Here is a 288,358-nt window from a genome sequence, read left to right on the forward strand (position 1 = left end):
CCTGCGGGAAGAGGGCTTTATAGAGAATGAAAGCTTGAGTGAGGCTTTAGCAGATAGACCCCCCACGGTCTTTGAATACCTGCGGCTGAAGGGAATTCTGACACACCCTAGGTGGGCTGACCAGCTTAGACGCTCCCTCACTCCATTTGAAACCATATTGGCTAAAAGCACAACTCGGAAGGGCTCGGTATCCAAGTTTTATGGAGCTCTGATAACTGCTGACCTAGAGGGTAGACAACCCTTCAAACACATATGGGAAGAAAGGCTGGGCATGCCACTAGACGACCACACTTGGAGGGCTGTATTCAAATCTATTTTCTCAGGTTCCCTGTACACCGCTGCCATGGAACATAGCTTTAAGATCCTACACTCGTGGCATCGCCCCCCGGCCTTATTATCCAAGATGTTCCGGGAAGTATCCCCCTTTTGTCCAAGGGGCTGCCACCAACGGGGAACCTGGTTTCACATGTGGTGGGGCTGTCCGGCCATACAGGTCTATTGGTCGGAATTGCTCAGCTGGATTAAAGACATTGAGGGGTTCAGCCCGTCACTCCACCCGCTAGAGGTTCTGCTGGGCGTTCCCATGCCAGAGACTGAAACTAATGTGTATCCCAAGGTCATCGGTGCAATGCTGCGAGCAGGGAGAGTGGCGCTTGCCCAAAAGTGGAAGAGCGCCCTGGCCCCCTCTAAAGAGGAATGGCTCTGTAAGCTCAGGATGATCTTCATATATGAAAAACTTACCGCTATAGCAAAGGACACCATGTCTGAGTTTGTGCAAGAATGGACCGCAGTTCTCCTGCATGATGATTGTGTTACCATGAGGCTGTAATATGCATACAGAGCTGGGTAGTAATGGCATACCCTCTTACACCTTCCACGAACCCAAGATGCCTACTGTTTAACGATCCTCTTGTTGGGTCCCGCTGTCTCAAGAGTATTAAATACAAGCATGTGATAAGCGAGTGTTCACTCCTAAGCTTGGAAAGTTTTGCAATACCCCAAGACTTGGCAAGTTAAATGTTTGGGGGGGAGGGGTGGGAGGGAGGGTTAGGGGGATGGGAGTTAAGGTTAAAAAGAAGAAATGCAGAAAATGTTACTGACAACTTGTTTCACTTTGATGTTATTGCCGGTTGGGCCAGCACTCTTGCTCAGCCTCATTTGAGTATTGTCAATAAAAATAATTTGAAAAAAAAGAAAGAGCAAAAGATATTAATGAGCAATACTGTGAGAGAGAAAGATAATAAGAAAAATAGAAGTGGCAAAGTGCAAAAGAAAGTGAAAACGAGTGAAAGAAAGAAAAAAGAACAAAATAAAGAGTGAAAGAAATACTGAGAAAAATAATGGTTGAACGAAAGAGCAAGTGAATTGGCGAGCGAAAGAGCAAAAGACATACTGAAAGTCTGAGCAAAAGAAAAAGTGAATGGGCAAATGGAAGTGCGGAAAGAAAGAGCTAGCAAAAGAAAGACTACAAGAAAAATTAAAGGAATGAATACAAGAGCCAACAAAAGCTAAATATTGTGAAAAAAAGAATGTAAAAAGAGCAAAAGAAAACCTTTGTGAATAATGTTACCTGCACATTTTTCAAAGCAGTAAAATAAAAATGCACAACCTGCACATTTTTTATTCACGTTACTTTTTTGAGCCCTAATCTCTTTACTATGGCTATAGAAATGAAGTGCACTGCTCCTATCTAACCCTCCTGTTTGTCATTTAACTGTAGCAATACAGTAGTTCAGCTTATTTTTTACTTGCACAATGTGTATCTGGATGGCAGACAAAACGTTGGTCACTTTGCTTTTACCTTTGAATTACTTCACTGTGGTGAAGTACATATTGATTGGTACTTGCAATGTGGGTTTATTTTTCTGCCTGTCATGCAAACAAGCAATGTTTTAGATCCTTCATGGCATCAGCATTTGCAAAGATTTACTTGTTTTAACTATTTGAGTACACTGCAATGCAAACCATTATTTGGACTGTTTGATGTGCAAATGTTGTGCACATTAAGCGCAACAAAAAGACGCACCTCGTTGTGAAACTGTGACTGCAATCATATGGGTTTTTGGCAGAGGCTCTTCTGGGTTGTGTTTCCCACCTGCAGAACAGTTTGCTTAATGGCCAAGCGTGAAACAAGCATCCACTCCAGACTCCACCCCTTCCATCCACATGAGCTCGCAGACTCACACCACATTGCATCTTGGTACCCACCGACTCATAGTTTTGAGCAGCAAATGTGTGACTGGAGGAGCTGTGGCAGGCGAGCAAAGCGGGCAGTGGTTTGTCTGCATTACTAGCTTTGCTAGGCTTTTGAGTTCTCATATTGGCTAATGAATGTGCATGTATATCATTACGGTGCAGCAGAAGTGAACACATGCATCAATGTCAATCAGATGGATCCCTCCCACAGGCCCAGGTAGGCATATATGTGGATCACCAGAGATCTTTGTGAAACTCGTAAGTGTATGATAGAGTTCAGGGAGGAATCCCTGCCTTTAAGCATTATACAGTAATAAAATGAGTACCACTTAGTGGGATAGTAGTAACACCTGTTATTCACAATCCAGTGATGTTTACTCCATGCACTGGATAGCCTCGAGCCCCCACGCCCTCTCCTGGGGGCCTGAAGGGGCCTCTGTGTCCCTGCAGGCACTAACTGGTGCGAAGGAGGTAATGAGGGGGTCTTGGTTGGAGACTCAGCATGTGCAGGAGAAAAGACGCTGGAGCTCCAAATGTGACCCCTCCTAGCTTTCTCTTGGACCCTGGTTTTAGCATAGATTGGAGTGGTGCCAGCGGACCAGTCCGAAAACAGGTACATTGAACAAAGAACGTGTTTGTGATTATTTGTGTGTGTGTTGTGTGTGTGGGGGTTGCACTTTGTATGCAGAGTGAGACATATGGTTGACCTGGGGCCAGTGCAGGCATGTATTGTTGAGTCAGACCGCGCGATTTATTTTGGGCACAGCAACATGAAAGGGGGGGCAGCATATGCATGGCTTGTTATCTGACGTGGGTACTACAGAATGAAAGGGGGAGCAGTGCTGGGCATACATCGTTGAGCCAGAGCACATTTGTTTGGCCTGGTCACAGCCAGCAGGAATGGGGCAGGCACAGCTAGATACGCCTGAAACAGGCCTCATGGTTTCTTTGATCACCAGCAGCAGGAAAATGTGTTTTTCATGGACAAAGCTGGCATATATTGTTCCGAGAGGCTTCATGATTTTCTTTGGGCACAAGCAGCATGAAAGGGGGTAAGGCTGGCAAATGTTGTTAGCAATCTTATGATCTTTTTCGTGTACACAACGACGATGAAAGGTAGGGCAGTGCTGGCATGTTGTGTCGGGTTCAGGTTGAAACAGCTCAACTCAAAAGAGCAAACTGAAAATACCGTAGAAAATACCCTATTTTCCACTTTATTACGATCGATCGGCCATTGCTTGGTCCAAGGGGGTCTTCTCTTTTTCCCACGTTCAACTCCCGTAGGCCTGGTCCCCATGCAGGCAACAGCAGGAGCATGTATGTGAGGCTCAACACCTCAATGAAAGTGTCAGTCTGGGGCCTGTGATTTGCATTCCCACAGCTCCTTCACATGCCAGGGGTAGAAATGCCAACCATCACTGAAGAGAAGCTGAACTTAGTAGGGAAGAAATTCAGCAGGCAAGCTGTGTTATATCTATTAAGAAGGACAACATGCACTGCTGTAACATTATCGGGGTAGCCATTATTACTGACACCATTATAAATGTGCTGTTTCTATATGTGCTTTTATGCAATGATACGTTGCGTTGAGAGGCACCAAGATCTGCTATGGTCACAAGTAAGATGAACCTGTTTTTTACAATGTCAATGCTGGCATATAAAGTTGAGACCTGACTCATGACTTTATTTGAGCCCCAAAAAATCCCGTCTTTTTCCATAGTTTACATCCCCCTCCCCCACCCATGCCAAACCGGATACTCCCCTGCCCTGATGATCACCTATAAAACATAAGCATGAAACACGGATGTGGTCAATATTTAAACACTGTGTATTGTGAAGAATAAAGAATTATATATAAAACATACTTTGTGGAACACAAACTTCTTTGATTATTCAAGACCCACATCAATATGCTTAAAATCCTCTCTCTACAGTGCAAGCATTTCTACAGTGAAATGCACTCCAGGTAGACGGGGAGACTTCTATAGCATGTTACTAACTAAAGACCTGCATGTTGATGGAGCTTCCCCAGAGATTGAAGAAGAGAGATTCCCAGTGAACAACAGCATTGGGGAGATAGCTAAACATGTGGGCCCAGCGCGCCAGCATTGAGGATAATCCAAGCAGAGATTTTCAGGCAGAACATTTTGCTATTTCATTTACCTGGCAGTTGAGGGGAAGGGAGACAATGGGCCTCATTATAAGGCTGGCGCTCCCGTAATGAAGATGGCCGGTACGGGACCGGCCCCCTTCATTACGGGAGCACCGATTACGAGCTTCCCTTTGCGGGACCCGGATCAGATGCCTGGTAAAACCAGACGTCCTTTCCGGGTCCCGCGAGGGGAAGAGGGAGGCAATAACGGGCCAGATGTAATCTGCCCGTTATTACCTCCCTCCCCATTCCCATTGAGCCCTATGGGGGCTCAAATGGGAATGGGGAATGGTTCCTGCAAGGAGGACTTACCGGGTCCTCCTATGTCGGAATGACCCGGTAAATCCCCATTGCAGGAACCCGGTAATGGAGCCCGGTTTGGAGGCAGCCATGGAGCTAACAGCTCCATGGCTGCCTCCAAACTCGTAATGAAGCCCTTATACACAAGCCAAAACTGTTGGCTTTGACAATGCTTGTTTTAACAGGACTTCAGCAAAGGACGCACATAGACCTTGTAAATCGAGTGGCTGGAGGCAGTCCTGGGGCCTCATTACACAGTAGGCGGTAAGGGTTTACCGGTACCGGTAAGGGCACCGGTACCGGTAAACCCTTACCGCCTTACTACGAGGTCCCTTTGCGGGACCCGACCTTAATGGCTGGTTTTACCAGCCATTAAGGAATGGGCCCGCAAAGGGACCTTGGTGCTAATTACGGTACCGCAATTTGCGGGACCGTAATTAGCTCCTTCCCCATTCCCATTGAGCCCTATGGGGGCAAAAATGGGAATGGGGAAGTGCCTTGGTGAATGGGGAATTACCGCCCCCGCTCACCTTGGAGTAGGGCGGTAATTCCACCAAGGCGGACACTGTAAAATACCGGCGGCAACCATGGCGCTAGTAGCGCCATGGTTACCGCCTACTGTGTAATGAGGCCTCTGGTCAAGACATTTGTGGGTGAAGGCAGTCCCGGTCAAGACATTTTTATTTCACCAGTCACATGCTTATTCCTCCAATTATGGGCCTCATTACGAGGTTGGGGGTAGCCATGGAGCTATGGCTGCCTCCAAAACCCTTCCGATTCCTCCCTGGTGAATGGAGCAATTACCAGTCCATTCCGAGGTCGGAGGGACCGGTAATTCCCCATTCACCAGGGCCATTCCCCATTCCCATTTGAGCCCCCATAGGGCTCAATGGGAATGGGGAAGGCGCTAATAACGGTACCGCAAATTGGGGTAACGTTATTCGCTCTAGAGTCCCTTTGCGGGTCCCGTCCTTAACTCCTGGTAAAACCAGGCGTTAGGGAAGGACCCGCAAAGGGAACTCGTACTAGGGAGGTAAGGGATTACTGGCACCGGTGCCCTTACCGGTGCCGGTAATCCCTTACCTCTCACCTCGTAATGAGGCCCATTAACTCTCAGAAGCCTGCTTTGAAAAAACACTGGCAGGCACTTCGAGTGTAATGTTTAGTGGTAAGGCTTGTAAAGCGAGCTCAAAGAGTTCCCATGAGAAGGCGTTTTGGGCGGGTAGGGGCAGGAACTGGATGGCAATGGCCAGAGGGATTAGCATGGCCATAGGCATTGCATGGTTGGGCAAATAACCAAACGACACTACAAGCCCTGTGTCCCTCCTCGTATGTTCTTTCTCCATCCCTATCTCTAATAAAATGCAATAGTTTTGGCTCATATGTGGCGTTGCCACCTAATACATACTTGCCAACATTCTGTGACCAAAAAGAGGTAGGAGTTTTGAAGTTTCAAAATTTATAATTCCCATAACAATGACATCACAGTAAAATACAAAACTTACATTGTTAGCACCATTGAAGCATTCTAAAATACACAACCTATCAAACAGCATAAGATGGAAAGATGTTCAAATGTTAAAAATGTATAATTCTGAATGGTAACTTAACACCAAATTCAATCACCTAACTTCACAGAAGGTAATCACACAGAGCCGGTAGGCAACGTTTGCCACCGAGGTAGTACATATTTATTGCAAGTTGAACACTGAATGACATGGCGACTGATACCCCCCTCAGTCTGATAGGCAGATGCTGTGTGATGGTGTTACACCCTCCCAATTCCCTTCACTGGTGGTTCACCCAAGGGTTGTCCCGGTAAGAGTGCAGTACAGAGTCAAATAGCTGTCAGGTCAGTGGATTGGTCTGAGCCCAATCAAAGTAATCACCTACCATCCCACTCTACAGACAGACTAATTAATGTGTTGCATGCTTTGTCCTGCAGCCTGCCTTAAAGTCACATACATTACTTGCCACTCTAAAAAGCAGTAGGACCCGTCACTGAAATCTGTAGGGGTAGGACACCTTAAAAAGCAGTAGCCTACTGCCTAAATCTGTAGAGTTGGCAGGTATGCTAATAGCCCAAACTAAAAATGAAAACATATCACATTATATGAACGCAAATTTGAATTCTCCTTATCTCCAAAAGAACAGATGCCAGCTCGTACTGTTTATGTGAAACCCGAATACACGTGCAGTCACCCAGGAGACTCCACAGAGTTCAGGGAGAATAAGGGACCTGTTAAAGACTTTCGATGAATATGGGGATTTGGTGATGTTGAAAAGGAAACAGTCCCTCCACATGGGCGGCTTTAGGACCCGGGGCTCGCGCGTCCTGTCCTTGCACTGCAAAGCGAAAGCTGCTGCACACCACATTCTTTCGCAGACTCGCCCGACCTGTTGGTTTGTGATCGTGGCAGAGCTGGGATTGTCACGCGGCCCAGATGCGGGAAGTTGGGCGAGAGATGGGGGGTCGCCCATGACAGGGGCATCCGTGCTCTGACGCCCGCCTCCAGCGCCGAGCTGCAGGCAGACCCCCGGAGCGCGAGCAGCAGGTATGTCCTCGACTCTCGGGCGACAGGAGCGCACCATCCTACCGCGCCCAGTAGGATGCCAAAATCAAAACACGTCGGTTTAACCCTGCAATGATACTGGGCTGCCAGAGAGCTCAGGGGGTTAATCCCCTACCGTAACACGGATCACAGGTTTGAATCCCCGTGAGCTAGCGTAAGGCGCCTGATCAACCGGGCATGCAGCAAGTCACAGGCTGGCAGCCCCGGATTGGCAACTCCCGGGAGTGATGCGACTGTGCTGGACGCCCCTGGGCCAGTCTGCAGGGCTGGAACCTGGCCGGGCTGATGCTGACTCTACTCCTCATTGTCTTGCCGTTGAGGCACTGCTGGAAAGGCGGCCCTAGCTAGTCCCATTGCTATGATAGTTCATTACAGGTGACAGCATCGCTGTGAGACGGAGTGACATGGAGTGCACTCGGGGTCGTGCATCTCCTGGTGTCTTTTCACATGTGCAAATGCTGCGCCGACCAGGCCTCCTAAACATTATGGTCTGGAGAGACAAATGCATCACAGGCTGGGATGCTGCCATTCTAAAAGGTGTATAAAAAACACATCTATCCCTTTTGTTGGGATAGAAAGGTAAGCGCATTGAGGCGTATATCAAATAGAAAGCAGCACTTCATAGCCCTGCTGTTCCACTTAAAAAAAATGCATGGTAGGGTCAGATTGAACCTTTTTTGCATCGCTCACCCCGTGTGCCATGTTTTTGTTTTCTGTGCATTTTGAAGTGTGTATGGGTGGGAGGGGGGTTGGTCAAAGAGGGCGTCTCAATGTGCACAGCTAGGATGTCCGGCTTCAGAATTGAGGGGCGCTGGGAGCTGTTAAACCCCTTCTTGTAACCTAGAAGTGCCTGGTTAGCTTGACACCAAGAGCTTCCAGGAGCTACTTTTGGCTTCCCCGGCCAACTGATGCCGAACAAACACACATTTGCAAATATGACTGTGCATTTGGGACAAAAACATTAGGGCATATATAGAAGACATTTATTTAAAGGATAGGGGGCCCTAAATACTGGACAATAGTATAGGTGTGTATCTTCTGTTGAAGTTAGATTTGTGGAATGCTTTGTTCTAGTTCCTCGTTCCCCAGAGGTAGTTTCTGGTCACTGGGTAATGCTGGAGTACCAGCAGCTGCTTTTAACTCCTGTTTAACTTCAATCCCTGGATGTACACAGCAGTTGTGAATGTGGCACAACTTGTTTTGCCACCAGTGATGAGGTGCACTGGAGCACCTCACGACTTGCACCCCTGGATCTTCCTTTTGGAGTTTCTTGCTTTAGTTGTGATAATAGAACCTAGGGAATCCATTGATGTTCAACTTGATGTTGTTGAATTTAAGTGCGACATTTTAATTTACAAATTGCTAGTCTGAATTTGGCAGTTGGTTGCACTATTGATTAACTCTGGTTTTGAAACTTCTGTACTCTTATTAGGAGCCGTTCAAATTTTTACACCTTTGCCCTCCACCGGTTGAACATTTTCAATCTGATCTTCCAACGAAATGCCACACTTTGCATGTGGCCTTCACTCCAGATATGGACAATGTAGGTCCCAGTGGGTACTTCAGCTCCTCAGACAGAGGGTTCTGCCTTGGATGGATCAGAACAGGTGACAAGGCCGCTCCATGTTCCGTGAAGTGCTCCTCCCGGGCCTTCATACATTTGCCTCCAGATGGTACTACAAGCACTGACCCCTGCGCCACCTAGTGGGGTCTCAAGAGTACACAATTCAAGCATACGTTGGTGCCTCAGACATTGACTAGCCAGGTTTGGCAATGAAGTCAGAGGTGCCGTCTTCTCTTGCAGACATGGACCCAAGCTCTACCTCTTCGATGAGGCAACATCATCTTATGAATAGTCACCTACTGTAGACACTACTGTGTCAAGCCACAGTCCGCCCCAAAAGGCGGGTTTTAAGCACCAATGTCTGGTACTCATAACAGGCTGCCAGACCGCGACCCGTCCACCTGCACTGATCACTCCGAGCCAACATAAAGCCCTCCCTTCCAGTGGGCTTTATATGTCATGCAGACGGCAACATTTGCAGCCAAGCAGTTTGGAATGATTTCATCGCAAGACCTATCTAGAGCTATGTTTACATGGCCTGCAATGACGGCATCCCCTTCTGCAAATTTCCACTGAAAGAGCTAAACATACCTGTATCATTGACAACATAGAAACGCCCCATTTATTGGGATGGCCACCACACATCCCTTGTAATCTGCTGAAGGAAAGAACTGATGGATAAACGTCTTCCATGACACAAGTCTGTTATTCTTCATTGGTGGGTGGTTCTACCAAGGAGTGAATTGTTTGAGAAACACTGAGTACAATCTACTTGAGCGTGACCCCTTGTGCGTCTCAACGACCTTATATGAAGTTATCATCCCTGTGTTTGTAATACCTCCACCAATCATCAAATCTTGTATCTACTATCGTCTGTAAAGACGACCCCTGCATTCGCCCTGACCACACTGATTTCCTGGGCCAACATGCTGGCTCAAATGTGCCTGGGCACGGGGTTAATCTGCCGGTGAACGGGGTAGGTGGAAGCTGTGACCAGGAAGGGGGTTATGTTTGTTCGTCCTTGTCTATGACCAGAGGGAATTCCAGGAGCATAGTATTGTAACAAGGTCTTGGCCGCAGATGACACTGAGACCGGTGTAGGAACAGGAAACATCTTTACTTCAGTTCCAGTCTCAGGTACAGGCTACAATGACACAAATAGGGACATCAGGTAAGCAACTAGGGAACAACACCCACCGGCACCCTCTCGCTCAGTCAAGCTATCTTCCAACTGGACACTCTCAGAACAGGCAGGAGGGAACATTCACTCACTCAACGCTCCATGCCAGTCACTCCTAACATTCCATGCACACAGAGCAGGCTGCAGAGGAAAGGCAAGTCACAGCACATAGCTTAATGGCCAGGATTTTAGGGACTGAAAACGGTGGATTTCTGCCACAGGTCGGCGGATGCTGCGGAACGATTGGTGACCTGCACTGTGAGTGATGGAGGACTGGTCGTTGAAGATGGGCGCACATCAGTGCACAGCATAGAAGAGCTATACATACATGTCTGTGGCGGTATAAACATGAATGGCAGCGGAGTGCAGCTGAGGTGCCTATTGCCACACACTCTGATAATGAAAAAGACTTACCAAAGCATTAGAAATCCAGTCGGTTTGACAGTTACTAGCATGTGTACGAAAGAGTCTCTCAATTAGACGCACATGCAGTAGTATGATGAGCTCATTGCCCGTGTGCTGGAGGGAGGCAATGCTTTGATGACACGCTTCCTGCCTGAGCCCTATATAAAGGGAAGAGTATTTCGTTCCATGTCCTTTCCATGTGGGCTCACCCTGAAACCATCATATAGGCCACATCAACATTTCATTCCCTTGATAGTCTTAGACCCGTTCCCCACATGCTAACGTACAGAGTACATGTTAGTTTTGCAAGCCCAGCTAGGCGATTCTGGACATGTATTTTCAATGGAGGTTCTGCCCACCAGATCAAAATGAGATCCTTGACAACGAGCCAGCATTGGCATCCCCGAATGACCCGCATGTGTGAACATACTTGGGCATGATGATGCTTTGTGAGTGAGTCAGCCCAAACCTAGTCACACAGAAAACACTTCTCCATGAAGAAATGCTCTCAAGTGGCAATCATGGCCTTTTTGGACTCTAATCAGAACTGAGCTCTTGGTGGATCCTAGCTTCTGCAGGTTCCGCGAGGTGACGTTACAATGCGACAGTCCTGGGCATCTGGAACTGGTAGACATGTCGGGCACAAGGCCCAGTGGGTCTTTATTAACATCCGGCAAGAGCGATGGAGCGAGGAGAGTTACTTTGGGGCAGCTTCATAGTTCTGCCTCATCCTCTGACTGAGTCCAGGGCAGCGAGTTCATGTTGGCCGCCAGGGGTGGGAAGAGCAAAGGGCAGGATATGGGAGATGGTTTGGTTCCCGCAAGCAGATGTCATCTTCCTGGAGGAAATAGCCCAACCCTTCTCCTATCAAGATGCACAACTAGATGACAAACCAGCTGCAATCCTATCGGCCCACCGCAGCCATAATCCACAGCCAATAGGGAGTTTGGACTCTCCTGATGACTGAGTCAAACTAGAGGTAATGAATAATTGTGAAGTTTGCTAGGATAATGGCCATCCACAGACTCTCCAAAAACGCAGGACAGCACGTACCCTTTTCAGGGGGTAAATAATCAAACTTTACATTGATATTTTTGGGGCTAGCCCGCCTCTGAATTACACCTGCTGCAGGCAAAGGGAACTTTCATTGCATAGTTTATTATCAAATATTGATACTGGAACCTTGGATAACGCAAACACACTTGTACAAAAATTGTGAATTGCCTCCAGAGTAGCCCTTCAGTTGTTCTCCTGTGGGCTGCCATCTCTCCCACTGCCTCCCATGATCCAGGCCTGTTACAAAATGTCAATACGACTCAATACGACTCAATTCATCACTGCAAGACACTTTCTAAAATAATAATAATTATTATAATAAGCGGCAGTGGCTGCTGCTACCACATATCAATGATGGACTTGAGTATAGGAAACATTTTTGAACTCTGAAGTGCAATCATACAATTCTGAAATTAACTAATGCTAGTTTCCATTGATTATGACCTCCTTTCCACCTTTCCTTTCTTCTTTTTTGCCTTCTTCCTTTCCTTCTTATTGTGTATTTTTCTTTCTTCTTTGTTTATATTTTAGGATTTTGATCTCCTTTCTTCTCAGTGTTCTTCTTTTCCCTTTTCTGTGTTTTTGCCATCCATTTACTTCTTTGCTTCTTTTATATATGTTTTCTTTCTCTTCATTTCATTCTTTACTTTTCTTAAATTGTCCTCAATTATCTGTTACTTTCATTTAATCCATCTTTACTTCATTCCACTTTTCTTTCTTTCCTTTATCCCCTATTTTCTTCCTTCCATCATTCTTTATTTCACGTACTACTTTTGTCTTTGTCCTTCCTTATTTCTTGCTTTCTTTCCATTGTAATTTTCTTCTTCATGTTTTTATTTATTAAATTCTTCTTTCTCTTACCTTCTTTCATCCATATTGACCTTTCTGTCTTTCCTTCATTGCATCTTTCCTTGGTTCCTTCCATCGTTTTACTTTGGCTTTTGTACTTTCCTTCCACACTACCTTCCATTAAATTCCATTTTCCTTACTTCTTTGATCATTTGCTTCTTTGTTTTGTTCTTTCCTTGTTTCTGTTTTTTTATCCTTCATTCTTTCACTCTCTACTTCATCCTTCCTTTCTTCCTTTATTTTGTTCTTTTGATCTTTGATTCATACATTGGTTCTTTTCATCATTTTCTTTCTTTCTTTCTTTCTTTCTTTCTTTCTTTCTTTCTTTCTTTCTTTCTTTCTTTCTTTCTTTCTTTCTTTCTTTCGTCCCATTTTTTCTTTATTTCCTTCCCACATCGATCCATAATTTCCATTCCTTTTTTCTCTCACTTTATTCCATCCTTCAATTTCATCTTTTTCTTACTATCACTTTCTTTCTATCACTTTCTCTTTTCTTCTCAGTTTTTCTTTAATTACTTTACTTCCTTTCCTTTTTCTTCCGTTTTCTTTTCTTCTTTCAACTGATAAATTAAAGTAGCTCCACCACATTCAACATGCATCCGGTTGTTATAACAAGCTCAATTATCCATTTAATGCTGCATTGTAAAATCTCATAAAGCTAACTGAAATCTTTGCCAGTTTTGTTCCCAAAAAAGTGTGGTTGTCTCTAAACATAACGATCAGTGTTATGACGTAATCAGCCTTTCCTACGACTGGTAGACCAGCATTCCTACTCTTTCAAGGCATAAAATAAGCAGTGTCGCGGCACAATTTGTTATGTAATTGTGTAGGTTTGCTAATTAATTTGTCACTTGTATAGCAAAGTTAGTTATTTAAGTCTAATGCATTCCTCTTTTGCCTTCAGAGCACTCTCCGCCCTCTTTTCTCTGTTCACTGCAAGTTCAAATGGGCTAAAGCAGAGAGAGTGCAGCAGTAATCACGCCCTTCACTCATGTGCAAAGAAGGCCTGTGTGGGAGTGCTATGCACATTTTATTTTTCAAATAATTGCAAACCAGAAATAATCGGGATAATATTGTTATTAATCTAACTGTATCTTGTCTGAAGACCAGTATGTGTTCGTGATTTTTTTTCATAAAAAGGCTTTCAATTCCTTTTCTATAAATGTAATGGGTTACATAATGCATAATTACAGTATTGCTACTGTAAAACACTACATTATCGCCATGCTTTATAGTGAAGTGTATCTAATTCTCAGTGTCAACTAGATTTCATTTTGTTGGGTAAGATGCATCACATTCACGAGTGGGCACCTTTGCAAATGTACATGTCCATGCAGCCAAATGCTTTGATGGAAGAACTAGTCCTGTGGCCTGCTGGTTACATACAGCTTGCAACTTGTGCCCAACCCATGAGCTGATCCCATACTCCTTGACATCCTATCTTACCATGTTGGTTTATACCTGCTACCCTGAAAGTGAGATGGCCAAAAAACTACAATATTCTGCCTAGTTTACCCAGTGCTCGGCCTGCTTTGCCATCCATTCTTAGTCGTTTACATAATGGATACACAAAGCCAACTTGATATTTAATTAAAGTAGTGATCAATAGTTTCATCCAGTCTGTACATTTACAGACCTACTGCAAAACTGTACACTGTAGTGGGCCTCCAGAGCTCACTTTGCTCTGTGATTATGATTGCATTATATATTTGCACCTGCAATAGAGAGAGCTGGCCAAACTGTTTTAAGAGCCTTTTTATCATATCTATTTATGTGTCTCCGTTCATTCAGCTAACCTTTTTACAGACACTCATCCAGGGCTCTCTAAGTATTTTTGCCCACTCGCATTGTCGAGTAGATTTTAAGAAGGGCCAGTACCATTTGCAGGTGAGGTTGGAAACTTTTATTTAAACTTTACTTTGTTTGCAGTAAATGTCAAATACAAGTTTCACTGTGCATGGCTGACATCTGGGTGGCAGCAGTGTGCCAAACCAAAGTGGGTTTGCGGTGACATGCACCATTTTACAGAAATAATTTGCAAGGCCTGACTTATCTCACTAATGTCTTGCTTCAGCGGTATACAAAACTGCTGTATTGTTGCTCATTTTATATCTTGGGTACAAGTATCTTCTGTTGGCATTAAAAAGATTTGTACGCAATTGCTAATCAAATGGATTTGTTTGCTAATCAAGAAAAATGTAATTAGCAAACTCTGCTAATCCATTTTTGAAAACTAATTTATGCCTTGTCGTTTAACCTGGATTAAGTTATAGGGTAGAAGTAGTAACTCTGAAAGAAGTATTGCAATGGTTCACACTACAACAAAACCGTTTCCAATTGGTTATCTGTTTTTTCTGATTGTTTTGTGGTAGGTTCAGTTCTCTCCTAAACCTGCATATACCACCAGCCACTGGCCGCTGTCTGTACCTCGAAAGCACGTTCAGAAATGCCACAGTGAGAATTTTTGGAAAGAAACCCCTCAAAAGTCATCTCTGTGTGTTGTTTAGATTACATATTTAAGAACAGAGAGAGGGTGGTTTTAGAAATTGAACACTCCTGTACCGAGCTCTGTGTATTGTTTTATTGGATTCTATTTTTGTTCTTGCAGGGTCACAGGTTGGAAGAGGTAAACCCAATACCTCTTATGAAAACGTTTTGCAGAGAAGTCCTGGTTACCTTGCAATTAGAGTATACCAATTTGAGCCTTCTTTTTATAAAATGATCTCACGCGTTTTGCTGTGGTTTTTTCAAGTGTGATTTTCTTGCATCATAGTCTAGACACATTGTCTGGAGAAGGTGGTCAGCCGACACGTGTTTCAACCCCTGGCTCCCTGTTGCCTCCCCATATTCAAAGAGTCATTCCTCTCAAACAGGATAGAGACCACCTACATGTCACCCTTCAAATCACCTCTGCAATATCACTTGAGTACACCATGGTTCCAGCCTCTCGCCACCACTCGTCAGTAAGCTACATTACCAAACTAAGGCTAATAATTAGCAACTCATGACTCGCCTGGCACAATTATGCATATGATACACAAATTGTCTACAGACAAATGCAAGCCCCACCAAGGTCCTCCAGATCTCACCAATTACCTCTCACAGATAGAAATATTGACCAAGAGCAATTGACTAAAACGTGATCCAACTAATAGCGCTCTTATGATGTACTGTTTCAGACCAACACATCATACTAACATTACGTGGTCAGGGTAAACGAGAACCTGCCCTCAAGCTGACCTAGACAGTAATATTCCTCAGATTTATCACATACAACTTTCTCACCCTCGAGCCCCAGGTTAGGGCTACAGTGAGAAGCTTTTTCAACTAAGACCCATTCACGGCATCATGCCAGAGCAGAGTTTCTCACATAGAGCCATGGCAGTCATTGCCCTAGTTCTTGCAAGACTGGCATATTTCAGCAGCCTTTAACTAGGCTGCCTGTGCTCCCCGCTAAACCGTATACAAATAGTGCTCACTTCAACAGCAAACTGCTCTTAGGGAACTCATTACTGCTACTCACTGGACACTCCACTGACTCGCAGTCAGATACAGAATCTAAAACCCTATGTGTCGTTCACCACACCTTTCACAGCAGGTGACTCGAGTCCACCACAAATAGGTTAATCCGATATGCACCTGACAAAGTGCTCAGCTCTAACAACACAGCCCTTGCAGCAGTGCCAGGCTGCAACAGGAAATGCAAAGGAGAGTTTCCTTCTCAGGACCAGCAATCGGTGTATGGAACACCATACCCAGGTGACTTTCCACTTTTGGATATCACTTGACCTTCAGAAAGTATCTTAAAACCTGGCTGTTCACCGCACTGCATGGGTTGATATTCTCCAAAGACCAAATCCGGGTCAGTTTAATTCAGACTAACCTTTACAGACTCAGGAATGCAAGGCCTCCTTTCTTGAGCACAACGGCATGAACATGAGTGCTCCCTAGGCCAGACTCAGTGGTGTCTTCCTTGCACCAACACTGTGCCGAACAATCTTAAAGATGCCTGAGTACTCCCCTTACTAAATAAAAACCAACCTTGACCCCAATAACACATCAAATTACAGACCCATCACTACAGTCCGTTTACTATTGAAAATTCTGGACTGTGCAGCATACCTCCAGATACAACAACACTTGGAATCTAACAATCTTCTAGGACTAAGACAATCAGGCTTCAGACCCAGACACGGGACAGAGACAGCACTCACTGATTTGAAATCCCAAATTCAGATCCTAAAAGACAAGGGCAAATCAGCCCTAATTCTGCTACTCGACCTCTCAGCGGCTTTTGATTTGGTGAACCATAAAATCCTATGTAAACACCTGTCAACTGCTGCACACTTCTCGGACCAAGCTAATGCGTGGATTGAGTTCTTCCTTAGCAACAGGTCCATGAGAGTCTTCTCCCCTACCGCCTCCTCGCCAACTTCCCTGGTAACCTGCGGAGTACCAGAGGGATCTTGTGTCTCCCCTACTCTCTACAATGTGTTCACCAAGCCTCTTTTTGACATACTTGACCATCTGGGTATCATCTACACTAATTATGCGGATGGTACCCAGATACTCATACCTATCACTGGCGACCACATTGTAGACATTAAGCGACTTAATGACATTTATAGTACTATTCAAATCTGGATGCTGAAGCACGGTCTTTGTCTAAACGACGAAAAGACTGAGCTACTCCTCCTTGGCTTTCTCACCAAACCGAACAAACTAGGGCCCCTGTTCTCATCATTCAATATTGATGGGAACACCATAAAAATAGCAAAGGATGTAAAAACATTTGGAATTTACATTGACTCTGCCCTTACTTTTACTAGATAAACCAATGCCTGCACTGACTTGTAAGCTTATCACAGCCTGCCGACCTTACCTGACACAGACATATTGCACCTCAATAGCAAGAGCACTAGTCTTATATAAACTTGACTATTGCATTATATTTGGGCACATCTCAGCAAAATATTAACAAAATGCAAATTATAAAAAATAATGCCATTAGAGCGAGTTGTAACATCCCTAGAAAGCATCACATCACACCTACCAGACAAGCTATAAAGTGGCTTAATATTAAGCAAAGGATAGATCTGAAGGCACTCTCACTCAGACATAAATGCCTTCACAACCAGGCACCTACATACCTAGTGGTCTCCTTCTCACAACAGAACCCCATGCGACCTACTAGAACTGCCCAAGCACATTGTGTCACCATCCCTCGTTTTAAACAACAACGGGCAGGTGGAGTCAGCTTCCCGGTCCTTGCAGATAAGAAATGGGACAATCTACCCATTCACATACGAGAAGAACCCTCATTTGCACAATTTTGCTTAAAGGTAAAAACCTGGTTCCATCTACAAGACAACATCCAGTCTAGTCAGACAAATTAACTCACCTTACTCCTCTACTCATCCTACCAACATTGTATATATTTGCCTTCTCTCTTTAGATGTATACCTCTTGTACACTGTCTACATAACTTGCATGTGTAATGACTACGCCACTGCACTGATTGTGTCTCGTATATTTATTTATGTACGATTATCCTCCAAAACTCAGAGACATTGGGGATACCTGCAATCTCATGTCATTGCAGTGTGAACAGTTGTACATATCTTTAAAGACCTTTATCTAGGTGACCTGTAACTTTTTATGTCACCTGTATATCCTATTTTGTGTGTAACTTGTAAGATTAACGCCCAGCTGCCTCAGGGCTTGGTTGCGCGTTAAAAAGAAATAAATACAAATATCAACACAATTCCAGACCTACGGCAACCATAGCACGGATATAACTGCAATCCAAGCACCAGAACTGCCACAACTCACCAATCATCACAAAAACCAAACCAACGAAAACCTGAACGCTTGTTCTGATAAAAACAGCTAGCCCACAATCCAGGATTTGATTAACTCCCCAACCCCTGCCCCACCATCTCCAAAACTAACCTTCTCACCTTTTCCTCCCCGTTTCACTGCATGCAGAGATTCCCATGCACATTGCAGCCTAATGTATGCTTGCACCACTACCACCTTACTATCTCAAGCACAGTCATGGAGAGCCCTCTGTGCACGACTCTGCAACACCCCCATCTTCCAGACCAGCCGCTATCCCAGCGCACCTGCTCTTGGTTGTCCCCAATGTATATTAAAAAGTTACCACCATAAAGCATCTAGAAACATGTTATGTTATGCTAAAGGATATGTATACCATGCACTATCACCACCTGAGTGGTCCCCTGGCGCTCTGTTGGAACTGAAAAGCAAGAGGGTAAGGTGTGGGGCGGGGTAAGTTAGTAGGACGGAGCAGGTGCACATTTTTGGTTGGTAGTTGTCATGTGCTGTTGTGCAAGGCTATGAGCGGTTTGTTTTGTTGTTGCAGTGGTGATATATGGAATAAGGGTGTTGTTCTCCCTCTTGTTCCTTCTGGATGTTTCTGCTCTTTTCCTGTGCAGTCCTGATATCTTGCTGGAGTGTCTAGTATGTCTGGTGGTCGTAAATTGTTCTGGTGGATGGTCCGTCGCGAGGTATGGTGTTAGGCATAAAGATGTTTGCCTTCTTTTAGAGTTTGTTCTATTTTCTGTCATGCTTATGAGTGTGTGTTCCGTTGCCATGTCTGTGTTTGTTGGCGTGGTGCCATGGTGTGGTTCCATTTGATTTATTTTTTCTCCTAGTTTTCTCTCGCATCGTCCCATTCTGTGTTGCGGCATATTGTGGTCCTTTGAAGTCTTCTAGTTTTAATGAGTTTGTGTTATTGTGTTTGGGTTGCAGGGGCTCTTGCCCACCAGCAAAACCTTCCTGAGTTTTGTTGGGGTTGTATTTGTCCTTTGGCTTCTTTGTGGTTTTTGCGGTCTGTGGTTATTGATTTAGGGGCTTGGCCAAGAGGGGGGGTCTCACTCTCTGATAGCCAGCAGATATGGTTGGGTATGGATTTTGAAGGCAGAGCTGGGTGGTGCTTCCTGGGTGTATGCCTTAGGTGGCTTTATCCTTTGGGCTGTCTATGTGCAGTCTGCATTCCTTGGTTTATTAAACCGCTGGCAGTTTGTGACCGCCTTTCTCCTTCCTTCTAGTTATACCTAGCTACCCCTAGATTCTGAGTATTTTGTGGGGGTGGAGCATCGAAGGTTGCAGTCTCTTACTATGTGGAGACTTGGTTCTGTAGTTGTTTCACTCAGAGCACAGCTGAATTGCTAGATATAGGCTCGAGATGGGCCCAGCAAAGACGGTGGTGCACCCAGAGCTGGGAACACAGTGCTGGACGGAGGGGAGGATGTCTAGATTCCTCAATAGAGGGAAAAACGCCTACATTTCAAACACAACAGCAAAATGCAAAACGCCTAGAGGGAAAAAACACCTAGATTGCAGATACAATAACAAATGCAAAACGCCTAGATTCGAGATTCCTGGATAGGGGGGAAAAATGCCTGCATTTCAAACACAACAGCAAATGCAAAACACTGAGATTCAAGATTCCTGGATAGAGGGACGAAATGCCTACGTTGCATATACAATAGCAAATGCAAACACCTAGACTTGACATTCCGGAATAGAGGGAACAATGAACTTTCAAATGTGGGCAAGTGGGAGAAAAGGCCAGATTGAGGACACAACAGCAAATGCAATCTGGAGCTGTTTCTACAGAAGCTGCCCTTTGCCTCGAGCCCTTAGCCGAAGGATGGCTGGGCAGGAGGCTGCCCACAGTTAATGACTTAATAGCATTCTTGTGCCAAATCGGAGAGGGAGGTGGGAGGGATAAGAGCGGCCACACAGAAACTTCAGGAAGCAGTGAGTTTGTAAATACAGAGCAGGAACTGTAGCTTTTAAATTGTGGAAAAAATTGCTAAAATCACCGTGGGCGGCCACGGCAGCTAGTGGAGCACTTACCCTGGGTTCATCAGCTACCAAGTGGTAGCGCTGCATGAATCTGCAGCCTAGACTCACAGAGAGTCAATGGAGGGAAGAAGGCCCAATCAGAGAGGGAGGTGGGCGGGCTGGGAGGCGGCCACATGGGAACACCAGGAAGCAGTGAGTTTGTAAGAGAAGAGCATGAAAGAGTGTGAGGTTTAGCTTTAACATGGCAGCAAAAAATACTAAAATCACCTGGGGCGGCCACGGCCAACTAACAGCGCACTTACCCTTGGTTCATCAGCTAACGTGCCTACATAGAGCAATCTGAGACTTATGGCCGCGGTCAGAGGAAGTGGTAGGCCACTTAAGATGCTGGCGAGGGAGACAGCCATCAGAGAGGGGTCAAAGAAGAGTTATTTCCCATCTTCTGTCACAACTGCCCAAGCTGCCACCTCACACTTTGCATAGACTTTCATTAAATCAGTTCTCTGTCTTTCAATTAATATTTCATAAGTACACTTGAATGGGCACCCCTAATCTGCATGCAATGTTTTTTGGTTGATGTGTAGGTATTTGAGATGGTAGATTCGATGCAACAGACGTTTCTGGTCCAGCACGTAAATTCAGACCCGAAGTAGTACTCAAGATAAAAGGCCTCTAACAGGGGGATTTTTCTGATAAGAATTTCGATGGAGGCCTGTTTGAGTGAAATGGGAAATAATTGCAAACTTTGCAATACAAACACAACATTATTGTCTCCCTTGAGCAGAAAATGTATTTATTTTTGCATTTGTTGCAGTCCACTGAACCTTTGGGTGTCTAGGCGCTAGTTACATTGGGTGAGGAGACCTGTAAAGTACAGCGAGGAGAGAAAAAAGGATATCAAGTATCAAACGGTAACAACAAACATGGATGCAAGGTGGCGGTTTTGATAGTTTGGGACAGTTGTCGGAGTGAAATGTCTTGGAGCAGGGTGCTTTAGGTGAAAAGCAGTGGTCAAAGTGTGTGAAACGAAGTAGTGGAACCATGTTCCTTGCTGGCCTGCCCCCGCTCTCCACAAACTGCATTGCCACACCCCTTCCCACGTGTAATCCAAACCCCCATACAAGCGTGGTTGCTGTTTAAGGGAACGTTCAGTGCATTGCACTGAACGCACGTTTGAGTTTCTTCCTACACTTATATTTTAAAACGAAAGCCAAAAGAAAAAGTATAGGAATGGTAAAACTTAATTTAAAAAAGTAGAGGAGCACCGCTCCCAACAGCTCCCGCCCCTTTCGACCATTGTTGAAAAGCCAGGATTTCCGGTTTTTCCGGTTTTTCCTGAAGGTCCAGTAGGAAGGTTCTTTTCGCAGCGTGATGGGGAGATGGTTCCAGAGCATTGCAGCAATGACAGGAAAGCTTGATCCTCCTGCAGTCTTTTGAGTGAAGTTAGGCACTCTTAGGAAGTTGCAGTTTGTGGATCTTAGCAGGCGTGGTGGGGTGTATTTTTCCACACCAAGTGAGAGGTAAGCGGTTTATAAGGCACCTGTGAGCGATGGACAGGGTCTTGAATTTGATCCGCTCATGGCACCTTTTCTTTTTAGGCGTCTCCATCTGTGTGGTTTGGAGTGCAGTTTATTTGGCTAAGGTGTAACCTGAGGGCAGAGTTGGTGTCTTTTAGTAAACAAGTCAATGAAGTAAACTTTAAACAAGAAATATGAAAGTTTAGAACACATTTAATCAAATTAACCTCCAATCTTATTTCACAGGAGAGTTCTTGTCTCAGGCTAATAATGTACCCTGCAAGCAAAATGAGGCTGTTGGTATTAAAACGGGTTCACGCCAGAGATGACACTTTGTGGAAACCCCTTGTCAAAGGGATGTGTTCAACCACATGATACTTTGTCTCCCCCACCGCCGATTGGAAATATCTCCCAAATGGATAAATGAGGGAATATTACATCACCGGCTTCTGGCTTCTGTCATAAGAGAGATGCACACTTCTTAGCCTCATAACAGCTAAGTCACTAATAAACGCATTGGTCTACACATGAAAAGGGTTCTTGGCCCTAGTGAGGAAACACTTCCAGGGTCATTTTAGATAAACCACGGACATTGCACAAACATGTACTTCCGCGCATGCAGCACGTCGTCGCCTTTGTGCAATGTCACAGATGATTATTCAAGCATAGCAATCTGTGCAGCGCCAGGGAGGCGACTATGCTTGTATTACACCGTTTTCAAAATGGCGTGTGAATGCCTCCCGCCATCTTCCTGCATGATGGCGTCTATTTACATGCAATCTGCAAAGTAGATTCCATTGAAATCCACGGCATCTCTGTCTCGATCACCATTGCCTGAGGCCGGAGTTGCTCCCGCATTTGTGAGGCAGAGTGGATGGGGCAGAGGGGGCGGCAAGGCCATAATGTTGGGTACAAGCCCCCCCCCCCCTCTACGCCACATAACGTGTCATTTCTAGTCTCGTACTTTTTTTTGCAATACAATGTCAATGGTATTTAATTTCTGTTAATACCAGACCCAGGCTCGGATTGGCCTTCATGGCAATAGGGCAATGCCTGAACCAAAAACACAAATTGCTAGTGTGGGCCAGTTAAAGTGGGACACTTTTTTGGCCAATGTGGCCCAGTTTGATGAGTTACTTCACTATGTGGCTAGTAGTTTTGACCATTGTTGCTGAATAAGTATTCTTTAAATTGAACAATTTGCATCACATTTTATCATAAAACTCCCCCCTTGGGTACTATTCAAACAGTCATCACAAAAGGAATGAATTTCCATTTGCAACTGTGGGCCACTTTTTCATTGGTGCCCGAGACTATTTTTTAGCCCCAGTCCAACCCTGACCAGACCTCACTGGGCAGGATGCTGTCAATCTTCTGAGGTGACATTTTACCTTTTAGTTTTACGTATATTTTCTGAATTTTAACTACAAATCCACTATAGTATAGAACGGACCGAGGAACAACCTTGCGCCTTGAAACACTTGTTTATAGGTGCGTTATAAATGCTATATCATATCATATTGAGGTTGCCCTTAGTAGACTTTCTTCATGATTTAAAGGCACAGAGACAAAGCATAGTGAGCATTGAAGCCACTACGTGCCAGGAATGCAGGGATCACATCCCTGCTACTCTAATCACATACCAAAGTAATGCCATATATGGCAGGGATACAGCCATCGCATGCCGGGGGGCAACCGTCATATATCTGCGGAGCAGCCTTGTATGGTCATTGTTTCGAATAATGCAAAGTGAGTTTTTTTTTTCTCTCGGCTCATTTTCCTCCAGATAGCGGGATTACCCCTGGGACAATTCACCTGCCTCTGTCTATATAGGAGGTAGCATGGTGGCGTCGGGCAGGAGTCACCCACTGAGAAGGACTGAGGAGGAGAACTGGCCTCAATCTTTTGAAGATGCAGGAGAGATCAAAGGTTCTGGTGGCTGGAAATCTGCATGTGTTGCATCATGTGGGTGGTGGGGGGCACTAAACCCCGCCCACGCCAAACCCATTCCAATCTATTAGACCTAAGGAATATGTGCCCCAGACCTGGACCGATTAGGCGCTATAAAGGTCATGTTTTTAACCTTCAGCATTTCTTGTTGTCTTCAGAGTCGAGGAGAGTTTTAAGCGAATACACAAGCATCCTCATGCACCCGCCACGCCCCTGCTGTGATGTCATAGGCTGCACGTTCCCACTCTGTAAACCTGGGGGCTGTTGGCAGAGATCTAGAGACAAAGTAGCCCTGTCACTATGGCTACCTTAAATCAAGTAACCCCCTGTCAGAGTCGAGGGGCTCGACAGTTGACTTGACACTCAGGTCAGATTTAAACAAAAGGACTTTGTCCCACATGGGTTGGAGTAAAGCTCGAACCAAAACACAGATCCTTCTCCTGAAAAGGGTGTGAGGGAGTGAGGAGAATAGAACATGCGAGAGGAATGGTTGTAACAACTAAGGCTAAACTACAGTGGGGCTGTGGACCTCGGTCCTAAGCTTTCTTTCCATACAGCCCATAGTCAGGATGGGTTTCTGCCTAAGCGACGGTGCAGAGTCCCTCACACTCCATCATCAGTAGGGGAAGCCTTCCCTCTGGTTTGATACTTGTAGTCCTCTGGCTCCAGTTCTTAGTAAGCCTGGGCTTCAGCCTCCCCGGAACCTGCCCCTTGCTTGAGGACTCCTAAGGCACCCTCCTGTTTCGGACTCCGAACAGACCTCTGTGTCTGCACACCTCAAGCCTCCTCCTTGGCTTTGGGGGGTTTTGTGGCTTCCCCACCAGAGTCGAACAATATCTGTACTTCATCTTTTTTCTCCTCTCATGAGCAAATCTGCTGTAGTCTCTTAGACGGCCTTGCCAGTCCCACCGGCCTCCGGACCAAGGCTCCCACTTAGCCTGCCTTTCTTATCTTTGCCTGCGATCACCTGCAAACCTTACTTACTATCCTTGGTGGGCTTGCCAGTCCCTCCAGACTCCTGGCTGTGGCTCCTGGCAAGCCACTCACTTCTCTCACTCCTAGCTACCGGCTTTCTTTGGGTCTTGCGTCAGCTCCACTGTTCTGTTCACTTTCCAACATGCATAGCTCTTCTTTTTTAGTTAGTGTCCTTGCAATATCCGATACTATAGTTGAGGTTTCATAGCCTAATGTATCAGTATGTACAGATTCGCAATTCATTTCGGGTAGGGAAGCCAGTTCTCAGCAGCGTGTAACATTAAGTTGGTGGGGAGCCTGCAATGAAGTCATTTTATGTAAAAAGAAATCTAGAAACTGTCCACAGATTTCATGCACAGTCTGTTGTCTATCTCTCACCTTGCATGTCACCCGATCTTCTGTTGCCAGTGTGCCCTTCTCTTCCATCACTTCTTCTAGAGTGAGCAGTTGATGGGGTTTCCAAAGTCTAAGCATAATACACTTGAGGCCCTTTCATCTAGATGCTCTCTTCATAACTGTCCAGTTGTCCTATGGTCTTCATTAAATATCCTCTTTCTGCCAGAGGGCCACACATCTATCGACGGCACCAGGTCTTTCAATGACCTCTGTCTAGAGCCGGGTTGGGGCACTTGTACAGCGTGTTGATGTATGAGCCTCTTTCACAGTTCCATCTCTTGTCTGATTGTAGTAGACGTAACTCGGGCATTTTGTCTATTGTCCACTACGTACTTATGCTGACTTTGGCAGTGCCGCTCTGTAGTTTATCCTGTTTCTCTTGCTTCAAATCGTCATACAGTTAGTCTCTTGAAATGGCACGTGCTCTCGTCAGCGATACATTTGAATAACATTGTGGCTGAAATTATCCTTGAATCCCCAGTGATAACTGGTAACAGTCTGCTGACTCTGCCCGTCTACTCGTGAGACCATTTTTTGGCTTACTGCACAAAAACCCAGACTCATTTAAAAGTGGAGGAAAAGGTCGCTTTAATGTGACAGGCCAAAGCTTACAATTGAACCTGGCTCCATGGCCTTACAGAATAACGAAATCTTTAAACAACCAATTAACTAATTACACATTTTTCATTTTCCCCCAATAATTAAATACTTAAATAAAGCCATTTCCTTCCTAACTGTCCCTTGGACCCTACCGTCTCCTTACCCCTTTTCCAGGCGTCCCGCTTTCTCCCTGGGGCCATGCCCCTCCTGGCTCAATACCTGTTCCCCCGGGGTGGCCCGCTTGTGCAAACAGCACCACCCCATCCTTTCCCGTGTCATTCCCCCATTGTGCTTCCCTCCCCCTACATCAAAAGGGGCCATGCCCCCGGAGCCCAGAATCACTTCAATACCCCTCAAACTCCCCTCTACACCAATCTCCCCCTTCCTATGACCTGCAGCCAGTCTGACCTGCCACATCAGCAACAGAAATGTTTACATCACAACTTCACTAATGCCCCGACCTGTCACACCAAACTACCAGCCAATCGCCCCTTACAAACACCAAAAAATAACCTAAAAACTTGCCATGGGACGTAAAAAAACCCTGCATAACCAAAATACAATGGTCACCCCCTTTTAATAAACCAGACCCCAGACCTAAACCAAAATGAAGGGGTGGGAGGGCGGGACAATCGCCAAGTCCAACCGTCACCTGCCTCCCGAACCTTCCCCGGCCCCTTAAATACCCCGGTGAGGCGCTCTGCCCCCACGGCCACTCGCTGGCCGTGTGCAGCGCCAAAAACCTCAGCGGGGGGAAACGCTTCGCGTTCCCCCCGGGGCTCCCCCTTTGGCTTACTGCACAAAAACCCAGACTCATTTAAAAGTGGAAAAGGTTGCTTTAATGTGACAGGCCAAAGCTTACAATTAAACGCTTACCTGGCTCCATGGCCTTACAGACTAACTAAATCTTTAAACAACCAATTAACTAATTACACATTTTTCATTTTCCCCCAATAATTAAATACTTAAATAAAGCCATTTCCTTCCTAACTGTCCCTTGGACCCTACCGTCTCCTTACCCCTTTTCCAGGCGTCCCGCTTTCTCCCTGGGGCCATGCCCCTCCTGGCTCAATACCTGTTCCCCCGGGGTGGCCCGCTTGTGCAAACAGCACCACCCCATCCTTTCTCGTGTCATTCCCCCATTGTGCTTCCCTCCCCCCACATCAAAAGGGGCCATGCCCCCGGCACCAGAAAAACCCTCCCCCGAGGTGTTCTTTCTGTCCCACCCCCCCCACCCCTTTACTTTACTTCCAACTCTTTAACCAATCTCCCAGCCAAGAGCCCAGGTCCGCCAGATAATGATTGTTCCCATAAATCGACAAGTGTACACCATCCTCCCTAAAGATCATAAAGCCCTCATACACTATTTCCTTATGTTCCATCACCTGCACCGCCACAGAGGCATAAAACTTCACCATTTCTCTGTTGATCCCTTTTCTAGCCCGCTCTTTCGCTCCCTCGCTCCTCGCTCCCCTCCACACTCTGCGCGGCAACAACTTAGTCCACAACACCTCTCTGCTTGAGGCCACATTTCCCGCACCCAAACTAAATCCCTTTTCACTTTCCTTAGCAGAGCCACCCCCGTATCCCTTACCAGGTCATTCTCCCCTGCATGAATAATCAACACCTCCGGCGCCCCGTAGCGTTCCTGCAACCCTGCCAACATAGGCAGCAACTGGTCCCAGCGCAGGCCCCCTAACCCGTGCCATCTTACCACCACATCCTTATAGCTACACGCCAGTTGCCTGCCCATAACCCTTTTCTCCGCTTCTTTCCCAGCCCATTTAACAATTGAATGGTCGACAATCCACACTTGCGCCAACTCCCCCTCCTTTCGCACAGCATCTGAAAAAGAAATTACAAAATTACTACCATAATACATTCACCCCACACGCTGTTGTCAACTAACTTCTGCCACCTTCCGTCAAAATTCCCCTTTATGAAACTCCCTGACATACCCCTTGTATCTCCCAGACCTCCAACGTCCCAAACTTTTCACCTTATCCTCTGAGAAACCCAACCTATTACCCTCCGATGCTGCACCCATCCTGAATGAATGTGTACCAAAATCCTCTCCCTTTTCTCCTACCACTAGCAGAGCCTTCCGCAATACCCCCAAGACTTGTGCCGCTGAAACCGGCGTCCCATCCTCATGCTTAAACACCAAGCCTGTCTGACCCCCACACCGCTCCTTCCACAACCTGCCTGCCTGCACTGGGCATAAGTCCTTGCTCCCCTGACCCAACAAAACCCAAGAACCCTTCCCCTTTTGGTCCGTTTTAGACTTATTAATCTTGATGTCCAAACCCAATTCTGCAATTTGCACATCCTCCCACTGCAATCCCCCAGACCCCCTGTTTCCGCCCACCAACTCTGAAACCCGAAAAGCCCTGAAGAATAACCACGTAAAACAGGTTGCAAACAGCTCCCCCTCCCATACCGACCAGCAAACTCCCCCTACTGCTTTAACCAACCTCTGCAGCAGTTCCGCCGATATCGGCCTCCTCTTGTCCTTGTCCCCCTTACTCTCCCTTGCCCAACCTTCCAACATCCTACTCGCCATTTCCCCCCCACTTGGCTGAAAACCCCAGAACCATTTCCCGTAGAAAGCAATCCCTGCTAACTTCCCTGCTATAGTTGCTCTTGACCAGCCCCTGTCCATGCTCCTCAGGAGGAAGTTCATGACATCATCCCTCCTAAGCTCATCCGCATCCCAACTACCCTTCCAACTACACACTCCCCCTCCAATAAAATCCTCCCAGGCCCTCCTGTATGCCTCCTTCGATGCCCCAGCCAATGAACCCTCCACCAAAGCAAGCGCTCTCAGCTTCCTATCTTCCACAGCTCCTCCGGAATCTGCTGCCCCTCCTGATCCGCATCTGGAGCCAATCCACGGAATCTCTGCCATTGAAAACGAGATAATGCTCTCATGAGTCTTGCCACCCTCTGATCCCTTGCTGACTGCCTGTTTACCAAAAGGACCACGCATTCATTGTCAACATTGAAATTCACCTTCCTATCCTGCAAATCCTTCCCCCACAACTCCAATGCCACCATCAATGGGAAAAATTCAAGGAATGCTATACTCCTTCCCTCCTTCAACCACAGATCTGGCCATTTCTCCGCACACCATTTTCCCCCCCAAAATACTCTGAAACCTCCTGCTCCTGCTGCGTCAGAAAATATCTGTACTTCCCATGTCACCGGGTCTCCCTGCAACCACATTGACACCCCGTTAAAATTCAGCCAAATTCTGCAGTCCTCCCTCACTGCCCCTGATACTCTTATCCGATGATGTGGCCACTTTGCTCCCGCCATAGCCCTTGACATGTTCCTACAAAACGTCCGTCCTGGGGCCACCACCTTGCATGCAAAATTCAAATGCCCTACCAATCTCTGCATGTCAACCAGCGTCATTTTCTTGGACCCTACCGCTCTCTCCAGCAGCACCACCAATTTGCTCACCTTGTCATGCGGCAGGCGTGAGGTCATGGCCACTGAATCCAGTTCAATTCCCAGAAATGTCAACACCACTGCAGGCCCTTCTGTTTTGTCTTCCGCTAATGGCACACCCAATTCCTCCATTAGCTCCTGAAACAACTGTAGCATTCCCTTGCACTCCCCTTCTCTTTCCGCCCCGCTAATGAACAGAAAATCATCCAGATAGTGCAGCACACTCTCCCAACCCGAGTTAAACGAAAAAACCCACTGTAAGAAGGAGCTGAATCGTTCAAACAGCGCGCAGGAAATTGCGCACCCCATTGGCAGGGCTTTGTCTATGTAGATGCGGTCCTCAAACTGCAAACCTAACAACCAAAAATCCTCTGGGTGCACCGGCAATAACCTGAAAGCCGCCTTGATGTCACATTTGGCCATGAAGGCCCCTCACCCTTCTTTCCTTACCAGCTCCACTGCCTGGTCAACACTTGCATATAAAACCCCACATTCTTCAGGGGCAATGAAATCATTGACTGACATGCCCTCCGGCCATGACAAATGGTGTATTAATCTAAACTCCCCCAGAGCTTTCTTGGGCACCACCCCCACTGGGGATATAACTAAGTCACCCGGCAGGTCATCAAATGGCCCTACAATCCTTCCCGCCGAAATTTCTTTGTTCAATTTTTGTCTTACCACCTCAACATTTTCTTTGGCTGACTTCCGACCCTTGGGCCCTGGTACCCCAATCTGAAACCTTGACTAAACCCTTCACTCAAAATCTTCGCCCCTTCCCTGTCTGGATAAAATTGTAACCATTTCTGCAGCACCCCCACTTTAATTGGCGTAGAAGCTTTTCCCCACAACCCCTCTACCTGAACCTCTCCCCCTCCCCCTGTCTCCCTGTTGGAAACACTGCGTAAGAGGGTGCTTTCCTCCACACTTGCTACACTCATGCCTAAACCTACACAGGGTCCTTGTGCAGCCGTCCTTATTAAACGCCCAACATGCTGCTGAGGACTGCCCTCTGCCTCCTCCCCCTGCCCCCTGCCCCCTCATGGGTGGGGCGACCAAGAAAGGGCCGGAAAGGCACCGGCAGCCCACTTGCTGTGTGCAATGTCGGGGCAGGCCTCGTTGGCGCCATCCATTGCAGCCAAAGATCCATGTCTATCTCCCCCCAGACCGCCTGACTGTCCTCTGCCATTCTCGCTCTGAATTCCTCATCATACCTTACCCAGGCAAAGCCCCCAAAACTCGTGAAAGCCTTCCTAATTACGTCCATATATTTAAGTAGGGCCACACAACGCTCCGGGAATTTTTCACAATAAACACTGGCATAAATGATAAATGCCGACGTCCAATTCTCAATAGTCACCGGGACCCTTGGCCGCGAAGCCAATTCCCTCTCTTCTTCTTTCGACCCCTCCTTAGCTCTCACTTCCCTATGGAGCAATTTAAAAACATCTACAAATTCCCCCCGCCTGAATCTTCTCCCTGGTTGCTGCCATCAAGTGCGCCCCCAACGGTTTTGTTATCCCCATGTATGGCAGCTTTTTCTCGTTCCTTTCACTTCCAACTCCTTTTCTTTCCCAGCTTGCCCCTCGAGCACCAATGTCTCCACCACCTTGTCCGTTTGGACCTCCACTGAGCAAGTGCCCTTCTCAACCCCCAAGGCTCCAATGGCCTGTACCCCCGCGTCTTTCCTCAACCCTTGCAATCCAGATCCTTCATTTCCCGTCCCCCCTCTTGTGACCCCTCTCTGCCATGCAGCTGACCATTCCCTTTCCCGCTCACCTCTTTCCACACCTGCCGTCTGCGGTCTGGCGTCCACACCGATGCTCCTCATCTCTTTTCTTAGAGGGCTCCTACTGCGGGGACAAAACATGTCAGCAGACTCACCCAGCCAACAGTTCCCCCGCCCTCTTGCCCCCCGACCACCCTGCACCTGCCTTTCCAGATCCCACCACCAGCTTCTTCTCTCCTCCCCCCTTTCCCCTACCGCCCTATAACCTTCCACCTCCCATTGCCCCACATAATCCTCCAAACCCTTCATCACCCCTCAAATACCATTGTGGATGCGAGCTCGTGCCCCAGTCGAGTTGATCTTCCTCTTGCGAGCCTGGGGCGTCTGCCCCGCCACTCCTTTGACGTCTTCTCGGCGGGGCCGCGGAAACCCCTGCCTGGTCCTCTTCTCTCGGGCGAGGCGTTCCGACCTCCACCCTGGAGTCCTCATTGCTAGGGGCCGTGCTGCACCCTCTAGGCTCTCCATGCGCTGACCGAGGAGGGGCCGTTCTAAAACCCTCTACCTCCACCTGACCAGCGGGGGCTGCGCAGTGCCCTCCGCCCTCACTCCTACCCGGGGGGGCCGTTCCGTGCCCCACCCTAACCTCCTCCATTGATGGGGACCTCTCACTCCTTCTCCCACCTGCACTCTTCTGCAGGTATTTACCCCCTCTTCCCTTCTGCCCTGCCACCCCCTTCTGCGCCCCATCACTGTCCCCCGCTGTGGTTCCCTTGAGCCACCTCCTTTTGAGCACTCCCAGATTCCCTAGGGCTATCATTCACTCCATCCCTAGATGGCTGCCCACCCGAAATCATTTCTCCCCCGGACGCCCTCCTGTCTATCTCCCTCCTCCTCTTCCTGCCCCTGGATTCCCACACCTCCCCTCTCCCCGCCGCGGGGGTGCAAGCCACCACTGCCGCGAGAGCCCCATCAGCTGCAGCTCTAAGCTGTGGCCTACCCCCACTTGTCTCCCCCTCACCCGTGACCTCCCCCACCGCCCCCTCCAGCTGGGCCTTAGATGCCCTGCTGATGATTTCCAGGGCCTCCCTCAGGGCCCTAGCATCAACCAGCCCCTTCTTGCTTGCTCCTTGGCCTACCATCGTGCACCACTAATCTGATAGCGCACTAAAATATGCCCTTTGTCGCTCACTAGCTAATTACGCCCCCGATTAATTAATTAATTAATTTATTATTTTATTTGCCCCACCTCAAAATACCCCTCTCCTAAAGAAAACCCCTCTCCTAAAGAAAACCCCTCTCCTAACTCCACTTCTTCCCACGAGAATAGCACCCCACCCAGGAGCCCCCACTACTGATGCCGAGAATCACCAATATCTCCCCTTTTTGAAAACCCTGTAAAACCAAGATGAAAAAATCACTTAGCACAACCCGACCTGCCCCCTGGTGGCACACGAGATGCACCGCACTACCAGCAGTCACCAGAAAAAATAGAGCGGCCCCTTTAAGATGACTGGTCTGCTCCCTCTGACAGAAGGCTGCTACCGCACCGAGACACGTCAAAAAGACAGGGCCACCTGGGCTCTGCTAACCACCCCCAGCCGACACCCCCTAAAACCAGGAGGTCCCGGGCAGAGAGGAACCGGTGCCGTGGGAAGAGGGAAAAGAAGTGTCCCCAGATCCCTGCACGGAAAGGCTTACATATGACTGCCCAAACCCAGGCCTGCGCTCCCCGACTCCCGAGCGCAGGAGGAAGAAAAAAGAGATGGGCCCTGCGAAGAATCCCCGCTCCCACACGGCAACCCGGATCCCAAGAAGACCGAAGACTGGGAAGGCCAAAAACCGTCCAAAAACCCGACCGCCCTACAGGACACAGATAACGCCAGCGGCGGCTCAGGTAAGGAGGGGGGGGGGGGGGTAACTTATTTACGATACCCCCGACTAGGCGAAAATCGTTTCAATTGTTTTTTCTTTTTTGTTTTTTTTATTTACTATAACTATATATTAAATACCTACCACTATACCAACCGCCCCCAGTTACTCCCAAAATACCCTACCTCACCTGCTCTAACCTCGACACACTAGCCCAGCTGACTCAGGGAAGGCTCGGGAGCAGGCAACAGGACTTGACAATCGCCAAGTTCAACCGTCACCTGCCTCCCGAACCTTCCCCGGCCCCTTAAATACCCTGGTGAGGCGCTCTGCCCCCACGGCCACTCGCTGGCCGTGTGCAGCGCCAAAAACCTCCCCGGGGGGAAACGCTTCGTGTTCCCACCGGCCCCCCCTAGTTCCATACCTCCTTAAGTTTGAGCGTGAATGCTTTTTGCCAGGATTTCAGTGAGGCTTTCAGTCTTTTGAGGTCTTTCAAAGTCGCTATGCATCTTTCCATACATACGTGCCAGGCAGCGATCTTGCCACAGATATCTGTATTGGGTTTGTCCCACAGTGGGGGATCACGCATCTGCTAGGTGGCCCAGCGTAATCGTGTGTGTGGCAAGACTGCGGAAGCGGGGAATTATTGGCCCTCCTTGACCCTCCAAATTCCTCTTCTGAGGTTGCCATCACAGAGCGGGATGCCCCCCCATAACCCACAGTTCCCTTGAAGCCGTTCCACAGCCACTGGAAAGTGACCTCAACACGCCCTCCATAAGTAAGAAACGGGGAGGACAGACCCATTCTGAACAGGCCGACTTAACTTCTCTCTATCTCTCGAATGAACAGAGCAGACCCAGGAGTTAGTGTTGGCTATCCTTTACCCTCCTGTCCCTCACCCCACTGTGTCATCATATGTGCAGGTTGCATGCAAGGGTGGGCATGGGTTTGTGTGAGACATCCTATCCATTTCCTGGTCCTACTCTCAAAGACCCATGTGTCCCGCAGCCCATCCAAGCTAAGATTAAACCCTGACTTAACGACCAGAATTTAAGGATGGGGAAAAAACAATAGTAAAGATTGATATCTCCCAAATACTTTAAACGAGCAGTTTCATGTTCTATTGCATCTCTTCTACCACTCGTTCACAATGTCTTATTGTACCATCAGATATTTTCAGAACATTTTTTTTCGGCTTCCAACTCTTCTAAATTCTTGGGTCTAGTCTCAATCCCTTTGGTTTATTTTGCAAGATTTATAGAAGAAGCAGTGACCTGCGTGTTGTCGATTTTGTCAAGGGTGAACGAGAAATCCCAGATCTCTTTGGTGTTGGATTTGAGGCACGGGTGCCCGTTGTTACTGATCCGGCCAAGTCTTACTATAAACCCTCTGGCAATACTACTTAGGCAATAGTACATTGGCGGGGTGTATCCTATTGAGACACTGTACATCTGTATCTCGCTCTATGGGCCTCATTACGACCCTGGCGCTAATGGGTTAACGGCGCCGTAAAAGGCTGTGGCGCCGTTAACCCATTAGCGCCTGTTTACGAGGTCCCTTTGCGGGACCCGACCTTAACGGCTGGTTTACACCAGCCGTTAAAGTAGGGACCTGCAAAGGGACCTTGGTGCTAAGTACGGTACCGCAATTTGCGGTACCGTACTTAGCGCCTTCCCCATTCCCATTGAGCCCTATGGGGCAAAAATGGGAATGGGGAAGGGCCATGGAGGAAGGGAGGAAGGGGGAATTACCGCCCCACCAACCTTGTAATGAGGTGGTAATTCCCCCTTTCCCCTTTCTCCATGGCGGAGTCAGTAAGTTACCGGCATGGACCATGGTGCCATTAGCACTATGGTTTTCCGCCTGGGTCGTAATGAGGCCCTATGTGTGAGACATAGAGGCTCATTACAGTTTCGCCGGTCTGCAATAAAGGCTGGTACAATTGCGGGTAATTCCAGCACCAGCATTTTTATCGGACAGTGGAAACTTATGTTTGCCGGTGGGGGATACGGATCTACCTCCAGGCATTACCAGCCTGTAGATCAGACCCCCCACTGGCAGAAAAATGACGCAATTGCCTCCATGGAGACCTGTCGGATTCCATGAAATGGGGAGTTACCGGCATTCCCACCGCCCATAATATCCTGATATTACCAGGATAGCAGGCAGCGCAAATGCTAATTCCATTTTGGTGGCATCCTGCTGGAAATACCAGCACGATACTACCAAACACGTAATGACCCCTGACGGACCCCATAGGGATCTTCAGAATTTGTGCCGGCATGAAAATCCATGGCGGGAAAAAAATAGGAGCATTTGTACGGTAGAGTGGAAGGGAGGTGGCAGAAATGCAAGTTGTGTTTCGCTCCTCCTCTTTGCCATACAAATGAATAAAAATGAGCCGTGGCTCTGATGAAAAAGATCCACATTGTGGTTGAATGTTGGTCACAGCTGACGGTAGATGATGCATGTATCAATAAGCAGAGCATGTTTGGTCAGGCGAGATTACCCTCACATAATGTTACACAAAACTATAGAGTCTGAACCACCATGAGAAAGACTTGGACAGACTTTCCAAGACTGACAAGCACCTGTGTTATGGTCTATATGGTGATCACAGCTGATGTCCACCGCAAAAGCATCCATCTGGATTCTGTATGCACAACCGCAGGGAGATAAGCCGCACTAACCAGAGTGTTAAGTAACGGTGGTTAGATTTAGGCAAGGCACTAGACGAGGTGCACTGCGGCCATACATGTTCTTTATCCAGTAATATCTTGCTTAAACCTCAGCTGTGTTTGATCCACTGTAAAGGTGTACACATGTGTTATACTCCAGTGCAGCATAAGATATGTGAATCAGTGCCCGGTTCCTGTCCTAGAGCCATCCAGCATGCTCCCTGCATGGAGCCTGGGAATTCTCTGCTCTGAGAACATTTTAGGGCAATGTTTTTCTTGTCTTGGTCAAACTGTGAGTCATGACATACTCTGCACCAATCAGCTGTCTGTGAAGTTGTTTACTGATATATCAGTCCTCAACATCAAGTTCATACAAATTGCATTAGTATTGGCAAAATGAAGGCTTGCTATGAGCTGGACATGAAAATGTCCCCCTGGTATGGAGAATGGTTTTGTGTAACAGTTTATTTCAATGAGCTTGAAGCGGCCTATTGCCATCTGTTCATCCCCCAACAACGAGGTATCTGGTCCGATTTTCAAAGTTATCGACTGTGACCATTCTGGAATGCTGATGACTGTAACACCCTGGTGTGATGGCCCCACATGACAATCTTGCTCTCAATTGCTACCTCTACCATGTAAAGATGCAATGTGCAAATCATGTGCAGGGGGATTTTGGAGGTGATCAGCAAGCCAGGGTTTGGGCAGGGACATCAATTCAGTAAAATGCCAGGGGTAGTGGAAGTGACATCACATGACCCTTGACCTGTGATGACATCACAGGGAGTGGTGTCATTAGACCCCGCCCCCAAGTGACATCCCGGGAAGCGATGGAACATGACCTTTCACCCCTTGACAAAACAGGAAGTGGCATCACATAGCATCGTTCCTAAGTGCACTGTGAAAAATATGGTTATGATATCAATGTAATGATATACATTTCATACAAGAATGAATCACCATAGGTATCATTAATATCAGTGCGTATAGGCCTAAATTACCAAATTACTGTGAATGCAAGCAGGCATCCAAGGCCAAATGATAATAATGTGTTATTATATAGCACTTACACTTAAGCACTTTATATAGAACAAATATACACATGATATCACCCAACCTGTGTTGGTACTCATTTTATCAACCTTAGAAGGATGAAAGGCTGAGTTGGTCTTGCCGGGATTCGGACCTGCAACCTACAGATCACCCACACACATCACAGCAGCAAGCGTGCAACCCCCTGAGCTATCTGAACAGCTATAGTAAAATGAGCAATTACATGTCTGAATGTTGTCAAATTCAGAAAACAAATTACACTCTGTAGTGAATACCATTAAACTGGTACCTGAGTTTTAACAGCAGGCCAGTTCATCTGCAGGTCTGGTGCAAAGTTGGCCACATGTCAAGCCTGCAAGGATCTACTTTTCAGGCTTCAGAAGTTGGCAAAATACATACCATTGGGAGGGTTCATAATTGTATATTAATGAATTCAGAGTAGTACAGGGAAAGCAGCACACTCACACGGCATCCCGTACTCTGGGCACTCGCTACCTCATACATGTAAACAAACATCCTGAACAGGATGCCATGGAGATAGGAAAAATAGACACATTACAACAAAGCATTAATTGTGGCACAATTAAATCAAGGGCCACTTTATGTGCTATGGCCAAACATTTCTACACTGTACACAAGCTTTACAAGGATTTTGTCAAGTGACTGAGGACACAGAGATGGAATGTCTTGTGATGATCGTAACAGAGGCAACGGCAAAACAAAAACATGCTATAACTGCAACTTGCGAAAAGCAAAATACATAGTCCGAAATGGAATGTTATTCTACTCTAAATGTTTTTCTGAAGTTTTTGTCTGCATTGTGAATTTGAGGTGTAAGTGCCAGGCTATTATGTAAGTCTATGCAAAAAAGGACGAGCATACTCATCCTTGGCACTTAAGAGGTCAAGACCAGACTAAATTAGTGACTCGGCCCCTGAAGTGTGCCTGAAATAAACCTTTAATGAGTCTGGCAATTATTGTATAGAATTCCAGAAAGACACATTATTTGTTATTCCTATTCTTTCTTATTTAGGGTCACTGCTCAAAGTGTTACACTTGTGGAAACCCCTGTTTTTTTAAGAGGCCTGAACAAGAAAGCTAGACACTCCAGAGCCAAAGAGCCACATGGCGCTGGCCAAAAACAAAAACAATTTAAACTTTTTTTTAGGGGTAGCAAGGGAGACCTCAGGGGTAGCAAGGGAGACCTCAGGGGTAGCAAGGGAGACTGCAGTGGTCGCTGAGGGGTGGAGTCGGGGTTTTGTATTAAAAGGTTGTTCACTGAAATGCTGCTACATGTCGTCGTGAATGGGCAAAAAAATGTACTCCAGAAGAGTCGTTTTTAAATGTACTTTATTTGGGACTAGGGAGGTTTAGGATACATTCCAGCATAGCCTAGGGCTTTAGCTCCATCAGAAAGGTTCCTGTTTGGCCCTGGTGGAACAAATCATGGCACCAGGGTCCTCCTCAGGGGGTGGAGCGCCGAGCTGCTATATTGCCACAGGGCCGCTTGGCAGGGATATTGCGCCCACAACGCTATTTGTAAGGCCCACCAGGAGGCTAGTGGCCGACTCACTTCCTCCTGGTCCGAGTTTATAGTCCCCAGTTTCCTTTAGGAATAGCCTCCATGGTCGTGAACCTAACATGCTTTGCATGACTGAGGGTCTGACCTCACCAGCACTGAGAGAAGTCCCTCATACAATGCTGCTGGGGCAGTCTGAGAACTCCCCAGCAAGGCCGTTCGTACCCGAGAAGTCTCCTAACAGTTGACGATGAGACTGTTACCCAGAATCCCTGGGATGGGGGCGTGGGGGGGTCATAGCCATTGGCTACTCAGTCATCCACTGTACATGCACAGGTATTTAGGAGGTAGGTTTATGGTTGTGGGTTGTATGGTTTCGTTGAGGGCACATGACACTTGCCTGTACACTAGGCCAGTCCTCGTTTGTTTTTCTGACCTATCAAAGGGGCATATTGCTGTACCTTCTCTGGTACTTGATAGACATTTTCTGCTTGTAAGTAGTTATATGGCCAAGCTTGTCCCCGCGCAGCCCCAGCTGGTTGGCAGCATAGGCGGCTTCATGTACTGTACTGTTTGACCCCTGTCCTTGTTTTTTGTTTTTTCCTGCAGTCTGGCTTGCTGCTGCCTGAGCGCTGCCGGGCATCATGGGCTCCTGGACACCGGTTTCCTGTCAGTGCTGCCTGACGCCCACCATCCCATCGCTGGCGGCCATCCAGCTGCGCCACGCCCTGAAACCCGAAGCCAAGCGGTGGTTGATATCGAGGCTGGAGGGGAGGAAGAAAGATGGCGGTAAGCGGCTGCGCAGTGTTTGCAGACACCTCATGCAGCTAGAGATAAGAGAAGAACTTATCTCTGCTGGACTTTGGCTCCATGTTCACTCGCACAGCTGCCAGAAATTGCTCTTTTACAAGCAGCGTCTGTCATTGGCTGCACAGGCCAATGCAAATGCTAATGGCATCAGATCAGAGAAAGCTCTCCTGGAAGTTTCACACGTCCCATGTCAGATACATGCACTGGCCCCCTTTCCCACGCACTCCATAGTAGAGGGGTACCAATTTCAATTTGCATGCTACTATTCGGGCCAGTGGTGGGTGGTATATTTTTTAACTGGGGGGTGGCGTAAATATATGTCCCCGATATGCCACAGCGACCGAACGTAGCGAGGGAGCCCGGACCACCCAAGTGGGTTTGCTGGGGTTCTCACCCTGATAAAAAAAAATGTAAATAATCGGTTAAAATCGTGCACTTTAGAGTACACTTTTTAGAAAAATAGGATAAAAAGCCATACAGTTTGCAATTGGTTTTGTAGGGTAACTCATGAAAAAATGCAATAGATGCAAGCCACCAACAGTGCACAGGAGCATGTCTCTGACACATTTTCATGATGCCTTTTCGCACAATATGTATATGCCAGTTTAAAAATGTTTCACACTGGCTGTGCCCATACATGCCCATGTTTGTTCTGCCAAAATATGGCAGTATCTCCATATAAGAACATTCTCCAGTTGGCTTTACCATTAAACATGCATGTCAAAGTATGAACACATGTCCCAACTGACTGTACTAGAATGCCAGTCGAGCTATATAATATACATAATAACACTTATCATGCTTACTTTATCAAAGATGTCCAATACAAAATGTCATACTGCAATTAGAAATGGCTAGACTGGTTGCTTACAAGTCTTGCTTCATAATGACACTTATCATGCTTGCTTTACCAAAGATGCCAAATACAAAATGTCATCACAATCATAAATGACTAGACTGGCTGCATTGAAATGCCAGTCTGGCTACATAATACCACTGATTGGTGCTTGCTTTATCAAAGATGCCCAATACAAAATGGCATGCCTCAGTAAGAAATGGTTAGACTGGTTGCGTAAAATATGCCAGTCTCGCTTCGTAATAATACTCATCATGCTTGCTTTACCAAAGATTCCCAGTACAAAATGTCATACCACAATAAAAAAAATAAAAATGGCTAGAGTGGCTGCATTGAAATGCCAGTCTAGCTACACATTAACACTTATCATGCTTGTTTTTATCAAAGATGCCCAATGCAAAATTTCAGGCCACCAAAAGAATACCACTGATCATGATTACATTATCATAGCTGGCCAATATACAATGTCATACCACAATAAAAAATGGCTAGACTGGCTGCATTAAAATGCAAGTTGATATACATAATAACACGTATCACGCTTGCTTTATCAACCATGCCCAGTAAAAATAGCCATGGTGTGCCAGCGCCTTGCACTCAGACATAATCACATTAATGATAAATGTGATTATGTGTGACTGTGAGGCACTTGGAGGGGCAGACGCGTGTCAGGATCCGGGTCCCAGGGTACAGCCAATGCAATTTTTATTGGGCATAGATGCCAAGGAAAAACTGCCAGCCCACCCCCTGAGGCCTTGAGAACCTCACAGGCACACATGAATTGTGTGCGTGCGAGGTGCTGGGAGACCCAGTCATGGTATTTTTTACTGGGCGTCTATCAGATGCCCATTAATAAATGTCATTCCTTCCCTCATTTCCCTCCAGTGCCTCACATGCACAGATAATCAATTGTGTGTACATAGGAGGCACTGGGGGATTAGGGGTCAGGCTTGACATTGCATGTGAGGCGCTAGGAATCCCAGCGGACTGGGCTGGCATTCTTTACTGGGCATGGGCAGTAAAAAAAAACATACTGGCCCCCTGGGCCCGAGTGCCTCACACGCACATGATGAATGTGATTGTGTGTATGGGAGGCACTGGGGGGTCAGGCATGTTTTTTATTGCTGGACATTATCATAGATGCCCAGTAAATAAAATTACACGCCCCCTGATGCCCAGTAAATAAAATGACACGCCTGTCCCCTGAGTCCCGAGCTCCTCAGGCATGTTTTTTATTACTGGACATCTATCATAGATGCCCAGTAAATAGAATTACACGCCCCCGGATGCCCAGTAAATAAAATGACACGCCTGTCCCCTGGGTCCCGAGCTCCTCACACACGCACACAATCAGTGTGGGTATGTGTGTGTGTGTGCCAGGCACTCGGAGTCCAGGGGCGGGGATGGTATTTTTGAATGGATATCTATCATAGATGTCCAGTAGAAAAATACCATGCCTGTCCCCTCGGCCCCACAGCACCAAACACACACAATCAACGTGATTATATGTGTATGCGAGGTGCCAGGGAGCCCAGTGGGCAGGCATGGTATTTTTGACTACACATCTATGACAGATGTTCATTAAAAAAATGCCATGCCTGTCCACTTGGCCCCACAGTGCCACACACACACACACACACAATTAAAGTGATTATGTGTGTATGCAAGGTGCTGTGGGTCTAGGGGGTCAGGTATGGTATTTTGTTCTAGACATCTATCATAGATGTCCATTAAAAAAATACCATCCCTGTCCCCTGGGCCCCACAGCTCCTCAGCCGGAGAGCTGATTTTGGCCGGTGGGGAGGGTGATTGTGCAACAAAGGCATTTTTAAAATGCCTTTGTTGTAAATACCTCCTACCCCCACTCACCAAAATCAGCTCAGACCAGCACAAACAACCACACACACTCACACAACATACACACAGGCAGCACTTGCTGTCTCATTCACACGAGCACCCATCATGCACTCGCTCATAACACAAGCAAACATGCATCTATACACATATTTAAATAATAAATAAATGAAGATATAAACAGAGACATTTAAACAACATGCACACAGCAATTACGCTCTCATTCACACCAGCCTCCGTCACCACACATTCATTCACCTAGCAACACAAGCATGCACATTAATTCACCTAACCACACAAGCATGCACGCATCCATACACATAATTTAAATTAAAAAACATGAACATAAACAGACTTACCTTCTGCCACGTGTCTTTCCTCTCCAGTGCCCAGGCCACTGCTAGCATGAACAAGAATCAGGAAGCTTCCTGGTTTCTGCACATGCGTACAGGGGCCAGAGCGTTGGTGAGGAGACACCCCACTCCAGCCTGCTCTGTCTGTATGTGCGAAGAGGCTCAGGCGCACCCCATTGCACATACAGACATGCAGTTCCCCAGCCAGCATTTACAATGAGCCATGCAAAGCTGGGGAAGCAAAACACCCCCAGCCTTGCATGGCTCATTAAACTTACACAGCTAGGGAACTATAACTGTCAAAGCGAGTGTTTCTCTTTGACAGTTAAGAGCGCTCCCTCAGCTGAAAAAAAAAGCAGAGGGAGTGCTCATATTTCACTGGGCTGGCTCTTCCATAATGGGTGAGAGGGGGCCAAGACCCGGTGGGTTGACGCCCCTCACCCATCATGATCGAGCTGCCCCTGAGTCGGCATAAAAGTCACTCACCCATAGCATGAATGCACTCAGCAATGGCTAGTGGTGTGCCTGCCTGCACAGTACATTATCACCTTTCTAAAAGGGTTTCAATTGTTCGGATAGATAAATAGAACAATCATGTTTTCCTGTGCCCTAAAAAGTTGGTCTCTAAAAACATAATTTTCATAGGGAAGTGCACTGTTACTTTTAACCCTTCCAGTGCCGCTTTAGGGTTAACATTTTCAACTGGATTTCCTTGGTGTTAGGAGACAATCAGCCCCCAAACAATCCTGTCTTCCCACCAGCCCTAACCAGCAGAGGCAAAGGTGTGGGATTGAGGCAGGCTTGTCCAACTCCAGGCCTCAAGGTCCGGAATCCTGGCGGGTTTTCAGGATTTCCCTCAATAATATTCATGAGGAAATATTTGCATACATTTAGTATCACTGTATTAAAATTTCTCTCATGAATATTAATGAGTGGTATCCTGAAAACCCCGCATGGATCCGGCCCTCGAGACCTGGAGTTAGATCTGGAGAGTGTCAGATTGCAGGCCCCTATACTAAGGGCACGAAAGGGAGCCCTGCTGCGGAAAATTAAGCAATTGACTCACAGACAACATTCCACTCCATGCGTTTGTTGAGACTTTAAATTATCTGCTGCTGTGAATGAAAATGGCTGCATTTATTTGTATTTGTATTTTAGTAAATTTATATATTAGTCCACATTCTCTTAACATAACTTAAATTGAGTCATTTTCAATTCAATCTGTAAGGCTTGTCCAAGTAACTCCCAACTATACTGCTCCTAAAAACAAAATTGCACTATGAATAATTATTTTCTATGAATGTCAAGGGGCAATGGTTTAAGACTTGGTGAGAAACGTAACTCAGAAAAATAGTCCTAGCCCCCATAATTCAGAGCTAGTGTGAGTCATTACAATGTTAAGTAATTGCTGGACAGTTCCAAAGAGCTTTCTAAACCAGAACACATGTTCGCATCATTTGCAATGTTTCTACTCAAAGGAGCTTTTTTGGTCCTAGAGAAAAAGTTTTGAAAGAACCCACCCCCTAAGCTTTTCATCTGCAGGACACGGTTCTGGAACTTTTGAGCCATTGTCGATTGTCTCAATGGCCAGAATTCAGGACGTTTTGAGAGAAATTAAAAAGACATTGTGAATAACTTGAGCAGGGCGTGAACTGGTCCAAGGCACTGCCTGCATCATGTAGCAGGCAGGTCCCACATCACTTTCTATAATGTACCAAATGGCAAAAAAGATAGAAGGGTGGATGAATATAAAAAGGTGCACAGAGACAGAAAAACGGAGGGATAACAAGCAAAAGATATATGTTGGCACACTACTGCCCCCGTTTGTGGCTGTAATGAACATTAAAGGACTGCACCCAGGTAATTGACCAGAGGCCAAGCCACGGGTACATAGTGACAGTAAGCATCTGATAACCCAATGTAGAGCCCACCATCCGGGCCTATAATGGCGTTATAACATTGTTTGTATACCCACAGCTACTTTCCTCATTTCCAAGAGGAAACGCAAACTCCCACCCAGATATGACACAGTAGCAAAGCTATGTTAATCCAGACAGAGCCCCTCCAGATCTGTTCTCCTTCGACACTTGTACCCAGCCATGGCTAGTATCCGACTACAACCTGCCCTCTCCTCAACCTGTCAGAAAATCTCGACCCTCGCCACCACAATGCACCGAGGAACAGTTTATCCGTAGAAAGCAAAAAAAACGCTTAATTCAAGGTGCCAGTCCAGTTCCTCCACTTGTTCAGAGGTTCATGCAAGAAAGATTCCACTCCAGCCCTGTTAGTTTAGAAACTGCACGAAGAGCAGACCCTGTCGCCTCCTTTTGTGCCTTTGGCAGCTTAACTTCATACACACGCCCATTTGAGTGAGGTCGTGAGTGCAGTGCAAATAAAAGGCCTTCGCTTGCTCATGATGTGGAATCAGAAAAAATACAATATTACGGCTGTTACACCAAGCAAAGGAAAATACACCGACACAGGCTTGTAAAGATTCCCAGAATCTTTATTCCAAAACTGAACAGTATTCAACAAAGTACACAAATAGCTATTTGGCCGTCAATACATCACAGAGACCACCAGCAGGGTTCAATGTGAGCAGTGAACAGGATTTCCTAGCTAGACATCGACGCATTTATACAATTTGTAAAATGATGTCCAGCCCTCTTACAGGTTAATTATACACTGGGCTAGGGTCGCGCCAGGTTCACTTTCCTAATTTACATATCTCGTGCATGCGGTTTACTTTTGAATATATTTACTAACACACTCCATTATTCTTTAATTTAACATTTGCACTCTTTACATGCTATTTTAATACAGACCAAACAAATGTTTCACATATTATATTTGGATAGCATTACTGTTCTTGTATACTTGTAGTTTAACATTGCTAATTCAAGTAATCCCCTGCTCCCGAGGTCAACAAAGGACAAGGTCTACGTGACCCTAACATGTAGCCTGAAGGCAGGTTGGGCATTAACTCTCCTACCGAGGTTGGAGAGGTTAAGGCAAGAGCAAGGGCACACGAGACGGCCATTTTAGATTACAGGGTGACTTTGTATAAAAACCCCAAAATGGCGGTTCTAACCTAAAATGGAGGCTTGATTCAAGATGGCGGCTTACATCAATTTCTAAGGTCAAGACCTTGCCGTAGAGAGTTATTCGCGTACAATTTTAAGCAACTTGGCGTAGGGCAATATACATACAAATCGTTATAATAGGAGGCATAATTTAATATCCAGTTCGGCAAACCCTCCTTTTGGCCTATGCCAAGTGCTAACACTATTTCTGATCTGCTTGCAAGTAACTCCATACGTCATCGTCCATACACCCCGAATCATTGTCGGACATATCTATTGTTATTTGATCTGACACCAGAGTTTCTTTCAACACATACTCTTTGGAAACCTTCTTTGGGGCGTATATTTTATTTCCTAATACACTTGTTGCTTGCGTGCAACATCCCCCTAACACTGAGCATATACCAGGAAGACACTGTATACAACAACAAAGAAACAGAAAACTTCCCAAGATAATCAGCAGGGCTGAAAACAACTTCCATCCCCATGACCGTAGGAGGTCCCAAAACCATGTACCAAGTTCCCAGTTTCCCTCAGGAACATGTACTTCTGAACTAAGAACATGTAGATTTTGGATAGCCCTAAAGATTGTCGGAGAGGAGTCTGGTACGTAAATGCAGCAAGCGGACCCCACTAATTTACATACTCCACCTCGCTCTGCCAGGATGACATCTAATGCCATCCGGTTCTGAAGAGCCACTAATCTTATCGCTCTCTGTTCTAACGTCATATTATAGAGTATGTCAGTGGTCCGGTTGATGGTTCTCTCCAATACTCTCGCTAGTCCCCTGATATCTTCTGAATTCGTAATTTGCTCAAAAAATGGCACAAAGGATTTCATAATATCTCCTAGAGTTTGCGCTGGAGTATCCCCTTTTACACCTCGTCGTGGACGAGTCTTTGAAATTTCTACAGTACTGGCAATAAATACCCCAGGTAATAGAATTCATAAATAACAGGTTCCTTTCCAATCCCTGGGCAACCATGGAAATGCCACATCACCGCAAACAAAATTGACAGGTTTGCCTACGTACAGAGGTCTGTTTTCACTAGTCAAATTCGCAACATTGGTGCACTTTCTAAAATTACCCATGGACCATGTTCCATTCCTCTGTATGCAGAAGGATACTGAATCGGGGCTATGAGTAACAGAATAAGATGGAGGTGTGTCATCCTTATTGCCTATAGGAGCCATTTTGAAAGAGATTAAAGACTGAAAGGGACGAGACAATCTATCAGAGGGCCTAACAGAAGCAACGTTTGGCTTACTTCTATTTGCAAAAAGCGAGCATCCCAGGGGCATCAAAACATTCTTTTCAAAACTATTTAAATTTGTACCATCAAAGTTCCCTGAGATGCTGTCATTCCATCGACCAAAAAATAGTGCTCTAAGAGAAGCGTAGCAGGCAGTTGTCAAAGGTAAGGGATAAATATACCAACCTAGCCCCTTATCCCCATGTTGCGGCAGATGTGTACAGATCCAGCAATTGGTCTTATTAAAAATTGCATGAGTGGCATTCATTATTAACAAAAGGATATTATTCTGATAGTTCCGTCTATGCAAAGGATCCCTAGGCGACAAAGTATGCAATTGCACAGACGGAGTGGGAATAACAGATACATTTTCAGTAGGTGAAAAGTCCTCTAACGGATATGCTTCCTCAAGATCCATAACCCAAACCCAACAGTTACTAAAAATCCAGTAATTATCACGAAAAGGTAACAATATACTTTGGGGGTCTCCTTACATGCTTGATCATTGTCTCTGTTAGTCAAATGTTTATGTAAAAGTTCGGTACGAGCAGTAGCGAGTGCAGGCATTGTCGTCTGCAACCGAAAAAACACCAATTGTTTGTTTGCTGGCGACTCCAGTCGCGCCTCTTTTTAATGTCTTTCCCACAACCCTTAGCCGACAGAATCTTCCCGCACAGTCGGGCCAAAAAGGCAAGCCCTCAAATGATTTTCTCAGTCTCACAGTCAGGCCATGCTGTACGTTTACTTCCTTGGGCGCAAATTATATTTAGCAGTTTCTGGCGAGAACAAAGTGTTGTCACTTCCTCCTGGAAGTGGCGAATGGACGGAAATGGGATCAGAAAAGGATTGATCCGGGAGTTCCATTGTTGGGGAGTGTGGAGACAAGATGGCCGTTTTGTCCGGCCTTGCGGATTCTGAAGCGGTCTCCGATTCTCCCTTGTTGGTTGTTGCTGTTTCAGGCACGCTAGTTACAGCAGTGGGAAGGGTTTCTGTGTCTTCTGTATCGTATGGCACGGGCTGTGGGATCTGTTTGGTGTGCGTCGCATGGATCCAGTGTTTACGACCCGCTACCCGCACGGCAGTCTGGGTGACTAGCAGGACTTGGTAGGGACCCCTCCACCGAGGTGCAAGGCAAGACGACCTCTCAAAAACCTTCGGGAGAATCCAGTCTCCCGGTCGTAGACTGTAACCAGGACCCTCGTAGTGCACAGGTAATGCCTCTCGCACCTGGTGATAAATTGAAAACAGATTTTTAGTCAACTGGTTACGGTAATCTGAAAGAAGCACATTTTCTATATCCCGTAATGAGCGACTTTTTTGGCATACCCCAAATATTAGCAGATCTCCCCATTACCACCTCAAAGGGAGAGAGCCCAGTCTTAGTTTGAGGGGTTGTTCTCATCGACAGTAACACGATCGGTAAGGTGTCCGGACACTTTAGCTTGGTGCCAGCACACGTTTTAGCGAGTTTGTTCTTTATAATGCCGTTGTGCCTCTTCACTAATCCGGCACTTTGGGCATGTCTAGCTGAATGGAACTGCTTGTCAATCTGTAATCCTTTGCAAATTTGTAGGATTACAGTGGCAATAAAGTGTGGCCCATTATCTGACCAGATGACTCTCGGTCGCCCGAATCTAGGAAAAAACTCTTTCAAAAGAGTTTTTGCCGTGGTTACGGCCATTGCATCTCTAACCCGGAAGGCCTCAACCCACTTACTAAAGGCACAAATAACAACCAATACATATTTAAGATTGTTACACCGTTCCATTTCAATAAAATCAAAGTGAATAACCTCAAACGGGACAGAAGGTGGAGCGAAACGTCCTCTAGGATCGAGATACCTTTTCCTACATTGTGCTGCAAGCAAACCATGCAGTTCTGGACAAAACGTTCCGCAGTTTTGAAAACCTTATCATTGCCCCATACACTGTGTAGCATTTTTGTCAATTTCCGCGCACAAACATGTGTCGGACCATGAGCCATAATAACCATCATTGTAATGTAGGCGTCAGGGAGTAACCATTTCCCTTCAATATTGTCTACCCAACACCCATCGTCAACCAATCTCCCTGCACCCTCGATCCATCTCTTAGTTTCCTCTATGGTAGCATCTGCTTGAATATCTTTTACAGCATCGATACTTTCACCCAAAGTGCAAACATTTACAATTTCTTTTACAGCATACATTTCTGAACTGAAATCAGTGGCAGTCTGTTTAGGTATCTGATCGGCGAAAGCATTCCCTTTTCCTACATCATCTGCAACCTTTTGATGTGCTGAACATTTTATGATAGCTAACTGAACAGGGAGTGCAAGTGCTGAAAGTAATCGCACTATTAAAGTGCCATGCTGATTTTCGTTCCGTGCGAGGTCAAGAAACCTCGTTCTTTCCAAAGTCTACCGAAATTGTGGGCCACCCCAAAGGCATACTGACTATCAGTATATATATTCACTGTAAGCCCTTCAGAAAGTACACAAGCTCGGGTTAACGCTATAATTTCTGCGGCCTGCGCAGAGTTATGCATAATTCTTTTAGTTTCCACAACCGTGCTTAAAGTAGTAACAGCATAAGCAGCCGTGGATGTACCGTCTGGAAGTTTAAAACAAGAGCCATCACAAAATAGTTCTCCTTGTGGGCTATTCAAAGGCGTGTCTTTCAAATCGATTCTGCCTTTAGTCTCTTGTTCTGTCATATAAAGGCAATCGTGTGACGTATCGTCACCATCAACAGTATCTTGCGAGACAGGTAAAAGTTCAGCCGGATTTAATACACAACACCTCTGAATTTGAATGTGGGGGGCAAACAAGATTAGTTCATATCTTGTCAATCGTGCAGAAGTGAGGTGTTGCGTTTGAGTTCTATTCAATAGAATATCTACAGAGTGAGGTACCATTAGGGTTAACGCATGACCCAGGACCATTCCCTCACTCTGTTTTACAGACGCAGCAGCAGCAACAGCGCGCAAACATCTTGGCAAAGCGCATGCTACAGGATAAAAGGCGGAGGAATAGTAGCCGCACGGCATATTTTTCCCTCCATGTTCCTGTGTTAACACAGCCAAAGCACATCCATCACATTCATGCACAAACAATACAAAGGCCTTGTCATAATTCGGAGTTCCTAAAACCGGCGCTGAACACAGCGCGGATTTGAGCAAATCAAATGCTGTCTGGTGTTCCAAAGTCCATGGCAATGGCAAAGAAATGCCCTTCTTTGTCAAAGCCAGCATTGGTTTAATCGTTAACGAAAAGTTAGGGATCCACAATCTACAATAAGAAGCCATACCTATCAAGGCTCTAACTTCCTTTTGCGTATTTGGGACAGACATGCCAGAAATGGTCTTTATTCGTTGAGGTATTAACCGTCTTCCCTCCTTTGACAGGAGATAGCCTAAATAGGTGACCTCCTGACAACAATATTGTAATTTTGTAAGTGAAGCTTTGTGGCCATGTTTTGCTAGATGACAAAGCAACAACACGGTGCCTTCTTTACAGGCGCTCACAGAATCAGCAGCCAAGAGGAGGTCATCTACATACCGCAGTAATGTGCAAGTAGTAGGCAACTCGAGGGTATCAAGCTGCTCTTTCAATGCCCTACTATAAATACTTGGACTCTCAGTGTACCCTTGTGGTGCACGAGTGAATGTAAACGAGCGTCCACCTAGGGTAAACGCAAACCAATACCTGCTATCCTTGTGTATAGGAATACTGAAAAACGCGTTTTTAAGATCAACAACGCTAAAATGAGTGGCAGAAGCCAGAATCATGGTTAGTATCATTGTAACATCAGGTACAATAGGAAATTGAGGAGCCACAATTTTGTTAATAGCGCATAAATCAATTATAAAACGAAAGGGAATCGCATTATCACCTTTTTTGTATACTGGCAAAATGGGGCTGTTACATATGCTACCCGTAATCTCCTCAATTACTCCACGATGTACAAAATCAGAAACTATGCATTTCAAAGCCTGTTCGCCTTCAACTGAGATCTCATATTGCGGGATGCGAGGCAATTTTACTCCATGTTTCAAAATAATTTTAACAGGTTCAGTTTGAAGAATGCCCACATCATTATCATCAATTGCCCATAAGCATCCTGGGACATTACTGAATTCTGGCGGTAAAGGTCGAATCAAAAACTGGGAGGCGAGTGATTGCTGAAGTGTAATTGTTAGCCGAATTCCGTCCAGAGAACAATGTATTACTGCATGCAATGCCTTCAACAAATTTAACCCCAGCAAGTTCTCCCCACAGTTTGTGGTAAGTAGAAATGGACACTGTTACGTGAAGGGACCCAGTGTTATTGGTACCGGCAAAGAGACCAAACAAACTACAGGTGTGCCTGAAAACCCTACGGAAACGTTGGACTGCCCTGACAGGGGAATATTTGGAACCCGTGAATGATCAATGGAACATTTCTGTGCTCCCGTATCTACTAAAAATAGATGCTTTCTATTTCCCACCGCCATCTGAACGTAGGGGCCTTTCTGATGAACGGGAATAGGCGTAGGTTCCAAATCCTGCTTCGGGCAATCCTAGCGAAACAGAATATTATCAAAAGGAAGCCCTTCAGAGAGGTACGCGGCAGAAGGGTGATCAAAAATGTTTCTATTATCCACATTCGAAAGCTTATCTTGTGAAGGAGGTTGCTGTGTTTCTGGTGTAAACTGACCTCTGCCAGGGCCCCCTGCACCTGGGCGACCTCTGGATCGTCTACCCATGTTGCCAAATGACCTTTGCTGCAAGGTCGGACATTGTGCACGCCAGTGGCCTTCCTGCCGGCAATAGGCACACTGGTTAATGGTTACCGGAGCCAAGGGCGCACTTCCTTGTGGAATGTACTGACCTCTAAATTGATTACCCCCTCTAGGGTTTCTAACAATCTGCTGTAATAAAACTTTAGTTTTCAGGTCACCCTTTTTTTTCTCAAGTTTTTCCTTTTCAGTATTTACACGATTTTCATAGTACTGAGCCATATGCAGTACTTCTGATTGAGACTTCGCCTGTCAAGTGCTTTCAGAAGACATAATCTGTAACTGGATGTCAGGAAGCAATCCACGTACAAATTTGTCGACAAACAACCTTTTCCCTGACTCTGTGCCTAAGTCTTGTCCACTGAAATCTGAGAATACCTGCTCGAACTGATTGAAGAAATCGGTAGCACCCTCAGACTTTCCTTGGACACAGGCTGTAAGCTTGTCCCAAATGATTCTTTTTTCTGGAACCATAGTTTTCAATTTTACAATAATTCTATCAAGCAAGGTTAATATCACTTGAGGTGGTTGTTCGCCAGCTGGTCTTTCTCTGTCTAGCCTAACCATGTTATCCCATGTATCTCCCAACCCAGGTATGTCATCTATAGTCCTAATCTGTTTCCACAAATCAACTGGCAGGAGTAAAGGAAATAATAGGTCAATATCACTTAAAGTGAATACTGACGACTGTAAGACCGACTCTATTTCTTTATAGAATCCGGTCGGATTCTTTCTTATATCGGGAATAGATTGCTTTATGGTGTTCACTTCCTTTCTTGAAAACGAGACGTGAACAAACTGTGAAACGTAATGTGCAGGAATTTCTCCAGCTACTATTCCTCGTCCAGCATCGGCTGCAATCTCAACTTTCGGGACAAATGTCGGAGGGACCTCTCTCATAGGCAACTGAGAAGTAGGCAGCTGTGAACGCTTAGTAAGCAACAGAGCCAACTCAAGCGCTAAGGCAGTCGAAGATGTATCAATAAAAAAGGATCTCTTATAAACACTCAACAATTCTGCGGGACAACAAATCTTTCTTCTTACACACTCATTCTGCAGGTGCTCTACAATCACCTGTATCACTTTCTTTTGCATTTCTAACGTATACTGACTATATGTGTCATATACTTCATCTGGAGTTATCGACATATCCGAAATCCATCTTATCGCATCCGTTATACAAATTCGCGCTTCCTCTCCTTTAAATTCTCAACGAGGAGAAAACCGTTTCTGCAAGTACATAATACCTAAACTACCACCATCTGCTTCCTCATTCTGTAACTCTTCCAACTCCTTCCTCTACTCAAAAATCCTCTCAACATGCTCATATACCTTCTCCGCAGTAACTCTGGACAACGCTAAGGCTTTCAAATCCCGTAACCCTTGTGGGAAATCTACATCATTTAGTCTATTCCACATTATACTCAAATGAGTCCCTAATCCTTCGATAAAAACATTTTTCTCAGGAATATCTTTTAGATTTTCGAGTGTGGAAAAAACATCAGCTTGTTCACCCTTCTCCATACAATGTTTAGCCCAAGCAGTCAATTCACTGCTTTTGTCTGGGGACACAGTATTACGAGTCACAACCCTTAGTCTTGCTCCCTGGTCTACTACAAGCGATGCAGAATCACTTGGAAGAGAAAGAGTAGGCACACTCTGAATAGCAACAGGTGAAGGCAAAGGGGCAGGCAAAGGGGTGACGGCTGGAAGAACAACGGGAAGAACAGCAGGGAGGACCGAAGGAACTATAGGAGGGGGAACTATAACAGGAAGGGGCAAAGCGCCAGGAGGAGGGACGTACGGAGGTGGCGCGGAGGCATCGGGCCTTCGTTCATGCAAAAGCTTATTAATCAATTCATCTGACGTATGAAAATCTTATGAAGGGTAGATTTTCTGAATTCCTAATTGAAACGCCCTGTCTGTGTTCCTAACTGACTCCAATTGTTCATTTTGATCATATAACCGTGCCTTTTTGACACTTGTCATATGTTTATGCATGTGTTTCTCTCTACTCTTTTGTTGCTGCCAAGCTTCTGTTTTCCAACTGTGCAACGCTTCAAATGCTGCCGGTCTAGCCTTTTTCTTTACTAATACAGACTCTAAATATTCTATACGAGGGATTTCAAAACTACCATTGGTTGGCCACCGAAGTTTAGAATTATGTCTGGTTTGTCTGTGCCAAATTTCATTAAATGCTATACTACCAAAGCCTTTCTTACAGTACATAGTACATGCCGGCGACCCCTCCTGTGGTGCGGGACGGCTATCTTCTAAAGATTGTCTGTCGCTGCGGAATAATGCCCTAAAGCAGGCAGACAATTTCCCAGGCATATCAAAGTTCTGGTGTTACCTGGTTAAATAATTGTGCTCGCAAGTACAATGCTCCAAATTCAAATGGTCAGGGTTAGATTAAGAATCGGGGCACGATTCACCTGACCAAAGGACTGGAAGGCCCGATCGGGTTACTAAGGACAATGCTAAGGACCCACGTGTCTGGTGATTTTCGGCAAATTTACCCACCTCAAATATATGGACCCTCGTCAAGACGTCGTCTCGGGCTACAGCTCACCGTCCAGGGATCGGATCGTGCAGTTTCATCGAGGAATTCACTTCTCGTCTAGAGTGGCCGGTTCTGTTGGCACCGTCCGATCCCGGTCCGATAGCCGAGCCAACCTTCAACAAGACAAAGTCAATCTTGAGGGTCCTTATTCGGGCGCCATCTGTGGAATCACAAAAAATGCAATATTACAGCTGTTACACCAAGCAAAGGAAAATACACCGACACGGGCTTGTAAAGATTCCCAGAATCTTTATTACAAAACTGAGCAGTATTCAACAAAGTACACAAATAGCTATTTGGCCGTCAATAAATCACAGAGACCACCAGCAGGGTTCAATGTGAGCAGTGAACAGAATTTCCTAGCTAGACATCAACGCATTTATACAATTTGTAAAATGATGTCCAGCCCTCTTACAGGTTAATTATTCACTGGGCTAGGGTCGTGCCAGGTTCACTTTCCTCATTTACATCTCTCGTGCATGGGGTTTACTTTTGAATATATTTACTAACACACTCCATTATTCTTTAATTTAACATTTACACTCTTTACATGCTATTTTAATACAGACCAAACAAATGTTTCACATATTATATTTGGATAGCATTACTGTTCTTGTATACTTGTAGTTTAACATTGCCAATTCAAGTAATCCCCTGCTCCCGAGGTCAACAAAGGACAAGGTCTACATGACCCTAACATGTAGCCTGAAGGCAGGTTGGACATTAACTCTCCTACAGAGGTTGGAGAGGTTAAGGCAAGAACAAGGGCATACGAGACGGCCATTTTAGATTACAGGGTGACTTTGTATAAAAACCCCAAAATGGCGGTTCTAACCTAAAATGGGGGCTTGATTCAAGATGGCGGCTTACATCAATTTCTATGGTCAAGACCTTGCCATAGAGAGTTATTCGCGTACAATTTTAAGCAACTTGGCGTAGGCCAATATACATACAAATGGTTATAATAGGAGGCATAATTTAATATCCAGTTCGACAATGAGTAGGAACCGCGGCCCATCGCAGTGCAGACCCTGTGAAGCCAGCATTGCTGTGACAAGTACACACAGACGATGAAGAAAACAAACCCACGACTATGCACTCAACCCGAGAGGATGGAGAAATTAGGCCAAGCCTCGGTATCAAAAATCACCGCTGATGGACACAATCTTAGAAGAAGAATGAAGCTGCTCGAGTAGGAGTCGGAGCAGGGCACTGTGTTTTTATTGCGCAGTACTCCCGCATTGCACAACCGGTATAAGTGATGAAGAGGATGTTGGCCTTACAGTTGTTGAACGGCCCGGAGATTTTAAAATTGTAATGTAAGGCCCTCTTTATCGTTGTGAGGCTTGTGTCCCTGCAAAGTGGCCCCACTGCTTAGGGCAAAACATTTGTCTGATTCAGTGAACTCAAACCTTTGTGAATCGGGATGAGTGTGTCTCAACTGCCACCATTTGACACACTGCAGTTGCGTCGTCGGTAGGGCCATGCTGGGCCGTTGTGCCTGCACCTCTTGGAAATCTGCTTTCACCTCACAAGAGAAAACCTGGTGGTGAAGAAATCTGTTCACTGACATCTAGATGAGGGAGATATCAACAAGCGATGTTTGATTCAACATCACTGAGGTGATGAGTACAATGCTACACAGCATCTCTTACAGCACATTTTGGCCCACAAGTGAGCCCAGACTATGAACGTTTGCACCTCCGCAGGTACCGGGTGGGTCCCTGGACAGTCCTCATGCCTGAGTGCGTAGTGAGCGTTCATGAGGTACAGGATGCAGAGGACAAGATTTGGAAGCTGGATCAGCAGTGCTGTGGAAACACATACTGAGAGCCCATGCAGCCTTCCAGAACATTCTAGAACTCTCTTGCAATCACAAACTGAGTCCCGGGCAGCCGTAATGGGCAGAGGTGTGGGATTCGTGGCTTGTGAAGATGCCATTGCCATAACGGTGATGGCGCATCAAAGAATTCACCCACCATGTAGGACTTTAACTCTTTGCTTCCTTTTCCGCTCTCTGTGGCCGTTGTGGGTATGCACCACATCCACTAAAGGAAGCATGCAGTGCTGCCATGTTGGCAAATGGTACAATCAGTTCAATCATTTTGCCATGGTCTCCATAGCCACATTCACGAATAGGCGCCCAGACTGGGACAACTACCACCAATGAGATCGAACAGGGCGAAGATCTTTGCATATGGCAGCATCATTTTATTTATTTATTAATTTATTTTTGCATTTGTTACAGCGCACTGAGCCCTTGAGTATCTGGGCGCTCGTTACATTGATTGATCAGGAGAGAGAAACAGAAGAAGGGGGATGGGAGAGACCTTAGGGGGGATACATGGAAGGTCAAGTATAATAGTTTTAGTACAGTAAGAGACTAAGTAGGTTGATGAGCAAGTCTTGGAGCGTGGTGCTTTAAATGAACAGCCAGGTCTTTACGTTTTTTCTGAATGTCCAGGATTAGGGCTCGTTTCTCAAGTCAATGGCGAGGTTGTTTCATAGTTCCACTATTGCAATTCATTATGGAAGTGTGTTCAGACACGCTACCAGGCATTAGGAAAATTCCATCTGCGACACAGTGTTTGTCTCAAAGATTGGGACGGACTTCTCGCTGAATTGCAAAGCTGAAAAAGAACGGGACCCAAACTGATTCGCGTTCAGTGTTCCCACAATTGCACCTGAGGATCTACTTGATGAATTCACGTTCTCAAGTGTTAAGCTGCACATTGATGGCACGATTCATCCCAACCTATTCGACACCAGTCTCTACCACTGTGTACCGCTTCACATTCACACACAGGTGAAATAAGAGCTGGAAGACCTTGGTAAAGCTGAAATCATTGAGGGAGTGATTGGGCCTGCGTCTTGGATTCCCCCGCGCCCCTCATTAAAGGCAATCTGGCGAGAGAGGCATATCACTGAAACAGATGATGCCCTCATTGTGGACTTGGCAGGTGAAGGCATTCCAAGTTGAATCTGAGAGCTGGTTATCATCCGCCGAAGCTGTGCAGGGAATCCAGAACAGTGACAACATTGGCTATGCACATCGTCCTCCAGAGGTACAAGAGATGGAGTTTTGGCTGACTCAGCAGCAGCTGTTCCTTTTCAATCTGTCATCTGCAGTCCCTTGCTTCCGTTTGAGCCTTTATTCTGTGTGTATCTCCTTGATAAACGGAAGTAGCCTGGCAGACTTGGACTCAAGGGGCCTAATTGACCTAAACGATGACATCATATTGCACTGATGCACAGAAGAGCACCTTTCAAGACTGAGACCAGTTATTCACTGACTGGCAAACTGCAGACTAACCCTTGGCTGGGAAATGTGCTCAAGTGTGAAGGTTACCCTATATTTTTGGGGTATGTGTTCAGCTTGGACAGCATCATGGCAGACCCCAAGGTGTCGGACATCAAGGAAGCACTGCCCCTTATACTGTCTCTGAAGTATGGCTCGCTAAGCATGGTCAACTACTGCAGACGATTCATTCCAACGTGATGCTCTGACAAAGCTACTGAGTGTCCGCATCTGCTTGGGAATCGACAACAAGACATGAAGAGGTATTTTCAGGCCGTCCCGGATGCCCTTACAGTAGATGTCATTTTACCACCTTGAAACACTTGTGTATAGGCGCGTTATAAATATCATATCATATCATACCTATCTTGACACCTTCCAACGACATAAATAGCTGTGGAAGCCAGCCAATGTGGCTCGGGAGGAGTCCTAACCCAATTGGATAAAACATTATGCAAATATTCATTGTAGTTCATGCCAGCTCTGCAGTCCCACCCACTGAGCAGCCATACTCCAAGACCGGGCATGGGACAATACCAGTAGCGTGGAGTAATCAACGTTTTCAGCCACTCGCATTTTGTGCTCGAATTCTTTTACGGGTTACCTATTTTCCATGTGGCCACCCCTTGTCCTCTGACGAGAATAGAGAAGCATGTGCTTCAAGGATGTGCAAGCTAAAAGGGAATGATTTAGAACTTGTATTTCACCTAAATGCTGACAACCCGTCTGAGTTTCGGTCTCACCTCCCTATATCAGTCACTCGACAGGAAGTGCAGGAGACCATGGATAGTCAGGAAGATGTGTGTACGGTAATGTAAAGAGTCCTCCGCACGCCATTACATCTAGCTGAGATTGTAAGTGAGACGGTATCCCATTCATTCTTCGACAGGAATTACGTTGTGGTAATTCCCTACGAAATGACATAGAAAAAAATTGATATTTAAGGGATATACGGTACAAAAGGGATGGGAAGGGTTTTGGAGACCCCTCAAAATGAAAATTACCACAAAGTAATTCCTGTCGATGAAATGACATGGAACCAGTGAGACTTGGGTTGATGTGATGAGCACCTGAAGCTCGTCTTGGCTGCCCTAGGGTCGCGTTTTGCTCCCCATTAACTATCAGGGTTACCAAGAAGTAAAATTGCAGATTGCTGAGATGACTGCCATTAGAGTTGAGCTTTCACAGTCAAAGGTAGGCCTTTTAGTGCATGCACTATGTTGTCTCCAGTGATTGCGACCAAGGGAGAGGTCCTCCTCACGCACCAAGGTCACTAAGGGTTTCTGAAGACCAAGGCAAGATTGAGAGAAAAGGCATGGTTCCTAAGTGTTGATCAACTGACTGAAGATGTAGTAAACACAGGCCTCCTATGTGAAGCAACCAGTACTGCTGAATGCCCAGCTCCAAATTGCCACGAGAGCAAGTTTAGTATCCCCGGGATAAAGTAAGTTCAGATTTCTGTTTCCTTTGTGTGGTGGGGATTCTTACCTCCATGTGCTAGTAGGTGCTTTTTCAGGTACCTGGAGGTGGAAATGGTGATATATATGTCCCGAAGCTGTCCCAACCAAACTGAAGAACGTCCTGGTAAATCATGAACTCCCACGTTCCATTCAAATGGTCCTGATGTGTGGGAAGGATGTCTGCGATTTCACTGAATCCACTTCACCCAAAGGAGAAATCTTCGAATTTTTTTCTTTGAATTTTGTGTTCATTTTGCAGGGGGAGTCTTCCTCCCACTTCTGCCTGCCTTATCCTACCCCCTTACCTAACCCCCCAGATTTCAGCCTGTGCATGGCCATGCTCCTGAGGGGATACGATATGATGCCTTTCATTACACCTATTCGCCTGGACTTCAGGATCACAACTATTAAAGCCATTCAGATGGCCAGGCAGAAAACTACACCCTGATGAAAACGCAAAGAAAAGTGTAGCCCGCACCTATGTGCACAGGAGACATACACAAAGGGAAAGCCATCATTCCTTTCCAAGCTCTCCATCTAACCCTAACACGCACCAGAGGTATTGTGGTGACGGTGGAAACCCCTATGGATCTATGACCCGGAATCAGTTATTTTTCAAGAAACCGAATGGATTCCTGGAGTCCGTCCTCATTCACAGCCTACCCTAGAGCCGCTGATCCAGAAGAAGGCATTATAGATACTGTCATAAATGCCACGCCCAAAGCACCGTTTGATGAGAACCCAATAGCGGCTACAGTTTGTGAGATCTCGCCAATTTCAGATTCACTTGCATAGACACCAGTGCTGACCAGAAGCCAAAGATCACGATTTAATGGAAGACTGTCGCTCCACTGTGAGCAAGATAAGTGACTAGGGCACTGAATGCTACACCAATTGTGTTATAAATAGCCACCTAAGCCCCCATTGTTTAATTCTAACATTAAAGGAGCTACAACGTGTTAAGTGATGTCAGGTCTCCAGAGCTCCTGTTCAGCCTGAGGTTGCATAGCGACACACACACACACACGCACGCACGCGCGCGTACGCGCGTGTGTCTAGGTTTTCATTGTTCTACATTGTATGTAAACAACAGTCCACAGTCCTGGGCCAGGCCATTGTCTCGCTGATCCATGTCTGCAGCTCACAGAGCGAAAATAATTCACAATGTATTGAACATTGGCTTTAAGAAAGGAGCGTGTGTTCTGCCTCTGGTCAATGTGCACAGTAGGGCAGCCAGCACTCCATTTTTTTTACTGCTGATAAGCTGTTGCATATGTGCTTCTGAAGTTTGGTGGGAATGCTGTTTAAAGTGCAGATCCTCTTCAATACTATCTCTATCCCCCCTTCAGGTGCCCGACTCTTGGTCCACCCTGGAGAGGATGATGACGGGTCCATGATTCTGCTCTCGGCCACGCCGTATTCTCTCCTGCGGGGCACGGAGCAACTGGGACTCGCAAAGCCAGACTGCAAGGGCGCAATGAGGGCATTCTCTTATGACAACAGGGCCAGCTTCCTGAACACAGGTGAGAAAAGGCAAAGTCCAGATTCCGTCATCACTTTCAGCGTAATGTCATTCGAGGTCCAGCCAATCAAACTCCTACCTGAGGCATTGCTAATTCAATCTTGCAAAATCCCTCTTGTGTGGGTCTCCATGGTCGTCTGCATTGTATGATTATTTTTTTTTTCAATATCGTCGTTATGAAAGAGTCTTTCTTACCATTGACATAGGTTGACCATTAATGCATCCTGGTTGCAAGATACATTGGTGACAAAGGCAGAGATGTTCTGAAATGATAAAAACAAAATTTTACCCGGAGTTTCTGCAGGCCTTAGAATCACTGCAATTGCTTTTTTAAAAAGCCCACTGCCTCTAGATACCAACATTGCTATGTAACATTAATTGATATAAACACTGCAACTGGAAACAAGTGCTATGCATGTGCAGGTTTCCGGGCGGCTCAGTTTGAATGAGGGATTGTGGGGGGAGGTGTCGTGGTTTGCGGTGTTTTAAGAGACCTGATAGGCCCAAATGGTTGGCAATCTCTTCAGTTCCAGGAAAGCACAGCTATGTGTGTAAAGCATCGCTCCAGCTAAGCAGGATTTGGGTTTAGCCGAGTATTGAAAAGATGGGCTGTGGGTTGGAGCGTGGGTGGAACTCATGCTAACATTCTTCATGTCCTTAGTATGTTGTGGGCTGTCTCTGTAGATTGCCTTGCGTGCAATTGTGCACGTTTTGACGGCGATTCATACTTGAATTCTCGTTACAAAACAATTACATGTCAAGTAACAACTTTTTTTTAAATTTATTTCTATTCGTTTTATTTTTTTTAAAACATATAACAGACCTTGACCAGTCAATACATATTCTATCACGGATCCTCAAACCCAGCCTCCCCTCACCCGATACATATGTATAAACATCCCACCTCGAGCACCCTTCCTCGAATGCTTTCCCGTTTGAATCACCCCCTGAAGCAACAACTTCATATAACGTGAGACTGTCAAGACACCTCTGTAAAGCGGTTTTATCGGCCAAAGGCAAAGACCTTGCCGAGATGTTCTGTAGTCACATTATTATACAGCCAGTGCATTTAAGTGGAATAAGCAATCAAAGAGGGGTTTAAATATATGGGCGCTGGGACTGAAAGAGGCCTGGCCCGGCCTAAGAATCACAAGTAGCTAAGGAACCGTTAAAGGATGATGTGGCCTACATAACTAAGGAAGCGGCCTAAAATACACAGTCGGGTTTTCCAACCTCCCATGAAAGGGAGCGAAATCTATTTTGAAAGTTTGGGTGTGTTCAATATCATATAATTAATCAGCAGTCAACAAGTCGACTAAAATAAACATATTTAAACAAAAAAGCATTAACAAATTACAATGGGTCGAGGCAGGTTCCCGTCCATCCTTTCTTTTAAGGAAATCCATGACTCTCATGGATTCATTAATTTTATTCAACAAAAATCAAACAATGTATTCTTATTATTTTATTTTGCCATCAGAGGATTCGGAAACAGATACTCTAAGGCTCATTATGGGCTTGCTGGTATCCTGGTGGTAAATCCGCGGGGATACCATCAAACAGAATTACCGTTACTGGCACTCGGTACGATGGTATTAGGCAACAATGCTCTATTAGTGAGCACCTGCAAGTCATCATTGGTAATATTGAATTAGAACCAATACATTAAAGACAGAACTAATTCAGCAGGCATAGATTGCTGAGAAACATTGCATTGCCTTTAGTTCTTCAGGGCCTGCACTTAAATAGTCCGCTATTTTCGCAAATGCGTCTGTGGGCCATTGCTGTTGTTCTGGCTGCCATTTTGTTCACATTGAACGAGAGGCTTCCATAACGTTAATTACCTCTTCAGGTCTTTATGTGATTGGTCCTGCCCTAGCATACTCATTCCACCAATTCCTTGTTGTATACTCTTGTTACTCTTAGATATGATATCAGGCTGGAGGAAGAGTTTGTATTGATGCACTAAATTAAAACCCTAATGGCAGTTAGTTTTAAAGATCCTAGCAGATGATGTTGATGTGAATAAATTATACTGCTACATGCAACTCAAGTAGAGAGCGCTTTCTAATTGAATCACATATAGCATTATTTTGGTAGAACGCCATATTGCCAGAGTTACTTCGTATAATTGCTTATGACTGTCAGAGATTGCAGATAGAGGTGGAGCAGTGTGGGTTAGAGGGCCCCCATTCCAACTGCCCACTAAGCCATGTTTACAAGAACATAGAAAATGCACCCAAGTTCTTCTTTGTAAATAGAAATAGACACTTGATATCGTCAGAAGCATGGTCATTTTATAGAAAAGGTTGGAAGAAAGGAGCTCAAATTCTCTTGTTTTTAATGCCTGAATGAGGTTCAATTATTCCAATTCTCCCATCCTCCCTGTTTGTCTTTGATATTTTTAACCAAAAGGACATTCTATGCAGTAAATGACTCTGTTTGTTTGACAGTTGAGGAAATACCGTATTTCCCAGAATCCTACTCGAAATTCCAAGTGTAATTTGGTCTCTGTGTAGTTACCAACTGTATAACTGCCGCAGAGAAGGTAAGTGGAGAGAGGTTAGTACTTGCCGTACCCCTGTAGTTTGCATAGCCCCAATAAAAATCATTTTGTTCCCAACTTCAAAAACAGGCACTAAACAACTTCCATTTCACCAATCCTATCTGAATCCCTGATGCATACAGTCCACATCTTTTTGGTGGAGAAGTTGTTTACTTTGATAGACTATAAATATCATTTTTTTAAATGTTTGTTTTTCATAACCACACATTTTAGGGGTAGTGAATTGTTTATTGTAGATGCTACTGTATTAAAAACTATTCAACAAAATGTTCGCCATCCAATAATTTAAATTCCTTTAAAATAATGTTTGCAGAAATGTTGGTAGCTGAGTCCTGAGCGCTCCCATAACATTTCATAATTATTACTTTAAACAGTCCTTGTTGGTTACCAGAATAAGGGCACAGTAGTAGTATGAAGACAATAGTTGAAAACCTGTGGCAAAATATTTGGCCACAGAAGGCAATTTCATTTTGTACCTGCATAGGAAAGTTACCAGATGCTGCTGCTCTGGAAGATTAAGGTACATTGATTACGTCGGCATTGTTTTCTTCTTTGAAGATTCGTACATATAAATAGTTTGCCCTAATTTCCTACGTAGTTTGAGGTTTAGGTGAGTCACGTGCTTTACATAGATTCTCTATAGATTTGCCTCGCTACCTGTTAGATGCATACTTTGTTGTTGTGCCCCAGAGCACTATGCATACATTGATACAAGGGTCCAGAGTCCAACCTTTTTAGCAATTTCGATCACTTTATCCCAGTTTGCTGTCTGTATGTATTATGCCATTTTGTCAATGCTGTGCATTTTTTGCAGGATAGTTTCTATCTGAATTTCTAAGGCTGATGCACTGGGATTTTCCTTCTATATTATTTACCACTCTTTAGAGTTTTTCTAAAATGGCACACTTCATTACCATCCCACATGTTTGTCGGATTTTGATTCATAAATATTTCTTGTTAATGTTGCTTTATTCCACGGGCATTTTGGTAGAGCATCATCATCTGGTTCAGTAGTTCTTCAAGTTCCTTGACGTTTGTTATCTGTGACTATGGACAAAAAATAACATTCGAAATATCCACTGATTGAATAGATAGTACACCCAAAGTTAGAGACTTGACATTTTTTCGGGGCTCGTGTACTCTGATACCCATGTTTAGTTTTGCACATTCACTGTCTCCATTTGCAGTAACATAACAAAAATGTACAAGAGTGCAATACATATTATTATATAATCCACTATCAACTGGGAATGTAAGCCATAATGTGTGGCTCAAAGTGGAAGATAGTCCGCAAAATTCCTATTCACCTCTTAGATTTTGTTAATAGCAAAATTGCAATAACGTATCCCCTGTAGCCATCCCACTCTCTCTCTGAACACTGTAGGCAAGAGATAGTCCTATGCTTAGCCATGCTTCTCTATTCATCTTATAAAGTACCATTCAATGGCACTTGTATTTTGGAGATCCATTCACCAATTGTTCATAATATTTAAACACCTTATTTAAGATATTGTCAAAACATTTCCCCCTACAGCAGATGTACAATCATTACAATAAGGTAATTCAGACTTCTTCACAGATGGTAATGACTACCTACCTGAGATGCAGGAAGTTAACACATTTGGTTTCTGATGGTATTTCCTGGGGATGTAGATTTCTTCTATTCAATATTAGGTTAAGTAATCCACCCTCTGGTCTTCCTTCATTTGTCCTTAAATGTCTTTTTTTTCAATGGAATTTTAGTTTTGTAATGGTGGGTCTTGTCAGAACCATATGTCTTGTAGGCAACAGATATCAGACTTACTTACTCTCACCCATAAATAATCCCCCCCTACAATATTCCAAGATGTAATTAGGGTCTTATTGGATGCTAGTTATGTAATTCATTTGGGATTTAATGTGCCTTGTAGCCACATCAGTAATCCACAAAAAACTCTGATTTTGGTTTATCCAATGATGTTCCATTGGTAAAATATATTTTTTTTATCAGACTACCACTGTTTCTAGCACATACAGTAACAATTTATTTTTTCATTTTAGTCAATTTAGGTTCATCTTCAAATTTATCCTTTTTGATTTTATCTGTTTGGCCCTGTATAAAGTGTCTCTTTAGTTTGAGTGATTAATCGAATATTTGCCCCCATCTTTCAAAGGTTGTTGATTCTATTCCATAGCCATATTCATACGAAGGACAAAGTTGTGGGAGATTGAATACGTGGGAAGCTATTTGTATTTAGGTCTCTAAATGAACAACAAAATTAATTATGAGGGCATAGTAGAGACCAAACAATAAAAGCACGTCAGCTGACGCTCCTCCTCCGAAAATGTGTTAATAATACTGTGGGGATATACTATAAAAGGCATACTGATTCTCTACAAGCAATGCTACTGTCCCATGATCCTGTATGGGTTAGATGCAATAACAATGAGGGACTTTGGCTGGCAGGTTCGTTTGGAGGGTAGCTTCTGGTGTACAGCATTAAACTTAGCGGCCTGCGGCCCTATGGAATATTTTTGGCTGGAACTAGCGATTGTATCATTATGCACATTATTGCTTAAAATGAGAGGAGCCTGATATATACAGACCAAAATGTGCTTGGTTAAGAGCTGCGGGCAGGAAGTAAGAAACGGTGAGAAGAACTTTGAAATTTTAAATTTGGAATTCTTCAACTCCGTAAACTGGACGCCCCGGCCGGAGAGTGTCTAATTTTGATCTGGTGAAAGCTTCTCTATTTAGAAAGGCCAACACCTGGGACTGGGTTAAAAATTACTCACTTGAAAGGCCTCAGCAACTATGGTGCAGTTGCACATTTAACTCACTGTTCCATTAAACCCCAGCCGTATCTTCTTTTAAGTCCAAACCCTGCAGTGTTGCACTTCATGTTGAGATTAAGGATCAACTCACTACCACTGCTTCCTTCTTCCCCCTCTGCTGTACGACAACACATTGTTGATAAATATTTACAGATGTATACAGACGACTTGCAAAGGCATAACACTACAGGATTGTGCAGCATCCCAAGAGCCTCCTCTACTATTGGAATTGATACATTTGCCAGAAATACAGTTGATAGACAAATGGGGGGTGTTGTGATTGAGGGAGAAGCGACACTAGTCAAGGATAACTGTAAGCCCAACAAACCGTCCCGGCGTCAAAACCCTTGAGTGAGTCTCCATGTGACAACACTACCAACTCTTCTGGTGTTACCCATGCTAAAGAGTCAGACAAGGCTGCAGTGGAACCTATTCTGTTAAATGGAACTACACTAAAATGTGCCCTACTAAACACTAGATCTTCAGGGAAATCAGCCATTGACGTTCACGACTACATCGTGGATAATGATATAGATATCATGGCCTCAATAGAAACCTGGGTGAAAGACTCCAGTTGTCCTATAATTGATTTAGCCACACCCAGGGTTTCTCGTTTTTTGGTCAGAATCGAGAGTCGGGTAATCGAGGGGGAGTGGCACTTATTGCCAGAGAGGCATTAAGCTTCTTTCAAACCCTGTCGACTTGTGAGGGCTGTGAGTTTTTACACCTAAAAATTAACTCCTCTCAGTCCATTGCACCCAACCTATTGTAATTTATCGGCCCCCCAACGAAATGCCTAACTTCAATGAGGAGCATATGGGCATACTAACATGCTATAACACTCCCAATACATCCACCTTGCTTATGGGAGACTTTAACAGGTGGAAGGGAAATGCTGTAGACAAAGAAGCAATCTCCTTGGAGCAAGATTAAAAAAAATATTGATGATCTTGTTCACAATAACGAGGGGACACATGTTAAGGGCAATGTCCTGGACTAGGTCGCAGCCAGGAAATGCAGGACTTCATTTGTACTACTCCCGGTGTCTGGTCCAACCATTCAACCATCTTCTTTAAAATAACTCTTCCTGGGAAACGGGCACAGCAAGCAAAACCACTTAAAAGAGTGACTAGTAGGAATTAAAATAAAATTGGACTGGACAATTGGGATGCTGGAAATGCATCGGAGGGACAGGGCCTCCGTATCCTTGTCCTTTACTGCCTTTTTTATCGTGTGTTCTGTCGTGTTTTCCACGCAGGAGTTCATGTGAGACTCCTGGCGGTGCAGCTCTCTCTCTTTTGGTTTGGTGAACAGACCCATGGGATACCCTTACGGCACCCATGGGTGGGGGTACAACCCTGTGCCCCTAGTGTATGTTTCTGGGCACCTGTGGGTGGCCCACAGAGCAGGGTATGGGCTGGTGGCAGCTCCATGCTGAATTTGACAGGTGCACGGAGTATCCTCCATTTTGGGATACCCAGGCCCTGCCACTGGAATCAGTTGATTCCTGATAGAAAACAAGATGGCCCCTGTGGCCTCTTGCTTTCTATTGCCTGTTACCTAGTTTTTCCAAAGTCCTGGGAAGCCCTGACTCTGTCCCTTCCCCCTGACTGGCTGTTGGGTGGAAGTTCCATATATGGTGTTGTTGTGAAGTCCAGTCCAGACTGGCTGGAGCCTTCCCAGTGACTGTATGTTGTGGGTACACCCTGTGGGTGGGACCTGGGTGAATGGAGTGTGTGACCAATATGCTCTTCTTGTTGTGGCTGTCTGGTTTCTGGTATGAGAGACAAAGACTGAGACAGCCCTGCCAGAAACTGGCCTGAATGCAGTGTGTATTGTTGAATGGCTGGGTACTTGTCCCAATCCACATTCCTTGTTGTGAGTGTCTGAGAGGGAGGAGGATGGCCTGAATGCCCTGTGTGCCTGATATGTCGACTGACTGCATTAATGCCCTTCTGTATGATTGGCTGCTGCGTGCGACCCAGCAGTGTGGATGAGAGACAGGATAGTATATTTGGGGACCTCTCACCACTGGAAATTGTTCAGAAGCGTTCAGAAGCTGTGTCTACACTTGAAGAGTAACTGGAACTGCTGATCCTCAACGCCCAGCTGGAAGAAGAAGACTTGCTGTTGCATTTGCTTCGACCTGATCTGAAAGCTGCCAAACTCGTCAAAGACTGATCCGAGAGAGGACCTGGTAAGGCGCCCTCTTCCCGTGCTCCGAGGGACCATCAAGCACCGCTAACCTTCGCCGAAGCTCCCTGGAAGTCAGACCCTCGAAAGGCTGCCGACCTGAGATTGGACCGCTGAGGAGAACAAAGCAAAGCACCCGGACTTCGCCACTGTCGAAGTCCATTGCTGTCGACCAGGGTTCGCAGGTTTGTGTAACCGCTGGAGGCCCGTAGAAGTTGTGTTGCCCAGCCGTGGGGACCACTCGACGCCGTGCCGCTGACGACCGGAGCCGCCCGCTCCTTTGCCTAAGAACATTTGAATCGAAGGACTCCCTTGTCCACAACTTCGACCGCTTTGTCCCGCTGGGAAAGTCGAGGACGACCAACGCGCCGAGGAGAATCCGCCGGTGGGTTTCCCGCCACCTGAAGGCCACAAAGACTTTGACGACTCGATGCCCTTGTTGAGCCACAGTCCTTCTGAAACTCTGCGGTCCTGAACAATCCATCGCCGAGGAGCCCCGCACACCTCATCCTCGCAGGACGTCGCTGACGAGCACCGCCTGGATCGACGTCGTGGTCTCGGCACCCTTGAACTTCTCATCGCCGCCGTCGACAAGTTCACCATCTTCGACGCCTCTCGACGATCCGTGGCTCCTGCTTTAAAGGGAGTCACTCAAGAAGGATCCTTCGACGCGTCTTCGAAGAACTCTGCTTCACCAGGTACATTGGGGGGGTAAAACATTATAGGTGGAAATAAGACTAGTGAACAATATATGGACTGGGCTTGTGCTATATATCTTTATTTTACAGGTTGCCCAGGTAGGGGGATCTCCACACAGAACTGTGTCTAGTGCTAGGGGCCAGAACTCTGCCTATTGTTTCAACCATCTTGCGTTCTTTCCTATCTCTATTGCTGGTGACCTTGTTATTGATCTGTGTGACATTCTAACAGTATAGTTGATGCACTTTAATGAGATCTGATAATATTGGTGGAATAGAATTGTATATATTTATCTTCGTTGATTTCCGAGTACAAAGTGCGTTATTGTGATTGTGTACATACCTTTGAATATTACTTATATAAAGACTGTGTTTTCAGTAATACAGTGTGTGAACATTCCTTTGTGGGGGTTCGGGGACTACACTGTACTTAAGACCAGTCTGCATCACCTCCCGAGAAGCTAGGCCTTGATTGCTCGTCCATTGCTACCGAATAGAGAATCTTGGCTGGGGTCCTCTCTGCCTCTCCTCTACCATATAGAGAGTGGAAGTACAGGCACCCCCCACTGGTATCTTTACACTGGTGGCAGCGGTGGGATGCTTATGGCTTTAAGAATCAGTGTATAACCGTGCCACTTACAAAATATCTGCACTTTATTGAATTAAGGTTTGGTTGTGTACAAAATAACTGCATTACAAGCAATTGAGTCTATTGCAAATGGTAAATTGACTAGGATGAGCTTAGAGGCTCTCCAGAGTGCTTGTGAAGCCAGGGAGTTAGACTTTGTGGATAAGTCTAGGGCTGAGCTGATAGCTGCCCTGGTGGACTACCACACTGATGGTGAAACTCTTGATGAGGGGGGGAATACAACCAATGAGGACTCTGCCCCTGGGGTTTCTGCAGAATCTATTTCTGGGAATGCCACCATTCCTGCTGCCTCTGTTCCAAACCCCAGCACTGCTCTTCAGGGGGAAGCCCTGAAGATTGAACTTTTAAAATTGGTGCTACAACGGGAACAGTTAGCCTTTCAATACAAAAAGTTGGCAACAGAAGCTGAGTTGAAGAAGGAGGAGTTGGCACAGCAAGTGATACTCAAAGATAGGGACACTGAGCACCAAAGAATCCAGCTAGAGTGGATACTTCAGCTAAACCAGTTGAGAGTGGCAGGTCCCCAGCCACCAAGTTTATGAAAGATTTGGTTGGTGTGTTTGTGGAGGGTTCTGATATCCTCCAATGGATTGAATCGTTTGAAATCGCTTGTGCAATTCATGATGTTGACAAAAGAGATTGGGCTAAGTGTTTGTTAAGCAGAGTGCCTCAGACTGGGTATGACTGTATTCTGAAGCTGAGTGTGGAAGACAGGGGTCAGTATGAGTGTATGAAGTCTGCTTTAATTGCCAAGTTTGGCAAGGCACCTACCCAATACCTGAAAAGGTTCAGGGATTTTAAGAAAAGAGAGAATGTGTCTTGGGTTGACTGGGTGAGTGCTGCACACATGAACATGATGGGATGGATTGATGGTTACAAGGTGAAAACATTTGTTGAATTGTCCCACCTGTTGTTTTTTGAGCATTTTTCTGAATCCTGTTCACCGGAGCTGCATCAGTATGTTGCTGACCAGAACATTTTGGATCCCTTTAAGCTGGCTAGGCTGGCTGACAAGTGGGTCTCCCACTGGGTGTCCCCTAAGGACTCCAGTGGGAAGGACAAGGACAAAGAAAAGGAGGCCTCTTAGAAAGCTGAGGAGTCCCAAAAGCAGTCACAGTCAGGTAAACCTAAACCCTCCTCTCCTAAGACCCAAATATCTAGTGGGGATAAGTCATCTGTGGGTGGGAATAAGAGTAGTGGTCCACCTGCTGCAAAGCAGGTTCCCAGTGGTTCCAGTACCGTACCCCGCACTCCCGGCACTTGTTGGGATTGTGGGGCTCTGGATCACAAGAGGGGTAACTCCAAGTGTAAAGGTAAGGCACTTGGAGTACAGGCTGTCAGCCTGACCTACCCTTACCCCATGTCTGAGGTGGAGGCCACTGTCCTCCCCTCCTCTACAGAGATCACATTTGGTGCTCCTGTAGAGATTTCCTTAGTGCCCCTTGGGGCCTGGGACCAGTACGCAGAAGTACTGGCGACTATCCCACAGAACACCTGTAGGTTTTTGAGAAGTGTCCTCCTGAACGGCCAGCCTTCTACTGGTTTGAGAGACACTGGGGCAAGCATGACAGTGGTGGACAGGACCCTGCTCAAGCCAGAGGACAATGTAGGAGCTCCTCTGAGAACCACCAGGTTAACTGGTGGGCCTCCCAAATTATCGCCTGTAGCCTTAGTCACACTCGTAATTGGAGACAAGACAGCAAAGCTTCCTGTCCTGGTTCAGGACAATGTACCTGCTAACATTCTGTTAGATAATGATCTAGTAGAGTTGGGGTTGATCTTGAATGGTCTTCTCATGACTGCTGCTGCGTTCACTAGGTCACAGGTGACACAGGGTCTGGCTGTGAGTCAGGTACACGAGCCAAAGGCGAGGCCTAAGGCAAGACGAAGGAAGAACAAGAAGGCCACCTCTGTGGAGGGAGCTCCTTCTCTTCCTGCTGTTCCTACAGCACCCATTCGGATCCATGCTCCGGATGGGCTGGATCCAGTGGTAAACGCCATCTCCACTCCTGTGGGAGAAGAGCCAGAAGACTCTGCTGTGGGAGAGGTTCTCAACCCGGAGGATCACCCCGAACTTCAATGCTTGTTAGTTGAAATGGGACCCTCCTGGGCAGACTTCTGTAAGGGACGGAGAGAGTGCCACTCTCTCGAGGGTCTGAGGAAACAGGCCCTGTCCCAGGCACAAGGAGAAGTGCCTAGGACATTCCGGATTTATTGGGAGGGTGAGCTCCTTGTTAGTGAGCCCACTAAGCCTGAACCTGGTGCCCTCAAGAGGTTGGTGGTACCCCAGGTTTACAGGCCCGTCCTACTGCAGTTGGCGCATGAGGTGCCCTTAGCTGGTCATCTTGGTACCAAGAAGACTAAGCAGAGGCTCTCTGCCCATTTCTACTGGCCTCGGATGGGAGTAGAAGTGGAGTCCCACTGCAGGACCTGCCCAACTTGTCAGTTGTCTGGCAAGACTGGAGGCATTGTCATGCCCCACTGCAGCCATTGCCAGTGGTTGGCACACCATTTGAGAGGGTGGGCATCGACATTGTCGGTCCCCTGGACCCTCCCACTTCAGGTGGACATCGGTTCATCCTGGTCTTGGTAGATCATGCCACCATGTACCCTGAGACTATACCCCTTCGGACTGTAACTGCCAAGGTGGTTGCCAGGGCTCTCCTGGACATTTTCACCCGTGTTGGATTCCCTAAGGAGGTTGTCTCTGACAGAGGATCCAACTTCATGTCTAGTTACATGAAAACCATGTGGAAAGAGTGCAGAGTAACCTACAGGTTCTCCACCTCTTACCATCCCCAGACCAATGGTCTGGTTGAGAGATTTAATAAAACTCTCAAGGGCATGATAGGTGCTTTGGAAGAGCCCCTAAGGAGGAAATGGGATCTCCTCCTGCCATGCCTGCTGTTTGCTTACAGAGAGGTACCTCAAGAGGGTGTTGGTTTCAGCCCCTTTGAGTTACTCTTTGGACATCCCGTGAGGGGGCCCCTTGCCTTGATCAGAGAAGGTTTGGAAGCCACCCCTCCCGGTCCCGCCAAGCAAGTGGGGGACTATGTGTTAGGCCTCAGACGGAGGATGACACAGATGATGGGTCAGGCAACAGCGAATCTCAAGGCCAGCCAGGAATTGAACAAGTACTGGCATGACCTTAAAGCATCGCAAGTGGATTGGACTCCGGGACAGGAGGTCCTCGTGATGGAGCCTACCAAGCCTTGGGCATTGGCAGATAAATGGACTGGACCCTTCAGGATAATCTCCAAGATGGGTGAGGTCAATTATCTGGCTGACATGGGAATCCCAGGGGTAGCCCCTCAGGTATTCCATGTTAATAGGCTCAGGCCTTTCCACAGGCGAGCAGAAGTCTCATGTCTCTTGCTAGCTTCAGAGCAAGAAGAGGATGAGAGTGAGCCCCTTCCTGATTTGCTGTATAGAAACCCTCAGGATGGCTCAGTGGAGGGAGTGCATCTCTCTCCAGATTTGACAACCGAGCAGCAGAGGGCCTGCAGGACTTTGCTCCAGCAGTATGCCTCCCTGTTTTCACTGACACCAGGCCTTACACCGTGGTGTAAGCACGAGATTGACACTGGTGACAGCGTGCCTGTCAAAAGCAGGAGCTACCATATGTCAGATACTGTTAAGAACCACATCCAGGCTGAGGTCACCAAGATGTTGGATCTGGGTGTTATTGAACCCTCAACCAGTCCCTGGTCCAGTCCCGTGGTCCTTGTCCCCAAGTCAAGTTCCCAGGCAGATACCAAGGATTGGAGGTTCTGTGTGGACTACAGAAGAGTCAATGCCGTCACCAAAACTGACGCGCACCCATTGCCCCGGGCTGATAAGCTTGTGGACACCATAGGTGCTGCCAAATTTGTGAGCACCTTTGACCTTACCTCAGGCTATTAGCAAATAGCTCTGACGGACCATGCCAAGGAAAAGACGGTGTTCTCAACACCAGAGGGACTCTACCAGTTTAGGGTCATGCCTTTTGGGCTGAAGAATGCCCCTGCCACCTTCCAGAGATTGGTCAACCATACGCTCAGTGGGCTGGAAGCCTTTTGTGTGGCTTATTTAGACGACATTGCCGTCTACAGTTCCACTTGGGAAGAGCATTTGACACATCTGGGTAAGATGTTGCAGGCCTTGAAAAGGGCTAACCTCACTATCAAGGCCACCAAGTGCCAGATAGCGCAGGGGAAAGTCAAATATCTTGGTCATGAGGTAGGAGGGGGTCAAATCCAACCTCTCCCCAGTAAGGTACAGGATGTACAGGACTGGGAGACTCCCACTACTCAAATCCAGGTGAGAGCCTTTTTGGGCCTCACTGGGTATTATCACAATTTCATGGCAGACTATGGAACCATAGCTGCACCCCTGACAGCTCTGACTTCACCCAAACAACCTAGGAAGGTTAATTGGACTGAAGACTGTCAGAGGGCCTTTGATGGCTTGAAAGAAAGTCTGTGTAGGGCACCTGTGTTGTGTGCGCCTGACTACAGCCGACCCTTTATCGTCCAGACAGATGCCTGCGACACCGGAATTGGAGTTGTCTTGTCCCAGTTAGATGACAAAGGGAGGGAACATCCTATCATCTTCATCAGTAGACAACTCAAGGGTAGAGAACTTAGGTGAGCTACTGTTGAGAAGGAATATTTCAGTATAGTTTGGAGCCTTAGGCGTTTTAGGCCCTACCTTACGGGGTCTACATTCAAGGTCCAAACAGATCATAAGCCCCTGAAGTGGATCATGCAGATGAAGGGTGAAAACCCGAAACTGCTCAGGTGGTCCATTAGTCTGCAAGGGCTAGACTTCACCATAGAGCACAGACCAGGGAAGAGTCACGATAATGCAGATGGCCTTTCCAGAAGGTATGTTGACTGTCTGGATGAGGGTGTCTATCCCGTGGTGAGATTAGGCACCCTCCACCTCAGTCTGGGGGACGGGGGGGTGACTGTGATGCTGGAAATGCATCGGAGGGACAGGTCCTCCGTATCCTTGTCCTTTACTGCCTTTTTTATCGTGTGTTCTGTCGTGTTTTCCGTGCAGGAGTTCATGTGGGACTCCTGGCGGTGCGGCTCTCTCTCTTTTGGTCTGGTGAACAGACCCATGGGATACCCTTACGGCACCCATGGGTGAGGGTACAACGCTGTGCCCCTAGTGTATGTTTTTGGGCACCTGTGGGTGGCCCACAGAGCAGGGTATGGGCTGGTGGCAGCTCCATGCTGAATTTGACAGGTGCGCGGAGTATCCTCCATTTTGGGATACCCAGGCCCTGCCACTGGAATCAGTTGATTCCTGATAGAAAACAAGATGGCCCCTGTGCCTCTTGCTTTCTATTTCCTGTTACCTTGTTTTCCCAAAGTCCTGGGAAGCCCTGACTCTGTCCCTTCCCCCTGACTATCTTTTGGGTGGAAGTTCCATGTATGGTGTTGTTGTGAAGTCCAGTCCAGACTGGCTTGAGCCTTCCCAGTGACTGTATGTTGTGGGTACACCCTGTGGGTGGGACCTGGGTGAATGGAGTGTGTGACCAATATGCACTTCTTGTTGTGGCTGTCTGGTTTCTGGTATGAGAGACAAAGATTGAGACAGCCCTGCCCGAAACTGGCCTGAATGCGGTGTGTAGTGTTGAATGGCTGGGTACTTGTCCCAATCCACATTCCTTGTTGTGAGTGTCTGAGAGGGAGGAGGATGGCCTGAATGCCCTCTGTGCCTGATTGGCTGACTGACCGCATGAATGCCCTTCTGTATGATTGGCTGCTGCCTGTGACCCAGCAGTGTGGATGAGAGACAAGATAGTATATCTGGGGACCTCTCACCACTGGAAATTGTTCAGAAGCGTTCAGAAGCTGTGTCTACACTTGAAGAGTAACTGGAACTGCTGATCCTCGACGCCCAGCTGGAAGAAGAAGTCTTGCTGTTGCATTTGCTTCGACCTGATCTGAAAGGTACCGAACTCGTCAAAGACTGATCCGAGAGAGGACCTGGTAAGGCGCCCTCTTCCCGTGCTCCGAGGGACCCTCGAAAGGCTGCTGACCCGAGACGGGACCGCTGAGGAGAACGAAGCAAAGCACCCAGACTTCACCGCTGTCGAAGTCCATTGACGTGGACCAGGGTTTGCAGGTATGTGTAACCGCTGGAGGCCCGTCGAAGTTGCGTTGCCCAGTCGTGGGGACCACTTGACGCCGTGCTGCCGGCGACCGGAGCCGCCCGCTCCTTTGCCTAAGAACATTTGAATCGAACGACTCCCTTGTCCGCAACGTCGACTGCTTTGTCCCGCCAGAGAAAGTTAAGGACGACCAACGCGCCGAGGAGAATCCGCTGGTGGGTTTCCTGCCACCTGAAGGCCACAAAGACTTTGACGACTTGACGCCCTTGTTGGGCCACAGTCCTTCTGAAACTCTTTGCGGTCCTGAACAATCCATCGCCGAGGTGCCCTGCACACCTCATCCTCGCAGGACGTCGCTGACGAGCACCGCCTGGATCGACGTCATGGTCTCGGCACCCTTGAACTTCTCATCGCCGCCGTTGACGACAAGTTCACCATCTTCGATGCCTCTCGACGATCCGTGGCTCCTGCTTTAAAGGGAGTCACTCAAGAATGATCCTTCGACATGTCTTCAAAGAACTCTACTCCACCAGGTGCATTGGGGGGTAAAACCTTATCGGAGGAAATAAGACTAGTGAACAATATATGGACTGGGCTTGTGCTATATATCTTTATTTTACAGGTTGCCCAGGTGGGGGGATATCCACACAGAACTGTGTCTAGTGGTAGGGGCCAGAACTCTGCCTATTGTTTCAACCATCTTGCGTTCTTTCCTATCTCTATTGCTGGTGTCCTTGTTATTGATCTGTGTGACATTCTAACAGTATAGTTGATGCACTTTAATGAGATCTGAAAATATTGGTGGTACCACTTTAGAATTGTATTTATTTATCATCATTGATTTCTGAGTACAAAGTGCGTTATTGTGATCGTGTACATACCTTTGAATATTAATTATATAAAGACTGTGTTTTCAGTAATAGTGTGTGGACATTCCTTTGTGGGGGTTCGAGAACTACACTGTACTTAAGAACCAGCTTGCATCACCTCCCGAGAAGCTAGGCCTTGATTGCTCGTCCATTGCTACCGAATAGAGAATCGTGGCTGGGGTCCTCTGTGCCTCTCCTCTACCATATAGAGAGCGGAAGTACAGGCACCCCCCACCGGTATCTTTACACCAATCTTAACAATTGCCTATACAACATCATGACAAGCACACCAGACCTTGATCCACCATAATTTCTGGCCTCAAGATATGATTTTGTTATGACGGACATGCTTAATAATATAGCACCTGGTAAAACCAAGATGGTTAAGGACAGGCAAAACCACCATAGTTGGTTCTCAGTGGAAACAGGAGAAGAGGACAGCGGAACGTCATTGGAATAAAAACAAGATGGCTGAAAACAAAATCATTTGGAAGAACATAGAAAAACAGTATAGGCATAATATTTTCAAAGCTAAGAAAAAAATATTTAATGTTGAAATTGAGGGCTCTTCCAACAGCACTAGGAAACTGTTTGAAATTTTGAAAGCTCTGGAGAAATTGCACTTGAAGCCAGACCTTTTTTCCCCTACTATTGATGACTGTTCTAACATCCAACAAGCTTTCACAGACAAAATTACAATGGCACATGCAAACATTTCGGCAGACCCGGCTTCAGCTGAACCACCCTAGAATACTGGGTTACCCTTCAGTGACAAATAGTACCATGAACCAGGCTGGTTGGTAAAATGCAATATTTATTTATTTTAAAATTCAAAAGAAATCAAACAATCTTTAATATGGGGCAGCAATCCCCAATGGGGTGATAATTACAATGAGGATGTAAACAATACACTTGGTTTAACCTTCTAGTGGAACCTATCCAAAACACCAGGGAATAGAAGCACTTTTTTATTTAGGAAAGATAGCATCCAAGTTAGGATTTCCCCCTGCAATGTTCTCTCCAGCCACAAATAATCAATTCTGAATGGATAGAAAGACACAGCAGGTAATCAGCAATAAGAGGCAGAAAACGGAATCCAAATCTGACCTTCCCTCACCAAATCAGAGTGGAAAACGGATTTTAAACCCCTTGCAATGTTAGCAAATGACACTCAAAATTGACGAATAAATAATGAATGTGCGGTTAAAACTTTAAGGTAATTACACTTTCTCCCTAAAGCAACAATGCATAGACATTAACAATCACAATCAATGGATTACCAAGAGCATACAATTGAAAACCGAGTGGAAAGTTAAAAAAAATGTTGCAGGAAAATGACACATGTAAAACTTAATAAATACGGTTGAAATACTCGGATTTGGAGTTTGTTTATGGGTTGAGGGATAGATATATATCACAGGGAAACTCTAGAGTAGAAGATAGGTCTCTAGCTATGAAACTGGATGAGTTATGCAAGATATAAAAAGGTGCGCTTTGAGCAAAATGAAGCCGTGAAATAGGAAAGGAAATCAGTTGTGACAAGAACCGTTTTACTCTAAACTAGAGTATTCAGGCTAGACCACCAAAGATGGACACAGTAAGATCCAAGGTTGATTCATGAATTGAACCCCGTTACCCCAGCGCCCAACCCTGGCGGAAACAAGTCCGATGACTCAAAATAGGACTAATGGTTTAAGGATTACACAAGACAAAATTGAAAAGAGATGGTGCTAGCACTTTAGAAAGTCACAGGCAGGGGGCACAGATAATTCGAACAGTTTTTAACACGTTATCAGGATAGGATGGCTTAGAGAGTGGGATAAGGACAAAGGCAAGACAAGATAGGTTATGGGTTTCTATGGGTTAGGGATTATACTTACAGTCCACTTTTAGTTTGGGATTTTGGACCGTCAACAGGTTCTGGTCTCCACACGGCTGCGCGCCTGGCGAAGGAAAACAGCTGGCCCGTTCTGGTCACTGGATGGCAAGGACAGCGGAGTGGCAATTCTGGTCACTGGATACTAAAGGTCAGCTGGATGCAGTTAGAGGGCAACAGTTAGTGGGCAGCAAGCCAGGCTGGTTCAGGATGCTTTCCACAAGAATACCACAGCTTTCCCCTTTTGTTATTTGGGAATTTTAGCGGGATTTCAGAATTGAGGCCATGCTGGGATAGGATCAACAATGCTTAGGTTTGCAGTGGGCCCTGGAGTAGGGTCAGCAATGCTTTGGCCTTGTAGTTGGGATCTGGACTCAGCAGGATGAATGGAACAGGAACGCCACACCGGAAAATCAGGAAGAGTATGTGTCTGTCTAGAGTCTTGTCAGGGACTCTTATTTATAATGCATAGTGACATCACCAAAGTATATGGCTGGGCAGGTTTAGCTAAGCACGCCTCTCAACTACTGGATTGGCCAGGGGTGCTAGTTCCCGCCTCGCTCTAAGCTGGTTGGATTTCAAGAGAATGATGTCAGATTTATGTTGTGAGTTTACAATGTTCAAAAACCTCCCACAGTTATTTTAGCCAAAATCCGATTTTGCCACAAACGGTACATTTATACAATTGAAATCTCTTAGCTAATTATATACACAGGTTACTTATTTTATATAGAGCATAGCACTCCAACTCTGCAATCTGTGAGACATTGTTTCTCCCTTTTAATACTTTTTGGTAATTTTGAGTATGAACAATTCGGCCTAAAATTCCATAACTTTATACAAATGTGCGGATTAACATAAGGGATGTAAGTATAAAAATTTGCATTGGCATCACGGATACTTTCCTTGTAATCCCTGATTCTTTGTCATTTCTATTGCCAATGGGTCCGTGAATTCTACCATGTCTTCAATGAAGCCCATAAAATCACTTTTAAACTGCAACATTTTTACATTTTTACAGTCTTGCTGCAGAGATAAAAGTATTTACATTTGTATTCATAAATAGTCTTTGGAAGAAAATGGCAGTCCTTTGTCTGTCACAGGACCATTTTTTCTTTCTTCAGCTGCCATCAACTGTCATTTCCTCCAGAGAAAGGTGGGGGTTATAGCTTGATTGAATGTTTATTTCTCCTTTCCAACTTCACACTTTCTTGTACTGGGAGTTCCATTGTCGGGGGTTTCAGCCCAGACTAAATTCTTTCCAACCTAGTAATTATCGTTGGGATGTTAGTCTCTGCTGAGAGTTTTTATGGTGGTTCCCTTCCTCTGGGGGGAAGCCTTGGCTCTGCCAACTGGAATAACCAGTTTTTTTTAGAGCTTGCAAACTCCAGCCCAGTTGGTTTAAAACCTTTATTTTCTTATTTTGGGTCCTGAATTAAAACAAACTTGTGGAATAAAATAGCTCATGTGTGTATTATCACTAGCAACAAAACCCCTTCACATTGCTAGATAAGGCAGGCTTTCATTCAACAGTTTACTTTTAAGCTGTCATGACCCTTGCCCCTGGCCCTCACTGGCAAGTCAGTCTTCCAGTTAGGGCCAGGTCAAAGGCCTTAAATCCTCATCCAAGACTCTCTTGGAGTCAGTCCTGGTGCCTTTGGCGCCAGGTCATAACCATCATGAAGACCAACATTAGAATGGGACTATTTACTTGGGACTATTTAACTTGGGGGGGGGGGTTCAGCCAACATGGAGGCACACACATAGCTCAGTTACAAGGAACTGAGCTATGTGGTCTAGTCTTTTGGGTGTGGCAGGCCTGGGACTATTTTACCTGGACTACATTACCTGAGAATATTTAAACCACACCCAAACAGCAGAACATGCTTTGCGTTATTCTGCTGTGGGCAGCGTAACGCTCACTGTGTCCAGTTCTTTGATGCCAGCTTACCTGAAACCAAGGACCTGCAGAGAGAGAAAGAACACTACGAAATTAACCTGGAACAGTATCCTGTCTTCGATCCATTGCTGACTTCAGTTCCACTCACCTGAAGGTACGAACTCCATCATCCGGCACCACCTGCATCCTGGAATACCATAACCTGGAAAGAGGAGAAAGAAAGACAGCATTAGTAAGCGTTTACTCACGTTTCCTCCCGAATGAAGAAAGACACACAATTCTTACCTGGGTAGTCATCTCCTGGTCAGTATCATTGCTAGAACATTACGGTGCTCGACAAGGAACATCGCAACCTGCAAGGAGAGAAAAGACACAGGTTAGCAATATAAAAGGCGAAACTGTGCAGCGCATCGCGCATTACTCACCAGACAGCATCGCGCACACACCGCATTCGCCTACCGGCCCATGCTCATCTTCAAACTGCATGACAACACCAAAATACCTTTCCATACCTAAAAGGAAAGAAGCAAGACATTATTATTCGAACTAAACGGAACATAAGAACTGCATATAAAGACTGTAAGCAGTAAACCTACAGAGTCGCAGCAGGCCTGGATTCCCACAGGGGGGCTTGCACCAGTGAAGTAACTTGGTCGCTGCTCATCCCCACATCTACGCGCCCCTGCCACGAGGAGCAGGACGGAGAATCCACCTTTTACAATATTAAGGTGAGGAGAAGGCCCAAGGGGGAGGAAGGAGTTGAGGCCAAGGGAGGTGGGAAAACATAAAGACAATCTGGTATTGAATCCAGTTCTCCTATATTGCAGACCCATCTTTAACCAGAGGCATTACCAAGGGACCGGGAGAGGGTTCGAGAGTGCAAATCATCCAACCAGGGCTGGGTGGCATCCCCGTGGATACCAGGTGAGCGTAACAAAACTGGCATTTTTCTCCTTTTTAGTTTGCAAAGCACATTTCTATACACGTGTGGTGAAAAGCAGGCATTTCATTTTAAATTCGATTTTGCATCTCCATCAGATTCCCACACTGTCTTGCAGCCATAGTTATTTTCTTGAATGCAGGAGTTTTGTCTGAATCACAGATACATTGAACCTGATATGGCCCAGATAGCTGGAATCTCTTTGAACTACTGAGCTTTAATACTTTATGTAAATAAATTAACGTGTTTTCCTGAGTGCGAAAAATGAAGTTCCTTGTTGATTTTTCTCAGAGTTGGTTTGACAGAGCCTGTCATTCAGAAATCATGCTTGGTTTTGCTGAAGCACAATGAGATATACTTGGCATGGCAGGGCCTTATTAATCACAGTGGTTTAAGGAAGAACAGATGGAAATAGTGTCTTTTTAAAGGTGAAAAAGTTTCCTTTTGAATGGGGATTTTGGGCTTTCAGCAAAGCAGTACTGCCTTTTCACTTTATTCCATTTGAATGTGTCAGAACACACTGGCACGCTCCCTCAGTGTGTCCCCTTGTTCCATCCTGCCCAATGTATGCTTGGCAAGATGGTGCAGCAATATTTGTTGTTGCTGCAAAACACAGTTTTAAGGCCATGGTGCTCACTGGAACCAGCGCAACCATTTTGCTGTTTCTGCGCAAATGCAGCTTGGTTTTGGCGAAATTCTGTTCAGTGGGTCAATGTAGCCCACAAAGGAGACATTCATTTTGAGTTAATATATGGGTCTTCAAGCATGTATGAAAGATATGCAGAAAGGAGTTCAGAGGGAGAGGAAGAGAGTTCCAGAGTTTAGGGGTTTATAAAGCGAATTAACAGAAACCAGAGGGAGCACAAGGAGGTTTGGGAACTGAGAGTAAGTCTAAGAATTCAGAGTGAAGAGAGCGGGAGCAGAGTGTAAAGAAACGGGGGGAGAGAGGTATGGGAAGGCAGGTCCATGAAGACCTTTGAACACAGTATAGAGAAAAGGATGAAGAATCCGCAAGTGAAAAAAGAGGAGAGAGTTTGAGGCTCGAGGAGCAGAAATAGAAGCACAAAGACATAACTCCAATGGAAGCTTCATAGACTGAACCCAGAGGAGCAAGATGGGAAACAGGGAGACCAATTAGGACAGAGCAGTAGTAAAGGGGAGAAAAGAAGAGAGAAGTGGTGAGGTGTTTAGCAGTGTGAAAGGAAAGAAAGGCAAGAGCGCAGCGAATATTAGAAAGATGGAAGCGGCACGTACAAGAAGTGTTGGAGATATGTGTAGAAAAAGAAAGAATTGAAAGTAGAACCTAGATTGCGAGCCAAAGTAGAAAAGGGGAGCAGGGAAGGGGAAAATAGTTGGCTGGGGGGTTGGAGGGGTAGTAATAAAGGCAGGAAACAAGAGGACTTCTTTTTTAGTCTGATTAAGATGACGAACGTTTTGGTGCATCCATGTTTGGATAGCTAAAAGGCAGGCAGAGACAGTGGAACAACAGAGAGAATTAGTGAAAGAGGAAAAGGACAGCAAGATTTGAGAGTCATCAGCATAGAAGTGACTGGATAGACTGAATGTAGAAACAAGGTCAGATACAGGAATCATGAAGAGAGAAAAAAGGAGTGGACCAAGTACAGAACCCTTTGAAACCCTGAATTGAAAGGGACGGGCAGAAGAGGTTTGTCTGGCCCAGGAGACAGAAAGGATACAACAAGAAATATTGGAATGAAACCACTGCAGAACAGAACCAGAAAAACTCCAAGTGACGAGAGTAGGAAGAATGGTGGGATGGTAAACCGTGTTGAATGTGGTTGATAGATCAAGAAGCATGAGAATAGAGGAGTATTTAAGGCGGTGGGCAGAGAGAACAGAGTTAGAAACGCAAATAAAAGCTGTTCATTTGTCTGGGAGGGACAGAAGCCAGATTGTAGAGGATGGAGAAAGGAATGTAGATTTAGGTGAGAGGAGACTGGAGTTTACGCAACACTATCCAGCAGTTTTGAGAGAAAATGAAGGAGAGAGATGGGCAGACAATTGGCAGGTGAATGTAGTGAATGTAGCTCCTGATTTCTGGCCCTGGTCTGGGGCAAAGGGAACAATTCCTTCACCCCAGACTAGAGACAGTTGCCATGGAACCAACCACACCCACCCCCGAGGTCAGCTGGTTGGGGAGGGGAGCTGCAGCTGAAAATAACATCACTGTTAAACAAGAGATGGGCTACGCCCTAAGTTCTTACGTGCTCCCTCATAAGACACAGACACCAAGGTGTATTTTTTTAGGGATCCCAATGGGGACGCCTCTTTATTTATAAAAACATGAATTAATTTTCTTATGAAATATTCCCTGTTTTCCTGGAGTGAGTCCTTTTTAAAGGGATTGGCTCCATCAGACCACACTCCCTTACACGGGGTGAATGGGGATCCATAAAATGTAACAGACCAAAGAGAACTCTGACCTATTTCTGTCACCATGCACTATAGAAGGGGTGGGGGATGGCCCCAATGGGTCGTCCCACCCCTAGGTGGCCTCAGATAGGCTGTCACTTCCCTTACCAGGGTACACATACCATTTCATTTTCTCTGTCCCTCCCCTCTTTTCTAAGCAATTACCCCACACTATATACATTTCTCCTTCTTAACTATTAACATTGACTATCCCTCATAACTATTAATTACACCACTATAAATAAATATGAGCATTCATCTAAACCTACATCTTAAGTGCCAGGCTATTATGCACGTCTGCAAAACGGACGAGCATACTCGTCCTTGGCACTTAAGGGGTTAATCTAACACTAACAATAACATATACAAACATATTATAGTGACTAGTCTCTGTCTCTTGGTGGTTAATGGGCGTCTGCTCCCTGATGTAAATATGGCTGCCATTATTCTCCCGAGTCTGCAGGGCTGGCCTCCCTGCTCTTGCTGGTCTTACGGGAGGCCCCGTCCACCATGTGGGTCCACCCGATCGCACCGCAGTTTGCCCGCACAGCGTTAGTGTCCCAGGGGGTCCCTAAGTCAGGGTGGGTGTCTGCACAATCATCACCATGGCCTCTGTACATCGTCTGGGCAGCCCCACACCCTGGGGGGGAGGGGGCGCCCGTGATAACAGGCATGACCAGCTGCCCTTTATCTTCTGGGCTGCCTCATGCCTTGGGGAAGGGGGGTCGCCCGTGATTACTGCTGCTGTCCCACGGCCATTTTTAATCTACTGGGTGTCCCCTATGCACTCTTAGAGCTCTTTGGTTAGCTTGAATAAAGATAGGGTACCTTTGTCCCATCGATACCACTTAATTGCTTCAAATAAGATAATTCTGTGTCAGCCATCGACCCCCACCTCACGCGCGTCCCTTGGAATCTAGTGCTATGGGTTCCCACATCCCCTGCCAGAACATTCCACATCCATCTGGCATTGTAGCTTGCCAGACTTCCTTTATTAAAGCCATTTCATCCAGCCTGGAGGGTTGTAGGCCAATATTATCCAGGCGTTACTCCAATTGTTCACAAAGTTTTCAAAGAGAACTCTGAACTTTTGTGAATAAATATTAAGTTACACTGCTTTGAGTGTTGACATACTTCCCATACACAAACACACACCCTTAACACAGACACATAGGGCCTCATCATGACCCAGGCGGTAAGGGGTTTACGGCGCCGTAAACAGCGCCGACCCTTACCGCCTGAGTACGAGGTCCTTTAGCGCCATGGCGAATTTAACACCTGCTTTTAGCAGGTGTTAAAATCCATGGCGCTAAGGGACCATGGAGTTAATTACGCCACCGTAATTTACGGTGGCGTAATTAACGCCTTCCCCACTCCCATTATACCCTATGGGGCAAAAATGGGAATGGGGAAGGGTAAATGGGGATTGGGGACTTACCGCCCCGCCAAGGTCCGAATGGGGCGGTAAGTCCGCCAACCACCATGGCGTAAACGTAGTTTACGCCATGGTGGTAAAGTCACGGCCCAGGCGGTAACTTACCGCCTGGGTCGTGATGAGGCCCATACTGTTGTTTGTACACCTTTTACCTTGTGACTTTGCACTGTTATGCCCATGTTCAATGCACATATTGGTAAAACGAGTTATTTTTTGGGGAAGTCACAAGAAAGTACTTTTGTAAACAGGCGTAATTTTCGATGGCCGCATTTGCTACCTTTTCCAGATAGAATTCTTATATACTCCTGGAAAAGCTTTTGTGGCTTGACCCTTTTGATTCACAGCTGCCCTGGCCTTCTCGGTCCTTTGGAGTATATAATAGGGAGATGGCTCATTGAGGCCACATCCCTGAACCAAGGAGGACCTCACCCTGTCAATGTTTTCCCCACTGCAGTCCCTAAGCCCTCTCTGGCTATCCGCTGTCCTGGTCGATCCGATGCAGGTACTCCGCGACTTCTAGATCATACTTACCGTCTCCTATTCACATGTGGGCTGGCATGTGCTGGGGGATCATGGGTGAACCTTAGACACGCGGGGCTGGATCTAGAGCGATCACCAGAATGCGTGCCACCATTATCGGTAAGCCTCTGCACGTGATGCTGGTTTGCCCTATGACGGGGTAGCTGGAGAGATGCGATGATCACAGAGCAGGCAGTTACCAATGGTGGTAACAGTCTTGAGAGCGATGAGGTATACGGCGGCCCCTGCAGTGAGCCAGAAGAACATCTTTAAAGCTCTTGAAATGGTGTGGGCTGCCTCTATGGCCAGCGTTGACACTACTAAAAAAGACACATTTAGATGCTTCCACTGAGTGACAGCCTCTACAGGCATCTGGTGAACTTTGTGGCAGGTTCCTTGTTGCTGGTCACTGCCAGCCTTGCTTGCGCTTCAGCACGGGATCCTGGAAAGTCAGGTCAGGTCAGGTGAGTGGTCCCAGCTTGCCCTGTTGGAAGCCTTACCTCCAGGGAGGAAATAAGCACAGGAAAGTGAGATACAAAGAAAGGAAAAGTGAAGAAAATGTTTAAATGCATAAGAAATGGTATCATACAAAAGGATGTCAGATGCTGCCTTTTTGTTGCCTATGCTATATACCTACTGCCTTTTTGTTGCCTATGCTGTATACCTACTGCCTTTTTGTTGCCTACTGCCTTTTTGTTGTCTATGCTATATACCTACTGTCTTTTTGTTGCCTATGCTATATACCTACTGCCTTTTTGTTGCCTACTGCCTTTTTGTTGCCTATGCTATATACCTACTGCCTTTTTGTTGCCTATGCTATATACCTACTGCCTTTTTGTTGCCTACTGCCTTTTTGTTGCCTATGCTATATACCTACTGCCTTTTTGTTGCCTATGCTGTATACCTACTGCCTTTTTGTTGCCTACTGCCTTTTTGTTGCCTATGCTATATACCTACTGTCTTTTTGTTGCCTATGCTATATACCTACTGCCTTTTTGTTGCCTACTGCCTTTTCGTTGCCTTTGCTATATACCTACTGCCTTTTTGTTGCCTATGCTGTATACCTACTGCCTTTTTGTTGCCTACTGCCTTTTTGTTGTCTATGCTATATACCTACTGTCTTTTTGTTGCCTATGCTATATACCTACTGCCTTTTTGTTGCCTACTGCCTTTTTGTTGCCTATGCTATATACCTACTGCCTTTTTGTTGCCTACTGCCTTTTTGTTGCCTATGCTATATACCTACTGCCTTTTTGTTGCCTACTGCCTTTTTGTTGCCTATGCTATATACCTACTGTCTTTTTGTTGCCTATGCTATATACCTACTGCCTTTTTGTTGCCTACTGCCTTTTCGTTGCCTATGCTATATACCTACTGCCTTTTTGTTGCCTATGCTGTATACCTACTGCCTTTTTGTTGCCTACTGCCTTTTTGTTGTCTATGCTATATACCTACTGTCTTTTTGTTGCCTATGCTATATACCTACTGCCTTTTTGTTGCCTACTGCCTTTTTGTTGCCTATGCTATATACCTACTGTCTTTTTGTTGCCTATGCTATATACCTACTGCCTTTTTGTTGCCTACTGCCTTTTCGTTGCCTATGCTATATACCTACTGCCTTTTTGTTGCCTATGCTGTATACCTACTGCCTTTTTGTTGCCTACTGCCTTTTTGTTGTCTATGCTATATACCTACTGTCTTTTTGTTGCCTATGCTATATACCTACTGCCTTTTTGTTGCCTACTGCCTTTTTGTTGCCTATGCTATATACCTACTGCCTTTTTGTTGCCTATGCTGTATACCTACTGCCTTTTTGTTGCCTACTGCCTTTTTGTTGTCTATGCTATATACCTACTGTCTTTTTGTTGCCTATGCTATATACCTACTGCCTTTTGTTGCCTACTGCCTTTTTGTTGCCTATGCTATATACCTACTGCCTTTTTGTTGCCTATGCTGTATACCTACTGCCTTTTTGTTGCCTATGCTATATACCTACTGCCTTTTTGTTGCCTATGCTGTATACCTACTGCCTTTTTGTTGCCTACTGCCTTTTTGTTGCCTATGCTATATACCTACTGTCTTTTTGTTGCCTATGCTATATACCTACTGCCTTTTTGTTGCCTACTGCCTTTTTGTTGCCTATGCTATATACCTACTGCCTTTTTGTTGCCTATGCTATATACCTACTGCCTTTTTGTTGCCTACTGCCTTTTTGTTGCCTATGCTATATACCTACTGCCTTTTTGTTGCCTACTGCCTTTTTGTTGCCTATGCTATATACCTGCTGCCTTTTGGTTGCCTATGCTAGGGACCTACTACAACAGCCATTTCTATTAGCAGAATGTTTTTAACAAAAGGAAGGGAATTTTCACGAAGCCAGTTTCTGAGATGGTTTGTGTCTCTGTGATGGGCTTGATGTGTGCTCAAGTGGATCCTTGTAGAGTTTGGGCTAGTTTTCTGTTTTCTAGTTTGCAAGTACTGACCCAATACAGATCCTGGAATATTTCTGGGATTGCCAAGCCTGACTCCCGAAGATTCACAGAGTCAATGTGGAAGGGAACATTTAGAGGAAGATGGAAAAGGGATGGGTTTAGATTAATTCCATCTCTGTGCTGTGAATGCTATGTAGCAAACTGTACTGGAGAGTTTAGTCCATGAAGTTGGAGGAATACAATACATGTGTGCCGCCCGAGAGGTGGGACGCGTCTTATAGTGCTGCCGTATAAAGCAAAGGTATAACTTACCTTCTCGTCTTGATGAGCAGCCAGTGGAGTGCTGATAGTGCTGGTGAGTTGTGAGTCGTGACTCCCAGAACAAATATTAACCTGGCCTGCAAGGATTTGGGCTCCAAGGAATGTAATCCTTGATGTCAGGGACAGCGCAATGTACATGGCACTGTGATATTCTAATTCTGACATGCTAGAGCAACACACGAGGTCATTGTTGAGGATAATTGGATAATCGAGAGGAAACCATGAAGAAAGCCGAACATCCTGATTTTGTATCTACAGCTAACTTCTTAGGCGCACCCAATGGATCAAAGGGGAGAGTTGTGGGTGCTACTGGACGGACCCATGACCACATTGGTTTTTGAAACCTTCAGATACAGAGAATTTTGGTGCAGCCACTGTTTTACCATGTTGTATGGTTGACGCTATATGATGGTGGCCATCGGATCAGTACCCAGTCATTTTACCGAAAATAAAAGCAGAGTGGTAAGTTTCACCGAAAGTCAAAATACCGAAAAAATACCAAAAATGTTAATTAAATATATATATGTAGTGGGTTAAAGGATTAAAATGGGTAGGGATGGGGTAAGGGTGGGGTTAAGAGGATAGAAAAACGGTGGGATTAAGGGGACCCCCCACGTTAAAAAAAAAAGAAAAACAAATCGGTATTTTTTCTGTATTTTGACCACTCTGAAATGTAACACTATGTTTTTTCATTCGGTAAAATCACATCGGAACTCTCAAATAAGGCAAGGTGAAACTGAGTATCTTGTGTATACATACAGACGGAGGTCTCTAATACTTTCATGAGTCAGGCCCATGTGGCCGCGCAAATATTGATGAGGATGAGCTGATGCGCTGATCCCTGCAATACTCCGCATGTGAGGCTTCTGATTTTGGATGTGAAAGGTCCCAGTTTGACTTGGTGTGTGTGATCATTCAAGAAGCACGCAAACCGGTTTAACATTCTCTGCCCCCAGTAACCTATGCTAAGCAATTGAAAAGCACTGCATGGTCACCGGCATCAAGAACCACAGGGAGGTCATGGTTACATGTGATTTTAAAGAATCACAAAACAACAAATGCATTTTTAAGAAGCCCAAAATACCTATAAAAAAACAATATTTTTTTCGCTGTTTTCTGCCACCACTCCTCCTCCCCCCTTGTTTTTTTTTATTAATACGTTTCGCCCACCACCAAAACTACTATTCCCATTCCCAACCACATATATATATATATATATATATATAGCTTTAACAAATTCGTAAACATTTTTCAGGTGTTTTGGGTCTGTTAAAAATTCGATTAGTTGTTTTTGATTTTTTTAAATCACTGCATACTGGAGGTCACGTCATATGAGAGCGCGACTAAAACATGTTTTCAGAGTCTGATACATCCCTGCATTGCATTGCTTTGTTTTATCCCAGTTATTATTCTGTGCCTGTCTCTTTAAGAGGGTCTCTTTCCACTTCATTGCTGTTCCGGCATTTTAAGACATATGACCTCAGTTGTGGGCCCCCATTATCTGCAAAACAGTAACAGCATTGAGCTGACTCTTGTCGCTGCCTTATTGCACAAAGCAGTAGCCATTGTCTAGTGATGTTTGGTTCTCGGCCGAGTAAGATATGGAGTTCTGTGTGTATGTATAGAATTGAGGTGGCAAGTGACTTTTCTGGCTGGCTTGTAGCTTGCAACTTGAATTTGTGTCCCCTGGCAGAAAGCATGCTGGGTTGTGGTCCTTCATTCATGCCATGGTAGTCCTCTTCATTTGCCACTACAACTACAGCAATCTCTGCTGATATCTTTCCTTTAACGCCAATGCTCATTTATGGAAGGGCATGGCATACTCAGAAGGACATCATTATGAAAGGTTTGCAAGATGCAGAAAACATCCTCCTTCCCATAACGCACGATGGAACAGCGAGTATAACTTTGCGTTATCATTATTTATTGCCAGGTGGAGGTATGATGGAATTGTCTCCTAATCATGGAATATTGGGATTCATCAGCCTTGTTTCCGTGCTATTCATGACCGGACTGGGACTACTTGGGCAGAGGTTGATGTGGTGTAGGAGGTCCAGGAGAGAGAGGGACTAACCGAGAAGAACACACCCTTGTTTAGCATAGTTATCGGGGTGGGGTGTGTGAAAGTTGGGAATTGGGAGGTGTTGCTTCTAGTTTGGAAGGGAGGGTGGTATGGACTTGATGGACGGACGCAGATGTCAAAGAGGCAGGGGGCGGGGGCTCTAGTTGGGCAAGAGGATGCGTTTTCTTGCGGGGAGGATGGCTGTGCATTCTGGTTCTATGTCACTTCCACTTTCCATCCACTCATTTTTACTCCCCACTTTTTCCCTTTTCATTCTAACTTTTCTTCTCTTCCCTTTCTCTAATGATCATACATATACATTTCGACTGTATAGAAGCTAGTCAATCTAGGGCTGGCAAACCTTTTCCTTTTTTTTCTAAATGAAGCCCATGTTTTCCATTATAAAGAGATGGAGAAAAATGTCTATTTAGAAGGACGCAGATTAGTTCTAGTTCCGAAGCAGAGTTATAGCTTTGAAAGGGAGCGGCATCCTGCTGCAGAAGAAGATGGATATGTGTTTAAGTTTGACTGAAGGAGGCGGGTTCTTGAAAAATAAGCACTATTTTATTCTGGTCGGGGGACGCATGGCCTAATATGGCATTTATAATCGCAGCGGATGGTTGGATCGGCAGGTAACGGCCCAATACCTAAGTTATAACGAGGGCTTTAATGAAGGGCCCCGGTGCGATTTCCGGGACAGCTGCTGCCGCTCTTATTGCAATTAGCACCCCGGGTTTAAAAAACAGGGTACTGACCGCAATATGTTTGTGTCAACGAACACGACCTGTTTGTTGTTACAAATACTCACTCAGTATGGATGTCCTGGAAATGAAAGCAGGGCTTTGTGTGGAGCCCCTTTTCCATTTTCAAGGCAGCCAGGAAGCAATGGAGGAGCAGCAGGGCTGCCTGTTACGCCAAAAGGAAATTGGGTGGGGTGGGGGACCTGAGAGAGGTGGCTAGTGGACCGGGAGAGGTGGGGAAAAGGTGGGAAGATGGAGGGGTGAATGCAAGTGGCTGCCAGTTTGATCGAAACTCGCGCTTGGATCATGCCATTGAGCCTGCATTCTGAGCAACCTGATTGGCTGCCACACTGGCCCTTGCTGCTAATGAAGAGAAGGCTGTCTGATTCCTTTAGCTTATTGCTGGTGAAAAGTGGAGGCCATCTTGTAATAGAGAAGACTGACATGGTTTTGTCGGGCATCCATGAGTTTGTTCTTTCCAAGAAGATAGATTTGCGTTATAATGGGGGACATAAATGTATACTCTAGGTTTGTCTAATTGGGAAGAACAAGGCGTGCTTTAGTGGTGTGGGGACGATTGAATTATTAGTGATGGTGAGGTTTGTCATTTGAAAAAACTCATTTGGTTTTGGTATAAAGAGAGAATTGTGATCAATGCGGGAAGGGTTTGTGGTTCTGGTGTAGATGTAGTGAAAATAGACTGTGCATGGAAAGACACCAGTTCTGCAGATGTGATTGTATTTATTTATATTTATATTGGGTCTTGTTATAGATATCTAAGGACGATGGAACTGAATCCAGTCCTTGTGACATTTTGTGTTGTCAACTTCTTCGCATTGTTATTGAAAACCATTTGAGATATTAACCCCAGGGAAGGTTGCATAAGTATTTCTGGACAACATTCGGCTGAAACATCATTCGGAACATCCTGTAATTAAACGATAATCTATGCTCTCATTCCTTGTGATTAAGCATCACTCTAGGTTCTAAGGTTGAGTTCAAGTATTGCCTTGGCCTAACAGTGTCTTATGTCCATAGAGAAAACGGAAGAGTTCCTGACTTTGGCTGAGCGGCAGTTCCTGGTCAAGCATGAGGCCGACGGTGTCCGAGTGCAGGATGAAAAGTGCATCCCGGGATATCCGAAGCTAAGACTTTACCCAGGACAGCCTATTGGTAACCCTGCTTCGTGTTTCTTTGTCTTATCAAGTAGACCTTATGCACTTCTGTGTCCTCTTCCCCTGCTGCTTACACATTGGAGGCTCTGCTAAGAAAAGACAGGAAGCACCCGCCATGGCCATGAACAATCAAGAGGCCCATGAGCATGGTGTGGCCAGACCCAGCCTGTGCCCTACCCCAGGCCATGTCCTGATCAGCCATCCCTCATCATGCCCTTTTCTTCCACTGCAGTGATTGGTAGCACCGCCACGCTGATATCCTTAGTGTTTCTTTTCCTCCGTGGTGCCGTAGGGTCCTGACAGTTGTATATTATTATTGAACATCTTAAGATGCCTATGATGCATAACTTGAGATTTAACCGGTTCTAGTGCCACAGGGGTTTCTTCTTGTAACCTTCAGGTTGTGTGTTCCATCCACAATGGCAAATTGCATTCTGCACCACCTAGGGTTCTGAATGGAAAAGCCGTCTAGGTGAGCCTCACATAGATAGTAGCAGAATATATTCTCGGGTCTCATGCCCGTAATTTTTGTATTTAAAAAAAAAAAATGAATAACGCACCTAAGTTCGGTGTCTAAGCACGAATCCAGGATTCGAACCTCTGTTGCTCTGCATAGTCTTGCTTCCGGGATCAGCACGTTGCCTCTGTGCTATCCTCCGTTCACAAGTGTTGAATATTTGTCGTCATGACAAATATACAGTGTTAGATATTTGTCATCATGACACAGAAGGTATGTAATCTCCTTTCTGTCTCAGGATCCCTTTCCCTGATAAATGCTTCTTTCTCAAAAAGTCGGGCCAGGATGTCATGTCCATGCTGCGTGCATGGTTACATTGAGTGCATCCCTGAATTGGCACTGGGCCTCGTTCTGCGCAAAAGACTGCAGCGTTGCAGCCCTTGCAGGACTAGGACCAAGCCTTAACGTATTCCCACACCAGAGCAAACTGTTGAGGTACTGCCTTCATGCAGTCAGAGAGTCGTAGATCATTATCCCAGCCATACACCCCAGAATCCGTAGGCCAACACTCACACCCTCCACAATACAAAGTGATCATCGTCATGGTGTGGCAGTCTTGGTGGAGTCCCAATGCCACCAAGGTATTTTAGGGGGTGGGTGCGCATGACTTGAGGGACTGGCTTCCTAGACAGTAGCTTTTATAATGCTATGACTTTACTCTTTTTGAAGAGATACTGACTGACTTCAAATAAGCTAAAAGGGTTCTGTGTGATTTCTTCCAATTTATTTCATCGAGGCAGAATTGGGAGCATTTATTTTCTTTAAGTACATTTTACCACAAATGACTGCAGGGGGAGACCCCCGCACCTCCATCGCTCCCTAACTTTATTATTTCCCTAATCCCCCACATCCAACATACATTTGCAGTACAATACGGCAAAACAAAATCTCCCAATTCTCCCTCGATTAACTGCGGCCAAACCTCCCGTCACTGCTAAGAGGCATTGGCTTGAGGAGTGTGCATTTCACTGTTGCTGAGTAGCCAGGCGCATGCTTGCCAAAATCCACACACTGAGTCGAATATTGGTGATCCTCATAAAGTTATGAACACCATTCTGTGGTCAGTATGTGGCAGAGGGGGAGCAAATTCTGAAGCCTTCGATCTGTCCGGAGCCTTTGGCCTTGCAATCCTGGGCTCAATAGAGATCAGACATGACAGCTTCCAGAGCTTTGCCTCCCAAAGATTGACCACCGTGCCCGGGTTCATTACCAACTCTTCATTGCCCATAGGCAGGGACCAAGCCTCTTTTGCATAAGCTCTTTCTCATTCTGTGATGGCATGTCAGGGTGAAAAGCAATGGTCTGGTGGGTTGCCCAGACCAATGCAAGAGGTTATGATCAATTCAAAGTCTTCTGTCCTGGGGGTAGTTCAGTCACACAATCCTCTGCCTCTATAGCAGCTCATGCAGAATAGTTTTTTTACATTCATGCACCCACACACATGGTGCATGTTTCTTAGAGAATTGTTTGTGAGGCACCCTTTGCTCCCAGGCCTTATATGTGTATTTTCCAAGCTGCCAATTTGATGCAGCATTCAATGCATTTTGCCGCCTTAGCCTCAGGAAACCCAGGTTGCCTCATTGAATGCTCAGTTTTTGTCTCCGGCTGGCTTCTGTAAGCCAGATTCCCTGCAGCGGCGCCTGTACTTCAGATAGTGGACACTGCTGACCCTCTGACCCGGATGCAGTTGCTTGCCCATGGGTGTGAGGACATTTCCTGGGAAAGCTCAGCTGAAAGCACTTGCACACACCCGCACGGACACACAGGCACACCGCTATTAGATTTCATAAGCACTAAAGGGTGGGCACTCAGAGCCCCACAATGTAACATGGTCAGGCTGTACGACTATTAAGTTCAATATTTCTATTGTGCGGATCTGGCGTAAAGCTCCAAGCTTTCCCCAGACCCGCTGTGCTAACAGAGATAAACCATGTTAAAATGAAACATCTGAATGACGTATGGGGCCTCAACTCCAGTACTTCAGTCCACAAAAGGAGTGACATGTATGTAGGGTGTAGGTTCTGCTTCCATTAAGGAAAGGGTCCATCCAATATACCTCAGCGCAAAGGCCAGATGCCTGACTGCACCAAGTTCCCTGGTTCTCTAAGTACTGAAACAGGTAAAAGATAACACCAGAAAACGAGACGGGAAGCTTAGAAAACGATACTCATAAACTCATCTAGATCTTGGAAACCCAGGTGGAGCTATCCAATCAACAGTGTTGGGAGAACACAATCTGACTCCACCACCTTATAGAGGGCATTGCATCAGAGCTTGAGCTTTTATTTATTCACTTAGTGGGTAGAAATAGTGGATCTTTTATTTACCCGCTACAGGGTTTTTTCCCAGTGTTCTGTAGAGCTCCCTCCACCTCTTTGCCTTGCTTATCACCTACACATTTCATCGTTTTAATCAGGGTGTATCGGCTGAAATGGTGTCCCCTTTTTTGAGGAGTCTCTTTTACTGGCTCCCACATTGAAGAGCCCAGGTGAAGTATATGACCATGGGTTACCTCTGTACACAGAAATGGCATCCCTATCCCTGATTGGTGGTTGTTACCTCTACTGGGTTTGTAAGCCGCATTTATCTGCAAAGCAACTGAAGTAAGGCACAGGGTCTATTAATTTCCCGTAATACAAGCAAGCAAGCAAGAGGAACTAGTGCAGGGGAAACTTCCTAAACTCAAAAACGGAAGAGTCCAGAAATGTGACAAAACTCACTGGGCCTCATTCCGAGTACCGGCGCCCGACTTCCCGGTGCTACCAGACTATTCCAAGTCCGGCGGCTGGGAAGTCAAGCACCAACAAATTTGTTAATCCCCATTCCCATAGAGACTCTATGGGAATAGGGACACAGGAACACTGGCACCGTTAACAACGGTGCTGGTGCTCCCATGACAAGTCTGCCTACCGTGGCCGGTGCACCCGGCAGGGTCAGACCTGTTGGGCACAGCAGAAATAACGAAAATGAAAAGCTTTCAAAACAGGGATCAAGAAGTGGACATCACATGATTTCCAATATTCTCTCTCGCTGGTAACAGGCATGTCATGGTAGTTTTATGGCACAGTGACGTCACAAACGAATGATACATTGCAAAAACCTAAGGTGAGATGGGATTGGTTAGTTTGGCAGGCTACAACTAGGATGTATATGGGGTTAGTAACCTTATTGGCTAAACTCTATCAGGTGGCTCCTCCTGTGACCACCTCCTAAATGTTGCAACTACAAACATGTTCGGTTAGAGCTCTACCATTGGGCCTTGCAACAAAGTAGGAGTTGGCGTGGAAGGTGGGTACGGATTGGTTAGTGAGGTTCTTCTCAGGCATGGTGGTTTGGAATATAACTAGCCCATGAGCAATGTTTCAAGGGGGTGTGAACAGCCGCAACGGTCCTGTCTGTACCCAATAGAACTACCTTCTCCGATCCTCTAGGCCTTGAGACAGAACATTAAGCTTTCAACTTTTGTTTCATCTGTCGTCAGTTGGATGGGAACAACGGTCTCTGTCTGACTGGGATGAATGGGCTTTGACTTACAGGTTCAGATCATGTGTGCAAGGACCACAAACTTAATTTTCCTGCTCACATTTATGGGGATTTTCAGCTTTTACACATACAGGTTTCCTATTTATTCTGCTGATGTGAAACTTTCTCTCCCTCAGTGTTCTTGGCAAGAATATGCACAATGGCTGCACAGACAGCCTGATCTGCGCTTCTCTGCAAAATAAGCGTCTTAGACTTCCCTCTGTGTTCTCAAGCCCCTTCAGTGCCTTCCATTAATTTCAATGCGGCTGTGGCTTCCATTTTGATTTACATGGCCGTTCATGTTAATTGCATTTAGCATCAGCAAGCAGTTTATATGTATTCTTGTGAAACTTGCGGTTACTGCATAGCAAAGGTGTGTCCGTCCTCTATCTAAGTGTGTCATTAGCATGTTCATTGTATCTGTGAGCAATTTCATCTAAGTGTCCGTGTGGCTTCATGCAGGGATGCATATGTGCTTCATGTCTAGTGCATCTTCTTCATAGTCTCAGTTGTGATGTCATCAGCTTCTCGCACGATCAGTCTACTTCTTCCATTGATCGCAAGCTTATCTCTTCGACGTCAACAGGGTAGGGTCTGAATGGCTGTCTGAGTCAATAGCGTTTCTCACATCTGCAGCTGATCTTCAATGTTCTTTGCTAATCCTTTCTTAGACGTGTAGTTGTCTCTTCCCATTTTAGATGTGAGGAGCTTTTCCTTTTTATCTGCAATGCGTGAGGGCCTCCTACTCTTTAGATATGTTCTTCGTTGCCTATCAAGGACTGATCCCCTCTGAAGGGGAGAACACGCCCTCTATTGACCACTCAGCAGTGTTTGGATTTAAAGCATCTTACTTAGTGCAGAGATTCTCTCTTCCTACTGCCCCTTGCACTCTGGGGAGCCAAGATCTTGTGGTTAGTGCTGGGACGTTGACTTTTCCAAGCCATCTTCCTTAAAAAATGCTCAGCTAGGATTGTACTTTTGTTAATTATAAAGCACTTATGCCTAAGCGATGTACATAGAACATATTTGCATACTTTTATCATCCCAACCAAAGTTGGTACTCATTTATCGACCTGGGAAGGATGAAAAGCTGAGTTGGCTTTGCAGGGATTCAAACCTGTGACCTGCACCTCACATATAGAACACAGCAGCAAGCACTCAACCCGCTGAGCTATCTTACCGGCTATTGTTACTCCTCACACTTTCTGTTAATGCAGCAGTTTGGATGAGTTATGCTCAGTAATGTCTTTGGCTGAGCCCTCAATTTGTTCACTGATGCCGTACCATTCTGAATGAATCTGTAATGTCTTGAACTGTTCCTGTGTGTAAAAGGAAGTAAGGACTGAGGATGAACAACTTAATACTGGGTACTCACTTTAGTGACTTCTGTACTCCTACTTTCTGATCCCCACTTCCTTGTCCCTTCTTTCTTTAAACAACTCACCCTCTTTTTCCCCTCATTAACCTAATGATTGCCTGATTATAGTTTACGAGAAGGGTGTGCAATCAGATGAGGGGTTGAACTCGGGTCCTGGATGCGGCCATGTATGCACTCCAGCTTCCCCATTGTTTCACTACTTTGACAGAAGCTTTGAGTTCACTCCTTTTGGAGAGACAGCCCTCCCATGTTTAGAGCGGGTGTTGATGGCTTAGGGGTACAGACATCACTGCAGTGAGTTTTTTGTGCTTTCTGCTAGTATGATTGAAAAAGCAGTCCCAGACTTGTCTCCAAAATTGTATTTTGAAGTCTGTAGTCTGAAATAGCCCCTCTTTCTATACCATAGTGAGTTCCCTGTTCAAATGATTCCCTTGAGCTTTGAACATGGAATGCCTGAGTTTGAGTGAATGTGTGCAGAGTATGAATGCTTATTGGCTGAGTTTGAACACTTTTCTGAAAGGTGTGAATATCTGTCCTCCCATGTAGAATGCCAGTATGCAGGTCTAGAATGACTGTAAATATAGAATGCTTCAGTGGATGTAAAATGCATGTCTGCAGATGTAGAATCCCTGTATGCAGATATCAAATACCTTCTTACAAATATTTAATGCCTGGTTGAAGACTTCAGGTGCCCATCTGCAGCGCTAGAATGGCTGTTTGCAGATGTGGAATGGCTGTTCACAGAGGTTACATGGATCTCTGCAGACAGGCATCCACAGAGGTTGGAAGTTTGTTGTTGCCATGGGCTCATCCTCCCCACACCCACTGCAGGATCGCCTAGACAGCACACATCCGGACAGCACACCCACAGACCCCTCTTCGGATCAGGTCATGAAAGGACCTAATGCGGAGCTGGAGACGGACCTTGTGGGGAAGACTATCCCCAAAAACCAGCACGAGAAGCCAAAACCTGTTTCCTCTGAAATCCTGTAAGATTTCACAATCTCATAAGATTGGGATGTCTGGGGAGGCCATATTGCCAGGCAAGGCTAAATAAGGTTTCTGGGGCTTTCAAGGGGAGCTGGAGAAACTGTTTTCACGAAAAGCCCAAATCCAGACCTTATATAACGAGATACTCTCCTTGAAACAGGGGTCCGATTAGCTTCTAGCATACATCGCTACTTTCAACCTACTGGTTGCAGAAACAAATTGGCCCAAGGAGAAGCGTACTATTCTGTTCCAGCTTGGATTGAGCGTGGAACTGAATGCTATGTTGGCGCAAGTGGTAAACCAGCCATAATGCTGCCAAGACTTCATAGAGCTAGTTGTACAGCTGTACCACTGTCTTTCAGAAACAAATGCCGACCGTACTCACTATGATTCATGCCCCCTTTATGTTTTTCCCAAAGGAAGCACCTGTGCACCGAAACAATGAGCCCCCAGTTGAGTCTATGCAATTAGGTGGAATCAGAAGCCCTCTTACTGTGGATGAACAAGAGCATCGTAGACAAAAACAACTCTGCCTCTATTGTGAGAAGGCGGCCACTTACGTGAGTGCCAGCTAAATCCCCCCAGAAGGCAGTGGGAGTGCTTGACAGTGAACCAAAGAAGACTCTGCTGGAAAACGAGGAAGGCCGACAAATGTAGAGATCGAGCCAAAGAAAGATACAGGCCTTAAATTTAGTTATTCCTGTTACTATGACCCTCCAGAACCAAGCCCAGAAGATGTATGGACTGGAGGTCTGTATTGATTGTGGGGCTGTAGGAAATTGTATGGACATCCATCTAGCCAGTCAGTTGCAGGTACCCACTCGCCCCATGAACATGCCAGAAAATGTGAAGGTGGTGAATGGAACATGTCTGACGTCAGGATCAGTGACTTCTTGTACCAAATAAATAAGCCTGCTTTGCCAAGTCAATCCATTGAGACGTTATCACATTTGATTTGATCAGTGCAGATCATTCTGGGTATTCCCTGGTTAAAACACCATAATCCAAGGATTAACTGTAGAGAAAGAACCCTGACATTCCCAACGCCTTGAAGGGATACATGCTACCCAGACACCAATACCACATCTCAAGCACTAACCCCATCATTATTGGAGGACCACACTCTGGGATTGGTCGGAGATTTGCCAAACGAGTACAGGACTACTGGGATGTGTTCCAGAAGCATCACGCTAATATACTACCACCACACTGACCATATGACTGTCAGATTGATCTAGTTCCAGATGCCCAGATCACATGCAGATGTGTCTATGCTCTTACATTCTTGAGAACAAACTCCTGTCAACATATCTAGACCAATATCTCGCTAATGGATTCATCAGACCATCCAATTCCCCAGCGTCAACGCCACTCTTTTTCATCCCGGAGAAGGAGGGGGACCTAAGAACATGTATTGACTACTGGGCTGTGATCTGAATTGCGGTTAAAAAAACACAGTGCTCCTGGACCAGGTAAAAGATTCAGCAGTCTATACAAAGCTTGATCTACGCAGGGCCTAACATATAATGTGTGTAAAGGAAGGGGACAATTAGAAGACCACTTTCCGCACAAAATATGGACTCTTTGAGTACCAAGGCATGTCCTTTCGGCTCTGCAACGCCACAGCTGCCTTCCAGTTTTTCATGAATTACTAATTAAGAGAACAACTGGATGACTATCCCATTGTTTACATAGACAACATCTTGCTCTACTCCAAAACCATTCATGAACACACAGCACATGTAAAGGCTGTGCTGGAAAGGCTACAGCAGCATTGCCTTTTCACAAAGTTAGAGAAGTGTTATTTCCATGTAGGTAAAGTGGAATTCCTGGCCTTTAACCTGACACCCCAAGGCATCATCATGGATAACAGGAAGGTGGAAGCCATCCTTCAATGGCCCTCTCCTTCACTTGAGGCAGTTCATACTTTCTTGGGCTTTGCAAACTTTTACAGGCATTTCACTCCTACAAAAAAACAAGCCATTCACCTGGAGCCCAGAAGCCGAGCATGCTTTCAACAACGTAAAAGCATGCTTTACGACCACCCTTGTACTGCTGCACCCCAATCCCAAACAACCTTCTGTGGTGGAAACGGATGCCTCATATGTTACCATGGGGGCAGCGTTTTCTCAATGAAGCCCGAAGACCGGAGACCTTCACCCAGTAGCCTTCTGGTCCAAGAGGTTTTTGTCACCTGAGTTAAACTATTTCATCATGGACAAAGAATTGTTGGCCATTCTGGTGGCTTTCAAAGAGTGTAAGCAGCATGTGCTCAGAGCCAAAAACACCATTACTGTCCTTACCGACCATCGTAACCTGTATTTTCTAAACTCTTCAATAGCTCTTTTGGCACATCAGCTATGTTGGACACTCTTCTTTTCTGAAATCGATTTTATCATCCCATACATCAAATACTGCCCAACTGCTCGTAACGTCAAGGTTGATGCCCTCTCCAGGATGGGCCTGAGCAAGGAAGAGGAACAAGTGCAGAGACCTACCGAACAGCCACCCATCATACCCACTGAAAAGATCACAGGGGGAATAGAAAAGGGGGAGGACATGTCTACCCTCCACCAAGAAATATGTAACCTCCTTTCCTCCAAGGACCTGAGCCTATGGTTTGATGCACGACCGGGATGTAGCATAAAGAATGGGTTGCCCTATCACCTTCACCCTCTGTACCTGCCCATTACCGGTATCCAAGACAGGCCATATGAAGCTTCCATGACACCCCCCAGGCAGGCCGCCATGTGGTTAGTAAGATGCTTTTGAACGTCCAACTGAGTTATTAGTGTCCCACTCTGGCCAAGAACATCACACAGTATGTTTCAGCGTGTTCTACCTGTGCCCAGTGCAAGCATCAACAGAAAAAACCTCAAGCGCTCTTACAACTTTTGCCAATACCCCCTTCTCTGTGGCACACACTGTCAATGGACATCATCACAGACCTACCCCTCTGTCAATAGTATCTTAGTTATAGTAGATCACTTATCCAAAATAGCTCACTTCATCCCTCTAAAAGGCAATGCTGTTACCCTAGCACAGACATTTCTACAGAAAACTGCCTCCATGAGCTCCCATCTGTCATCATTTCTGACAGGGGAAGCCAGTTTCTTTCTCGCTTCTGGTCTCATTGCTGCTCTGTGGTCCAAATAGATGTTTGCCTATCAAAAAGCTACCACCCACAAACCGATAGGCAAATGGAGAGGGTAAATCGGTGCTTAGAACAGTACCTCTGGTGCATGCTATCCCAGACAGAATCAGAATGGGTAGATATCTTGTAGGTAGCAGAATACACATACACTAACAGTCTGCCCACATTTAACAGGTTACACCCCATACTGCCTACTGCATGGATGGCATCCACAGACTTCGATTTACAATCCAGTCAAGCCTTCTAAAATGCCCACAGTCCAGACCCTTCACACAAACATCCACCAGACGGTAGCCCAAACTAAGGTTAATCTCCAGCACTCCAAGGAAAGGTACAGGCACTTTCCTGATTGGTCCTGCAGGTTAGCCCCTAGTTACTGGTTGGGGGACCAGGTGTGGTTGGCAACCAGGAACATTCATCTGAAGGGCCCTCCAAAGTTCCTCCCCAGGTACTTTGGTCCTTACACCATAAGCGCACTACTTGGTACAGCAGCAGTACGACTTGAACTCCCTCCACTCTTTCATATACACCCTGTTTTCATGCATAATTTATCAAACTGGTATGCTCCAATATGCGTCACAGTCAGAACACTGCTCTGCCAGAACTGATTAATGGAGAGCCTTAATACGAGGAGCGTGCCAAACTGGACTCCAAGACTGTTAGGGGATTCCTCCACTACCTTATTGACTCGAAAGGGTACGTGGAAGCAGACCAGTCATCGAAACCTGCTACAGGAGTGCACGCAGCATGCCTAGTTAAACGCTTTCACAGAGAACACCCAGAGAAACCAGGACCAGCAGAGAGACTGTTAGGGGGAAGTGGTGTTATGCCACCATGGTCTTCGGATCCCCACACCCACTGCAGGGCCCCCCAGACAGCACACACCCAGACAGCACACTCACAGACCCATCTCCGGGTCAGGTCATGAAAGAACTTAATGCGGAGCTCGGAGGCGGGCCTTGTGGGCAAGTCTAGCCCCAAAACACCAGCATGAGAAGCCAAAACCTGTTTCCTCCGAAATCCTGTGAGATTCCACAATCTCGCTGGATCGGGATGTCTAAGGGGCCATATTGCCGGGTAAGGCTATATAAGCCACAGCCTTTTACCAGCCTGTGCTAAGCGTTCTTACCAAATAACGCTGCACCACGCTGGCTGTAGTCTCCTGATCTCCCTTCTCTTCCTGCACACTTACCTGCTCCTGCTCTCGCTCCGGACACTCCTTCCTCCACCGGGAAGCCTCCTGGGGTCGATCCTGTGAAGAAGAAAAACAATTTAATGAAAGAGACATTGGGAAAGGCACGGCAACACATACAGAGCACATGGATTCAAGACACAATGAGAGACACTGGAAAAAGCATAGAACAGACAAAAGGCCTCTTACTAACCTGATCCTGCTCCTGTCCTGGTCAAGTGTACCCAAATTATTCACATTGACCACCAGCCTGCGAGGAAGGAAGTAGAAGGGTATGAGAGGAAACATCAGATCGTCCTCACTCAGTACCAAAGACAATTCAAACAAAGAAGACTACAAAAAAGGAAGACTTTATTCAAGCCAATGCCGTACAAAGCTGACACCAGAAGGACTGAGTTATTGGACTCAATGGAGTTACTGGTCCAAGCCAGCTTCTATGTCGCCTTCAGCTCCCATCAAGGTACGCTTACGCCTCACACTACACCATACAATGAGGGGTGGACTAGGGAACACATTGAAGAGGGGCTATACAGACCATTCACTCACCCCTGTCTTGCCTTGCAGAAACCCAGACTGAACCACTGAAATTGATTGAGAATAAATCGGCACAAACCTAAACTTCCCATGCAGATCTCTCTTTTGCCTTTACAGTTTCCCAACTGGGATATGTGCGAGAGTGTTAGGGAGATCCACAATGCATCAGAGCACAGGTGAGCCTTACAGGAAGCCTGCCTGCTGATGCAGGGTTTGTCAGTATTCTTACAACTTCACTGCTATGTACTATGTAGCCTCATTGATTCCCCACACATGAACTTGCTTCTTGGGTGGGGTGGGCCACATCTGTATGTTGGCGGTCATACTGACTGTCCGTCGGGTAAAACTGCATACAAATGACCCTAGAGTTTTATGGGAGGATCATGATCTTAAAATTAAAAGATGAGCACATAAATAACCTTGTAATGTGTGTAATGTGTACATCCTTTGGACATGTACAGTTATTTTTTTCTTCATTATGATCGTGCTTTCCAGGGTGCAAATAGTTTTTTTTTTAAAGTTGAGAAATGGTGGCGTTGTCGTTTATCAACTTACAAAAACTACAAAACAAAATGGCCACCCTAGACAAGGGAACTACACATAGTCCCTTCTCCATTTCCATGCCGGAACATTGAGGAGCTCATGTTCCATAGTGATGTAACGTAAATGAAAGGCGTAAAAGCATTGAATAAGGCTTTCACGCCTTTCATTCGTTCCACGCTATGTTTTCAATCATTTGTATGGTGGAGAGGAGAGGCGGATATCAGCTTGCGTTTCCGCTGCCTTCCTTCTTCTCTGCAAATGCTCCAGCACTTGCGGCAGCATGGATTTTCTTCATGGGGCAAATACCGATCTATATGGGGTCCGCTTGCTTAGTGCACCAGCATAAAACAAGCAGACCCCAAAGGGATCCATTGTACATGCTGCCTGGTATACGCCTATGGCAGGCACATGTACAATTATAATTAAATGCTGGCCGACATGATATGATATATGAAATGATAGTTTATTTATATAGTGCTTATACACAATGTGTTTCAAAGCGCTTCAAGGCAAGGGAGGGAACAAGGGAAAATACAATGACATTCTTACAGGCCGTGAACAGTAAGGATGTGAAATTAACTATCGTACTCGGCCTGACGACATTTCAGATAGTGCAAGAGCTAAAACATAGATAAAGAAGAGAGTGAGAAGGAAATGGAAACAGACAGACGACTACCGTACTAGGCCTGACGACATTTCTGGTAGAGCCGGAAAAAACAAAAGGCGAGGGAGAGGGGTGCAGAAAGGGAGGGGAGGAACAAAACAAGCGACTATCTTACTAGGCCTGACGACATTTCAGATAGTGCTGGAGGGGCTGGGGGAGGAAAAAAACACATAAGGTGTGGGGGCAGGAGACAGATGAGGTTGCTATCATACAAGGTCCAGGGACAATTCTGCTAGAGTAAGTGCATAGAAGAAAGTAAGGGGAGGAGGGGAGGAGAAAGGGAGAGGAGGAGAGAACAGATAGCAGTCAAAAAGAGTGGAGAAGCAAGAGGGGAGAGCGAATTCAATTGCAGAAGTCAGTAGTAACACAATGTTGCAAGCCAGGATACAAGATGAAGATGGGAACAGCATGATTCAGGGCCACCATGAGTACAAGATGCAAATGAAGTCCAGCATGGGAGTTGAGAAAGGGTGACACACCGTGAATCAATGAAGTTCATAAAAGTCAAATCCAGCATTGGCCACAAGACGGTGATGGTGAAACCAGAATGTATCAGGACAGACTCGTTGCGAGGACAGACTCCTCACATGTAACTGTGTAAATGTAAGTGTGAACACTCATTATCATGCGCGCATGGCAAGCAGTGTTCACAAGTCAGATTAAATGCTGCCCAAAATGGAAGCATGTTGGGCAGCATTTCATTGTAATGGTACATGCTGCATGCACTTTGCACTGTGTATTGCACAGTGCATTGCCCATAAATCACTACACAGACAAGGAGCCATATTCCTCCAAGCTAAAATGATTTGTTATGACCAAGAAGGCAGCATTTCATTGTAATGGTACATGCTGCATGCACTTTGCACTGTGTATTGCAAAGTGCAGGGCAAAAGCAGGCATACACACGTGTACACCATCTTTCGTCCTGCACATTACACTGGCTAGCAGTAAAGAAATGCACAAACTTCAAAGCCCACTGCATTGCCCATAAATCACTACACAGACAAGGAGCCATATTCCTCCAAGCTAAAATGATTTGTTATGACCAAGAAGAGACTTAAGATAGAGCAACAACCTCCAAATAAAAACAAGCTACTGCGGTAAAAGAAATTTGGAGGAACTGCCATCTTCTATCTGATAGCCAAACTTTGGAACTCGATACTGAAGGAAATAGGGACAACGGAAGACCACCTAACATTCAGAAAATGACTAAAAACCTAGTTCTTAAACTCACCGAGATAAACATAGGTTGCCACCTCTACAAACCATTCACCTGGACCAAAGCAAACTGGACAATACAGAATGAAGAACTGACAAGAAAAATACTCAACACACAGAGATCAACAGAAGCCAACTAACCACCTCCCTTCACTTTTCCTCATCCCCATAACTCACATGTACTACATATACTCAGAGGGTTAGTGAAACAACCCACAAAAAACGCAAACCACACACCCCTCTCTAATCATGCTACAAACCCAATATCTGCAGACAACAAACAGCTCGGACACTGGACGCCACCCTTCTGGACACAAGCTCAGTGCACATAACAAAGCTCACCTAAAATGCTCACACTCCAGACACCAGTTTCTCCTGGTTCTGCACGCATCAACAGAGCAGCACAACTGCTATCCTATCCTCTCTCCCTCACCAACCATCCCTACCCACTTTTCTTACAGAGCCATTTGAGCGCCTGGAGACCATGCAGCGGTGCACTGTATAAATCAACATAACATAACTCCACCGTGCAAATGATGACGATTTGGTAGCAGGGACTTGGCTATGCCGAAGTGCAAACATACCAGGTCCCCAGCGTCAAATTACATGTTGGAGCAAAATGAGCTCATGAGTGTTCCATGCACTGGTGAAGGACGAGACAGCAGCAGGTAAGTGGGGCAGGGCAGGGGCAGGAGGAAGGAGTCGGCAAAGGAGATGGAATTTGGGGGGAGTGAAGCTATGTTATTTCTTACCCGGCAGGGAAAATGGCAGCCCCTCAATACTGAGGGTGCACCGAATGTGGGCAGTACCATGAAGTCCACATTCCAAGATCTCTAATTAGAAGGGAGGTTGCATAATGCTAACCCTCCGCCCCCTTAACCCCCCGGGGTGCTAATATAATGTAATTCCTTCTGGCTAGAGAAGTGCACTCTGGACACCTAACAGCCATATGACCTCCCACACACTATGTTTAGAGCTTTATTAAAGTATGTAAAGCATGTCTGCCATTTCAGGGGGTGAGGATACTAAAGTGTCCCAGAACAAACAGGAATGGAGAGAAGAACTGGGGAAAGAAAGACCACACACAACTTGAGAAAGCTTTCTTCGGTTTTTATTTGAAGAGATCCACAATTATTGGGCTTAAATAAAAGAAGTTGAAAGCAAGAGAAGTGGGTGGTGTTCAAACAATAGTGCTGCGGAGATTCAGCATGTGGTGAAGAACAGTGGTACGTGATCGAGAGGCCATAGAGTTGAGCAGCAACACGCGAAGAGGAGAACAACACTGGCAGATATGCAACATCTAACCACTAACAGAAAGTGAGTACAAGTGGCTCAGAGCAGGTGCTAGATGCTATGGGGAGATGGAGGCAGAGAAAAGTTCAGAGAGCGAGAGGCATCTGCCATGATCCCAGACGCTAAGGATTGTAAAGATCCAGGAATGAGACACGGACACAGAGAACTTATGTTTGTGGTCATAAAATGTTATTCTAATCAAAAAGGGGTTTAAAAATGCCTTACTAGAGGTATTTGCCTACCTCAATCAAAACCTAAGGGGTCTGTTCTTTGTCAAGATGTCCAAAATAAAATATGTCCTGTGTCAGAAACCTAGTCTAGCCCTCACACTCTAAACTAACGCTAAGGTGCAAAGGATATTGGGGCTCATTACGGGGTTGCCGGTAAAACCCACCAGTTGATGACGGGTTACCGGCAACGCTGTAATACCCTGACCGCCGCCTGATATCCCGGTGCCACCACAATATCACAAGCGGCGGCGGTAACGGTTAATCCTCATTTCCATTGATCCCCATAGGACTTCATAGAAATGGGGTCACTGAAACACTGGCACTGGTGCTAATGGTGCCGGTGCTTCAGTGAGAGACATGCCGGTATAGGCCTGAAAACCCAGCTGATCAGACCTGCCGGGGATCTATGGCCCCTACCAGTGTTCTCGTAGTATGGAGGGCCAGAAAGGATGCCAGAACGTTGCTACCAGTCCCCTTATTTCCAGACCGCCATACTTAGAATGAGGGCCATTGTCTCGGTTTCTCAAAAGTGCTCAAATTTTCAAATTCAACATAGAAATATAATTCAAACGAAAAGGTTCCAAATGGACCGTTTTCACAGCTCCAGGGAATGGCTACCTTCCCCAGACTCCTTTTCACCAATATTCAAAAGTTCAAAAAAAGAATAACCAAGTTCCTTAAACCCCCAGAGGATAACTCCCTCCTCTTGGTCAATTCACAGTTCTAGGCAATGGCTCTCTTCATCAGATTCCTCTTTATTTTCAAGTCAGCTCCAAAAATCCCAAGGGCACACGTCCACCTTGGGTTTCTCCTTCCACTGTATTGTCATTTTGGGTGCGGGTCTTAGACTCACTGGTTGCTTGTTATACTCCCCTGCCAGGTTTCTTTCCACTTTGATAACAGCTCACAATCTGAAGGGCATGGGTCTTCCTTAAGATTCTCTTTCACTGTACTCCAATCTATATGCGGGTTCCAGACTCACAGATCATCTGCTGTCATGACCACAGGCAAAAGTCTTAAGTTCATGTTACCAAAAGAACACCTTAAGAGGCTGGTCCTTGGCTTGGCATGATTGGGTGACTGCTTTAGATAGTCTCTGAGCGTTTTCCCATTGAAAGATTATGGGCCTCATTAGAAGGTTGGAGGTAACCATGCCGCTTTTAGCGGCATGGTTGCCTCCATACCGCAATCCGGGCCCGGGTTCCTCGAATGAGGAATTACCGGGCCATCGCAACCTTGGCGGACCCGGTAATTCCCCGCCCGAGGAACCCGGACCCGGTCCATCCCCATTCCCATTCAAGCCCCCATAAGGCTCAATGGGAATGGGGATGGAGCTAACAACGGGCCGTTAATGACGGGCCCGTTGTTAGCTCTCTGGTCCCCTCGCGGGACCCGGTAAGGACGCCTGGTTTTTCCAGGCACCCATTGCGGGTCCCGCGAGGAGACCTTGTAATAGGGCGGAGCGGGTTTACCGGCACCGGCACCTTTACCGGTGCCGGTAAACCCATTCCGCCAACCCTATAGTGAGGGCCAATGACTTCCTAGTTCCCTATCATGGCTGTCAGTTTTATGCTAAGAAAATAACTTTGTAGGTCTATGCATCCTGCTTTGTTTTCCTTATTAGCCCTACCCCCCGGGAGGTCTGTGCTTCGCGTTCGCATCTACGGCTGCAGTTTGACATTTACTGCGGTCCTTTGTTTCCTCAGAAAATCTTCTGTCACAGTAGTAATTTATTTCCCCGTAACTTCCCTGCTTCTATTTCCCTCCTATTCCGTCCTCCTAATTCATACAGTTGTCCCGACCGCAGTATTTTCAGAATCTTTCCCCTTCAGTGTTTCAGTCAGTCACTGAGACATTTTTTCCTCAGTGGTCTTCGAGTATTGTGACAGAGAGGGCTCCAGAACTCACGCAAGTACTGTTTGTTTTTCCAGTTATCCATGACTAACCTTCTTACAAACGTGTATCTCTGTGGTGGTGAGTTCCTACAGAGTCAGCTATAGGTTTGCTTAGTGGCGGTTAGTTACGTTGTTTAGTTTAGTTTAATTTTTTTTCCGGGAAGGGGTTGCCTCCGTTTTTCATTATTTATTTATTTCCGTGAAGAGGTTGCTTGTGTTACATTTTAGCTTCCCTACATACATATACATATATATATATATATATATATTACAAAGAAAAGAACAAACCTGTTATGTAGGGGTTGTTAGATTACTGCCAGTATATTCCGTTAGCTCCTATTTTCAAGGGCACTATCCCCTTCCAGGTTCTCAGATTTCCCCGCCCCCCTTATTTCCCATTATCTTCTATGACAACCACCTTCATCTAAATTACAGAACCGTATTTTCTGAACCAGAGCCTCTCTGAACTTACCAAATTCAATTGCTTCAAGGCTCGCCCCTTTTCCTCTAAACTGCTCTTGCACTAAGTTCTCTTACCACCTAAGGAAAAGGCGCCCTGGACCAAATCATCTTTTATCTACAGAACTAGCACCCCTGCACAAGAGCAGAATGGATAGCTCATTAACCTAAAAACCTAGGTGAGCCTTCCATTTTTATATCTGTGAAAAGGAGTCAATTTTAGATTTGCAGGCCGATTCATGGAATAATTAGCGCGGCGCAAGTGGGCAAAAACGTGCGAATCGCAGTGGAATAGCGAAAATCGCAGTGCAAGTGCGAAAATCGCACGAAAAGCAGCGCACGTCGATTCATGGAAGTCCATGCGCGAGAAAACCAGCGGATGTGCGATAAAAAGTCCGCCGCGCACGTTGGCGCACAGGCCATCTAACAGCGTGCGCCAGGTCACAGCGAAAATCGCACAGGCCACAGCGAAATTCGCACATAGCGCGGCGCACGCAACAAAAGTAGGCGGAACACGGGCGTAACACTCGGAATGGGGAACAACTTGCAAAAACGTGGGCATCACGGGGGAAGTACAGGGCACAAGTGCGCGGAACGCCCACACGCTCGCCTACAACACGTATTCATGGAATAGAATAGGGCAAAAAAGCGCACGCTCAAACCAGCGCCCAGGCACAAACATGACCGCCACAAGAAAGCAGGCGGTAGCGTCTCTGCGGCTGTAAGAAATGTGCGCCAAAAGGTGCGCCAACAAATAGCACCCATATACTGCCATGATGAATGTCCTATACTGTGGCCCTCCTGGACAAATGACGTGCAAAGGGGTACCCACAAACACGGACACGCTGACAAAAAATACGTGTGCGTCTATACCGGGGTGCGCGGGAAGTCTCACACGCGATTTGGCCGGGTACGTGGATTTCAGGGGTGCGCGGGAAGTTCCACACGCGATTCCATCAGGGTAGGTGTATTTCAGGGGTGCGCGGGAAGTTCCACACGCGATTCCATCAGGGTACGTGTATTTCAGGGGTGCGTGGGAAGTCCCACACGCAATTCCATCAGGGTAGGTGTATTTCAGGGGTGCGCGGGAAGTCCCACACGCGATTACAGCAGGGTACGTGTATTTCAGGGGTGCGCGGGAAGTTCCACACGCGATTCCATCAGGGTACGTGTATTTCAGGGGTGCGCGGGAAGTCCCACATGCGATTACAGCAGGGTACGTGTATTTCAGGGGTGCGCGGGAAGTTCCACACGCGAATAGCCTGGGCGCGTGTATTTCAGGGGTGCGCGGGAAGTTACACACGCGAATAGCCTGGGCGCGTGTATTTCAGGGGTGCGTGGGAAGTTCCACACGCGAATAGCCTGGGCGCGTGTATTTCAGGGGTGCGTGGGAAGTTCCACACGCGAATAGCCTGGGCGCGTGTATTTCAGGGGTGCGCGGGAAGTCCCACACACGATTACAGCAGGGTACGTGTATTTCAGGGGTGCACGGGAATTTCCACACGCGAATAGCCTGGGCGCGTGTATTTCAGGGGTGCGCGGGAATTATCACACGCAATTTGGCTTGGTACGTGTATTACAGGGGTGCGTGGGAAGTTACACACGCGATTAGGCTGGGTGGGTCCTCACAGGTGTTCCCTGTACACCCTCCACGGCCCCTGCAGGCAGCCCACAAAACAGGGGACTACCCTGCACACCTGCTCATGTCTCCCACCACCCCCACCCCCCAGCATCCAGGGGCAGCCTCCACCAGGCTCCCACCCATGTCCAACCCATGTCTCCCACCACCCCCATCCCCCAGCACTGTGGGGCACCTGCCAGCAGGCCCCCACCCATGTCACCCACCACCCCCACCCCCCAGCACTGTGGGGCACCTGCCAGCAGGCCCCCACCCATGTCACCCACCACCCCCACCCCCCAGCCACCAGGGGCAACCTCCACCAGGCCCCCACCCATGTCACCCACCACCCCCACCCCCCAGCACTGTGGGGCACCTGCCAGCAGGCCACCACCCATGTCACCCACCACCCCCACCCCCCGCCACCAGTGGCACCCTCCACCAGGCCCCCACTCATGTCTCCCACCACCCCCACCCTCCAGCAGTGCAGGGGCAGCCTCCACCAGGCCCCCACTCATGTCACCCACCACCCCCCCCAGCACTGTGGGGCACCTGCTAGCAGGCCCCCACCCATGTCACCCACCACCCCCACCCCCCAGCCACCAGGGGCACCCTCCACCGGGCCCCCACCCATGTCACCCCCAGCCACCAGGGGCACCCTCCACCAGGCCCCCACCCATGTCACCCACCACCCCCACCCCCCAGCACTGTGGGGCACCTGCCAGCAGGCCCCCACCCATGTCACCCACCACCCCCACCCCCCAGCCACCAGGGGCACCCTCCACCAGGCCCCCACCCATGTCACCCACCACCCCCACCCCCCAGCCACCAGGGGCACCCTCCACCAGGCCCCCACCCATGTCACCCACCACCCCCACTCCCCAGCACTGTGGGGCACCTGCCAGCAGGCCCCCACCCATGTCACCCACCACCCCCACCCCCCAGCCACCAGGGGCACCCTCCACCAGGCCCCCACCCATGTCACCCACCACCCCCACCCCCAGCCACCAGGGGCGACCTCCACCAGGCCCCCACCCATGTCACGCACCACCCCCACCCCCCAGCACTGTGGGGCACCTGCCAGCAGGCCCCCACCCATGTCACCCACCACCCCCACCCCCCCGCCACCAGGGGCACCCTCCACCAGGCCCCCACTCATGTCTCCCACCACCCCCACCCCCAGCAGTGCAGGGGCAGCCTCCAGCAGGCCCCCACTCATGTCACCCACCACCCCCACCCCCCAGCACTGTGGGGCACCTGCCAGCAGGCCCCCACCCATGTCACCCCCCAACCCCCACCCCCCAGCCACCATGGGCACCCTCCACCAGGCCCCCACCCATGTCACCCACCACCCCCACCCCCCAGCCACCAGGGGCACCCTCCACCAGGCCCCCACCCATGTCACCCACCACCCCCAGCCACCAGGGGCACCCTCCACCAGGCCCCCACCCATGTCACCCACCACCCCCACCCCCCAGCCACCAGGGGCACCCTCCACCAGGCCCCCACCCATGTCTCCCACCACCCCCACCCCCCAGCAGTGCAGGGGCAGCCTCCACCAGGCCCCCACCCATGTCTCCCACCACCCCCACCCCCCAGCAGTGAAGGGGCAGCCCCCACCAGGCCCCCACTCATGTCCCCTTGCACCCCCACCCCCCAGCAACCAGGGGAAGCCTCCACCAGGCCCCCACTCATGTCTCCCACCACCCCCACCCCCCACCATCCAGGGGCACCCTACACCAGGCCCCCACTCATGTCTCCCACCACCCCCACCCCCCCCAGTCACCAGGGGCAGCCTCCACCAGGCCCCCACTCATGTCTCCCACCACCCCCACCCCCCAGCAGTGCAGGGGCAGCCTCCACCAGGCCCCCACTCATGTCTCCCACCATCCAGGGGCACCCTCCACCAGGCCCCCACTCATGTCTCCCACCACCCCCACCCCCCCAGTCACCAGGGGCAGCCTCCACCAGGCCCCCACTCATGTCTCCTACCACCCCCACCCCCCAGCAGTGCAGGGGCAGCCTCCACCAGGCCCCCAATCATGTCTCCCACCACCCCCACCCCCCACCATCCAGGGGCACCCTCCACCAGGCCCCCACTCATGTCTCCCACCACCCCCACCCCCCCAGTCACCAGGGGCAGCCTCCACCAGGCCCCCACTCATGTCTCCCACCACCCCCACCCCCCAGCAGTGCAGGAGCAGCCTCCACCAGGCCCCCACTCATGTCACCCACCACCCCCACCCCCCAGCACTGTGGGGCACCTGCCAGCAGGCCCCCACCCATGTCACCCACCACCCCCACCCCCCAGCCACCAGGGGCACCCTCCACCAGGCCCCCACCCATGTCACCCACCACCCCCACCCCCCAGCCACCAGGGGCACCCTCCACCAGGCCCCCACCCATGTCACCCACCACCCCCACCCCCCAGCCACCAGGGGCAACCTCCACCAGGCCCCCACCCATGTCACCCACCACCCCCACCCCCCAGCCACCAGGGGCACCCTCCACCAGGCCCCCACCCATGTCACCCACCACCCCCACCCCCCAGCCACCAGGGGCACCCTCCACCAGACCCCCACCCATGTCACCCACCACCCCCACCCCCCAGCACTGTGGGGCACCTGCCAGCAGGCCCCCACCCATGTCACCCACCACCCCCACCCCCCAGCAGTGCAGGGGCACCCACCACCAGGCCCCCACCCATGTCCCCCTGCCCCCAGGTCCTGACGATACACAATCATGGCAGTAATGGGCAGCATACCCAGCACAAACACCCAGGCAAGGATTGCATCCACCCACATAGTGAATGCAATTACATGACACAACCCCAATGGCAAGTATGTAAATGAACACATGTCCGTCACACACACATACACAATGGCTGCAAGTGAATGTCAAAACCCATATCATGACATGTATGAAACCAAAGACAAAATAACACAAGTGGAAGTAAAAATAAAAAATGTATTAAAGATTAAAAATAAGTAAACAAATCAAACATACAACTATGTGGATAACAAAATAAATGGTCCATGTCGGAGAACAAAAGTAAAAATCAAAAAAAGAAAAAGGAATACAAAAACAAATGTTGACCAAAGCAATATCAAGTCGAAGGAAAAGAATGAAAAACCATTTCCACATGGTGAACACAATAATGAAAAAAAGAAAATGTTCCTTCAAAAAACAAACTAAATACAGGAATGTACCAGGGTCCATGAGCCCAACACCATAAAGGAAACCTACTACTACCTAATGAAAAAAATATATACAAAAAAGTGGCCATTGTCCGAGCGGTCCAAAATAATAAAAACAAATAAAGGAAACCTAACACTAACTAACTATATAACTATATACAAAGGCAGCGGGCAAGTCCTGCGGCTCACTTGTTGATGTTGCTGGCCAGGGCATCATCGAACTCCATGTCGATGTCCTGGAGGCGGGACTCTGTCCTGGCCCCGAGGTCTCGCAGGGATAACCCCATGTTCAGCTCAAACTCCCTGCGAGCTTCCTCGAGGCACTCAGCCCGCCTCAACGCCCGACGCATGGAGAACTCCGCCCTGACCATGGCGAGCCGCTCCTCTTCTGCCCGCTGCCGCTCCGCACCTATCCGCTGGACCAACTGCTCCCACACGGAAGACACCACCATCCCAGGGTTGCCCTGCCCTCCGGCCGATGCCTGCCCCTCTGATCTTGATGGCCCCGAGCCATGATGCCTCCCACGTCGAGCCCGCTGCTGCCTCCGACGCCACTGCCTCTGCCAGCACGACGGCATCCAGGCTGATGGAAACAACCGACGCCGTCGTGCACGTGCCCTGCCTGATGATGCTGTCACATCTTCCATCTGCTGCGGTCCAGTTGCTGTGTTGTCCACCCCTGCTGGACCTCCGACTCCCAACTGTGGCAGGGATGGGATCCCCACCGAGCTGGCTGCATTGGTCGGGGCAGGTCCACAGGGGGCCCTGGTGGCATCTGGGCTGGAAGACGGCAAGGAGAACGACTGGTGGATAGCCTGCACAGAGGAGGAGAGGGCCGCCACATTGGCCAACACATGCAGGAAACCCCCGAACATGGCCGATCCCAATTGGGCCACGTCGGCACGGTGCACTTCGTGATGACGTGCGTGCTCCTCCCGGGAAGCACGCACGGCATCACGAATCACAGCCGTGCGCATCGCGACCCCAATCAGGACCTTCTCCACACGGCCAGGGGTTCCCACGTCCGCAGGTGGAGGGGAGTCAGGTGACATGGACATCCCCTCTACCTGCGGACGGGCCTGGGACGGGGCATCCCTGCTGGTGCATGGTGGTGCACTCACAGGGTCAGGGACAGTGACATGCACAGGCCCCTCCACGGTGACCTGTGCTGCCTCCTGCCCCTGGCCCTGGACTGCACCACTTGCACCAGCAGGGATGCCCCCACCAGGCCCCATGTGTGCCCCAGTGGCGGCCTCCTCCTCCTCTGTGCAAACCACCAACCTGGATGGCTCCTCACCGTCTCCCACCGTAGCAGGCCCCTGTGGGGGCTCACCCACCCCTTCCACTGCAGCCGTGGGGGCATCCCCGCCGCCTTGCTCCACAGCGCCGTCTCCGCCCTCTTCTTCATTAGCCGCTGCGTAGAGGGAGACAAAGAACACAAGCATCAGGGTACTGTACAATGGTCCCCTAGACAGGAAGCAATAGCAGATGACCACCACTGTCAAAGTACACTTCCATCATGTCCCTCCACAACACATGGGTCAGTCCAGGCAAAACACACACAGTAACAGGCATGCTGCATGCCATGGACATTTCCATGCATGTCCAATGGACTCTTGAAACATTCAATGATATGGAACTCACATGCATCATGGCTCATGCCTTTCACATGCACACACTTCACCTCAGTCACATCCATCTGGCCCCAAACACAACAAACACAGCGGATACAAGGGCAATTTGGGTGCTTCACTGAATCTGTGCATTGTCACACACATGTGTCATGCATCCATGGCATGCACAAGTCACAGACACACAGGTCAGCCACACAGACATGGCTACCACATATGTACCTGGCATCAGCACCCATCCCTCACCCCCACCCATGTCCTGGTACAGAGACTGGCATGCTCTCATGTTCAAAATCTGCATAGGTGTCCCCATGCGGCATTTGAACACATGCAACAACCATGTGGGTCACACATCACTGGTTGCACATGCATTACCATGATGTCCATGCACACATACATGCATACATGGCCTATGGCACACATACAGGCAAGTATCATAGACCCAGCACACAGCAACATGCCCTGTGTCACACAGTAATGCTTGGACACTTACCGCTCAACTCCAGACGGGCCTCCCTCTCAAGGATCTGGGCATGGAGCGCTGGGCGTACGCGTTCCAGGACCCTCATCTGGATGGAACTCATGCGGCCCCGGCCCCCCTCCACGAGGCGCCGGGCCTTAACAAGGGTCCTGGACCTCAAGTCCTCCCAGCGCTTCTTGATCTTCAGGACGTTGCGGGTTGCCACCCCCTCCGCGTTGATGACAAACACACAGTCGGCCCAGATCCTCTCCCGTCCATCCTTGCTGGCGCGGGACGATCCAAAGAGGGCATCATACTGCCCAAGGACATGCTCCACCAGGACACCAACTTCGGTGGCAGTGAAGCTGGTGCCCCTCTGCCCCTCTGGCCTGGGGTTGCCACTGGTGCCAGATGTGGAAGTGCCCGACATGGCAACCCCAGAGGCAGGTGTGGGTGGGCAACTGGGTCCTGGGGCTGGGCTGTGGAGCGATGTAATCCCAGTCGGGAGTCTTCAGTTCCAGCAGGGGTGGACACAGCAACTGGACCCCTGCAGATGGCTGATGTGCAGGCACCAAATGGCAGGGCACGGTGGCAGCAGGCAGGCAGGCAGGCAGGCAGCAGCAGATGGCACGTGGGAGGCTGCTCGGGGAACGGGGGGCAGTAACTCGGCCTTCTGGGCAGGAGCGTGGTCTTCCGTGTGTTTTCGCGTGGCCAGCTTGATACGGAGTGATTTGGCACGTGAAAATTCGGCACATCAGCGTGAAATCCGAGGAAAGGCCCTTAGCGCGTAAGCGCGTAAGCACGCATACGCGATTCTATTGGTCCAGAGTCCCTCAGCGCGTAAGCGCGTATGTGACGTGACCCGCACGGGTGTTCCCCACCCAGCACGTGATGACGAAGCACACGTGTAAATACTGCACGTCAGAGTGTCATCGCGTGTAATTGGACCAAAGTGCGCGTACACGCGATTGGCCTATGTACGTGTATTTCAGGGGTCCGCGGGCACTTACACACGCAAGTACGTCAGCGCACCTGTATCCCGTTGTGCTGTGAATTTCCACATGCTATTGGACTGGGAACTGGATTCCAAGGGTGCGCGGGTCACACGCTCGCCTAGAACACGCGCAAAGCATGAATTTGCGCACTTTAACAATAACAAGCCAGACGCCAGGATGAACATACCGTTCCTAGCAGCAGTGGCAGTGGGCTACCAAAGGAGGAGGAGGAGGATAGTCAGGGCCAGAATATTCACACCCAGAACCAGCCTTTTCGGGATGCCTGATGACCAGGTGTATGGAAGGTACAGGTTTCCACCACACATAATACTGGACCTGGTGAGTGAGTGGGAGGATGACCTCACATCACCCACCCTGTGCTCCCAAGCACTCAGCCCCCTGGAGAAGGTCCTCAATGTACTGCACTTCTTAGCCACTGGATCATTTCAGCGGACAAGTGCCATAGTGGGTGGGGTGTCACAGGCCACCCAGTCACGCTGCCTACACCAGGTCTTGAACATCATCACTGCACGCCCATCAGTCCGCAGGCACATATACCTGCCCAGAACACCTGCAGAAAGGCATGCTGCCGCCCTGGATTTTTACGGTGTGGCACGATTCCCCAAAGTGCTAGGTGCCATCGACTGCACCCATGTGGCTCTACGTCCCCCCAGGGCATCTGAGCACATCTATAGGAACCGCAAGCACTGGCATTGCATCAACGTGCAGGTAGTATGTAATGCCAAGGGAATCATCACCTCAGTATATGCCAACTATCCCGGCTCCACCCACGACAGCTTCATTTACCGAATGTCCACCCTATGCCGGGACCTAGATGCTGGGCGGCATGGCGATACATGGCTGCTTGGTGAGTATGTATGCCACTGCACATGCATGCATGTTGGATACTGAGCAAGGTCACAACCCCACCAATGATACCAATCACCACCTCCACAGGGGACAGTGCCTACCCTCTCAGCCCCCACATGATGACGCCAATTCGGAACCCCACCACGCCACCCGAGGTAAGATATAACACAGCCCACATTACAACCCGGGGCATAGTGGAGCGCACATTCGGAGTGCTAAAGTCACGCTTTCGCTCCCTTGACCGTTCTGGCGGGCAGTTGTTATATGCTCCCCCAGTAGTGTGCAGGATCATAGTGGCAGCATGTGTCCTGCACAACGTTGCAACACACCGGGGCCTGGCCGTGGACATGGTGGTGGCCCCACATCCCCAACCACATGCACAGCCGCTGCGCATGGGAGGGGAAAGGGCACGGGGGGAGGCAGCCCGTACACAGCTAGTGGCTAATTACTTCACATAGTAATCACACCCCTGTGGACTGCACACTGGCCTGGCACATTCCATCTGACAGTCAATGATGACTCAACCTGACACTGATCCTGAATGTCTGGAGATTCAACCGGGAAAAGCATATCAGCCTGAGATTGTTCACCTGGAAGTGTTACAATGTGTGCATCCCTACCCACACACACCACCAATGCAGTGTTGTGAAGAAACACATTTAAGCAGCTAAAATGAATACCCACTTGCTAAATGCAACAAGAGGACAGTGCCATGTCACCCAACCCATCCCCAGCACCGCCACACAACACACCGTGCCATGTCATGCTATGTGCAGGTAAACAAAGTAATCCCCACAACATGACAAGTGTTGCGATGTACAGTGTCCCCAATTGAAACTTGCTACACCTGAAATACTCACTGTAATGCAGGACCAACAACAAACTTGAGCAGGTACTACCATTGACATGACTTCACTAATGTGATAAATCAGTAGTCTCACCACCTGGAAATGCCTGCACTCCCACCACTTCCAACTGAACAGTGTTGGCGCCATGTAGAGTTGTAGGTGCACTGCTGCCAACAAGGACCCCATCTCCAGACTAGAGGGCCTTGTGTAGACATGAGGTAGGGACCTGCAAATTGGGAGGCAGACACAGATGATGAGTTACACATCAATGCAACATGCAGTGTACAACACAACAGCAATATGCACTAGGAATGTATACACAGTATTGACTAGACTACCCACACATGTAGTGGGAGTCCAATGTCACCATGTACTTCAATGTCACTTGGGCACACCCTTTGCAAGCCCATGGAAACGGGAAGCAGGAGGGGTGTGTGTGACTCAAACCCAGGCATCTGAACCTAATACATGACAAGCCTGCATGTGCCCAGCCACAATGCAGCGTATGCCCACAGGAACCACGGAAGCCGACGAATTGTCCCAAAAAAAAATTGGGAAAAATATAAAATTAAAAATAAAAATAAAAATAAAAATAAAAAAAAATCAAAAATGGCCATTAAAGGGCCCCGGAGATGGCCTCCTGCAGAGTCGCCAGTGCCGCCCGCCTGTCCCTGTTGGACGCCAACATGTCCTCCCTGTGTGACTGGCAGATGGAGTTGGTTGCCTGCTCTAGTTGCTCCATCAGCCTTTCAGGGGGGACAATGGAAGTGACCACCCTATCCATGACCTGAGCCATCATCTCGGATGATGCTGCCTGTTGGGTAGCCATACCGTAAATGGATTGCTCCCATGCGGTATTGCCAGGTGGCATACGGCCACCACGTCGGCGGGCACCACACCTGTCTGGGGCAAGGCGGACTGCGCCTTGCTGTGCCGGCGCTGCCTGAGGCTGCAGGACTGCTTTCCCCCTCTGATCTGCTGGCCCAGGAACAGGATCAGATGTCGCGGAGTGTGACCCTGCATCCGTAACCACCAAAGGCCTAGCTGCCAACACTGACATCCCCATTGAGGGTTCTGACCCTGGTGCAGGTGTGTGGGACAGAACAGAATCCCTCCCTGGAACACTCACCTGCGACGGCACGTAGGTCTCATCATCCGAGTCAACAGCTGAGTACAGCTCGGGGGAGGTGGAGCCAGAGACACCCCTTGAGAGCACGACCTGCAGCACTTGTGGGTTCTCACCCACCAGCACACCACGTCCCTCACTGGTGGTTGGTCGGCCCTCGGACCCCTCCTGGCTCTGCACCATCTCCACAACCCCAGCAGTATCAGGTGCGTCTTCCCCTGCAATGACATAATGACAAAGAAATGGAAACGCGCATTAGCACCATGGCACACAATGAGGGCTGAGAAGCAAGAGAACCAGTACTTGATTGACACATGTCCCACATGACTAAGACCCTCCCATACATGCACCCTCACTGCGTATGAAGGGCAGGCAAATGGCACACACTCATGACACAAAGATGGAAGATGAACACATTTTCTGCATGCTGCCTGGCAGTGGCATCACACATTGGCCTGTGATTGCCAGGTGACACACACATGCCATCACACAGCTGGCATGTACCATTGCTATTGAGTGTAGATGGAGAGGAGGGCAGCACTTATTCATTCAGTCCAGTTCCCGCATGCAATAGCTTTTCTAATTCAAACAGGTCTGATTTTTCACCTGGAGCTGCCAGTCAAATATGGTCCAATTGCACAGGGACATGTGTGAACATATGATATCCAGGTAACAAAGTCACTCCACTTTACCATAGCCATGCCAGACATGTCACCAGAGGACTGAGGAATGCCTAGTATAAGTTGTGGAATGAAAACAATCTGTCTGATTGAACATAGAAAAATAAGCAACAATGTTGTGGCAAGGTGACACTACAAGGGCAACTGGGGTGCTGTTGGGCTAGATGTCTACTGTTGGCAGAAGGGATACTGCAATGGCCAAATGCAGCTGCGCAGGATGTATTGCATGAAGCACATGGCTGACCCATACGACTCAGGCGCACACACTCTCACCTGGCACACAAACAGATGCGCTCACACACACACCATGCACATGGATGACACACATGCATGTGCACTCACCGGACAATGCCTCGTAATCAGGCAGATCTCCCACGCCTTGGATCTGTTCCTCCGTGACGTAGGTCCCAGCGACTGACTCATGTGGAGTGAGTTCCATGTCTAATACTGGAGACCCACCTCCAGTCACTAGAGTTGCGGCATGACTTGAGGCCAGCTTCTTCTTTGCCCTGCGCTTTAGGTCATTCCAGCGCTTATAGCAATCATTGGCTGTGCGCCTCACGATTCCAAGGGCACTTACGATGTCCGCAACGGTCTGCCAGTGTGCCTGGCATTGTGCAGGTGTGGTCTTGGATCCTGCAACAATGACCATCTCGTTATCATGTCCGGACACATACTCGACAAGTGCATTCAGTTCGTCATCCGTGAAGCTGGGCTTCCTGGACGGGCCGGACTGTGTAGCCGTGTCTGGGGCATCAGCCTGTGCCGGACGAGCACTCTTCCTCTTCCGCTTGGAAGGTGGTGGTGATCCTGAGTGTCCTGCGCCGCTCTGGACACTAGGGGCAGGAGCCCTGGTGGGCTCTGTATCAGGTGTGTGGGATTGCACACTCAGCATGGGAGTTGGTGCAGGCATTGGCTCTAGTGTAATGGTGTCAGGGGGAATGTCAGCAGGATGGACTAGGACCGACACTGTCCTGGCTGGGTGTGTGAGAGCTGGGGTGGATGGAGCCGCAGCTGCCCCTGCAGCCTCTCCGCCCTGCCTACTTGGGGCAGCAGATGACCTTGCTGCCCCAGATCCACGTGGCATGATGGCATCAACATGCACCAGCGCACGTGTCGTAGCCCTGCTGACCTGGAAGTCAGCCATGGAGTCAGCCAGGTCTGGTGCCACAATGGGCTGGTCCAACAAGGGCTGAGCATGGATGGTGTCAGCCACATCAGCCTCAACGGGAGGGGGGAGATGGGGAGGGGGGGGATTATGGGTGCCCTTGACTGGTCCTCCACACATGGGGGGACAGGCTCACCCTGCAAGTTACGACCACGTCCCCTACCGGATCCACCACGGCCACCACTTGTGGCTCTTCCACCTTTGCCACCCTTACGGAATCCTCGCCTCCCAGCCATGGCACTGATATTAATGTGCGTATGGGAGTGGATGTAGACTATTGTCCTGGGCAATTGGGGGTCAAAGGGGTTGGGTACCAGATGGTAATTGTACCCTAGTGCTCTAGCAAGGCTGAATGTAACCCCTGGGGAAAGATGACGGGTCACACAACGCACAGGAGGCCCAAAAAAGGGAGATGACATGCACGCAACCCCTCCTAGACCACGTGTGCAGAAAGAAAAACCTGCACTACGCTGTGGGACCCAGTTACACAAGAATGAACGTATGCGTGTCACACGCAGCCTAGAATGACCTCTGAAGGGGTAGGCTACACACGGGGCAAGCATAGAAGTTAGATACGTGCGTGACTCACCGTCTGCCAGGTAAAAGAGCGTGAAAAATGAGCGCGTTTGGTTGGCAACACCCCCGCGAAAAGAAGATTTGTACGCTGTCTGAGGAGACAGGACAACAGTAGAAGGGGACACTGTTTGAGGGAACAGGCCCAGGTAAACCAGTACAAGGGAAAAAAGAGAAAAAGCTGTCAGAGGTAACAGGGAGTACGAACTGGAAACGCTGTGAAGTAAATCGCGTGTGAAACGACAAGAAGTACAGAATTCACCCACTCGCTCTCCACGAAAAGCACGTACAAGGAAATGGTGTTCTACACGTACCTTATATACAGGCCCACACGTACAGCGTCACTTACGCGGCGTGTACGTGCTAGGGCCATTGCCACCAATCACACGCGTTGTCACTTCTGCGTGTAGGTCCTTTTTCACCAATCACACGCTTTGTCACTTCTGCGTGAAGGTCCTTTTTCACCAATCACACGCTTTGTCACTTCTGCGTGTAGGTCCATTTTCAACTATTACACGCTTTGACACTGGAACGTGTCACGCAACATTTTCCTACGCGTGCACGTCGATTTACACGCAGACGTGTTTGATTTTCGCGTGCAAAAACACTCGTATCAAGCTGGCCACGCGTTCACACACGGAAGACCACGCTCCTGCCCAGGGGGCCAAATTACTGCCCCCCAGAGCCCTGAGCACGCTCCCACCTGCCATCTGCTGCTGCCTGACTGCCTGCTGGCCACGTGCCCTGCCATTTGCTTCCTGCACATCAGCCAGGGGTGCTGTTGCTGTGACCACCCCTGCTGGAACCAAAGGCTCCCGACTGCTTTTCCGTCGCCCCACAGCCCTGCCCCAGGACCCAGTTGCCCACCCACTCCTGCCTCTGGGGTTGCCATGTCGGCCACTACAACAGGTGGCACCAGTGTCAACCCCCGGCCAAGGAGGCAGAGGGGCACCAGCTTCAGTGCCAGGGAAGTTGGTGTCGTGGTGGAGGCTGCCCCTGCACTGCTGGGGGGTGGGGGTGCAAGGGGACATGAGTGGGGGCCTGGTGGAGGCTGCCCCTGCACTGCTGGGGGGTGGGGGTGGTGGGAGACATGGGTTGGACATGGGTGGGGGCCTGGTGGAGGCTGCCCCTGCACTGCTGGGGGGTGGGGGTGGTGGGAGACATGGGTGGGGGCCTGGTGGAGGCTGCCCCTGCACTGCTGGGGGGTGGGGTGGGAGACATGGGTGGGGGCCTGGTGGAGGCTGCCCCTGGTTGCTGGGGGTGGGGGTGCAAGGGGACATGAGTGGGGGCCTGGTGGAGGCTGCCCCTGCACTGCTGGGGGGTGGGGGTGGTGGGAGACATGGGTGGGGGCCTGGTGGAGGCTGCCCCTGGTTGCTGGGGGGTGGGGGTGCAAGGGGACATGAGTGGGGGCCTGGTGGAGGCTGCCCCTGCACTGCTGGGGGTGGGGGTGGTGGGAGACATGGGTGGGGGCCTGGTGGAGGCTGCCCCTGCACTGCTGGGGGGTGGGGGTGGTGGGAGACATCGGTGGGGGCCTGGTGGAGGCTGCCCCTGCACTGCTGGGGGGTGGGGGTGGTGGGAGACATGGGTGGGGGCCTGGTGGAGGGTGCCCCTGCACTGCTGGGGGGTAGGGGTGGTGGGGGACATGGGTTGGACATGGGTGGGGGCCTGGTGGAGGCTGCCCCTGCACTGCTGGGGGGTGGGGGTGGTGGGAGACATGGGTGGGGGCCTGGTGGAGGCTGCCCCTGCACTGCTGGGGGGCGGGGGGGTGGGAGACATGGGTGGGGGCCTGGTGGAGGCTGCCCCTGGTTGCTGGGGGGTGGGGGTGCAAGGGGACATGAGTGGGGGCCTGGTGGAGGCTGCCCCTGCACTGCTTGGGGGTGGGGGGGGTGGGAGACATGGGTGGGGGCCTGGTGGAGGCTGCCCCTGCACTGCTGGGGGGTGGGGGGTGGGAGACATGGGTGGGGGCCTGGTGGAGGCTGCCCCTGGTTGCTGGGGGGTGGGGGTGCAAGGGGACATGAGTGGGGGCCTGGTGGAGGCTGCCCCTGCACTGCTGGGGGGTGGGGGGGTGGGAGACATGGGTGGGGGCCTGGTGGAGGCTGCCCCTGCACTGCTGGGGGGTGGGGGGGTGGGAGACATGGGTGGGGGCCTGGTGGAGGCTGTCCCTGGTTGCTGGGGGGTGGGGGTGCAAGGGGCATGAGTGGGGGCCTGGTGGAGGCTGCCCCTGCACTGCTGGGGGTTGGGGGTGGTGGGAGACATGGGTGGGGGCCTGGTGGAGGCTGCCCCTGCACTGCTGGGGGGTGGGGGTGGTGGGAGACATGGGTGGGGGCCTGGTGGAGGCTGCCCCTGGTTGCTGGGGGGTGGGGGTGCAAGGGGACTGAGTGGGGGCCTGGTGGAGGCTGCCCCTGGTTGCTGGGGGGTGGGGGTGCAAGGGGACATGAGTGGGGGCCTGGTGGAGGCTGCCCCTGCACTGCTGGGGGGTGGGGGTGGTGGGAAACATGGGTGGGGGCCTGGTGGAGGCTGCCCCTGGTTGCTGGGGGGTGGGGGTGCAAGGGGACATGAGCAGGTGTGCAGGGTAGTCCCCTGTTTTGTGGGCTGCCTGCAGGGGCCGTGGAGGGTGTACAGGGAACACCTGTGAGGACCCACCCAGCCTAATCGCGTGTGTAACTTCCCACGCACCCCTGTAATACACGTACCCAGCCAAATCGCGTGTGATAATTCCCGCGCACCCCTGTAATACACGTACCTGGCCAAATCACGTGTGATAATTCCCGCGCACCCCTGTTATACACGTACCCAGACAAATCGCGTGTAGAACTTCCCGTGTACCCCTGTAATACACGTACCCAGCCAAATCGCGTTTGATAATTCCCGCGTACCCCTGTAATACACGTGCCCTGGCTAATCGTGTGTGAGACTTCACGCGTACCCCTGTAATACACGTACCCTGGGCAATCGCGTGTAAAACTGCGCGCGTACCCCTGTAATACACGTACTCTGGCTAATCGCGTGTAAAACTTCCCCCGTACCCCTGATATGAACGTTACCCGCTTTGCGTTCCTTGTTTGGCAGCCCTGTAAACTGGTCCAGGGTTAGCGCAGCCCTTTGCGATGATTTAGCGATTTTGATGGCTTTTCCTTGCGCGAGGGCGTTCTTGGGGGCGTTGCTGGCGCTGCTGCAGGGTCGCTGCGATACTCTGCGCCACGGCTGGTTTGGGAGCCTAAAATCCATGAATACGCTGTGCGCGGAAATCGGTTTTAGAGCACGTGCCTGGCGCAGACAATCGCACGCGGACACTCTGCGCCAGCCGCTTGCGACACTTTTCTGCGAAATTCTATGAATTACCCTGTTAATGTTAGTGCAAGGTGGAAAAGTTTGGATACCGTAGTAATCTATCGCACTATATCTAGTGAGGAACCGTGAACACCTAAACCAGTCCAAGGTGCTTCTGCGAAGTTCCGGTAAGCGTTACACCTGCCATACTCTGCATACATTATTAGGAAACCCGGTAACCCGCTTATCTTCCATGGGCTTACCGGGTGCTTTAAATGTCCCTCGCGCCTCTTCACTACTTCTCCGTTCAGTTTGTTGATTCAGCAAACAACCCGTTAGCTGCTGTGTCTTTGCCGCGTCCTGTTCCACTGTATGCGATTCCTGCTGCTTCTTACTCTCAGGCGGCGGGCCCTCTGCCAATCAATCTCTCCTTCGTTGTTGGGACTCACCTCTGCACTGCTCTCTCCAGCGTGCTGTCTCACAGCATTTTTACCAGAGTCTGCCAGCTCGCAGCATCATCTGGCTTCTGCATTTCTCCCTCTCCTTCGCATCTGTCAGCTGCTCCGGATTTAAACTTCCTGACAGTTTTGGACATCTTCATTGCTCCATTCCTCTTTCTCGTCTCTGTTGTTGTCAAGGTGTTTCTAATATGATGTTGAGGAAGATGATATTGGATCTCAGTGGGAGTAATCATTACTGCTCCCTGCTTCTTCCTTGTCTCAGTTGTTGAGATACTATTCCCTGTGTGATGTTGGGGAATGTTTGAAGTAGACCTGGTAAGGGTTTGAGGGAGAGGGTCACAATATGCCATTAGGGCATGAGGAAGAGAGGACTTAATCTGCGGCTCACCCTCGAGCAAAGACACCACAGCACCTACCCAATTGCCCTTTTCCTTCCTGCACTTGCACATTCTGAATACTCACAAGGTATAGTAGGTTCAGCCGTCCCTTCCCCCATCTGTTTTTTTTGTATTTAATTGTACTACTATCCCATGTTCCCTCCCTGCTGCGCTGTGGGTGCTTTGAAACAGAATTTATTTAATGTATAAGCGCCTAACAAGCGAACAATAAATAAATAAATAAATAAATAAACTTCCCTATTAGGGTACGTGACTTCCTCTAATAATGCCATATCATCCCTCTGAGGGTCCCTCCTCTCTCACATAGCTGCCCCCGGGGTCAGTTAGTGGCTGCCTTCCCCTGACCACATGGGAAGAAGCTGCCTCCGGGAAAGAAGTGATGACATTGTCCGATTCGTCACAGGATCCAGGAGCAAATCAAGGCTGAACAGAGAAAGAAGATCCAGGCAACAGTGAGACTGATGGACAATTTCACAAGGTCTGTGACAGAGCCAAAGAGAAGTCCCTTGAATCAATTATGCTTTAAAAGCAGAGAGAGGAATTAGCCAACTGGAGACAGTTGCAGGAGACAACAAAACCAGAGAGAGGGCACTCAAACCTGAGACATGGGAGACTACAGAAGCAGAGGAAGGGCTTGCGGGCAAATTGGTGCCTAGTGACTAGAATGTCAATAAACTGTAATCCAGATAATTCCAGTCAGAAGAACTCTGCTTACTGCCAGACCAATGAGAACAAGAACTGAACTGATGAATGTGCAGTCACAAAGCTAAACAGGAATAAGAGCTGGAACATTGAAAGACTGAACTCTGTGAGGGAGGGGACAGAGACAGCAGCATAGAAGGATAGTAGTGAGGCATGGTCCAATACTGAAGTATCACAGAAATAAGAAAAGAAAACTTGAAATATAAATGTAGGAAAGTCAATAACTGGAACTCTGGCCTCAGGAGACCTAATCCAGTGCCAGCGCAGTAGTTGTTTAAACTTTGTATTCTGGATATCCTAATCTAGTCCAACAGTGGCACAGAAACAAGAGAAGGACGACTGAAACACATCACTCTGAGAAAGCGAGAAAGAGTCCAGTACGGGGAGAAAAGCATTAGACGCACTGTTATGGTGGGGGACAGGGGTCAAACCTCAAAGAATAATGTAAACAAAAGAGGGAGACATTGAAACACTGTGCTCTAGAGAAGAGAGGTAGTCTAATCCCTGTATTCAGGGGAACAGAGTACAAACCCAGAAACTAACCAGAACCAGAAAAGGAGGCCAAGTGGATTACTGCATTCTGTGAGATGGCGTTCAATCCCAGGAAGAGCAAACCAAGAAAGGGAAGAGAACCCAAGACAACTGAGGCATTGTGGGAGAAGAAGCGGATTCCTAAAACCCGATGAATGCAGAACACTCACAGATCATAGCAGGAACAACTGAGTGGAGAGACTGGGGAGTGTCCCAAAGCCAGGTGTAGACTTTTAAAGACACTGAAACATATTTGTCTTTTGATAAATCTTTGAAACTGATTGATTTTGTGCATTCTTAGTGGTCCCATCCCCCATCACAGGGGTGGCAGGACATGCACCCTGCGCCTAAAATCTCTCTCTCCATCAACCGCCAGAGCCACTCTCAGAGAAGGACCCTGCCCGCTACACTCATCAGGAAGAAGTGCAACACTCCCGCTCTTGCCCAGCACAGTAACCCCCTAGCATTTACATTATTGTGTGTCCTTGTAAAGGTCATAAACATTGTAACATGTCTCTTTCTTCTCTTATCCTGATCAGTTCGCTGTCTGCAGAAACGCGGCCTTATTGAGAAGTTCTACCCCCTGCATGACAAACGGCAGCTGCAGCAACTGACGCGGGAGTGGTATAAACGGCTGTATTTATGCAGCCAGCCGATTGGTAAGTGAACGATTTACACTCAGCCAGGCATCATTCTGATCTAGACGGGGCTTTTGAATTTGAAAAACCTCAGGACGTGTTAATGTGACAGATGTGGATGTTTTATATAATCACTAATAGCTGGGTCCTAACAGGGCCATTTTCTAGAGTTGTTTCTTTGCTGCAAATATGTTTCCAAAAAACATTATTTGGTGCCTTTTGTTTAACCCATGTGTTTCTTGCTTCCACTCTTCCAACCCATCTGGCAGCAGCGGTGCAGTGTAGATGCCTCGGCTGCTGGCACTAGCCTTCGCCTTAAGCACTTTTTGGATATCCCTTGGGTGCCGCACATGTATACCCAGCTACTCTTCCACTTTTGGCTCAGTCCTGTTAGATGCATATGCATGCCAAGGGAGGGGTTCTTACTGAGCAGGGCACCGTGGAAGATGCTTAGAACGTTTGGAGCATGAAAGGCCACTGTCGCAGGAGCATAGCCTTGGAGTACAGCCAACATTTACCTTTCTACACATCTTCTTAGACCAGGTGTCTGCAACCTTTGGCTCTCCTGATGTTTTCGGACTACAATTGCCATGATATCCAGATATTGACTATGCTGGTCAGGGATGATGGGAGTTGTAGTCCAAACCATGTTTGCAAGAAAAGGCAATACAAGTGGCAAGACAATATAAGACTGACGAGAAATTGGTAGCCAACTATCCAGCACTGCTGAAACCTCTTAATATTATGTCAAGAATGCCTGTGGTAAGGCATGACAAAACATGTTTTAGAAGAGAACAAACCCTATGGGGCTCCTCTTGCTGGTAAAGTGTTTTTTATTGGAGAATTCATAAAGAAGGGTGTTTGGTTAAGCCATACATGTGAGCCATAAGCGCCAGATTCCAACTCTATATAACTCAAACCAATAGGGAGAGTCCCTGTTGGTTTAAAAGGCCAATTTAGGCTGTGCACATGCAAAGGGTGAGTAAGACATTTGATGTGTACGTATAGCTAGTGCACATGCAGGCGGTGTGGTGATCCGAGCGTATGCATAACCTGTGCAGGTTTGACTATCCATGTGTAGCTGCATCCAATTCCCCTGCACTCAAACATCTATGCTCATGCACACAGCATTAAAATCCAAATGTGTGTATATGCAAGCAGTGCAAACGCTTGGTGTAGCTATGCGGGCATGCCAAAGATGTGCCCATTGAGGTGTAAGAACACTGGTAGCAATGCATTCATGCATGCAGAGATCACCTGGGAAGATGATTGTGCAAAGAGAGATGGTGCTTCAGAGAGAGTGGGTGATCCAGTGCTCAGGTGGTACTGCAGGGAAGCTTGACCCACATTATTCTGTGTTTGCTTGCAGATGCCGTCCGTGCTTACTTCGGCGACTCCGTGGCTCTCTACTTCAGTTTCCTTAGTTTCTTCAGTGGATCGCTCGTCCCCATGGCCCTGCTTGGTGTTGCTTACTATGTCTTCTCCTTGGACTTCTTAGACAGACACATCCTGTTTGCTGTCTTCAGTGTCATCTGGTCCACTGTGACATTGGAGCTCTGGAAACGTCATAGTGCCACTGCGGCCTACAGATGGGGGACTCTTCAGCTCAAGAGCCGCTTTGAAGGGCCGCGGGGTCAGTACTGGGGTCCGCTAGGAGTGAATCCAATCACTGGGAGAACCGAACCCTACTACCCAAGCTGGAAGCGAAAGCTGAGGATGCTCCTGGTATCTGCTCCCGTAGTCTGCATATTCTTGGGACTTGCTGTCGACGGAATTGCCTTGTTCTTGTACTGGGAGCGTTGGGCTCAGAAGTCTTATGGATCAAGTCCCAGCACGCTTGCTCCATTGTGGCTCCTTCTGCCCAGTATTACCCACACCCTCTATGTTGAACTATTGAACGGGATCTACAAGAGAGTCGCTAACATTCTCACTGAGTGGGGTAAGAGCATGCAATGTGTACCCTGGAAGCGGTAATTGGAGGTTGAGTATATATTGCAAGACTCTTGGGGGCGTGGTTGAAGCAGAGTGAGGTAGGTTGTGATTGGTTCTCTAGTGAGGTAAGAGAAGGATGGGTTCTTATTGAGTTTTGTGAGAGGAGGGGTTGGGAGTGTACTGAATGTGATATTGGAAATCGGAATTAAAACTAAGGGGATGGCAGAGCCAATTCTCCAATAGGGCAATTCTGCTTAGCTCCTATGTTTGGGTTGCTTCAATCATTGCACGAGTTCTGGGCAGTGGGTGGAGTAAGAGGAGGCCATCTCTATATGATAAGGTAAGAGGAAATGTTAATTCTGTCTTTATGCTGTGGGCTAAACTCTGGGATACCAGGGATGGTATAAGGAGATGCCAGGCTTTACCCGAGTGGGCTAAAATGAGCCTTGCAGTGTGAACCTTTTTTCATTTCATGTGCTGTGTATATTACATAACAGTGTATTTGTAGAGTGCACGTTCACCCCCAGAGGGGCATCTTCGTGCTATTGACTGATCAGGGATGTTTATTGTTACCCAACTTAATGGTACTCATTGTATTGACCTCAGAAGGATGAAGGGTTGAATGGACCTGCTGGGATTCAAACCTGTGACCATGAGGTCAAACACTGGTCACTGTAGTGGATGCATTAGTCCACTGAGCCACAGACCTGGCTTAGTTGGTTGGGCCGGAGTATTTCAGTTTATTTTCTTCGTTTTTTTTATGGGCACTGAGCTTGGTTGATCCTTAATAAGAGCCCTCTATGACTTCATTGTGCAACCTGCAATGCTCTTTTTTCGAATAATCCTTCTTCGGATTGTTTCCTTTTCTGCCGTTTCCCATGTCTTGGTGAGATGTTGAAGAAGAGAGAGATGTCCAACATTTTTGCCTAAAAACATCAGAATACAAACGGTTATCTCTGAACTGGGGGTCCTTTTCGGAATCAGTGAATGGCAGATTGTATAAAAAAGCAAACCATGTTTTCTGCTGTTCTGAAGATGTTCTGAAGATGGTCTGTCTGTAGTGTCTCGGGCCCATGCACAAAACGACCTGTTTGGAACTGTGGGAGAACCCAGGGTCAGTCATCATTGTATGCTTCGGACAGGTCAGAGATAGCTTGATTTGTCTTCCAAGACAAAGACCAGACACATCTTCGCCCAAAGCGAACTGACTGCAACACCCTGCTCCGCCCCAGGACCTTCGTAGCTCATTAGTCAAAAAAGTAAATTTTCAGAACATTCGAGAAACAAATTCCAGGCCTTCCAGTGGACAGGATCCTCACACCCTGTGCAAACACACTAGAGGCCGTCCTTTCACAGGAGTCTGCCATCGATGCGAACATCCAGATGAAGCAGCCTTTGGCAAGCTTCTTCCATGTACTTCCCGCTGAGGAGCTCCTCCACCCATTACAATTGAGTGAAATTCCTGTGTCCTTTCAACAGTTCCTTCGTATAAACCGGACCCCCCATTTCCACCAGTCACATGGTCCAAGAAGACCCTATCCTGAAAAACTGCCATAGAGTTTTGCAAATGGCGCTCTGCACATGTCCAAGTACGGGTTTGAGAGACATCGAGCATTGCCAAGAACTAAGTTCGCCAATGCCTAATGACAATGAAATCTGCTGAAACAGAATCTTTATTAGATTGCAGAAAGCACTGGCAAAGCAAACGTCATTATCAGACATCCCTTCGTTTTAGCCGAAAGAAAATAATACTGCTCCCACAGAATCATCGGTTGCCATGACTATACAAGCACCATTGATGCACTCAGTGTTTTCCAGGAGACCACAACGACACCAGGTGCAAGGTGTGTCTGAGGTTGTTAAGATGGATTTTCAGAATCCGCCTGTGGACAGATTCTGAGAGGCCTTCCTATTCTAGTGTCTAACCAAACTCTATCAAGGTAATGTGGCTGAGCAGTAAGGCATAGACTTAGGAGAGCGTGTGAGTGGTGAAGGGTTCAGGTAAGCACACAGAGAGCACTCCTAATAACACAAATTACGCAGAATATTCAAAAATACAATGATTTATTTAGGCCTTGGACAAACAGCAATTAAACATCACACGTAATTATTACACTAACCTTGAGGGGGTGGGGAGATGGGCTAACCCTTCAAATGTTGAAGAGAGGTTAACTTCAGAAACTGTGGGGGTGGGACACCCTTACTTGTGTGGGGGCATCTAACTTCCTTACCCATTCTAACAAGACTATTCTGGTGCAGCTTCAATGTTTAAAGCAGTTAACTCTCACCTGCACGCCTGAAACCACATAACTGCTGTGAGAAAGTTGTCTCATGCCCCACTACCTTTCCAATCACTCCCCTGACATGCAAGTACTAACCCCCATCACCATTTCAATTGCCCAACAATGTATGCATACGACTGCAGTTGCTAACAATTAAATGCTTTACATTAATAATTGAAACGCGTTTGTTAAAAGCGAAGCCGCATGCAACGTTTGGCTGTTTCTGTCTTGTCCTGCCACAGATCTGTATGTCAGCCAGGCCAAGTCAACGGAACCCAACATTTCAGGTGGGGGGTAGGGAGATAAAGCCCAATCTGCTCAATGGTTGTTGCGCCACTGCTAAACATACACTACTATTACATACACACTAACTTTTGGGGTGCTCTGGCCAAAGAGCACTATCACTTTACATTTGAAGACAGTTAAAACAATCTAACCAACTGTAATGTAGCAAAGCAAGTGAATAAAAAACAATGTAAGTAAGAAACAGAGTAGGAAAGAAAGGAGTTCGAAACCCCATAGACAGCCTTATAAAAATAGGGCACTACAGCTCAAAAAGTCATTCCCTAGCTTGAAATGTGAGGGCCTGGTGCCCTTAGTCCCAATGCAGTTCTTTTCAGAAGGCTCTTTATAGAGTATTAGCAATAGTTGGCAAAGCCAATAGGCAGTGTTTTTAAAAGTAGAACAATTGTAGAAAAGTTCTTAGCAGACTGTCTCCCAATCCAAGCACCTTAAGGGGAGTCCAGGACAAGATCCTTTGCCAGTACTCTACTGATTATGGCCAGGCAAGGCAGAGGTAGGACAAGGACTGCTTGCCCGTTAAACCCTATGGACATAGAGGGTGTGAAGAACAGGTATGTCTATTGGAGGTAGAGGGGGTGAAGAACAGGTATGTCTATTCACCCCCTGTACTCCAGTACACTCAGTGACCACTTTGACAGCTCCTTAAATCCCTGGGGCCCATGCTCTGTGTCTTGGTACCGATGAAAGAGGTGCAGGGGTTGCATGTGCAAAGGTCCCTTTTGGCATCGGGATTAGAGTCCGGCTAGTTGGCGGTTTCGCGCTTTAAAGATATGGTTTCTGTGGCTGTATACTGATAGCAAACCCTGTGCTGCAGTTGATGGTATCACACACATAGGACTAGATTCTCAAAATATTTTGGGCACAAGTGAGGAGTTATGCTCGAAGTGAGGAGATATGCTTGTGCATCTCCTCCCTTGCACCCAAAAGAGCGGCAGCCCAACTCACAAAGGGCATCCGAATGAGCACATCTTAGATGCACTCATTTGGCTGCCCTTTTCCCACCCTTTGCGCATTTGCACAAATAAGGGAGCGTTTTTGTGTATTTTAAAGCACATTCTAAAGTCTCAATCTGGATGGGCTTTAAAATGCCCAGGAACTGAGGTTCTCCAACATGGGGTCTGGCATGGATTCACATGTTCATGAATATTCTCTGTCGTCAGGCTGGGAATCCTCAGTAAAAGAAAAAACAGTTTCACTTTCACTTTAAAACTGTATTTCTCCTCTAAACCAATCACTGTCCTCTAGGTCATACTGCCCCCATCGAATGACAGTCCTCTCCCCAGGGTCCACCCCTGGTGGCCATCTTCAGATTTTTACTGCACGCTTCAGTGTTGGGAGTCTTCATATTGCTCTCCAACCAAATATCGTGTTTTCATAAAAAATTTGCAAAATAGTTACATTTGGACTGATTTTTGATTCATTGTCTTTGATGAAAGATAGAGACCGGCAGCGGGGCTCCGCTACCGCCGAAGATCTTCATCCACCGTCGGATCATCGAAGTTTCGAGAAGGCCTGGCCTTGGGGCCTACTTCGCGCCCTTTAATGCATGCCTGAGGAGAAGAAGGAAGGCCTCTTCAAACTCTGGGCAAAGTGTGGGCTAAGAAACGTCTTCTTAGAAGATCAACACCATAAATGCTTGTACTGCCTGCATCCGGACCAGGATGAGGAGGTATGCGAGGTGTGCCGTGGTTTTTCGTAGAAAACCAAGAAAGACAGATACAGCAGACTGTTGGCATGGCTCAAGTCGAGCAAGGCTTCTGACGCAGCCCCAGGGCAGGTTCAAGCCTCAGCCAGGACCTGCCGGTCCAAGGAGCGTTCTCCCTACGGGAGGAGGTTGAGATCCTTTGAGGACGCTCTGTGTGTGGTGTCCAAGAGAAGGCCAAGCTCTGCGATGCTAGCTCTGCTGGGTTTGCCGCTGTTGCGGGTCCTGAGTAGGGCAAGAGGCATTCGCCATCACCATCATCCTCCACTGTGAGCCTGCTGATGACAGGAGCGGCTTTGAAGAGAAAGTCGCTAATCCCGTCCAAACTCAGTGTGTCCGCGGATAATCCAACGAGGAAAAAGTCCGGGTAGGACTCGTCAAAGCCGGCAAAGGCTTCAATCAAGGCTAAGTCTACGGAGTTGACGACGGCACCATTGCCAAAGACAGCCACAAGCACTTTGTCATCTAAATAAATGCAGTCCACCGCAGCTCTGAAAGAGAGCGGGTCCAGGAAAGAGATGGCGGCCGCTCAGCGGGTGTCCTTACCGCAAGGCGAGATATGGCTGCGGAAGCAGCGGCAAAGGAACCAGTGCCAGGTAAAGACCAGGCGGCCACTCCGCCCCATCAATCTTCTGAGAGGGAGAGGGAAGCAGTCCCACCTGTGGAGCCTCCCAGGTATGTGGACCGGCAGGCTACTGAGGATAGGCTGTAGCAGATCTACTCCTGTACCAACGAGGACGATGATCCTCACAAGGGATGCTGCTTGGACCACGGAGGGGGAGAACCTGAGGAAGGTCCTAAGTGACCGGTGCGGAAGAGGAAATGCATTAGCCCGGAGCCAACTACATTGGCTCCATTTACACCTAGACCTAGGGACTTGTCTCAGGACATTGTATCCACCCTGCACACACTGGTCACCAAGATCCAACTGAGAATGCTGCTGTCAGGGCCAGCACCACCAGAGCCTCCCAAGGCAAACTCTCCCCGGCGGAAGCGAAAGCCCAAGGGGGGTGTGGGTCCTCGGCATCATCCGACCACGCTGCCACCACCTCCTTGTCAGGCCAAGACTCCTACTGGAGCTCCAGTTTCACACGCAGACATGGGCACGCGCACAGCTACCACGGCTACTGGTACCAATGAGGATGACGATTTCAATGCAGCGGATGGGGAGACTCTGCATGCGGACAAGCCCCATAGCACCCCCTTCATTCGGACGAAGTTGGAACTTGTCATTTGGTCATCTTGAGGGCTTCAGAGCTGTTTCAGTTAGCCTCTGAGGAGACGAAGACGGTAGGCTTCCTGTACCAATGATGCGAGTGGAGAAGGAAGACCATCATATGCGTCCCCTTCCTGGACGACATCTGGGAATAAGGTCTAGCCCTTATGAAGAATCCAAGTACAGCCCTGACGAAACAGGACAGATTGGAGAAGAAGTACAGGGCACCCTACTCAGCGCCCATGTGCCTAAGATCTCAGCCCTCGCTGGATTCTATGGTCTCGGCCACAGCTAGAAAATGCTTGGGAAACCAGTCATCGGCAGCCATGGTACCAGGAGGGGAAGAAGCTGGATGTGATGGGCAAGAGGATCATTTACACAGCAGCCTCTACCATCAAGGCAGCGAACACACTAGCAATTTTTTCCTATTATGACTGGGAACTCTGGTACAACTGGGCCCTATCCTGGACATTCTACCCGAGGATAAGAAGGTTGTGACACTGGAACATTTTCAGGACAGTGAGGAGGCCTCGGATCACGCCATCATAGTAGCGGTAGACATCGCAGACACAGGTTTTCTCCAGATGGGGAACAGGGTGTCTCTGCACCATCAAGGTTGGTTGAAGGATAAGAACTTTAGACAGGACGTTCAGACAAAGGTGCTGGATATGCCGTTTGATGGGGAAAAACCTCTCCAGAAAGGCAGTCGACAAGTCTTTCATGCGATTAAGACCAACACAGAGATGGCACGTTCCCTACGAACTTTGCAGCAGCGACGGTCCTCGTCCTTTCGCTCCTCCGGAGGAAAACCAGGAAGATCGTCAAAGGGGTATAGTACCCCATATAGGCAGCCCCTGAGCTCTTCCATGCAGCGGAGGCCAGCGGCGGCACCGCCGTTGGTCTGAGCCCCCACTTACACACCCCATTGGGAGGCCGGCTGTTGGAGTTCGTCAGCACATGGGAAAAGATCACCACAGACAGATGGGTGCTGGACGCTCTTGGACAGGGGCACACTTTGGAGTTCCAATGCAAGTGTGCTTGTATCCCTACGATTCAGCAGCAAGAACTACACAGGTTGCAGCTTCTACAGGAGGTACGGTCCATGTTACGGAAAGGGGCAATAGAGCCCGTCCCTCAGAGACTGACCTCAAAAAAACTGGTTGTGTAGCACCGCTTGGCTGATTTCGGGACTCCTCCCTGGAATCCCTGTGGATGCAGTAGAACCTTGTGAAGGTGTGTGTGGACCTCCATGTAGTGGCCCTGCAGATGCAGAACAGGGGCACACCAGAGAGAAACAGTGTCATAGCTGCAATGGCTCTGGTGGAGTGGGCTCTTGGACAGTCTGGCAGCGGCCTGCTAACCAGTCGATGACAGAGCATGATGCAGCTGGAGAGCCACCTGGAGATGGAAGCCTTAGACAAGGCTTTTCCTTGATTTACAGGTCCAAAGTTGATGAATAACTGAGAAGTCTTCCAAAAATCCTTTGTTCGTGCCACATAGAATTTCAAAGCACAAGCAACATCCAGCGAGTGCAGGGTCCTCTCCGCCAGCAATGACTGATTCGGAAGGAATACAGGCAACACCAAAAGTTTGTTGAGGTGGAATCCAATGGTAACTTGGCATAAAGGTCGGGTGTGTACGCAGTAGCACCCTTGAAGCATGTAAAAACAAGTAGGGCTGCTTGCAAGATAGGGCCTGAATCTCCCCGACCCGCCTGGCCGAGGTGATAGCCACGAGGAAAGCCGTTTTACACGAGAGAAACTTGAGTAGAGCCTGATGCATTGGTTCGAAGGGTGCTCCCATGAGCTTAGTTAACACAACATTGAGCTCGCAAGCCAGGGCAGCAGCCTTCACCGGCAGGAAAGACCTGAAGAGCCCCTTAAGGAACTCCTTGATGACCCTGTGAGACCATACTGAAGGTGTGGCCGGGGACCTGGTGTACCTGGATATGGCTGCTAGATGCACCTTGATAGAGGCGTGAGCCTGTCCCGCTTTGGCCAAGGAAAGAAAATATGTCAGAAGTTGCAGGACCATGACACGCAGAGGGGTAATCTTCTAAGTCCAACACCACACAGAGAAGCCTTTCCATTTATGCCCATAGAACTTCGCCGTAGACGAGGCCCTTTCCCTGGCCAAGATCTCCTTACATTCTGCGGATAAAGCATAACCTCCAAACTCTAAGGCTGCAGGAGCATGTCCTCAAGTTCAGAGACTCTGGGTCGTGGTGCAGAATTGCCCCTCCTACTCTGGCAAGAAGGTCTGGGGACAGCAGTAGCCTGATGGGCTGGACCACCAACAGGTGTAGTAAGTCCGGATACTAGATCTGCCTCGGCCACGCCGGGGTGATAAGTATCATCCTGCAATGGCGCTGTCTGTGTGTGTTGATCACAGATAGGAGGAGTGGGAATGGGGGGAAAGCGTGTAAGAACTGTCCCTCCCACGGGAATGAGAACACGTCCCCCAAGCTCCTCGGTTGAGGGAACCTGCTGGCGAACCTCTGGCCCTTGGAGTTCGCTGCCATCACAAAGAGATCGATCTGGGGTCTTACCCATTCATCCAACAGGCGGTCCCCCTGTGGCAAGAACGCAGTTCCCTACTGAGCGAGTCCACAATGGTGTGCTTGACTCCCGCCAGGTGAAACGGAACGAGGAACATCCTTGGAGACCAGGTCCCCCCATGTTTCTGGATGTAGAACATGGTTGTGGTGTTGTCTGTGAAGATCCTTACCACCTTGTCCTTCAATGGTGGTAGGAAAGACTTGAGGGCCCAGAATACGGACGGAAGTTCCAGGACGTTGATGTGTAGGTCCTTTTCCTCCAGTCTCCAGAGGCCTCCTGCGTGCAACTGCCGGGGTGGGCTCCCCCTCCCTCTAGAGAGGCAGCTGTGGTGACCGTCTCCTGCTAAGGAGGAACCTGAAATGGAGCTCCCTGGACGAGATTCTGCCGAATGCCCCACCAATGTATTGCCCAGACGGAACTCCTTGTTGAGAGAGATCTTGTCCGTAAACTTCCCTGACACTTGCATCCACCTCGCATCTAGGAGAACTCCTGGAGAGGTCTCATGCGCAGTCTGCCGAGGAGAACAGGTCTATGCAGGAGGACAACATGCCCAGAAGCGACTTCAAGGATCACACCATCGCTGCATGGGCCGACGACAAGCGCTGCACCTTGCCTTGTATGGTTTTCACCCTCTTCTCCTAGGGAGACCCCAAGCACATCACTGTGTTGAGTCGTGCATCCAGAAATAGAGCATCCTGAGATGGCTTCAAGCAAGACTTCGGATAGTTTATGGAGAACCCCAGCTCCATCAGCAGACGTACGGCCCTCGCCATGTTCTAGCTTTAAAAGGACTGCCAGGGGGCACGCACAAGCCAATTGTCAAGATAGGGGTATATGTGGGAGCTCTGCAAATGAAGATTCGTAAATACCCTGTGGCCGACTTCAGGCAGAAAGGCAGAGCCTTGAACTAGTAGTGCTGACCCTGAACTACGAATCACAGGAACTTGCTGTGCTTTTTGAGAATGGAGATGTGGAAATAGGCATCCTCCAGGTCCAACAACATCAGAAAATCTCCTTGCTCTAGCTTAATCAACCCAAGACTGACACTGCCCTCTTAAACAAAAACAATTTCCCGGAGAAAAAGGCATTTGAGCTCATTTGCATACCCACAATGCCTTGCTCTTGTGGCTCAGAACTGGAAATGAACTTCTAGCAATGGCTACCAGGTGGCGTTGTGGAATGTGTCACTTGGCTGAAATGGACTTTCCTACTTTCACATTTCAGGTGAAAAGTTTTTTTCCAAACCTGTTTAAACCCACCATATATTTCTTGGCATTGTGTGAAAACATGGCCAAATGCTCCAACCACAAGGCTGTCAGGACTGTACTGCACTGATGATCCCTAATAATGGTGAAACCAGGTATGTAGTTGTCTTTGCAGCCTTGCAAATGTCTTGTCGTGGGTTGATTAAGATATGTATAAAGTAGCACTGCCCTCATAGCCAAAGACAATTTCCTGGAGAAAAAGGTGTGCATTTGAGCGAATTTGCATACTGACAATGCCTTGCTGTTGTGGCTCAGCACTGTAGATGAACTTCCAGCGATGGTCACTAGGTGGAGTTATGGAATGTGTGACTTGGCTCAAATGGACTTTCCTAATTATATATTTTTTTAAAATAAATGTTTAACGGGTAGCAAGGGAGACCTCTGCGACCCCTGACGACCCCCAAATGACTTTCCTAATGGAGGCACAAATCCTGTCAGAGTAATTTTTAACCCTGCTGTGAATTGGTTTTGAGGTGTGACAGTCACAGGTTAAACCACAGCTGTAACATGGGGATGGAAATAGTTTTTTTGTTGTTATTATCATTTCACAGGGAGGGGTACTTTAATGGCCCGTTTTAGAAAACTGCACTCTCCGAGCCACGTTGTTGGTTGGAGGCTGTCATACACTTCCATCATTAAAGTGTGTACAGGGGCTGGATCTGTTTTGCAGATATCTTAAAGTAGTCTCTAAAAAGGTTTCTCTTTTCCAACAATGCAGGACACTCCATGATGATATGATGGATTGTTTCTATCAGGTCAATTTTGTTACAATACCTGCATGTTGCAGTGATTTCGGAAGTAATTTCATTTTTGCCAACCTATATCTTGTCGGAAGGATATTTAGATGAAGCTTTAGATATAGGGTCTGAATCACACTTTGTCCGGAAAGATCACCAGATAGTCGGGGAGCTGATTGATTGCTCTTATCTCTGCGTCGCAATGTAGATTCAAGTGATACATGGATTTTTCTTTCAGCGTGTTGATCCAGTCATTACATAGGAATTTACGCTTGGCATATTGCAGACGGTTTAGCAGCGTTCCATGCGATATATCCTCTCTTACCAATTTCGCTGCTATGTCCGATTTCCATGCATTCAGAGCTTTAGTAAAGATTGCATTTGCATTATTCCGTAGGATTTCAATTGGAGGAATCTCATCATCGTTCATCACTTTGCGATAAAGATCTAATTGTTTCCACAAAACCATTGAATGTGTTTGAGTGAATGCATGCACTTTAGAGAGTGTTGACAAATGCACCACTGGGAAGGCCCGTTACATGAATCAACGGATAGATTTCAGGCACAGTTTTGGGTGTGATGACCCCAATTCTGCAACATGAGCTTATCTCCCTTGTTAAGAGCAAGAAGACACCTAATCTAGACTCCCAGGGCTCCTGACCGGCCCATATGGGCTAAAGCATGGCTTCTGCATCATCTGTGAAGGCCACCTCTGAGCGGGTGCGGTGGGTTTATCCTTCTGTTAAAAGGGATTCCTGCATGCACTCCTTTTTGGTGGCCTGTTCATCTACCAGTTGCGCCTTTATATGGTTTAGTCCGTTCTGAGTGCCTTATAAATAAACACAATCAAAATCAAATCAAATCAACTGTCTAGTTTGGGAAGCTATGGTGCCGTAACATGGAGAATGTAGGGTGTATTCCCTTTGGCCCAGCTCCCCTTCTTACTGATCAGGCTGCAAGGCAGTAGTATTAGTGACATCAAAGAGACAGAATTAAGCTAGCTACAGTAATACCTCCACAAGGTATTCCTCTCATGCAGTTCCTAGAAGCCATGTGCCAGTCTGCACCAAGTGCTAGCCAGGATTATTTGAAAACAATCTCTTGTGCCTACCCCAAATATGAGAGGGAGCGTGGAGAAACATTAATTCATATTTCCTTAAAGGGGACAAGGATCTAATTGTTTATATTGTTATTGATGTGGGATCAGACCTGATACCTGATAACATCAAGGAAAAGCTATTTCGGCATTAAGACTGATGGGAGTACGGCTCGCACAACCAAAAGGGATATTAACGGTGGAAATTTCAAACATCCATTGTGAATATCGATAATAGTATGATAGTGGTGACGAAAAGTGCGGAATTTGTAGATTATGGGGCAGATTCACAAAAAATAGCACAAATGAAAAGGAGCGCAGAGAATGTGCTTGTTTCATTTGCATTATTTTTAGAAATGCGCATGTGCCTGTATTCTCAAAGGTGACCTGTGCATTTCAAGAGGGCTGGACAGTGGCACAAAGTGATGTGATGTGATAAACGATGATGAGAGCCCTCCAATTGAAATCCTACGGAATAATGCAAATGCGATCTTTACTAAAGCTCTGAATGCATGGAAATCGGACATGGCAGCGAAATTGGTAAGAGAAGATATATTGCTTGAAACGCTGCTAAACCGTCTGCATTATGCCAAGCGTAAATTCCTATGTAATGACTGGATCAACACGCTGAAAGAAAAATCCATGTATCACTGGAATCTACATTGCGACGCAGAGATAAGAGCAATCAATCAGCTCCCCGACTACCTGGTGATCTTTCCAGACAAAGTGATTCGGGACCTGTATCTAAAACTTCGTCTAAATATCCTTCCGACAAGATATAGGTTGGCAAAAATGAAATAACTTTCTAAATCACTGCAACATGCAGGTTTTGTAACAAAATTAACGTGATAGAAACAATCCATCATATCATCATGGAGTGTCCTGCATTGTTGGAAAAGAGAAACGTTTTTAGAGACTACTTTAAGGTATCTGCAAAACAAATGGACTCTGAGACTAGATGGGCGCAGATCCTCTTAGGAATGGACTATAAACTGATTTTTACCATTGTTCAGTTTTGGAAGAATATTATGGGTGATACCGATTCGTAAAGACTTAAAGAGCTGCCATAATGTTTATTATGATGTCTCAAGATGAATTTGAAAGCATTTATGATTTAAGATGAAGTTCGAAAATGAAAAGTTTAATTTGTAAACTACATCATTTTTTATTTAAAAAATATATATATTTTTGAGAAGATGGTCCATTGTGCCACACATGTACGTACACACACGCACGCACGCACACACACCCACACTCACTCCCTCTGCAACAGGTTAGACCTGATTCCAAATCAGTCATGACTTTCTTTTTTCTTTTTGTCTTTCTTTTTTTACTGTATACGTTTTATTTAGGGAAAAGTCATTGGGCCTCATTACGAGTCCGGCGTTAACCGAGGCGGTAAAACCGCCTGATTAACGCTGGACTCGTATTACCATTCCGCCTCCGTGATTCCCGGAATTACAGGGGCATTACAACCCCGGTTTTCCGGGAATCACGGAGGCGGAATGGTGTAAATCCCCATTCCCATTGAGTCCTATGGGACTCGATGGAAATGGGGATCATGGAAACACCGGCAGCATCTCGTAATGCTGCCGGTGTTTCCTCGTCCGCCTGCATGCGGGAGGTGTTAAACCCGCCAGGTCAGACCTGGCGGGAACATCACCTCCCGCCTGCAGGGGTCGGACTCAGGCGGTCCGGAAACAATGGTGGCGGCGGGTTTACCGCCACCGTTGTTTCCGGACCGCCTGGGTCGTAATGAGGCCCGCTTTCTTAGCAGGACCATGGGAAGGACATGTGCCAGAAATCCAGCTCTTGTGCTTCCATATCTGCACCTGGGCATTTACTGTGTGCTGGCAGGAGGAACGTTGCGGGGTGGCCTTAGGCAGAGTATATAGCAATAACAAACATATGGCTCATATTTCATAATCAGATGAAAGCTGCCACCAGTCCATACTCTTTGGGTTTCAGATTTACAAAAAGAAGTGATATCATGACTTAATTTTAGTATGCCAGGTCCCCACATGGGATCTCCCTTTAGCAGTATACCCTTGTCTCTGTGCTTATGCCTTGAGCTCTGCTGTGCATATTCCTGAATCTTTCTCTGTGTATATGCCACTCTGCATTCTGGTGTGTGTTCCCTTGACCCCTCCTGTGTATATACGTGTCCCTGACTGTGTACATTCACTTGCGTATGTCCCTCCACTCCATTACCCTGGCTTTGTGTAGATCCTCGATCCTTCATTTGCCACGGTACACAGCATTGTCTCTGACTAGAACCTCAACTCATCTGTTCCCTAGTCCCTTGTGTCAGTTACTGCCTATGTACAATTCTTCCTAATCTTCTGTTCTTTTTCCCATCACGCAGAAAACCATCGAGTGGAGTCCGCGTTCCAGTACCAATTAACCCTCAAAGTGCTTCTGGTGCGTACCAGGGTTTTCTAATCTGGCCTCCAATAAACTCTGTGAGGACTTGAGTACTGTGTCTTTTCTTGGATGATGGGTGAGATGTTTACAACTCCTAGATCTTAGGGGTAAATTCATCTTTCCCTCTCTCCATAACTGCCTATTGTGCATTGTCGCCCATTCAGCTGCACTATCTGTTTTGAGACATTGGGAGGATCCCACCTTCATTTAAGGAATGACTGCAGGATGCTGTCATCACCATCCATCAGCTATATTCATGGGTCTTTCTTTGAGGTCTATCATAGCATGATCATTGGGGCAGCTGCCCATTAAATAAGAGTTACTGCCCATTTAGACGCTCAAGAATCTGGTGTTGCACACATTCCTTCTCACCTTTCCATCACACTGTGACAAACTCTGGTGTAATGATCATAAAACAATATTACATAATTAAGTCTACCAGAAAACAAGAATCCCCAAATTTCCTAATCCTAATCTGGCATCCACAGAAAACTGCTTCCTAATTGGCCATGATGTTGCCATTGCCTGCTTATGTTGGGAGTGGAAGTTTATCCAAACTATGCTAAACCAAGAGAACATCCAGTGCCACGATATGATATGATAAGTCATTTACAACGCGTCTGTACACAAGCGTTTCTAGTTAAGATTAGTGTTGAGAATGTGTTAAGAATGTGTTAAGAATGTGTTAAGAATGTGGTGCCCAACATGGTGCACAGACTGGCCACCCAGGCACCACTCGTGTGCAGGAGACACTGCTGGTGCTGAAGCCTATGGATGGGAATACTCAATTGCCAAAATATTCACCACCAACAGAAGTTTCTAAAGGAACTGTCCAATCATTTTAATATTAACAATTGCTTAAATTCCTTGGCCAACAGCACTCAAGGATACATGTTTTTATTATTTGTCTTCTTTGCTCCTGTTTTTAGTTTTTCTTTCTTTTCTTTCTTTGTCTTTTCTACTGAGGTTTCAATGATGACTTCACATCACAGTGGGGTTGTAAAAGATCTTTCTGTTGTCTCATGGAATGTGAATGGGGTTAATAACATCCTGAAGAAAAAGAAAGTGTTTACAATGCCTCGTGACATGAATGCAGATATATGCTTCTTACAAGAGACACACATTTTAAGTGATGACATTTCGAAGTTAGAGAAGGAGTGGATTGGCGCTGCTTTTGGTTCTTCTTTCACTTCAAGAGCCAGGGGTATGGCCATTTTATTTCGGGAAAAAATACCTATGAAAATTTTGTGAGAGCGTGCTGATAAGGATGGGAGAATGATTGTCTTGTTGGTTGAGTTTCAGGGGACTCTAGTGACTCTTTGCAATGTGTATGCTCCTACAATGGACGACGGCTCTTTTTTTGGAATGGTCGCGCACACTCTTTTAGAATTTGACACACCTAATATTCTTCTCGGAGGTGACTTTAATACTGTTATTGACCCTCTACTCGACCGTAGTCAGGTCGGACGGATAGTGCGATGTGATCATCACCATAGGGCTCTCTTGTCACTTTTGGCGGAACACAACTTGAAGGATAATTGGCGACTCATGAACCAGGATAAACGTCAATATAGTTTGTTTTCGGGTGCCCATGGGGTGTATTCCAGACTGGACATGCTTTTTACGGGTGGGACGGTGTCGGAGAGCTTTGTCTCATGTGTAATCGGTAATATTCTATTGAGTGAACATGCCCCAGTGGAGATACGGTTGAATCTGAAATTTCAATGTGACAGGTCGTTTTCATGCAAACTGAATACATCGATTTTGTTAGATGATGATATTTTAGAACAAATTGTATCAGAGGCTAATTATTTTGTTGAGGATAATCGTTCAGATGAGATCAGTTTGGCGACCTTGTGGGAGAGCTTTAAATGTTGTATGCGTGGTATTTGCCTTGGGTTGTCTAGTGGTAAACGGAAAAGGGAAGAGAGAAGCAGATTGGAACTTGATCTTAAAATCTGCGAGATTTCTAAGGATTTAATGCTTGACCTGTCTAATTCAGCAAAACTGGTGACATTGAAAAAACTTAAGAAGGAGATGGAGGACATCTTGTTGCTTAGCGCAGAACATAGTTTATTCTACTCTCGCTGTACATATTTTGAAAAAGGCGAGAGGTACGATAAATGGCTTGCTTACAGGTTGAAAAAGAGGGTTTCGGAATCTGCTATTACTTCTATTGTTGATAAGGAAGTTTAATTACGTTTGATCCTAGAAAAATAAATTCTGTCTTTTGTGACTTTTACATGAGTTTATATAGCAATGAGGCTGGCATCTCTGGCAGGGGAGGGGACTTCCTTCAGGAATGTTCATCTTCCTAAGATTCAGGATGTAGAAAGTCATCTTCTTGGTGAGGCGGTGACCATTGAGGAGATCAAAAATGCAATTTCAAAGCTGAATGGTGGTAAATCCCCGGGTCCCGATGGGCTTCCATGTGATTTTTATAGAATTCTTCCAAATTCGGCACTGGAGCTTTTGAAAGATGTGTTCATTGCTTGTAGATTGACGGGTCTCTGCCTAAAAGTACGAGTCATGCTTCTATCTCTGTTTTTTTTAAAAAGGGAAAGGACGGCAGTCTCCGGCAAGTTACCGTCCCATCAATCTTATCAATACTGACAATAAAATCTTGGCTAAGGTTCTGGCCTTACGTTTGGAAAAATTATTGCCTAAATGTATTGATGTGGAACAGTCTGGATTTATGAAAAACAGACGTACGTCTAGTAACATTAGGAAATTGTTGCTCTTCATGGAGATTGCTGGTGCGACCGACTGCAGGGCTGCTGTCCTTTCCCTTGATGCTGAGAAAGCTTTTGACAGGGTTTAATGGGACTATTTGTATTCAGTACTGAGAGAGATGAATCTTGGTGAGGATTTCATTTCTTGGGTTGCACTTTTATATGCCAATCCAACGGTGGATGTGAAGACTAACGGGGTTATCTCAGAGTCCTTCAGTTTGGAACAGGGCACTCGTCAGGGGTGTCCGTTGTCGCCTCTTTTGTTTCCGTTGGCAATTGAACCCTTGGCAATTTGTATAAAAAATGAAACTGATTTGCATGGTGTTGGTTGCTGGGGTGTTGTGCAGAAGGCGTGGCTGTATGCAGATGATCTCTTGTTGGTGCTTCAGGATTTGGATGTGTCTCTTCCCTGTCTGATGCGGATATTATCTGATTTTCATGCTGTTCAGGTTACGAGATCAATTGGCTAAAGTCAGAGATTTTACCTCTTTCTCACAGCTGTGATAAAAATCTAGTTACGGGTCTGGGATTTCAGTGGTGTGATAAGCGCTTACGCTACTTGGGCGTTTGGCTTACGTCTCCTGTCTCACTTATGGTCGATCAAAACATGCGCAGGGTCATTCAAGATTGTAAAATGGACGTGGGCAGATGGCTCTTCTTAATCTGTCGCTATGGGGTAAGGTAAATGCCTTAAAAATGAACTTGACTCCTAAGATCAATTTTGTGGCTGGTATACTTCCTTTGAGGATTAAAAACTGCTATTGGAAAGATTTGGACCGTCTTGTTCAGGAATATATATGGGATAGAAAACCTCTGAGACTGGCTTTTTGGAAATTACAGCTTCCTATTCATCTGGGTGGATTGGGGGTCCCGAATTTTAAAGCCTATCACTTAGCCTTCTCATCTCATTCTTTTCTTCCCTTTTTGAGTGGTGAGTTAGATCACTGGGTGGTAGCGGAATCGAATGAATTTGGGCCGCTTGGCCCAGAAGCTTTATTGACCACTAAAACAAGAGGCTCTGTGAACAAACTATTGGTGACAGCTTTTTTGCGCACTTCTTGGTGTGAGGTGTTGGCGTTATTGGGTTTTGACGCCTTTAAGTGCAAGAGGGCCTACATTTGGCTGAATCCAAAGATTTGGGATAACTCAAAAATGATTTTTTAGCCCGATTGGTTCCTGACAGATTTCTGATTTAGGGAAGGACGGTAGATGGTTAACTGCTGCTGAGATAAGAGACAGATGGGTAGGGATGTAACGGTATAACGGTATACCGTTAAAGATACCGTGAACCACTTAAATGAACAATAATACCGTCACATTGTTTATACCGGTATACCATTTATACCATTAAGTGTGCTTTTCAATCTGATTTGTAAAGGCTGCAGTAAGCAAGTGCTGCGCAGTCTTGGTCTTGCACTGTTGGATGTGCCGTCTGCAAAGTAGTTTCAGTTGGAGCAGTTTTTAATGCCATTCCATAAACCACACGTGCCTGACACAAAATCAATATGTTGGCAATAGGAAGAATAAATACAGTGCCAAGAAGGAAAAAGGTTTACTTTGGGTTGGCGGCTTTTGGGTTTATATATTTATAATGGATAATGTTTGCTAAACATATGACAATGGGGGATTTCCCTGGCTCTATCATTGAATTTACATATAAGTCACACTGCGAAATTCACTAATCTCTGTGGGTATTCCCTGCTGCCATACCAAAGGGTAACATGTCCGTGATTACTGAACACCTTTTGGCCCGCAAGTAAACTAAAGGCTGTTACGTAAAGAGAGAGGTGCGTGTGTGTGTGTAAGCGCACAAGCGTATACTACCATCAGCCTCCATTGATCTGTGGCATGCAGGTTATCAAGATGGCAACATGTTCATCTTCACCAGTAGCCAGTGGGGGAGCTAAAAGCCTAAATGACCACTTAAGAAAAGCTATTCAGTTTGCTTTGCCAGTTGCAGCAGGGCTCCCCACCCCCCATCCTCCTCTCCACACGTGTGTTTGTGTTTGGTGGAAGCAAGGGGTGGCATTTCAGTGGAAAGTATGTTGAAAAGCCCAATTCTGGCCCTGGGTGCCTGGTTTTGTTTGTGTTGATAAATCTGACAATTTATGACCTTTTAGAAAATATTTGTTAAGATTAGTTAACTCCACCTGCTATACCGCGATAACCATGATATACCATCATTTGGCAAGAAGGTTATCGTACCGTCATAAAACTAATACTACTGTATTACCGTGACACCTCTACAGATGGGGTCTTGGTAATTTGTCGGATTCCGCTTACAGACGTTTGAAGAGATCGGTGGGTGAAGTTGACTGGTCAAAAACCCTAGGTTTGAACATCTTTTTGGGCAACTTGAATGGAAAGGAAGGGGGTTTGGCCAGCAGAATTTAGAATGTATAAGTTATTTTTGTCACGCTTTCAGAGTAATGACAGACTTCGGGAAGTTTGGAGTGACAGGATTGGTTCTGAGATTCATTTCGGTTGTCGGCAGAATTTATGCAGAAATGTATCCTTATGTTAGCTGAATTTGTTTGGGAGAACGGTCTAGGCAAATTAAGATTCTTAATCGTGTATACTGGTGTCCGGAATCATTACACAAGAGGGGCATAACAGACAGTGTTGTGTGTTGGGGATGTGCTCAGGAGGTTGGATCTTTGGAACACATGTTGTGGAGCTGTGCGAGAGTCAGGGGTTTTTGGAACGATGTTTGTGATGTGTGTGACAAGATTACTGGTGGAGGGTGTGTTTTGGATTTCAAGACACTGATTCTAGGTGATGATACAGGACTGCCTGATCTTAGCTCTGCTTTCAAAAAATGTTTTTTTCGATCTACCATTGTGGCCAAAAGAATAATACTACGCGGACGGAAAAGCCGGGTCCCCCCTTCTTTTGAGGATTGGGTTCAGGAGATGCACTGTCTTTCGAGAACTGAAAAAATTATTTTTAAATTGAAACATAAGCTGTCATTGTATGAGAACATTTGGAATATGTTTAACGACTCCTTTTAAGCTTGTTTTGTTTTTTTTCTCTTCTCACTTCCTTCTCTCTTCTTAATTCATTATTATGCTTGCTCAATGGTTTATCATTTGTTTGTATATAAAATTGTAAGTAAATAAATAAAAAATAAAATAAAAAAGGATACATGTTTTTGAATGTCAAAGCTTGGTTGCCTTTCCTTTCCCGTGTATGACAGGGAATTAAAACAGTTCAATAGCATGATTGGCACCTCATTACATACAAGAGACCCATGTGGCATTAATATGACAGCCAATAAGAATTCAGGTTTCATGGGCATTATGCAAAGAGGTGGCCCGCTGACCACTAAAAAGGATTAACAGTCCGATATTGGATGTGTGATTGCTGAGGGAAACAAAGCCAGACATAAAGTCCCAGGGCTCTCCTTTGCACTCCAAACATAGAGCTGATGTGCACCTGCCCCGGCCTGCAGAAGGATCAGGCAGACCTGGGTGCACAGAGGCACGCCTGCGGGGGAGGTATGACAATATGAGACCGCCTGGGATGTCGTCAGGAACAGGCAGGGTATCCTGGAGAGTGATGGCTGCTGGCGCATTGGCGAGGGGGTCTATCCCTGGGAAAATCTGACGGTAACTCCTTTTTCTCTTTCCTAGTTCCGTTTCTTCAACTGCTTTGCAGTCCTCTTCTACATCACCTTCTACATGCAGGACCTGCAGCTGCTGAGGAAGGTATGTCACTGTATGGATGGGTTGATGGGTTTAGTTGGGTGGATCGGAGGGGGCAATGACTGGATGCATTTTATTGATGGGTGAAGACTCACAGATCCTTCTACTTGGGTTGATGGCAGATGGTGCAGCTGAGCGACTGCATCGAATGCCACATGCCTGCAGCTGCTCAGAAAGACATGTCAGTACATGAACAGGAAAAGCCATTCACATTCCGGGGAGCTGGGGGTGTTGGAGAAGACACCCATCCACTCAAGGCATGTGCTCAATTGTGTTATCATTGCCAACATTTGATTAGAGAAGCTGCACTCCATGCAGCATTTTGTGTAGAAAACAATCATAGAACAATTTGGGGGTGTCAGAGGTCTAGCGATTCATGGGAGACCCACACCTATTATTTATTGCTGTCAAAACAGAGGTTGGAGTAAGGCCTGTAGGATCTTAGAGAACGTATTTCTAACAAAACTGGGCTACGTTTCAATGTAACAGTGCAGCGGTTCCAGGAAAATTAGTCAAGCGATAGAGGGACAAAACGCCTAGTCTAAATTGCTTAGTGTCTAACATTTCATGAGGTTCCATGGGATCCATGGACCTTCTTTAGCTGTCTGGTCAATGGTTGGCCCTCATGGGTTTTCTAGTACAGTTAATGGTGCTGGGCACTACTACTCTGCTGCCTTGCGGTTCAGCCACTAACAGTCCATTACTTCTCTATCTACCTGGGTGGATTGTCAGACTTCAGCCATTTTTGTTACACTGCCAGTCAATGGTGCTAGGAAAGTTCACACGTTCAACATAAGCTCTGATCTCTAAGGAGCCCACCACAGGATCTGATCTCTGCAGAATCCACAACAAGCTCTGGTCTCTCAGGAGCTCCCTGCAGGCTCTTGTCTCTCAGGAGTTCACCACAGACTCTAGCCTCCCAGGGTCTGATCTCCCAGGAGCTCCCTTTAGGCTCTGGCCTCTCAGGAGCTCCCTGCATTTTCTGGTTTCTTAGGAGCTTCCCACATCCTCTGGAGCCGATCCCAGTTTCTGGTCTCTGCGGAAGCACAACAGACTCTGATCTCTCAGGACCCTACTAGAGGCTCTGATCTCCCAGGAACTCTCCATAAAGTCTAGTCTCTCTGGAGCGCCCCACAGGCTCTTGTCTCTCAGGAGCCCACCACAGACTCTAGCCTCCCAGGGTCTGATCTCCCAGGAGCTCCCTGTAGGCTCTGGCCTCTCAGGAGCACCTCACAGCCTCTGGTCTCTCAAGTCTCCATCACAGGCTCTGGCCTCCTATGATCTCCCCATAATGTCTGGTCTCTCTGGAGCGCCCCGCAGGCTCTTGTCTCTCAGGAGTCCACTGCAGACTCTGATCTCCCAGGTGCTCCCGCAGGCTCTGGTTTTTCAGTTGCCCCCCATAGGGAGTTCTCTCAGGATCCCACCACAGACTCTGGTCTCTTGAATGATTTTGGGATTAGCATGGAGTCTGAAAATATACACTTGTAAGACGTATTGCTCCTCTTATCCCCCTTCAGATGACTGTGAAACCAGGCCACAAGCAAGCTGAGGGCAAGGTTCTTCCCCTGCCTAATCATGGCTGGAAAGTGTCTACTGCCTTCTGGCCCCTCCCTCTCTCATCCTTCTCCTTCTGTCCTATGTGGAAATGTATTCCACCACTTCTGAGTGGTTTTTTGTCCCTACTTTCTATCTTGTTGCCCTTCCTTCCCTCTCCCTAACCCTCCATCTCTCCAACCTCTGGCAAAGTCGTCTCAGCCTACTCCTTCTCTTTTGATGTTTCTATCCCTTTTCCTTCTTTTGAAGTACCTCTCTCTCTTTTTCTTTCTCCTCCAACTCCAATTTACCCGATATGAGGACCTTCTCCTCCATCCATATTTTCCCTACTCCAACCCCTCCCTCTCACCTTCCTGTTCCTTCTGCTCTTCCTAGTTATTTCACTTCCCTAACCTTCTGCCTAGCCCCTTCCTTCTCCTGCTATCTTGCTCTATCCGCTCACTCTGCACTACTTCACTCAGTGATGGCTACTCTAAGCCCCTTTTTATATTGTGCCGTTTGTGGAAAAGGGTTCGCTAATGGGATAACGTGGGTGACCTGTGGCTCAGTCAGCTAGGGTGCCTGTGATGGGTTTACTTCCTTTTCTTTCACCTCAGTCCAGTGTGTGTCTAGTAAAGTGTTTATTGATTCGATTTATACCGCGGCCGTGGCCATCTTGAGGAAAGGCAGAATTGGCATGCTGCTAATTTGACCTCGCAATGACTCCTCACTGTGTTTGGGTGCTGGCATCTCAGCTCCACCATACATTGTAGTGTAAACCACTGGAGATTGCACTTACTCTCCTCCTAGCACTTCCCCTGCTGCTCTCCATGAGCACCACATCACCTATCCTATACTACCCACCCCTCTGCACTTACACATTCTGAACGCTCACAAGGCATAGTAGGTTCATCTTCCCCTCCCAATTTTCTCTTCTTATTTTGTTGTACTTAATTATTTAACAGTGTTGTAATTACATTTCTATCATCCCCTGGCCCCTCCCTGCTGCCCTGTAGGCGCTTTGAAACAGTGTTGTTTCCTGTATAAGCGCCTAACAAGTGAACAATAAATAAATAAATAAATACTGCTAATTAACTGGCACCCCAACTGCTGATGTATCTGATGCTTATGTTTGCGGGCCTGCGAGAAGTCCCCTGCCGCGGCCACCCTTTTTACCTTGTTTACGGTATATCGTAGTAGGTCCCACCTAAAATAGCTGGTGCTCTGGGGGCCTCTCAGGCACACCATTATTGCCCTATGGTTATTCTGTTACCCTACACTGGTTTCAGGGAGTAGGTTGGTGGTAGCTTTACTTTAGTGTTTGCTTCACAAGCCGTTTTATCACATTTGTAGCCTAATGTACCAGTTTTGGCAGCAATTGTCATACCAGCGTTTTTTTTTTTTAATTCTGCTCTTGGCCATTTTGCGTTTTAGGGCTCCCCTTTGTTCAGGGTGACCATCAAGTTCCCTCAAAAAAGGCCATTCTGACACCCTCCATGTTAGTTTGAACTGGTTTAGAGCAGTGTAAATACCTGAAGACTCCCTCTCGCTTCCTGTCTGTCTAGACTGAGTAGCAGTCCTACTGAGCAACCAGTTTGGTTCGTCATCTGACCCTTTGCCCCTTACTCCCGCTAGCGATTGCTGAGCAAGCCCCTTTTTGAAATGGGCTGAGGCCATGCCTGGTCCCCGATTCCCTCTCTTGCTGCTTTGTTCTGTTGCTTGGAAGAAGCAGGTCGGCTGGCTTGCTAAATGAGTTTGTCTCACCAACTATAATCCGGGCTTCCTGAATTCTTCTTCTGCGGCAAGTCTTCCATGCTGGATCAATTTTCTTGTCTGTTTACCACCACATCCCGCTGTTTACTGCCAGGGTCTTTTGCTTGGCTGTGGGTCGCTGGTGTCACCTTGAGGGGATTTGGTTTACCATCACCTTGCCTGATCTTCTGCTTGGGATGTCACAAGGTGCCTCCTGTGGTTCTCCACGCCCTGAAATTATTTGCTGCTGAGCTGCCTTCCTGCTTTGTGCACCGACCTGCCGGGAGCAATCGTCACGGGTTCTCCCGCCTTCTATGAGTCTTCCTTGCTGGGTTATTTGTTTCAGCCGTGAAGGTCAAAAATGTGAGAAGGTGCTTTGTTGATTTTCTGGATCGTGTGAGTCGTCGCTGGCTCTGAGTGCAAGCCACTGGGCACCGAATCCTGTAACCACAGCTGGAAAAGAAGCACTGCACTTACCGTTTTGTTTCGTCCTGCCCGAGCCGTTTTTCACTGAAACTGCTGACGCGAGTACATATCTGTGGGTCCTGGGGTGAGCAATTATTACAAATATTTACCCTCAGGAACTACTCTGGTGTGGGGTCGAATTTCTGTAGAGGTGATTCTCAACTGCATTTCCCTTGGACTAACATTGAGGGTCTTTCTGCTCTGCTGTGGCCTCTCTTTCCTTGGGGTTTTGTCTGGTTTTCCCTGGGATTGTTTGACATGGAATCCACACTTACCTTCATTAAAGCCAAAGGCCCAGTGACTTTTATCTCCGAATCCCATGGAACTTTGTACATGTCCTGGCATTCACCTTACATAACTCTGGGGGTACCTACTTGACCCTGTGCATTTTTTTCCTGTATCCACGGTGCTTTCAGTGAGCTCTGGACCAAGGAATTAGAAGTTTAGTACATGCCTCTGATTTCTTTATGCATTTTTGAAGTCCTGTTCTGCACTTCTCTCATGGCAACTGTATTGTTACACTGTAGCTAATGTTGGCGGTTGAAGCGTATTGCAAAGGTAACTTTTCCTAAAATGTATCTTTAATTCTTGTAGTCCTTTGACTATGGTTTTGAATTGTTTTCTACCCTCTATCAGCACGTTGAATATGTTTGCCTTTGTATTATTTCTAATACTATGTTCCAGAGGGTCAAAATTATTGTGATGTGTCATCGCTGGCATCAGAGATTTTTAGACTCATTTTCCTGTGGATTGAAATACCTGCAGCACCTTTTTGCTGGTTTCATAACTATATGCGTTAGGTGCTGACCACCTGGTCCAAGACCTCCTACTTGTAACAGGGGTGGGTTGTGTGTTTAGGACACTGCACTTAATTGGACAGGCCCATGCAGGGGCTTCACCTGGGATTTTGTGATTCCCTTGTTCTCCACCCTGTTAATTTATGTTGGCTACCCATTGAGACAGTGGACCCACACATAAGTATTGGGGTGAAATGCACTGTTCCTATAGTATACTAGGTGCGTTTCTAATATTGTATATTATGGGTGAAAATATAGTTTTACATATGTGCCATAATAAATGCATATGATTTTCAGTATATCATTGTTGCATGTTTTCTAGAGATAGATTTGTGGACTAGTTGCAACTTTTTGTAAGCAATACGAGAGGTTTGGCTTCCCTTTCTTGCCAGGTGCATTCTGGGCCATCTTAAGGAATTTAGGGGCCCGGGACACAGATGCCTTTGGACCCCCAACCAAACCAAAACAATGAAGGGATCCAGAATCTATGGTTGTGACCCCTCCTCCCGTCAACCCAGTGCCATCACAAGCCATAGTATGAAATGCCGCCCGTCCCAATCAAAATATGCGTGGGTGCTTCCTTCCAGACCCCTTCCCCACTCCAGACACGCTGGAACCAGAATCATGAACAGGTGGCCTTGCAAGGGCAGCACTAGCAGTCCACAATGAGGGTACACGACACATTTCAACAGGCACTGGCAAAGCCAACTGTTTTGACTTATGTGTATGGATGAGATAGACATTTGCCACAGTGTTTGAAGAGAATAAGCCCTCCTGTTGCGCTTCTCAAAATAAAATATGTACACAAATGATAGGTTTTCAGAGAATAGTTAATTTTTAATTTGAAATTTCAGAGATTGACACTTGTAAATCAAAAAATTGTGGACATCAAATGGTTATTTTCACTAAGTTGATGTTTGAGTCCAATCGATACGAGACTAAGTCCTTAGTTACTTTCACTAAGTTTTGATCCTAATGGGTTTAGAAGTCCTTAGTTGGATTCACTAAGTCTTTTTGTAGGTTGAAATGGATCCTTATGAGTTGAAAGTCCTAAGTTGGATTCACTAGGTCTTTTGATCCTTGTGGGTTGGTGTAACGAACAAAGTCCTCAACTTGGAGGTATGTAAATCAGCAATTCCTCAAAGTCCTTAGTTAAATTCACTAGGTCTGGTGGTGTAGCGAACAAGTTCCTCAACTTGGAGGTGTATAAAGCAGCAATTCCTCAACACGTGTTTCCCCGCCGCACAGTCGCGGCAGTTCTTCAGGAGGAGTATAAGGTATATTAGCAAATATGTCTGAGAGGAAGAGAAGGTAGGTTAGCATGAGCATTAAGTCCTGTGCTGTAGAACCTGTGAGTGATACTCTTTATGGATAGATAAATACACCAACCTCCTGAGCACACCCCCAACTCTGGTCTCTTGAATGATTTTGGGATTAGCATGGAGTCTGAAAATATACACTTGTAAGAAGTATTGCTCCTCTTATCCCCCTTCAGATGACTGTGAAACCAGGCCACAAGCAAGCTGAGGGCAAGGTTCTTCCCCTGCCTAATCATGGCTGGAAAGTGTCTACTGCCTTCTGGCCCCTCCCTCTCTCATCTTTCTCCTTCTGTCCTATGTGGAAATGTATTCCACCACTTCTGAGTGGTTTTTTGTCCCTACTTTCTATCTTGTTGCCCTTCCCTCCCTCTCCCTAACCCTCCATCTCTCCAACCTCTGGTAAAGTCGTCTCAGCCTACTCCTTCTCTTTTGATGTTTCTATCCCTTTTCCTTCTTTTGAAGTACCTCTCTCTCTTTTTCTTTCTCCTCCAACTCCAATTTACCCGATATGAGGACCTTCTCCTCCATCCATATTTTCCCTACTCCAACCCCTCCCTCTCACCTTCCTGTTCCTTCTGCTCTTCCTAGTTATTTCACTTACCTCAACTTCTGCCTAGCCCATTCCTTCTCCTGCTATCTTGCTCTATCCGCTCACTCTGCACTACTTCACTCAGTGATGGCTACTCTAAGCCCCTTTTTATATTGTGCCGTTTGTGGAAAAGGGTTCGCTAATGGGATAACGTGGGTGACCTATGACTCAGTCAGCTATGGTGCCTGTGATGGGTTTACTTCCTTTTCTTTCACCTCAGTCCCGTGTGTGTCTAGTAAAGTGTTTATATACCGCGGCCGTGGCCATCTTGAGGAAAGGCAGAAATGGCATGCTGCTAATTTGACCTCGCAATGACTCCTCACTGTGTTTGGGTGCTGGCATCTCAGCTCCACCATACATTGTAGTGTAAACCACTGGAGATTGCACTTACTCTCCTCCTAGCACTTCCCCTGCTGCTCTCCATGAGCACCACATCACCTATCCTATACTACCCACCCCTCTGCACTTGCACATTCTGAACGCTCACAAGGCATAGTAGGTTCATCTTCCCCTCCCAATTTTCTCTTCTTATTTTGTTGTACTTAATTATTTAACAGTGTTGTAATTACATTTCTATCATCCCCTGGCCCCTCCCTGCTGCCCTGTAGGTGCTTTGAAACAGTGTTGCTTCCTGTATAAGCGCCTAACAAGTGAACAATAAATAAATAAATAAATACTGCTAATTAACTGGCACCCCAACTGCTGATGTATCTGATGCTTATGTTTGCGGGCCTGCGAGAAGTCCCCTTCCGCTGCCACCCTTTTTACCTTGTTTACGGTATAGCGTAGTAGGTCCCACCTAAAATAGCTGGTGCTCTGGGGGCCTCTCAGGCACACCATTATTGCCCTATGGTTATTCTGTTACCCTACACTGGTTTCAGGGAGTAGGTTGGTGGTAGCTTTACTTTAGTGTTTGCTTCACAAGCCGTTTTATCACATTTGTAGCCTAATGTACCAGTTTTGGCAGCAATTGTCATACCAGCGTTTTTTGTTTTTTAAATTCTGCTCTTGGCCATTTTGCGTTTTAGGGCTCCCCTTTGTTCAGGGTGACCATCACGTTGCCTCAAAAAAGGCCATTCTGACCACATGGGCTCTTTGTGAGCCCACAAGACACCCTCCATGTTAGTTTGAACTGGATCAGAGCAGTGTAAATACCTGAAGACTCCCTCTCGCTTCCTGTGTGTCTAGACTGAGTAGCAGTCCTACTGACCAACCAGTTTGGTTCGTCATCTGACCCTTTGCCCCTTACTCCCACTAGCGATTGATGAGCAAGCCCCTTTTTGAAATGGGCTGAGGCCATGCCTGGTCCCCGATTCCCTCTCTTGCTGCTTTGTTCTGTTGCTTGGAAGAAGCAGGTCGGCTGGCTTGCTAAATGAGTTTGTCTCACCAACTGTAATCCGGGCTTCCTGAATTCTTCTGCTGCGGCAAGCCTTCCATGCTGGATCAATTTTCTTGTCTGTTTACCACCACATCCCGCTGTTTACTGCCAGGGTCTTTTGCTTGGCTGTGGGTCGCTGGTGTCACCTTGAGGGGATTTGGTTTACCATCACCTTGCCTGATCTTCTGCTTGGGATGTAACAAGGTGCCTCCTGTGGTTCTCCACGCCCTGAAATTATTTGCTGCTGAGCTGCCTTCCTGCTTTGTGCACCGACCTGCCGGGAGCAATCTTCACGGGTTCTCCCGCCTTCTATGAGTCTTCCTTGCTGGGTTCTTTGTTTCAGGCGTGAAGGTCAAAAATGTGAGAAGGTGCTTTGTTGATTTTCTGGATCGTGTGAGTCGTCGCTGGCTCCGAGTGCAAGCCACTGGGCACCGAATCCTGTAACCACAGCTGGAAAAGAAGCACTGCACTTACCGTTTTGTTTCGTCCTGACCGAGCCGTTTTACACTGAAACTGCTGACGCGAGTACATACCTGTGGGTCCTGGGGTGAGCAATTATTACAAATATTTACCCTCAGGAACTACTCTGGTGTGGGGTCGAATTTCTGTAGAGGTGATTCTCAACTGCATATCCCTTGGACTAACATTGAGGGTCTTTCTGCTCTGCTGTGGCTTCTCTTTCCTTGGGGTTTTGTCTGGTTTTCCCTGGGATTGTTTGACATGGAATCCACACTTACCTTCATTAAAGCCAAAGGCCCAGTGACTTTTATCTCCGATTCCCATGGAACTTTGTACATGTCCTGGCATTCACCTTACATAACTCTGGGGGTACCTACCTGAACCTGGGCATTTTTTTCCTGTATCCACGGTGCTTTCAGTGAGCTCTGGACCAAGGAATTAGAAGTTTAGTACATGCCTCTGATTTCTTTATGCATTTTTGAAGTCCTGTTCTGCACTTCTCTCATGGCAACTGTATTGTTACACTGTAGCTAATGTTGGCGGTTGAAGCGTATTGCAAAGGTAACTTTTCCTAAAATGTATCTTTAATTCTTGTAGTCCTTTGACTATGGTTTTGAATTGTTTTCTACCCTCTATCAGCATGTTGAATATGTTTGCCTTTGTATTATTTCTAATACTATGTTCCAGAGGGTCAAAATTATTGTGATGTGTCATCGCTGGCATCAGAGATTTTTAGACTAATTTTCCTGTGGATTGAAATACCTGCAGCACCTTTTTGCTGGTTTCATAACTATATGCGTTAGGTGCTGACCACCTGGTCCAAGACCTCCTACTTGTAACAGGGGTGGGTTGTGTGTTTAGGACACTGCACTTAATTGGACAGGCCCATGCAGGGGCTTCACCTGGGATTTTGTGATTCCCTTGTTCTCCACCCTGTTAATTTATGTTGGCTACCCATTGAGACAGTGGACCCACACATAAGTATTGGGGTGAAATGCACTGTTCCTATAGTATACTAGGTGCGTTTCTAATATTGTATATTATGGGTGAAAATATAGTTTTACATATGTGCCATAATAAATGCATATGATTTTCAGTATATCATTGTTGCATGTTTTCTAGAGATAGATTTGTGGACTAGTTGCAACTTTTTGTAAGCAATACGAGAGGTTTGGCTTCCCTTTCTTGCCAGGTGCATTCTGGGCCATCTTAAGGAATTTAGGGGCCCGGGACACAGATGCCTTTGGACCCCCAACCAAACCAAAACAATGAAGGGATCCAGAATCTATGGTTGTGACCCCTCCTCCCGTCAACCCAGTGCCATCACAAGCCATAGTATGAAATGCCGCCCGTCCCAATCAAAATATGCGTGGGTGCTTCCTTCCAGACCCCTTCCCCACTCCAGACACGCTGGAACCAGAATCATGAACAGGTGGCCTTGCAAGGGCAGCACTAGCAGTCCACAATGAGGGTACACGACACATTTCAACAGGCACTGGCAAAGCCAACTGTTTTGACTTATGTGTATGGATGAGATAGACATTTGCCACAGTGTTTGAAGAGAATAAGCCCTCCTGTTGCGCTTCTCAAAATAAAATATGTACACAAATGATAGGTTTTCAGAGAATAGTTAATTTTTAATTTGAAATTTCAGAGATTGACACTTGTAAATCAAAAAATTGTGGACATCAAATGGTTATTTTCACTAAGTTGATGTTTGAGTCCAATCGATACGAGACTAAGTCCTTAGTTACTTTCACTAAGTTTTGATCCTAATGGGTTTAGAAGTCCTTAGTTGGATTCACTAAGTCTTTTTGTAGGTTGAAATGGATCCTTATGAGTTGAAAGTCCTAAGTTGGATTCACTAGGTCTTTTGATCCTTGTGGGTTGGTGTAACGAACAAAGTCCTCAACTTGGAGGTATGTAAATCAGCAATTCCTCAAAGTCCTTAGTTAAATTCACTAGCTCTGGTGGTGTAGCGAACAAGTTCCTCAACTTGGAGGTGTATAAAGCAGCAATTCCTCAACACGTGTTTCCCCGCCGCACAGTCGCGGCAGTTCTTCAGGAGGAGTATAAGGTATATTAGCAAATATGTCTGAGAGGAAGAGAAGGTAGGTTAGCATGAGCATTAAGTCCTGTGCTGTAGAACCTGTGAGTGATACTCTTTATGGATAGATAAATACATCAAGCATAGTACTTACTAATTGGGTGGAGTCAATATGGTGAAAATTGTTGGTTCGCTTCAGTCTGTGTTACATGAATAGATTCTTCCATGTGGTCTGGTCTAAAATAATGAAAAGCACTCAGTTGTGGGTACTCTCATTTTAAAGGGCTCAAAGTTGCAATATTTTACAAAGAAATGGTCTTGGGATAGTTATAAGGTTATATTAGTTAAAAGTGTAGCAATGATAGGCAAAGTGAAAGACTAATGTGGGTATCACTATAAAGATTTGATAGGCAGATGGTATAGAGCAAAGCTAATAGTGACTGGCGGTGAGTTAATGCATTGATATAGTTAGAGAGACAGGTAGTGGAAAACATGTCTGGTTTAAGCTAGCGGTAAGTTAATGCAGAAATATAGTTAGGAATCCTGATGGACATTTAGTTAGAGAAAGGCATAATGTTGAAAACAATTCTGCTTACTGCTCGGATTGGAAGGGTCCTTCTCGTTCGAAACCACAGTGGTACCAACTGGCCATGAGATGGCAACAGCTTTAAAATGTTGTGATTACCTGGGTATACGACAGCAATGGCTGGAAAATGCCTATCTAATAACTATCCGCAAGTTTAAACTGTTGGGTTTGCCAATGCTTCTTTTTATAAGGCCTTTGGTGCAAGGACATGCATACTCCAGGACTGCACTACAAGGACAAGGACTCCACTACAAAACCTGAACCTTTACTGTATTTCTCACTCTGACTCTCTGCCTGACCTATCCTCCTCTTCTTCATTGCATTTTGTGCCTTGTTTTTTATTTTCAAACCTAGGTGTGTTTGATAACATCCCGCACCCCAAATTTTGGATTGCGTTCTGTGCCTTGTTTTTGATTTTTAAACCTAGGTGTGTGTTTTAACATCCTGCACCCCTTATTTTGCATTGCATGTTGTGCCTTGTTTTTGATTTTCAAACCTAGACATGTTTTTTAACATCCTGCAGCCCATATTTTACATTGGATTTTGTGCCTTGTTTTTGATTTTCAAATCCAGGCTTCTTTTTTAACATCCTACACCCCATATTTTGCATAGCATGTTGTGCCCCTCCTGTAACCAATAAGCCGCCTCGTGAGTTGGCCTTGAACTGTGCAGTGCAGCCTCTCCTCTTTCCTTCAACTATCCTGTGCCACTCTGATGGCACTCACTATCTCTCCTATCTTCTCCAACTGCTACACTATCCCCTACCCTCCCTCTCCTACAAAGTCTGGAAGGAAAAAGCACAAAAAAGACATTCTGAGAGCCAACCCTGGCCTACCCATCGCAGACACCTATGTCAGTGCATCTTCCAGACAGGTCTTCGACCGACATCCTTTTCTCGGTCCCCACCTCAGATCTATGGACTCCTCATCTCATCTCCACTCTCCCCCCTTTCACATCCTCTCCCATTAATGGTGGCACCAAGTGGGAAGTCCTCTTGGCCGGCTTCTCATTATCACATTGCATTATTAGTATCTACTACACAGGCACTATCTCAGTTCAGGGTCCTCAACCCAACCTCCTCCTCTTTGACAGATGCCTGCCGTCCCTCATTAACTTCCTTCCTTCACCTGCCTCCCCCCACCAATCTGTGACCCTCTACCTCTGACTGGAGTACCACCCCCCTGCACTACACCTCAGCAAATCTTCAAAGGTGGATACCGCCTTCACCTGGCTACTCTTAATGCCCGCTCAGCCAACAAACACTCCGCCAACATCTGCCTCCTTCTTGAAGACACTGACCTCGACATTCTCGCTCTTACCGAGACATGGTTCAATGCCAGCTCAGTCACTGCTTTTGACTCCCTCCTCCCTGGTGGCTTCAAGATCATCTCCAAGCCACAACCTCATCGTGCTGGCGCTGTGGTTGCCTTAATCTTCCCTGAGTTGGTTCCTTCCTCCATCATACCCACCCAGCTCTACTCCCCCTTTGCGAGCCTGGTTTGCAAGTTGGTCATCTCTCCTTCCTCCTCTCTGACCATTGCCACTATCTACAGGCCCCTCGGCACTACCACCCTGTTCCTCTCTGAATGGGCTGATTTCTTTTCCTCTCTCCTCTCAACCACCTCCAATCTCCTCCTCTTGGGCGATTTCAATATCCAATTGGACTCCCCTGTGACAGCATCCACTCTCTTCCTTGACCTCTGCACTTCTCTATCCCTCTCCATTCTCCCTTCTGGTCCAACCCACTCGGCTGGACACCCTCATACATTCTGACCTCTCTCTCTCCCCCACTCTGGTCACAACACTCTCTTGGTTCAACCACCCTCTCCTCTCTTCTTCCCCTCGGCCTTCTGACAGCACCTCCTCCAGCCCTGCCAACCTCGTTCACGAACATCCATCTGATGAAACAAGTGTCAGCTGCTGCCTTGGCAACCACCTTCATCCCCCCTTCTCACCTACCCCTGACTCTACTTCTGACTCTGGTCTCAGCAACATCCTTCTGGCCATTACTGACACTCTGGACAATCTTGCCCCAGTCATGAGGATCCGCCTGAAACCTGCCTCTAAGCATAATACCTGGTACGCCTGCAAACTTGCAGCCCTGAAACGCAAGGGCAGAGCTGCGGAACGGAAGTGGCAAACCTCAGATGCACACTCTGACTAACTGGCCTGCCGCCTGCTCCAATACAGACTCTCCATCCGTGCCAAGAAAAGGGCCCACATCCAGGCTCGGGTTTGGAGTGCTTACAACAACACGGCTGAACTCTTTAAAATCTGTAGGGAACTATACACCCCTTCTGCAATCTCCTCCTCCCTTCTTCCTTCCCAGGCCCTCTGCAATGCACAGGCCACACACTTCACTACTAAAACTCTGGACATCCTGAGCACCCTTGCTGCCCACTCCCCCAACTCCTCTCCCACCCCATGCCTCCTACGGCCTCTCACACTCCTCCTTCTTCCTCTCTCTCCTCCTTCTCCCCTGTCACACCCGTTGAGGTTACTAAAGTTGTCCGCTCTATGAAAGTCTCCTCCAAATAGGTTTCCCCTTGCTCCTCCAGAACCAACAAGTAAAACTTTGGCTCTCTTGCCCCCGCTCTTGCTGATTTCTGAAACCACTCTTTTGCTACAGGATCCTTCCCCTCCTCTCTCAAGCACTCCTTTGTGCACCCCCTCCTGAAAGAACCTTCAGCAAATCCTACTTGTCCAGCTAACTACCACCATATTTCTATTACCCCCTTCCTTGGGAAACTCATTGAGAAGCTGCCCTTCCCCCAACTTATCTCACACACTGAACTTGTTGGCAGTCTCCACGACCATCAATCTGGATTCCGAGCATCCAGAGGCATGGAAACTTCTCTTCTGAACACCCATGAAGAACTGCTTGCATCCCTTGATTCCAACTCTCCAGCTGTGCTCATTCTACTTGATCTCTCATCTGCTGTTGACATGTTCAACCACTCTATCCTCATAAAACGACTCCATGATACCCTGGGTATCTCAGAGCGGGCACTGGACTGGTTGACATCTTTCCTAGCTGATCTCATGTAATTCTGGGCACCTTCTCCTCACCTACCTCCTTCTCCACCTTGGGGGTCCCCCAGGGCTCCAACCTTTCCCCCTGGCTCTTTAGCATTTACCTTGCTCCGCTGGCACACATCATTTCCTCCTTCTCCCCTGATTTCCAGTGCTACGCAAACAACACTCACTTCTTCTTCAGAATTCCTGCTGACTCTCTTGCTTCTTCCATCATCCCCGACTGCCTATCTGTCATCCAGTCCTGGTGCACTTCGAGTCATCTATGCCTCAATGCCAGCAAGACTGAGATCCTTCTTATTGGGACCCCTGCTCCCTCCTTCTTCCCCTCACTCGGGCCATCCTCTGTGGGCTCTCCCCCTTCTCCTTCATCTGAAGCCAGCAACTGTGGGGTCATCTTCGAATCCTCTCTATCCTTCCTGCCTCCCATCCAGGACATTGCAAAGAAGTATTCTACCTTTTCTCACTTTCCCCCAGAATCTCACTGTTACCAGAGCTGTGGTTCTCTGCAGGCTTGGCTACTGCAACAGCCTTCCCTTGAATATATTCTCTTCCTCTCTACAACCCCTCCAGATAAACCAGAATAGGGCAACAAGACTTATACTTGGCCTCAAGCCCAGGGACTGCATCTCTCCCCTAAAAACTGTTCATTGGCTCCCGGTTGCTGCACAGATTAAATTCAAATCCCTCTGCATCATCCACAAGGCTGTCTGGGGCTGGGAACCACACTATCTGCAACTTACTATTACTAGATTTTCTCTCTATGTTCCTATGGAACCAACCCTCTGTGTGAATCATTTGGCTAAACAGGGAGCCGGAGGCAGATCTCTTGCTTCTGCTGGATCCTTCTTGTGGAACAACCTCCTCCTTCCTCTTTGTCTTGAGCCGGACCTCCTCAAATTCCAGAAGCTCCTCAAGACCTTCCTTTCCATTTCCTCCTTCCCTTCCTAACCTCACAGTCGCTGTGATTGGTGACAAGGGCCCTTATATGTCCTTATGTGCCTCCCACACCCAATCGCCTCAGCTTCTGCTTACACACAGCAAGGCATAGTAGGTTCGTCTTTATCCTCCAGTGTATATATTGTTTTTCAATCCCATGTTCCCTCCATGTTGCCATGTGGGTGCTTTGAAACACAATTTCAATTTATTTAATTGCCTAATAATTTCACAATAAATAAATAAATAAATAAATAAATAAAATACTGTTTATAAATCAAATGGCTGAAGGCACACTTGGTAAAATGTGTTTATAGCACCAGTAACACCTTTACAACTGCAATTAAGCCATTAAAGGAATGGTTCGGTTAGAAATTTTTATTGCCCCTACGGGTCGGCTATGTGTTTTTAAGCCTAAATCGGTCGATATTAGAAAAATTTCCTATGGACCTTACCCGAGTTTTCGTCCATTAAACGCATGCAAAAACAGGCAGCAGGGCGCAGCCATTTTGTGATAATCCTATCACTTGCCCCATCGCCCTGGGTGACCTGCTTTTGCGGCACTAAATCAAATCCCCCACCCCTGAGCCTGTCATCAGCAGACGCGTACCGCCCATTTCACAACGCCAAAGCACGTCTCATGTCAACATTCGCTGTGCTTCAGCTAATGACGTGTCGCCATGGAAATAAGTATAAACAGACCGTTTGACAACACACACCAGCAGGTTTTCGATTCCATTCCTCTCTCTATGTTACTTTGAGTATTCAGTGACTCATTTCTGTGCTCTGGTCAGCTACCTTTGCCTCTTGTAGCCCGTGTGAACACCTGTACCATCGCTTTAAATTAGTTTAGTTTGTTTACCACACAATGGCTACGATAATGCCCTACATGTACGAGCTCGAGTATACCGAGGAGGAACTACTGGAAAGGGAAACATGCGAAAAAGATGGGGCTTCGGACGGCAGTTGGCAGGACGAATCAACGGATGAAGACACTGGACCTACTCGCATGGACGTGTTTCCACCTGGTGCACATGCAATCGGTGCGAGCTAATGCCAACCGAGGACGAGAACTGCTGCTGCTGTGAAAACTCGGGATGCGTGGCCTACATTTCAGAAGGCGAGCCAAGGCCGCAATGCATCACCGAGCTGCCAGACTTCAGGGCAGCCTGCCTTACACAGTCCGTGTTCAGGATAATGATGGTGCTTATGCACGAACTTCGCGCAACTGTTCGTCTTCGTAATCCGAGTAACGAGTAAGTATACTCTGGTTGTGATGCCGCTACTATTTCATGGTTGTCTCCTATATTCAAAATTACATCTACATTTAATTGTAACGCATAAAAGTCGTTCAATAAGATAGCATTTGTCCGAGCAGAATGCCATTAGTTACAAGAATTGTCATTGACAACAAAGGTTTAATAAACTTATCTTGGTCATTTAAAAACAGTTTGTATCATTCTTTTTCACAGGTGGTACAGGCAGGTGGCCTATCGTTCCTTTACATGGTGGCTTCACGGGAGGCTTGGACACCGCGTTGGAAGAGTAATACCCACCTGTGCCGTTGCTGCCATAAGACACACTTTCCCCAGTGACAGCGGTCAGTACAGGGGATTTTCCCTCGCTGCGCTGCAACCTGACCTGTACAATGTGTAAAGTTTTGTATTTTTGTGCCATCAAAATAAGAAACAAAATAAAACACCACATATATTTTAACAACGGTTGTTTCGATTTTTTTAATGAATCAAGTGTGTCTCCATTCAAGAGTCTTCCTGTGCCTTGCCTCCACGCCCACCAGCCCATCCACCCCCCCTATCAAAGGCAGTTCGCACCCGGGGATGAGCGCTGCCATGGTGTGCTGTCAGGGGCGATAACGGCCAAGGTGCCAAACACCATGTACACTTCAAAGCTATCGTTCACGGGTGATTGTTCCCATGTCCACCTTCAGACCCTGTGTCTCCGGCCAGGATGCCCCATCATGCTGGCCGCCCCCTGCAATCCACATAAGTGTGTCTCCATTCAGCAGTCTTCCTGTGCCTTATCTGCATGCCCCAGGCCCATCCATCCCACCCACCCTCTATCAAAGGCGGTTTGCGCCAGTGAATGCGCGTTGCCATAGGGGGCTGTCAGGGGCGCAAACGGCCAAGGTGCCAAACAGCATGTACACTTCAAAAGGTATCCCACGCCCAGGGGTCATCGCTCACATGGCCTCCTCTGACCCCGTGTCTCCAGGCAGGCCTCCTCTGACGCTGGTCGCCCCCCTGCAATCCACATAATACCACGACATATACATGTCATTCCTTCACAAACACACCCCTGTTTCTAATACTTTATAAACCACTTGATATGTCTCATGAGAACATCTTTGTGCTTTGCAAGTCAACTCCTGGTCGTGCTACCTGAGGACCACTGAGATCGATGCTAATCAGCTCGTCGTCGTGCCATCTGTGAACTTCTGTGACCGCTTCGAGCAAACTCGTCAGTATGCTACCTGTGGCCATCTACCTGTTCTCCTGCCTCAAACTACTGGGCTTGCTGAATGTAACTGTTTATTGGTCAAGGTAAGGCCATGTATCACAGTCATATTTTGGTCATTTTTAATTTCTATTTATTTGCGACGAGAGTACTCAATAGTGCTATGTTAATTTGGCTCATTGCTATTGATTTGAGTTTCAATTGTTATGCTATCAATTGATCTATTTATTTTCATCTGTGTCAATTGTCATCGAATTGCATCCTTTGCGGGTCCTGTCTATAATGTAAGCATGTTTCCTTCTCGTGCAAGACAGTACATCCAAGGGACATGTTCAGAGTTTAGTCACATCATTTATTAATTTGTGAAAGTTATCCAAATACCAAGCTGCACTTGATGAACTGGTATAGTTCCGGCGACCAAAACAAACCTTGCATTGAACATTGTATGGTTCATTTACTTTTTTATCACATTTTTATTCATCAAGAATTTAAAATAATGTTCATATTTACTTTTCAGAATTTTCAACAATGCCTGCCTGTTCGATTAGCGGTTGCCCTTCGAAGACCCATGCTAAATCTGAAGGCACTACAATGCATGTATTCCCTAAAACTGTTGCTCGAATAAGAGAATGGGTCAGACATTGCAGATATCCACCAGAAGAGCTTGAAAGTAGAGTCCAACAAGTCTTTGAGGGCAAGAGGGATGATCGATACCTCATCTGCAGCCGGCACTTTCCCTCAAACATGTACCCCACATCTTGGGTAACAAAGAAGAATAAATGGCGAACGACACGAAAATTGCTTGCAAACGCTATTCCCACTCTATTCGTCCACATTCCGCCACTGGTGAGTCAAGTGTCCGGATTTAGATTTAGGCCTTGCGTTAGTGTGTAGGTAGCGAATGGATTAATTAATATTTTAGGTGTTCTGTCCCTTGTAATACTTTCGATATTGATATGAGTGTATAGCTTTTTGAATAAAGACATTTATCCAATTATTTTTTGATTTTATAGCCCTCAAAGGCAATCTATTTATGGACACAGGAAACTGTGCTATTTTGCGCATTTTCATTAGCATGATTCTCAAGTATTCTGTCGCCTTACATGGCAATTTTTAATATTGGCATTTCATTATCAAAAAATAATTTACCTTTACAACTGCTTGACTATCCACTGAATCTGAAGCAAGAACATTATACATCCGTGATGTGCCCGCAGTTATCAACCACTTCTACCGCGTATCAGGTAATCTTACTTAGCTATTCCGCTACAGACTTGTTTTATGCATGTCAAGTAATAGTTTTTATGTATTGTGTAATTATTTTACCAAATGTTTGGTTAGTGCTTGCCAATTGATATACACCTTAGTTGTCGTCCCCTAGTGTTTGTTTTCAGTTATAATTACTGTTATCCATACTAATTCAAGTATTGTCTTTAAGGGAGATGCTGAAGCGTCTACCACATTGACAACATCCCTAGATGTTCTTCAGCAGCACAAGGTATGGATACTGATAGTTCCATTGAGCAAGATCATCGGATCTTGTATACTTTTAGCGTGATTGTTCTACACAATGTTTCATTCATGGTTAGTCATTGATATGTACCTGTGTGGTCGATCCCAAGTGTATGTTATGTTTTCAAAATTGTAATCCTTACTAATGCAAGTACTTTGTTTCAGGCGGTAGATGGAGCGTCAACCCCTGCACTTGATGCGGAGCCTGACATTCAAGTAATTCCAGGGAAAGTGGAAGCGGGACCATGCGTATACGAATCGGTGCAGCACCTTTCGGAAGTGCGCACTACATTGGCAACATCCCTAGATATTCTTCATCAGCACGAGGTATGGATACTGACAGCTCCATCGAGCAAGATCATATAACGTGATTCCATTTGCTATATTTTCTTCCTTATTACAATCACAACATCCCTTGTAGTTGATGCAGATGTAAATAAATCAGAGAAATAAGTCGAGAAAATCAGATCATATTTGGATATCCATTGATTCTTTTAGACAATGGATCATTTGTGGTTATCTGTTTATATGTACCTGTGCTGTCGGCCCCAACTGTGTGTTATGTTTACAATATTGTGATACATAGTAATGAAAGTACTATGTTTCAGGGAGTCGATGGAGCGTCATTCCATGCAGTCTATGCGGATCCAGAAAATATAGTCGTTGCAGCGCAAGAGGAAGGGAAGACATGCGGAAACTAATCGGAGCAACAGCGTGCAGATGTTGAAGTTCGAGTCAAGAAAGTTTCAAAGAAAAGAAACAAAAATAAGGTTAGTTACAAACAGTTCATATTTTTAGAAATTGTTTTGTGCTGGGGACTATATTATGTTTTTTTTCTGTCAATTGTACTATACTTTATTTTGTGTTTAAACTGAACATCCCTTTTCCAATCTGTCCTCTAGTTACCCGTGGGTGTACGAACTATACATACACAGACAGTGAAGCAAATGAGAGATGTTGCTTGCCAGACCATTTAAACTATGGAGGAACTATTATTTCAGGCGCGGCGTGTTCAGACTCGAGATGCTCATGTCCAATGGCCAGAACATGAATTGAATGTGTCCGGAGAATCCAGTAAAGTTTTATTGGACCATTGCTACAGTGCGACTGCACCACCACAAGAAGATGATACTGGATGAATTTAAGATAGCTCGGAAGTAGTCGCAGATCAATTCACACAATCTACACCAGCAAAAAAAATGCCACCCAAAAAGCTGTCGACATTGTTGTGTTCTCCCGTCAATGTTCAATTAATAGATGTTGAAATGACGGAGAATTAACCAGCAGCACTATTCACCGACGCATCATAACCTGATATCAGCGATATTAGTTTCAATTCTGGTGATATGTCCGCAACGATGCAGTCCGAAACAACTGTGATGCAGGATGACATTCTAATGAAAGAAGACAAATACATAGTATTCGACAGTTGTTTGATGGATATTATAAGTATGCTGAAATGTGGGCATTCCGTCAGAGGGAAAGTATGTGGGAAGCCATTGATTCATGTGACTCGTCAAACACAAGGCAGTAACGTCAAAATACATGCCGCCTGTACATTACATCATACGTTCTCATGGTCTGCACAACCAATGCTGGGGAAACTGCCATCAGGCAATCTACTGTGTGCAGTGGGTCCAGTTTTAGAAAGTTAAGGGTCTTTCTTTCAGTTTGTGGGACTCCATTTCATTTCTAAAATGCAGTACTACAAATTCCAACATGATTATATATTTCCGGCCATTAGTGATGCTTGGAAAATTGAACAAATGTCTCTAGAAAGTACATTTGAAGGCAAACGATTCAGGCTAGCCGGCGATGGACAGTGTGACAGGCCTGGAATTTCTGCCAAGTACTGCACCTACCACTTTCAGGACATGGATAGAAAGAAAGTTGTGAGTTTGGTGGTTGTGCAGGTGTCCTAATGTAAATCCTCAGTGGCCATGGAGAAACTAGGATTTATAAAATCATTGGAATATCTACAATCGAGGGGAATGCACATCGACCTCATAGCCACGGACAGACACGTTTCAATAGCCAAGACAATGAGAGAGAAGTTCCCACATATTAAACATCAATTTGACGTATGGCATCTTGCTAAATCAATCAATAAGAAAATCTCAACCGCAGGGGAAAAAGGGGTTAGAAAGTATTTCACAGTGGTCCCAGTCTATCAGCAACCATCTTTAGTGGAGCTCCAAAACTTGTGAAAGGTCAGTGGAAATCCTACTTGAAAAATGGCGGTCACTGATGCACCACTGTACCAACGTTCACCGCTGGACAGAAAACCAAAATTTCCACCAATGTGAACATGGCCCTTTGTCCCTAGAGGAGGCACAGAAGAAGAAGTGGTTGATTCCATCTTCACCTACACACAAAGCCATTGAGAAGATTGTTTTTGATAATACTCTATCAAGAGATTTGAGGGGACTGACAGAATTCTGTCACACAGGATGTTTGGAGGTGTTCCACAATATGTGCCTAAAGTACAGGCCAAAGCGATTGCATTTCGGCATACAGGGCATGAAACATAGGACTCTACTAGCGGTCTTGGCCCATAACGAGAATGTGTGCCGTGAACAATCTAGGACTACGGGAAATGTAGGGATGCTTCGCTACACTACAGCCTTTGCAAAAAGAAGTAAAAAATGCGTGGTGAAACCAGTATATGAGGAAATGGAGTTGGACTTTGTTAAAGGCCTTATTGTTAATGTACTAGAGAAGCACAGACATGGAATTTTGAGCGATTCTGTGCAGAGCACTGATGCATTGCCACCAAACATTGCCACTGTGCCATGTCCACCCAAAGCAGAGCTCGTTGAGAAGTACAAATCCTGGTTTAAATCATTGTAATCTGATAGTCTTTTTGAAAAAAATGTTATTGAACAGTGTACATACAAAGTATGCGAACCCTAACCCCTTCCTTCACCATCCTGGGTGGCAAACAACCTGGGTGTCATCTTTGACTTCTCTCTGTATTCACCTCATATTGCTGACCTTGTCAATATGTGTATGTATATATTTTTGTTGCTGTAATTAAGCTTCGCAATCTCATTTAAATGCTGTGCACTGTTAACTGAGGGGAGGCTTGCGCATTGTAAATAATAAAACAACCAAACAATAAATCTCACTTTCAACTCAACTCCTCGGGTACTTTATACTTTTCCTGACCTTCCCCCAAAAAGTCAATATCTCCATAGTTATGGTTCTCTAGGGCTGCAAAGCTCGCGGGCAATGAGGACAAAATTGGGGGCCTTAGAACGCGCCAAGCGAGGTGTTGCAGATGGGAGAGAAGCCAGTTTGCATTAGCACATTGAAGCCTAGTAGAAAGATGGAGTCGAAAATTCAAGTTCTCACAGATGGCTTTACACGGGATGTTGCAAAGTAAGAATGTATGTGCATGGAGAGTGAAGGTCAGCGGCTTTGATTATTTGCTCGCGGGCTGAAGAGGCACATGACTTGCACTGGCAGTATAAGGTTCTATTGTTTTTTGACCTTGAGAGACAGGGACCATGCCGAAAGGACTTCATTTGAAGGAGGGGTGCAATAACGTAAGAGATTATAAGGCTGAAAATTCTGAAACTACACTGAGTTTCATGTTAGTTCAGTATATGAAAAATCGTTGCCACAAACAGAGTGCAATTTACGGACTGCATGAAAATGGCAAATATAATGTAAGTAACTCTTTAGATGATTTTATACCGGAATATAATAAAAATAGCATTCAGTTAAAGACAGGTTAAGTTGTACTGTTCGTTCTGTGTGGCATATTATAATGAAGAGCAAGTAAAACATTTGTGGGATCGTCTTTCTACCGGGCACATGGGCATGCATTTGCCCATTCGACACGCATGTAGACAAATAGTCATTTTTCAGTGGTTCAACGTTAATAAATCATTACTTTGGGTGTTAACCTCGATTTCTTTTGTCCGTTTTCGTTTTGCTTTTAAAGCAGAACATACTCCATTGCACTATCCTTACAAGCAAATAGTTTCACCTCGGCCCTAATAAATAAAATGAGTAATAGTAATAAAGATTGGCTGGCGAGACTAATTTCAATTTTTATGTTTTCAAAACAGGTACATCCTACCGTACTGCGACTGCCACCTATTCCAGACCCTGGCCGATGGTTTCTTCAATCGCCAGCTGCAGCTTCTTGTAAGCAACTGCACTACATTGACTATTTTATGGGACGATCGCCAAGGGCCCATATGCCCTTATGCAGTACTAGCGGCTAGAAGCAACATATCAACCTTTACGGTAGCCTAATGCCTAGTTGATGGAACAGCCTTGCGATTCACCCTGCGACCAACGTGCTTCTTTTAACGAAAACCAACACCTTGTGTACCATAAAGGAACAGCGCGTGACTCACGATAAACTTTAGAGGATTTGCGGATCGAGAGCAAAGAAAAAAAATTCCATTCCGATTTAATATGCCAATTGCTGAATATTCTCTAAACATTTAAGGTCAAATAAATGTACTTTACCAAATGTACCATATTGCTGTTTGATTTTAAAGTACAGTTTCATATTCTGAATTGTGGCGCGCTGTGTTGTGAGTTGATCTGTGTTGGTTTCCGGGTTCTGTGTGAACTCGCGTAGAAGACGACTGGGCGCGTTTGCCTACGCAGCACAGTAACATCATGGAGAGAGGCGGGGAATATGAATGTTTTGATAATGTCAGGCTCAGGGGCGGGGGATATGATTTAGTGCTGCAAAAGCAGGTCAAACAGGGCGATGCGGCAAGTGATAAGATTATCACAAAATGGTGGCACCCTACTGCCTGTTTTTGCGTGTGTTTAATGGATGAAAACTCAGGTAAGATCCATAGGAAATTTTTCTAATATCGACCGACTTAGGCTTAAAAACACATGGCCGACCAGTAGGGACAATAAACATTTCTGACCGAACCATACCTTTAACTCTGAGAAGACTGTTTAGAAAGGGCACGGGCTGGGCAAAGTTTGATGTTAAAGCCAGCTCAAAGAGATATTAGGAGGATGTGATTCGGGCAGGGAGGGGCCGGTAGTGGGTGGGAATGCCCATAGCGATTAGCATGGCCAAGGGCAGTCTATGGGATAGTAAATAACCAAACAACACCCACAGGCTGTTTATCCCTCCTAACATTCAATTCAGAAACGAAGGGCTGGGGCTTTGTGTCAGAGGCGGCCTTTTACAGCGTTGTTCTGGGTACGCTGTGTACGCCGAATTGAGGTGCGGCCTGACACGGCTCTCTTCGTTGGCGTACTCACGCCATATCCACGTATCCACGCCGCAGGGTCCTTTCCACTAATGGACCGAGGAGTGAGGAGTGAGGACCGAGGAACGGCTGGACGAAGCGGCTGAGTTTTTGTGGTTTTTTTTGGTAGTTTTTTGGCAGCAACCGAGATACAGCGTGGCCCTTTGTCCCCCTTCACCCACGGGAGCCACTGCGCTGGCAGAGTGGTGCTACGCGTGGGACCGTGATCACGGACCCGGTGTGGGGGTGCAGCGGCTGAACAGTGAGGCAGGGCTCCGTGCTCTCTCCTGCGGACTCCTATCTATACGGGGTCGGTTGGCACATTTCCACGGGGCCTTTTTGCTGCAAATATTGGAGGTGAGTGGAGAGGTGCAAGCCACATCACTTGGGCTACATTTTATGCTCCTTGCTTTGCACATTGATCCCCACATAGTGCCCATTGAGGATTATCGGTTACTGTGCATGTATTTGTTAGCACAGTACAACTATAGTGTCAAGCTTCATAACACTATAAATTGGTTGAGAGCCATTGCTCCCTACTAACCCCCGGCTGTGCACAAATCTCCATCTACCTTGGCTCGTGGGGCATCCGTGGGAGGAGTGTTGGACTCCATACTCGTACCACGAGACCATCCTGCTGAACTTGAGGAGGGGGGTCAGTGCTGCCTGCTATACTTAATCGGGCCTCAAGCTCATACGCACAGGAGACTGCGGGCTTAGGCCTTTGATCCTGTGCGTTTTGTGTCATTGTGAGAGCCGAGCAACTCCTCGGTCACTAGGAGAGAGGGATTACCTGGATAACTGTGGTTTATCCCTCTCCATCTTCTTAGGGGTGAAGAGATCGATAATTTTCTTCCAGCAATCGCTATACTTATTTTCTGATATTGTACCTCTCTATACTTAAGTGCGGAGGGTGCTACTTGGTGAAAACCCGTATGCCTCCAAAGACGAGAACTACACAGTCGAAGTACAATCTTAGAGGAATTAAGGGAATGGAGACAGTTAAGAGTCCCTCGAACAATGCTACTGCACGGGCAAAACCCAGGAAGAAAGCTAAGAACGACATACCCGCGGATCAGGGAATGATCACTGAGTTTTTTCCACAAAACCCACTTCCTGAAACTAATTCCACCACTATTGAGGAAGCTTCGGCTCCCGTGCTTTCTAATGTAGGGTCTATATGTGCCTCTAATTATGATGACATTGACAATAACTCACTACTGGAGTTATGTCTTAATATTCAAAGGAAAATGAGTCCTGCTTCAGGATCGATACCTATTAACATGGACTGCTCCAATGCAAATAAGCAGAGAAATATTCCATTCTCTTCCCCTACTCTAGTTGAATCCACGGGCAGACTATCAGTATCACCGAACCTGGCGATGACTTCCATGGAAGATCGCCCCGAAGCTGAAAGTGAATGTTTGGCTGACACCTATCCGGGGGCGACGGAGATTGCTGAGATCCAGGCCTCAGTTGCATCATTGCAATTTGCCCTTAAAGTTTTACTGAAAATGACGGGGAAAATACTGGACAATTCAAATGCCCTAACCGCAGATATGGTCATGAGAGAGAAAGTAGAGGGAACTGCTGAAGTTGATCAGTCAGCAGAGTCCAATCTCTCGGAAGCCATAAAATTGGCTGAGGAAATTGGAGAACCTCATTCAGAAGAACCACAAAGCCCGGGGTTGGAGGCGGACAAAGAAAACGAAGAACCATTTTTTTTGCGTGAGCAACACAGACTGGCTAGGAGGGCGGCTGTGATTAAAAGATCCAAAGAAATGGCCCTATCTAAGCCTGCTAAAGAATCTTCTGGACATCCCTCAAAGAAAGCCAAAAAACGGCAGCCAGAGCAAAGAAAAGGAAGAACAGTGGTGAGGGTCGTTTGACTAGTTGGTTAATACCTGAAAGAGATAAGATGAATGAGCCTGAGGAGGTGGAGGTTGTATGCGAGGGGGAGAATCTGAGTGAAGGACCAGTGAATGTGGACGAGGAGAGCCCTGGAAGCTCATTAGTGTTACCAGCAACACCTATCATAACTCGTCCCACCGAACCTACTTCTGCCACGGAAGGAAATCGTATATATCTGATAAAGAACTTATATTTAAGCGAAAATTCAAAATGGTTCTCTCACTCAGAATTGTTAACTAGACTGAGTTATGTACCGCAATTGAGGGTCCTTAAGTCAGACGATTTCCAATTCGTGGAACCATTAAAAGGCCCAAATCCTCAGGTCTCAGCATTACATTGTAAGTTCCTATCTACCGTGTCATTGCTAAGGAACTATAAGACCGAACTGAAAGCGGTTGATGTGGAGGTTGACGCTGATCTAAATACAGTAGACTTAAGACAATTGCCGGCAAAGTTAGATCTGACAGTTGAGACTAACCTCCGCCCCAATCTTCCTGAAGGAAAAAATGTGGTAATTTCAGATATTCAGCAAGTACTAAAATGGCTAGCGGATTCGCTTCCTGGTGTGTTGCCAAAGCAATGAGATATTACTATTCTGTCTTGGAACTGTAGGGGTTTTGCTCATCTGTTGTCAACTGAGGGCTCTATTAAGATCTTGGATAAACATAGCTGTTTCTGCCTTCAAGAAACTTGGGCAATGGAGCCATTGATTTTGGATGGCTTTGTCATCTACCAAATGGCAGCAAATAAAGGCACAAAAGGAAGACCCCATGGCGGACTTATTACAGGGGTAGCCAACACGTTTGGTTCTAAATTAGTGAAAACCGATTGTCCCAGCAATATGATGGCAGTTGAGGTTGAATATAAAAACCAGATAGGAAAAGATCACTTCCTATTAGTCAGTCTATATAACCCCCCTTGTGCACTAATAAGAGAACAACTTCAGGAGGCCTTACATAATCTACTGGCTACCTGGTTGTTAAAATTTGGTAACACTGGGGTAATAGTGGTGGGAGACTTCAACTGCCACATGAGCGGTAACATAGGGAAGTCTCATAACCCTAAGTTAAAAGCTAGACATTATATGCAACACACCAAAAAAAATCATCCTGAAGGCCAAGGATGGGAACATTTGTTTGAATTATGGGACATTGAAATGCTCAATGGCAAAGCCGTGAGCGACTCTTCTGGCAATCACACCTGGTCCAATGGCATCTTGTGTAGTACCTTAGACTACATTTTTGTTTCCCCTAGATTATATGAGTAGTGGAGGATATGCAAATAACCCCTAATGAGTGGAGTGATCATGCTACACTCATATGCAAATTGAATATCGGAACAAATGCTCCTCCTAGTACCAACATGGGCAACATTTTGCCAAATAAAGCTGGCACTAGGATCAGTTGGTCGGATAAAAATGTCGCTTTTGCTGTGGCAGCTTTGGCTAATGATAATCTAAACCTGCTATTGAACCTCAGGGAGATGACGAGTAATGCCATTGAAAACTGGATCTGTACTTTTGTTGAGAAACATGCGGTCTGTCGCATGGGGCCATGATTAGCTGTGGGGGGGAAAAGCTTCCCTTTGATAAAATAATTAGAAATCTGAAGAGAGAATGTAGAGCGGAACTCCGGCTGGCCAAGAGACAAGCTTATCCGTCAGATCTATATTTTATCAAAGTAAGGAGCATTAAAAACAGACATAGAGCTATGATCAAGGCCAAACGGAAATTAGATCAAATCATGTCCTGGCAAAGATTAGTAAATACGATCTGTACAGGCAAAACTCGTAATATCTGGTCTTTGCTGGGTGAAGCGCGAGGCACTGTAGAAGGCACACTAGTCAATCCTATTAATGCTGAAACATGGGTAGCTTTTCTTGAAAATAGGAATTCCAAGGTAGATATAGAGGAATCCTATGCATTGATTAATAGGCCGCTAAATCCTCCTATTAATGCATCTTACCAAATGGTGTTGAATACAATCATAGAATTAAAATCCTCCCGAGCTCCGGGCCCCAATGGTCTAGCAAATATTGTAATGAAGTCGCACACCCTGAATTTTGGGCATCCTTGCTAGTTATAATGTTTAAAAAGATCCTAAATGAGGGGAAAATACCCCGATCTTGGCAAACAGCGGTGCTTATACCAGTTTATAAGAAGGGTAACCGAACGGACCCTAGCAACTATAGACTGCTCTCAATGCTGGATGTCACGGGCAAAATATTTGCCTCTCTCCTTCTAAAGGAGTTACAGCTCTGGGTAGAGCAATCTGACATACTTTGTAAATTCCAGAGTGGTTTCAGACAAGGGTATTCCACCGCGCATAACATCATGGTTCTGGACCTTCTGAGGACACGAGCCAGATCAGGAGGGCAACCACCATGATATGCCCTCTATATAGACTTTTCGGCGGCATTCGACTCTATTCCCTGAGAGTCTCTCTGGCGGAAGTTAAAAGCAATGGGATGCCCTGAGGACCTGACCTATTATCTCAGACTGCTCCATCAGAATACATCTGTCAAAGTAAAATTAGATCAGGAAGGACACACTACTAGAAGTGTGTTTCAAAACAGGGGGGTCAAACAAGGTTGTGTTACGGCCCCTCTGATCTATAATATGTACGTATTCGACATCCTGAGGCCATTAGGGCTGCAATAAATTGCCCACGGAAAATAGGAGACTCCATCTGTCCTGTCCTTGCTTATGCGGATGACCTGGTTATACTGGACCACACTATTAGTGGGCTACGAAGGTCGGCCGTTGCTCTGTGGGAATACGCCGAGATGAACGGCCTTAAAATTAATCTGGAAAAAACTAAGGCAATGAGATTTACCAACAAGAACACCACTCGTGTGCAGCTTAGAGTTGGTTCAGATATCATTGCATATTCGCCTCATTATCGCTACCTAGGGATAGAATTTGAGAGCATTGGTGACTATGCAATGTGTAAGCAGTCACGTAAAGTAAAGGCAACCCAATTGTCTGCATTGTTCCACAGATTCACAGTAAATCAAGGTGGATTTACTATCTGGGGCACGCAACAACTTTACATACAAGTATTGTCCCCCATGATCACCTACGGCCTGGAAGCTCTCCTCAACTCTGACCTGAAATGGTTGCAGGTGATTGAGGGGAAATTCTGGCGCTCTATCTTGGGCTTACCACCAGGAATCCCCATGGCAATAATAAGATTGGAACTGGGGCTGACCTCATTGAAAGCTATAGTATTAAAAAAGCGTGCCCTACTCTACTTGAGAATGAGTGGTGAGACTAAGAACGGGCTACTTAATGCGGTCTACCTAGAGATTTCGAAGGATCAATCCTTGTGCCCCTTGAAGGAGCAAATGTCTAAATTTTTGATGACCATTGGGTGGCAGTTAAGGATGGGTAGTGTCACTGATGAAATGCAAAGGGCCCTGGCCAAACGCACGGAGCTCTGGGACTGGCTGGAGAACTACACGCATCTCCAGAAGCTGAAAAGCTATCAGTTTGTCCAGTATAGACTGTACAGTTATAAATATCCTTGGAGTTACCTTAATTTATGCCCGGATAGGAGACTTAGACGTTTTATCTTACTACTAAGGCTCGAACATCTACCTACTCTAACGATTACTGGCAGAATAGACATGATCCCCCCAGAACTACGGCTGTGCCGGTTATGTAAAGGAACGAATCAGCTAGAGACGGCCAGACATTTGCTGACTGAATGCCATAAAATGTTAAGTGCCATAAACCTTGGTTTGGGTAATTTTGTGCATAACCTAGATTATATTAAAGAGGAGTTATTTTGGCATCACTGTATTAATTCCAACAGTATAAGGCTCCTGATGGCATTGTATAATATTTGGCTGAAGGTGGAAACTAGCCTTAACATAAACATATAGGAAGACATTAAGAAGAGCTGTTAAATAGTCATCGGTGAAATCTAAGAGTTGTTGTTGGCCATCATAGGTACCCATGTCTATAGGAATTGTAACAACGCTGAAACTAGATTGATATGTCATCTAGATAGAAAAGTCTTATTGGAGAATAGGTGGCAGTACGTGGCAAGGTCCGGTCCCTGATCCAATGTCTAAATAGAGACTACTGTAAATCTGAATTTAAAATGAAGATGTTTTATATGGGTTTTTCTTAATGATATGTATATTGAGAGAATTCAATGTTTTTCCCTTCCCTGGTAAATTTTTTTATCGAATGTGTTTGTTAATTATCTATGTTTCTTTTGCTATAATCATGTTCTTATTTAAGGTATTTTATGTGTAAAGTTTCAATGAAAACTAAATCACAATAAATTATTATTATTAATTTTTCTTGCTGTATTCTAATTCAATAGTTTTGGCACTTTAGTACCACCTAATAGCCAAAACTAAATATAGCAGCCACGAGGTGGGTGTGGCATTACATGCAGGGCACAGATTGGTAGCTGTATGAAAAGGTATACATAGCCTAGCATAGACAGAAGACTCGTACTAGCAGAATGTAAAAGTGCTCAAGCATGCAGCCAGATTGGAAGCAATGGGAAAGGTTCACATACCATTGAATAGAAGAGATAGTGGATAGAAAGTAGAAGCTGCCAGAAAGATGCATGCATGCTGTCATAGACGGACATTAAAAGAGAGCTATGGTTTTCAAGCTATAATAATAATAATAATAATAATTTGGCATTTATATAGCGCTACGAACCCTCAGGTATCTGAGCGTTGCTTATTATTACGCACAGTGTGTGGTGCTCATTTATTGACCTCGGAAGAATGAAAGGCTGAGTTTGGCACCGCCAGAATTCTAACCTGCATTAGCAGGCTCTGCACGGATGTCAAAGCGAGCGCTCTACTCACTGTGCCACTTGACCGGCTATATTGATATTAGTCTGTAAAGAAAAGAATGACTTTGTGGCCTGCAGTATGTCAAGGTCACTATTATTATACATGAAGCAACAATCTCGCTAGTTAAACTTTGAGTGAGACTTTTTTGAAGATTATGCCCTGAGACCTAAATCACTTTTAGGGGCTGACATGTCATTTTTGGAGAATGGCAATTTTGACATGTTAGGCACCATAAGACTAGATTAATTGCTCAGGATCACACAAGTTGCTTTTTAAGTGAAGCAAAGATTTGAGCCAATCTGCAATTTCTGCACTTGACACATTGTTTCCCAGTTCTTTTGATAGAGCAAGGTACAATTATGTGTGAATGTTTAACTTCCATTAACTAAAATAAACCCTGTGTTATACAACTGACTTGGAAAGTACACAAATCACATAGACTTAACAATATTTTAAAACAAAACTTTATAGAAACATGTTAAGCAAAGTTAGAATGATTCCAGCTTCATGCTTCCATCATCAAGGTTAGTCGAGAAGTACCAGAATATCAATTGGTGTGACCTTAAAAGATTAGATCTGGGGGCGGGGGGTTCTATTGCATTTTAAATCTTGAAATACACCCAGCACTCAGACTTGCTTACTGTTAGTCATGATGTTCAGAGGTACTTTTGAAATTATATGAGAAAGCAGCCCATTTCTTGTGCTAAATAAGCACCCCTGAAAATATTCTCACCAGCGGCAAGCGACATTTGGTCAGTTCTCTTCTGTAAATGACCCCATCACACAAATGACTGACCTAAAAACGAAGATCAGGAAGGTGGCTAAACAATGATGGCCTTATTTGGGAAGGTAAGCCTTCTCATGGAAAGCAGAGTACTATACACAGTGAGATAAGATGATTTGTCCAGCTTCGCTGTATTATCCTCTGGCAAAGGCAGGCTGCGAGCCTCAACACTCTGGAATTTGACTAAGACTTCATGCTCCTTATTGTGGTGGCTGCTAGTTTTTACAATTGTTTGGAGGAATCGAGCTCTGTACTGGCATCATACTGATGCTATGTTACTTTTAATAGCTATAGTTGTCTAATGAGGTTCATTGGGCCTCATTACAAGACTGGCGTTAACCCTGCCTGTGCTTCCAGCCGGTGGCTGCCGGACTCATAACACTTTTCCAGTGCATGACTTCCCGGTGCCACCGGGACATTACAATTCCTGGCGGATCGAGAAGTCAGGTGCCGGAAAATGTTAGTCCCCATTCCCATGGAGCACCGTAGGAATCCATGGGAATCGGGACATGGAAGCACTGGCACCGTTCGTAACAGTGCCGGTGCTTCCGTGAAGACACTGCGGGCGGGAACCCTTGCACCCGGCAGGTCAGACGCAATGTCCTCCACCCACAGAGTTGTAGTTTGCCGGTCTGGAAATGGGTGCCGGTACGGTGTGACCGGCACCCATAATTCTGGACTGCCAGACTTGTAATGAGGCCCCTTGTTTTGTAGCACAGCAGGTGTTACTATCACAAAAGTATATATACATGCACGCTTATCAACCTCAGACATTGCAACGGCTGAGTCTATATTGCTGGAATTTGGTACTTTGTCATCTGGTGTATGACCACAAATCTCTGAAATTAGTGTTCACCAGACTCTTCCAAAAATCGTGGCATTCAGATGTATCACTTTTGATTCTATTATAAATCTCAACCTAAATCAGCAATGTGTATCACTCATGGGTATACTATATCGGATAGCCAGTGACCTCAATAGATGAGATCTGGGAGAGTCTCTTAATAGATGGGGACAAGAGGGATTGAATCAGGATCATCAAAGAGTCTGCCCTTTCTTTATTTTGGACTTTCATGATCAGAATTTTGCTTCATGGTACTATAAACCCAGATCTTAGTCCTCAATAATCTTCTGAGCAGATCTGCATATCTTCAGCTACTCGCTTATCTTCAGAAATTGGAGACGGTTGCCATGGCTGCAGCCACTGTTATGTAGTTCATATGATTTGATCGACTCTGTTAAGATGGATTTTCAGAGCCTGCCCTGGGGGAGGGTTCTGAGAGTCCACCTTATTTGACTGAACAGTGAAAACACACTTCAGTCTAGCCAAACTCAATCAAGGTAGGGTGGTTTAACAGTAAGGCTTAGACTTCCGGAGAGATGGGGCTAGTATGGTGGTACCATCACACACACACACACAACACTCAAATCAAAGGAAGCACCACTTATACAAACACATATTTATTAGGCCTTAACACACTCTAAGCAATGAAAGTCACAGGCAAGTACTACTGCTAAATTGATACTATGAACATGTATAATTTACAGTTGGAGATCTCACTAGAGATCTCCCACACTTTGCTTTTCAATCAGTTAGAGGTGCCATACTTGTAGCCTCAGACTGTCAGCAGGCGTGTGCCAAACCACGAGTGTATGGCCCGCAGCACTCAGGGGTGCCCATTCTCCAGAGAAATGCCAGAGGTATGGACATTTCAAAGCAGAGAGTCTCACACTGTCCAAGTCATGCTGCAAGCACTACACGTTCTATTTGGCCATATCCTCTAGTCATGTTTTCATCGATGCATGCATTATTTTATTTTGTAAAATATGATCGTTTTCCCAGAATAAGGCTTGTTTCACTTTGGGAATAAAACGGTTTAGTGATGAGTGTCGTTTGGAAGCTTTGCTTTATACTTCGCAATCGACTGGTCCAGATCGAACATCTTCTGATCCAGCGCTTGGGGAGGTTTCTTTGAGCGGATCGACTGATGGGAATGATATCTGTGTAGATGCCCTGACCCCCATGCTTTGTTTTCTGTGTTCACAGCGGCTGTCTTCCCTGCTGATCATTTCCCAAGCCATCAACCATTTCAGTGAGTGGGTCCTGCCATACCTTCTCCACAGACTGAAGCTCCACAGAGCACGCAGGAAGGGGGATGCTCCGGAGGACCATCCCCTGGTGGACATAGTCTACTCTGAAGGAAAACTGCCAGCATATGAGGTGAGTCAAGACCACTGGACACTTGGAAAAAACCCATCACTGTTGACGGGTTGTAATTGTAGGGTGGTTAATCCCCTTTCCAACTCAGGTATTACAGAATCTGGCTGCCAGAGTGGCAACACAATCTCCTTATGGAGTTGGTGTTTCTCCTGTTCTGCCATCATTTCACTGGCTCCCTGTATCCAAGCAGATGTACGTTAAATCTCTTTTTGTATAGTACACTGCGCCTTTTATGGCGTGGGTGTGGAATATCTTCAGTCGCAATTTTGCCCCTACGTTCCGTCCCGAGTTCTTCGTTCACATTCCACACATGCCCTGTCTTGTTCAGATTCTACACTTTAAATACTCTCGGATTGGGGGTCGTGCCTTCTCAGAGGTTGTGGCTAGGTTGTGGAACCAACTCTCGCGCTCACTCCGGGCTACTGAGAATCATTTACTCTTTAGACGTTCCCTAAAAACATATATTCTTTAGGATGAGTTATGATCTTTTTCTCCCGTAGGTGTCTCCCCTGGGATTATTTAACGCCAAGATGCCTTTTGGTGTATGCTGCACTTTAGAAATAAATGTAATATAACATAACTTATTGGCTGCAATTGTGAAGCACTGGAAGCTATTTAGCTCCTTCTTGTAGCCTAGAAGAGCTTGATTAGCTTGACACAAACAGCTAGCAGGAGCTACGTGTGGCTCCCCAGGCCAACTGATGCCAAAACAAACACATTTGTAAATGTGACTCTATACATGTACATTAAGACACATCTATACAACATGTAATGCATATGGCGTCCTAAGGAATGGACAAAATGATAGGTTTGCATCTTATGTGAAAGTTAGATTTGCGGAACACTATGTACTAGCCCCTTGTTCCCCAGTGATAGTTCCAGGTCGCTAGTTAATGCTGGAGACCCAGCAGCTGCTTTTAGCTCCTGCGTATCCGCTCTTAATGCCAATCCCTGCTGTGAGATTAATGTCTATACAGAAAACAGATGCATTGATTGTTTCCTTAAAAGTAGAGCCTGAAGCATCACGTGGGAACCTGTGGTTTTAACATTCCAGCAGAGGTTCCGTAGCTCTAGATGAGGGCCTGGGATACAGAAAAGGGGTCAGAATGTCTTTAATAGAGTGCAGCACTTTAAGTGAGCACCGGTCAGCGTTTCCTATTGTGAGCATCTGAAAGTCAAGGCAAGAGTCAGAAGATTAAGACTGACATCAGAAATGATCAGGAGTATCCCTAGAGGTCAGGATGAGCACCTCCAGCTTCAGTTCAGTGTATGACATTTCAGACAAGGCTCACACCCTCCAGGTCATAGTCCCAATGGTGCAATGTGAGTCTAAAGGTCAGTGCAAAGGGTTGTTCTTCAGAATAGCATCTACAGGTCAGGTCAAGGGTCTGAATATTACTGTAGGTGTCTGAAGGTCCAGTTAAGTGTCTGAGCAATATGGTATGGGTATGAAGATTGGTTGAAGGCCCATGTGAAGGCCTACGCCTTCTAAAGCTCTAGTTGAGGTTTTGGTGCTGCCGGCTGAAGCTCCAACCAGGCACCTGAAGTTCAAGAAGAACCTATGTAGTTTCACGCGAGGGTCAGTAGCTGTAAGCCTACGTCTGAGGGGTCAGGCGTGGATCATAAGCTCACTCGTTCTCCAACTCAAGGTAAGGGTTTGAAGATCGATGCAAGAGGTGAAGGTCCGGTGAGTGTCTATTGCTCCACATGAAATGCTGAAGTGATGGTCTCTTGAGAGTGATGTTTATTTCGTCCTTGACCCCTTTTCAACGCATCATTGTTGTTTTTCTGTGGTTAGGGTTTGTTTGATGATTACATGGAGTTATTCATCCAGTTTGGCTATGCCAGCCTCTTCTCCTGTGTATACCCACTCACTGCTGCTTTGCTGGTCCTCAACAATGTGATGGAGATGCGCACGGATGCCCTGAAGCTCTGCCAGCTCTACCGCAAGCCGTTCCCATGCCCTGCATCAAACATCGGTGTCTGGCAGGTAAGTGAATGTCTGCACACATGCATGGCTGCCTTTTCTCATGCGTTTGTCCCTTTCTCCCGCCCCCAGTGGTCTGTCAAGGCATCCTCAATATTTGTTGTTTTCTGTAAGAGCAGGCTGTAGAAGAGAATTGTGCAAGCACATTATCCCTCGAAGCACTCTTCTCGCCAGGGGAGTTGCTAGGTCTGGAAAAGACCCGGGGCTAAGCTGATGTCGGAACTGTTGGGACTGGGGGCTAGCTAGTCTTTTGGCTGTAGCTCCTGAGATTCTATCCGGGGCTACAACCAAAAGATCAGGGGCTATAGCCCCCTTAGCCCCCCCCTAGCAGCGCCCCTGCTTCTCGCCGATCCTTACAAAGAAGCAGCATCGCTGCCCTTGGTGTGTTCAATTACATACATATGTAAATAGCTCTGCCTGCGACATATTAGGTGAAGGTCTAGAGGTGAAAGTGGTGGCGTCTGCTCTACTGTCCATATAAGAACATGTAAAAGAGGAAAATATTCAGTTCGAACAAGAGACAGCGTGCAGCTTCTCATACAAGTATGTTGAGTAAAATTGAATGCTTGAAGGACGAAGAAGAAAAATGCCCTAGACCTGAAAATCATGCATTAGAGTAGTTTGAATGGCGTGGCATGCAGAGGGTAAAATATATGATTGTTTTGCAAGGAGTATGATATTGAGGTGATATGCCCAGCGGCGGCTGACCGACCCTGTCGGTAACGGCCCCCTGCCCAAGTTAAGGACCCAGGCGAAGCGAGGGTCCCTTAAAGAGGGCTGTGGTGCCGTTACCGGGAGGGTCGGCCTGCCTCTGGGGAGCATATCGCCATTAGCACCTGTGTAGTTGTCTACATGGGTGCTAATGGTGTCTTTAAAAAAAAAGAAACATACTTTTATCCCACGGCTCGGCTCAGCCCTACATAGTGCTGCTTGTCAGTGACGTCCTTTTTCAATGTTGATGACTCTAATGCCATCAACATGAAAACAGACTTCACTCACAAGCAGCGCTGTGAGGCGCCGGGCCGCAGGATAGAGGTAGGTTTCTTTTTTTTAAGACACCATTAGCACCCGTGTAGGAAGCTACACGGGTGCTAGGTGGTGAAGGGAGATCTGGGAAGGGAAGGGGCTGCTGGCTGCCCAGGCAGCTCATAACCCAGGCGTGTACCATACAGCACAGCTTGCGCTCCGAGCATCATGTTGCCCAGCGCTGCCACCCAGGGTTCCAATGTGTGTTACAAGATATGGCTGCACACATATATAGCATATACTCTTCATGTAGGGTTACATGATTGAGGTATAGAGACATAGATGGCTATTTGCTCTTGGCATACTTTGTATGCCCCAAAGTAAGGCAATAAGTTTATTTATATGACATCTTTCCCCACGCTTCCTACTAGGAGTCTGCAATGTGGGTCTGCAACGGGTAGACCACAGACCCTCTCAGATCCTGCTGGTGACTGGGAGGGGTTAACATTCGTGGGCTTGTGATATGATATGATAGGTTATTTATAACGCACTTAATACCCAGAGGTTTCTAAGCGCAGACCCAATACCCAGAGGTTTCTAAGCGCAGACCCGGGGATCGAACCTGTGTTGCTCCATGTCGTCTTGCTTCCAAGCTGAGCACGTTGCCCCTAAGCTATCCTCCCGAGACTTAGTGATATTATGTGTACATAAACTTGTGAAAGAATAAAAGAAGCCTGCACCCTGGAATTACAAGAGCACCGTGTGCCTCTTTGCTAAATCCAGAATACATCAAATTAAAAGAATGTACTGCAAAACACACAAAACGGTCCAAAGCAGCCAAAATGCCGGAATGTTAAAGGGACAAAATAAAATAAAGAATATACTAGTTCCCAAAAATGTACAAGATGATCTGCCGCACCCAATGAGTCTTCATAAGCGTACAATAGGTTCAGAGTGACTAACAAAATGGACTCCAGTATATCACCAAATATCAAGGCTCTTTCATTCTATACTCTACAAGCCACACATCTATGGACTATTCACAAAATAGTCCACACCCACCCACAAAACAACTTACAACTTGAGGAAAAACATTAAAAAACAATATACATGTACTTAACCCTTGCCACTTTAATCACATCTGTCAAAATAGCTCTCATATAAATTACACAATTATTAATTTAAAAAATCCAAAGAAATCAGTCGGTAAAGAATTGTTAAAGTTAAGGTTACTACCATAAAAATGTGTCTACTTTAGCTTTTTATAGGTTTTAACTTCTTCATTTTCCCCCAGTGACGCTTATTTATTTATGTATTTGAAATATTGGCTGGCGCGTGGTGCACCATTTTCTGATAATCAGACCGGTTGTCATGGAGACAAACTAACAGCATCTCCCCACTCCCATCATTGTATGGCGCCATGTGGAAACCGCAGTGGGCAAGTGCAATGTTTCAGCCCTGCAAACACATGGTGAGGTATTAAAAAAAAAAAAAAAATGTCTGGGAACCCCTCTGCCGAGAATGAACACAGCTAAATAACCTGTTCTCTCTGTAGGTGTCCACTCGGGAGGGTCTACAACCACCCTTTAGCTCACTGTACCTTTCACAGAGGAGAAGTAGCCATTTGCATATCAGTCTGGTCCCACCCACTTTCGCAGTCCAGCACCGATATGCTAGGCAATTCTCCTCTGAACAAGAGTACCAACAGCAACCCCAAACACGCGTTTCAGCCTTTTCGGGCTTCATCAGTGAGGTGAAGCAGTGGCTCTCTAAGCATGGTGAGGTATTATCTATGCTTCTATCGTCTTTGCGTGTATGGAATTGGTTTGTGATGCCTTTCGGACACAGGCCTCTGAATGAAGAACAGTTTGTAAGAGCTGAGTTTGATTGCCAAATTCCTTGGTGTACCAGATGGGTTAGACCTTTTGCAGTGATAGTGTGGCGATATCTCAGTGATCTTTAGTCTCGGGAGGATAGCTAAGGGGAACGTGCTTGCCTTGGAAGCAAGACGACACGGAGCAACAAGGTTTGAACCCGGGTCGTGCTTAGAAACCGCTGGGTATTAAGCGTGTTATAAATGACTTATCATATCTGGAGGTACCTTGATTAGATTTTTAACCATATAGTTAAATATATAGCATCATTTTTACCATATATGGTTATCAAGGACGAAGTGTTTTAAGAGTGACATTTTTTCTTGTCCTTAATAAATTGTTTGTGGATAAACATTGATTCCCACCAATGTCGTTCTCTTTAAAATCTCACTAATTTTGACTAATAAAGAAGGCAAATAGTTCTTGAAAAATGCTGAACTTGTCTGCTTTGTTCAAAAAAATATTGGCTTTGGGAAACGAATGACTTAAAATTTACCAGGAAATATGATTGTTTTAAAAAGAGCATGTTTTCCGGATAGTGAAACAGAAATCATGCCTCCCGCCAACCCTCCACCTTCTACCTGCAGGCCTGTCATTCTCTGCTTCCTTTCCTGCACTCACCCGTTGCTAATATGTGTCAAATCCCTCAGCTCCACCCCCTGACTCCTCCACTCCTCTTATTGTTCCTACGGTCAGGGGTGGACTGGCCTATAGGGAACTCTGTAGATTTCACGATCCCCTTAGGCCTCTGCACCCTGGGCCTCTTTTGTGTGTTTTGTCTAAATTTCCCCATAGGAAAAGTGTTGGGCCTGCTAAAAATGTGTAACATGGGGCCATTTTGAAAATTATTTTCAGGGCCTCTTTTGGTTCCAAGTCCACCCCTGCCTACAGTGGTCCCCATTCACCCTGCTTTCTTCTCTGACTTTTTACAGGCTGCCTTTGAGACTCTGGGTTTCTTTGCGGTTGTCACAAACTGCTTCCTGATCAGCATCTCTCCTGAAGTGAAGGAGCTCTGCCGAGACCTAGGGGTGCCGCCAGCCATCTCACTTCTGTACTCCATTGGCATGGAGGTCAGTGGGAGAAATGTTCGGGGAAAGGAGAGAGAGAGAGAGAAAGAGAAAGAGAGAGAGAGAGAGAGAGAGAGAGAGAGAGAGAGAGGCGCGTGCACGCGCGCAGTCTGATTTCTGTAGGTGAGCGCGCTGAATGTATCTAAGCCTGTATAGATATAGGTAGTAGATCATGCATGACAGTGAAGTGTGTAGGATTTTCTGTGCCTGTAGTTATGTGTTTACCTGGTTTACCTGTAGATGCGTCTATTTTTGGATCTGTAGGTACATATTCTGTTGTCGAGCATCAAGCAACTGTTTTCATGTAGTGCACTACCTGCGGTATCGGGCAGTTCAAGTATGTTAAAGCAGGCCAGTTGGTCAACTGCCATTTCCCTCTCTCCACTCAGCATGCGCTGATAGTCCTGAAGCTGGTTGTGGCCTTTGCTATCCCCGATGAGCCGTCCTGGGTGAGGCTGAAGCTCATGCAGATGGACTTTTGCTCCTGGGAAGCCATGAAGCAGAGGGTAAGTGTCTGGCAACTGTCGAACGTACTTATTACTTTTACTTTTAAAGGAGCTATCTCCTTCGCTGATTTCCGCAATCCTCTGTCTTTGAGAGATCAGTGTCCTTCACTTCGCCCCTATCGTCGAAGGTTCTTCCTCTTCTTCTCTACATAGAGCCACTCCCTCCTTGCCTTTCCTTTTTTAAGAACTCCTCCCATTCCTTTTTCTCGCTGGGTGAGCTGTTTTCTTTTCACACCCCCTTTTTCTACTTTATTCCCGCCTCGTACGCCCCTTCCCATTTGCTACTTTCATGTTCTGTCCTTCACCTCCCCTAGTGGAGGAGCCTCCCCTTCTCCTGCTTCCATTCTTGTCCCCCATTCTTCTCCCTCTGCTATTAAAAGGTTTTCAGTGAAGACCATCTAAATCTTGAAACCTATTTAACAGTTAAACTAAGTATTATGCATGTTAGTTTTAAGAACCTCCCAACAATTCTAGCTTATAACATGTTGTTCTTTTGTGCCCTATGTTGTATAAGCAGCGTATCACGGGTTGTCTGTACATTATCCGCCAAAATGATTGTATTAGTAAGGGGTACGATTTAGGAGAGTTCAGGTTTGCATGTACAATATCTTGAACTGGTAAAGAACAAACACTAGAGGACAACCTCTTTTTATGTCAGTGGTCTTTCTCAAGGGCCATGCACCGTGAGCAGGGATTCAAGTTGACCTAATTGGAAGTCATCAAAGATCCTCCAAGCCTCTTGAATAATGAGTTCCTCCCTGTGCCTCCTTTGCGGGCTACATAGCACTCCTTCAAGTTACGTTTTTTCTGAGCAGTGTTCCACGCCAGGAGCCAAACTGGTGATAGCAGTTTAAGTTGCCTGGTTGAATATTCCACAGTCTTGGAGAATCACAATGTTCTCACAGGTAGGGCAGAAAACCATCATTGAATACTAGGTTTCTTATTGTGTTTAAGGTTGCACAATGGGAACAGAAGCTGTGACATACTGCCCTGCTTTACCCTGCAAAGGGTGGTGGGGTCACCAAAGGGCCAAGGTGCCACCACAAGCTGCATGATGCTGTGCCCAGGGAAGGCATAAGGAAGATCCCCTATTGGCCCCATCGTGCCTAGGAGTCTGGGGATTGCCACTGAGAAGTACTACAGGCTGCTGTGCCTTTAGGCGACTCACTCCAAATCACAATGTCTTCCTATGCTCTACACTGTGCAGTGGTGGGGTAGTAGGCTGTCCTTGCATGGCATGAACAGGTACCAGAGATACCTAAGAGTTATGTGATGAAAGGCAATCCCCACCGGTACGTGCCAGTTCCCATTCAGAGGAAGCCCCCACATTGCCAGAAGTTGTTCAGGAGTGGGTCGAAGCCTGTAGGGGTTTTTGCTCTGTGCCAGCTGCTCCTCCTCGGGTTCAAAGTTGAACGGAAAGATGGCACTGGACCCCCTTGAAAGGTTCGGTTCACAAGCTCATAGTGTGAAGCGGCAGGGCCAATAGAGCGGCGTGGAGACTGCCGTCACACAGAGGTTAACTGATGCTGTGTCAAAATAGAAAACTGCACACTACTGAATGGAGGTCAGGAGGTCGCAGGTACATGGGGCTTCGTCCCTATATGAAGGCCAGGCATAAGGAGAGTACAGTGGGTGTTTGGATAACGAGGAAATCCGATGAGGCTAGTAGTAGTTGCTTAACAAGCCTTGTGCGTCCCTTTCCTTGGAACCGGGACAGGGGTTCTAAAAAAACTCTGAGTGGGTGGGGCCTACTTCCAGAAAGGATACAGCGCAGCCCCTTTTCAAAACAATCTGCACGAGGCAAGTGGCAGCTGGCGCCATGCAGGGCCACCATGGCCACAGCCTAGAAGGTGTGTGCCTAGGGTTGGTCCTGTTTACCATGCATGCATCATGCATGAATTGGGGACATTCAAGGGGACATCAATAAACAAAGTGTCCTTGCATCTCTGCCCCCACAGATGTTTGCAAAATAGGCGTTGCCATGAGGAGTAGATACGTAAAGAAAACAAATTCACAACTATTCTAAATCATACGTTAAATATAGGGAAGAAGGAAGCTGCCCCTTACATGAGTTGGGGTACTCTCCTTGGGTGTCGCAGTGGGTTGCCGCCTATCAGAAAGTACTAGATGGATCCGTGTGTTGCACTTATTACATCAACCAACAACCTAAATAATAGGAGTGACCAACTTTTAGGAAATATGGTTTTTGCAGCTTTCTCATCCCTTTCCTGCGGGACCCCGGCAAGCCTCATGACTGTTTGGTGATTGTGACCTGTTGCTGGTGAGGGAGGTCTTTTTCAACTTCACTCACTCGCATAACTCATGTTTTGAGGGCATTGGTGCAGAGAGGCCCCACCCCCTTATTGATGGCTATTTTGTAGCAGTACTACCTCCTTTACAGGTGACGGTGCAGGAACCCTGCTCCTCTTTCTCTGAATCATGTAGCGCTACCTTATTTTTGCACATTTTGGGTGCACTCTCTGTGCACCTTTTCATTTTTTTACTGCAAGGTAACCATTTGGCCACTATAGTGTCCAAAATGGCTGTCAGTGTCTTTATGCCCTACTTTCTTGGTCGGCCATCTTCATCGCGTGCAGGGAGAGGAAATAGTTTAGTGAGTAGGGACTAGGAAACTGCAATCCACATCAAACCCGAGTGATGCCATAACTCTACCTGAGCTGGCTATCCATGATTGGTATGATATGATATGTTATTTATAACACGCTTAATACCCAGAGGTTTCTAAGCGCGGCCCAGGGGATCGAACCTGTGTTGTTCCTTGTCATCTTGCTTCCAAGGCGAGCACCTTGCCCCGGAGCTATCCTCCCGAGATTGGGTAGCAATTCAGAGTAGTTTAAATGTTGCAGATCCTGTGATGTCTGTGCTGAGGTCACCCCAGCCGAGTTTTCTATCAGGAAGGGATCTGAAGTGTGGGGATGGGTAAACCGGCTCGAGAAAGCTTCAAGTGTATCTAAACAGTGGGGGTTCAACTGCGCTCAAAAGATTCAAACCATTAGTAGCTGAGGCCCGAAAGGGTTCAAAACCTTCAAACTGGAGTTTGAGCTCGATTGGATGATTTGACTCGGCTCGAATACCGCTGTTTGCTAATGCTGAATTCTAGGATAGTGCACCAGCATCCGAAATGCAGTGTTACTGGTGGCTCAAGAAATGACGCAAGAGGGACGTAAAAGGGAATACAAATAAGGTAAGCGCAGAGGAGACATGTTTTCATTTGCGTTCATTTTACGTATGTTCAGATCACCTTATTCAAAAAGGCAAATTGCGCAATTCTGGTGGTGGGGGGGGGGGGTATGTCAGCAAATGATGTGCTAGCCAGTCCCCTTGCATACATTAGTGTCACTATAGCATGACAGGCTGCCAGCACTCATGCAGGTGCCGGGCAGTGCCTATCGCATTGCCATTGTAAAATGTTTTAAAACAAGCATTTCTATCCCTTTTAGAGGGTTGGAAATACAAATGGGACAGTAGCGGTTTATGCCGCTGCTGTTCGATTTTAAACGAAAAATCTTGGCAGGTCGGCAATGACCCTGTCCTGCATTGCACCTTCCATTGCACCTATGCCAAGAGGTGCAGGAGAATGGCACTATGTTCTGTGTATTTCAGAGAGCATTCCATTTATGGATTTGGGATGTGCTTTGAAATCTACAGAAACTCCCCCTTATTTCTGAACATGCACGAATGGGTTTGTCAAATCTACCGTCGCCGAATACAGGTCACCAATCTCATGGCCCATAGACTGGGCACAGAGCACACACCGGGTCGGTGAAAGCATTGCCTGCTTTCCATAGCCAGTGTTCACTGCTCGGAGCCAGGACGTGGAGCACAGTCTGGCAAAGACTCGGAGCAAAGCAGATTGAGGGGCTGGGGGTGGGTGAGAGACGTTAGGGGATAGGAGGGGGGGAGTTGGGGTAGAGGCCATTTTGGGTGGGATAGGGGAGTGGGGTCACAGGGCATCTGACGGCCTGGGTATAGGGTGTAGAATACTGACACTTAAAAATTGGAGCTCTGCATGCAACCATATGCATCCATCCATCCATCCATCCATCCATCCATCCATCCATCTATATTCACCCACTCAAGCATAACGGGTGCCTCCTGTAGAAAATGGCTACAGGGCTGGTCATTCTGTAGTAGGAAGTGGAACTGTTTAATTAGGGGAAAGATTGGCTGAATGTTCCTTTAAAGAGTTTGTTTTGGTCTCCCTGCTTCCTGGTACATTGACGTGTTTTCCACTTTCATGGTGCCTTACATTTTTAGATCTGGCTCGAGATGGCTTCTCATTGGCCTGTTCCATTTTGCTTTCCCTGGGCATTGCATTTCTTGGCATCTCTTAAGCAATGAAGGTATATCTAAATATTGGTGCAGGTCAACCAGCAACAGGGCATGTGACTGGCAGGAACCTTTACTAATGTTAATGTTAATGTTGAAGGATATTTGTACCGCGCACTATCACCACCGGAGTGGTCCCCTGGCGCTCTGGCGGCTCTGAAAGAGGGAGGGGGGGTGAGTTAGTGGGAATAAGCTGGAAAAGTGCAAGAGAGCAGTGATGTGCTGTTGGCAGCCTCAGCCCGGTGGGTCCGTTGACTGGGCTTGGGGTGTTTTACGGTCAGTAGTCGTCGTCTGCTGTTGTGGAAGTCTGTGTGGTTTGTTTTGTTGTTGCAGTGTAGTGAAGTTTGTGTGGATTGTTTCGTTTTAGGCTTGTGGTTGTGTTTGGTAAGAGTTTGAGAGGTGTATGCAGAGGAATGAAATTATTAGTGGATTGGTTAGTTGGCCTTTCTGTCCTTGCAATTATGTCTAGGTGTGACGCTTGCTATCATTCACTATTTCCTCTGAGTGTGTGGCACTTGCTCATTTCCAAATTCTGTCTAGATGTGAGGAAGGCTAGTGATCATGATTCCATTCAGGTGTTGCACTTGGCATCATTCACAGTTTCATCTAAGTGTGGCGCATGCTAACATTCACATTTCTATCTAGATGCGACGCAGGCTAAAGTCAAGATATCTATCTAAGTGTGGTACATGCTAACATTCATAATCCTATCTAGATGTAACGCAATCTAGAGTTACGGATTCCATCTAAGTGTGGGACATGCTAGCATTCATAATCCTGTCTAGACGCGGCGCAGAATAAAGTCAAGAATTCCATCTAAGTGTGGTACATGCTAACATTCATATCGAGAAATCCATCTAAGTGTGGCACATGCTAACATTCATAATCCTGTCTAGATGTGACGCAGGCCAAAGTAAGAATTCCATCTCAGTGTGGTACATGCTAACATTCACACCTCAATCCAGATGCGACACGGGCCAAAGCCCAGAACCCCATCCCAGTGTGGCACATGCTAACATTCATAATCCCGTCTAGATGCAACACGGGCTAAAGTTCAGAATTCCATCTCATTATGGCACATGCTAACATTGGCAAGTAGGTTAGTATGTAATGCAGGCAACATTTACAGTCCAGCCTTGAGTAGATTTAGGCTGGTGGTCACAAATCTCTCTAAGTGTGCATGGTGTGAGACTATGGCAATCCACAATATCGAAAGGTAAGGTAGAGTGGCAGGGGCTTTCTGGAGTAGAGTAATTGCTCTACACCCCACCCATGCCACACTTACAGTTTTTGTTGGTGTCTGTTGATTTCTGGCTTCATTGGCTTCCACTGCTGACACCTGCAGACACATCTTGGAGCCGCTAGTGTAGGAGCAACCCTTTGCCTCGGGCCCTTAGCCAGAGGGGCTGCCAGGCAGAGGGCTGCCTTGGGAGGTTCATTTAAGAATGGAGAGCCGGCCAATCACGGGTGGAGGGAGGGCCGGGAGACGGCGGAGGGAGGGGAAGAAGAAAGGGAAAGAATCGGGAGCGAGGCCGCAAGCAGGGGCCTGGGTGCACATGGAGACACGGCACCAGGTTTGTTTTTTAAAAACACCCAGATGGGACAGAGGGGGCACACCAGCTCACCTGGGAACGCTGCGTTGTAAATGGCGTTGTCCCATGGTGTGCCAGCATGACTCTGGAAGAGTAAGCCCGAGTGAGTGGCCAATCACAGGTGGAGGGAGGGCCGGGAGGCAGGCAGAGGGAGGGGAAGAGGAAAGGGGAAGAATCGGGAGCGAGGCCGCACGCAGGGGCCTGGGTGCACATGGAGACATGGCATTTTAACAAGACTTAAAAATTAATATTGATTGGTACATTTTCCTAGTAGTTTTTCAAAAGTGATATCTAGATTCTACATCAAACAGATTAAATTTAAATACACACACCTTAAACCAAATTTCTACTTTTGATAATATTTGTTTATTAGACATTTGCTTTAAACTGTCTTTTTCATAAAATGTACTTGGAAGCAGTCCAAAACAACATGCCTGCCGTGATGACGTGCTTGGGCGATGGCCTGCAGAGGACACTGCCCATCTCTGTTGCAGGTATTACTAAATGTGTCCTCTCCTGGTTCAAGGTGACCATGGTGATAGCGACATCTGAGCAGTGAAAGCTGAGTGACTGGCATCTGCTGGAAAATAGGTTCCATTTTAACAATATAGGCATTCTATGTTATTGATACACAGTTTACCAGTATAAAGGTATTCAAACTTTAAAGGCAGTGGTTTTTTTGTGTTTTTAAAAAAAAATGTATTCGGCAGTTGATTTACGAATAAATCTTTTGCTACTACATGTACACATTTCACAAAATATCCCAAATAATTATCATCTTAAAGAAAATATAAATAAAATATGTAATACATAATCCCTAAATTAATTTCATCATCTTCATCACTTTATATAAAATACTCATTTTAAAAATACTTCTACAATTCTAACTGCCTTAAAAACTACTGCTAACGCCAATGGGCCCGAAATTCCACTCTGCCCACCATGCCTCCGGTGTACGGGTTTGATCATTTATAAACGTATCCATATGCAACCCCCGCTGTCCCGCCAAGGCTGGGCACATCTTTAATAGGTGTTTCAAAGTCTATTTTTTCAGATGACATTTTGCAAAATCTACACTTGAACGTAGTTTCCCCTAATTTTCATCTTATACCTAAATCACTCTTAAAAAACAAGATCTACAATCAGCACTTGGAAACTGCTTCAAATAAATAGGTAGCGGATTCAATGATGTATTCACTCCCATAAAATCTTTAAAACCCTTGTAATCACAGCGCAATTCTCGCGTCCTACTCCAATCTTGTAACCAATATTTCTCCTTTGCTTTAAGTGGATTTTCCAATAACAGGTCTACTTCTAAATTCAGCCCTTGGATCCATTTCAAACACACACACGTTCCCACGTTATCAAAAACAGAATTTCTTGATATTGTATCATCCTTAATGATTTTAAAAAGTGACAGCTCATTTGTTGTTAGCATTTTCTATGTAATGTTAACACTTTCCACTGCATCATGGCCTTTAGTGAACGTAGCCCCAGCTCATACCGAATAATTTGGATAGGGTCACTCTTAGAGAAACCAATGACCTTTTTCCAAAAGATTCCCTCTAGTAAATCCCATAAGGGCATTGGGGTACACACCATTGCTTCTTCCCCGTATGTCAAAGTTGGTACTACTCTCACTTTATAATACTGGATTATCTAATGTAACGAAAAGCTGCCATACTTCCTTTGTGTTACTGAACCCTGTATGGCTAATGTTTCCACTCTACATCTGAGCATACCACTATTTGCCAGATCCTACCTAGTACTTTCTAATTCAAAGTCCAAGAAGCGGACAGTATCCACTTTTAAAAGCGGAACCTTATTCAGTTTCCCAGAAAAGTTCCACTTCTTTCCTGATGAGCATATCTCTGCAGGGTGCCCACTTTTCGCTGTAAACCTATGGGTGTCCGGTCCATTAGAACCAAACCATCTGCATATGGCAGCCATTGGACCGGACACCCATATATTCGTGGTGGAAAAGCCTGTATCTCCTTCAATACCTTGCGAAGATCCAGGATAAACAAGTTGAATAAAGCAGGGGAAAGGGTACATCCTTGTTTTAAACCTTTAAATGTAGAGATGGGTTTTGATAATTTGCCCTGCTGATTCAATCTCACTTTTAACGATGTGTCCAAATAAATATCTGTACTCAATATAAAAACCCTTTCTTTTTAAAAAAGTCTAAAATAAACCCATTCAGACCGGTTCCTTTACCATTTACAAAACCCTTTTTGCTGAATGTCACATTGTTTTAACTCTTTAACATATTCCTTCAATTGAATTAAAACTAAAGATGCAAGAATGTTCCCTGGAGCATCAAACAATGCTATCGCCCTTTTAAGAAAAACGGGATGCCTGTTACAGTTTTCCAGGAAGGGGATTTCGTTTTTTGCATCTTAAATATTACTAAAAAATGTAGCTAAAACCTTTGCCCAGTGACTGGGATACTTTCATAAAAAACAAAATTGGAAAGCCCATCCGGCCCGGGGGCTGCAGATTTACTAGATATTTTAATAATTACCTCTATAACACCACTATTGCATTCCAAGGGCCATCTTCCATCTCAGGTAGCCCCTATTTCACCTTCTGTAAACTGGAAAAATGCAAACAATACAGTAAAGTGTTTTACTCATCCATCTTCCGAGATATGGTTTATTTGTAGTGCCTTCTGTTGGATTTATTTGTAGGCCCCTTTGTGGGGTATTTTTGCTTTTTATTCATTTCCACACATCGCCTCTAATTTTAGTGACAATCGCTTTTAACATCTCATGGGCATCATGCAACAATAGTTCAGCTCTGTGTCCCCTAATCCAATTTTTATATTTTAGTTTCTTTTTTTATTTCCACTAGTTAATCCCCATTCTTCAATAATTTCACAGCACTAATCTCTGTCATCTGCTGTCTTTTTCTAACTGGGCAACTGGATCAAAAGTATGCAGATGTTTATGTTGGGGTTTAATTAATAAGGGTTGGACTGGCGCAAAAGAATCTAACACTGTTACATAAGGTGCCTTTCCCTGTATGTTTTAACTTGTTTTGCTATTTAAAGAATTCAAAAGACGTGCGTTTAGTTCTGCCAATTTGGGTTCCGTCCATCTGATCCAATGTCTCCCTGAATTTAGTCTTGGTATATGGGAGTATCTTTCTTTCCTTAGCAAATAGATTTCAAGACAACAAGTAGCTTGGAGTGGTAAATGATCACTCCACAAGGAGGTTATAACTTTAAATTCAGAGATTAGCGGAAACACATTCGTAGAAACAAATATATAATCATTTGTGGTCCATTGGCTACCCCTTCTCCAGGTATACCTTTCCGGATTATCACTGTATATATTGTCATTCAGCAGTACTAAATTCCTAGATGCCACTAGTAGTAACCATACCATGCCTCCCTTTCTCGCTTTAATGCTTCCCTCAACCTGTGCCATCTACTTCTGGGCATATCATATTCAAGTGACCTCCCAACACAATAGAATGAATGGCCCAGCTGAAATACATTCATCCAAAATGTCCACAATCTAATACAAAAATAAATCTCCATAGTAATCGGCTCTGGATTCCAGTACACGTTGATTAGGGCAAAGGTTCCCATTGCCGGATTTATTTCAGCATCCCACACAGGCCTTAGGCCTTCCCTTTTGGTCCTTTATCTCAGGGTTTAACAACAAAGTCTATTCATCTATGGTTGGTAATTTTGTTAACCAAGTATATTGTAAAAATAACACTTTGTAGGATGCTAATATATTACCAGTTGGTTGAAACAAATGGGCAAACCCTTTGGTATTACATGATCCAATTTTAATCAGACTTTGCATGAGCTCCTTCTGTAGTTACGATTTAGTGTTTACTCCTGCCAAAACTCCTGCTAGCCATGTCGAATCACTTCCCCTTTCCCTTCTTGATGATGCTGTTGGAACTTCTTGGACTTTTCTGGGTCCTGTTTTTCGAAGAAGCGAGTAATTTTCAAAGCTGGATATAACGAACAAAGTGCAATCTTTCCAGTATTATCCATCTACAGCACTTTGGGTTTAACTGGCCTAGATCTATGGACTTCCACTAAATCGTCTTCTAATGGATGTAAAACAGCAGAATATTCCTAGTGATTTCATTGAAACTGAAGCATTGAAATGCCACACCATCGAAACTAAAGCATCGTTTACCAATGCATCGACATGCCATTTATTACATGTAAAGGTGCTTTTCCATCGAAACCAGTCCATCGAAAATATAAATGGACTGGTTTCAATGGAAATGCACTTTTACATCTGAAAGATACTATTTCAATGCATTTTTTTGTAATGTTAAAACGTCACATGGAGCTTGCCAGTGCTGAAATTTCGGCACTGGCCAGCTCCTTGTAACGTTTTAATGATTTTTGTTTTTATATTGGGTGGTCCCCCAAGCATAACCCTAACCTTAGCCCTAGCCCCAACCCTAACCCTAATGTAACCCTGAATCTAACCCTAGCCCCAACCCTAACCCTAATGTAACCGTTAATCTAACCCTAGCCCCAACCCTAACCCTAATGTAACCCTTAATCTAACCCTAGCCCCAGCCCTAACCCCTAACCCTCACCCCTAACCCTAATCCCAGTTTCGATTATACCATCAAATTATAGTCAATGGAAAGGCATTTCGATGGAAATGCTTTTCGATGCTTATAATTTGATGGTATAGCATTCGATGGAATGGATTTATCAGGGGTCTCCAACCTTTACGTTAGCTAGAGCAACTTGTAGTGGAGGCCAATAGTGGAGAGCTACTAGCGGGCGATATCAGGCCCGCAATTGGGACGACCAGGGTCCGGATCCTGAGCACAGAATATAGCTGTAAAACACACCATTAAATAATTTAAATTTAAAAAAGTGTTTATTTTTCAGTATCTCCAGCGCGGGCGACTAAAGAGGCTCAGGCGAGCTACTAGCCGCCCGCGATCGACCGTTTGGCGACCTCTGGTTGAGATGAATTGACTAGATACCCAGCAGCAGCATCCAGGATCATATTTCTTTTACTATCAATGATGGAATGTCTAGTAGGACCTGATCCACTCACTCATCTTGACAGAAATCACCCGGCCCTATTTCCTGCGACTGAGGAGGAATTACATCAAACAACCGCAGGATATTTGTCCTATTTAATACTACTACATCTTTTGATATTAGTAATCTTTCCAATCATGAACTCAATCTGTGCTCAATCGTTCTCAGTCCCTTTCTTTCGGTCTGCCAGGCTCCTCCCAATTCCTTTCTTCTTGTATCTGTATTTCAGCTAAAGTACAAAATAAATGGAGAACCCCTTCCCTTAATTTCTCCCAGCTGATACCGGTTGTCAATCTCATCCTCCAGATGAGTATTAACTACCTGTTGTATAATAATAGGAGTAGGGTCCTCAATATGTTGTATCCGTAGGGAAAGGTCCTTAGGAACTGTCTTTTCCAATGAGGTCTGCAGTGGAGCCTCACTTTGTAGTGGGAGCAGCTGACCTCTATTTCATTTTCCTAACTTCTTTTTCTTTGGTTTTATACTTATTCCTTCTTGTTCCTCTATGGAGAGCGACCCAGCTAGATTTCTCAAAAGCCTCTCGGAGCCTTTATTTGTTGATTTTATTAGGGCTTTTGGATTTTTGGGCTCCCTTCTTCCCTTTTTGTTTCTTTTCCTCCGCTGATGAAATATCGGGTAGTTTGTTTGTGGGGGCACCTCTTCACCTATCCTCTCCGATGACAAATCAAGCGATACCGCTGCTTGTGATGCCACATGAAGGTCCTGAGTTTTGAAGCCTGGTTAATGTGTAGTCCTACAGGGCTAATCTGTTGTAGATCATTCACTTGTCGCATATATACTGATCCCGATAGGTATACGGGGTCACTACATTTTGGGGATTGCCCACTTACATTAGCCTCCATGCCATTTTTTTTTATTTTGCTGTGCTTCTAAGGCTTTCAAATCTCCTTCCACAAAAGCAACCTTAGCTACAAGAGTCATTAGTATGGAAGTATGTTCACTTACGTTGGCATTTATGATTTCATAGAGTTTTACCGAAGTCATCAATGAAAAGGTATCATAGTCGGGTCTGGCCATGTAGACGGAGCAATTAAAGGCGTTCTTTGAAATGAGTCTCCATGTGAATGACTCATTGAAGAGGTATCCATAGAGGGATCAGAAGAATATGGATATAAAACAGGTGAGGCCGAGAAACTGCATGATTTGCTATTCGACTCTCCCTTTCCGTCTGCTTTAGTAACACGGGTTCCGCTTGTATAATCTGGAAGGAAGTAAGAAGACTGCTAGCGAAAGCGCTGGGGGGTATTTTTCAGAAGCACCAGCGAGCGTCTGCATTAGCATAACCAGGATTGCAACTGTTCTCTGTTTTGAATCTTTGAATATCTTGTAATCTGTTGTAGTTGTGACCATTGAATTAAGACTCTGTATATATATATAATTAATGTGAGCAAGCGGTTTGTTACCGCGAAACGCGTCGTTTTCGTGCTGTTTTCCTTTTCTGTCCTGGACATTTAATGAATTAAAGAACATTTTTTGGCTGACTAGAATGGTTTGCTGCCTCAGTGTTTTGCCGTGATTCTTGTATGCAAGACCGCTTCCTGGAGTGCCTTCCGCTTTCCCTGCACTTCTGTACAGGGTCTATCACATATATATATATACACGCTTGAATTGTTTGAACTGTATCCAGAGATACGGACTCAAAAGCAATAATTGGTACATTCTTGTCCTTGGGAGCCGTGTGCTCACAAATACTTTTGTACCTTTCAGATCTGAACACTGCGATCCCAAGCAGCGAAAGAAGGAACTTGCAGCAGGTTTTCTAAACCTGTGTGTTATCAGCAGGGCACGCAGTACCCAGGGAACTACATTTCCCAAGCACCCCGCACAGTATATCTGGAGACGTCTGGCGCTTCAGAGGCAAGCCGGTCTTTGCCGGTCCTTGCTGTCGTCGATGTTAAAGGCTAGGAAACTGGGCATTTTTTCACATCACGCCATCTATACCCATTGAAAGTAAGTTATGGGGTACATGAAACAGTTAAAAATACTACTCGACCTGCAAAATGTGCAGCGCATGACGACCGTGCAACACGATCAGGGAGAATGAGTGCAGCAGGCATTGATGTGCCTATTACACCACTTCACATAGTAGAACAAAACACAAACACTATAGTACAGTAGACCCAAAGGAGGATAAAACAGGTGAAAGTAGGCAGCTTGAAAGGTCCAAGCCGAAAACTTCCAAAGGCGCTAAAGCACCTAAAAAACCAGAACCAACAATCGCCACACATTTAAGGTCAAGCACAACAACCTTGCATGGACTGGTTAACAGCAAAGAAATAAAGCTGTCTGCTCAACACCAGATCACTGAACAATCATACCCAGAACATACATGACCTCATCATTGACAATATTTACATGTTATGTCTTTCTGAAACGTGGATATGTGACACAAGCGGGCCCATGATTGAACTGGCGGTTTCCAAAGGCTACACAATCGTCTGTAAGAATAGGGAACAGGGACATGGAGGAGGAGTGGTGATCATAGCAAGAAACGGTATTCACATGTTCGCAACCCCAAGCGGTTTTCAGGGATGTGAAATTCTTCATCTGAAACTCACTCCCACAAATACTAACTGTATAAATATCATATTGATTTACAGACCACCGCTGCCCATGACAGACTTTAATGAGGAAATAACTCTGCTGTTACGCAATCTTAAGGGACCCAATACATCTACCTTATTTATGGGAGACCTAAACCGTTGGAGGGGAGTCTCCAAGGATAAAGAAGCGCTTAACGATATTGATTTCAGGTTGTGCAATAGCGAACCAACCACACCTAATAATAACCAGACCGATTGGGTGGTAACCTGCAACCTGGGTGTCAAAATGGAAGGGACCACACCATGTATATGGTCAGACCATTACAAGGTGAATTTCTTAATGAGACCACAAGAACAAGTGCCCAAAATGAATAATGAACATAAAATAATTCAGAACAGAAATGTTAATAAAATCTCCTCGGAACAACTTGCACAGTGTATACGGGCCCTCGTGGAATGGACAACAGATGCTGATTCATGTGAAAATATAGTCTCGACACACAACACACGACTGCAAGAACTGGTCGACCAGGTGGCCCCCAGCAGGGGGAAATTAGTTAGGGCAAATAACAAACCATCAAAAGTGATTTCATACCCAATTAGCGAAGAGAAGATTTGAATCCAGATGGGTGAAACAGCCTACTATGGACAACAGGAATAAGTGGAAGGAAGCAGAGTTAAAATGCAAACAAAATATTACTGAGGCCAAAAATAATTTCAACAACAGCAAATTCCACTAGTAAACTCTTGGAGATTTTGAAATCCTTGGAAAAAAACGAAAGGCTTTGTCCCCCCCAATTCAACCAACACAGGAAGAGTGCATAAAAGTTCAGGAGGCCTTCAAGGCTAAAATCTTGAAGGCACGAGACGGTATTAGGAGCGCTCAGGCCATGACCCCTGCTCAGCAAAACCCACTAACAGTTGCACAGGCGCATAAAACAGCAGAGACATTAGATTTTCTACCCATCACAGAAGAGGACATGAGGTCTATTCTTACATCTATGAGACCCACGTCATGCGCAGAGAATATAGTACCCTCTAGGATGGTCCTAGAACACAAGGACATTTTCATACCTTTTCGCACACGTCTAGTAAATGCATCATTCTGAGACAATCACATACCAGAAGCCATCAAAACAGTCACAGTTACTCCACTAGTTAAAAAACCAGGTCAGGAATAGAAAGACCCAAATAATCTGCGCCCAATTACTAATTGTAATTTCCTTTTGAAGACTCTGGATAATGCGGCAGCGTTGCTGCTGCAAGCATTTGTGGAAGACAACAATTTGCTACATTGACAACAGTCTGGCTTTAGAAGGGCTCATAGCACAGAAACAGCAATGCTAGACCTCCTGACGCATTTGCTTAACATTATGGACCAAGGTAAATCGGGTATTCTGACATTACTCAAATTGTCGGCAGCCTTTGATTTATTAGACCACGAACCACTCGTGTGGTCGCTGGAATACATGGCCGGCTGCTCTGCAAAGGCTTCTAGATGGGTACCCTCATTTCTGGCCAATCGAAGGTCAAAGGTACACTGGGGAACATTTCTCACCTGCTGTACCCATTAACTGCAGAGTCCCACAAGCGGCGAATCTGTCCCTCCTGCTTTTCAATTTATATCTGAGAAATTTCTGTAAAGTGCTTGAGAACACCAGAGCCTTTTCTACAAATTACGCTGATGACACTCAGCTGGTAATGGAGCTGACTGGTTGTTATGACGCAGACGTGCGTAAACTTGAGATAACTTAGAACATCATTGAGACATTTATGAAAGCCAACTGGATGTGCCTAAATGGGAGTAAAACAGAGCTGATGATTTTTGGATCGCGGTAGGGACGTGCCAAACTAGACAAAGAATATGAAAGCTTCCCAATCAGAAATTTACCTATACAGGTTCTTGAAAAAGTAAAGACCCTGGGAATTTTCCTAGAAGTGTCATTAAGTGCTGAATCCCATGTTAACTACATAAATAAAAACTGCCAATACTACCAGTGATTACTAAAGCACATCAGACCCTACTTAAATGAAAAGAATAGTGCCACTATGGCAAGGGCTACGATTCCATCCAGGCTGGACTATGGGCAACGCTCTGATGATAGGAGCCAACAACGGGTGTATAGAACGGTGTCAGGTTATTCAGAACAGCGCCGTAAGAATAATTAGCAAGAAAACTAAAAGGGAACACATTACCCCAGATAGAAGATTCCTTCACTGGTTGACGATCAAGGACTGGATTACATTCCAGGCCATAACAACAGTCCATCGATGCCTCTATGGACTGTCACCTGTATACCTGAGGAAACAGATACTTCATTATACCCGTGGCCGCTCGCTGAGATCAGAATCGCTGGGACGGATTATCTGCCCATCGTTTAAGAGAACAAACGGATTAGGTAGATCATTTCCAGTTAAAGCTGCCCAAACATGGGATGGACTTCCAAAAGCAGTTAGATTCGAGAGCAACTACCTAGCATTCAGTAAAGCTCTGAAGACAGATATCTTTAAATAAACCAAAGAGATCAACAGGGCAAGTAAATCGCAGCCAGGTGTCTCGTTTAACAGAATGTTGTCTGTTGTCTACATGTATGCTCTGTGAGGCCTGCGCGCTTTGGCACAGTATAAATAAATAGATAAATAAAAATCTGTTTCCCTTTAGTCCAGGATTTTCTGACTATATTTGTGCCCGGCGGGTTTCTGGAAACAGTCGCTAACATATATCTGTATCCCGAATCTGCTCCCCATTAAAGCTGGGAGGTTTATTCCTCAAAGGGGCCTGTTTGGGGTCCTTGACTTTCTGGAAAAAAAGACGTGATTGTCTTTCCCCCTGGCCTCCAGCCACTCAACACACCTCCCATGACATTGGGTTCTACCATGTTCACGATAGGGAGATTTGAATCCTCACTCACAAAAGGGTTTTCCATGCCTGTGTTATCATAACTTGCGGGTCAGTCATTTAAGTAGTTACCGGCACTTTGCTTCTCAGCACATAAACTGATGTCATGACTTAATATCTGTTTATTCAAATGTCAATGTCAACTCACTAACCAACTCTTCTCCCTCTTGACTGCCGTGTGACTGACCAGCTTGCTGCCAACGTTCGCGCCTCACGTCTCCTTGTGCAGGGGATTTTGCTTAAAGGCATAGGGCCGGATTCACAGAAGCCAGTGCTGGATTATCCATTAGGCCAAGTAGGCACCAGCCTTGAGGCCCCACTCTTTTTAGGGCCCCTGTGACAACAGATCAAAATAAAGTGGTGCAGAAAATTAAAAACGTATTAGGAAATCATTTGCGAGGGGTGCCTGACATTTTGACTCCACAGGGTTTTATCCGGCACTGACAGAAGGGTTTTATAATGGTGCAATCCCATAGGAAAATGCTTTGTGAATCAGGCCCGCAGTGTCTCCGCGCATTGCAGCGGTCTCCAAACTCCGAATATAGCTTTCAATGCTGCCGAGTGGCATGTGACTGCCCAACTTGCTGCCAACTTTCGTGCCCTCGAAAGGCAGTGCTTGACTTTCAGCGGCCAACATTCATTACGCAGCCGCTCTCTGCTTTACAGTCCCTGTTGTCTGTCACGGTAAAGCAAGTGCTCAAAGTGAAGACATTCATGTCTGTATTGCATCAGGGAAATGGAAACTGTGCTCTCCTCAAATGTTTACACTGCAGGACCTTCCCACAGGGTGGCGCAACACATCGCCCACTGGTCACAGACTGTTAATGAATGCTGGAAGCAGGAGAACCGGAAGCAAACGGCACACTTGGGCAATGCACATTCTGGGTCACCCATCTGCCACTGGTCACAGACTGTTAATGAATGCTGGAAGCAGGAGAACCGGAAGCAAACGGCACACTTGGGCAATGCACATTCTGCGTCACCCATCTGCCACCGATCACAGACTGTTAATGAATGCTGGAAACAGGAGACCCGGAAGCAAACGGCACATTTTGAAAGGAACGTGAAATTCCGTTACAGGACATATTATGCACTCTTACTCAGGGCTCTGAGTCAGCGTGTAAATCCAGTGCAAACATCCTGCAATCTAGTAGCTGCAGCAGTGTGCGTTACGCAGTGAAACTGTTACACTACACACTGCGATTGTTTCTCATGGAAAATGAACCGTATTAAAAGTGAGAGGACACTGTTCACAAGTATTGTGACAACTATGGAAAACAGAAGTGTGCACGTGCGTTGCTGCTCACGTTGGGGGTCAGACAAGTACTTTAATACACAGGCGCACAGATCTCACAGTCCTTGTTAGAGGCCCGCCTCCGGTCACCGGGGCGGGCCACGGATCGTGTCGAGGGCACCCGACACTGCCAAGCGGCACTGCGCCCTCGCAGTGTGGGGAAGGCCGGGAGCACCCAGCAGCACCCGGATCGCCTGGGTATGGCTGTCCAGGCTGGACGTCACCCCAGCAATAGTGGCTCTTGCACTGGGGGCACCCAGGCAAGGCCGCCGGATAGGCCGCGGTCACGCGGCGAACAGTCCTTCAAAGAATCACGCAGACACAAGTTGCCGGCTCCTGGGGCTCTGCTGCACTCCCCTGTGCGTGCCAGCAGAGGCCCTTTTATTACAGAGGCATCATGACGAGGTTATGACGCTCTCTGGCAAAAGAACTAGACCCACACACAACAGTCCTGCGCTACTGTTACAAGATGGCAGCCCAAATGCTGGCTACCCACTCTCTGTACAGCGCTGTTCTCAAGCTAGGTCCACGCTTTAAACAATAAAGTGAAAAAAGAAATATTGGTGCTGCACCCGTGATAGCCACTAACATGTTCATATCGGAATATCTCTAACAGAACCTCTCGCCCCTCCCCCAGCCAACCCGATAAGTGGGCATCTATGGCCATGACGCAGCAGCTTTTCTCCCCCTTGAAGTAAATCAGAGTGCCACTCCTGCCACTGCCTGCTTTTGTCTTTATTATTAATGTTATATGTTTACAGAAGACCTTCAGCATCACAACCTTCACCACAAAACATACAAATATCCCTAACAAAAATCACAATTATCAATCCGCTCTCATTATTGAATTTCATCACCACATGAATATTGATATAACCATCTGAAGATAATGAGTAGTTGGTGGGGATAAGTAGTTCAGGACAGGTTTGCGCCTCGCCCAGAATAATCTAGTGTCGCGGTGCCTGTTCACGAGGCCAAGCCCCTCAAGGATCACGCTGCAGTCATGGGCTGTCACACGCAACACAGGCAGCCTGCCTGTGGCAGGCCAGATTCTGGGGTTTCATAGTTTCTTTCCTGATGAAGCTTTCAGGGCGCAGTGCCCATAGCCACGGTATAATGAACGCTGTCGGATCAATTTAAATAACCATAGTTCTAATTCCTCCAAGTCATACAAAAACATCAATATTTTACAGAGTAACACTGTTTACGTCTTTTAAAACCTCAGAATGCCGAAACTGCTACAGAAAGAGCCATCTGGGGGCCGTTCCCAAAAACCTCTATCAGTCAATTCTGTAAAATGCTTAAAATAACTAGATCTTTTGTCCTTTAAGTAACTGCAGGTGGGCAAGCAATGTTTGCTGGATTCTGACTCTCCAACCTTCTTACACAACCTGCAAAATCAAATCGATGTTTGCAAAATGTCTAATAGCGGCCGCTGCTGCGTATAGACTCCTCAACTCGCCGAGGAGTAAAATTCACTTCATATTTTCAGGAGGACAAAAATGAATATGTGACGCATGTGAGCAGTGTGCATGCCGGGAATTTCACTGCACGTGGTGCGGGGGCTTGTTGGTCACTGAACACCACCGGATTTTTACTATTCTGTGTGTTGATAGGAACTGCCTGAACGCCAAACATGGAAATGTACTTTAATCTTTTTTTTTTTTTTTTAAATAGGCAAAGCCACTAGGCGTAGCTCTGTAATTGTGGAGAGTGAGCACGTGTTAATGCCCCCGTGGGCAGAAGCGGCTTGGGTTCTACATTTCCAAGGCCAGACATATTGGCTTGGCTAATGCTTGTTTTCATGTCGATGGGCACCAGAGTGTCTTTCAATTCATAATGCTATTTTCTTCACGCCCTTGTTAGTGTTCGTATCTCGTGACGTAGCACGTAAGGGGGTGCAAGGAAAGGGCAGTTTGTGAATGTACGCCATTAAAGTAAGACGTGCAAATCCCCTCGGTGTGTCTGTCCTTAATTATTTATGCCCCCTATAGGTGTAACAACAGGCGACGAGGCGCACTCCCAGGCCACCGAGTCCTCCTCCTCCTCCTCGCGCAGTGATCCCGCTCCGCTGAACGCCGCAGGCACTTTCCAGCCGCCAGCGCCTCCGCCTGATCCCAGGGCCGCCTCCTCATTACGCCGCTGGCAGTTCCAGCCGCCGGCGACCGCGCCTGATCCCCGGTCCACGTCCTCCTAATGCTGCAGGCATTTCCAGCTTGCTAGCGACTACGCCTGATCCCAGGCCTGCCTCCTCCTAACGCTGCAGGCATTTCCAAAAGTACTGTGCCCCGATTCAAGTTAGGGACAGCGTGGGTCTTCTCCACATATATCCATAGCTCTCAACTCACACGCTTTTGGCGGGTGTCACCCGCCTTGTAAACGGCTGACTCACCCGCCAAGCCTCCTGCACGCCCATTCATTCCAATGGGCGTCTCACCCGCCAAAAACAAAATCGGGTGATTTCACCCGCCTTTGCAACACAAATGGTTGAGAGCTATGTATATCATTTTAATGGAATGTGCGTTCGTGTGACTCTTGTTGTGATGTAGCCAAAGTGAAGAGGCCTTCTTGTTTTGGCAGACCCTGTCTCAGGGGGTATATGTGTTAGTGGTTTGGGTGGAGTGACTGTGGAGCACCTTTGCTTAGACGTATCAGAGGAATATATCTCTCCTCTCTCCCCCGCCCCTACCACTCTCGCCTCCCAGTAGCAACTGTGGAAAACCGCAGATCGTTGTCCACAAGAGAAGCGTTCGTAAAAGTAATATGTTAGGTAAATAGTGCCATCTTGTGGCTTTAACGGGCCTCGCAGAATCACTCTTTCCAACGGACTTTTTTTATAATGGCATAGAAAGAGGGACACACAGCTTGTAGGTGTTGTTTGGTTATTTGCCCACCCACTGACTGCCCATGGCCATGATAATCCATACAGACTTTCCGATCGAGTTCCTGACCCCCCATACACCCAAAATACATCCTCATTGTAACTCTATGAGCTCACTTTACTCAAGCCTTACCATTAAACTTTGCACGTGAAGTTCCTGTCAGTGTTTTTTCAAAGCAGTCTTCTGATAGTTAATGACTTAATTGGATCGGTAAACGCGCTACTGGTGTAATAAACATTTCTTAACCAGGTCTTCCTTCAGCCACTCAATTTATTAGCACTATGCGTGTCCTTCACTGAATCCTGTGAAAAACAAGCATTGTCAAAGCCAACGGTTTTGGCTTGTGTATAAGTACTATAAGTATTAGGTATTTGTCAGGCACTGCTAGTAGATGCCCAAGTACTTGCACCAATTTGCACCTGCTACAATCAATGGCCAGCTAATGCCCCTGTGGCAGTGCCTGGCAAGGGCCTTTACCATGACTACACAAAAGCCCAAACTGTTGGCATTGCCAATGCTTGTTATTGTTGCACGCTCTTGTCATTTGGTTGCAGCACAGGCATGAGTTCAAAGTTCAGTCCATTACATTCCTGTGTTAGGTTTATCAAGGCTGTGTGAGTACATTTTTAGTTTGGAATGGGAACATTGTATATTCTGCCTCTCATTTTGACTGTTTTTCCTAGTTTGTTTTCTACTCTACGTTTTTTCCCCAAGTCAGATTTGTGTTTGGGACAATAAAATGTCTTTTATTCGGGGTTCAAACTTCCAAGCGTGCACTGCTGGCTTCTCGGCACAACTGGTAAAGATATTGCTACATTTCTTTACTTGGGTAACAGTAATCCCTCAAGAAACCCCCGTGTTTTTTTTTATTTTTTATTGAGTGTTTAGTAGCACGCCTCACACAGAGCAAACTGCCTTAGATTTGGGGGTGCAACTAGGCAAAAATGTCAGGGGTGAGGGGTAACCCATCAAATGTTGGGAGAGGGGCTACATTCAGAGACTGCGGGGGAGAAACATACTTGTGTGGGGTCATTTAGCTTCTTTACACATTCTAATGAGATTAGTCTGATACAGCATCAATGTCACAAGCAGTTAACTCTCCACTCCATATCTGAAACTACCCACTTAAGAACTGTTGGGAGAATTGGCTGTCTTCTGCCGCCCCACCCTTCCCATCACTCCCCTAACATGCAAGTGCAAATGTCCCTTCACCATTTCAATTGCCTAAAATTGTATGCATATGATGCAGTTGCTAACAATGAAATGCTATACATTGTTAGTACCCTGCGAGGGACAATCAGATTGTTACAATCAATCGTATTGGCACTCACCGGGTTGTTCCCCAGCTTGGTAGGACTTATCTGTGCGAGGGACGCATGTCTTGTCCCTGGCTGTTCCTGTCATTTCTCCATCTGGCCATCATGGAAATGGAGAAGGGACTGCATGTTTTCCATTTGTCTCGATCCATGGTTGCCATTTTCTTTATTTACATTTTTTTCCTTTTTTTAATGGCTGCCATGGAAAGGGATCCGTGGCCATCATTTTCTTTTCCATTTGTTTCTCGAGTTGAGAAACGGTTGCAACGTCATCTCTCTACTCAAGAAAAATTGCAATTAGTACCCAGGTACAACGTGCGGGGGTACTAATAGCAGTAGAACCCTCAGAGGGGGGCATTACTGGTCACGTAATGCCCCCAGAGCTACATTAAAGCCCTCGCTTCACTCAGGCTTCTAACTATCGCCCCGACTGAGGCGGGTGAGCTCCGATTGTAGCAAGGTGCTTAAGAATTCATGGTCCAGTTAAAGGGCTGAGCAAAGGGGAATACAGAGACCTTGAAGTTCATGTAGTAAGCCCCAGTGCAAGTACAGTGGGCCTACAGTGTGTCACCTGACTGGAGCAAAAAGCCAAAAAAATAGAATAAGGCCAGAGCAAGAGCTGAGATATTGGAGCAGAAGAAGAAAAAAAGAGAAAAAAGTAAAGATAAAACTGAAGGTTTTATTTCGTTTAATTGTTCCAGGGAAGGAAGTGACAAATATCAGGAAACGACAAGCACTGTTGTCGTATATGGACCAATTAACTGAAACAAACCCTTCGGTTTCATCTTTTCTTCCTCCCCATTCTTCTTCTTCTTCTTCTGTTTCACTATCTCAACTCTTGCTCTGGCCTTGTTCTAGTTTTTCTGCTTTTTGCTCGAGTCAGGTGACACACTGTGGATAGTGATTGTTCATTCGACCAAGGTACTCATTTGGGACCACTTTGAACCTTCAAGACCACAGTAGATGCTCTCACTTTTTCTTGGCTTTTCTGGCTTGCACTGGCTGCCTTTCCTTGTACATGGAAGGCCATCTTGGCTCCAATAATCCTGCAGATTGCCAAGTGCTGCTGCTAATCCTGCAGGGCGAGGCAATTTACTAGAAGCCTTGGGCCTTTCGCTGCTTTCATTTCTTTTACTGAGAAGATCTCCTTTAGGTGGGACTGTGTGGTGCTCTTCTACATGGCCCACCATAATCATCGACAGGTGTGCCATTATCAGCCCTGCAATGATATTATTGGGGAAATGTATTGCTCGTTTGCTTTTTGTCTCGCATCATTTATCCATCCTCTGTCGGTTACATCAATGGATAAGTACTCCCTGTACTAGCACCCTTAAGAGATTATATCAGTTGGGCTCAGCCAATCAGGAATGAGGATTTCACACAAATTCTAGGCACTGTTATACGGTATTTGCTTGGAATCCTTGCTCTTGCCCAGCTGGGGCAAATGGATGACTCCATGGAGTGGCATAGTTCTGCAAAGGAAGCTGCTTGTTTCCAGCTTCCTACCAAGGTTGCAGATGCACCCTTCTCATGGCTCCTGCAGTGCGCTGGCACTGGGTCGTCTACGTGTTGTGCTCTGTCCTGGCATGTCAGACGTAGCACCCCACCCCAACATGGTCATGCTGACACTGCGATTCACCCAATGTGATTTTTTTTGGGGGGGGCGGGTGGAGTCAGTCAAGACTCCCCGCAAAAGAACTTAGAAACTAGGGGTGGGTGGAATTCCTGGGCATTAGGTGCGCAAAGCCCTTTTTAATGCCCTCACTTCACTCGGGATGTTAAGTGAGGCTTCCGGGTGCCCAATGCCATTGAATTCCACACACTCCCAAGTGCTGACGCTCAGTGAACAATGCCAAGACATTGTCTGGTCCTTCGACTTATAGAACTCTTTGTGTAGCTACTTTTCAATATAAATATTGTATTTTATGATTCTGGGCATCTCTGAATTCCTCAGGTCGTGTCTTAATTATTGCCATCAGTGCTTGATCAAAGGATTGGTGGTACTCGGGCTCCAGTTCTTTATTTATTTTTTCTTTTCAATGTGTCTAGCTCTCTGCTGAGGACCTTAGATTCATGTGCACTCTAGTTGCTCCTAATGAATGCTTTGTTTACATTGTGGTCATATCAGCAACTGACCCCTTGTTACATACCAAAAATGTAACGGTTTCGCCTTTTAGAAGACTAGGTCTGATAGTGAGTGTTGACCTTCTAGTCTGGACTGCCTTTGTGCTTTTTGTGGCCCAGAGAGGTCCCTATGATCTTGCTGTTTGATATGGAATTATAATCATTAGGCCTCATTACGAGTGAATTGTTGAAAAAACAATTGCAGTCAAAACAAAACTTTCCCACGGCCATTCCACACAGATTATAAACTATCAATTTCCAGTTGTTTTAGCAAAAGGACATGCCCGCTAATGTGACTGCTTCATAGCAAAAATATGTTCAGAAATCAAAGAGTAATGCCCAAATGCGCCAACCGGTTTAATTTAATCATAAAATAATAATCATCGTCGTATGAAATATTAATCTCTCTGTTAAACTACATTCACATTTTAAGATTCACATTTTTGCATGTTTACAAATAGAGAAAGAGAAAACAAAAGTAGAAATTCACTTCAGGCAATGAACAATATTTAAGTACAAATGACATCATGTGAAGTATTGATGTAGAGGCCATTATTTTGAATTTTATAAGTTGTATTTGTAGACATCTCTCCTGATGAACCACTGCAAGAAGGGGTGAAAGACTTGTTGAGAGAGTTATGAAAAAAAATGTTTCAAAATAAATTCAGGTTGGCGCATTTGGACACAACTCTTTGATTTCTGAACTCATTACGAGTGACCCGTTCTGGAAATAAAGGTGCAAGCAACCACGTTATCAGCACCTTTTTCAGACCGGGTCACTCTGACTCTGCCGGTAGGTGCACTGAACAACCAGCCGGCCTGACCTGCCAGTATTTCAGGCCCCTACCGGCCGAAAAATTCCCTGAAGCACCGGCACCTTTAACAACGGTGCCGGTGCTTCAGTGTTCCCGTTACCATGGAGTGCCTTGGGACCCCATGGGGATGGGAACTTACTGTACGGCCGCCTGTGATATCCCGGGATGTCAGTCGGCAGAAACAGTAATGCAAGGTTTCCAGCAACCTCGTAATGAGGCCCATTGTCTGATGCTCTGCCATGGACTATTAGTAACGATCCATGGGCCTCATTACGACCCAGGCGGTAAGTTACAGCCTGGGCCGTGACTTTACCACCATGGCGTAAACTATGTTTACGCCATGGTGGTTGGCGGATTTACCGCCCCATTCCAACCTTGGCGGGCGGTAAATCCCCATTTTCCCATTTACCCTTCCCCATTCCCATTCTGCCCCATAGGGCAGAATGGGAGTGGGGAAGGCGTTAATTACGCCACCGTAAATTACAGTGGCGTAATTAACTCCATGGTCCCTTAGCGCCATGGATTTTAACACCTGCTAAAAGCAGGTGTTAAAACCTCCATGGCGCTAAGGGACCTCGTACTCAGGCGGTAAGGGTCGGCGCTGTTTACGCCGCCGTAAAACCCTTACCGCCTGAGTCGTAATGAGGCCCCATGTCTTTTAGTTTGGCTTGCTGCATACCTGGCTCATCAAGAAGGTCTTAAAAGCCTGGTATATGTTCTGTCATCCTAACTGACCTTTTGAACCAGTATAGTGTTAAAAACAACCCCACCAGGCACAGAGGACATTACCTGGCGTCCCACCTCAAACTGCATAATTTGCTGCACCCAATGAGTTACTAGATAATGTTCTGTTATGAGAGTGCACAAGCGCTGTAAGATTTCTGTTTTTGGCAATTAAGGATTATACGGCACTATTGATGAAACCGTGATGTTCAATAGATTGGAAATGTAGAGCGTGTGTTTTTAAGTTTCTTCACAAACGTTTTGCCATTTTGTATCTTTCTGAGAGTCCGTAAAACGCGTGTCCGAAGATCAAAGAGAATGAGAGGAATGAAGTGTAGCATTAGAATCTTGAAGTGAGAAAAATAGACGTGTATTTCCAACTACACAATGGACAACGCATTACGCTTTTTAAATTAATCCTCTTAACTACCCACCCATTAGGTGATGAATTTTCCAGCCACAAACAGAGGTTGAGTAGATATTTATTCTCCCCAAAATAAAGACAACTACATTGATACTCAAGGAAAGTGGAGGGGCAATAAAGCTGTGAAAAGTAGGGAGTCATATGGAATAAACTTATGAGATATTCAAGTGTCACAAATGACTAATGAATGAGTGCCGGATTACATGTGCAGTGAGTCGTGGCAATCCTAGCCAGTGCTTGCAAAATCTACTATATCACTCTCACCATTTGCAAGGTACTCAAATCTGTTAGCGATGATGGGGATGTTTGAAACTTTGCAGTAAGTGCCAAACAAAGTTTCACTGTACGTGGCTGGCCTTTGGGTAGCAGCACTGCACCAAAAATGAAGCTTGCTCATGGTGACATGCACCATTTTTCAGAAAGCAATGGTAAGTATTTTATCACCCGTTAGCACGGGACGAGTGCACTTCTCTTAGGTCGAATATGTAAACTAAGGAACTCATCCTGCAGATCTAGTGGGATGTTTATGAATTTGCAAGGCCTGATAGCATTGCATAGCATTCTGCAACAACATTCAAATTCAGTGGAATCTGCTGTTTGTGAGTCTTGGTATTCATCTCCAAAATTGAACATGATGGGTAACAGGGCTTCAAGTTAACTTGGATCCATCAACTGCTTGCTGCAATAATTATATAGTTTGCTCTTGAACAAACATTATATCTACAACTAATGTAGCTGTCTGGGAAATCCAACCAGGGTCAACCCCTTTTAAATATGGACACATTTCATGTCAATTTCAAATAAAATGTTTGGAACTCATGCATGTACCGTTGCAAGATGAAACCATTGTCACATGCTGGATCAGTAATGTGCCCTTCCTTATTGCTCAGACCTGGTGTTTTTCCCTTGTACGGTTTGGACATTGTTTTTCAATGTGGCAGTATACGCATACCTGCCCAATGTGCCATCTTCTCTCGTCTGCTCAGGGCAAAGAACATCAGTACTGTCTAAAAGCATAAGACTCACAACAGCTCCCCAATCTACTTCATTGCTCACTTTTGAGGAATGATCACAATTCCCCAAATGTTCTAAATGGTATGGTAATGTTTATTTGTTAAGCGCCTACACACAGGCAAGTGCTTCAAAGCGCTCAAGAAGGGAGCAAACAAGGGGAAAAAACAACAGTCATTCAGAGCCCTTGAATTTCTGAACGATACAAGTCTGCACAGGCAGAGTAAGTGCATATAATACAATTAACAGTGTAGATGACAGCAAATAGGTCTGACAACGATGCTGCAGTTTTTCCAAGTGCTTTGAGGCGCCACCATGCAAGGAGGGGAGACAGGCAAGATAGATAGACGATCTTCAAAGCATGGTACGTTCAGATTGTGCAAGTGCACAGACGGTTCAGGAAAGGGGGGTGGGGAGAAGCCAAGTGCGCCCAGTTAGTCAGAAACTGGATACGTGCTGAGAGATGCCATTCCCATGGGTCCTTGACCAAGTGCAGTAGCAATGAGGCAAGTGCAGGCCCGGAGGCAAGTGCGAGAGGACTGGCGAGTGTGCCAGGAACCAGTGACATTCTGAGGTAGACCCAGCAGCCAGTCGGCAAGCTGAGTGGAAAAGGGGGAGAGAGCAGAGAAAGAGGTTAGCAGGGTAGAGGGAGAGAGAAGGAAGAGGAGAAGAGGAATGCCTTAAAGAGTTTTCCGGAACTTAAGGAGATCAGGCTCAAGACGGAGGGCAGCAGGGAGGCTATTCCAGAGGGAGGCCCCTGCTGAGAATAAAGATCTCCCTCCAAATCTCTGCTTGGAGAACCAGCTCACTCGCAGGAGGTTGGAGGTAGATGAGCAAAGGGCTCGGGAGTGACAGTATTTAGGAAGGCAGCGTTGCAGATAGGTATGTCCCAGGCCCCAGTAAGCTGTGTGGACAATGCAAAGGGTCTTGAACTTGATCCTTGCAGCCCCAGGAAGGCAATGGAGGGATTTCAGCGCCAGAGAGATGCAGTCCCTGGGCTTGAGTCCAAGGATAAGTCTTGCGGCTCTGTTCTGGATGTGTTGCAGAGGGCGCAGAGCAGAGGCAGGGAGGATGAGAAAGAGGCTGTTGCAGTAGTCCAACCAAGAGAGGCCCAGGGCTCTGGAGACAGTGAGCATCTGGGGGAAGGTGAGAAAAGGAAGAGTACCTCTGAGGAGGTGCAGCTGGTAGTTGGACTTTTTAGAGATGTCCGAAATGTGAGGGAAGAAGGAGAGAGTGGAGTTGAAGATGAGCCCAAGGTTTTTTGCCTTACAGGTGGGTGCAGAAGCAGGGCCAAGGGAGGCCAGCCAGAGTGAGAGTGGGAAAGCGGGAGCAGGAGCCCAATGTGAATGCTCTCAGTCTTACTGCCGTTGAGGCAGAGGTTGTTTGCAGCCCACCATGACTGAATTGCGGAGACACAGTCTGATATGAGTGAGGTGGAGGAGGTGGCTGAGGGTAGCCTAAAGGAAAGTTGCATGTCAGCTGCATAACATTGGAAGTTAGCGATGAAAGTGGCAATCACATGTGCCAGGACAGCCATGTAGACTCTGAAGAACCCGGGGGATAGGTTAGAACCCTGGGGAACACCGCAGGTTGAAACAGTGATAGTAGAGAGAAAGGACCCAAGTTCCACCTGGGATTGGCAGTCGGAAAGGAAGGAGGTTAACCATGCCAGAGCCTGACCTGTGATTCCCAGGGTGTAACAGAGATGTGTGATCTGGATGTTGTGGTTTACTATGTCTGAGGCAGAGGAGAGGTCAAGAAGAATGAGGCCAGAATGAGGCCAGACTGATGGTCGTGGAGGCAACCAGCAGATTCACTGTGGACGGTGAGCTGAGAGATTGCCAACTTCTCGAGGAGTTTGCCCAGGAAAGGGGCGATAGAGATGAGGCAGTAGTTTGCCGGAATGGAGGGGTCGCCAGAGGTTTTCTTAAGCAGAGGGTGCATAATGGAGTGCTTAAGAGACGTAGGGAAAACTCCAGTGGCAAAAGGGAGATTGAAGAGGTAAGCCAAGGCTGGAGCGACAGAGTCAATGTTGTCCTTAATGGTTTTGGAGGGGCAGGGGTCCACCTATTTGGATGAGGCCTTCATAGACCGGACTTGTCTGGCAACCTCATCAGGTGTGATGAAAGTGAGAGAAGAGGGAAGTGGTGGAGGGGCCAAGGGAGTCTCCAGAGGTGCGGTAGTGTGGAGGAGAGAGAGGAAAGGATGTCTTGGGTGTTTGCAGTGAAGTGTGTCGCCATGGCCGAGCAAAGGTCTTGGGTGGGTGTGACAGAAGAGGAGGCTGCTGCAGGAGTGGCCAGTTCCTTACAGACTTTGAAAAGTTCTGCCATGTTGTTTGATGCCACAGATATGCAGGCTTGAATAAAGACTCTTTTCTTGGTGTGGATGCAGAAGCAATATTGCCTTTGAAGGAGACGGCAGGCCAGTTTGTCGCAGGGTCTGCCTGCTTTTAAGGGCAGCCAGATCAGAGTTGTACCAAGAGTTGCACTTTTTGGAAGGCTTCAGTCAGACCCTCATGACAGGGGCAAGCGTGTCAAAGGTGTTAGAGATGGAGAGATTGAGGTTAGCGAGGGCTGTGTCAGGGTGGGAGTAAGCCGCACGAGTAGGAGGCATAGAGTAGGTGGCGGAAAAGGCAGCCGCTGTCACTCTTTTTAAGTGTGAAGAGAGTAGAGTAGTCTGTCCAAGAGAGAGAGGCAGTGAAAGGGATGTTGGTAGAGATGATAGCATCCAAAGTTTGGCCCGCTGTGTGTGTGGAGCCAGAAGGTAAGATAGAGAGGGAGAGAGAATTCCATAGGTTGCGGAAAGGTCCTTAGGACTTAGGAGAGTCCAGATGGATGTTGAGATCCCCCAGAAGGAGGAATTGAGAGGAGAAGGAGAGTAGAGAGGAGGCCAGGTCAGCCCATTCCGAGAGGAAGAGATTGAACTGTCCTGCTGTCCGATAGAAGGTGGCCTAAGATTATCGTGTCCAGCAAGGATTGATTGTGTTGCAGGGCGAGCTCATCCATCTTAGTCACACTGTCAGGAAAAGGGATTACATTAGTTATAACATATTTCAACCCTTCCTTAAGTCCCTAATGAAAATCTGGAATGGGAGTCTCCTTGGATCAGTCTTCTTCAGCCACAAATCATTTGAAATGATTTGGTTGGGCAATGCCTTCACATCGTTTGCACTATTGTAGCAAGAAAACCAGATAACCGTAGGGCTTAACACTAGCCTTTAACGCAGCCAAAGTGTCTGCATTTAGGCCCATTCGAACCTAACACAAATAGTTTATCAATTGATAACAGATATGTATTGTTACCAGAATGCATAGTACTCATTTTATTGGACTCTGAATAGTTGCGGGCTGAGTGGACCTCTGGGGATTCGAACCTGTGACGATGAGGTCAAACACAGATCCCGGAGTCGTAGGTACGTTGGTCGACTGACCCCCAGAATGAGGCCAAGTGGGCAAGTGCATCCTGGTAAATTGGGCCATTTATCATCGAGTGTGCATTTGCAGCCTCCACTTGCAGGGAATTAAATCTGACCCATTTCATTGCATTTTAACACTTGCATGGTTTTTTGGTGGGCTGAGGGATAGGGGATGCAATCACTGGAATGCAAGAAGAACTGGGACTGAATGATACCTGCACTTGAGATCTTAGTCTGTCGGTGCTCTAAATGTGGGGTGTAATACGTTGACATAGGACAGCTTGAGCTAGGCGGTTGATTGCTACACAGATGTACACTGTGGAATAATGCTTTTGCTATAATGGATGTGTTATCCTTACTAACCAAATCCTTAAGGTTTGATATGATATGATATTGTATGATATGATAGCCGATTGATCCAATCATAACCCCCTTTGTTCAGGTGTATCTGAGTTTAGAAGGTGGCTCAGTCATTGGCACAATGGGAACATTGAAGGAATTGCATGTAAAATGGCTAGATGGTTTCACTAATGTGATGGGGAAGATGGGTTTGAAAAGATGGTTAAAGATAACATTAAAAGAATACAGTTATGAGCAGCACATGACTGATTTAGCAACAAAAGCACATAGTGGCTCATATTGCCAACTCAGGGCTGTGAGAGCCACTAGACCCAAATATGCTATAGCTTATCCTAGTACAAATACATTCCGCATGTATTTGTTGATGAAGTTCAACAACTCAGAGGCACTGGAAACAAGGGGAGTTAAATATGGATTGAAATATGAAGACAGGCAATGTAAACTGTGTGGATGTGAGGTAATTGAATCTCTTAGTCACCTAATAGTGGACTGTGAAAGTTTGGGGAACCTTCGGGCGAAATATTTAAAGTCATATAGTAACAGGATAGATCTGAATGCCATAACTGATATATGGTGGAATTTCTTGTTAGGAGATGATACTAGTTTAATCCACTATATTGTATCCTTTTATCATACGATTGTCAAAATGTTAAGATGTCTTGTATAGGCTTTGAAAAGAATGTTTTTAATAAGTGTTTTTTTAATTGTCATGTATATACAAAGCCATGTGGCTATAAGTATGTTATATAAATAAATAAATAGATATGATATGGCATTTATAACACGCCTGTACACAAGTGTTTCAAGGCACGACACGGCAAGGGAGGGGAGACAGAGGGAAGACAGAGACAGCGATCCTACAATGCCAAGTGGCATTCAGATCGCACAAGTGCAGGGGAAGGTGGAAGAGGAAAAGTGCGGAGTGGGAGGGCGTTGGGGACAGTGCAGTACATGGGGTAGTAGAATAAATAAAGAATAAGAGAAGTGTGGCCAGCTGGTGGCAAGTGCAATGGTAAGTGCAGACATCAAGTGTCAAGTGATGGTAGGGGACTGTAGGGATACAGAAAACAGTCCCCGAGTGTGGGGGTTGCCAGGGTGGCAGTGCAGGTGTGTAACTAGCAGGGGAGGGGACCTGGGCCCGAGATCAGAGGGTGGCCAGGTCACCAGTACAGTTTCAGCCAGGAATTCAGCAGGGGAGAGGAGGACTGAAAGCAGAAGCAAAGAGGAAGGTTTTGAGGTGCTTCTGGAACCAGAGATGGTTCTCCTCTAGTTTCAGGGAGGCTGTTCCAGAGGGAGGCCCCAGCCAAAGAAAGAGATCTACCACCAACTCATTGCTTGGAGAAGCGACTGACCCGGATAGTGTTGTCGAGTGATCCCTTCACAGGCGGGTATGTAGAAAGTGTATTGCAAGCAATGCGCTACAGAGCCGCAGGGTATCAGTACAACCATGGGCACATGGGTATTGAAGCTGACACGAGCAGGGCATAGAGTTGGTGCTAATACATTGTTTCCTAGAAGCACTACTTTGTTGCTGTCCACAGCAGTCCCAATGCCTTCGAGGATGTCTCCACCAATAGCCCATGGGGAGGAAAGCAACGAGCAATGGTGGTGAAGGGATTACAGTGCAGGGCCAATTATGAAATTGACTACACTCCATGGTCCAGATTTGCAGAACATAAGGTCTGTGAAAGGAGCACAGAGCATGCACTGTTTTCAGGTGCTGGACCCTCAGAAATGTGCAGGCCACCATATTCAGAGGGTTGAGCTGTGCATTTTCTTGGGGCTGCACATGGTGCGCTGGCAGGCCTCCTTCAATGCATTAGGGATGCGTGTGCGCTCCCAACACTTACGGATTATAGACTCCCGGCATCCACACCCCAGCACTATTCGTATTGTGCACATGATATTCGGAGCAGTCATTGGGAAATGTAAATTAAAACAATCTATTTTCTATCCCTCCTTGAGAGATAGAAACTCATGCAAATGCAGTCCCCACAAAAGTAAATGTGCAGAAGAGTCCGGACTAAAGGAAAGTATAGCAGAAAAGAAAGGTTTTCATCCAGACATGGAGATTGGGCTCTAGGCAGGCCTGCTTCTGACTTATGCAGTGGGTTGTTTCTTCTACTTTTTCCCACACACATATCGTGCAATAGAGTTAATGATCCGTTAAAAAAAAAGACGTTGAGGTATGTCCCAAAAAGTGTAATCAAGGACAAACCTAGCAAACCTATGCATGTGTAATAAAAGGTCTGTATGATTTCTCGTTGCCTCCAGGAGACTAAACAAGCCCTGGCAGCCTCCTGAAAAGCGATGGAATGCTCCAGCCAATGAGAGACAGCGTGGGCGGTGCTAAAAGCCTTTGCCTTCACCTAGGGCAGGAAGGCTGAAGATAACCCCCAGAGACGCGGATGGACTGGAATTTCTCTGCGACTGCCGGACTGGTCCCAGCAAGATTGTTTTTGAGGACTATACATTGGTACCAACCTGAGAATTTGGGGGTAAAAAATCTGGGATTTCTTCCAAACAGCCAAAGGGTTATTGTGGTGTTTAGAATAGGTAGAGGTGAGCTAGGAAAGAGGATTCTTTTCCTGAAAAGTAGGTCCTCTGAGAGACTGGTAGGCGCAGGGCAGAGTCACATGCCTGTGAGGGTCACTTGGCCTTTGACCAGCTCTATCTGCACATACTTTATGAACTGCAAAGGCCACAATCTGTCCTCAAGTGATAGTCACAGCTACTTATATTGTGTACTCCACAAACTGCAGTGTATCCTGGTGCTTATGTGTCTGGTGCTACCTCTGACCAACTCAATGGTATGAATGTTATCAAGCTTTGCCGGCAGAAAGGCGGAGGCGGCGGTGCCCAGACTCAATCCGGTGACTTGCAGATTGCACGCAGATGTCTGCCCCTTGCACTAATGACACTAAACTCTCTCTGAAGCAGTACAAGGCTGGAGAGCTCCTGCTTTCCACAGCAGTCACTCTGTTTCTGCAGAGATGATGAGTTTCTCAGGTAGAATGGGGGGGGGGGGGAAGGCCGAGATGGGGCGACCAAGCGATGGGTTATACAGATGCTCACACCACAGTTGTCCAAGGGGTAACAGTTCGAATACCAAAGCAAAAAGAAACCACAGCTAAAATGATGCATGGACAATGAAGTTCACTGATTTTATTTGATTATTTTATTTAAAAATGTTATAGAGCGTGAAAAAACATCTACGTTCTTTACAAATATACATATACAATACGCAGGGATCTCTTCACAAACCTTTACATAAGATATCAAACATTACAAAACATTCAAAATCAGATCCGATAGAAATACAAATTCATCCTAATATCAAATTTGATTAAAAACAGACTTCTACAACCAGGTTTTCAAAGCTTTCCATAATTTAAAACGATCAGGATCAAGGCAAGATTAGAAGGAAGTGTATTCCATCCTGGTACAGCAAGGCTGGAAAAAGAGCTTTTCGTAGAAATCAAAGTTACGAAAAAGAGCTCAGTTTTGTTATTTTTTAAAGATTGTGCCCCTTGAATGAAGTGAAAAAAATTAAAATGTCATAACTCACAGTATTGTTTCCTTAACCTTTGTAAAAGGCTACAGATCATGAATCACAGGCCCTCTAAAAGGAGACAGAAAGCCGCTTAAATGAAAGAAACACTTTAAAAATACATTTCTCTGAGAACAGTCCTGTTGCTGTGGACCTACACAGAATATGCTTGGCCGTTCTAGGATTCCCATGCTCCTTCATTCCAAGACTAAACCTATAATTAAGCTTTATAGACCCGGTTTGATGGCTTTACCGTGTGTTATGGGCCCGAGCACATTAATAATATTTGACAAGGTTTATGGGCCCATACCACCCAACTACGGCGCAAGGAGGGGGTATACACATCTTTCATAACCTGTGTCCCTCTTGACTCTATATAGCATAGCTACTCAATTTGTGGCAATCCAGATGTTTTGGACTTCAACTCCCATTATCCCCAGCCAGCATATTCAAGTGTGAAGGATCATGGGAGTTGTAGTCCAAAACGTTTGGATGGTCACATAATGATTAACTTTGATATAGGGCATATATACATTTTAAGAAATTGGCTACAGGTATGCACGCACCACTGCTAACCTTGAAATGTAGCGTTCTGAACAATCTACAGTCTTTATGAGCTATTCCACAAGCTATACTGGACATTGTCCAATGAAAACACTATTTGAGAATTCCATGGGCTATAATTGAGCTTAATAGACCCAGCCCCAGAGTTATGGAACATGTGGCTGAGTGCTCTTGGGCCTTTTAATGAGGTATACGGCCTCCTAACTCCTAGTACTACCCCAGTGCAAGGTTTATAAAGCATTTATAACTTGTGCCCCTCTTCAAAATATATGGTTCATATAAAAGTATATAGAAGTTCTCAGTACAAAAACCCACTTGGTTGGTAACAGGGAATTGGCTACTGGTATTCTCCAGGCTGCTGGTATGATACGATATGATATGATATGATATTTTATTTGTATCGCGCTCGTACACAAGTGTTTCAGAGCGCGACCAGACAAGGGAGGGGAACAAGGGAGAACACAGCACAACATAAAAACGATCTTACTAGGCCCAGTGACATTGAGAACGCGCAAGTGCATGGGAAAGGGAAAAGGGAAAAAGTGCATGGAAGGGGGAGAGTGGAAAGTGCAGAAGCAGAGGAGCGCAGATAAATAAAATAAATAGAAAATTGAGGCAAACTGTGGTAGTGCAGCCTGCAAGTGGCAAGTGCTGTGTTTAAGGCAGCAGACTGGGTAAGTCTGAATAGGTGCAGAGAAGAAGAAAAATTGGGGGGGGGCTGTATGGGTACAGATACAGTCCCCAGTGCAAGGGGTGGCCAGGAGGAAGTGCAGGAAGGTGGCAGGGTAAGCAGGTACCTGGGCCCAGGGGACAGAGGGTGGCCAGGTGCACAGTGCCAAGAGAGCAGATCAGCAGGGGAGAAGGGGAGCAAAAGCAGAAGCAAAGAGGAAGGTTTTGAGATGCTTCCGGAACCGGAGATGGTTCTCCTCAAGTTTTAGAGTGGCAGGGAGGCTGTTCCAGAGGGAGGACCCAGACGAAGATAGAGATCTACCCCCAGCTCGTTTCTTTGAAAAACGACTGACCCTGAGGGAGTTAGAGGAGCGAAGAGCTTGAGAGGGGAGGTATTTGCGGAGGGATAGCTGAAGGTATTTTGGACCCAGGCCCCAGAGAGCCTTGTGGACAATGCAGAGGGTTTTGAATTTAATCCTTGCATCCACTGGGAACCAATGGAGAGATTTCAAAGCTGGAGAGATACGATCCCAGGGCTTGAGGCCAAGGACAAATCTCGCAGTCCTGTTCTGGATAAGTTGTAGATGGCGGAGAGTAGAGGCAGGTAGGTTTAGAAAGAGGCTGTTACAATAGTCCAAGCTAGAGAGAACCAGAGCTTGGGATACCATGAGCTTCTGGGGGAAGGAGAGGAAAGGCAGAATACCTCTAAGGAGGTGCAGTCGGAAGTTTGACTTTTTAGAGGCATCAGAGATATGGGCCGACAAGGAAAGTCTGGAGTCAAAGATGACGCCAAGGTTCTTAGCCTCGCAGGTAGGGGTAGGAGGAGGGCCAAGGGAGGCCAGCCAGAGAGTGAGGGAAAAGGATGGAGATGGTGTGCCGATGAGGAGGATCTCCGTCTTGGTAGCCTTGGAATATAGCATTCAAAACCATTGGCAGGCTCTACCAGTTCCCACAGCCTGCAAATTGCCCAAAGGGAAGGTTCTCTCAGGATTCCAAGGGTTATAACAATTGTTATGGAAGAGGTTTTTATCAATACGCTTTAGGGTTCTGAGGGTGTCCCTCTACTTTAAAATGTGGATCTCGAAGGTGATTTTACTTATACAAAAATACAGTGTTTCTCACACAAATTCCTATCTAATACTGAAGTCATTAGACACATTTTATTGTTGTTTTTCATCTTTACTGTTCATTTTTTATATGTTGTAAAATGTGTTCTTTTTCTTTTTGACATTACACTGGTTTTGCTGGTTACTTTCACATGACCATTCCAGTCCCCGGGCTGGGGCGGTGCACTGCTGCTTTCCCCAGTGTGACCGCTGGAGGTATTCTGTGTGAAGGACAGGCACACATGCTGCACTGGTGAATGGTCGCCTTCCACTGGATTTCTCGCCTACCGCTAAAATGGTTCTCTGGGTTTGGAGCATCTACCTCTGAAGTGCATGGATGCCTTGGGGCCCACACTTGAGTGTCTACTCACTGGGTGCAGTGCCTCGTACAATGCTTTCTTGTAAATACTATATTTGCCAAAGTGTTCCTGAGTGGTTCCTGACGCAGACTCACCGTGAGCAGAATGTGGTGCTCCATAAACGTATGGGTTTACACATTACTGGGCCTCATTACGAGTATGGCGGTGCGGGAAGAAAGTGGCGGTAACAGAATTGCTGCCACTTTTCCCGCTCCGCCATACTACGAGTTTAGCCCTGGAGTGGGGGATTTACCCACAGCATCATGCTGGAGGTAAATCCTCTCACTTTCCGCGGACAAATCGGCAAAATCAGTGGAATTACCACAGCAGTAATACCGCCAGCGGTAATACTGCTGAAATCCCCAATGAAGTCATATGGACTCCAAATTAATGGGGACTAATTTGTAATCCGGCGGTAAATCCACCACCACCACTTGTAATCCGGCAAACCAAGTGGCAGTAAGTGTAATTCCGTTGGGTGGTATTCCGGCAGATTTACTGCCAGAATACCTCCCAATTTGTAATGAGGCCCAATCGCCCTTATTATTATGAGTTGGATGGTAAGGGACAAAACAGGTGGTAATAGGATTTCCACTTTTTTCAGTGTGCCAATTATGAGTGAGTTAGGATCCCAAAAGGGGGAAATACCTCAAGCACTGACATGTTATGTAATGTTAAAGGATATTTATACCGCTGTATTTCCTACAGAAAAAGGCCAGAATTACCAATGGCAGAATCACAACCTGGCGTAATTCCTCCAATATCCAATTAATCCCCAAAGAACTTTAAAATGGCGACTAAACTAAACTCGGAATCTGACAGATGTACCATTGTGAACTAGGGCGATAATGGCAAATCTGTTTGGCAGTCGAAGCACTGAGAATACCACCAAACCCATACGGAGGGTCACAGTTTTAAAATGTTCAGACAAAGCCACGTATACATGCTCGTTTCTTATTAAATATTTGTGTAGTTACTGAGATGTGCCTGGGTGGGCAGTTTAGAGCGGTGTGAGTGAAATGCGTGTTGTGAGTAGTGAAATGGATATGTCTTAGAAATATTTATTTCTCAAATAAAACCTTGAATAACCTGTCTGAATAATGTCAAACGTGTCTATTTTCCACATAAAAAAGAAATGGAATACCTTCCTGGATCATTTACGTACATAGCGCGCAGCTGTATACAATGCAACTTTCACAAAAATGCTGATTAATTGAAGACAAAATAAAATCGGGGTTTATATTGTTCAAAAGACCGCTGTAACAAGATAAATACCCCTTTACCTCGGCATGGCACAAATGATCTATTTCTTAAGATAATTGACTGTGAATGTTGTTACTTTATAAATAATGTTGTATGATTGTTCATGCCACATGTCTGTATCTCCCTCTGACGCCCTTGAGGGCCTGGCCCGCTCTATGGAGAGGAACATGAATAGACACCAGCACAGGGGCCAACATGACAGTGGGCACATATAGGAGTGTTTCAAATGGCATGTGGGAATGGGACAGAGTGGGTTTATAGACAAAAAGTCGAAAACATAATGTCGAATAGCAAAAATGTCGAAAAAAAAATGTCGAATGTAAAAAAGTCGAAAAACATACATATAATAGGAAAAGTCATAATTTCGAAAAAAAAATGTCGAAAAAAAAATCGAAAACCCAAAACACTTTTTTTTTTTTTTTTACCCAGATAGTAACATTTATTATGGGGGGGGGGGGTCCCCCTCAACCCCCCCATCCCAAACCCCTACCCCAACCCCCCCCTCCTCCCCATCCCCCCCACCCCCATAGATATACCTTTAATTATTTTAAAAAAATCTTTAATATAATATTAAATAATTAATTAATTATTTAAAAAACCATCCCAAACCCCTATCCCCAATCCCCCCCATCCTCCCCATCACCCCACCCCCCATGGAAATACCTTTAATTATTTTTTAAAAAAAGTTTAATAAAATATTTATTATTAACACATAAAATCGAAAAAAGTCGAAAAAAAGTCGACATTTGTTTTTCGACATTTTTGTTTTTCGACTAAATATTTTCGACATTTTTACATTCGAATATATTGTATTCGAAATTATGACTGGATACCGACAGAGTGATATTGCGGCAATAATCATAAAACACATTAGTGGGGCCACTTACCAACCCCATCCATCATTACCGTAAAGAAATCAGCCCTGTTATATTGTATGAGGCAGTGAGTTCTCATCATCAGCCAATATTGTCCTGATTTCTCCCTCCAGTTTATGCTTTCTCGCTCTCTCACTCTTTTTCTCTGTCTGTATCGCGTTCTCACTCATTCTGTCTGTAGCTGTTGCTCGCTTTCTCTGGCTTGTGCTCTTTCGCTCCCTCTCGCTTACTGTCGCTCTCGCTCTGTCACTCTGTGACAGAATGCGTGCAATCCCGACCGTTTTTGCTAAACAGACCTCACTTTCCAAATAGTCCATGCTAGAAAGTATAGTTCACACACGTGTCCTTTGCTGGACCCACTCTACTGGCACACCAGCAACTGCAATGTGATTTGCCAGCTTCCTGTTGAAATCAAATTATTTCCAACAGCCATCGGCTGCCCTTAACAGCGTGCACCCATGGTTCGAACAATAGTTAACTGCATACCCTCATGGCATGGTGGCACGGCTGTGGTTAAATATACATATATAGCAAGATCTTCTTACATATAGTGGCATATGAAAAGATACAATTAACTGGCAAAACCCAGTCTGATGTGCAGCTGCAGGGCCTTTTGGGTATTAGTGCCTGGGCCTGGAGGCTTTACCCACACCATTGGTGGGCCTGACCCAGGGAGCTCTTTGCTCTCTGCTGGAAATGCCTGGTACCTTTCTGGGAGTTCAGGACATACCTCCTACAGAGGCGGAGGGAGGGCTGGAGCTCCAAAGGGCTCCAAGCAACATAATGGGAAAGTCACACCAGGGAGATAATTACTGAAGTCAAGGCCATCTTGAATATGCCCAGGCCATACTTCCCTCCTGAGACCCCACTTAACTTCATTCAGAGACGGCACTTCGGGAGATGACATTACAATGATAACCATTGTTACAACTGCAAGGATGGACCCCTCCACTGTGGAAACATGACTAAATAAGGGGGGGGGGGTGAGACCTCCCCTTTATTGAATCATCTTTAGGAATCCTCTTTGAGTCATCTTGGAGCGGTCTGTAAGGAACTATCTTTAAGCATCCTTCAGAAGATGTCACTGAAACATTGTTGGGGTGAAGACTGCTCAAAGTCCCCAGCCTTTTGATGAAGATAAGGATTTCCAAGGATGGTGCAGAACCCTCTTCCTAAACTCTTTTGGGGAACAGTTCTTATATTTTTAACCTGTGTCCACATTGTAAATGAAAAATGTATTTATTGATTTTATCTGTTTATAATGTTTCAAAGTGCCTGACGTGGTGTTTCTAGATGTTTTAGAATGTTTTAGCATGATCTTAAATATATGTGATATTAGAATGCTGTATTAGACTGTTTTAGATTGTGTAGATTGTTTATGAGTAACATTTTTGTAAAGTTCTTATGGAACTAAACAAATACATTATGATAATATCTTTTATTTCAGCTTAACGTCATAAAAGTTGCATAAAACAATACATACAAAAATATGAATATAAAAACCAAGATTTTCATCACAATCCAACAATAGTTCATAGTAAAATCCATATACAAAACATAATAAAACAGCTTCCAAGGCTTTGAACCCATAGGCCCCTGAGTCCTTTAAGATGAGGCAGCAATAATTAGAGATGGATGGGGATGCAGAACTTACTCATACAGCAATAATCAAACTGACTCAGGAAGTTGGCAAAACTTAGTACTGTTTTATTTGCAATGATGTAAAACGGAGTTACAACAGACATCAACAGACGTTGCATAGCACGATCTCGATGAATTTCATTAAAAACACAACTTTTATACTCAAAATTTGTCATCATTGACGTCACACTACGTAGCAAACTACAAAAACCTACTTGGGGATATGATAGGCTTACAGGGAACATCTAAGTATATGTTCCATACTGACAGGGGTTGTGATTGGGTCTCTAACATCAGGTGGACAACTAAGCCCTCCTCTAGTGCAAGTCATCTTAATCGTCACAAAATACACGACGATTCATTGGTTACACAAACTATAGGGCTCTCTGTTACGTGGCCCTCTACAATTGGTTGGCACGCTTGTACCATTCTGGAATATTCCACACGCTAGCAACATGCAGGCTTGTACCCCAGGTGCTTGGGCGTGGGGGGTCGGCCTGGTCATGCCTCCCTTCCCAATTAGCCCAACATCTACCATCACTCTTGCAGTCTGCCATTCAATTAAGGCCTTGAACTTGGCGTTGCAGAAGCTCTCTGTGCCTGAGATAAAAGGTAGAGTGGCATGGTTTTATTTTCTGGTGTCAGTGTAGCTCGACCCAAAGTCTATTTCGATCTGACCATGTGACTGGAGACCACGTTTTCGATTTCTTCGCTGCATAAAATACTATTAAATGATGAACTCCTGACGCCTTCAGTGTTTTTTCATTCCACCGCGAACAGAAGTTTGTTTGTTTCTCACGTTCATATAACTACTTGACAGACAACCATGCTCACGGTAGCCTCGACTCTTGGTGCTGGCCCAGTCAGCCAGCCTTTTTTTAATCCTCCTTCACCATTAGCTATTTTCCAACTGCGCCACACTGAAGCCCTTTCCATTCACAGAGTTCAAGTCTTGCTAAAGTGCATTGTGGAACATCCAGGTTCTATACATTAGGTATATACATTGGTGCATAGCTGCAATCTATTCACTACATAGCCAGCCTCAAGATCACTTTGTCTACTTGCGTTACTGGATCTGTACAAATGTAAAATGACTTTGCATTTTCTTTAGTGTTTCTTTGCATGAGCATCTTCATTTCGATCCCGAAATGTGCTCATCTTTGACACCTCCTCTTCAGATCTTATAGAATGTCTATGTTCTTTCATCTTGTGTATCTTTTCAGGGTGTGTCAGTTCTGCTTCGCATGACGTCACCTGTCCTCTTTCTCATCCATTTTCACACTTCTTCCGGGACTCTGTCCAGAAGACCATCATTTCTTTGAGAATGCATATAGGGTTTTCTCAATGGATACCTTGTTTCAAGAATTCTTTGCGGTACAGGCATCCTCACTGGTACTGCATGTGTCGCAATTTCCGGCTCCCAACATATAGGCAACATGGGGGCGGAGCTTCTGGTAGAGGTGTTTGGCTCTTCCTCTGCAGCTTTAACAAGATACAAGGCAAATTCAAAGCATAATGCAATAGCACCATGTGCGTTACGTGCAGATGCAACACACAATAGGGATTTTGATGACAATATAGATATTAGCGATCTATTAACAATTAAGAAACTTTAAAAAAGGGACAAAAAGCATTAATTATAGAACTAAGATTGGGCTGTCCTGTTTAGCAGGTAAAGTCTTCTCAACCATGCACGATGCAAATGTTTCCTGAAAAAGATAAGTATATTCAAGTTCCCTGCCTTCTTGCACATTGCGAATGCCTCCTCTATTCTATGTATGTTTTACACATTAAACAGGGGCTTCAAATAGCTCACTCCCAGGGCCCTAAAGCCTACACATAAAAACATAAAGTGACCGTTTCCTCTCCCTCGCCCCAAATAGGCCCTCCATGAACAAGTACATTTAGCCACCATCAAAGTAAAAAGGTGCTCGTGCGTAAGGGGGAGAACCACAATCCCAAAACTTCTCAGACCCAAAGTGTCATTTGGATTCCAGGTGTTGGGAACCCAATAATAATAGACAACAGGAAGACTCATCCTTGATCGATTAAGTTTATAGCTGCCTGCTTAGTTCTATATCATTAATTGTAAGGGATTGTCCCAAAAAGCACCAAGGCCGAATGCATTTGACCCTTAATCTTAATATGCAGCAGCCATGGGAGAGAATGTCCACCTTTTCTTAGACCGTACAAGTCCAGGTGTCCCCCATAACTGGATCCAATACATCTCAGGCCTAAATCCAATCTCATCAGCAATTAAGGCAAGATCTGTTACCATGGGCAACAATACATTAGGGGTATTAAACGGAAGGGAAAGAAAGTTCTTTCCAGCGAAGCAAGTTTGTGCACCTTACAATGTCCCCATAAATCTGCCCCATGTGATGCAGAGGCTTTGGCTTGTATTTTATAAACCTCCAATGCCGGGATTATGGCTCCTCCCACATGCCTTTGGGCAAATCTCCCCACTGTAACATTCTAGAGTAATACTAGCCTTTGCAATATGAGGGGTGCACTGGCAGTTTTCATGAAATCGCAAACCAAGGTAATCACAATGGGGCACCTGTTCTAATCTATTAAAATCCACATCAATACTCGTCAAACCCTTCTTAGCAAATCTAGGCCGAAAAACCATCACCTTCGTTTTTACAGCATTTATTTCTAATCCCAAGGCCTTACATTTTTTGCAGAAACGGTCCACTGTGTTTCTTAATGCAACTCGGGTAGTTGCCAGGAGATCGGCATCACCAGCAAAAAATGAAGAATAGATTGTGCCCTGGCTCGACCTTGGAGGGTCCATGCAAGTATCCACAAGATCACGAATGTTCTCATTAATATAACTAGAGAATACCAGCGGGGCCAGCACACACCCCTGCCTCACTCCCTTTGCTACCCTAAATGGTTTTGTCAGCTCCCCATCCATTCCCCAAACGCAGAGATGCTTGATTTTCAGAATATAAAGGTAGAATCAAAGCCAAAAGGTGGCCTGGGATACATCTGTCCCTCAGCACCTGCCACAAATAAGCACGCGGGACCCCAGCAAACACAGTCTTAAGATCAACATTTACTGCATAGATTTGAACCCTATTCAGAGTCGCGTATTTCTACAGGATTATCTAAAGGCTTGGGCAACTGTACACTTTCCCCGCCTGAAATCCTTGAAGATGGCTAGTGGATTCCAAAGTACTTGCTTAAATGATATTTTAGCAAAACTTTGCCTGGGGGCGTTCAATAGGGATATGGGCCGATAGTTCGCTGGCAAGTCTCTCCCACTTTTTTTGTACATCGGAATAATCTTGGCCCGCCTCCAGGACTCTGGGACTCAATGCATTACAAAAAACAGCAGATGGTTGGGGTCCGTACCACTAGTTCATCCTTAAATAAATCCACGGGTATCTTGTCTGGTCCCAGCGCTTTCCCACCCTTTTGTGACCCAATTGCATTAGCTACCCCATACAGAAAAAAGCAGAAACACCATAGTCCTTCCGCCAGCTGTACACTCTGCATTACCAGCACATCAGCTGGAACCAAAACATTATTTCTTGTTTCATCATAAAGCTCGTAAAAATGGTTATGCCAAGTATCCGTCCCTACACAACCTTGTTGGACAGATACACTCTGTTCACTTTTGGCAGATACAGCTTTATCGCTTCTAGTAATGCACCCATTGGCTGCATGCGACTTCACCACCGCCCTAGAAGCCTGAATAAGAGATTCCAATTCTGCAAAGACCTGTGCACCCGGGCAGCTTTCGCTGCACAGAACATCTAATTGCCCAAGAATGGTCTGGTAGAATCCCAGGATATTATCGTTTTCTTCAAGGCGAGCCCACTTTATCGATGGCCGAGAATGCCATGAAACATAGACTGCTGATACCCTGTCTCTATCTACAGGGTCCTGGATATGGCCACCAGGGCTCTTAATTACTAGAATGTATGGTTTATAATAACATTCGTATCTATCGGCCACTTTAAAGTGCTCTACCAATCCCCGGTCCCGAGAAACAAAATTTTATCATTCCTAATTGATTTATTATTTCCAATAATGGTGGCTTTAGCAGGTTGATCTGTATCAACGCACCCGTTACAGCTCCAGATCGTACACTACGCGCGCAGTCTCAATGGCCTCACTGTCTAGTCTGGAGGTATAGACAGCCTTAAGATCTTGAAAATCCCATGCAAGGTCTTGATCTTCCAGGAGTCCGTCTAGCTCCTTAAAAGGCTCAAATTGGAGGTTGAAAATTCTAACAAATAAAACATGTACCTGCTTAAAGGAAGACAGCAACCACTTTCCAACTATTCCCTTATTAGGGCCAACACACAACAGTACTTTTTGCTACCAGGTCTGTTATATAAATTTCAAGTGACCTTTGATTGAAAAGTTCTGGCTTCTTCTGGACACTGATGCCCAGGACTCTGCCTGATGAAGTGGCAAGCCCTTTTAGCACCTTCCTGGCTTGGAAGGGCAAAAGAAAGACTTGCGTTTTCTCAGAGACCCAGTGGGGGGGTCTCACAGCAACCCAAGGACAAAACGAAGCTGCTTTTGCTCGCTCTGTCACTTCAAGCCAATTCGAGCCACTGAGTGCTCTGAATGCCTTCGAGTCACTGCTAAGACCCAACAGATCTGCCTTTAACGCCCTACACTTCAAACCGCTTCAGGCATCTTTCAAGCTGCCCCAAACCGAACGTTGCCTGCCTGCCCCAAGCTTCGTTGAGCCTCAAGCTGTTGCCACTTGTTGAACAGTATCTCATTGCTATAACATTCGAGCCAGCTCGTGGGTAAAGTCGAATCAATGCATTCCGGTTTAAGGGCCTGTCAAGCCTTTGAACCACATCTATTAAAAAAACGTATGCCTGTCCCAAGCTTCTTCCAGCCAAGTGCCATTGCTGCTTGTAGAATCGCACTGCATTACTGAATCCCGTTGAACCAGCTCGCCATCTCAAATCAGGTTCAATGCACCGGAAAGCTCCCAAAACTCCCAGCTCAACACTGTTGAGCTACCGAAAGAAGACAAAAGGTAGAACTCAGTGGGCCTGGGCCTTGTTCTATATGCCCTACTAACATTTAAGACCTGCTCATGGGTCCTGAATTTATTTCACTTTCCTACAAAACCTTTCACCTAGAGTCCCCCGTTCTTCAAAACCCAGAGTGCTTCTTTCCCCCTGCATTAACTTCGTATTTCCTTACACAGGTGGCTTGTTAGGGTTTTTAACAGCTTGTCTGTCTTTTAAGTTTGAATAAAGTCTTATTGGTTTAGAACCTTGATTGGACATTTCTTTTACTTTGCTACTTGCTTTGCTGTTGTTTACTGTTGTTCTTGTTTTGGATGCTTCCATGGTGGCGCTCACCCTCTTGAAGAGAATAGCCTGCCCTCCACCCATGCTGCCTTTAAGAGGTGAGGGAGGTATACCATTCATGCCATACCTGGTTCACCTTTATGATTGAGATCACTGCTGGCTTAGTAGTAGTGTGGGGCTGACAAGAAGCTTAGAAGCCACTACTCATCCCTGTACCTCTGCAGAGCTGTAAACATTTCGTCACACTCTCTCTCGCTCTGTTGCTCTGTCTCTCTCATCTTGATCTCTATCGCTCTGTCTGGTGCTCTCTGACTATCGATCCCTCTCGCTCCCACTCTGTATCTCTCTTTCTTCGTCTCTCTAGCTCAGTCTTTCTTTCTCCTGCTCTCCCTCTCTGTCTCTTTCTCCCCGTCGGGAGTCATGTTGTTTGGTGCACGTTTGCTAGTGCCATCCCGGGCGATGTTGACAGCAGTGCAACCATATGACTTGGCGGGGCGATGAATATTTCACTGTGCTTTTACACTGCATGTTTATGGTGGGCAAGCGCCCACACCTCTCTGTCTTGCCCCCATTCCTTCTCTAAGCCCCCACTACCCTTAAAATCCATAATATATGTTCCCTTACCTCACCCCCTATAACATAATGCAATCAAACTAAAACAGAGTGAAACAGGTGTGTTACAAATACAGGTAAGCGGCCGTGACGAGGTGGGCACGTGGCAGCCCCATTTTTGGATTTGGAATGGAGTAATGCAGTGGCGACTGGTGAATTGTTTAGTTGAAGTGGTGTAAATGTTTCTTACAAAACTGCGCGAGTGACCAAGTTTAGCAAAGGTGCCTGAACCAACCAAAGGGGCATGGAGAGGTGTTCTCCCCCTGAGAAAATGTATGCAATAATGAGTTGGAAGGGTGCATTTTACAGCATACTGTTTGTGAAAAAATTGGGTAAAAAAACCACACAGTTAGCATTCAGTCTTGTAGAGTAACACGTGAAATATTCCAATAGATGCAAGTCACCAAAAGTGCACAGTAACATTTTCTGACTATTTTTCATGATGGCTTTGCCCACATTACATGCAGTACAAAAAACATGTTCATGCTGGCTGTGTCCATACATGTCCCTGTAGGGTGCCTAAATACATGCCAGTATTGCCATAAAAGAGCATATTCCTGTTGGCTTTGCTAGTAAAAAAATGCCATGCCACAGTAAGAAAATATATACAGACTAGCTGCACCAATGTAGGCCAGTCTAGCCACGTAATAACACTCATCATGTTTGCTTTAATCTTGATGCCCGGTAATACATGCCATGCAAACATCAGAAAACGTAATCAGACTGGACCATTAATAACCCCACTCTTGATCACCAAAATCAGAGAACTGCTTCCCAGTGCAGACGCATCCAACCACACACGTTGATTCAGCATTCATACACATTCACTCGTGCATCCATACGCTTTCATCGCATTTACCCATACAATATACTCTCTCATTCGCTCGCTCACCCACACAACATGCACTGTTTCATTCACATGCACACCAAAACAACATACATTCACTCCTTCACACATGCATGTTTTTTCCTTAATTGTGGCACGGATTCAGAATCCGCTTTGCCTCAGGATACGCCCCCATTATGACTCTCCAGCTCCTGCGCAACACAAACCAGGAAGCGGAGAGAGCTTCCTGGTTCCTGAACATGCTCAGAGGTGCTGGAGCACTACATGAGAGCTTCTTCAGCCCAGCCTGCATCCCCAATGGGCCATGCAAGTATGGGGTAGCAAAACAAACATGGTCTTGCATGGCACATAGGACATGCGTTCTGGGGAACTGTCAAAGGGAAACTACATTTCTGTTTGCCAGTTAAAGCCAGCCCAGGAGCTCTCCCTCAGCTTCTTGCTACAGCTTAGGGAGTGCTTAGTGTTTTCACTGGGCTGGCTTCGCGGATCATCCAGAATGGGTGGGTTGACGCCCCGAAAACCCTTCATGGATAAGCTGCCCCTGGAGTAATGCCTGTGCACCCACCTGAAAGGTTTCCAGTTCGTTTCTTCAAGCTGCCCCATAATAAGTGAGTTTACCTTAACTCCAAGAGCTTTGCAGGAAATACGGTGGGTGGAATCTGCGTCCTTTTGGAAATGCAGATAGGAAACGGCGGGTCTTTATATGTGGCTGAGCTATCACGGTTCTGCAAGGCAGTGATGGGAAGTCTGTTTACTTGGAGGTTGAGTCTAGTGGCCACTGTGGAGCATTTTATTGGGAGCATATCCGGTTAAAATGAAAAAGCATTCAGTAACTCAGGTGTCTAGCTCTAGTTCTGGTTTACGTTGAGTGCAATGCCTCCATGCCCAGGAAGAAGGGAAAATCCTGCCTCAAGGGACTCAGAGCAAAGAGAAATGCTGGAGCATAATTCACATGTGCCCGAGGGGCGGGCAGCAAGGCGAGGGCCTCTGCGGCAGGAGTGTTTGGCATAGGCTGGTGGATGAGCTGGAAAGGCTGAATGGCCTCAGGCCACCACGGAAGTGCTAAGCCAGCTGTTTCCGGGGCGGATGTGGGTAACTCGCAGGAGCAAGGGATTCTTTGCGATTCAGACACAGAAGTAGAATTCGGATACATTGTGGACTCATTTCTGCCTGGTGTGGTGATACATACAGTGACGCTAAAGGTATGCGCCATATGCACATTAATCTGAGGTCATTGGCTGTTGTTAATACATTGATTATGTAATTTCGTCACAGTTAAATTCTCAATTAAAATACATATTTTAAAAAAGGTAATACCTTTCAGTACTTTAGGAATGTTTCAGTTAGTTTAAGAGTTTGCCCATAGAAATGAACAGGATCAAATCAATAGGGAGCTCCTAATTATGCGGAAAAACCAGTTAGAAGTAAAAAGGAAACCCTTTCACAGGGGAGCTGCAGAAAAAGGCCATCTTCAGGTTGATGTGGAAGAGGGGTGCACCCCAAGAGCAGTCACAGAAGAAGAACCGAGAAGAATAATGCAGGAATGGATTAGGAATTTGAATGCATACTGTTGCAGTTGTGGTGCCCAGCAGAAGTGTCTGCGGACAGAGCCCCAGGCAGGGGCGTAGCCAGGATTCTCTAACAAGTGGGGGCTGAACGTACTGTAGTTGGACCCACCGCAGTGACATTAACAACTGTTAATGCCCACACAACACTGCTGAGTGGGCATTTAAAGATTTTGGAACGGCCTTGCTCACTCAGGCCCTACCCTGTCTATGCCTCAGCGTTGCTAGGGTGGGCAAAGTGGGCCTATAGCCCCAGGTATTTTGGTTGTAGTCCCGGATAGAAGCTCATGGGCTACAACCAACAGGCTAGCTAGTCCCCAGTCCCACCAGTCCCGACATTAGCTTAGCCCCTGATCTTTTCCAGACCTAGCAACACCCCTCTGCCCAAAGGCACTGAAGCAAGGAGCAAGTGACTGATTACGAGGCAGAAGACCCCCAAGATGCTGGCCACACCGCTGAAGTGTGAAGTATGGATCCATGGGTCGAGCGTAAGGAGGTTGGATCAATGTCTATTTTTAAGGGTTGGGGTTCCTTGCACACGGACTCCAGACAGAGCCCGTTGCCATAGAAAGAGGGGACCAGTGATGTAGTTCAGGACAGAGGAGCCCCACGAGATGACCCTCAAGTCGGTGCCCCCAGGCAGCATCTGAAAGATCACACAATGCTGACCCTTCGGGGCAGCTCAGACTTAGTACGGAAGGACAGGACAAAATAAGTTCACTTGGAGGAAGGACAGCTGTAGACGTTGGGCATGACTAGTCCAACGATGGAGTAGCGCTTGTAGACTGCAGAACGCAGTCTGGCACCAGCAACGGAGTAGGGTCAGCTGACTAGGTCATCATCTAGCGCATGTTTACTATAAGCGGTCCAGTTGCACATTGAGAGCAAGGCAGTCTACAGTATTCAGATGATCACCTATTCTACGGAACCTGGCTTGGATATCCAGCTCTCACTACATCGCCAGAGTGCACACATTTACTTATTGTCAATGGAAGTGAGCCGGACTCTCAGTACTTAAGCCTTTTCATTTTAAAATGTGCCTCTTAATTCCTATAGGTAGGTGTTGCAAGGTTTTGCAATTGCCAGCTCAAATGGAATCTCAGGTACAGATTGTTAAAATGCCTTTAGGCACGAATCTCCGACATGAAGCTCGCAGGTCCTTGCCCAAAGTGAGGCATGGTATTTAATGTTTCCTGCATTTTTATGTTATTGTTCATTTGTAATGCGCCTATACACGTGTGTGTCTCAAGGCGCAACAAGGAAAGGGGGTAACGATCCTACTAGGCCTTGTACATTTGGATCCTGCAAGTGCAGGTATTTATAACCCACTTAATACCCGAGGTCGATTTTAAGCGCAGATCTGGGATTCGAACCAGTGTTGCTCAGCGTGGTCTTGCTTCCAAGCCCTGCGCTTTGCCACTGAGCTATCCTCCCTTCATGGTGGCAATCATCCTTTTCCCTTCCGTAGCAAATCAACGTGGCCTGGAATGCATGCTAAGGGAATGACGCAGACCTGCAGGTCTAGAAGGTAGGACTATTTCTCCTTTTATGACGGTTCCTCACTTGTTATGTGTTGTCTCTTTGCCTTCAAGTCATATAGATGAGGTATGTACTCCAGAATATCACAATACATTGTATTGCAACACTCTATGGGGCTCATTAGGAGTTCCCCGGGCCGGAAGAAATGCCAGTAATTCTAGCACCAGAATTGTTTCTAGACTGGGGAAACAGATGTTTGCCGGTGAGGGCACAGATCCGCTGACAGGCTTGATCTGCTGGTAGATCTGGCCCCTACCAGCAAATAAATGCTGGAATCATCGGTACCGGTACTGCCAGTGCTTGTAGTTCTGATAATCCCATCCCATGGAGTCCTTCTTGACTTCATGGAAAGGGAATTTACGGGCATCCCTGCCGCCCATAATATCCCTGTAACACCGGGATATCGGTTGGCAGAAACGGTGAGGCAGTTTTGCCACTATCCCGCCGGAATGATTGCTGGAATACCAGCAAAACTGTAATGAGGGCCGATGAATCACATATTCCTCTACTGCTTCATAGGGACACTTCGGCACAATTCTCTATTCTACTGATTCTTTTCACTTGTTTCCTGAGCCCAATGATGTTTTCCTATCCAACAGGGTAACACATGATCTATCATGCGTGGAACTGTTAAATGTCTCTTGACTTTATCCAATGGTATTCATAGTATGTCAGGACTGGGCATAGGCCCGACAAATGGACATGCATTACATGTATCTTTGACATAGCTCCCAAATGTGCATGTAATTTGTAGGTGACTGCATGTCATTCATCGTGCAAGTGATTTGCATGTGAAGTATTGCAGAGCCCTCAACTGTCGACAGTTGCCCTTAGTTGATAGATTCACTTACACTAGCCCCCACACCTCCTTTGGCGTTGTGACCCAAAGAATGCGGATGAGTCACACAAAGAATTCAGTCCATCCGTCACAGTGAATGAAATAGCAACCCATGCCACATCTGAAGACGAAGGCCCTGATTCGCGGAATTATTTGCGTGTAAAACAGATTTGCGTGCCAATCTGCCCGCAAATCCCTGTTTGACGAATGGGAATTTCCAGGCAGAATGGCATGCAAATCCCTGTTTTACACACAAATAATTCCATGAATCAGGGCCTAAGTATACTATGCTAGGCACATGCAATGTAATGTTCTGTGTATGTTCAGACTACGGTCTGCCGAAGGGCCACTCGACACACAGCACTTCACAGCCATAATTGAAGCGCTATACAATTGTCAAGTAACATAACATAGCACAACATATTCCTTCCTTATTAAGGTAGGAAAGGTTTTAAACCCCATCTCCTCAAATTGACTTTCTAAGCCTGATCTTTGATTAGGTTTTGTTTTGAGTTACTTTCTCTTTCCTTTTTTGTTTTTAATTGTATTTATTCTTTAGATTGTCTTTTGTTTTTATTCATAGCATTGTTGTTAGGTGCCCCAGTGCCTTCGTATTAGGGTGCGCTTAAGAAATACAAAACAATAAAATAAACATATAATCACAGTTATCAGCTCCATCACCTGGTAGTGGGCATTAGCCACTCCAGCATGTGGGATTGAACAGCCTGCTGTGCCCGTAGCCAGAATTCTGCTCTGAGCAGCCATTATCCATAATCTCACATTGACAGTAGTGTGCCCATATACCAGCTTTGCACAGTGTTCAATTCATCAGTATTGTGCAATTTCCACTGCATTAGACATTATTTGGCAGTAAAATGCGTCATTAGGCCGCCTTGGCGAGTGCCCTCACTGGTTACTGCCTTAATAGTCCCCCATCACCAGTTGTGTACAGCAGCGACCACATCAGCGTGCAGTTGCAGGAAGTATCCCTTAGTTGTTGTTTTTACCTCTATTCATGAAGTAGTGTTCAATAAACCCCTCTTCAGACAGTACTGTGCACTAATCACTTGTGTTATTTCCTACAGCAGACAGTATTGTGTATTCCTACTCGACCAGCATTGATGACCAGCCCAGAGGACTCCTCAAGAACAGCGTGTTGTCTATGAATTGTCACATGGTTGACATTGATCAACAGACCATACCAATCCTGGGTTAAAGACTATAGGAGCTTGATTCTTGCTCTTCAGCAATTATCTTACATAAACATCCCAAATGTGTGGGAGCTGAATAGAACTCCAACCTAAATCCCCTTTTCCTCAAGTTGTCTTAGGTTGTTCTTTTCCCAAACACATAAGAACTCCTTCTCAGCTCAAAACCTAAACGGAAAAAGGGTGTGGTCTGTCTGTAGTTCCTAGCCCCACCAGTTCCAGACTTAACGTTCACAGTTCCCAAGATGACAGGTTCCTCACCGGTACTCTATTTGGTTCTTTCTCAAAAGTGAACATCCCTGTGTCTTTCAGACGAGCAGTAGAGCCAGCTAGCACTTTTCTTTTAGTTGCAGAGCCAGTGAATTGGGATTCCCCCCTCCCACTTTCTACCAGGAACTTTCCCTTGGTTAGAGTCTCTTTCTCTGCTCTCGGCTACTCTTCGGGTCCTGGCCCTTCTCGACACCACTGCACATGCTCATTTCATTCCTCCTCCCACCATGGGCTCAAACCCTTCGATTGGTGTCTTACACCCTCTGTCAGCTTTGTATGTTCTCCACATGCAACCTCTTGATATTCCCTTCCTTCCACCCCTGATAGCGTAGTTACCTCCATCCACATCCTGATACTGTCAACCTGAGACCTCCTGATATTCAACTCCTGCCACCTCATGATATATTCCCCTCCTGTCACCCCCTGGGAGTCTCCTTCATCCACATGTTAATACTCTCACCCTGCAACCTCCTGATATTCACCTCCTGATATGCACCTACTGCCACCTCTTGATATTGCCCTTATGCCACTCCCTTGTAGCCTCCTCCAGCCACATCCTAGATACTCCCACCCTGAGACCTCCTAATCTTCATCTCCTGCCACCTCTTGATATTCCCCTCCTGCCACCCCCTGACAGTCACCTCCAGCAACATCCTAATACTCTCACCCTGCAACGTCCTGATATGCACCTACTGCCACCTATTCATATTACCCTCCTGCCACTCCCTTGTATCCTCCTCCACCAGCAACATCCTGATACTCTCACCCTGGGACCTCCTGATATTCATCTCCTGCCACCTCTTGATATTCCCCTCCTGTCGCCCCCTGGGAGTCTCCTTCAGCCACATGTTAATACTCTCATCCTGTAGATCCTGATACCTCCTGCCACCTTCTAATGTTCTCCTCCAGACACTTCCTGATATTCTCCCCCTGCAACCTCCCTCTGATGCTCAGGAGCTTTGAGCAGCATGTACTGTCTGTTTGTGGACTGAACTTCTAAAATTCAAGTCCGCGATCTTGGAATTACATTTTCTCTCTCTGTGCATCTACATGCATATTTGGAGCTCCAAGAGTGACGCTGCCTCTCTCCTTGATCTTGCTGCGGTCGCAGAGTGCAGCAGCCTGTACCCATGTATCCTGGTGAACATTTGTTTGCATGGTGTGTTTTCTGTCGCAGTGGCACATGCCTATTTGGTGCATTTACAATCGGTCAGCAAGAAGTTTACTATCTCCCACCTCCCCAATTATAAATACAGGGTTGCCATAGTATACAATCCTTATCCCAGGCGCATATATATATATATATATATATATATATATATATATATATATATATATATATATACACACTTGGGTATGTTTCCGTACTCAGGTGATGCAATTCATCAGTGTTAGGTTGCTCTCTGCTTTCCAAATGGCAAAGTACACATCTGTGTGCCCTTCCACTTCAACAATAGCTGCCATTTTAATAAACAGAATGAGCATGTTTCAACTTGGTCACCTTCACCATCCACTATCGCAAACATTCAGAATCATTTCAAGTTACTTCTTTAAACCCCCACTTCTCTTCACAAAGGCACAATGGTTCCAGTGTCAATGAACAGTTCACTACTGGCTGACCGTTGCAGTGTCGAAAAGCGAAACCCTGTAGGACGAATGCCTCCTCATGAGCTGAAGCTGAAAGTATGTGCTGTAATTATGCTACTTCACAATCTTATGCCAACACAGAGACTCTGCAATGGAACAAGGTTGACAATTACGTGTCTACAAAGACACATCATAGAGGCCTGTGTAATCTATGGAACTTAGATACTGTTCTTATACTGCGTATACATCTCATTCCATCTGATACAAATATGCCTTTTAAATTCAAAAAAAGACAGTTACCTATCGGTCTAGCCTTTTCAATGACCATTAATAAGTCACAGGGACCTATGCCCCCTTCCTGGAAGCGATCAAGGGTAATTCTGATATTTAGGAAGGCGGACAGATGTGACCCTATGAATTACCAACTGATATTCACCTTTAATATCTGCTAGAACGGCGTATGTTACGCTAGTAAAGGGTTGGCTGCTGTTAAGATGCATTTTCAGAATCAGCCGTGGTGACCGATTCTTATATGCTACCCTATTCTGGTGAACAGGGAAAGACATGTATAACAAAACTCTAACTGGATGGTGTGACTGAGCAACACGGTTTGAACCTAGGAGTGTGTGAGTGTGGTGATGGGTACAGTTAGGCACACACAGAGCTCTCTTAATAAAGCAAGTTAGACAGAATGTATACAAATACAGTTATTCTTTTTGTCCTAAAACAACACTTATTAACAAAGAAAAGCACAGGTGAGTGGCTCACTACATTACAAATATATAAACATTCACTATTGGGGTGCTCTGGCTACAGAGCACCATCACGTTAAGTTTAAACACAGTTACATTATTAATTGAACACTGTAGTGTAGCAAATTAAGTGTACAAAAGATAAGCTAAGTAATAAATCAATTTGAGAAGTAACCTGTAAGAAAGAAGTTAAAACCTAATACACAATCTTACAATTACAAGGTTCTACACTTTAAAAGTCCTTCCATTGCTTCAAGATATGGGGCCTATAGCCCTGAGAGTCACAAGTCCCAATAAAACCCTTTGCAGGAAGCAAGGCGTCTTTAAAGTAGACTACCAAGTGCTGGCAAATCCAACAGGCAGTTTGTAAGTGTTTAGGATTGAATTACAATGGAAGAAAAGTTCTTAGGTGACCCTCTCCTAATCCCACCACTTTGGGAAATACCTGGGGAGGATCCATGACCAGAACCCCACTGATCAAGGTTAGGCAAGGGAGAGCTAGCGTAAGGACTTAACGTCTGTTAAACTTTAAAAAAGCTCGGTGGGGGTAGAAACAGGTATGTTAACTCACTCCCTGTACTCCGATTCACTCATGGACCACTGCAGGTGCTCCTGAAATAGCAGGGGTCTGTGTTTTGTGTCTTGGTTCAATTGGAGGGACTCCTGGCGTCACTGATGCAGAGATCACTTTCGACATCAGGATTTAGGTCTGGCTAGTCGGTGATTCTGTGATCTGGCAAGATGTTGCTGGCACCAGACATCTGGATGACCTTGGCATGATGAAGAGAGGATCATTCATTGTTAATGACTTCCGGTGACCCCCAGGACACAATGCAGGTGTAAATCAGTGATGGCCACTGTCAAACAGAGTAGGTTGACCCTCGTGGTGGAAACAAGCATCTCTTCTCCTTTAGAGACATCTCGGAACTTGAAGTCAATAACATCCTTAAAAACTTAAAACCCTCAACATGTAACGGGGACATTCATCCTCCGAAGCTCATCAAGGACTGCGCAGACAGCCTTGCTCCTCTACTGACAGCCTTCATAAGTGCCTCTTTCAGAACTGACATCATTCCCGTCAGCCTCAAAGAGCCATGGGTCCGCCCCTTCTCAAAAAGCCCACACAGGACCCCACCCAACCTAACAACTACCACCCAATAACCACAGTGCCCTTCCTCCTCAAGATCCTGGATAAAGCTGCCCATTGCCAAATCCAACAATTCCTTGAAGCCCACTCCATCCTCGGTACTAGACAATCCGGCTTCCACAAAGGACACGGTACGGAAACTGCGCTAGTTGAATTAAAAAAGCAGATCACACAAATCATGGACAAAGGAAAACCAGCCCTCCTGCTACTCGTAGACCTCTGAGCTGCGTTCGATCTGGTGGACCACAAGACTCTCACAACACACCTCACCCAATCAGCAAACTTCTCAAAAGAAGCAGCGCTCTGGGTCACCTCTTCCTGGAGGGTAAGGCCATGAAGGTCTTCTCCGACAGTGCCAAAGCAGCCCCCCCCACCATCCACTGTGGAGTCCCACAGGGCTCCTGCACAGCGCCCACTCTATACAACTTGTTTACAAAGCCCCTCTTTGACAAACTTGATGCCCTGGGTATCGCATACACCAACTATGCTGACGATACGCAGGTACTCCTTCCACTCTCTGGAGTGTACCACAAAGACGCCAAAGCACTCGACACAATCTACTCCACCATCCAGGCTTGTATGGCAGCCAACGGCCTCTGCCTCAATGGGGATAAGACCGAAATCCTCATAATAGGTCAAAAAGCCACTCTAGTCAATCTCGACCAATTATACTCCAACTTCACCATCGATAAAACCATCATCCCCATGTCTTTGAAGACCATAGGAGTTCACATAGCCTCTACCGTATCCATGACAAAGCAGGTCAGCACCATTTCCTCTGCCTCAGCTTACACCACCAAACTCATAAATGCAATAAAGCCATACCTCTCCAAACTCAACTGTCTTTCTATAGCCAGAGCAACCATAAGTGCCAAATTGGACTACTGTAATGCCCTCCCTGCAGACACGTCTGCGAAGAACATTAACCGACTCCAAATCACGCAGAACAATGCACTAAGAGCAGCACTCAGCATCACAAAAAGAGACCACATCACCCATTCCAGAAAAGAAGCGCACTGGCTCCAAGTCAAAGAATGCATCACATTCAAAATCCTAACTCTCACTCACAAATGCCTCCCCCGCACAGCACCTTCATACTTATCCTAAGTTATAACCAAATCCACCTCCACACGACCAGTCAGGGCTCGCTACGCCAATGAACAACTACACCCCCCCACCCCTCCCACATAAACAAAGCTAGAGCTGGAGGGTTAGGCTTCCCCCACATAGCATCCAAGCTATGGAACTCTTTACCCGCTGACATCAGAGCTGAAAACTCTCCCTCCTCGCTTTCCGGAAAAAACTTAAAACCACCCTCTTCACCTAATCCCAATTTTCTTCCCATCTCTGGCTCTGTATTGTAAAAAAATGTATATGTCAACGCAACTGTAAATAAGTAAAATGAACTGTAAATTACAAAAAGTGAACTGTAACTAAGAAAAATGTTCTGTAACCAGCGCCACGGTGCCTCCGGGCTGCTGTGCGCTCAACAAATGTAAAAAAATAAATAAATAAACAATGAAGCGGGTCCTGCGAGGCACCACTTCATGCGGATGAGCTGCACCTGCAGAGGGGGGCCTCTTGTTTCACAAGTCGATGGTCCACAGAGCCCCAAGTCTGAATTCGAGACAATGACCAATGCAGGGAGGTAGCCCACGAAGAACCTGTTAAGCCCACAGGATGGTTCAGGGAAGATTCGGAAGGCTTCAAAGGACAGGATCCTCAAGCAGAGTTCGAGACTAGTTGTCCCCACCAGCCCAAGGGTCGAAGCTCAAATGAAGGCCTACAGATCAGCAAAGGGGCAGGGCTTTGCTCGGATGGTTGAAGAAGACAATGCTCGATAGCTGCACTGACATGTTCTGTGTCTTCAGCAGGATGATCCTCTTCAACGGGTCATGGCTGCAGGAGGTCTTCTTTAATCCTGGTTTTGAGCAGGAGTCCCCCCCAAGGCCACCAATGGTAAGGATCTGCACCATTCAAACTGGCAGAGGCTGTACGATCTTAAACAGCCTCTGGCACCAACACCTGACCGGCAACAGACACAATTTGGCCAGGATGTGGACTGGGATAGCTGGGATTCTTCCACTTGATGTAACATGCACCGTAGGTATTGCTCTAGTGTCTGATTCGTCCACTCCGTTTGGCCATCAGTTTGGGGATGGTGACTAGTGGACAGACGAATATCGATGTGGGCAATTGCACAACTCTTCCTCCAGAAGTTAGACACAAACTGACTCCCTCGGTCAGAAATCAGGATGGAGGGGAAACCATGTAATCGTACGATTTGCTCTAAAAACATCTTTGCCAGACTGAATGCGTTTGGTAGACCCTTAAGCGTGTGTGCTAAGGTGCAGGTGGAATTTCCGGGGGGTTGAATAAGGCCCGCAGGTCTTTGTTTCTGGGATTTATTCTGTGCACAAATGCCACATGACAGAATAAATTGCGTAATGTCCTTTCGCCAGGTCGGCCACCAATCATTTCCTTTCACCTTGGCTAGGGTCTTGGCAATTCCTGGATGTCCTTCTATCAGGTGGTCGTAATAACCAGAAATGACTTGTTCTTGTAGTGCCTTATTCGGTAGATATAAATGCCCTCTGAAATATGGGAGTTGGTTCTTTGTTGTGTAATGTTCACCTTGAGTGGTCCAGTCCTGTAGAGCCTCAGTGTTCGTTAGGAGCCGAATTTCCTTTTGGAGTTTGTCCAGAGATAACGTTGCTGTAAGTCCTAGTAGTTTATCACCTGGAATAATGGCCACCGGGTCTGGGGTTGAATATGCGTTCTCATCAATACCCATGCGGGATAGGGCGTCAGCTTTTCTGTTCTGGACTCCAGGTCGGTATGTGATTATGTAATCATATTCTGCGAAGAATAAAGCCAATCGGAGTTGACGGGAGGATTGAGCCTTTGCCGTCTTGAGGTATTGTAGGTTGCGATGGTCGGTGATTACTGTGATGGTATGTCTGGCGCCTAGGAGGTAATGCCGCCAAGCCTTAAAGGCTGCTTTCATCGCTAGGAGTTCCTTGTCTGTTATTGCATAGTTAAGTTCAGGTGTAGTAAATTTTCACGACCAAAAGGCCATGGGATGTAACTGAGCTGTTTCGGGATCCCTTTGCGAAAGAACAGCCCCCATTGCCATGCTGGAGGCATCTGTTTCCACTACATATGTGATATCTGGGTGGGGGTGTTGTAGCACCGGGGCTCAGGTAAATCTTTTCTTGAGTTCCTGAAAGGCCTTCTCTACCTCTTCTGTCCATTGGAACAATTTGTTGTTTTTTTGTAATAAAGAAGTGATCGGGTGCACAATCTGGGAGAAACCCGGGATTAATCGGTGATAAAAGTTCGCAGAGCCGAGCATACTTTGGACACCTTTGACTGAAGATGGTGATGGCCAGCTAAGTATGGCCTCTAGTTTGTGCATATCCATCTGGACGCCTCTGGGAGCGAGAACAAAACCAAGGAACTCGACTTCAGTGACGTGGAAGGAGCTTTTTTCAAGTTTGGCATATAGCTGGTGCTGTCGGAGTTTTGCAAGGACGGAGCGAACGTGCCTGACATGGTCCTGTTTAGAAGAGGAGTACACCGAGACTAGGGCACATACGTCGATCAATTCCCGTAGTACATTGTTCATAAAGTACTGGAATGCGGCGGGAGCATTGCAAAGCCCAAAGGGCATCACCTGATATTCGTACAGCCCATAATTAGTACGAAAGGTGGTCTTCCATTCGTCTCCTTTCTTTACACGCACAAGATGGTATGCCCCCCTGAGGTCCAATTTGGTGTAAATTTGGGCATCCTTGACTTGGTCCAGCAGCCTGGGATAAGGGGTAGAGGATAACGGTTTTTCATTTTTACCTGGTTTAGTGCGCGGTAGTCGATGCACGTTCTCAAGTCCCCCTCCTTCTTGGGTACGAAGAATAGGGGCGAGGCTGCCGGGGATTTGGACGGGCGGATAAAACCGTTTGCCAGGTATTGGTCCAGATATGATTTCAAGTGGAGATTTTCAGGTTCGGTGAGTGCATAAATTCGACTACATGGGATTTGTGCACCAGGTACGAGGTCGATTTGACAGTCATATGGCCTGTGAGGGGGTAAGGTATTAGCCTGTTCTTTTTGGAAATGTCTTGGAAATCCTGGTATTCGCTTGGTAGTGTACTTGTTACACCTAGTACCAACGCCTCTTTATCTTGGACGGGTGTCTCTGGGTCAGACAATGGCATTTACACTTGGTAGCACGCATGAGCACACTCATTAGAGAAGGCTAATTTCTTGGCTCACCGGTCGATGTTAGGATTGTGAGCCACCAACCACGGCATCCCTAGAATCCCCCATAACTGAAAGGTCTTGAGAAGGTCAAAGGTAATGGCTTCCTGATGTCTGTCTTGGCATAGAAGGGTCAATTCTGCTGTGCGTTGAGTTACAGGACCAAAAGCTATCTCTGTGCCGTCGACAGTGGTGAGGTTCAAAGTTGTCGTTTTCTGACAGAGGGGAAGCCCCATCCTTGTTGCCAGGCCTTGGTCTATGTAGTTACCAACGGCTCCGCTGTCTATGTATGCCTCCACAGCATGCATCCGAGACGGTTGTTGGTGACTGATCAAAATCAAAGGCAGGGCAAGGTGTGAGGTCTGTGGCTCTTTTCCTTCACTCGACAAATGGACCTCTACGCTTGCCGGGCCTGGAAGTTTTCCGACTCTTGTTCTCCTCCTTCTTTCTCTGTAGCTTCAACTGTTCTCCTAGGGGGTTTTACTGGACATTCTCTGAGGAAGTGACCTGATTTCCCGCAGTACAGGCATAATTGCTGTTGTCTCCTTTTGTCTCTTTCGGCCTTGGTTAATGGGCTCCGTACCCCCCCAGGTTGCAGGGGTTCCAAAGTGTTTTCTGATGAACGCAGACTGTTTTCCTTTGAGCGTACATACACAGTCCGATTCTCCGTTCTGGCTCGATCTGTCCTTCGATCTTGCAGCCTGTGGTCTACCTGCACCACTAGGTTGATGAACTCTGCACAGTCTTTTGGCGGGTTTACCACCTGAGCTAGGATGTCTTTCAATTCCCCCGTAATTCTCGATGGGATAACGTTGTTCGTTTCTCCTCAGGCCATCCAGTTTCAGCTACAAGTCTGTTAAAAGTGGCAATATATGTTAACAAATCTTGGCTGCCTTGGCGGAGGGACAGAAGTTCATTATCCAGAGCTTGGCCCTGGGTATGTCGGACAAACAGATTCTCCACCTCCTGTTGAAACCCCCTGAAATCCCATAACAGTGGGTCATCCTGGCTTACTAACGGTATGGACCAATCCGCGGCACTGCCACTCATATATGACAGAATGAAGGCAACCCACGATTGATCGTTAGGAAAGGCTTTGGGTCTACAAAGAAAATTGAGGTGGCACTGGTTCATGAATACTGCATATTTTTTTGGGTCCCCCGTAAAACTTTCCGGTGGGGCCAAAGGAACTGTCCCAGGGAGGACCACCTGCACTGGATTGACGGATGTGGCTGGAACCAACGGAATACTTCCTGGCAACGGAGCCTGCCCAGCCTGTGTTTGGAGCAATTGTATGGCTAATTCATCAGTGCGGTCCTTGGTGACAATCAACTCCCTCCTAAGGGCATTGGTTTCTTGCCGGGCGGAGTGCACCTCGGCCCGTAATTCTCCCAGTAACTGGGTTAGTTGGTCAGTCTCTGATGTTTCCATGATGCCCAGGTGGTGGTTTTAATTGAGGCTATGCGTTCGGTTACGCTCACCTGGTATCCATGGGGGTGCCACACGATACTGGATGGAGGTCTAAGCGCTATCCCGGACCCCTCTCTGCTTGGTTAAGTGCCAGACGTTGGGTAGCGTCTATAACAGGAGAATGGAGGGTTAAGATACGGGTTCTGTAATGGGTGGACTCCCACCTCCCTCTGGTCCAAATCCCCCCCTTGGGGTGTGTCGTGATGTTAGTTTAGCTAGAGCATTTCGGATTTCACATTAATATAATGTATATTTAATTAGAGATGAGGTAACTGTATCTTACCTTTAACGGTATGTGTCCGCTGTAGATCAAACTCTTTATTAAGTCAGGCAACTGTATTCTTGGTCATAACTTTAGGTTATTGTCACAGGCATGTCTGCTTGGCGATCAGCGTGTGTTCGGTGACCCGTTCTACATGTTTTAAAGAATAGGGATCGTAATCAGTAAACTGAGGATTTATTTTTAAATGTATCCGTAGTGGTGAAAATACAATTTTTCACGCAAGTATAGTTATACCTACATTTGTTTGTGCCCTCCTTGTCTACGCCGATGAACCAACTGTGAGATGTGAGTATTCCTTGCTTTGGTCCATTGCTTAGCAAAGCAGCCGCATTACCTCTAGGTATACAGTAAGAGTTGCATACGTGGCGTTATCGGTCCACCATTTTAGATGTGTGTTGTTAGTCTGAAGCCTCCTATTCCCAATGCATTTCTTAATTGGGAACTAAAAAACGACTAGTTGTTAATGCTGCGCCGCCATTCCTGAAAGGTTCTTTTGACTTGCCATATGCCCTAAAGGGACTGCTTATCGACATTTATTATTATAAATTACGATACAGTCTATATCACATGACCGCTAGTAATTACAATAATTAGAATGCGATCCGTGGCATGAGCCCACTAATTAGGATTATTTAACTTCACATATGTTGTAGTTTGTATCACTTATCTCGATTAAACAGTACATAATACTCACTGACAAAGTTACATTTGTAGTTTTTCATCACAACGTGTACAGAAAATACACCTTGACTCATCACATTTGATTGAGGTAACATTATGAGTACTGAACATACAACAAGGTATATATCTGTCAACTGTTAGATTCACATCAGTTCCAAATTCAATTGTCTTAATTAAATAAGCAATCAAATCAATTTCTGTTAGAAATCACAATTTGTCAGATTATATGTAATTTAGCTTGTCGTACCTCCAATCATTTAGTTTGAATTTATAAGTAGCAATTCCGATCCCAATCGAGATTCATCCCTCTTGGATGCATAGAGTCAAGTTTATCTATCCAGTACATTTCTCTTTGTTGTAAAAGCTTCCAAAAATTGCCTCCCCGCCTCGGTAAACTGACCTGTTCTAGGAATATAAATTGTATTTGAGCAACTGAATGTTTCTGTTCTTTGAAGTGCTGCGCAACAGGTGACTTTATGGATGCCCAACGGATGTTCGATTTATGCTCACCCCATCAGGTTTTAGCTTTTCTCCCAGTTACTCCAACATAGTATACTCCACAAGGACATTTTATACCATAAATAACATTCTTGGTATCACAAGTAGAAGTATGACTCAATGGGATTTGATGACCTTGGTGAGGATGATTGACATAGTTTCCTCTGAATATGTTGTGACAACAATTGCATTGTTGCATGTGATAGTACCGTTAAATGTCTTTGATGATGTTCTCTTGTGGCTGAAATCCGACTCAATCATAGCTACGACTCTGGTGAGTTGGGGTGAAAGATTCATCTAATGTGCCAAAGGAAGCCATAATATCTACTCAGCCTCCTGGCCTTGGGGATTGGTGATGGATCAATAGTGCAATAGGTTTAGTGCCCTGTCTCACTAACAATTTTCAAAACTGCCATCCAGCCTCCCCAAAATATCGAGGCTAGTGTGTTACAGTCAAGTGGCGCAACGGAAACGTTCTGCCGTCGTGCATGCAATATGATAAATGGGGCAGTGCTGTGACACAGACAGTGTACGCCGGGAGCCCGAGACGAGAAGTTCTGTGTCCGTGTACGTTATTGAAAGTACGGGGCGAGGCCATCTCACGGGAGTCCCGAGGCAATGATAATCATCACATTGGCAACTAGGATGCAGCTGAGCAGGGCGAAGGTGCTCCAATACTTATCATAGCTTCAGTGGCCTGATCTGACACCTGCCAGAGGCATTAGCCCTAGCGGGAAAGCAATCATCGCCATTTATGTCCCATCGGCAGCGGCTCCACACGTGGAGTGCTCCTGCACTGTGAGGGCAATTTTTGGAGCCCACAAGGGTCATAAATCAGCAACAGGGTCAACAATGTTTTTCTTCTCCTTTCCATCGCACAGTGCACAGTGCCCACAGTTGAAAATTCCTCAACCATCCTGAAGTGGTGTACACGCCAGGAGTCCAGGAAGTGGGCCCACAGATGCAAACTGCGGCCTTCTACCACTAAAAGGGTGCCTGTGCGGTTTCCTACCATCAAAGTGTGCCAGTGGATGCGAACTGTGGCATTCGATCACATAAAAGGTGCCTGTGCAGTTTGCTGTCATGAGTGAAGCAGAGGACCCCCAGGAAGCCAGCCAGGATGTGGCAAGGGCCCTGCAGGCAAGAAGGACACCACGGCAACAAGGTACACTAGCCCGGATGCCAGAAATCGACACTTCAGGCAATCCCTCGAAGCTGGGGCCGAAGTGGCTGCTCTGGATCGAGATATCATATACTCGGCTGGGTCAGAGGTTCACCGAATATTCAAGTCTCTCACTCCCATCAACAACTCCTACCAAGCTGCCAAGGACAGCCTCAAAGAACACTTCATGCCACTAGCCAACCAGGACTTTGAAAGGTTTGTTATGTGTAGTGAGAAACAGAAAGAGCCTCAACCAGTTCTACGGCAGGCTTCGTCACCTGGCAAGTACATGTGATTGGGAGAAACCAGTTTATACAGGGGTGCATGTCAGCAAAACTACACCAGCAGGTCCTCCGTGAGCCTGGGTTGTCGATGGCCCGTATTCTGGAAATGGGGAGGTCATATGAACTGGCGGAAAGCTGCACAACTAAAATGGATGCTGCAATTAGAGCGCTAAAAGTGGAAGACGCATGCACGATAGGGTGCCCGCAAACTGCTCGCCCGTCGAGGCCGAGAGGGCTGAGATGGCCCCCAAGGAGATCTGAGACACTTTTACCTTGCCCCAAATGTGGCTACAACCTGCCACACGCAGGGGAATGCCCGGCGAAAGGGAGAGTGTGCGGACGCTGTGGAGCAGCGTGTCACTTTGCAAGGATGTGCAAAGCCCCCACACCAGTCACCATTCCCAGAGGGCCCAGCAGAACACTCAGTGGCACACCACGACGGCAGAGACAAGTGGCGGTTGTAGAGCAAGATACACTGAGTCGGGACTTGGCAGAAGAGGAGGAGGAAGAAGAGATAAAGAATATCTTGAGTATAGACTCTCTCAAGAAGAGGAGGAGGCAGCCCATGTGCACAGTGGCCGTAGGTGTATACCGGGGCATCAGTTTGCATGTTAGGAACCCACCACTATGAACCACTACCAGGGCCGCCAACAGTAGTAAAAGCACGGACAAAAATATTTACATTTGGGGCACCCAACCAATACCTCTCAGAGGCGGGTGTGTGACCAAAGTTGCCCATTAAGGAAAAGAAATTCGAGTGAAATTCTTTGTTACACACATCAGCACACATTCGTTATTGAGCTGCACAGTGGCAGAGGCCATCGGTATTGTGCACTTGGCCCTCAGCGTCTATGCTGAGCACATAAATGAGATTCTCGAGAGGTTCACAGGAGTGTTTCAAGGTGTCGGCAAACTAAAGGGTGAGCCCATCAAGCTACACATAGATGAAACAATACGCCCCACTGCACTAAAGCATTGTCGAATACCGCTTCACCTCCGACAACAAGTGGAAAATGAATTACAAAACCTGGTGGACATGGACATCATAAAAAAGGTGGAGGATCCCACCGTAAGGGTGTCCCCGATTGTCGTGGCAATCAAGCCGAAGCAACCCGGATCAGTCCGAATCTGTGTTGACATGAGGCTTCCAAATCTAGCCATCAAACGCGAAAAGCACATCACACCGACTCTTGATGACGTGGTGCGAGAACGACAAGGAGCAAGAGTTTTCTCGGAACTAGACCTGCGGTCCGAGTATCATCAGCTGGAACTACACCCGGACTTGCGCTACATTACCATCTTCACAACCTACCAAGGGCTGTACCAGTACAAACGCTTATGTTTTGGTGTCTCCTACGCAGCTGAAGTATTTAAAAATGTCTCATTGCACACCAGCTATTCTATTGTATTTGTATAAAAGTGATGCACAGCTTTGTGAGGGATTCACCGGTGGGTGAGCACTCGCCTGGGCTTTTTTGAAATTTTAAATGAAATTGAATGATGGTAGATCAACCTCCGTAAAATGTGTGCGAATAATCTGCACACATTTTCCTATGCTCACCGCACAACATATGCATATACCTGTGTAGGGTGGACACAGCCTACAGGTGCATTCCCCCCTGTCAAATTTAGTTAGGATCTGACAGGTGGAGTACACAATTGTCTCCAGAAGGGGGAGGGCCAAACCATGCCCCTTCCGTGACCAGGCTAATTAACAAAGGCTCCATGGATCCCCCTGTCCTTTTGTTGAGCCCTGTAGCTGGTGGTAGCATTCTCATACTAATCAGAGTTTAATTAGACTCGTGTCCAGATGGTTGGGCTCCCAATAGCATAGAATGTAGAATCTTTGCCCGCCATGCCAAGCTGCCTTCTACATACATGTGTCCAAAAAGGTAGGAAAAACAAAACAAATAATTCAGGTTATATCCTATAAAACCCCACATGGGGCCTGGCTGCATTGTCTAACAAAGGAGACAGGAACTCCAAACACCCTTTCATATGTACTGTGTCAAACTGACGCCAGCTCCCGCCCCCTTTATCGATTGACAGTGAAATGTCATGTCTGGAACTGCGTGTTTACAGTAGTCATCCCCCCAGTGAGACACCATTTAGAAGGTACGAGTATGTGGTTTGACTGAGCCAGAAAGTCTCGTCTCGCTGCAGCTTCAAGGGAGACCTGACACTTTAATCAGGAATCACAGAGAACTCCATTAGCCAGAGGGACACTTTGATCCACAACAGACAGGAAGATGGGTGGGACTTGGTATTACATGTTTTGACCTCTTTACCTTTTCTGTTGAAAAGCACTCTAGTTATGTCCTCAAGCATACAGGGGATTGTTGGTGGGGACCTAGGATTGGTTCATTAAGCTAGGCTTAGCCTACACCAATCCCTTTGGTCTATTTAGCTTTAAAAGAGGGCCGGACCCCTCTTTTGGCAGATCATCTGAAAGGTGGGAAGTGCCAGAGAGTCTCTGATCCAAACCAAGGAGCAAGCAGCTGCCTGCAACACTCTCCTCAGCTTTGAGCCATCCACCTTAAAGGATGATACAAGCCCAGTGAGGAAGCTAGGAAGAGACATCGACAAGCATCTACCATCAGCCTTAAAGGAATCTTTCAAGCCAATCGAGCCCCTCGAGCTGCAACTGACTGCAATGTTCACTGTTGTCATGCCGCAGTCGCTAAAGCTGTCTGAGATGCCTCGATCGGTGCTTCAGAACTGCTGACACGTTCTGAGACAACGATTCCTCACCATGAGCTGCCGCGTAGGACAGCCTACAGCCGTCCGTCCACCTTTGCTCGCCGAAATGCCTGCCGCCTTATACCCACAGCTGTCTCCTATCTTGAACTCTGTCGCAGAAGCTGCAAAGCACCCTGGAACCGACCCCACCCTGTCGAGCACCAAGAACTCCTAGAGCACAAGGTACAGTGTGACTTTGTCCCACTGGTCTTTCTCCGAAGGACCCTAGTGACATTTTACGACCCATTGCTCCCTTTGTGTTGAAACCAAATATCCTTGAACTCGCGATTACTTACTATATCGACTACCCTCCTGTCAGTATCCAGAGTGCATCTGTTTTCCTTCTTTGAAACTGTCTGGGCTCTGCATTCCTTTACAGGGTGGGTTGTATTTTGTAGTTTGCTAGTACTGTCTCTTGTGATAATAATAAAGTTGATATTTGTATACAACCTTGACTCGACAGTCCCTTTTATTATTGGGTAATAATTGTATTTTCGCTGTGTTGCAACTAACCAATGATCCACAACCTTTCAGAGATAAGCCTGCCATTCTATCCACATTACCGAAATTGGACAAGGAGGTTTATAATGTGCTTGTTTTCAATCTGTTCAGATCCCTTCTGGTATACTAGGTGTGTGGGGCTGATTGATGGTTTAGAAACAGATGTTCATCCCTGGACCACCGGAAGTTGATTTGCCACATTGGTGGCAGGCGGTTGGATCCAGTTGGAGCCTTGCGCACAGCTTAGTCACCCAACAATAAAAGTATGGTTGCAGGCAATGTTTAGACACTGCTAGGCATTTATTAAAAGCATGAATCTTGACATAGAGACTGTGAAATGCATGAGCAAGGATTTCCTGCATGTCCTATGTCAAGAGAGGGGACTTCCCCACAGTGCTAAATTGCTGACCAGCCTCCAAGCTTGGGTTGAATGAGGGCGGTTGGGGAGAAGACCCCAGAGGTTCGGTTAGACCCCGTGTACCCGAATGAAGAAGAACTTCCGGAAGGGGTATTGAAGATGACGAGGAAGACAGCATGAGCAGTGTTTCTCGCCGACCATCCTGCTGGGGCAAGCATGGTTTCTCAACACTCTAGAGTGTCACAGAGGTCTGGGGCTAGTGTGGCATCCTGGGTATATGCCAAAAAGTCAAAGGTCAAAAAGACATACTACCAAAAGTCTGACCTTTTTTTCTTTTGTTTGCATATATATGTAGGGGGGTAAAGTTAATAGACAATTTATAGGCGTAAGGTGGGGGAATGGGGGGTCTCCCCTACATATATATATGCGAACAAATGGGGAAAAAAAAATAGGTCAGACTTTTGGTAGTAGGTCTTTTTGACCTCAGACATTTCACACAGATCCGCATCCTGCAGGTTCCAGGCCTCAGCACAATCTTAAGTAGCCCAGTAATTGTCCCGGCTGTTAACAATGTAGCGGCTCTAAAGCTCCTGTTGAAGGAGAGGAGACTAGCGATGGAGTAACAAAAACAGCAGGACAAGGTTGTAATGGAAAAGGACAAGGCCACCATAGAGCTAGGCAGACTGGCACTTGACGAGAAGAAGGAGGCCAACAGATCTACCTCTAGTGAAAGCAGCAGCAGTGGCTCAAGCCAGGGTGCCCAGGATACACCCTGGCGCCACATCCCCAAAGACTTAGTGCAGGCTTATGGGGGGGGATATTTTGGATTGATTTGAAGTGCTCGAGCTGGCTTTTCAGCTACAGGAGGTGGACAAGATACTGTGGGGTGCAGCCCTGATGAGTCGCTTACTGAGACCACGGACTGATGCAATTCTTCAGTTAACTCCTGAGGAAAGGCCCATTTATGAGGGCATGAAGGGAGCTTTAGCTAATACTAAGAGGACACCAGATAGTGATTCAGCAAGCACTGATGGAAAGGGTATTGGACCCCTGAACAGTATCTGAAGAGCTTTAGAGAGCTCAGAAAGAAAAGTGGGCAGACATTTGAAGCGTTCACATGCTTATTGAAATATCTGAGCGAGTGGGTGACTGATAACAAAGTTGACACATTTAAAGGGATGTACACTTTAATTGCATGTGAGCATATCTTGAAGAGTTGTGAGGTTGATCTACACCAGCATCCTGTGGTCAAGACTATGACAGACCTTAGGGAGCTTGCAAAGGCTGCCGACAGGTTTGTGAGTACTCAAGTCTAGAAAAAGGCTGAAGTGAGCACACCTAAACCAGAAGAGAAATCTTCAGACAAAAAAGTTAACAAGGATGGAAAGGATGAATGTCCAACCCAATCCTCTTTGAAGTCAGGTCTCCAAAAGAATGAAGGGAAATCCCAAAACATTAGTTCATCCATGCACCCGGAAAAGAAGGGCTTACCCAAGCTAGCCATAGTGAATGTTGGACTCGTGGAGGAGGCCATAATTAGTGTGGGCCTCCTAGAGGAGGACTTCCCACTAGGCCAGGAGTGACCGAATGTGTATTAGTTACACTGAGTGGTAATGGTACCGAGTCTCCAGATGAGATCCCCGTTTCCATTAATACTCTTATGTAGATTAAGTGTATATCAATGGAAACAAAACTCCTGAGGTCCATGGAATTGCGGCTAGCCTCACTGCTCTCACCCGGCAGTGGATACAGCCAGGCCAGTATATCGATCAGCCTGATTTTAGCATCAGTGGGTTTGAAAGAAAGGGTAAGTGCCCCTTGATCAAAGTAGAGTTCAGCTGGAGAGGTGAAATGACCTAGCTCTGTGTAGCAGTGAAAGACTCTAGCCATGTCCCATGTCTTTTGGGTAATGATCACAACGGCTACCGAACGAGAGCCAAAGAAATCACCAGATTGAACACTCTCAGACCCTTAGGGACTGGAGTGCTTCCAGGGGGATTGTTGGATGGACCGGTGTGGCTGGTACCACCTAGTTCAGGTCCCCAGACTGCTGAGTCACCTACTAATGTAGGAGAGGGGCAAGTAGCCAGTGACGGCCCTACTTTGGTAGCAGGGTACTCAGTGACTTCAGAGTTGACTGGTGCAAGCAAGACCATGAGGTCGAGGACCAGGTGAGCGCAGATCTGAAGAGTCTGCTCAAGCTGGATGAGTTTGCATCAGCTGGGGACCTGAATCAGACTGACTTCTTTAAAGCCCAGAGAGAGTGTTCCACTCTGGCAGGTCTGTGAAAGCAGGCAGAGGAGCAGGCTAAGGGCAAGTCTCCTGGACTGTTCAAAGCACAATGGAAGGATGGACTCCTGTACAGTGAGCCAAAACACTCTGAGGGCAAGGGCACCAGAAGGTTGGTGATTCCCCAATGCCAGAGAAAGTTCCTTTTGGATTTGGCTTACCAAATTCCTTTAGCAGGTCACTTGGGAGTGACTAAGACATCAGACCGGTTGTCTGCACACTTTTACTGGCAGCAGTATAGCGTAAAAGTGAAGGAGTTTGTCTGGTCCTGCCGACTTGCCCAGCTTCTGGCAAGTCTGGTGTTTCCACCTTTCAAGAGAATAGGCATGGATATTGTGGGTCCTTTGAATCCTCAAACCAGCTCAGACCACTCCACAAGGTACCCCAAGGCTGTCCCTCCGAGGAGCAGCAAAGCCCCTGTGGTTGTGAAGGCTCTGATTGGGACATTCTCCCATGTTGGATTCCTCAAGAAAGTTGTTTCGGACAGGGGACCAAGCTCCATATCCGCATACATGAAGGCTATGTGGGAAGATGTTGGAGTCACCTACTGGTTCTCTACATCCTTCCACCCACAAACAAATGGGCTTTTTGAGCGGTTCAACAGGACCATGAAATGCATGATAGGTGGTTTGGAAGAGCACCTCAGGAGAAAATGGGATATTCTCCTGCCATGCCTTCTGTTCACCTACAGGGATGTACAAAAGAACGGAGTAGGGTTTAGCCCCTCTGCGCTTCTTTTTGGACACCCTGTATGAGGTCCCCTCAGTCTAGTCAAAGAGGGATTTGAGGGCAAACCCTCATCCCCTACACGAAATGTGGTGGACTATGTACTTGGCCTTCAGTCTAGAATGGCAAAGTACATGGAACAGTCAACAAAAAACCTAAAGGCCAGTCGCCACCTGATAAAGCAATGGCAGGACCAGAAGGCCGCAGTGACAATCTATTCTCCAGGCCAGTGGGTGTGGATTATGGACCCTGTCAACCCCGGCGCCCTTCAGGGCAAGTGGACTGGGCCATACTGTGTGCTAGAAAAAGTCAGCAAGGTGAATTATCTCATTGACGTAAAAGGACCTAAACAGATGTGCAAAGTCTTAAACGTGAACCGGCTAAAACCTTATTATAGCCGGGATGACTTGGTCATGGCATTAGTGACTGACGGAGAGATTGAGAAGACCGATCCCTTCAAAGACAACCTGCACCGCGAAGCCACAGATGGGTCAGTTTAAGGTGTCAGCCTTGCAACAGACCTGTCATAACAGCAATGGACAGATTGTCGCTGTTTACTGGGACAGTATGCTCGTCTGTTATCGCTGACTCCAGGTTGTGCAGATGTATGCATCCATGATGTGGACACTATAGACAGTAAGCCGGTGAAAAGTAGGATTCACCGGATGTCCAATAAGGTCAGGGGCACCATCAAGGATGAAGTTTCCAAGATTTTGTCCCTAGGAGGGATAGAGCCATCCCACAGCCCCTGGGCTAACCCAGTGGTGCTAGTCCCTAAAAAGACCAGTGTTGGAAAGACTAAAGTTTGCTTTTGTGTGGACTAAAGGGGGGGTCATTTGTGTCATTAAGACACATGCTCACCCCATTCCTCGGGCAGATGAGTTCATTGACAAGCTCTGCGCTGCCAAGTACATGAGTAACTTTGACCTCACAGCAGGGTACTGGCAGGTCGGCTTGACAGATGGAGGGAGAGTGAGGTTAGCATTCTCAACCCCATAAGGACATTATCATTTCAATGTAATGCCCTTCGGATTGAAGAATGCCCCTGCCACTTTTCAACGGATGGTTAACCAGGTTTTGTCTGGACTCAAAACTTCAGTGTTGCCTATTTAGATGACATTGCTGTATTCAGCCACCTCTCGGAGGATCACTTATCCCACCTGAAACAAGTGCTTGTGGTGCTGCAGAATGCAGGTCTGACTATAAAGGCCACAAAGTGTCAGATAGCGCAGGGCACAGTGACTTACCTAGGCCACCTGGTCGGTGGACTCAAGAAGAAACCTCTGGAAGCAAAGATACTGGCAGTGAAGGAGTGGCACATCCCCACCACACAGATGCGGGTGAGAGCCTTTCTAGGTCTCACCGAGTACTACAGGTCGTTCATCAAGGGATATGGGACCATTGCAATGCTTTTGAATAATGTAACTTTCAAGAACATGCCAAAGAAGGTAACTTGGACACCGCCTGTCAAACCTCCTTTCAGGATTTAAAGGATGGATTGTGCAAGGCCCCAGTTCTGAAAGTCCCATACTACACCTCCATCTTCTTTCTGTCCCGAAGCCTCCATGTGCCCCTTGTGACTTCTGCTCTTTTTCTCTTCTTGCACCTAAACTCTGGAACTCTCATCCTCATTCGTTCTGCTCCTTCACTTCACATCTTTCGTACCAGACTAAAAGCCCATTTTCTCTCCTCTCTTTATGCTAAATAACTTCTGCAGTCTATATTATTTTTTTTATCAACTTTATTTATTTCCGGATACAGCAGATTCATAGCAGTTACACGTTTAAGGCAAGCAATTATGGTACAGTAAATAGACTAGAGCAACCCTCCCCCACCCTCCTCCCTCCTCGGGCTACCCAGATTCTAGGTCTACCAGTAGTCGCTATGGTCTGAGGAAGCGTTTCACCAGCTGTGGTTGGAACTGGCTGTGGTAGTCCAGGACCGGGGCCCAGCAGTCCGTAAAGCAGTGCAATATTTCCTCCCCTGCTCCTGTGACTTTTTCAGCCACCAGGATCTCCCAGACATTGATCCACCATAGGGGTTTTAGGGGGCCTTCCTGTGTCTTCCATTTCCGGGCCAGGGTTATTTTGGCTGGCAGAAGCAGCTGAGTGAGTAGTTTGACGGAGCGACCAGCTTTCGGGTAGCTCTCCGTATTTGGTACTCCCAACAGGATCGTATCCGGGTCCAAAGGAATTTTGCACTGGGTTATGGCTTCAATGAGACGTAGAACCTCCTCCCAGAAGATCTGTGCTTTCGGGCATTTCACCACATATGGAAATAAATTCCACGGGCGCCACATTGCCACCAGCAGTTCGGTCTATGGATTTCTGAAAGTGATGCAGACGCTCTGGCGGAAAATACCATCAATGAAGGAGTTTAAGGGCGCATTCCTTATTGGTTATGCATCTAAAGGCGGAGTTGATCCTGGTCCAAATGTCTAACCATGTTTGGTCCTCTATGGGGTGTCCTCGGTCAACTTCCCATCAGGCCATTTATGCTGGTTTGGTCGCCAACATGTCGGCCTGCAGTAGTTTGTATAGTTTGGAAATTAGCCCTCGGCGTGGGCCCTCCCCCGTTACATGTTCAAGGGAGTGCAAGTCCCTCGAGGCCCCTTGGTGAACGGCTGGCTGCGAGATCCAGAGCATGATCTGGGCATAAGTGAACCTCTCTGTTTCTGCCAGATGGAAGCGGCTCTTGCATGCTTCAAAGGATAGCAGGGCGCTGTCTTCGAACAGCTGCGATGGGTTCTGAAGTCCTCCTCGGGCCCATCTGTTGAAATGTGCTGTGTCCAGTCCCGTGGAGAAATCTGGGTTCCGGAGGATTGGAGAGAGAGGGCCCAGACCCTTGGGGAGTTTCCTTCTGTGCAGGAACCAAGCCCATGTATACAAGGTAATCATTCTGGTAGATGATAGGGTGGGCTGCCGGCAGCTACGTGCTGTGCCCGGTATGTGTAGCAGACAGCTCAGATGAAGGGGACATCTAGCCTGTTCAATTCGGGTCCATTTTAGAGGGTTTGTCCGTTCCACCCAGGTCGCGGTGTGTGCTAGCTGAGCCACTATATAGTAGTCTGTGAGGTTGGGTAGCCCCATGCCCCCCACTTGGCCGCTCCGGTCATGACTTTCAATTAGATTCTCACCCTTCCCCCTTTCCAGACGAATTTCGATATCTGCTTCTGTAACTGCGTCAGGGGTTGTTTCGGGAGGTGGACCGGTAGGGCCGAGCATAGGTACAGGAATCTGGGCAACAAGTTCATTTTATATGCTGTGATTATGCCTAACAGAGATATTTCTTGTTCTTCCCATCTCTTCAGATCGGCTCCTAGCTCTTTGAATAGGGGGGAAGGTTCGCACCATATAGTTGTTTGGGGTCTGCGACCTGGTGAATTGCGAGGTAGGTTGAGGATGATGTGCTCCATTTCAGTGGGCATGCCACTTGGAGCTCCCTCATGGTATCTTCCTACATGTGAACGCACAGCGCCTCCGATTTGTTGTATTTAACCGCAAACCCTGCTACCTGTTCAAAGGCTTTCAGTTATGCTAACGTGGCGGGGAGCGAGGTCGGACAGCTGCTGAGGGAGATCATGACATCATCTGCGTATAGTGAGATCTTGAACTGTTCTCCATTTATGTCCAAGCCTGCTATGTTGTCGTTCAGGTGGATTCTTTGTGCGAAGGGTTCCATCACAAGGGTGAAGATCAGAGGGGAGAGCGGGCAGCCCTGTCTCGTTATGCAGGAGAGTGAGATCGGGGCCCGGGGCTTCTGGTTCCTCTTTAGAGAAGTCTTCGGGGCTTGGTAGGTGGCAAATAGCATCCTGCGAAACGTAGGGGCGAATTGAAAGGCCTCCATCGTGAGTCGCATGAAGGTCCAGTCTACTCTGTCAAAGGCTTCTGTGGCATCCAGGGTGAAGACTGCAAATTCTTGCTGATCTTTTATGGCCACTTCAATAAGGCTGAGGGCTCGCCTGATGTTATCTCCTGTGCTCCTACCTCTGATGAAGCCCGTCTGATCCGGGTCTATGATAGATGGTAAGATCAATGCTAATCTATTCGCCAGAACCTTAGAGTAGATGTTGGCATCAGCGTTAAGCAGGGATATGGCCTGTATGACCTGCAGTCCCTCTGGTCTTTTCCAGGTTTCAAGAGCATGATCATGACAGATTCCTGCATTGAGGGGGTTATAGTGCCTGCGTCGCAGAAGGAGTTGAAGAGGTCCGTCATCGGGCCTAGAAGGAGAGCTTTAAAAAACTTGAAGAATTTTGATGTGTAGCCATTTGGGCCTGGTGCCCTGGGTGTCAAGGTCTTGAGTACTTCCTCAACCTCTTCGGCTGTGATCAGACATTCCAGAGATGATCCGTCTGCTTCTGATATATGCAGAAGTTTGGTGAGTGCAATAAACCGCTCCTGCTGCGATTGCAATCTGGGGGCGGCTGTCAGTGTGCTGGCAAGGTGGGCTGTTGCTATTTTCAGCTTTGCTTCTTCCCCATATATGGTCGTGCCTCCCGGCCAGTGGGTGTGAATTATGGAGCCTGTCGACCCATGTGCCTTTCAGGACAAGTGGACTGGGCCTTATTGTGTGCTAGAAAAAGTCAGCGAGGTGAATTATCTCATTGATGTAAAAGGACCTAAACAGATGTGCAGAGTCTTTAACATCAACCGGCAAAAACACTATTATAACCAGGATGACTTGGTCATGGCATTAGTGACGGATGGAGATATTGAGGAGAAGACCGATCCCTTCACAGACCTCCTGCACACTGAAGCCACAGATGGGTCAGTTGAATGTCTCAACCTTGCAACAGACCTGTCATAACAGCAACAGACAGACTGTCGCTGTTTACTGGGACAGTTTGCTCGTCTGTTATCGCTGACTCCAGGTTGTGCAGATTTGTGCATCCATGATGTGGACACTGTAGACAGTAAGCCGATGAAAAGTAGGATTCACTGGATGTCGGATAAGGTCAGGGGCACCATCAAGGATGGAGTTTCCAAGATATTGTCCCTTGGAGTGATAGAGACATCCCACAGCCCCTGGGCTAACCCACTGATGCTGGTCCCTTAAAAGACCAGTGTTGGGAAGACTGACGTTTGCTTTTGTGTGGACTACAGGGGGGGTCATTTCTGTCATCAAGACACATGCTCACCCCATTCCTCGGGCAGATGAGTTCATTAACAAGCTCTGCGCTGCCAAGTACATGAACACCTTTGACATCACAGCAGGGTACTGACAGGTTGGCTTGATAGATGGAGCGAGAGTGAGGTCAGCATTCTTAACCCCAGAAGGACATTATCAGTTCACTGTGATGCCCTTCGGATTGAAGAATGCCCCTGGCACTTTTCAGCAGATGGTTAACCAGGTTTTGTTTGGGCTCAAAACTTCAGTGTCACCTATTTAGATGAGATTGTTGTGTTCAGCCACTCCTCCGAGGATCACTTATCCCACCAGAAACAATTGCTTCTGGCTCTGCAGAATGCAGGTCTGACTATAAAAGCCAAAAAGTGTCAGATAGCGCAGGGCACAGTGACTTACCTAGGCCACGTGGTCGGTGGATTTAAGAAGAAACCTCTCGAAGCAAAGGTACTGGCTGTGAAGGAGTGGCACATCCCCACCACACAGATGCAGGTGAGAGTCTTTCTAGGTCTCACCGGGTACTACCGGCCGTTCATCAAGGGGTATGGGACCATTGCAATGCTCTTAAATAATGTAACTTTCAAGAAAATGCAGAAGAAGTTAACTTGGATGCCCGCCTTTCAAACCTCCTTTCAGGATTTAAAGGATGGATTGTGCAGGGCACCAGTTCTGAAAGTCCCATACTATGGTCAGGAGTTCATTATCCAGACAGATGCCTGTGATTTTGGGATTGGAGCAGTGTTAGCTCAGCTGAACTCAAAGGGTTGCCTACATTGGCAGGTGATTGACAAAAAGGGAAAGGAAGTGGGCCGTCTTTGAAAAAGAGGCTTTTGTGGTCAGGTGGGCTGCAATGAAGCAGAAACCCTATATCTTTGGGTCCCACTTTAGCATCCAGGCAGACCACCAGCCTCTTCGATGGTTAATGGCCTTGCAAGGGGAGAAGCTTAAGCTTTTGTGTTGGGCCATATCCCTACAGGGATTAGATATGGACTTCCAGCACAAGCCAGGCTTGAAAATGCAGATGGCCTCATATGGTACTTTCGCCTTGATGACGAACCAGACCCTCAGTAGGGTGGTGGTTCACATATTGAGACTGGGGGGCATGTGAGGAATTTCAACCATCCACATGGTGGGTGTGCACTAGCCTTGGATTTGTTGAAATTTTAATTGAAATTGAATGATGGTAGATCATCCTCTGGAAAATGTGTGAGGCTAATCCGCACACATTTTCCTATGCTCACATGAAATATACATAGGTATGTGTTTTCTGGGTGGACACAGCCCACTGGCGCAGCCCCCTGCCCCTATCATATTTAGTTGGGATCTGACAGGTGGAAACCACAATGCATCTCCAGAAGGGTGGCGGTCAGACTCCCCCCCCCCTGCCATGGCCAGCCTGATTAACTAACGAAGGCTCCATGGATCCACCCTGTCCTTTTTTTGAGCCATGTGGCTGGTGGCAGCATCTGCATACTAATCAGAGTTTAATTCAAACAGGCCTGCATGGGACCTTGCTGCAGAGGCTAACAAATGAGACAGGAAACCCCAAACATCCTTTCATATGCACTGTGTGTGTCAACCTGATGATAGCTCCTGCCCTCAGTATCTATTGACAGTGAAATGTCATGTCTGGGACTGTTTGTTAACAGTAGTCATCTCTGCAGGAGACCCCATTCAGAAGGTACAAGTATGTGGTTTGAAGGAGCCAGAAAACCTGGTTTTGCCGCACCTTCAAGGGCGACCTGCGACTTTAATCAGGAACTACAGAAAGCTCCATTAACCAGAGGGACCCTTTGATCCACAACAGACAGGAAGATGGGTGGGACTTAGTATTACATGTTTTCGCCACTTTACCTTTTCTGTTGTAAAGCACTCTAGTTATGACGCACACAAGAGATTGTAGGGACAAAGCATTGGTTCATTAAGATAGGTTTAGCCTACACCAATCCCTGTGGTCCATTTGGCTTTAAAGAGGGCAGAGCCCCTCTTTTGGCAGATCATCTTAAGGCTTCAAATCTTCTGCCAGTGAAGGAAGGCCCGGACCTCCAAGAGGGAAGCAAGATCCCACCCCTAAACATTCTTTGATGTACATATGTGCTATGGGGGTTTCTCATATATGCAGCTCTTTGTATGTTTAATGAGCCTTAGTCGCTCATCATTTTCTAAGGTGTTGGTCTGTATTTCTCCATTGGATGTTCTATATACTTTGTTGTTTGTTCTTTTTATATTGTATTTTTTTGTTTTTATTGATGGTGTTTGTTTTGTTTTGCGCCCTTAAGCCTTCGGGTACTTCGGTGCGCATTATAAATGATTAAACATAAACAGCAGCCCTTAAATCAAATCTGTCTGCTGCTGCGGCCCTAAAAAATACATAACAATGTGATGGCTGCGACACCAGTTGCTCTCATTCCTTTCACCAAATTATACGAGAGCATAAATGACTCAGTGCAATCAAATGGTGGTCGTTTGGAACACATCATGGAACGGCTAGTAAAGCAAGACCACATCATATCACACAAAGGGGGGGTCTGGGAATCTCTCTACCAGCACGAACACAGCCCAAAGACCTGTTCTTGGGTGAATAACCCCTGGGAGAGACTCTACCAAGTCTTTAGCTCACTGTCCTTTTCACAGAGAAGAAATTTCCCTGCATATCAGCCTTTGTCCTGCCCAGGGGCAGTCCAGCGCCGAAATGCTAGGCAATTCACCTCTGAACAAGAGTACCATCAGTAACCCCATACACGTGTTTCAGCCTTGTTGGGCATCATCAGTGAGGTGAAACTATTGCCTCTCTAAGAACAGTGAGCAAGGGGTCCACGTCTGGATTGCCCTGTTAACTTAGGGTGAAACCCAAAGTTAATGTATGCAAACAAAGGGGGGGTCTGGGAATCTCTCTACCAGCACCAACACAGCCCAATGACCTGTTCTTGGGTGAATAACCCCTGGGAGAGACTCTACCAAGTCTTTAGCTCACTGTCCTTTTCACAGAGAAGAAATTTCCCTGCATATCAGCCTTTGTCCTGCCCAGGGGCAGTCCAGCGCCGAAATGCTAGGCAATTCACCTCTGAACAAGAGTACCATCAGTAACCCCATACACGTGTTTCAGCCTTGTTGGGCATCATCAGTGAGGTGAAACTGTTGCCTCTCTAAGAACAGTGAGCAAGGGGTCCACGTCTGGATTGCCCTGTTAACTTAGGGTGAAACCCAAAGTTAATGTATGCAAACAAAGGGGGGGTCTGGGAATCTCTCTACCAGCACGAACACAGCCCAATGACCTGTTCTTGGGTGAATAACCCCTGGGAGAGACTCTACCAAGTCTTTAGCTCACTGTCCTTTTCACAGAGAAGAAATTTTCCTGCATATCAGCCTTTGTCCTGCCCAGGGGCAGTCCAGCGCCGAAATGCTAGGCAATTCACCTCTGAACAAGAGTACCATCAGCAACCCCATACACGTGTTTCAGCCTTGTTGGGCATCATCAGTGAGGTGAAACTGTTGCCTCTCTAAGAACAGTGAGCAAGGGGTCCACGTCTGGATTGCCCTGTTAACTTAGGGTGAAACCCAAAGTTAATGTATGCAAACAAAGGGGGGGTCTGGGAATCTCTCTACCAGCACGAACACAGCCCAATGACCTGTTCTTGGGTGAATAACCCCTGGGAGAGACTCTACCAAGTCTTTAGCTCACTGTCCTTTTCACAGAGAAGAAATTTCCCTGCATATCAGCCTTTGTCCTGCCCAGGGGCAGTCCAGCGCCGAAATGCTAGGCAATTCACCTCTGAACAAGAGTACCATCAGTAACCCCATACACGTGTTTCAGCCTTGTTGGGCATCATCAGTGAGGTGAAACTGTTGCCTCTCTAAGAACAGTGAGCAAGGGGTCCACGTCTGGATTGCCCTGTTAACTTAGGGTGAAACCCAAAGTTAATGTATGCAAACAAAGGGGGGGGTCTGGGAATCTCTCTACCAGCACGAACACAGCCCAATGACCTGTTCTTGGGTGAATAACCCCTGGGAGAGACTCTACCAAGTCTTTAGCTCACTGTCCTTTTCACAGAGAAGAAATTTCCCTGCATATCAGCCTTTGTCCTGCCCAGGGGCAGTCCAGCGCCGAAATGCTAGGCAATTCACCTCTGAACAAGAGCACCATCAGTAACCCCATACACGTGTTTCAGCCTTGTTGGGCATCATCAGTGAGGTGAAACTGTTGCCTCTCTAAGAACAGTGAGCAAGGGTGTCCACGTCTGGATTGCCCTGTTAATTTAGGGTGAAACCCAAAGTTAATGTATGCAAACAAAGGGGGGGTCTGGGAATCTCTCTACCAGCACCAACACAGCCCAATGACCTGTTCTTGGGTGAATAACCCCTGGGAGAGACTCTACCAAGTCTTTAGCTCACTGTCCTTTTCACAGAGAAGAAATTTCCCTGCATATCAGCCTTTGTCCTGCCCAGGGGCAGTCCAGCGCCGAAATGCTAGGCAATTCACCTCTGAACAAGAGTACCATCAGTAACCCCATACACGTGTTTCAGCCTTGTTGGGCATCATCAGTGAGGTGAAACTGTTGCCTCTCTAAGAACAGTGAGCAAGGGGTCCACGTCTGGATTGCCCTGTTAACTTAGGGTGAAACCCAAAGTTAATGTATGCAAACAAAGGGGGGGTCTGGGAATCTCTCTACCAGCACGAACACAGCCCAATGACCTGTTCTTGGGTGAATAACCCCTGGGAGAGACTCTACCAAGTCTTTAGCTCACTGTCCTTTTCACAGAGAAGACATTTCCCTGCATATCAGCCTTTGTCCTGCCCAGGGGCAGTCCAGCGCCGAAATGCTAGGCAATTCACCTCTGAACAAGAGTACCATCAATAACCCCATACACGTGTTTCAGCCTTGTTGGGCATCATCAGTGAGGTGAAACTGTTGCCTCTCTAAGAACAGTGAGCAAGGGGTCCACGTCTGGATTGCCCTGTTAACTTAGGGTGAAACCCAAAGTTAATGTATGCAAACAAAGGGGGGGGTCTGGGAATCTCTCTACCAGCACGAACACAGCCCAATGACCTGTTCTTGGGTGAATAACCGCTGGGAAAGACTCTACCAAGTCTTTAGCTCACTGTCCTTTTCACAGAGAAGAAATTTCCCTGCATATCAGCCTTTGTCCTGCCCAGGGGCAGTCCAGCGCCGAAATGCTAGGCAATTCACCTCTGAACAAGAGTACCATCAGTAACCCCATACACGTGTTTCAGCCTTGTTGGGCATCATCAGTGAGGTGAAACTGTTGCCTCTCTAAGGACAGTGAGCAAGGGGTCCACGTCTGGATTGCCCTGTTAACTTAGGGTGAAACCCAAAGTTAATGTATGCAAACAAAGGGGGGTTCTGGGAATCTCTCTACCAGCACGAACACAGCCCAATGACCTGTTCTTGGGTGAATAACCCCTGGGAGAGACTCTACCAAGTCTTTAGCTCACTGTCCTTTTCACAGAGAAGAAATTTCCCTGCATATCAGCCTTTGTCCTGCCCAGGGGCAGTCCAGCGCCGAAATGCTAGGCAATTCACCTCTGAACAAGAGTACCATCAGTAATCCCATACACGTGTTTCAGCCTTGTTGGGCATCATCGGTGAGGTGAAACTGTTGCCTCTCTAAGAACAGTGAGCAAGGGTTCCACGTCTGGATTGCCCTGTTAACTTAGGGTGAAACCCAAAGTTAATGTATGCAAACAAAGGGGGGGTCTGGGAATCTCTCTACCAGCACGAACACAGCCCAATGACCTGTTCTTGGGTGAATAACCCCTGGGAGAGACTCTACCAAGTCTTTAGCTCACTGTCCTTTTCACAGAGAAGAAATTTCCCTGCATATCAGCCTTTGTCCTGCCCAGGGGCAGTCCAGCGCCGAAATGCTAGGCAATTCACCTCTGAACAAGAGTACCATCAGTAACCCCATACACGTGTTTCAGCCTTGTTGGGCATCATCAGTGAGGTGAAACTGTTGCCTCTCTAAGAACAGTGAGCAAGGGGTCCACGTCTGGATTGCCCTGTTAACTTAGGGTGAAACCCAAAGTTAATGTATGCAAACAAAGGGGGGGTCTGGGAATCTCTCTACCAGCACGAACACAGCCCAATGACCTGTTCTTGGGTGAATAACCCCTGGGAGAGACTCTACCAAGTCTTTAGCTCACTGTCCTTTTCACAGAGAAGAAATTTCCCTGCATATCAGCCTTTGTCCTGCCCAGGGGCAGTCCAGCGCCGAAATGCTAGGCAATTCACCTCTGAACAAGAGTACCATCAGTAACCACATACACGTGTTTCAGCCTTGTTGGGCATCATCAGTGAGGTGAAACTGTTGCCTCTCTAAGAACAGTGAGCAAGGGGTCCACGTCTGGATTGCCCTGTTAACTTAGGGTGAAACCCAAAGTTAATGTATGCAAACAACAGTTTCACCTCACTGATGATGCCCAACAAGGCTGAAACACGTGTATGGGGTTACTGATGGTACTCTTGTTCAGAGGAGAATTGCCTAGCATTTAGGCGCTGGACTGCCCCTGGGCAGGACAAAGGCTGATATGCGGGGAAATTTCTTCTCTGTGAAAAGGACAGTGAGCTAAAGACTTGTTAGAGTCTCTCCCAGGGGTTATTCACCCAAGAACAGGTCATTGGGCTGTGTTCGTGCTGGTAGAGAGATTCCCAGACCCCCCTTTGTTTGCCACATCATATCACTGCTTCAACAAAACCTTGAAAGTGAAAGATCTTCATCTCTTTCCCTGCAAAAGTTAGTGAATGATTTGACAACAAACGAGATCAACGAAAAAAAAGAATTGATGACAGCTTTTTCGTCTTGCTTAAAGCAAATAACCCTGATGATGAACCAGATAGCCCAAAGAGCAAACAGCCTAGATGTTCTACCGCAGGTGCCGGTTGGTCCAGTGGCTGATATTATAAGTGACCAGTCAAGGCCAACTTTAATAGACACCGCAGGTAATGTAAATGCGAATGAGAATAGTGAACCCAATCTACCGGTGGTTGAAAAGTCTCCAAAAGGGTTGGCGTTGCCATTGAAATTTACTGTTGCTCAACCGGTTGAGGTTGCTGAAAAGCGTCCAAATTCCTCTATTGAACCTGAGAAAGAAAAATTGACGACTGAACAAGAAAAGGAAACTCTAGCATCTTTGCCTTGTACTATCTCAGTAGCATCCTTTGGCATTTTCAGTGGCCCGGCAAAAAACCTAAATATGGCAAAGGAAAACACCACGAAAGAAAAATCCAAACAACTGACAAAGGCCCAGACAAAAAAAAGGACTGAAAAGTTAAAGAATTGCGACTCCCGAAAAGGGGCTGGCAACGCAAAGAAATTTATACGTAATCTAACGACACCAGTAAAATCGACCCCCTTCTTTAGACTTTCGAAAGAAAATTTGACACAGCACACTAAAGGGTCAAAAAGGGCTGTTGTGAAGGGGCCGGCAAATGCAGGTGAAATGGATAACCCAAAAAAACGACAAAGACTTGATTCAGATTATCTGATAAGCGTGGTTGAGAATACATCCATTGACTTATGTAACTTATCTACATACTCTCACGATGATGAGTTTGGAGACCCTAAGATCGATACCTCGAATAGTTCAATGAGTACCCTCGACTCAGCTGAGTCAAATGAGCCCGAGGAAAGACGGCTGATAAATCCATGGGCTATAAGTAAAAAGGCATGTCTCAAACAAATAGTCCCACTGAGTAAAATTAGTCGGTCTCCAAAACCCGCGCCATCTACATCGAAGTGTAATGCTGGGCCATCCACTAAAGTGGCAAGTTCTGGTGGGGCTTCCTTGACTCAACATGGTAGCACTAAAAAAACGATGGGGCTAAATCCGAAGTTAACAACTGCTCAGCGACTAAAGGAGTCCTTGAAACATAATTATGAAATGCAAGATCCAGGCAAACAGACCGATATCCGAATCGCAATTGTGAATATTTTGAAAGAGGATCGTGACGTGAACATGAACAGGAGAAATGTACTGTGCTTACTACACTCAGTCCCTGCCTTAAGAACGGTAACCTCCGATGATATTGCAATCATCGAATATATGTCGGAGGACTATGCAGACCAGGTGTACCTCCATATAAAATCTCATGCAGTAAGAAAGGTCATCTTGGCATCCGAAGTCGAATTATTGCAACTTGGATTCGACGTTAGTGAGCATTAATCTGTTCCGCAAACAGCTTGCAAACCTTTGAGTGAATCGGAAAACAGATTAGCACCTCATGAACAAAGAAAAAATAACATTAGAAACCAACTGCGAACAGGATCATATGCAAAATCAATTACGAAGAACAACACGCACGGAGCCGGGATACACTAGCTGGGGGCTGTGAAGGACAAAGATGTGGTTTCCCTGGTCTCGTGGAACACAAGAGGGTTCTCCCATCTGTTTGAGGAATTTCCAATTGATCTAGAGAACAACTTCGTAATTTGCCTACAAGAGACGTGGCTAAGGTTCGTGCCTGTTAAAGATGGATATGTCACCTTGTTAAACTCAGCCGGCAAAAATGTGCATGGACGTCCTTTCTCGGGCCTATTAACCATGATTAAAATTGGGTTTGGATGGACAGTAATTAAAAGTGTAAATCCTAACATCTTTATACAAAGTACACTACTCCAGTGACAACCAATCAGCCCTGGCCTACACCAACATATCTTATTATTAAATGTATATTGGAACCCGATGATAACAACGAAGAATTTCATAGCTGCGGTAACCACAATCCTAGATAAAAATTTGCAGGCCAGAAGCAATATCATGATTATTATAGTTGGTGACATGAACTTAACTTGGTTTGACATAAAAGGTAACAAGTTGCTTAGTAAGGGAGAGATGGAATCCCTACATCATGATAGACGTAAGCACTGGGACAACATCATGAAGACCTACGATTGTGTCATGGTAAATGGGCAAATTGATGGAGACATACCACCAAATACTACTTGGCATAATATGGGCCACGCAAAGGTAATAGATTACATTTGGGTGTCCAAACACTCCTGGAATACAATTAGAAAAATGAATGTAATGAGGACAATAAAAAGTGACCACGAAATATTGGTGATGGGCATGAACATAGCAACAACCCAGAATTGCAGACCACCGGACAAGCCCTCGAAGTAAATAATGGAAAAAACAGGCTGCGACTATCTTCTCAACAAATAATTAACCTATCAAAGATCATGGATAATGACATGATCTCCACTTATAATAAAGTGGATTATGTGTCGTTTTTGCCCCAGCAACATGGCCCACCACTATGGAAGAAAAACACCAAGAAGCAGCATCTGCATGGCTGGAGTATGAGGGTAAACGAAAAAAAAAAGACCCTTCAAAGTGAGATACGCAAACTGAAATTACAAGGAGGCACAAATAATATCGATATGATAAAAAAAGAGGCAGGTTTACCGCAACTGGGTTAAAGCATACAGGTATCAGCGTGATCAGGAACGTGGTGAACAAATGCTAGGCCTGATGAAATCCAACAAATGTAGAGAAATATGGCACATACTAAATAGCTGCACAAATAATCAAGCAACCAAGATGGCCAATGTGGTATCGGAAGCTGAGTGGAACCAGCATTTCACAAAAGTATTTGCAGGTGGGGTCGAACGCGAAGCAAACAAAGACGAAGTAACGACAGGAAATTGGGACTGTATTGAATCTGTCGATGATATACTCCTTGCAATCAATTCCCTGAATAATTCACGTGCGGCAGGTCCCGATGGCATCTCGAATGTGATGCTTAAACAAAATAAATCTGAATGGGCGGACTTTATTGCAAAATTATTTACAAAGATTGCAACATCGAAGAAAATCCCCCCAACTTGGACATCTGCCATCATCGTACCGATATTCAAGAAGGGAGATCGGGCAAATCCAGCAAATTATCGCCCGATCGCCCTGTTGGACACCATTGGCAAAGTGTTCGCTAATTTTCTACAAAAAAAAATAACAAAGTGGGCCATCTCGGCCAAAATTGTGGACTGCAGACAAACTGGGTTTACCAATGGTGTTGGTACAGAGAACAACCTGACGTTGCTCAACATCCTGAAACTGACAGCTCTGGCGAGTAAAACGAAGTTATTTATAGCTTTCATTGATCTTCATCAAGCTTTTGATTGTATAGATCGGAAATTGCTCTGGGACAAACTAAAAAAATGGAATTGTCCTCAGGATTTATTGCAGCCAATAATTGCATTACACACATCAACCACAATACAAATAAGGCTAAATGAAGCAGGACTCTTGTCGAACAATATGAGGACACAAAGAGGTGCGAAGCAAGGGTGCCCGATAGCTGCATGTCTATTTAAGCTATTCATCGCTGATATTCCGGCTGCTTTGTGTAATGTCTGTTGTTTCCCCCCAAAGATAAATGGTTCTCAAATAAACTGCATGATATATGCGGACGATATCGTGCTAGTTAATAACACGCAGATTGGCCTCCAGCGGCTCTTGCAAAAGCTACAAGCCTACATGAATCAAAATCACTTAAAAATAAACACATTAAAAACAAAAATCATGAAGATCGGATCAAAAAGTGGTACAAGGTCAAGTTCCTTTAAGTGGAGACTTGGAAACATGATCTTAGAAGAAGTTACTGAAATGAGATACCTGGGAATCATGTTCAGTCCATCAATCTGTGAGCGGAACTGGGTCCAAGACGTTGAGTTCCGGATGATCACTCTGGCAGTCCAAGGAGCATGGTTTCATTACCTCTTTGGCAAGTTCTCCCTCTCTCCGCTCCGGCTATTCATTCTTCAAAAAGTAATTCCGTCAATCACTTATGGAGCAGAGGCTGGTTGGAACCTGGACCATTCAATTTGGGCAAAATTAGAAGGCCAATTCTGGAAACGTGCCTTAAGACTACCAAAATGCGTTTCCATAAAGGTTATAAGGCATGAGTTAGCACTTGATGACCTATATACAACTGTCATCTGGAAAGCGCTGGCATTAATGCGTAAGATGTTAATTACAAAGAAAGAACCACCGTATAAAATTCTGGCGGTGACAGAGTCAAAACATGCAGGGGGTGTTCTTGCGAAATGGCTGGATAAAGCAAACGACATCATGTCTGCTGCCAATATAAGCAATGAAATGCTAATAAAGTGGCCACAACTAGCAAAAAAGAAACTAAAAGAATGGTCCTGGGCATGTAACATGGACAACCTAGAAGGACTAACAACTGCCCCGAAACTTGGACCAACAGCAAACAAACTGAATAAACTGCCAGGATACCTCATTCAATTCCCATCAAGGCACCATCGTGATCGATTCCTTAGACTTCGGTTGAATGCCCTAAGAACAAGAGAAGTATTGTTTATAAGAAAAGATGCAGAGACAAGCGATAATTTGTGTAGATTCTGTCGAAATGAAATTGAGACAGTAAGACATTTGATAACTGCCTGCCCTAAACTCCATTCCTTAAGATCTTTACACCTCATGAAGTTCGCACCACTAAACGAGAACATGGACGAGTGGTGGTTTTGAATATTGAGTGGAAGTTCCATTATCTTGACTTGTGCAGTGATCAACTTCATTGATGCCCTAAATGTATGAAAATGTTTGATAAGATATGTGGGCCGAGGGTTAGGCACAAGGACTGTATAAGGATATGTGTAAGGATCTGTGTTAGAACAAAAAGTTTATATTAAACTATGTTAATAAAAAAAAAAAAAACATAAACATCTCTGAGTTAACAGAGGGAGATACCGAATCAAGAGGACCCTCCAGCAGCTCCAGAAGTGGTACTCAGCCAGCACACTATGAGTCCTGCTAGGATCTCCAGCAAGCTTCCTAGGTGGGAAGTGCCAGAGAGTCTCTGAAACGAACCAAGGACAAGGCAGCTGCCTGCAACACTCTACTCAGCTTTGGCCCGTCTACCATAAAGGATTACACGAGCCCAGTGAAGAAGCTAGGATGAGTGCATCGACAAGCATCTACCGACATCCGCCGTAAAGGACATTTTTGAGCCAGTCGAGCCCCTCGAGCTGCAACCGACTGCTCCACTGGCTCTTGTTATGCTGCAGTCGCAAAAGCTATCCAAGACACCTCGACCAGTGCTTCAGAACTGCCGACCGGTACTGAAAGAATGATTCCTGACCCTGGGCCGCCGTGTAGGGCACCCTGCAGCCATCCGCCCAGCTTCACTCGCTGTACTGCCTGCCGCCTGAAAGCTGCAGTTGTCTCCCGTCTTCAATGCTGTTGCAGAAGCTGCAAAGTTCCCTGAAACCGACCCAACCCTGTCAAGCACCAAGAACTCCTACATCACAAGGTGCGTGATTCTGTCCCCCTGATCCTTCTTGGAAGGCCCCTAGTGACCTTTTATAACACATTGCTTCCTTTGTGTTGAAACCAAGTATCCTTGAATTATTGCAAATAATTACTATTCCGACTACCCTTTGTCAGTATCCAGAGTGCATCCCTTTTACTTCTTTGAAACTGTCTGTCTTCTGCATTACTTTACTGGGTGGGTTGTATTTTTTTGTGTGCTAGAACTGTCTGTTGTGATAATAATAAAGTCGATATTTGTATACAACCTTGACTGGACAAGCCCTTTTACCATTGGGTAATAACTGTATTTTCGCTGTGTTGCAACTAATCAACAATCAACAACCTTTTGGAGATTAGCTGCCTTTCCGTCCACGTTGCCAACATTGGACAAGGAGGTTTATAATTTGCTTTTGTTTACAATCTGTTCGGATTCCTTCTGATGTACTAGAGGTGTGGGGCTGATTGATGGTTTAGAAACTAATATTCATCCCTGGACCACTTATGCCCAGGAAGTTGATTTGTCACAAGCTTTGTAGAAGATGATGTGTCTAAATAACCCTGTGCTGAAATAATTCTTCTACTATTGACCTGCAGATAGTAATGCACTTCCCTATTCGTTTTTTTTGGACATATCTTTGAAAAGTGACATGTCAGGCTTTACCTTTGCAGGGTGTATTGGTATTTCAGGAGGTGTACTGATTGGGCAGGAAAATAGTTAATTTGGGACTTATCATTCGGAACGCATTCCACGATTTCGCTTCCTTTATCGAGCTGTCAGCAGCCAGCATCCATCCTGTAAATCCTAGCATGTTATATGTAGCTCAGTGTGACCTGCACTTGCCGTCGATGGACTGCTGCATTGGAGAATGCAGATTTGACAGATAGTGAGAGTGTAGTGGATACAACCAACAGGGACTCCCACTTTACCACTGGTAGATCTCCCAAGATGTATAGAGCAGCGCCACGACTTATGTGTACGTTGCCCATTGATAAACCCTTGCTATGTTGCTTCACATTATACATTGGTTCCCAGTACCTTTGGTGTACTTCGTTGGGATGACTCCCTTGTCACAGAAGATATGAGTTTAGTAGTTATCAAATATGCCAATGCTTATATTGAGCGGTTATCTGCCGACATCTTATGCAAAAGCTTTTAATGAAGATCTAGCAATTTTGTTTCCTCGTGTAAACGCATTGCATGAACAATGAACTGCCTGCTTGTCTGGTTCAAAACTTTTACCTGAACAGAATGAATGAGGCCTGCTACAAAACTGTATAAACCCTCTACAATCAATATTCTGGGTACTTCCACTAGTGTTCTGTTGACAGGGGACCAGACTCAAATGTGGAAGACAACTAAACATCTATCTATCTGTAGGAGAATGGTTACCCCTCTACATGAAAGGAACAGCCTATTTCCCACTGTGTAAAGCATTAATAAGCTTCCCGCTTCCTGTCTGTAAAAACAATGAACGGGCCTCCAATCCCTACTATAAATATATTCCACGAGCTGCTCGCTGCTATCATGTAAAATCACTGCATATTGAATGAGCTGCCTTCTTTAAAAGCCTCACTTGCCTCTAAAAAGTCCATCTGCTTTCTCCTGCTAAAGCATAAGGTGACTATTACCTTGCTGTGTGCTAGCTGCCTCCCTCTCTGCTGAATTATAGTATCGAATGTAGGTGTGCCCCAAATCTGCGCGCTCACCATCTTGTGCTGCATCCAGGTGCTTGCTTGTAATTCGAATGTAGCTGTGCCTTTTCATCTGTGTATCTTCTATTGTGTGCTGCATTTAGTGCCTTTTGGGAAATTCAAATGTAGCTCTACTCTTAACTCTGTTTACTGATTGCCTCCAATTGCATAGCTCCTCCGCTGTGTCTGCCTGGCTGCTATGATTCTTGGTGAAATCCTGTGCCCTATTCAGCTCACCTGTTTTATCTCTCTCTCTCCTCCGCTATTCTCATTGCACTCCCTATCTCTTCTACCTATTCTAATTGCTATTCTATCACCTAGCCTACCTCTCACAAAGTCTGGAAGGAAAAACTCAAAAGAGCTCCCATGGACTGTAATCCAGGCTTTTATTGCTGACACCTACGTCAATGCCATTTCCAGGCAGACATTACGGACATCCTTTTCTCTGTCTCCTCTCCTGACCTATGGACCCCTCATCTGGTCTCCACTATCTCCCCTTTCTCCTCCACACCCATGAATGGTGGCAGTAGGCGGGAAGTACTCGTGGCATACTTCTCATCCTCTAGATGTATCATTAATGTCTATCATAATGGCACTATCATGGCCCAAGGTTCTCAACCTACTCTTCTGCTTCTCAACAGGTGCCTGCAATCTCTAATAAACATCCTCCCTTCTCCTGCCACCCCTTCTTCCTCTCCTCTCACTTCTCCACCACCATCTATTGGAGTATCACGCCCCTGTACACCCCCTCGTAAATCCTTCAAAGGTGGGATCCAGCTTCACTTAACTACTCTAAGTGCTCGATCTGCTGTCAAACACTCTTTGACATCTGTTTCCTTCTCAAAGACATTGACCAGGATGTCCTCGCTCTTACTTAGGCATGGTTCAATTCCAGCTGTGTCACCACTCTTGAACAATCCTTCCTGCGGGCTACAAACTCCTCTCCAAACCTAGACCCAACCTGGAGGTGGAATGGCCCTGATCTTCCCTGATTGGGTCACTGCTTCCATCACTCAATCCTACTCCTCTTTTGAATGCCTTGTCTGTAGGCTTCGTGTCTTGCCTACTCTCTCTCACCCTCGCCACTATCTACAGACCCCCTGGCCCTATCTCACTTTTCCTCTCTGAATGGGCTGACCTCGCCTCATCCCTCTCAACCTCTTCTTCCTACCTCCTCCTCATCAGTGACTTCACATCCACCTCGACTCTCTTGAATCATCCACCTCTATGTTCCGGGTCCTCTGTGACTCCCTTTCTCTCACTATTCTTCCTTCCAGCCCGACTCACTCTGCCGACCACTCTCTTGATGCCTTCATCTCCGGTGACATACCTATCTCTAATCTGGTCACCACTCCCCTCTCCTGGTCTGAGCACTCTCTCCTTTCCTCCCACCTGGGGTACTTTGGCCTTGTATCTGAGCCAGCCCAAGCACAGGCAGCCTCCTTCGCCTTTATTCGACCAATGAAGCGAGTGTCAGTCGCAGCATTTGCCTCCACCTTCATCCCCCTCCCACCTGTGCTTCTGACTCTCCCTCTAACTCTGTACTTGCTAACCAGCACCTCGCCATCTCTAACACCCTTGACATCCTTGCCCCTGCCACGAGGATCCACCTAAAACCTGCCTCCAGGAACAACAGCTGGTATGACTCTAATCTAGCATCTCTGAAATGCAAGTGCAGAGTTGCTGAATGGAAGTGGAAGACCTTTGGCTTAACTGCTCTCAAGGAAATATCACTCCTCCATCCTCTCCAAGAAACAGGCCCTCATCCAAGCCCACATCTCTGGAGCCACTAACAACACGGCCAAACTTTTCAAAATCTGCAAGGAACTCGACATTCCAATTGCAATTTCCAGCTCTCTCTTTCCTTCCCAGGCTCGCTGCACTGCCCTGGCCTCCCATTTCACATCAACAACTCAGGACCACTCCTTCCCCACTGGCTCTTTCCCTCTATCCCTCAAACACTCTCTTTTGCGCCCTCTCTTAAAAAACCGAATGCCTCCTTCCTGGCTAACTATCGCCCTATTTCCACTATCCCTTTCCTGGATAAACTTTTGAAGGAGTTGGTCCTCCCTCAACTGACCCTCCAGACTGATCTTGTTGGCTACCTTCATGACCATCAATCTGAATTCCAGGCATCCAGAGGCACGGACACTGCTCTTCTGAACACCTGTGAAACCATGCTTGCAAATCTCGACTCCAACTCTCCGGCTGTTCTCATTCTCCCTGATCTCTCCTCTGCCTTTGACATTGTCAACCATTCTATCCTCATAAAATGACTCTGTGACACCCTCGGCATCCCTGACTGGGCACTGGATTGGCTGTCCTCTTTGCTTACTAACCACCCTTCCCAGCTGCAACTGGTCCCTTTCTCCTCCACCACCAGCCTCTCCGCCTGTGGCTTCCCCCAAGGCTCTATCCTATCACCATATCTTCAATATCTACCTCGTCCCTCTTCCTCACCTGATCTCCTCCTTCCCTCCTCCTTCCCAGTGTTATGCCGATGACATACAGCTTTCCTTCAAACGTCCCTCTTCTACCCCTCTTCCTGCTCTCTCATCCCAGACTGTCTGCCAAACAAGCATGGTGTGCAGCGAACGATCTCTGTCTCAATGCCAACAAGACAAAGATCCTCCTTATCAGGACATCAGGACACCTGTGCTCTCTTTTTCTCCCACCCTATTGCCACCCTCTTTGGGCCCTCTACCCCCACCATCTTGCAAGACCTAAACTCTCAGGGCCATCTTCTGTTCCGCTCTCTCGTTCGCCCCTCACACCATGGACCTTACCAAGAAATCCCACTTCCAGCTCCACCTCCCAGGAGGCATTCTTCCATTTCTCACCTTCCCCCAGAAGCTCAATGTCTCCAGAGATCTGGGCCTCACCAGCAGGACTACTGCAACAGCCTCTTTCTCAATCTCCCTCTTTCCTCCCTTTGCCTCCTCCAGCTAATCCAGAATAGGGCTAAAAGACTTTTCCTTGGCCTCAAGCCCAGGGACTGCATCTCTCTAGCCCTAAAATCTCTCCACTGGATCCCTGTGACTGCAAGGATCAAATTCAAGGCCCTCTGCAGCATCCACAAGGCCTTCTGAGGCCTTGGACCAGGCGTTCTCCAACTTTCCCTCCCTAAATACTCCCCTGCTAGAGCCCTACGCTCCTCTAACTCCATCTCTTTGACTGTCAAACGCTTCTCCAAGCAAAGAGTGGGGGGCAGGTCTCTCTCCTCGGCTGGTGCCTCCCTCTGGAATAGCCTCCCTGCCCCTTTCAGACTTGAGCCGGACCTCCTTAAATTCCAGAAACTGCTCAAAACTCTTCTCTATCTCTCCCTTTTTCCCTTCCCTGCTAATCACTCTACTGCCGCTGTGACCGGTGGTCTGATCCTGATGAACCTCACAGGATCCCAGGCCCTTCTTCCCAGTCAATATCAGCACCCCTCCCCCACATACCCACTGCACACAGGGCCCTGCTTGACAGCTCCACATTCCACTCTAGAGTCCTCTGCAGTAGCACTTAGCCTGAGGTTCTCCTCCTGGCACTCCTTAGCACTCCTGCCAGCACTTGTCGACTCCTCTGCTCCCCCTCTCCTTCCATCCCCATCCCCTGCAGTTCTCCTCAATGCACTTGCACGTCCGAATTCCACAAGGCCTAGTAGGACCGCGACTGTATTTTTCTGTTTTTGCCATTGTTATTATTTCCCTTGTTCCCTTCCCATTTACCCTTGTGGTGCTTTGAAGGATAATTCTGTGTTATAAAGTGCCTTTCAAATGCTCAATAAAATAAATAAAAATAAAGTCCCAAATGTGTGTTGCAGCACAAATGCATTACCTCTCAACTCAGATTAGCCCCTTACGTGCCAAATCACTTCAATGGAATGTCACCCACAAAAAGCAAAATCAGGTGTTTTCAAAAAAAGGTTGAGAGCAATGCAAATGCATGAGCCAGCTCCAGGTGGGAGGAGACAATAGTCATGGGTGACTTCCTGCACTACAGTGCTAGCTGCATGCCGCCCATGTTATGCATCATTTGGAAATGGACCCCTGCCCTGCTGCTCACCTTCAGCCGGTCTCCGCTGGCTGGTAAGCCTCAGCCAGCACGGTGAACTCTCGCTCAGATTGTAGGCATTTTCCAAATAGGTTTAAGGTCAGTCCTTTGTTTTTTAAGAGCACTTGCTGCTATATTTGTGGGCGTTGCACCTCTCTAAACACCAGCGCCACTGGGTTTTATCCAGATCAGTACAGTGATCTTCACTTTATGAGTTTGGTTTTAAAGGTTGTACACATATTTTTACCTTCGACACATTAACCATCTGAGCTATTTTGGTTTCTATTTTATGTGGCTAGCGCATTGAATTAGTTTATAACTCAGTTAAAGTTAATTTTGTGGGCCACTTTCTTGGGGGTGCCTGGGCCTATTTCTTGTCCCAGTCCGACAATACTATTCACTTATCCCTGCCACATATCCCTCCATCATTCTCTATCGTACCTCTCCTCTCAACCTTTCTCTATCTCCGCCATCTTTCCCTACCCCTTTTAGGCATCCTATTCTTAAAAATTAAATTAAATTTAATGTTTTTAATAAAATTATCTCCAGTCCTCCTCTCCTAACTTCTATACTATCTCACATCCCCTCTTTCTGGAAAGGGCTGTCCACTCCCAAGTCTTACCCCACCTTAACTCCCACTCTCTAATGCCATCGGTCTAATCTGGCTTTTATTCAGCACACTGTACCGAAACCGCTCTGTCACCTGTCTTTACCTTTCTGCTCTCTGCCCTCCACAATCATCTTTCTTCGATTCTCATTCTTCTAGATCTTTCAGCTGCCTTTCATGGTTATAGATGATAGGATCTAAAATGAAAGGATCAAATGCCTTTTTTTTTACACCAAAAGGACCGACAAAAAGGGTCGATTTCTTTTTATGGGGGGGTCCCCCTAGCCCCCGTTTTCTGTTTAAAAAAAACATTTTTTGCATACCAAACTAAATAAATAAATAAATTAAAAAAAAATTCATCCCTTTTTTTGGTCCTTTTGGATTCGAAAAAAAGGGCATTCTATCCTTTTTTTCGATCCTTTGGCTGGACACCGCCTTTCATACTGTTGATCACCCCACATTACTGTCTGCCCTCGCCTCTCTTGGCTTCTCTGGAAGTATCCTTCAATGACTGTGATCTTATCTTTCCTCCCGCACCATTGTGGTATCTTAGGCTGGTCTCACTTGCTCACCCTGCCTTCTCCTCTACAGGCTTCCTCACAGCTCTGTTCTTGGGCCACTTCTTTTCTCAATCTACATCATTCCTCTTTCCTCACTCATTCCGTCATTTAATCTCTCGTGTCACTTTTACGCCAACGAATCTCAGATCTTTTTCTCCTTATCTGACTCTCTTTATTGTACGGTCTTAGCCTGTCCTTCAACTGTTCGGTCTTGGATGTCCTCTCACTTTTTCCATCTTAATCATTCCAAAACCATTCTTCCCTGTCTCCTCCTCAGCTCCATCCCCGTCTGGTCTTTTCTTCCCCCCTGTCTTTCTTCCCTTTTTGCCACTCAGTCGCAATCTCTGTGTCACCTTTGACCCCTCTCTATCATTCTCCAATCATATTTCTACAACTACTCATATCTATCGTTATAATCTATATCAGATATGACCCTTTCTATCTTTTCATACCAAACTCCTTATATCCTCTTCATCTCTCCCTCGACTTGATTATTGCTTTGCACTCCTTGTGGGTCCTCCTTTTTCTTATCTAACTCTGCTCTGTTCCATTTTCAACACCTTGTTCCCATTTCTCTACCTCTGCTATCCTCTATAAATCTATCTCTACCATCCATATCCTTCCTTCTGAATGACATCTTCTGTTCTACTTCCTCACAAATGTTTTCAAATGCCACTATGGTCAAGCTTCCCGTGCTTCTGATCTCTAGAATCGACTTACTGTCACTCTCTCGCTCTCCGTTCGGAACACCTCCCTCTTATTTCTGTCCCGAAGCCTACCTGTGCCCCTTGTGACTTCTGCTCTTTTTCTCTTCTTGCACCTAACTCTGGAACTCTCTTGCTCATTTGTTCTTCTCCTTCACTTCACATCTTTCATACCAGACTAAAAGCCACATTTCTCTCCTCTCTTTATGCTAATTAACTTCCCCATTCTCTATTATTTTTTCTCATATTTCATTCATAAGTTGTACCCAGGGGTGGACTGGCCTATGGGGAACTCTGAAGATTTCCCGGTAGGCCTCTGCATCCTGGGCCTCTTTTGTGTGGTATTTCAACATGTTCTCAGAGGAAAAGTTTTGGGCTTGCTGAAAACGTGTAATATGGGGCCACTTTGAAAATGATTTCCAGGGCCTCTTTTGCTTCCCAGTCCACCGCTGGTTGTACCTATTTTTTTGTAAACTACTGTCCAGCACATTTGGAGAAAGTGCTAGATGAATACCAATAAAATACAAATAAACCTCATTCCTCCTTATCAACATTGTCATTGTTTTTGGTACGAAATGAAAAAAGTCTATATTTTGTTAAGATCATTTGTATCCATACCACAAGCAAGTAACAGAAAACCAAAAAGGAATACAACTACATATTACTCTTTCAATAAATAATTATTCTTTGATATACAATCATTAGAATATTAATGAAAGGTTTCTGATTGCAGCTAATTGCAACTTCCTTTTACTAATTTCCTTACCGTATGACTAATTTTTATCTTCATCCAGCTGCATTGTGTACATTTAAGACCTTTGTTTCAAAGTGGTTTGAAGATAAATCGCTAACACGAAACGTGGGATAAAAATCAGGTACGGGGAGCGGAAATAGAGTAGGTGTGTGATGCTTAAAATTCATGCTTTTCAGAAAGGTGCTAAAAGTTCAAGACCTTACTTGAGGGTTCAGGTCTACTTGATCGAAAATATCCAATTTTACCTATTTTTTTGTGGTCTTTTTTGGGTCGAAAATGAGGTTGGAAACCCTGCACCACACCCGCTCCCTCCTCTTAACCTATTCCCTTAAACCCCATATATTTATTTTATTTTATTTGACCGAAAAAAAGAACAGAAACATTCTGTCAGATTGAAAATGTCAAATGTTTTTCGATCAAGTATGCTATTAAGTATGACGGAAACAAATGTGTACAAAGGTCTCCATTTTCTTTCAAGGCAATCG

General features: G+C 46.4%; 1 protein-coding gene across 1 annotated transcript; it reads left to right on the top strand.

The window, feature by feature from the left end:
- Positions 1-7,002: 7,002 nt before the first annotated feature.
- LOC138447679 (anoctamin-10-like) lies at positions 7,003-228,508 on the top strand. Its single transcript, XM_069603947.1, has 13 exons — positions 7,003-7,203; positions 38,460-38,639; positions 59,488-59,661; positions 91,249-91,383; positions 128,042-128,161; positions 129,510-130,079; positions 143,597-143,652; positions 150,020-150,094; positions 183,776-183,949; positions 185,748-185,939; positions 189,709-189,846; positions 190,233-190,349; positions 223,434-228,508. The coding sequence occupies exons 2-13, from the start codon at positions 38,495-38,497 to the stop codon at positions 223,461-223,463; spliced, it is 1,926 nt and encodes a 641-aa protein (XP_069460048.1). The 5' UTR covers positions 7,003-7,203; positions 38,460-38,494; the 3' UTR covers positions 223,464-228,508.
- The last annotated feature ends 59,850 nt before the right edge of the window (positions 228,509-288,358 follow it).

Source organism: Ambystoma mexicanum, chromosome 1p, assembly GCF_040938575.1.
Source record: "Ambystoma mexicanum isolate Mex_15411 chromosome 1p, UKY_AmexF1_1, whole genome shotgun sequence".
Lineage (NCBI taxonomy): Eukaryota > Metazoa > Chordata > Amphibia > Caudata > Ambystomatidae > Ambystoma > Ambystoma mexicanum.

Coding starts and splice junctions, on each gene's coding strand:
- LOC138447679 (XM_069603947.1), top strand. CDS start 38,495: ATGGGCTCCTGGACACCGGTTTCCTGTCAGTGCTGCCTGACGCCCACC. Junction 130,080..143,596: donor TAACATTCTCACTGAGTGGG/GTAAGAGCATGC, acceptor CCCATCACGCAG/AAAACCATCGAGTGGAGTCC. Junction 183,950..185,747: donor GAAAACTGCCAGCATATGAG/GTGAGTCAAGAC, acceptor TTCTGTGGTTAG/GGTTTGTTTGATGATTACAT.